Source organism: Thermobia domestica, chromosome 9 (assembly GCF_964235325.1).
Source record: "Thermobia domestica chromosome 9, izTheDome1.hap1.1, whole genome shotgun sequence".
In the NCBI taxonomy this organism is placed as follows: Eukaryota; Metazoa; Arthropoda; class Insecta; order Zygentoma; family Lepismatidae; genus Thermobia; species Thermobia domestica.
Window position 1 is genome coordinate 51,494,083 of NC_137462.1, and position 243,793 is coordinate 51,737,875.

Genomic DNA, 243,793 nt, shown 5'->3' on the forward strand with positions numbered 1-243,793 from the left:
TACTTTTTGGGATTGTAAACCATAGATCTTCGACATGATTCCCGTCTTTATCTGCTAGCTCCATGTATTTGGAATGAATGGTGGTGACATACTTGTGCAGGAAATCTATCCCTAAAATAACGTCATAGGCGCAAAACTGAGGGTCAACTATAGCTACGTCTAGAAATTTTCGTTTGGTTGTTTTCAAGTGATCCTTGAAATAACACGCTATTCTCACCACAGGAATGTAATCTGTGGGCTGGGCACCTACGCCACGAAGCTTTACATAACCCTTCAGTCTTTCAGTTAGTGGAAATCTTGGGGGTAAGAAAGTTTTCGAAGCCAGCGAAACTTCAGAGCCTGTGTCTATAAGACCTTGCGCCCAGCGGTCTCCTATTTTTATCCTGACTGTACAAAGCTGCGCCTGCCCATGGCCAAGGCCATAGGTATTTTGGTGATTGTTCCTATACATTTTGTAACCCGGTTCTGCTACTACTTCGTCTGAGTAACAAGAACTAATCTGTACAAATCCAGGTTGGTGTTGTTCTTTAAGGCTTGACCAGTCCGAGCGGTCATTTTCCCAGATTACGTCATGGCTAATTCTCTGATTAACTAATCTTTGTGCTGTGTGAAGTTTTCTAAGATATTGAAGACACTGTTCGAGATTATCGCAATCATCCACTTCAAGCATCAGCTTATTTAGGATGTCTGGCAACAAACTCATTCTAAGTTTACTCGTCAATTCACTTTCATTAACCCAACCTCGTAAAAAGTTCAAATCCTTTATTAATTTATAAATGAACGCTAAAGTACTCTCATTGGGTTGTTGTTTTCTTGTATCAACGTCGTATTCTAATTTTGCAGTATACTCAATACTAGGAAAAGCCTTTTTAAGTTTTTCCTTCATATCGTTATAGTTTAAAGGTAAAAGGTTTGCTAGGTCTACTAAATAGAAGGAGAAAGCTTCCCCTTTCAGACAGTAAGGAAGGTAATTTACTATCTCTAGGGTTGACCATTCGTATATGCTAGCCACTAACTCATATTCTTGCAGGAAAAGTTCCACACACTCATATCGATTACCAGAGAAGGAGGGAATTTCAACATTTGGATAGATCTTGAAGGCTTGTGGTTTAGCACCAATAGTAGAAATTTGTGTCCCCCCCTCGGGAGGAGGATTGCTAACTTTGCCTGTTACTACAGTATCTGTAAATTTAGGTTTCTCAAAACTATATGGTATTGATGGCTCGGTAACCGGACTAGTTTTAATTTCTTGCTCAGGTTTTAAATTTGTGAGGCTTATCCTCAGGATCTACTTTTAAAAAGGACGAAAAATTTGATTTTTACTTATCAGAGGTCTTATCTTCACTTGATGAATGTGATACGGGCTCATCTTTCAGATCTACGGACCTGTCTAAAGAAGCCGAGGTATTGAAATTTTCAGAGACGGACCTATAGTCGGTATCAGTTACGCTTCTGTTTTCTAACTCGGAGGTTTGTTCTGAACTATATTCTGATGTATAGGATCTATCTTGTTCGCTAAGTACTGATTTTTCTGTCTTTTCCCCTTCACTAAACTCTAATTTCTCTACTGTGGTCGTGGGTGTAACTACGCTACTAGGTGGCGAAATAAACACTATCTGTAAGGGATCTAACTTTTCCTCTTGTTGGTACTTTTTCATTTCCTTAGTCGCAGGTGATTCGCCAGTTTCATTACAGGAACTAACTTTAGAACTAGTACTAGCTGAAGGTTGTAAACCACTATTCTTAATACTAGCAGTTTGTTTGTTAGAGTCACTTTGGGTTGGAGAGGTTGAGGGATCGTCTCTATTTTCTACCTCATCTAAACAAATTACTGACGCACCAAATTCCGCGTAATCAAAGATTTTACCAATGTTTTCGTTTATTCTACTTTCAGACCAGGAATCGTTATTTTCTTTTTCTTCTTTCTCAATTTGCTTCTGGTGGTCGGAGCAAACTGAGGGAAAAGCATCATCACTTTTCTTCTCTTCGCCTAACCTCCTCTCAATTGGAGCAGGGGCGACGAGGTCATTTCTTTGGTCAGCGTACCCTGTGGGAGGTTCTTGGTTCGCTGCTCGGGGAGTAGAAACCGTGGGAGGATCCCAATGGTCATATCGGAGTTCTTCTTCGGAGTTCCACGAAAGTTTTGACTCATTCTCCAGGGATGACGCAGGAGAAGACTCCGGGTTGTCGTCTTGTAATTTCGCTATTTCTTCATTTTGTAATTTCTGTAGTTCGTAACCTAACCAATCGTCTTTCAACGATTCACCCCCATCTGAATCTGCACTACTAATATCTCCGTTTGACCACCTAACTTTACTAACTACACTGAGTATGTTATCTATACTGTCCAAATATTGCAGTTTCTCTTGGAGGGTAAGGCTATCTTCAAACATCACAGGATTGGTTTGAGTAGCGGTTGTCCGAATAACCTTAAGTTCACGATCTGTGTCAATCCGGATCATTTTAGGAAACTTATATTCGGTCTGAACGCTAACATCTCTCTTTTGAAAAACGTCGGTCTGTATTTCCATATCAAAATTTCCAACTACATTTTCCTCAGGTAATAAATCTTCAAAGGGGGCTGAGGGGTCAGCTTGAAATAAGATACCTAACTTCTCGTCGTCGTCACCTTGGCGACGAACAACTGTGACCTGTACTTTCTTGTTTCGTAGCTGTTTAGTTAAAGGTCGAATTAAGTTTCCTACTGCCGGAGACAGTTCCGTTTGTAATGAATGCCTAATCTGGTCTATTAATGTTTTATCGTTAAGTTGTGTCAGAGAGCGCGATTCATTTTCATTATTCTCGTCAGGGTTCTCAATTTTCGTTTCCCTTGGTGCGGTTCCAATATTTGCATAAATTGGCTCTTTATTCGTGAAAGCCTTGGGTTCGATACCAATATTTTCATAAATTGGTTCTTTACTCGTTGAGATTCGTGAGTCAGTATTTAAGTTAGCATACATAGTTCTGGAACCGATCTCCGCATAAACTGTTTCATCACTACTACCAACATAAAAAGATTGAAAGGTCGGTCTTTGCATTTCTAACGGCGTTCTATGATCTGACAGTTCGTATTTAATAGGAAAATATAGCGCTACTGGGCTATCTGGTTCTTTTGATACACCAATGTTTTTATTTTCTGAACTTAACACTAAGTTACTTAATATATTTTCCTTATCAGCTAACTTATTATTATTTAAGGGACTTTGGTTCGAGGGGACATCAGGTATTACACCTGCGGTTGTTTCTATCTCAATTGTTGCTTGAGGGCATTCCTGACCTGCAGTTATTAGCTCTGCTATTTCTAGTTCATCTTTTAAATTTACTTCATTCACTAGAGTTTTTGGATCTACCCCCGGTGGGGTCTCGTCAGTATCTGAATTTACATATATCGTCCTAGGAGCTGGCGTTGGTTTTTCACTAGAACCAGCACTTTGTATTTCTATCTCATTTCTAGTCGGGATAGGGCTAGACGCGGCCAGCGGCGTTAGATCGCAGCCACTCGCCGGAGCGTCTGGAGTTTGCGGACTAGCGGTCGTTGGTTCAAGATATCTGGGCTGACTCCAGGTATCCAAGTATGTCGGTAATGGATTCTTTTTCCAACGGCCAAATTCAGGAGGAGAATGCCCGTGGACTTTTATTTTATTGCATTCGATACAATAATAATTATTCCACCGATCTAAAATATAACGGTGTTTGCCCGTGGGTGTCTTAGGACAATGGGATTGCCCTAAATCTAATAGCTTTTCTTTTATTTTCTGCGCGAAACTCATTTTTGATTATTAATTCTGTTTTTCACAAGTCAGTGGCCTCTTAAACCAGGGCAGTGGGTAATCAACCTATTTCCTCTGATATAATAGGAATTTAATCACTGATAGTTACTTCCTTCGGAAATACTACGTCAAATTTTTACGTATTATGAGACTTGTTATTATTTCAATATCTTTATTTAGCTTCCTTTGAACTTGAATACTCAACTTCCCTTTCTTTATAAAATTTTGCTTCACTTTTTTTTTAGAACGGGAAACGGAAAGTGACTAGACAGCTGTTTATGACAGATAATGCTTATTTGTTCACTTATGAGGAGTTTACTTTTTACTTCTATTCTTTAACTTGTTTTCTTTTTCTCTTATTTTTTAAGGCACAAAACATCATTGTTTTAAACTATTTTGTTTTTAAATTCACAAGGGGGACTTCGATCATCCAACCATTGGTTCATGTACCTGCATTTTGATTTTTGGTATTGCATTTGCATAAAGGTGAGTTTTAGGCAGTTATTCCCAGGCAGCCGTCGGGCATGCACCCCTAGTACAGAGGGGCCCTGCTGGACCTAAAGAATAAGATACCTGTGACCCCCAAGCGTTGCATGGGAAAGGATTTTAGACACTTATCGCCGGACAGACTAGTCGAACTTTCATCCCGTAAAACGGGCGGTTCTGCTGTCTAGAGATAAACTGCCTGTGATCCCTCCCAAATAAGTGGTAAGGGTATTAGCCACTTATCGCCGGACAAACGAGTCGAACTTTCATCCCGTAAAACGGGAGGTTCTGTTGCCCAGAGATAAAACTGACTGTGACCCTACCAAAGCGAGCAGAAGCATAAGCAGACTTAGGGTTTTGCAAGTACATGAGACAAAAGCTGAATTCTGTCTTAACACTCGCGTCCCGATTTTTCATTTCCATTACTACACAAAAAACGTCGTGAGGTAAACTGAGTCTTGCTCTGCGGAACCTAGCAACTATTCCGCTGTCTTACAACAACTTAAAGCGAGAGAAGTTGAGAATAAAAATTTTTCGTCGCTACTTCACTCCTTGTAAATCGCACTACTTAGAGCAGAAAAATTATACTTGTATATCAGAATCAGAGTCATAAACTGAACACTGCCTAGGCCAAGTACGCCACTGAACTTTACTGACTTTACATAGTACCGATACACCACTTGACTAGTCAACAGAAAAACTTCGCGTACACTGTGCGCTTTTATATATTGAAAACTCTTCGATAAAAAAATCACTCCCGATTTGCAAAAATCGCGTTTTAGGGCAACTGAGATATTTGGTTCCCCTATAAAGTAAATGAGCACCAGAGATTTGTTTAGAGATTCAAGAACACACAGTTCGTTACCCGGCGAACACCGAACACCATAAAACTGTTATGATGTTTTGTTCTGAGATTGGCGTAGCAATTGTGTACACTTTCTTTTGTGAAATCGTAATTGAGATCACTTCTTCACTCTCCACCCAGTATTACAAAGTTGGTTCGGAGTCCAACTCCCTTTTAGCCTCGGTATTGAAAACGTCTTTGGCTTACTGGTTCGAAGATGATGAGAAAGTGCACTAACATTCTCAATAATAGGGGGAGACTTGTATTTCAGTGGTAGAGCTTGTACTGGAGATCGAAACCCAGGTAACATATGAAGACTGTGAGCTGAATCTAGGTTGGAGGGTTAGCTTGACTAAATTAAAGAGACCATTCCACTTTACGTTTTATTTAAAAAAAATAAAAATAAGAATACAGATGAATTTTACAAAATCGGTTACTTGGAATTACAACTTGGAAGTTTTCCTACATCACTTAAGTGGGAGCACAACCCCTATAATACCTAATGGGTGCTAGAAGGTTTTTATGCTACACCGCGATTTATTGAAAATAGTGAAATATGAACTTCGTACATCGCAACTTGCATTGGTCCAAAGGGAAAAGTATTAATTCTCGAAGAGGGAATTTGGTCTCAAGTTGAAGGAACTTCGTATTCGTCACTAAACATTCTCAAAGTGCTCTTCCCGAGTTGAAGGGGGAACTTAGAAAAAATAATCACATACCTGAGTTAATACAGAGCGGCCGTGACTAGCGAAGATACACTCTCGTCGGCTGTAGTCGGTAGAATCCACCGGAGCGGCGAACAAGCCTCGTTTATATAGGCGCTACGTCCCACGCATTTCTGCCAGTTCTGACGTCGCTCAAACTCTACGTCACGAGCCTCGGCGTGCTTGGAGAACCTATTCTCGCGCATGCTCAATAGTGGCTAAGACATCCAGTTTCTCTATGATTTTTCCCTATCACGCCGGAGTTGGAATTCCTATTTTACATTTATTTTTACAGTGTTTATTTCACGCATAGCTCCAAATACGTAATAGATTTCATGTATTTGTCGCTTGCGTGGTATTACCTAAATATTGCATCCGGGGACCCGGCGCTGTGATCTGAGGAAATCAAAGCCAGGGTCATACCACTATTACACGCGTGAGGGTTGGTGTCAATGAGGCATCAGGTTGCTAATTCAATCTGAACCTCAACTGACTCCGTTCTCCCTTTCTCGCTTTTCCTTATTGCACACACATTTTGAAAAGCGCGGGCGTCTCGCCCCATAATTTGAGTCCGGCTTAGGACTTCGAGGCACAACTGTGTAACAATATATAAAGCGGGACATAGTTTCAAAATAATAAAAATGTGTTCGCCTTGAGTTTTTTAAATAAAATTGTACTTTTCTAATTAAAATAATTTTACGAAGTAAACATGTTTATTTTATATTAATTAAATAAACTAATATTTTGCTATAGTTACAGGATTACTACAAGTGCAAACTGTACTTATTCTCTTCAAACTTTTAGTAATATAGACAATTATCTCACTTAATGCAAGCCATCGTTAAAAACTCACTTTCTGTCCCTAATTACTACTGCTGCTGATGTCCATGTATCCTCCTCCTAGCTTCAAAAGATTAAAATCCCAAGTAAAGCAAAGAACCAATTCATACATTTCTAATCACTAAAGTCAACAAGATGTATGTGTAAACAAACTCTAATTTCACTAAGTCTGAACCTTTGGAAGAAACCGTAAACACAGATATCATAATGACAATACCACTTGAGTTAATCGTTTGAATTTTCGTATCGTATCAAATAAGACCAATACTAAACAATGAGCATTATGATGTATATAATCGAACAATGTACGCAAACTTTCATCAATATGGCTTTCCCATTATACGTGTGTATTAAGCATTTGTCTTATTATAATTCCTTATGTGATTATTGTATTAGGCACCAAAGCGTTTATTCAAAGCTATTAATATACAAGTCAGGGAAAAGTGACCAATAATTATATCAATAAATAATATAAATAATTATAAATCTAATTGTCACAAGACCCTAATAGTATTGTGAAACACAAGTAAGTATGTACAAGTAATTGCACTAACATCACAACCGTAATAATTAACCAAGATTTTCATACAATATTCACACATTAACTTATTAAAATATCTAAAGTGAACCACAAACAATTACAAATAACCAAAAAACGATCATTAAAACTTCTACTAACTTAGAATCTAATAACAAGTTCTTTTAACTCTTGTATGTACAAGTATGTATGAGTACGTAAAAGTAATCATATCCATAAATACCTGTAAAAAATGTCCCAAAAAATAATGTTCATTAATGAACAATCTGCATAAACGTCCTACCCCTAAAATAAATATAAGATAAATTTATGGGAAACACAAACCCTCCTTTGTTCCATTAATACGTTCATATATTACTTAAATCAGCTAAACCTAGGTCAATAATAAACAATAATTTATATATTGCATATAATATATAAATACAAACTACGCTCAATACGTCAATTACAAATCACTGCTTGCATTGAAGTCAGTTCAATATACTAAGTCTGTCCCACCACCAAACATCAACGACAAACCTCGTAAAATTAAAAGTTATTTGTTCTATTAAAATAAAACCTAAACCAAGTCAATTTTTACGATCCTAATCCACAGTTCAGGTTCATGTATGTTCAACTTCATTAAAATACTAAGCCTCATCCAATAATAATCAATGCTAATAATTATAATAAATATTTGTTTTCATATGTTTTCGTGATACTACTACTAAGCCGAATTTCTAATTACGAGTCGAAGCTCGCGTTAAATATGATCACACTTTCTTAAATACTAAGTCGAACACAATAACAGCAATAATACTATTAATATAAATATATCATGCTTAATTTATTAAATAAAAGTGCTAAAATCCATACAATAATTTCAAGTGAAAGCTCAAATTCCAGCAAGTTCAAGTTTCAGTAAACGTATAAAACCTGTAAGAATACCAAACATTACTACTAGTATTATATTGTATATTCTATAAAAACAAAAATAATCCAATAATTATGAGCAAAAGCTCGTGTTCAATCAAGTACGAGCTTTCTAAAAAATACTAAACTTTTAGCACTAACAAAGAATGATATGAACGCTAATGAAATAAATACCATATGTTTTATAAAATGTAGATTTCCTTTCGTAAATGAAACATACCTCCCTTCCAATAATTACAAGCCAAGGTTCATTTTCAGTAAATTTGAACTACCTTAAAATACCGCCACTATTTCCACTAACAACATTAATATCAACGTAAATAAAAATAATTTCCATATATTCTATAAAATTTAACACAATCTTTCCCTAAACGTAAACACCATTCCAATAATTACGAGCCAAGGCTCCTGTTCAATCTTCTTCATGCTTTCTTGAAATAATAAATCTGAAATATACCAAATCATCAATTACTTTAATAAAGCTACTCATTATATACTCTAAAAAATAACGCATGGAAACTTCTTCAAGAGTAATTACGAGCCAAAGTCCTTGTTCAATCGCAAGAGCTCGTGTTCAATCAAGGTCGAATTTCTCAAAATACTAAACTATTCCCCTAACAAACATAAATATCAGTGACAATATAGATAACTATCTTATTCTCTACAAAAATCTAGTCCTGCTTTCCCAAAATAAAACATAACTAGTTCCAATATTTACGAGCGAAAGCTCGTGTTCAATCATGTTCGAGATTCAATAACGTCCTAAACCTGCATCAATATTAACCAATAATACCAACGTTAAGAAAGTTAACTAATATATATTATATAAAACACTTATGCCCACTTACAACAATTAGGTGTCTAGCTCCGTGTTCAATCAAGTTCGAGCGTCAATACAATAGTAAACCTGCAAAAATAACAAACAAAAAACAAAATCATTAACAAAATTACCCATCATATATTCCACTAAATAAGGTATAAGGCCTTCCCCAAACAATAATTACGCACCCAATCTCGAGTCCAACAATGTTCCAGCTTCAATAAAAGAATACCTTCATTATTTATCACATCTATGTTCCAATCAAGTTCATAAAGAAGTAATTACGCTAATTAAAGTCCAGTAAGTAAACAATTTTCGTCATTTGTCAATTAATGTATACCTCTGACGAAAAACTGGCAGCCCTACAGTAATAAATATTGAATACATATTAAAAACTATAATATACACATTAAAAACTATACATATTAAAACCCCCTTTTATAAAATAATCTTTAAGTAAGCATTTTCAACAAAGCGCTAAACAGAAAATAATTTTAATATATATATATATATATATATATATATATATATATATATATATATATATATATATATTTTAATGCACTTAGTTCCAAGTTTAGGTGCTAGATGTCATATGTATCAAGTTTAATAATCAAGTCTAGTAAACGTCATTTTCACTAAAGACATACATTCTTCTTCCATAATTTAGGTAGCAAATATTTTCCCATGGTTTCACTGTGTCAGATATTTTTCCACGTCTTTAATGGTATAATTCTTTCAAGTTATTTCAAAGCAAAACGTTATATTATATATCTAGTGTTTATACATGTACCGAGTTTTTTTTTTAAATTGTAGTATTCCATATAATACGTAATATCATATAAAGTAGTAAAAATATTTTCAATTAACAAATTTACTAATTATTGTGATATTGTTATGAAATAAAATATTTAATACCCATGAAGAGAACCTAGCATCATCTCTCATAAATGGAAGTTAAGCAGTACGAGAGCAAAAGTGCCGACGGAATGTATCTAACGTTATGCGAAAAAGAAGCATGCAAGTCTCCTGTCACTGAGGAATATCGAAAGAAGACACCGAGGTATGTATATATTTCAAGTATTTTTACATCTATCCCAGCTTAAATGTTCTATAAATGATCAGTGATCACACCCTGTTTCTTGAAAACAAATATTTCGTAATATTTAATATCACATATAAATTGAATCGAAAGGTATAATTAATTTAATTCGAGTTTAATTAAAAGTTTAATTAAATTAACTAAAGTTTAATGAAAATTTATATTAACTTAATTTATATATAAATATACTCCATGCGCGGTGCATTATGGAAGAAATCAGTATATCTGTAACATTTTGACCAGAAATACGAAAGAAACGCCCTCTAAGGATGTAAAAATCATCGGAATTTACCCAGTTTCGGTCAAAATTATCGGATAATTAGCTAGCAGAATGGGATTTTTACACCACTACTCTTTTTCAACAACTGATATCATAAATGTTGTTAATACGCGAAGTAATTGATCTTGTCACTTATTTACTTACTTGACTAAGATCATCAAAACATTTAGGGTACTTGCAATAGATATAGAAAGGTGAAATGTAGTACCCAGGTTTGGTGTAGCGTGCAAGTAAAGAAATAAAAAGTAACAGTATATTTCCCCAACTCCTTGCAATGGAGTGTGTTGATTCTTCAAGAAAAAGACTTTAAAGACAATCCGAAACTTCATAGAATATAAAATTTATAGCCAAATCCCGACTTTGTAATAATAATAACATTCAAGGAATAACAAAATTACAATATCAATTACGTGAAAAATACCTTTTAATAAAGAAAAAAATAATTCCTCTACGGAATTTGAAACAGGGTAGCTGAAATGTGAATTTTCTGCTTTCACGTTTTGCTACTAGTTGTTCAGATGAAAACCAGAAAATAAACTAGTACTTATGTTAAATGAACATAGAACTTTCTATTTCTACAAGTGTTGATAGAATTGAAACAATATGAAAATAATTTCTACTGTCTTTTCTTCTTTGGAAATTAAAATTTAAAATAAAGAAGAAGAATATGTAAATCGGGACTATCGCTGATAAACGATGACTTAGCTTCAATTTGAAGAACGTTTCGTGATGTTTTTCTCATTGAGGAACGTCTATATAGCTTGTTTTTAATTAAACAACGAAATCTCGTATGTCACTATGACACACACATAAGCAGTGTCTCCTTATACGAGCAATAGTATTTTGAATATGGTCTTCCATGAAACAATTTTAACTAGCTAATAGTTTAGCCGAGAGAGAAGTGACGCGGTGGGTAAGTGGTTAGTGCATTGAGCTTCTATTCAGCACATCTGTGTTCATATCTCGTCCAGTCTCAATTTTTCAAGTGTTTCAATTACAATTTCTGTGCATGCCTAATGTGTGCATCAAGATCTTCTCTTCCCCAGAAATTAAAATTTATTGCAAAGAAGGGAACTGGAGAGGTACTGTCAATAGAGACAACGATTTACAAACTTATTTCCAGCAGTTGTTCTAGATGTGATACTTTCATGTATTTTCAAGCATCTTCTGATTCATGCGTGGTCCGAGTTTTTATTTCCTGGGACGCGAACTACCTTTAGGATACTTCACGCACATATACAAAGCTGAAATGTAATATTCCGGCTTGGTATACGTTCAAGCGCAAACAAATAAAAAATTACATATTGATATTTCCCTCCACTAACCCCTTACAATGAAGTGTGTTGATTTTACAATGAAAATGCCTGCTGCAGTCTGTTGCGCAATAAACACACATATATAATTATATGGCTCCGGTAATTCTCAGTACTCGTTGTTTTTAACCCTGAAGTATTTAGAATTAAAAATTAATCCAAAACTATTCTACTCAAAACAACCAGCACGGAAAATTAAAAGAAACACGTCGGGTGAGCGCGTATGTTTGTTAGCTGTACCCCAGGTTACCAATTATAGTAGCAATTACAACAAACATATTCAACAAAACAGATAACAACTTTATTATAATAAGAATAAATGCAATAACATGAAACATATAGGAAGTTTAAATAGCATTCGACTTCACTTAAGTCTGTTAATCAAATCTCAATAGGAGGTAACAAGTAGCTTTTAATTTTTTTTCAAGTTTTGTTTGACAGATAAGGAAAAGTATAAAATCCCCAGACCAAAGAACAATAAGGAAATACGTTCATAAAGCTCACTCAATAATAAAGCTACTAATGTCCTAGCATATTTATTTTTGTGGTTTGCTGCCTTTAATTTAGAAGTTAAGAGAAAAACTATTCCCAATAAGTTAGCAAACAGCAAACTCAGCTCATATGTAGGTGTTAAATCTAAAGACAATGGGCTTATCAAAATTTAGTTATTATTATTTCTTCTTTGCAAAGACAGGACAATGTGAGAGAAGAAACAGAATTATAGTAGTATTCTAATGTTACTTAAATATACCATACAAACCAACAAGAATCATTCATTTCCATTTCATTCTTTTTCTCTCCTTTTTTGTCTCAAAAACTAGTTTAAAAAACAAATTTAGTGGTTAGTTTTGCCAAAATCTCCTTTAAACCAAACTGCAGGTAAATCTCACTCTATAATCACATATTAACACAGTGATTATAGAGTAATCATTCTTCCATATTATCCTGTCGCAGCAAATTCCGTTCGAACAACACCCAATTTGGTTACCTAGAACATTATGAAGTTCGCTTGTTGCACACTCCAGAGGAGCAAACAGGCACAACTAGTGCCATGCAGCGGGAAGTATGAGAGCTTCCAGCGATAGGCAACTCAAGGCCAACTGGCACAGCAATTAAAGATATGTCTCTTATTGTCATTTACTATGGAGATTTTATTAACAATAATTTTAAACAAAAAAATTATTATTCGACTAAACGCAACAGGTCTGAAACTTCATAAAATATAAAATATGCAGGAAATCTTGATTTCTCTATAATAGAAATAATAATAATATGTAGCAAATCTCGACTTCTCTATAATAATAATAATAATAATAATAATAATAATAATAATAATAATAATAATAATAATATAGGCCTATAACGTGGGTTCCTGTCACCACGACACGGTGCGTCCTCAGGTTGGGAATCGAGGAGAAGGCCTGTAAATATACAGGTTAGCTGCGAATATACTGAATAAGCAGTCGCGGACAGACGACTAGGTGTGGATCTCCAGCTTAGGGGTTTGGGTAAGGCTAACAATCTCATCCTGTAAAAAAAGGAACTTGTTCAGAAACATTCACAGAAATCTGTAAAGAACTGATAACTTGACACGACCTCAGCAAAAGAAAATTAACATGATATTTGGAACATGGAATATTAGAAGTCTTTATAGGGCAGGCACGTTAAAATCCGTAACGAGTGAGTTAGAGAAATACAAGATGCACTTAGTAGGAGTCCAGGAAGTTTGGTGGGAAGGAAATGGAACTGTGAATTCCGGAAAGGTAACGTTCTTTTACGGGGAAGGAAGTAAAAATCACCAATTAGGAACAGGTGCTTTCCTTCACAAGCGAATAACATCAGCAATTAAGCGGGTTGAATTAGTTACTGACGGACTTTTGTGACACTTAAGGGTCGGTGGTGTGATAGTTTTAAATGTACATGCCCAACAGAAGATAAGGATGACGATACAAAACACTGTTTTACGAAGAAGTGGAACGGATCTTTGACCAACTCCCGTGATACCATATGAAAATACTATTCGGGAGATTTCAATTTGAAGATAGGACGAGAGGATATTTTCAAACCGATTATACGGAACGAAAGTCTGCATAAGGAAAGTAATCGCAACGTTGTTACACTCTTGAACTTTGCAACATCCAGAAACCTTACCGTGAAGAGTACAAAATTCCCACATCGCGACGTTCATAAATACAGTTGAACCTCACCAGACGGAAAAGCACATAATCAAATTGATCACGTTATAATAGATAGGAGACAATCTAGCATAAACGATGCCCGGTCATTTAGGGGGGTCATTGTGACACTGATCACTACCTAGTAGCAGCGATAATAAGTGAGTCGATTTTGAGTTTAACGTCCCGTACAGTAGCGAGGCTATATGAGAATTGGACCTAATGATTAACGTGGAATCCTAACCATATGAGCTCCCGCCGGGAATCGAACCCGGGTCTTCCACCCCAAAGGCGCGACAATAAGAGAGATATTATCGTTGAACAAAGAAAATATTTAATGTCTGAAAACGGAGAGATTTAATTTAAAGAAATTAGAAGACATCGCGGTAAGGGAGGAATACCAGATTGAAGTTTCGAACATATGCTTGGATTTAGAAGATTCGGAGTGCCCTAGTTGTTGTGGATACTTGGATTAAAATAAAAGATAGCATTTAAATTTCAGCAAAAGTAAAATAAGGACACGCGGAAATAGGTAGAATCAAACCACGAATACAGATAATGTCTTAAATAGATGGAAAGATTTCCTTGTTGATTTACTTAACTCGCAACCAAAATCTAATCTGCGTGGAGAAAGGAAGATACACACCACAGAACCGTATATTCCAGAACCCAACCGAACAGAAATAGAAAAAGATGTTAAAAAATTAAAGAAACGCAAATCTCCGTGTGTAGACGAAATTCCAGCTGAGCTAATTTTAGCTGGAAGCAAAAAATTGTGAAACAAAATACACAAATTCATTCTCCTCATCTGGAACAAGGAAGAATTGCCACAAGAGTGGAAAGAATCAATCATTGTTCCAATTCACAAGAAATGCGACAAAACTGACTAATAACTATCGATGCATTTCTCTTCTGTCAACATCCTATAAAATCCTGTCAAACATTATACTAGCAAGATTGACTCCATATGCAAATGAAATTATTGGAGAATGTCAGTGCGGATTTAGACGAAAACCATCGAACAAATATTTACCATTCGCCAAAAACATAATTACCAAAAACATAATTAAGTTGAATAACTCCGTTAATATAAAGGTAATCAAGAAAGTTCTGTTGCTTCTATACCCGCCACCTTCGAACATTGATATGTCACCTAAGACGTGCCTGGAAGATGAAAAATTCTACCCATAAGCTTCGACGAACAACGGCCAACGTTCTTAAAGGCCACGGTATCAATCGTGGTAGAATTTTTGGGCCGTGAAGAGAAGAAGGCGTCAAGTGCATTTTCCACCTCTACAAGGAATTTGAACCGGAGTCCTCTAAGGCGATTGGTATAGGAATGGAACACCTGATAATCGGACAGTGCAATGTCCGGGTAGTATGGCAGATGTAATAGTGTTTCCAATTCAATGCCTAAAATAGTATCACGGATCATCCAAACCACCCGGGGCTTAGCGTTACCCTGTAACAGAAGGACCCCTTGCTATTCAGAAGTGCTGGCTCCAGAGTTTTGAGTTTTTCTTGAATACAGCTAAACTGCTGATAGTACACAGTTGCACTGATGCTCTGACCAGCTGGTGGCAGTTCCCGTTCTACGACGCCGCAAGCAGTCCACCAAACACACTCCAAAGCCTTCTTCTGGCGAGGTGCTTGGTTCGGTTGTTTTGACATCTGATCATGGAATGCTAACAAATGATGACGGCGTCGTACAGGACCCAGTTCTCATCACATGTCAACACCCTGTCCAGAAATGGTTTATTCCTTAGACGTGACTGCAAAGAACCACAGGTGTCTGCACGCGTTGCCTTCTAGTCCAGAGTCAAATCATGTTTTACACATCGACCCAACTTGTACTCCTTCCCAAGTTGATGGAGGTACCGCCGAATGGTCTTTCCACTCACACTTTATTGTAGCCCCAGTTTCTCACATATCTGGCCATTGTTCGTCTCAATTGCTGACGGAAGATCTTCATCTTGTACATGTTTTAGTCTTCCGGCAAGAGCTGCATCTCTGATTGTTTTGTCATCGTCCCTACACTTCTAAAACCACCGTTGCACTGTCCGCGTAATCGCGACACATTCATAAAAGGCCTGGAATATTTTCCGCCCGCTCGAGCTGCGTCAGACTCCAGTTTGATCTCGAACAGCATACACGTCCTTATGACGCTCTGTGGAGGTTCCATATTCACCCTCTTCTTACACAAGTTCACGGTGTAACTGAATTGCCACAAGCAGGCAGTATGTTGGATATACCCACAGCAATAACTGACCACCTTATCTCCATTCGCATGAGGAGGGTCAATAGAACAAATACTTCAATAAAATTAACATAACTTTCCTGGTTACGTTCATAATTACAAGAAATATTTCCAATGGTGACGATAGAAGAGATATATTTTCAGCTTTTGTGCTTCTCTGCAACAGTTTAACTCCACATGCATTGATTGATAGAATTCTTACAATATTAATGATATACTTCTCCTTGTAGAGTAAGAGAGTTTGTATTTTGTTCGTTTTTACTGTTGTCAGAAAGTTTCATTTAAAAAATGTGTTGTTGCTTGACAACTATAAATGAAGAGCCCAAGAATGTGTTTCTTAAAGCTGGTTGTAAACATTCGCACTCAATTACATGTCTCTCCTGATCCTCGCACTATTAATTTTCTCAGTAATTGTAAGTTTCTAAAACCATCAACAATATAAAATTGACGTTTAAACTCTCACTGAATTAATAGCGTTTTCTTGTAGTATATAGTGTGTTATTTGGTTGTTTAAGTTATTGTTTACAATTGGGAAATATGAAAATTATTTCTTTGATGCGAAGGTAACTGGTTAATATTTTTATTTCAGTGAAATGCCCCGAAGACAGGGGAAGTTTCCGTAAAACCAATCCTCCTGAAACTGAATCCTACACGGCTTATTAAATTGGATTTTGCAAATGCCGTGGGAAACCAGTAGGGTCTTATAAGTGTTTAAGAAGCTACCGCATAGAGGTGGACCACTACAACTATTATTGATTAAAATTAGACGAGAAAATGTCACGTATTAAGGAATAGATTGTGTGCAGGATTAACATGTATATTCAATTTATACTATTGTTAACTATTAAATTTATTTACAGAAAAATATTTGATTTAGTTCATTCTAGTTTCTTCGTGAGATTTTCCGTGCATGAAAATTGTCTTCCCAGAGAGAAGTATTACTGAATCCCCGACTAAACGGCAGTGAAATAGACTTTTCATCTTATCAGTGGAATCAATATTTCACATTGTCGCCCAGACATTTTCTTCAAGTAACCGAATTTTCAAACATGATCATAAGCTTTACTTCTGCTTAAGAACAAACAGGAATGTGAGACCACTCCGTTACCCATATCTAAAGAATATCAACGTTCATGAAAGTGGATTGGTTAAAGGGATAGCAGCACTTAATTCTGCCTAACATAATATATGATTTATAATAAATGAGAGCATCTTTATGGCGTTGCTTACGAAATGTTAACAGAAATTCTTTAAAATACTCTACACCAGTATCAACTACCTGAATAGCTCGTTTCTTTCAAATATTAATATGATCTGTATACTAAAATATCAATAACATATAAGCTTTAAGTAGACCACAGTGATTTTTTTTTAAATATAGATGTGTAAACTGGTCGCCAACTTACAAAAAATGCCTTAATCAGAAACATTATCTGTGTCTGATAAATGCAAAGGTTTAATTCGTTGGAAAAACGTGCACATCGATATATTAATACGCAACAATGTGATTAGCTCAGGTACTTTGTGTTGTTTCAATTCAGAATGGCAAAAGCGAAGTTAGCATTAACCAGTTGACAAATCCAATCTTAGTAATCTAAAACGACGCGCACGTACTAGGCAGAGCCTTAATTCACTTCTGATTATTTACACTTCTCGAAGTAGTTGCTTTGTTAATGCCTTTTTAGTGTTCAGAAGAAGAAAAATCGTGTATGATTGAATAGCTATAACAGAGGATACACTACATACAATATGTCATACTTAGTCAACTACTCCATCATAATATTTGACTCATGATTAGTTATGATGAATTCACCAAATATTCGAATGAAATATTGTTTGTTTGTTTACAATATGCTTATTCACATTTTTCATAATCAATTTACAATGTTGTTGTGTACCTGTAATTTGAAGAAAAACTTCATTGTGCTCGAATTGAATTGATTGAGTAGATTTTGAGTTTAATGTCCTTTTCAGCAGCTGGGCAATATGAGACCTGATCTACTGATTAACATGAAATCCGAATCACATGAGCTCCTGATAGCTCATGTTGGTCGACTATCATTTTAGAATCAAATAATGTGACCACTAACATGTACGCAGGTGGTTAAAAAAGCATTTGGGTTTCTTCTGCTGGAAAGGGTTGTCATTTCATACGCTATTACGTATTTTGTCTATGTTGTAGTAATACAGAAGTAACTCCTTACCCGAGATCACTAACTTCTTTAATATGAGGTTTGTTAACCTGTGGAACAGTATCTCTAGGTTTTACAAAACGAATACATTTTCCATTGCGAAGGTTGGTGATGAAAATATGAATTAATTAATATCTAGTAGCGGAAAACATACATTTAATTTTTTGTCATTTCTTATTTTCACAGCCATATTTATACTTTCATATTTATAGTCAAATATGTCAAACATTTGTTCTAACGAATTATTTAAAGAGATTGGAATAAAAAGGGAATGAAACTAGCTCAAAAACTGGTTTTTGTAATTCAAGAAAAATATAAATTTTCCCTAGCAAATCGAAAGCATTTTTCTTCGTTTCTAATATTCGTTATTGTCAATTGAACTGCATATATGTAGAAGGGTTAAAAACATAGAATCATTGGGAACAAAGTTAGTATATTTCAACTATAAGATATGTTATATTTTCAGCAGTCTATATTAAAAGTTTTCTTCAATATGTTGACATTATGTCCGTTTTATTATTAACTATCACATACGAGATAGTCCAAATGCGTATAGGAGTGAACGTGTAGTACATAATTTAACAGAAATATGTGAATATGGGGAAGTGTGTGTACGCCAGATCAAGCAAAGTGGGTAAAATATAATTAGGGTCACTACTACTGTTACATGTGTGAAGTAACTGTGTATTGGCTGTGAAGTGACTGTGTATTAGAAGAAACTGTGAATTTAATTCACTAAATTCGATTATTTTATTAAATTGCATTATTAACGAAAGAAACATGAACTTTTTTAAAATTCATTGGAAGAAAAATTTGATCAGGATTGTACATTCTCAGACACCTGTTGTAAACGCATATTTTTTTAAATAAACTCGACTAGCTTCCTCATTACTCTTCCGCATAGCCTGATACTTCCCGATTCATTGGACTCTTAGGTCATCATTCTTCAGCCGAACAAAACCATGAGGAACACAACAACAAGGTGTATTCGACACACGATTAGGATAGGTGCGGGATCGACGAGACAAGCGGATCGTACCGTTGGAGAATAGCCAGCTCCATAAGTCAAGAGTACCGTTCTGTTGGTTTATCGCCGCAGACACTTTTGAGTTCGTCAGCAGACTTGTGGATTGAAGGTGTAGGAGAACATAATCGTAAAGACACATTATCGACGCCCATGAAGATCAACAGGATAGAGATCCAGATGTTGACTGCCTCCAGCTTATACAGGTTCCTCCGGGGGAAAACATTCATCGTTCCAGATGACTAGGACGATGCCAGCCTCGTTGGAATTATCAGGCTAGTGCTCATTCCTTTATATCAGTTAAATCCTTTCTCTTTCTCTTACCTTTCCCACAACTAGTCATTTTTCAAAATTAGAAACATTTGAATCTCATTAAATTCAACCATAATTTCACAGTTAAGTACCATGTTGTGCATCAGTTTCATCCCCATTTAGTTACATTTATTTAATAAGTATTTTGAGCTACAACTGATGGCACAGCAGCGGCACATGGTAATTTTTGTTTTTTTGTTCTTAGTTGAATGATTAAGTTGGTGAGAAGAGAAAATTTTGCCAAGTTATTATATTTTGTTTTTCTATCTGTTAGTATATAAGAAGTATATATCTGTTAGTATATATAGTAGTGTAAGATATGTATTATAAGTGTAATTTTGAAAATAACAATAATGAAGAATACTAGTGCTATATCTTCTGCCTTAGATCGTTTAGCAGAACCCCCCCCCCCAATTTTCTGGCAAATTGAACGAGTCAGTTCAGTCATTTTTAGTCATTTTGAGGATTTTTCTGTCCTTCATAAACTACGTGATGTGCAGAAATGTCATTTGTTGCCATATTGTTTAGAAAATAGGGCTCGTGCTTATCTGTTAGCTTTACAATCAACAACAGAACATGATAATCTCATGTATGTTCAAATTAAGAAAAAATAATAGAGGCTTATGAAGATAACATAGTTTCGCAAGTTTTAGAGCAAGAAATGAGAAATAGGGAACAGTCGGATTCTGAACCTGTCTTAGATTACATATTTCATAAGTGGTAATTAATACTCGAGTACGATCCGAAGATGCCGTTGACCGAACAAATTAACTTGATAATCATTGGGTTATTGACTTCGTTCTATTCTGTAGTCGTAAGAAAATCATATAAGACTGTTATTGAGTTAGCAAAGTCCTTAGGTATAGAGGAAAGAGTTAATTTTCTTGTCAGCATGCGTAGTCAGCGATCGAAGTCCTTGGCAATAACAGATGAATACAGTATACATCCTGTTGGTAATAATGCTATACAGCAAAAAGAAAATACTTTAGATGTTAATATCCAGAACGTAAATGAAACTGTAAGTCAAACTGAAGAAACAAATACCTTGATAGCTCAGTTAGACTATATCAAAGTCCAATTACAAGATCTCGTGCAACGAACTGCGATTGCTAAAATTTCTCACGCACACAAAGGAACATCTGTGTGTATGCAATCTTATGAGCGTTCGCGTTTGGAGAGAAGAAATCCAATTCATGCATCCTTCACTTCCTCCGCTCTTTGAGAGCCTCCTGCTTCTGTTAATGTAGTCAATGTAAATGAGAATGTTAAGTCGTGTAATAGTAATAAAGCAGACAGTAATACGTGTAATAATATTAGAAAGAGTAAGCGATATTATGTTCCTACCCAATATGAAGATAATTTGCCTCATGTTAAAGCATATATTGATAATAAGCCGCATTTATTTCTATTGGATTCAGGCAGCACTATTAGCATAATTTCTGGTAATAGTTTAAGTAATAAGCATAAAATACTCAAAGGAACTACTTTTATTCCTGCTGTCACTCGAAATTCTCAAGAAAGTGATCAAATAGTTTTAGTGAAATTTAAATTAGGAGGACAGTATTTTACGCATCCTTTAAGAATGTATAAAGATTTTCCGTATAATAGCATAATTGGCCAGGATTTTTTGAAAATTCATCCTGCGATGGTTGATCACAATAAGAATTCTTTTAGTTTTGTTAAATTTGGTATTTCTCCTGGAGTTGAATTGCCACTATACGTATCTTTTGATGAAATTTCTAACCATATAACGAAATCATATAAATCTCAATTTTTAGTAGCTCGCTCTGTTGTTTTACCTCCAAATTCAAGTATTCAGGTTACGTTGAAGAAAGTAAATGATCTTGCAGGTACTCGTAATTTACTGTGTTCTAATGAGTTAATAGACACGCAGGCAGAAATTTTTTGTACGTAAATCAGTTGTAGACAAAATTCATTCAGTAATTTCTGTAGTTAATCCTACCAAAAGTAAACTTTACTTTAAAAAAATGTTTTGGGTTCTGCCGAATATGTTATCAGTGATACCAACTTCAAGAAACAAAATAGCACTAACAATAAGGTCCATCAGGTTAAAGCAGTAGATACAAAATCTTTTCCTGAAGGTTCTGATGAATATCGTGTAAATGTTAATCCTGAATTGTTGCCACATCAACAACAGCAAATATATGATTTTGTAGAGGCATTCTTTTCTAGTTTTTCTTAGAATGAATTTGATTATGGTTGTGCTATAAGCTTAAAATTGAATTAGTAGACAATATTCCAGTAAATAGACCCCAATTTCCAAAACATTTCGTCTACGGTATGAGATTAAAAAACAAGTAGATATTTTATTGAAAAGTAAGATCATAGAGCCTAGTATTAGTCCGTATAATTCTCCGGTAATGCTTGTTAAAAGGAAGAATGTACAGTATAGATTTATAGAAGATGGGAGGCACATAAGTAAAAAATGGTTCCTAAAAGTTTTCCGGTTCATCCTTTGCAGGATATTTTGACTAATTTGGCAGGATGCAAATATCTATGTTCTAGCGATGTTTTTGGAGCATTTTTTAATATTCCCCTCACTGAAGAATCAAAACCTATTACAACTTTTTCGATTCCGAATCTTGGATCGTACCATTTTAATTTTTTTGCCTCAGGGGGTTAAGGCATCTACTAGTGGCATGAATAGATTAGTGAAACTCACCTTAGAAGTTCTTCCACAAGATAAAATATTTGCCTCTGTTGACGATTATTTTTGGTCTAGTGATAGTTTTGATGAAATTGTGCAGTTAACTCGTATGTTGCTTCAAAGAATAAAAGAAATTGGTTTAAAGCTTTCCCCAAAAAATCAAAATTGGCATAGTTTTCATTAGATGTTTTAGGTTACACTGTAACTAAGATTATTTGTCTATTTCGAAACGAATAATTAACTCCATTTCCAACTATCAACGCCCCAAAACAAAGAAAGAGGTCAAAAGTTTTTTAGGATTGTGTTCTTTTGTTCGTTCATATTTACCTAATTTTAGTCAATTGGAAGAAGCGTTACATTCTTTGTTGAAAAAAGACGCTCCTTTTCGTTGGAAGGAACCACAGAACACAGCATTCAAAAATATCAAACAAGCCATCATTTCAGAACCATGTTTAATGAGATACAAGCCTGATTATCTTCTGTATCTCTATTTTGATGCCAGCAAGGTCGCTCTTTCTGGACTAATTAAACAACCTCAAAATTCACCTGATGACACAAATCTAGTTCAAATTAGTTATTTTAGTCGTGCAACGTCTCCTAGTGAGTGAAAATTTCACCTATATCAGCTTGAATTACTAGTATTATTGTACTCTTTACGTTCATTCAGATATTTTCTCTTGTGACGTCATTTTTTGTTGAAGACAGATTGTCATAGTTTAATTTATTTGAAGCAAACAAAGAATGTAAGTAAAATTTCCAGATGGTTGAGTGAGATTGAATCGTATAATTTTACTATTTCACACATCGGTGGCTCCAGTAACATAGAGGCAGACGTCATTTCACGTTTTTCTAACCCCCTAGAGATTTAGAAGATGAGAAGGAGAATCAAGAATATCCGAAAATGTTGTTTTCTCAGAACACAAATTCATTTTCAATTTTAGATGAGCCAAATCTGGCAACAGAACAACGTAAAGATCCGTTTTTTAAAGATATTTTTCTTGGTTGGAACAGAAAGAAGATAGAAATCCTAAAATAGAACGTCAAGCATTATATTTTACTATTAAGGATGGAATCTTGTATAGAAAAAAGAAAACTTCTCAAGGTACAAAATGTTTGGTTGCAGTTCCTACTACTTTGCGTTATAAAATTATATTATGCTTGTCATACGTCTGCATTGGGATCATCATATTCTGGTTATTCTAAAAACCTATGATATGTTAGTAAAAGCAGTAAATTTTCCCAACATGAATAAATATATATATCAGAAGTGTAGAGAATGTACGACTTGTCAAGTATCGAAATCGAAAATTGGTTCTCCGTATGGTACATTGCTTAGTTATCCCTCAGTTCCCATCTTCTATCGCGTCCACATAGACGTAGCTGGGAATTATTCCCCCAATAATATGTTAAATCACAAATATTTGGTAGTAGTAATAGACAGTTGTACCAGATACATAATTGCAGATTCCCTTCCTGATGTTACAGCGAGTACTTTGGCTTCATTTCTTTATCATATAGTTTGGATTTTTTAATGAAATTGTCTTAGACAAAGACAGTGCATTCACTAGTGGACTATCTAAAGAATTATGTGCTATGATTGGTGCTAACATGCGTTTTGTAAATGTAAATGGGCATTACCGTAATGGTGTTTGTGAAGTTAGTATTAGGACCATAGAACAACTGTTGAAATTAGCTTTATGTGACAAAGATTTAGGAGAATGGATTGACTTATTACAACTTATAGTTTTGTCGCTTAATGTCACCAAGAATTTATCGTCTCAAATTTCACCATTTGAATGTCTTTTTGGCTTCAAACCTAGGTTACTTCATCAGGCAATATTAAATAACCCTTGTCAATACGAACATAATGTCATTCGTTTAGAGCAACTACAAGAGATTAAGGACAAAGCGCTAGATAATCTTTACAAACGTCATAAAACGGCGACAAATTTTTTGATAAGAGACATACGAAACCTGTTTTTAAAGAAGGAGAAAAAATTTCGATATTGGACACCACAAGAAAGAAGGGTGGTCTCGCCAAAGCATTCAGCGTAAAGTTTATTGGTCCAGGCATAATTGACCGAGTGGAAAATCAAAATTCGTATTTTGTTAAGTATAAGAGCGCCTGAGGATCCTACAAGATAGACAGCATAGCAGTCCAGAGATTGAAGAAGTTTTATGAGAAGGAAAACCCGGAAGAGAAAGACCAGCTTGAAGACTCTGGCGAAGAGATGCCTATAAACGTCGGCACAGAAGACCATACGATGAAAAAGAAGAAGACGAGACGCGAAGACCATCAAGGAGCACCAACTGAAGAGATTTTCAACCCCAGTAAACAATGTTTGGAAGAAGTTTTCATTCCATCTCTTCATATCAAGGATGTTGTATAGGGAAGAATTCCACAGAACAAAAACCGAAATTTGCTTGTAATACTGCCATCAATCAGAAGATTAGTGTTTATAAAGGTAACATAGTGGATATAAAAGCAGACGCCTTAGAAAATCCGACGAATGAAACTTTAACTCCTTTAGGTGGTGCAGATAAATCCATTCAAGACGCCGCTGGATCTGAATTTTTAGAAGAGTGTTTGACTATATCATCACTAAAGCCAGGAGAAGCGAAAATTGCCAATTGTTATCGTTTACCAGCTAATTATGTAATTATGACATGTGGACCACGGAATTCAGACAAGATTATTTTACGAGAGACATACAAAAATTGTTTTAAAGTGATGTTGGAGAATGATCTTTCTACAATTGTACTACCTAACATTTCGACTGGAGCATTTAAATTTCCGAAGTTAGAAGCTGCCAAAATAGCCTTGGCTACAACAAGAATACTTTAGAGGAATACCTAGATGACGTAGACCGTGTCGTATTTTGTATTTATGATAGAGAGAATTGGGACATTTATCAGCGATTACTACCCATATATTTTCCCATTGATGAAGAACCTGTTAGTCCGTCTGTCCGCACGTAACATCTATGTAGATTACTTTTCTTGAAGATTGAATTGTGGATTGGAACATCTTGTAGATGGACGATAAACTTTCTTTTAGCACTGGCCACGCTTAGAAGTTAGTTTATTTTAGTTTCGAATTGTGCATCCAATCCACTGGTGGAACATTTCCAAAACTTAGAACACTTTGAAACTTGGAAAATTTAGAAGAGTTCGAAATTTGGAACACGTTGGTATCTTCAAAACTTCTAATATTTTTTCATTGGACAATGTATGACTACAAAAGTTTTTCTTGAAATGTGAGTATGTGAAGAATGAAGAAAATCAACGACACGTGTATGGATAGATATTTCGATGGATATATTAAGAAGATGTAAGAAGATTGAAGTCAAGATTGCAAGAACCATGCTCCATCCTTCGATGCCGTGATTGATGTCCAGGATTCGATGCCCGAAGAGGACAAGATTTAAGAAGAAAGAAGATGAAGATAAGAAGGATTTATACCTTAGTTAGGGTTGTAGGTTATATGTGGTGAATAGTTCTTTCGTACTGATTTCATATAGTTTGATTACAGCCAGTATATGGGGCTATAACCATATTTTGGAATTCTTTTCCAGTTTACGGACGTTTTAGCCTAAATAACTTAAAACTCATTTTTCTTAAACTGAAATCAGTACCCTTCTTGTGCAGTCTAACTTTACTATCTTTGGTTAACTAGATAGTATCGCACCGTTTTTTTTCTAGAAACATAAATACAGTATTCATGATGGTATGATTTAACACGTTAGTTCATCAGTTACTATCTGTATTAAAATCCTCTACTCACATATCTTCAAAGGTAATTTTTATTACAAGGGGTACAAAATTGTACTGTGAAAATGTCAGTGACACATGTGAACACGATAATAACTACACGCAAAACCTATTAGATTTTTTTATTCCTGGCCACCCCTAAAACCTTTACTGCCTATACGAACTTAGCCCTGTCTGGGATTACCTGCATTAACCTACACAACATATTTTCGTTCCGGGACTTCTTCTGCTATAGAAACTTTCAATTGCAATTCTCATTACACTTAATTACAGTAGAATAGGTATAACCAAGTCCCGGTTATCTGACCCCAACTAGGTGAGTTCTGGGTCAGCCGATAAAAATATTTTCAAAAAAAGAATAAAACGCTGGAGTAAACGGATAGTGCTTAATGACACTTGTTGTAGGGTACGAGTAGAAGTCGAGGTATAAATTTAATGCGTATAAATTAACAAAAATTCGAAAACTTCTGAAGCAATCTACAAAGTTCTAACACACTTCCCCAATATCGCTGGCATAAAACTCGAAAAAGCACACCTATCTGTTTTTTTATTACAACTATTCATGGCAATTCAAATATACGCTCTACAATAATATACCTAAGTACATACAAGCAGTATGTTATATATAAAACACAAAATTATAAGTATAGAAACCAAGTAAATCATTTAAATACTCAATCATTTAAATACTCAATCATTTAAATACTTAATATTACTAGACTGTGCCTCAAGCGACCTAACATTTACAGTGTACAATATGAATGTTGCGGAGCCCGTGACCCTTTAAAAATCATTCTGCATAAATACACAGTTGGTAGTTCTTTACTGTGCTTGGTATCAATCTAAATATCTTTCCGAAAAAAAATAAATCACCTAATGTGTTTTTGACCGACCAATAATAGTGGTATTTTTCAGCTTGTATTACATGGCTGGGAAGAGAAACTGCTCGGACAAGGATTGTAGAGATATTGAAGCTACGCTGCCCCATTGTGCTTCGCGAAAAATTAAGTTATCTTGTTTGCGAAAAAACGTGCTCAAGCACCACTCGTTTCTACAGCTCGAGACAAATTAAGATCCGATTTTCTTTTCAGGTCCGTACAAAACCATTCAAACCAATTTCGAACACACTTCCCTCATCTCCAAATCATCTGAAACCTTCATTTCTGGTGATACTGTAAAGGAGTTGCTCACTTCGAGCATAATTCATCCTGCAGAGAGACTGGGAAATTACTGAGCTTGGTCGCTTGTCATGCAATAGCCGAATTTACTATTGCACTATATCCCAGTTAATTACTACTAATAAATTCGTCGATGGAACCTTTATGTATTGTCTTCCTCACTATGCCTAAAAAACCTTCTTATTTTGCTTATCAGCTATCTAGACTATCCATGCCACATAGTAAAGTGCAATATGTACTAATAAATGAACTACAAATTTCAAAACGTTGTGCTTAATGTTCGTAAACATAACGTTGTGTGAAGTATTCTATTTTGTTAAATACATTTGTTTATCTCACTTCGATACCCAGTGTTGAAGACTTAAAGAAAAGTTTATAGATTTTCAATGTATCTAAAGGAAAAAGGAGAAGAAAATGTCTGCATAAGTTTATGACAGTTTTCTCTACTTACACCAGTATATAAACGTATTAAGTAGTGAGCCCTGTACTCGAAAACAAGTTATCTTATTTTACATTATAAGTTTGCTATATATTCAAACATTGCAATGTTGATATTAATACGGTATCAGTGGAAGAGCGATAATCTCTGGTGCGTGGGGCCCATGGTTCAATAGCAGCCCATGTTAATTGAACTTCGTTGTTAATTGAACTTCAAACACTTAGTGTGTGGATTTTATTGGGTTGTTTTCATTCACATTCTTCAATAATAGATTACATTCATTTTTCATCATCATCGTCTCCTTTAGCTTAGCCGGCATAACCGTCTGATGTAAAACTGGAAGATATTATTTCGTTTTCAACATTGAAACTGACTGTGATGTATCTATAACTTCTGGTCGTAATATGGATTTAAAGTCAAAGAGTCAACTTATCCTCGGGACGCTGATGGTACAATAAAAAATGTAATTTCTTGCTATTTCTTATGAGGTCTACTTGCATATAATGTTGATGATCAAATCAGAAGTTGTAGTAAATTTTCAAAGACGCTTGGTTACACGAGAATAAAAAGATGCAGGTACACTTTCTTCAAACTCTTTATCGATTGAAGAAAACTACTTACCATTATCTCTTACCATTTTCGCTGTATGAAATTACATAGTGAAACCGGAGGTGGTTTTAAATTTTTATCAGTTGCAGTTTGTTTCAGTAAGGAGATGCGGGTGTGAATGGTATATTTTCTCCAACGCTGAATTCTTTCCGAAAAGGAATCTTTGTCAGAATGTGAATTTATATCTATTACACATTTTGTATATAAAGATCAACTTTGAATGTGGAAATGCTAATCACTTCTCCTTATAAAAGCTTTCTATCACTTTTATTCGAAATACGGTTTTACACATGGGATATAACCTATTTTAGAACGCTGAATAGATTTCAGAAAAGTTTGTAGCCATCTCTTACCGTTTTTCCTTTCTCCGTATGAAAATCGATGTTGAAACCGGAAGTAATAATAAGCTTCAACCACTTCCGTCGTTAACAAAAAGTGCCAGAGAAGATGTCACCTTTTTCTCAAATATAGAATTGATTTCAGAATACCGCTTGCCACAACACATTATCGTATTTTCTCTATGGCTAGTAACCCTGAAACTGAAAATTGCTAATTTCTTGTATTTCTCATTTGAATAAATTGTTAATGAGGACTTATATTTTTGGGACACTCAATTGATTCGAAAGGACCACTCCTTGCTATCTCTAATCGTTTCGGTCTTATAGCGATCAAGATTGAAACTAGAAACCGTTAATTTCTACCCTTTGTTGCTTTATTACAGGAATAACAAAGTAAAAAGAACCTATTGTTTGGAGGCTCATTCGACTTCATAAAAGCGCTTGTTGATGCTACGGGAAATGGTTTATTTCCTTCTATTCCATCTTTAATAGAAGGTTGTTCGAATGCTAAGTAGAATTCATTACACTGAATGACTTCCCCACATTTCTTATCATTCCTGCTTTCATATTTGTTTACAGCCAGGCAGACAGGAACAAATCATTCCAGAAGTTTTCTCATACTTACGTATACCATCGATTCGAAGTCTAATAAATTTATTTCCAAAAGTTAGGAACTTTCTCCATAACTAAGTTAAATATGGACAAAATAAGATTCTTCTGCTCTAATAATTCACATGTAGTTGTTAGGTAACTTCAAACAATAGTACATCGAAGTTGGTACTCCACAACGTATGTTAGTAGATATACAGTACAAAAAACAGGTAACAATTTCTTAGAACAAATGCATTGCCAATTATTAATAACATATAAGACAGTATTAGTGACAAAACTACATTTTTTTAAATTTTATTTTCTCAAAATCTACACTGAGTATTTATTATCAGTCGTGGCGTTCGGTTCATTTTTACATGATCTATTGTCTGATAGTTTGTCCTTACATTTCATACTCTCATGTATTAATTTCGCTCATTCTACAATACATAATGATTGGAATATATCTCGTACTTTGGCATTCTTCTATTAAACAATAAGACAGCAGTATTGCAGATTTTATATTATTATTTTGACGGAGCCAACGAGAGTACTTGCTACACATTTTATTATACTTTTGTTCCAATGTAATATAATTGTTTAACTAAGAACAATATCCGTAAACGCCATGAAAGACGAAATGTTCTAAGGAGTTACAAAAAGTGATGTTCCTTCATTTGACTTTGTGCTTTCTTTAACAGTGCAGTCAATTTAGCTCTCAAAAGTAGTGATGAGGGACAAAATTGCAACAGAATCGTTATCAACAGTTTTTTTAAATGGATAAAGTGTGCTGAAAACGAGTGCATAAAGTCTACCATTGAATTTCATCTGATAGGGTCTGAAATTCAACATGTAACATGATGCCTAACAAAACACTATATATGATGTATTTGATGACGAAACAAATAGAATTTTAGGGCGCTGATAACCCTTGCAGTCACCATACACTGACAAACTTATGATAATGTGTAGCAAACACACTGATTACAATTATATATATAAAAAGTAGACATTGCTGCAATACAAAGCGAGATAAAAATTCAAGACGAAATTCCTATCAAAATATGGCCTGTATATCATTTTCGAAAGGCTGTTGCAGACCTTTGCCTTGATGACCCTAGTGACTCTCCTAATTATCACAGGATGTAGTGTATCATACATGCCCCACCGGAAGTCAAGGAAGGTACTGTACCACTAGTTAGATAATTTAATAAAAAGCAATATTTCCTCGCATCATAGCAACAGCATATACAACACATACATAACGGCACGCTATTAGATTGGATACCCCCCTTAGGCAGATATAGTAGAAACCAGAGGCTTTTCCAAATCAAAACATTATCCTCAATTAAAAGGTATACCAATGAACAATTTATTAACGAGGTCATATAGAACAAATAAACAACAAATATATATGTAAGTGAAGCTCATATCGAACAAGATGTAAATATATAGTATATATTCTCAAATTTCAATTTCAATTAACCTCTCTATACACATGTAACACGGTAGTAACAGTAAATTAATATCAAATTAGCAAAAATAATTGAATTTAATTATACATTAAGTTAACACTACTTTTACCTGTATACGAAAACGGCAACTTCCAATGGTCAACTCGGGAACGAACGATGGTAGGAAGTTTCACAAACACAAAATATCATATATTAAAAAAAAGAGAGAGAACACTGGAGGAAAAAAACTATAATAAAAAAATCACAAACTACAGAACTAAATAACTGAACACTTCCGTCTTCGATCCTTTCCCTCGCTGTCCATGGAATTGCAAGGCACAATTTTACACTTAAAAAAAATCCAACCAATACGCACCCGATTTGAAGTAAATCTGACAAACGGCAGAAGGAATTCAAATCACGGAGCCAGACATGACGTCATGTTCTTTACAATAGTACCAGAACAATTAACCAATAGAACACCAGAATAAGAAAACATTTACTTTTTAGAGATATTAAAGTAGAATACACTACATGGTGGGTCCCTCCGGAATTCAAAAAATGTAAGAAACATTTTTTGAATTACCAGAAATATGAAACACTTATGGAAATGAAAACGATTTTGTTAGTAAGGGTGATAGATGAATATGAAGTATGAAAAGACAAAACAAAAACCATAAATAAATAATGAAAGGGACCACCAAATAATATAAAGCTAAATTGACAAAATATATTCAAGCATATCATTAAATATATTGTAGTTTTGGTAAAACACAAAAACCAGAGTAGAGTACTAAATACAAAAACCAGAGTAGAGTAATACCATGCTATAGAATGTAAACATAACATAGGCTTGAATAAACCTTAAATATCCATAGACGATAAGATTCATATCCATTAGGTGCAGAATAATATATCTCAAATAGAAGTGTAGACTGGCCAGTCTTTACAAATTGGAACAATTTTTATAAATCAAACAGCTCCCTTACACCTGAAAAAGAAATAAGTGTAAGAACCTCACAAATATTACAGCAAAATTTACAATTCGGGTTCAGGAGTTTCACGCATTTCATACTTTTTAATTGGCTAACATGAGAAGAAAATTTTCGATTTTAACTTTCGTCTAAAAGAATTACAGAATTCGGACCAGCAAAAGAGTCGATGCGCTAAGGCCCAAGCCACAGAGGCGACAAGTATTTACTAACTTTATCTGTTATGGACGACTTAAAGTGAAATTTCCAAAGAACTAATTGGCCTATCTGGAAAGTAACTGGATTATTACGCTGTAGGAAAAGATGCCTTCTATCTTCCCAAGCTCTATGCATATTGTTTAAGGCATCGGACCATACCTCTACTGAATTATGTAAGTTCAGGTCGGAATCCTTTACAGACCATTTAACTAATAAAGGATCTAGGGCTTCACGTCCCAAATAAAGCTCGAATGGCGATGCCTTTAATTCACAATGTTCAGAAACGTTAAGGGAAAATTGGATCGGATATAGGAAATTGCTCCATACCGTCTGATTCTCAGAGCAATGACATCTTAATGCATTCTTTACCGTTTGAACATATTTTTCAGCTGCGTTTCCAGACGCAAAGTAAGCTCAACTACGTATATGTTTGATCCCTAGTCCAAAGAGAAAACGACGAAACTCCTCCCTACAAAAATAACTACCCGATCCGTGGATAAAGCAAAACAATGACCAAAACGACAAAATATCTTCTTCATTGCTTTAATAATAATTCTACTGGTCGCATTACGTATGGAACTAAGTGCAAAAAACGGGAAGCGTTATCCACAAGAAACATTATGTACCTATAGCCATTGCTTGGGATTAAGGGACCGGCCAAATCACAGTATAAATGTCCATGGGGTTGTGTTACATATTTAGAAGACAAAAGACCTTGGGACTTTTCAAAACGTGGTTTCGAAATCTGACCTTCATGACATGAGCGCACGTACTGACGCACATCACGAATCAAAGAAGGCCACGTAAAATAACGTTTAATTTTACTAAGTGTTTTAAAATTACCCGTATGTGTTCCCACCACAGTTCCAGAATGATAATATTCCAATACCAAAGGTCGTAAAGATGTAGGCAATAGAACCTTGTAAGGATTATACCGTGCTTTTGTTCTTTTATATAATAAACCACGTGACAAACGATATTCTTTCCAGACATTTCCTGCAGCTTCAGTTTTCTTATTAATATCTGAGATATCCTGATCCTTTATTTGCTCTTCTTTTACATTATAAAATGCTAAAGGAGTATTCAACAGGCTTGAAGCCAAAATTCACGTTGGTATACCTCCTCATCCATAGGTTCATCTATAAGGTCATACAAACTTGAATCATATATTCGACTCAAAAAATCTGCGTTAATCATCTTGTTGCTAGGTACATGCAAGATATCGAATTTAAATTCTAACAATCTATGAATCATAGTACTATATCGTGTGAATTTTTTAGGGTTACGCAACACGCAAGCTAAAGCATGGTTATCAGTTAATATTGTAAATCTTGAAACAAACGAGTAATAGTATTGTATAGTGCTGAAAACGAGTAATAGTATTGTACAAGCTAGCCAACTCCAAGGCAAAGATAGGACGATTATAGTCCGAAGGTTTTAGTTTTCTGGTATAGAACGCAACAGGTTGATAGAAACCACTGGAATCCTTCTGTAGGATCACACTTCCGAACCCTCGCAAACTAGAATCTGCTTCAATAAAAAACCTTTTACTCATATCCGGAATCTTCAAGATAACCTGCTCTTCAAAAGCGTCCTTAATACGAGCTAATGCCTCAGATTGTTCTTTACCCCAAACAAAGGGAATTTTAGTTGATTTTAAGTCTGTTATGGGACGCATAATCTCAGCAAAATTACTAATAAATCGACTATAGAAAGACAAAAACCCAACAAGAGATTTGCCACCCTTCCTATTACGAGGAGCAGGTAAATTTCGTATAGCTTCAAGTCGATCCGGAATCATTTGCATAGTTCCTCCACCTACGCGAAATCCCAAATGATCTATCTCTGTTTGAAAGAAGGAACATTTTTCTGGTGAAATTGTAAAACCTCGTGATCGAAGTCGATCAAGCACAGTCTTAAGTAATGTTTTATGTTGTTCAATTGTATCAGAATAGAGTACAATATCATCAGCATATACTTCGACACCTTGTTCTTTCAAATCACCTAATACAGTATCAATAGCACGCGCTAAAGCCGCCGTCCCAGTACAGAGTCCCATAGGATGTACCCGAAAATGATAACTTTTATTGTCAAAAGAAAAGCCCGTATATTTCCGACAGGATTCATCCAATACTATCTGAAAAAATCCCCTTTTACAATCGAATCTAGACATAATACGAGCATTAGCCAGTGTAGCAATAGATTCTTCCATGTTAGGGGATATTATCGGCTTCCACAAGCTTAGATAATTTACCAAAGTTTAGAACTAGCCGTCCTCTACCTGCACTATTTTTAACAATAAAGCAAGGGGAGCGGTACTCACTAGTACTCTCCACGATAACCCCGTTATCCAAAAGTTCTTTTAAAATTACACGCATTTCTTGCTTTTGTTTACTAGACATAGGATATTGTTTTTCACGAAACACAGTATCCTCCTTAACCCGAAACTTGTACTTAAAATCTTTAATTCTGCCGATATTTGATGTAATCACATCAGTATAATCATTTATAATATCCTGTACAAATAAAGGTAAGGTACGATCTTCATTAATAAGTTCATTATCAATGTTTTCCGCAATTAATTTTCTAGTTGTATTATCTAGTTGGTTAACAGATGATTTGTTATTTAAATTATGCGTAACTCTACTGTCAATCGCAAATACCTCATTGCTGTTCGAAGGTACTTCTGAAACACCCTGTACAACATTACATTCAACAGGTGATTTAACTTTTAACTCATTTTTATATTTTATTACTTTTTTATTTTTAAAAAATCCTTATTAGTAGCTTGTGACGTTAAAGACCAAGAATTTAAAAAAGAATTATATTCATTTAATTGATTTAAAGCAGAACAAGCGTTTTTAAAAATAACAGGTTCTTCAGATAAATCAAAGTTTTGTTTATATTTAGTAACACACTCTTTACCTTGCTGTAGTACTGCTTCCTTATCTCCAACAGGTTGTTGACCGGGAGGCAGGGCTGTATTACGTGGCACATGGTCTAGTGAGAACTCGCTCGTTGTATCAGGAATGCAACAGGTGTTATGAACTTGACCATGAAAAATGCTATTATCTTCGCTGCCCAGCTGGTTTTGAACATTTGGTTTGTCGCAGGATGTGCGGTTCCTTGTAAGATAACCCATCAAATATGATGTAGAATAAGGACCCGTCTTCCTGCAACCAAAAGGAAAAGGGTCAGAATATTGCCCACAAAAAGGAGGTTTGGAAACATACGTAATGTTGAAATTGTGATCAGGAAAGAATATACTTCGTTCTTTAACATCCAATTTAAAGGCAGTCTGCTCAATAAAGGGCATTCCTAAAGTAATATGTTGGCCACTGGGACAATGTTCGTTTATATACGCACAAACAGTTAACTCTTGCTTATTAATTCTCAACGGGAGCAAACAATATTTGTGTAGCACTAAACGATAGTTTGTAGCAGTACGTCCGACAAAGTTCTTAACATGTATTTTTAGGTTCGAATCCCGTTGTAGTACATAGGCCTACTGTAACACTTCGTTACTTATAAAATTAACACTTAAAGCACTGTCCAAACATGCAAAGTATTTTTTATCATACAAATCGACTTCAATAAATATACCACCTTTCCCAACTAATGGAGGTAAGGTTCGTATACCAGAGTCCGAGGTTCGAGTCTGCTGAGTACCAGGAACCTTTTGAAAATTAGACACCTGTCCTTTGTGGAAATTACCCGATCTGTTTCGTACATGAGGATGAACGCTGCTGTACGATTTATATCGAATGATGATCCACCAACAGTTGTTTGATTCTGCTTCGTAAAAAGTTCTAACTGTGAGTAAGCCTTTAAAGAGTTCATAAGTTCATCACGCGTTTGAGGATTCTCACTATAAAATACATGCGATCTAACATCCGGTCTACAACCACTAGCCACCGTTAAGATGTACGTTTCGTCACAGATTTGAATATCCAATATACGTGATACTTGATCAAGTCTACGTGAATATTGCAAGACCCCTTCACTTTCACCCTGAGGTTTATAAAAATATCTCGTGGTAAGTTGCTGTATAGCCACGTCAGAAAGCAACTCAGTCATCACATATCTACAAAAGTCTCCCCAGTTCCTAGTTGTTTTAACACTATCCTTAAGACACTGCAGTAATGGATTTCTAGTTTTAGTTTGTAAAGCGTATGCCACACAACGAATTGGAAATTCATTACCACTTAAAAAATCGTCAATTTTACATATAAAATTGAACAACTTGTCAGGGTCATTACCATCACAAATTGGAAGATTTTCCACAAATCTATTTAACACCGTCAAAGCAGTATTATCCTCCAAACGAGAAGAATTGGTACGGTGATAAGCGTCATCACCTATGTCCTTTGTATAATCACTATGGCATCTATTACCAGATACTTTACTAGTACGTTTAGGAATAGCACCAGTTGACCTATCAGATCCCGTATTATTCTTATTAACAGGTACCCTAGAAGACATCGGACCCACTTTTCCAGCTATGTCTTCTAACATTTCTCCTAACCTTTCAATTCCAAAAAAATAACCTATCAAATTTATCTATATTTAGAGGCGGCGTTTTTACACCATCATCATCAAATCCGGATATAGTATCTGAGGCTACCTTATCTTTATCTACACCTTCGGCCATGTTGAATATATATATAATACGAACAGCAAGGGCATTAACAAACTAATTCAATATGAAAAACCCTCGAATTGGTGAGATTGACTTCAAACCAATTATATGTAGTGTATCATACATGCCCCACCGGAAGTCAAGGAAGGTACTGTACCACTAGTTAGATAATTTAATAAAAAGCAATATTTCCTCGCATCATAGCAACAGCATATACAACACATACATAACGGCACGCTATTAGATTGGATACCCCCCTTAGGCAGATATAGTAGAAACCAGAGGCTTTTCCAAATCAAAACATTATCCTCAATTAAAAGGTATACCAATGAACAATTTATTAACGAGGTCATATAGAACAAATAAACAACAAATATATATGTAAGTGAAGCTCATATCGAACAAGATGTAAATATATAGTATATATTCTCAAATTTCAATTTCAATTAACCTCTCTATATACATGTAACACCGTAGTAACAGTAAATTAATATCAAATTAGCAAAAATAATTGAATTTAATTATACGTTAACTTAACACTACTTTTACCTGTATATGAAAACGGCAACTTCCAATGGTCAACTCGGGAACGAACGATGGCAGGAAGTTTCACAAACACAAAATATCATATATTTAAAAAAAGAGAGAGAACACTGGAGGAAAAAAAACTATAATAAAAAAAATCACAAACTACAGAACTAAATAACTGAACACTTCCGTCTTCGATCCTTTCCCTCGCTGTCCATGGAATTGCAAGGCACAATTTTACACTTTAAAAAAATCCAACCAATACGCACCCGATTTGAAGTAAATCTGACAAACGGCAGAAGGAATTCAAATCACGGAGCCAGACATGACGTCATGTTCTTTACAATAAGTACCAGAACAATTAACCAATAGAACACCAGAATAAGAAAACATTTACTTTTTAGAGATATTAAAGTAAAATACACTACAAGGATTAAGATTGATACATCGTTGGAGAGCTTATGGGACACAGATTCGAACGAGATAACACTTTTGCAATTCCCTTCATATTTCCAGAAGAACAAACTGTCCTAAAAATAAATAGAATTTGCGTAAAAAAACTGCGACTGAAACAATTGGCCAATTTTGCACCGGACTACTTCATTATTTCACATACCAATGTTCATGAGTGAACCCCCCAAGGGGAAAGGACTCCAAACCCTAATACAAAACTTCAAAAACCCTTTCTTATCTTAGCTGTTTGTGGCTGTGGTGCAACATAAGAATATGCTGCAATATTTCATCTGGTTCTCCATCATACAACACAGCTTCTGCTGCGTTTCAAGGTCTAATTATGTATTCCTTCTCAGCAGTCTGTGCTTTGTCTATCGATGCATGGTTTCGAAATTCTTCACATTTTCCTAATAATTTAAAAGCTTCTGATATTCCTAGTGTTTACAGTCGTGCTGTGTCACATCCCAGAATTGCGTGGAAAAATAGTATGTTATCGCAAACAGTGTTACTTTTGCAAGTTTTAACATCATACACTAATACAACTTACGTATTTTTCATTGGTTCAGGACATAGATTCACATTGAGAGGAATGTCTGGTATATAACGTATAAGTAAGAAAGGCGTTTGAAGTCATCAACAAAGACTGTTGTGTGGTTTTGAGCAGCATTCACCGTCTCACGAATAATCAGCAAATCAGTGTTAACTGCTTCATAAATAACAGAGCATCCAGCACAATGCAAGAAGCGACCAAGAAGTGTGAAAAATCTGGCTTGGATTTTTATTGGAATCAAAAATAACGTTGGGAACACTGATTGTGTTTGAATCTGACGGCAGTAGTGGGCTCGGTCTTTTGTGTAATACTCTTCATTATACCCATCAAACACAACGGTGCACTGTCATATCGTCGCTTCACGCAAGACTTAAGAATTACATATTACTTCAAAAAAGTTTCATTACGATCCCATGGAATTCGATGTATTAGAGCTTTACCCTCAATTACATATTATGCATTTCTACTTGGTGTCTGGCTATGTGCATTTATTTGTTGTAAATACTGTGACCGAAACTCATTTGCTGTCGCATATATGAGGACTCGCCGATTCTCTTAATACATTTAAGCTTTGAAATAATTTAGCAAATCCCATATTTGAGAGCTTACTTTTTCTCGCAACTTGTCCAAACATCCTTTTGATTGCCTCCATCGACATCCTCCTGCGGATATTCTCCATCTTGCTTCCAAGGGACTCAACGAAGAACGACCAAAACAATTTTAGAGGAAACTGCCTTTAAACCTTCATGTTGGCATAGATTCATGCTAAATTGCAAATCTTCCACAAGTAAGCTCCCTTTCTCTTGGGATTCTGCAAAATATGACTTCATACTAAGCGATAAAGACTTAATAAAACGTCCTGATATAGTAGTCTCCGGTTGATACGGTCTTAATTTAATATATCTAATACCAAGCTAAAACAAAACTTTTCAAATATCTTGGAAATAAGGATAGAAGCTTATCTGTTGACAGGGATCAATGTACCCAAACCTTATAAACAAAGAACAAAGGTGATCAGAAATTATCCTTGAGCTTACCTTCCCTAATTTTTCAATCATAACAAACCTTCAGCAATTATCTACAACAATTTACAATAAGGAGTAACAATTACATATAGGAAGGAGACCTATTAAGTCCACCATCCAATTTGCGTTTACACTGGAATAAACTACAGAACCTAGGAGCCCCATCTTCGCCGTATTTGATGGTTTCGACTCTTGGCATATTTCACACGCCCTTGCATAAGCCTTTACATCGTCAAAAACTCGATCCGAAGTAAACCTCTTTTAGTATTTTTCGGAGAGTCCTTTGCATCCCAGAATGTTCCCCTGTCAACTTTTGTTGATGGAAATATTCCTAGTGTATGCCCTTAATTAATTAGGGGGTAAAAATCTTCATTGGAAACCTGCCTCAAAACTCTCTATAATATGATGAAATTGCGGATCCCTACGTTGGTAGTTTTGATGAGGTTCCTTCAAATAAGGTAGATTCATATATTAATACAAGAAATATAATTAACAAGAAGATGTAGCCCAACAATAACTTCATTCATCTCGAAGTTATAAGGGTTATAAACCCTAGAATTAACATCTGCGATCAAATTCTCCTTTGTTCCAATATAATGTATTTTATACGACAACTGCTCAACCATAGACCCATAATTGCATAGTCTCTTAGGATTGTTAGTTATCCAGGATTACGTTCTGTTGTCTGTATAGATATCAAATTCATGGAAAAGGTACTGTTTAAACCACAGAATTGTTCTAAAGAAACTTATAAATTTTAATTCATAAATTGACCTATATCTATCGGGTTCTGAGAGTTTTTAGAAAAGAACTCCATAGGTTTCAATTCCATATCTTCAGAGTAATCTAAGATGGCTCCTCCAATTACTCGAGTCGAAGAATCGACATGGATTATGAACCTTTCATGTACGTCGGGACTTTTTAATACTACATTTTCCGTAAATTATCCTTTTAAATTATCAAATGCAGCTTGTTGTAGTTTCTTCCACACAAACGGTTTTCTAACTGGTCTTAATTCTATTAATCTTGATAGGTGCTATTAAATCTTGAAAGCCCGAGTGAAGCGAACATAAAATTGCATTAATTCACGTACTTTCTGACTCATCTCCTAGTTTTAGGAGGTGGTAAATTAATTATGGTATCAATCCTGTTCGGATCCATTCTAACTTCCTTTCCATCAACAATAAACCCAAGGTACATAAATTACTTCTAAAAACAATGATTTTGTTGGGAGAATTGTCAATCCAACACGTAAACGATCATGCACAATCTTTATCACGATCACATATTCTTCCTGTGTTTGATGTGCAAGTAACATATCAAAATAGGAATAAACTCCTTGATCTTCTAAATCACCAAGCATATCCCTCATATACTTTGCTAGAACGCTTGATACGATCTTCGTTCCTGCTGGCAATTTACAATATTGAGAAGATCCAATAGGTGTTACGATTGTAGTAAGGTCCATACTCTTGTACGTCTAACTGAAAATAAGATTTAGAGAGGTCATCTTTAGAAAAGAATTGACACACCGTGACGTTCCCTAAGCATTCCTCTTTGTTAGGAATCGGATAAAATTAATCTTCAAAGATAGCATTAAGATTAATATAATTTGCGACGAAACAAAAGGAACAATCTCTGTTCTTTACAATAAAGCAAGTACTTCCGTAATTAGAATGATCTACTTCTTTTAGAGCACACTGTCCAACGAATTCTTTAATTATGTTTTCAAAAATCTCGCGCTTATCGCTTGGAACTGGAATTGGATTTTCCCTAATGAATTTATTTTATCCTAAATGTAACTTAAAATTATAAGGCAACCAATCCTTTTGCTAATAATATCAGAATATTCCGTCGTAATTTCGTTTATAAAATCACTAACGTCAGTATCAATTCAATAAGATTCAGTTAAATTTTCATCTTCTTCCATCAATGGTGAATTCTCCTGTCAATCAGTAGTAGGTCAATGCAGACACATCACCACGTAATTGTCCAGTGAGACGATTAAATCGAAGTTCAAACTAATCCTCCAAGCTATCAGTTCATTCAACTTTTCCTTTAGGGTCACTATTCAATGTACCGCACGTTATCAATAAATTATCCACTGTCTGTGAAGCAATACTCCTCTTATCAATTCTGTCGACCATAAAGATCTGTTCAGTCAAAATTCCTTCTTGATCATGCACCGTCTCATCATTTGTACTAATTCCAACGTCGACCAAGCAATCACATCTTTTTAAAATTTCGGAAGTATACGAAGAATTTCTGCAAAGTGGTTTAGGTAAAACACTCCTAATTTGAGAACTAAACCAGAAGGTGATGATCTTCCTCGAAGAAAAAAACAAACCAAATTTGACGAAAGCACAACCATGTGCAAAGAACCTACAGCCTCTCGAACTTCACTATCATCCATCCAACACAGACGAACTGATCTTACAGAATCCTTGAATAATAATTTTTCTTCACTCATATCAATAAAAGGATTTACGACGGATGAAAAATGCATATCTGATAAAATGTCACACGGTAGAGCCTCCACCACTATAAATTATACTGGATTTTTCAACCCGGCTATTTCAACCTGAAGTGTAACCGCTTGATTGCTCTCAAGTTCATTCCCATTAGCTAAGTACACCTTAACTGTTTCACACGGCTGGCTGGTAACTTCATTATTAAATTCTAAGTCAGAAACTCGTTATTCGTCAAATTTAAAGATTATCCCCAATCAATACACAGAGCCACTCTAAAACTGTTAACCTTTCCAAAAACAAAAGATGCATATTTTCCTTGGATATTAGCAGGAATAACTCTTATATCTGAATGTGGATTGCAAACTGTGTTTGGGCGTTTATAATTATTACTGTTACAACCCAAATTTAAAGTACTATTACTCATTTTCGAATTTTGAAAATCAGATCTAAACTGTCGTTGAGTATTCGAAATGTTTTTAAATTTTTCAAAATTCCCTACATTATTACTTCTATCTCTACTTAAAGCTTTACTTTCTTTATGATTTCCATTATTAGGTGTATATTTCTGGTAACAATTTTGAATAGAACTTAAGTGAGCATAAGGTCGAGACTCGATCCCACATAACCACCTTAAGTGGACATGGTCATGAAATTATTACCCCTATTCTCAAATTTAGATATACTATTATATCTCAAAAATTCTGATTTCGAACGCTTGTACGAATTATCGTCTTCGACTCTTTGTTCCAACTCACTTAATGTTCGAGCCTAATGGTTACTAAAACATTTAAATCTGTAACTTGGATGTATCCCATCTAAAATAATGGAAACAACGTCAAATTCAGATGACCTACTCCTAAGACTTTAGCAGAATGAGACACACTATGAGTGAACTAATTAACATGTCAATTCAATCTCATGCACCTATAAACTCTGATATATGCCTCGATTTAGCATTCGTGGATACATATCTATAAAAGATCTTATTTCTAACTTCAGGCTATCTCACCGGTAAACAAATACAAGGTTTAATCTCATTTAACAGTAATCCTTGAATTTCAGTAGTAACAGCAAACAAAATTAATAGTAATGGAAGTTCATAATTCTCAATTAACTCATTAAGCGTTACCAACAGCTCGAAATCTAACACAATATCTGAAGCATCAATGATTTTCAACTTTCCAATGTTTTCATTTAAATTTTGGGTTATTTTATCAAAATAGATCCATTAACTTAGCAGAAACATTAGATACTCCAGTTCATTCTACATTCGAAATACAGATTTGTCCATCATGAGTTCGACCAACATTCAAAATACTAGGCAGAGTTAAAATATTTTGAGTTTGACCAGAATTAAATAAAGGCTGATCATTATTTTGTAACTTTCCTATAACTGATTTTTCAATATTAAAACCCTTTAATTCTGTTTCACAATCATTATATGCATATGACGGAGGTACATTTGTAACCAAGCTTAACGATCAATTCTCAAAAACTGATGAAAGGGGTATTTTAACCCTGGATGTCTCTCCACTATTAACTTTCTCAAACTTCTGAACATTTTTATTTGGAGACAACGAAGTATCTGATTTTATTCTCCATAAATCATAGTTAACGGCTGAATATCTATTAACGAATGTTTGTTTAGGTCTATTATACTTGTAAGCACTCATTAAACTCACTCTGGTTGGATCCGAATAAGGTATATGACTTGACAGCCCAAGTCCGCCAGTGCACCTCAACGCTCCATTTCCAACATCAAAATTGTTCCTAACTCACAAATTCCCCTCGCTAATTCTGGACCGTTACTAGCAATAGCATTAAATGACTCCGATGTCTCAAACATACTAATTGGTCTTAAAGGCGAATTAAGAGAATTAACCAATCTATCAGAACGAATTAATGGTTCAACATCCCCTGTCCTATCAATCGTATAAAAGGTATCTAGTTCCAAGCTCATACTACTATCTGTAACTGATGAATAATCAGCCATTTTGCAATAAGCAATGGAAGTTCCAAACATATTTTTACTGAATGTAAATAAGGACTGGTAAGGTTTACAATACAAAAAATTAATGCACTCTACAAAGAGTAACTAAAACTACTAACTATTCTCTCATAAATATAAGCACACCAAATTCATAAATATTGAAAACTTATACAAAATCTAATTATCAAGATCACCAATAAATTCGAATTTAATTATTATAAACATTCAACTAATGCTACTGCTTCTCTGTATTCAACCTTTATGTGTGATCTTGGGCATATGAGTCTTTAAGGACCTCTTTCTAAGTTTATATATCCTAACATCAATAACGGGCTTCAATCTTTTAATTTATTGCAAAATTTTGCAATATGGTCATTAAAGGGAAGGAATAAAGTTACAATCCAGTTATAAATTTGAATAGCCAGTCATACAAGGTACTATCCCACGATTCAGTTGTCACAAAATAACATTTTTAGTTTTCAAGAGAAAACAACACCACGATTCCATTCATAAACTTTCAATATTAGTATTCAATTTAAAGTATTTATAGGCTATTGTGCCACAATCAGTTTAATCAAAAATATTTGAACAGTTTTCGAACAATTTGCCTTAATAATATCCAACCTAAGCTACAATTTCGCAATACCGAAAGTTTATTGTAGCTAGCTTTGATGCAATTTTCCACCAAGGCAATACCCTCACCCCGAACTACGAAGCACCTTTTGAATTTATACAAAACTTGCGAATGAATACTACAATTCCAAAGAATTTGTGATCCGTATGAATTTCTAATACCATACATTTTTTTATCATTAACGTACTACATTCGAGACGATGAATTTCTATATTGGTTGGATATACTAAACAGCAATAAAAATTAATAGAACAATATTACCAATCTTAATACGATAGTTCTAAAGAACGTTAATTTCTGTGAAGTGATACTGCGACCGAAACTCATTTATTGTCGTATACATGAGGACTCGCCGGTTCTACTAATACATTTAAGCTTTGAAATAATTTAGCAAATCCCAGATTAGAGAACTTATTTTTCTAGCAACTTGAAAGGGACAACAACATGAAAGAAAAAGAACTTCATCGATCATTCATATTTTGAAATGTCTCCAGATCAAAGAACTGTATTAAGAAAAAAAGCTGAAAAAAATTAACACAAAATATCCATTCCTTTTTCACACTTCACTTTCACATATGTTCACTGCACAAAAATACTGTAGGAGATTGGGTAGCTGTAAATTAATTGAAATGAGAACTAAAACTAAACTTAATTTTTCCAGGATTTAATTTCAATAACTCGATAACAAATACGTAGGAGGAGAGGTAACCTACTTTTAAGCTTTCTTTCATAAATAGAATATGCTCTTATTAAAAGCTCGATTGAGAAGAAAGAATCCATTTGTAAGATAGCAAATTTAGCACTTTCTCAATATTCATAATCCACAAAAGGTCAGAAAGAATTTTATTATTATTCATAAAAGGAACTTAAAATTAACATTCACATTAATTTTATGTTTATTGAAATTCACTCTCTCACTCATACTAGTGCAGTGTACACTAAGGCCTATATCACAACTTGAAAATTAAAAACAAATAGCGTGTTTATCAGATCACAACGCTCATTTACTTCAAATTACTGATTGTTTCTGGACCACTTGACTGACTGTACATTCAAACTCTCATTCCTTTTAGATTTAATTTTTATCAGAATTTCTAAGTTTTAAGTTTAAACCGAAATTTTCTTCCAAACCATTCGAAGTTTAGTTCCAAAAATTTTTAACGTCCCTCTTTTATGCAACTCTTAATTAGTCACTATTTAACAGATCAATTTAACGCAAAGTATAAATAACTGAATTTTTTTCGCATTTAAAGAAAATCTTTAAATCACTAATTTTTAATGTACCGTTTTATGCAAGTTTAAACACTAGTTAATATCCTCATTTAAAATGAGACTTTCCCTCACATATTAAAATTTCCCCTTTTTACTAGTTTCAAAGCAAACTGAAACCCAAGAAAAGACAAGTTACACCGTGCATCTAACTTAAATTTTATATACAAGTGTTTAACTTCCACACACTCCTGTCAATTTTTTTTACAATGCTAAAATGCAAAAGAAATCTTTTTGGTTAAATTAGGAATTTAGGGTTATTCATTCAATTTATCTAAAAGAGCTACTCTTATTATATAGCAAATGGAGTTAAACGGAAGCTAATTTATTTAAGTTTTTAGTACTCGTCAACAAAAAAGGGACAAAAGAAATATTTTAAACGATCCACTAATAACATAAGAATTATAGCACTGTGCTCTTTAAGAACATCATTTTCTTCCCTTTTTTATCAGTTTTTTTTTTATTATTGAAGTGCTAGCCATAGGCTAGCTCCCTTTTAGAGGGCTACACCCTCTCTTAGGTGGGAGAAGTGAAGGTAATATGGTAAAGATGTAACGCATGGGTGGGCTAAGAGTAATTTATTTATTTATTTATTTATTTCTAGAACTAGGACATTATGATCTTTTCGATCATAATCATACTTGAGTGGTAGGTATAGTTTTAATAACATGAGAGCAGTAACATAATAACGAGTATAATTGAACACAACATAAATATAAATATGATAATTATAGAAATATATATATAAGTGAGAAAACAAAGCAAAACATGAGAACAATAGAAGTGCCAAAAGTAAGATGTGATAGATTATATAAATAGATGAATGAAACGTTACTTTACATATATATGGTTGTTAATAAAGGAAAATACATAAGGAAATAATCAGACAGTATATTACAATCAAGGAACATTAATGATCATAACGAAGGATTAAGTATAGCATGTACGATCGGATGATCTATTAATGGGCGTGAATGATGTGGTGAGGTGCATACACAGGACAACACGTGGGTGATGTTAGTTAGACAAATGAGCTTATCTTCAGCCTAGGGGCTGCTCTAGGCAATGATGAAAACGAATGAGGCCAGTGCCATGAATGACGTAATCGGCGATGATAAGTAAAGCGGGATGTAACGGTGGTAGAGTATAGTGATATAAGGTGAAGAGAAGTGAAAGTGGAGAATGATAGTACCGGTGAGGTGTTGGGTGAAGTGCTAAATAACGCATTGTATCCAGAAGTAAAGGATGTCGGGTTTTGAAACGTTTGGAGATATATGTTAGCCGCAGCTTTTCAAGATAGTATTGTAAGGTCGGAAAAGTAATTCGGCGGTACAGTTCCTCTGTGGGACTAGGTAGCTTAATACGGAACGCTGTACGAAAAACATGGCGTTCTAGGATTAAGAGTTTATTGTAGAATTTTGTCGGAGCAGCTAACCAAGCAGTGAAGCCGTACGTGAGGACTGGTCGTAAAAAAACTTTGTACGTATTTAGTATGGTGTGTGCTTTAAGGCCCCAAGTGGTACCAGTCAATCGTTTCAAGAGATTAAGTCTATTATAGGCTTTAGTAGTAACATTTTTCAAGTGTTGCGACCAGGTAAGGTGGCGGTCGTATGTTATTCCCAGATATGTAACAGTATTACTGAGGTGAATAGGCACCCCATCAACATGGAGAGAGAGTTTTCGTGGATTTCTACGGAATTTGGAAGTTTGTCTGGGTGGTAAGAAACTATGGCCTGAGTTTTCCCTGCGTTAATAGTGAGCCTCCAGAGAGTACACCAGGTGTAGAAGCTTTCGATAGCAGTCTGTAAGATAGTATTGATCTGCTGGATAGTTGTCCCAACTGCTAGAAGGGCCGTGTCGTCCGCATATTGAAAGAGGTGTACTTTATCTGGTAATCGGGGCATATCAGCTACATACAGAAGATATAGTAAGGGAGATAAAGCCGACCCTTGCGGTACTCCAGTGAATAGAAAGATAGGGTGTGATAAACTGCCACGTACGGAGATATAGGTGATACGATTGGTAATGAAATTATATATGAGGCGGATATATGAGATAGGAAGCTGGAATTTGATAAGTTTATATATGAGCCCAAGGTGCCAGACCTTGTCGAATGCTTTCTCCAAGTCAAATAACACTAAACAAGAAGGTTGAGCTGAATTATAATGTTGTGTGATGAGCGTTGTGAGTCGGAGTAGCTGATCGTTGATAGAGAAGGCTGGCCTAAAACCTGCTTGTGTGACTGGGAGTAAGCTATGATCGGCGATGAAAAGGTGTAATCGTTTAACCAGAATGCGCTTTAAGATCTTACTGAAGGTGGAAGTAAGTTGGATAGGTCTATAGGATGCAATATTCTCCGGCGGTTTGTGTGGTTTAGGAAACATAAGCGTCTTAGATGTTTTCCAAGCTAAAGGAAAGTAGCCAGTGCGCAGTATGAATGTGTAAACATTCGCAAGAAGAAGCAGAAGCGAGATAGGACTTTCTTTGATATGGCGATATGTCACGTTATCGAGACCTGGTGCAGTATTTCGTTTGTTATGAAGAACTTGTGAGATTTCTTGAACAGTGATGGGAGCAGAGACAGCAGCATTAGTAGGTAAGATATGAGTAATGTTTGGTTGAAGTTGTGGCGATGAGGTGTTAAGTCTGTCTGCGGCGTGTGGTGCGTTGTCAGTTGGCGGTGTAAAAATTTCTTGTAAGTGGTCTGCAAATGCATTCGCTTTATCTCGATCAGTAGAAATAGGTGTGTCGCCTAATAAAATAGGGTAGGGTGTAATAGTAAACTTCCCACACAATGCATTAAAGCGAATCCAGAATTTTGTAGAATGCGATGTTTCGGAAAGATTGTTGCATGTCTTCACCCAGGAGCGAAGTTTATATGCTTTGACGTAGTTGTGAACTGTCCGTTGGAGTTGTTTATGATGTCGGAGTGCTTCTGGATTGCGAGTGCGAAGATAGTCTCCATAGAATTGGCGTGAACGTTTGATCATAGTGATGTATTGAGGCGAAGCTTAGGTTGATAGGGAACGGATTGGGTGGTTGGAATGTATAAGTTGCTGGCTTCTTGGATTGCAGTGGTAATGATGTCTGCAGTCTGATGTAAATCATCGCTTGTGGTGGGTTCGGTTAGATCTCTGGTGAGGTCTGAAATATGTGTACGATATTGATCCCATTTAGCTCTATCATAACGCAAGCTCACTCGCAATGGTAACGAAGAACTAGTTGTAGCTAAATATGGTTTATAGACGAGCTTGATGGGTGCATGATCGCTGCCCAGCAGATCAAGGATTTCGACATTGCAGTGTGGGACAAGATTTGCTGAGGCGATGATTATGTCAGGCTTGGTGTTAGAGATGGGACGTGTAGCTTGTGGAAGATCAAGAATGATTCCAGTAGTGTGCGTCGTTATAAAGTTAACAAAATTGGTCCGGTCACCATCGCTGCGGCTATGCATATTGAAGTCAGCCATGATAATATATCTATTGAAGGTGTTGGAGATATATTGTACGAACTGCTCAGGTAATGGATGGTTTGGTCTTATATATATAGTTGCCAGTGTGATGATGATATTTTTGAAATAAACAGTGGCAATCAGGTATTCGGGAACAGCTGTTGCAGTATAGTGATGCTGGTGAAAAGGGATGTGAGGAGAAATCCCTATGGCCACTCCCCCATTAGCTCGAAGTGTAGGTAGAGGGTTAGCAGAATGAAGCATGGTATATCGTGGTAAACGACAAGAGCGAGAGCTTGTAAGAAATGTTTCATTAAGTAGGAAAACTGTTACATGCTCTTCGAGAAGAAGCTGTTCAAATAAAATTTTGTTCTTTGGTAGTGACCGGATGTTGAGAAAGGTTAAAGCCATGATATTAATCGATAGTAGTAGCATGTGATTTATGGAAATGGACAGTATTGCTGGAATATGTTGCAGTAAAATTGACATGGAAGGTTGTTTTTGCTGCTATAATGATTTGTTGTAGAATATGAGGCCTAATGAAAGGATGAATATTTTGCAGAGCTAGTGTCAGAAACGTTAGTAGCTGGTCCAATGAAACAGGAGCGTCAATTGGATGTGGAGTGGTTTGAACTGGCGTCGGTGGTCGTAAAGGAACGACGAGTTCAGGATGGTCCTGAATAGGGTCTGGCTTTGCCTCACACTTATAACTGTAGGCCGATTGCTGTTCATTACAAGTGGCGCATTTTGGTGGCAATTGTAAGTTGTTACAAGTCCGGGTGTTATGTGGACCAGCACAGAAGCCACATTTACTTATGTTTTGGAATCAGATGTCTGATGAGCATTGTAAACCTGGCATCACTCACAGCGGATAGGCATAGGAACTGGTGATCGTGATGGCTCTACTCGGTGTTTATGGTTATAAATGTAGGCTCCTGATGCCAATAGCTCATCGATGGTGTCTTGGTGGTTTGTGAGTACACGAACCATATAAGTAGGGCCTTGGTCGTTTCGAATTCGTAGAACTTTCGTAATAGTAGACCTTCTAGCTTGAGCTCCTCTTGGACCTCTTCATCTGTATAAGAGGGGTCAATCCCCCGAATCACAACAGATAACAATGGTGATCGTTTCGGTGGTGGAGGCTGTTTACGTGTGGAAGAGTTCAGTGCTTGAATCTTCGCGTTGGAACCAAAAGTGTCAATGGGCACTTTGTTTTTTATTGTAGCGAGCAGAGTTGCGTCCGGAGTTTTTAAGATTATACCATTCCTCGTATGGACGATTTCTGATATAGCTGCCCGAGGGAGGTACTTGAGTAGTTGTATGGCGACAAACTTTGCATTGCTGAATTTTACGTCGAAATTAGTTAGTAGCTTTGAATGAACGGAAGGTGAAGTAGACCCGTCAGAATTATTCGAAGATGTAGCTATATCCATTGGAACTTGGCTTACATCTGGATTTGAAGAGAGATGTTGCTTTTTCGTAGGCGGAGATTGTTGTAGCCGTTCGGCGTAACTGTGTGTCTGTTCTGATGCATGTGGTGATCTGCTGCGAACAGAGTCAGAAGAAAGAACCGAAGTGGCAGAGGCAACTGAGGCTTGAGAACCTCGTCGCTGCTGCTGAGATTTACTAATAGTGGAGCCGACGTGACTTGGATAACTGCGGGTCCTGACCTTCGTGTTGTTCTCGGTTGATCCAGCTAAAACTTGCGGTAATCCTGTATGCTTGCCTTTCATCGTTTTGCCTGATCCTAGCCGTGGGTCCGCCATCGAAAAATCCGCCCCTGGGCTGATGCCCAAATGAAAGGATATGTTACGCTTATAGATGTATAATGAATGATTTGATGACTCAGGGTGTAATGATGGTAATGATGGTAATGATAGGTTCACCCTCCAGCACTGAAAAGCACTGTCAATCCCAGTGAGAGCGTATGCGTGTTGGTCTCGATTGTGCGTGTGCTACACAATGTCCTCGAAGGCACGTTAACACTTCCCAGCTAGGCTAGGTTTTATACAAAAGACAGCTTATGACGTTTGGTACGTCTAGCTGATGAGAAAGTATTGAATTGTTATCAGTTTTTTTTAAGGCTAGGTGACAGCTAGCCACCTCTTAGAGGGGTACACCCTCTTCTAGGAAAGGAAGTGAAGGACTGAGGGGAATGGGAAATGTGGATGGTCTAAGTGGGGTTAAGTTATTTCTTATTTATTTATTTATTTATTCTTTATTATTCTGTATGCCATAGAGACATTATGATCTTTGCGATCATAATCATTCTGGAAGGTGGGTTGAAGGTATAACATAACATATTAATCAGACACTAGAAATAATATGAATTATAACAAAACATCAGTAATAGCAAAGTATGGAGAAAGAGAAAAAAGACGAACAGGCTTAGATATGGGAAAGATAGGTTCTGAGTGAATAAAGTATAAGGAGAAATATAAATAGAAAGACTGAATTATAATGGTTATGAAGGATGAGGTGAGGTGCAAAGCACGGCACAACACTTGGGAAAAGTTAGTAAAAACTAATGCAGTTATCTTCTGCCTAGGGGCGACGCTAGGCTGATGAGGAGATGGGGAGCCCTGTTAGTTACAAAGGTAGTCACTGTGCATTATATGTGGGGAAAAGATGCGGAAGATGATCATGCAAATGATAGTCCTCGAGCAGGGTAAAGTCCGGATGATCAGGAGGAAGTGTGTAACAGTAGAGTGTAAAGAGGAGATGTAACGGTGTGTGATAATAACGAGAGCGACATGGATGGAGTGCGATGTAGCGCATAGTCTCAAGAAGAAGAGACTGATGATTAGCGTAACGTCCAGCTATAAACTTGAGGCGAGTGCTTCTAGGTGGAATTTGAGAATCGGAAAGGAGATGCGAGAGTACAGGTCACGAGTAGGGCTAGGAAGAGATATTCGAAAGGCAATACGGAATGCATGTCGTTCGAAAATGTCCAGTTGTTTATAGTAGGAGAGTGGAGCGGAGATCCATGCAGGAAAGCCATAGGTGAGTACTGGGCGAAGGAACGCTTTGTAAGTATTCAGTACAAGATGTGCAGATAGTCCCCAGGTAGTACCGGTGAGGCGTTTCAACAGGTTTAGTCTATTTGTGACTTTGGTCTTGAGAGATTTGAGATGAGGTGTCCAAGTGAGATGATGATCGAAAACTATTCCAAGATATGTTACTGTTTTGGAAGGCTGAATGGGGTTATCGTTAACTGTTAAGGAAAGCAAAGATAGATTGCGATGGACTTTGGATCGTTGTCGGGGCGGTAGGAAAATTATACTTTGAGTTTTACCGGCATTGATTGTCAGATTCCACTTGCGACACCAGCGTGTGAAGCGATTAATAGCTTCCTGAAGAGAGATATTGATCTGTTGGATGGTTGGGCAGAGAGCGAGAAAAGCTGTATCGTCTGCATACTGAAACAGGTGAATATTCGGAGGCAAGTCTGCAAAATTGGCCACAAAAGAATATACAGCAGAGGCGATAATGCTGACCCTTGTGGTACACCACACAGGAGGAAAATAGGGTGAGAGAGTGCATCATTGATAGCTATATATGACAGACTGCAGGTGAGAAAATGGTAGATGAGACGGACATATGTAACAGGGAGTTTCAGCTGGGTAAGTTTGTAGATTAGAGCTATATGCCAGATTTTATCAAAGGCTTTCTCTAGATCAAATAGAATGAGACAAGACGGGTAAACAGAGTTATAGTGGTTGGTAATGAGTGTAGTAAGATGAAGTAATTGGTCATTTATGGAGTACGAAGGACGGAATCCAGCCTGATGTGTGGGGATTATGTTTCGAGAGGCTAAGTATGGATGTAGACGTTTAACAAGAATCCTCTCAAAGATCTTACTGAAGGTTGATGTCAACTGTATTGGTCTGTAAAATGAAATATCAGACGGCGGTTTATTCGGCTTGGGAAACATAAGAGTTTTGGAGACTTTCCAGTCTAGCGGATAAAAGCCAGTGCGGAGTATGAAGGTGTAGATCAATGAAAGAAGAGTGAGTAGGGAATGGGGACTTTCTTTTACACGGTGGTAGTTAATACCATCAAAACCTGGAGCGGTATTGCGTTTCCGCTGAACGACAGAAGTAATCTCCTCTACTGTAATGGGAGTGGTGAGTGCGTGAGTAGGTAGTGTATGAGTATCAGCAGGTTGGAGATGTGGAGACTGAGTATTAACCGTATCAGCAGGATGAGTGCGAAAGGTAGGACCTGATGGTGGTGGAGTAAAGATAGATTGAAGATGAGAAGCGAAAGCGTTGGCTTTGTCTTGATCAGAATGGGCAGGTGTATTATTGATGAGAATTGGATAAGGTGTCTTAGTGAACATGCCACATAGTGCATTAAAACGTTTCCAGAATAACGTGGGATGGGCTGTGTCAGCAAGGTGATTACAGGTCTTAATCCATTGACGTTTCTTGTAATGTAATTGCGAACGGTTCGTTGGAGTTGGTGATGAAGACGTAAAGTAGCAGGATTTCTAGTGTGGAGATATTCCCGATAGCATTGGCGTGAACGTCGTACAATAGCAAGGTATTGAGGTGGTAATTTAGGCCGAAAAGGTATGGACTCAGTTTGTGGAATGTAAAGTGTGAAGGCCTGTTGAATAGCGGTGGTTATAGTATCAAACTGGGTAGTAAGTTCGTCGGAAGTGGTAGGTGAATGATATGGTTCGATAGCGGAAGAAAGGTAAGTGCGATAATTATCCCAGTTGGCTTTATCATAGCGTGGAGAAAAACGAGGTGATGGAGTGGATGGCGAGTGAGCAAGACCAGTATGGTAAGTAAGTTTAATTGGAGCGTGATCACTGCCAAGCAAGTCCAGGACTGTAACTGTGCAATGCGTAGCTTTTGTACTGGAAGTGATTGCTACATCGGGTGTAGTGTTCGAAGCTGGGCGAGTTGGTAGAGGTAAATCAAGTAAAACACCTGTAGTGTTGGTCAATATGAAATCTTGAAAGTGTGTACGTTACTGATCAGTGCGACTATGCATATTAATATCTGCGAGAATGATGAAATGCCTATAGGTGTTGGAGATATGGGAGAAGAAATCGTATGGTATGGGTACGCCGGGCCGTACATAAATAGTAGCAAGAGTAATAGCAATAGATTTAAAGTAGAGAGTAGCAATAACATATTCTGGAATGTTTACTACAGGACTAGTATGGTGTCTGAAAGGAAGATGATGCTGGAAACCTATGGCAGCTCCGCCGTTTGCCCGTAACGCAGGTAAAAGGTTACCATGTCGTAGTAAAGTGAAATTTGGAATTCTACACTGTATGGATGGAGTAAGGAAAGTTTCGTTCAAGAGAAATGCAGTGATATGTTCTTCAAGTAAAAGTGCTTGGAAAAGGACTTTGTTTTTTGGAAGAGAGCGGATATTCAAAAACAGAAAACCTAAATCCATGATAAGCAAAATGTTACACTGGTGTTTCAAGTGGAGTAGTGTGAATATGAACAAAATTGTTAGAGTATGTGGCATAAAGAGAAACATTAAAGGTGGATTTGGCGGCTAGAGTGAGCTGTTGGAGGATGTGTGGACGATGAAAAGGATGGATGTTTTGTAATGCAAGGGTGATGAATTCTAGCAATTTTCCAACGGTAACTGGATCATTGACTGTAGTTTCGGTGTTGGTTGAAATAGAATGATTGCGGAACGGAACTACTAGCTCTGGATGTGCTTCGTCTGGTGATAGTTTACGTTTACATTTATAACTGTAGGCTGGATGGCGTTCTGTGCAAGTGGAGCATTGAGGTGGAAGCTGCATGTTTTGACAAACTCTAGTGAGATGCGGTCACGAGCAATACCCACAAACTGTTGGGTTTGTGCAATTTACTGTTGCATGACTGTTGTATGTCTGGCATTTTTCGCAACGGAGTTGTAGAGGCGGGGAAGATCGAGAAGGCTCAACTCGATGTTTTCGTTTGTAAATGAATGCCCCATGAGTGAGCAGAGAGTCAATCGTATCTTGAGACATAGCACTCGTACCATATAAGTGGGGCCAGTATTATTACGGATGCGCATGACTCTGTCAATGGTGTGACCTTCTTACGGCGAGCGGTGTTGAGAGAAACCAGGATGGAATGTTTACCGAATATCACAAACGAAGCCTTATTACGAACGGTAGTTAGGAAGTTGGCATCGGTGGATTTGAAAATGAAGCCGTTGCGTGTTTTGACAACTTCTGTAATGGGAATACTCGGAAGGTATTTACGAAGTTGCAGAATGATAAACTTTTCGTTTGTGTACTTGGCGTCAAAATTTTGCAGTAAGAAGCAATGAAGTGATGGAGAAGTAGGATGAGATGATGAGGATGGTCGGCGTGCAGTTGGTGTAACATCTGCGTCCATGTCTGATGAAGCTGAAGCGTTATCGATATGTTGTTTCTTGGCGGGAGGCGAGTTCTTGATCCTATCAGAGTATTTTGTTTGGCTCCGTGGAGATCTGGATCGAGATCTGTTAGAAGCAGTTGACACACTGGAGGCATTCGAGCGTTCTGAAGCCCGTCGCTGTCTTTCAACATAGTCCTTCCGCTTCTCCACCTTCGTGGAGGGAGCAGATGGGCTAGCGAAGACTGGGGGTAATCCTCCATGCCTGCATTCCGGAGGTAATCCACTGACTGAGCCTGGGTCGGTCATCGTAAAGGCCAATTGTTGGCACAAGCCTTCTGTGCTCAAATCGATGTAATGAGTGTGTCAATGAAGTGTATTGATGTAAAGGTGGGACAACCCGTTCGGACAGTTGTCCAGGGGGAGCAGGTCCCCTATCTCGATCTGTAGAACCGGCTGCCCTTGGCTAGATCAGTCTGACAGACGGTTCGCCATGAAAGAGACAGAGAAAGAGCTCAGGAACAGGAAAAGGCAGGATTTTCTCAAAAATCGTCACTCTTTACTCAAAAATCGTCACTCGAAGTGGCGCTTCAGAGCAAAGCTCTGGGTGAGTATGTTATCAGTCAAACAATACATATTTTTAAAGTCATAATACACTTGATCCTTCATAGTGAATTACACAAAATGGCACAATTCTGCTTCCCACAAGTTAAAGTTGGTTTTTCTCACGGAAGTTTCGGTCGCAGTATGAAGCACCCAAATCGAGCCACTCACACCACAGCTGAAAAGGTGAGGGTCGTGGTCGATCAACGACATACACTAGGCAGCGGAAACACTGCCATCTATTATCCGAATAGCGAAATATTTTCTAATTAGTATTGGATTTACAAAGAATTTACGGAGCTTCTGATCTAATGATTTTAATCTTTACTTTTTAGAAAAAAAGAAAAAAACAAATTTTATGAAAACATGTTACAGTATGCACTTATATAAGGGCTGCTGCAGCAAGAATAATGTTCTTATCTTCATCAATGTCTGTATGATTCATGTATTGATATTCTTTTAACACTACTGCTTCAGAAAGTCAAAATATCTTATTTTTTTACTTTCAATACATATCATGAGATCACCACCAAAATGATTAAGTAGCTTCCGTTGTATGTATTTGCCGCTGTGTGAGTAAACTCGTCTTTCAGATGGTAAGTACTCTTCCATTTTCTTGATCAAGTTTATTACTGTCAACTGCTCCTCATAGATTTCTTCTAGGTATTTGGCAGTGGCAGTGAGTGCATCACGCTGAATTTCGTTTTCAGATCGTCAGCATTTGTTAGTGTCCCCTTCTTGAAATTGTGTAGGAATTTCTTTTTCAATCCGAAAATTCACACTACTCTTTTCATAATACAACGGATCTGCAGCATGAAGATCTGATACAGACTATAAGGTAATAGGCCTAAATTTCGTCCCCCAGTTGAATTTTGCGTTCTGGAGGAGTTTTGTGAAGTAGCATGGATGGCAAAAAAAAATTACACACAATCTGTCGTTATTCTAGTATATATTGATAATAATGATATATATGCAGAGCAAAAGTTTAGAGAGAGAAAAAATAAATTCTAACAACAAACAGAATAGCAGTTACATCTAAAGTGCTTCCTAATTTCGTCCCCTGGGTGTTAGTAAATGAAATGAGAAAAACACACTGTAGTTACACAAACTTATGTTAGGTATTGACATGAAATGATTGGTGTACAATACATACAATGTACTGATGATGAACACAGATAAAAAATAGAAAAAACTCAGATTTAGCAATGAAAAGCTCAACTTCACCCAACTTAAACTCAATTTAGCAAAAAAAGAAGAAAAAGCAGATTTAGCAATGGCAGCTCAACTTCACCCAACTTCAACTTCATTTAGCAAAAAAATATAGAAAATAGAAAAAACAGCTTTAGCAATGAACGCACAACTTCGCCCATCATGGCAAAAGCCACAAATGATTTTTTTGGGAGTAGCTAAAGTGCGGAAAAGTTCATGGAATCAGTGGAATCATATTAAACAGCGAATCCATTTCTCACCACGTTTGGCTTCCGAGTACAACTTACCACAAATAGGGCACACTGCATCACCATCATCAGTTTCTTCGTTGTCTGTGGACAAGTCGACAAAACCATCACTGTCATCACTTTCACTTGATGCGTCAACATATTTGTCTTTCTGCTTTGTTTTGTGGATGGGGGTTCTTTGGCGATTTTCTATTGTGAAGACTTAAGTTTACTTTTTTTTCTGACAATGGAGTCTTGAACTTTTGATTTATGTGGAGAGCTTGTCACCAATACAGAAGAGCCTCTGCGAGCTGACGCTGTTGCCTTCACTGTGGGAACTTCTCTGAATGATGTGAAATTACAGTAATTCCTTGAATGCTAGGTGCGATCTCATCCTGTGGTGCTGAGGGTTGATTTTCGTTGTTACTCTGATTCAGTCTGTGTACAACTAAGTCTGCCGCTGTAAAAATATCGGGGTTGAGTGGCATGATGCCTGTTCTGCGAAAACTATGCACTGCAGTTTGCACAGTAGCTGCATGTATGTAGGCTTCGATAAATAAACTGGCCAGCTGCAGATTTGTAACTACCCGTCCAGGATGGCTTAGCCACTTCTCTATAGCCTGTGCGTAGAACGTCTTGAAGGGGAACATGAAGACTACATCTAGTGGTTGTAATTTTGAAGTAGAATGGGGTGGCAGAAATACGACGGACACTCCATTGTCTCTTGCTCTGTCAATCACATTGAGATTGCGCGTATGTGAATAGTGCCCATCTAAGATAAGCACCACGGGACCTTGTTTAGTAGGTCTTACAATAGATATGTAATGCTGCAACCATTTTTCGAACAAGGCAGCAGTTATCCAACCTGACTCGTGAACAGAATCTATGGTTCCAGGGGGAGAGCACCGTCGAGTAGTTCAGCCTTCATTAATTTCCTTGGAAAATCATCATGAGTGGCACATAGTGGCCACCAGCAGATATCAGATGACGAGAGTAACCAAAGCTCTTCTCTCTGCAGAGGACACTTTCTGCACCGCTTTTTTACTTTTAGGGCAACGATTTTCAGTGACTTAATGCTGTACAACCGATATTCCTCTCTCATCGACATTGTACAATCGCATGGAGTTATGATTCATTTTGTCTAGTTCATGTCTTAAAATTGAGAAAAAATGTTCATCATTTTGAGGGGGAAATCCTGCAATTCTAGCAAGAGAAAGGGGCTGTGGTTTTCTTAACGATAACTGGGGATGTCGCTTGAAGAACAACCGCATCCATTTGCGGCCTGCAGCACCTTCAACTTTCGAAAACGGATTTGCAATGTTGTTTCGTATGACAAGCTGATATGCCATTCGGCGGAGATCCTTCATAGTTAGTATAGACCATAAAAACGTTCCTCCATTGTGCGACAATATGAGACTAAACCCTCTTCTATTCTTGCATTTAATACTGGTTTACACCCTTTTTTGGTATCCACTAGCTCATCTGTACTTAATTATCCTCCTTTCTTGCAATAGTCTTTTAACGTAGCACGGGGAACGTTGAAGGCTTTACTGGCAGCTTTAAAACACATATCCCTCTTGCGCACTGCATTAATTGCCCTCTTCATTGATTCCTTGTCCTTTTGTTTTCTTGGCGCCATCTGAAACGACAAGAAACAGAAGCACAAAATGAGTGCTCAATTTCGTCCCCGGGACGGAATAGGTAACATGACAGGGGACGAAATTAGGAACATTGCTACATGCAACATGATGGTACGTTTCCACGAATAGATGGAACCACAACACCACAACGATACGTGGCTTACAACTTCGTTATGCCACAACTATAATACAACACAGTACATTGTTCATAGATTCAGTTTTATAGTTTTATAACCTGACTCAGCAAGCACTTACCTCAGCAAAAAGAATAGAAATTCCAACTTCTCGCAAACTGCCACACCTTAACGACAGCCACTCTTACAAACAACTGATCAGATGGTGCTGCATGCGTCTTGCTCACCGGCGTTGCCAGATCTGCCATACATGGTTAGAACGCGTTGGGGACGGATTTAGGAACGGGGACGAAATATGGGCCTATTACCTTATACTCCTGAGCACAGATTCAGCCCAGTCATTATTCCCTTCACTCTGCTGTATCCTCTCACAGGAAACATTTGCAAATTTCTCTATAATATCGGCTTCAATATCACAGAGAACATAGTTATACTGGGAGCTAAATCTCGGTTCACGAGGTAGTAAACTATTTGATCTCATCTCTGGTCCAGATGTCCTGCGCTGAGAGAATGATTTCAAATTTACATGCTTAGGTCGACAGCGTTTATGAACACGCTGCCCTACATGAACTTGCAACGGAGAAATCTTCCTCTCCTTGTATGTCTTCTTGATTTCTCGTACACTTTTATCCGTTAATGTCTTCTACTCCAGTCTAACAGAAAACATTTATTAGAAATATCTGTCATGGTGCATGGTACGAGACTAAACCACACGCGGAGTAAGGTATGCTTTTCGATTTCCTTCTATTCAGGTTCACAACATCAGTTTAAAATGAAACACAACGAAGCTCAATAACTTCAAATAACATCATTGCAGAAAAAGTAAAATATGAAGAACTCAAAATATAAAATACGTTAGGTATATTTCACAGAAGACTTTAATAAGTGTACAATTACATTAGAAACGAAGTATAGTTTTTGACTTCACAATTTAGTCTAAATTTAATTGCTAAATTTTATTATTTCAGATTCAGTAAGATAATGAAGAAGCGACATGAAAAAGCATCGCTTTTCTAGCAAAGAATATATATGAAGATCTAGTGCCATCTAGTGAGCTATTTTTAAAGTCTAAAATGTTCAATATGCCATTTGTCAAATTTTGTGAAATATTATATTGAATTTCAGGTCTTATCAGATGGAATTATATAGTAGACTTTATGTTATATTTGTTTTCAATATACTTCAGTCGTATGAAATACTTAATAATATTTCTGTTGCAATTTTGTCCCGCAAAACTCATAAAGTACCTGTACCATAAGTATGGTCTCTATTCTCCAGTTCAGGCACCGTCACCAGCTACAAACTTGGGGAATCATTTGGACTAATAGGCCTAAGTTTCGCTCTCATATAGGGATCTTTTTTTCAAAAAAAGAAATATTTCCGTTCCCGGTTATTTTAACACATCCTAACTTCAAGAGTTTTAGTAGCTATGGAATAAACTCTGTCGGATTACGCAATAGAGGTTATATAAACGAGAAGAGTTTGGGTAGAAATCATCAATTGTGGAACATCTCATCTCAAGGATTGAGAAACCAATAAAGAGTTGGAAATGCTTCCCTTTCTGGAAAATAAGCTTCTCAAATAGCCTTGGCGATGAAATAAGACGTTAACTGTAATATAGTTAATATATTTTTTATATTTCGTAATGACTCATTGAGCACCGAGCGTCAATTTAATCTATAAGGACAGTAAAATGTGTAAAATTTTCACTAATTAATGTCTTGCCTTAGAATGCGAAATGTCTCGAACCATCCAATTTCAACAAATACACAGAAAAAATATAATGTAATACCATAAAAGAAAATTGAAAATATAATTAATTGTACCGTCAACTTGGCGTTGAAAATAAATTGAAGTATTATTAAACAGTTTGAATTTTCTCTCGCTATAGAAAATAAGGTAAAGATATTTGTTCACACTGCCAATTTTCTACGCTTGAAATTGAATAATATCGGTAACGAATAATAATAGGCAATTATTGTTAGCATCCAAATTACTTAACGAAATATCAGTCTAAAATAAATGTAGATTAAACTGTAACTACTGCAAAAGTCTTAGGCCTATAGTATAGTGTTACATGTAGTAGTAATAAAATCGTAGCACAAAAATGTAATTTCATAGAGGATGTTTGTAAAATATTTATGTGCCACGGCAAATTTTTTATTCAAAGGAGAGATAATTATCCAATGAATATATATATATATATATATATATATATATATATATATATATATATATATATATATATATATATATATATATATATATATATATATATATATAACATTACTAACCAACCATTACTATAATCGAAGGCTCAACAAGGAAAATGGAAAATTTTCACGTTATGTTGGCATTCCTATTTGCTGCACAGTTATCCATCAATTATGCAGCAGATAAGTAATTAAAAGTGTACATTTTTTTACATCTTCCTTATTTTTAAATTATCTATTAATATTTTTCACTAATATATGAAAATTTTTCATTTGTACTCATCTATGTAGCACCATATCTTCATTCTTGCTCGAGCATAGACTAGACTTGCATCATGTAGGATCCATATAAAATTCCAGTATTTTTAAATCGACATGATACAATCAGTGGCGTATTTAGGGGGGTGGCTACCGGGCTTAAGCCCTCCCCGAAATCTTACTTACTATAGTAAAGTATATGAAATATCTTGCAGAATTTTCACATTTTGAGGCAAATCCCCCCCCCCAAAGGTAGCAAAGCCCTCCCCGAAACAAAATCGTAAATACGCCACTGGATACAATTATACGAATATTTCCCGGACAATTATCCAAACACATCCACACCTCGAATACTGATAAAAACACATATTAATAACACATTACAAAACAATAAAACATAATTACATATATATGTATATCTATCTAGTTGAATCAGGATTGACTTGTTAAGAATTTGGATGTTTAATATCATTGACCCTTCCTTTTTCTTCCTTTAAGGTACATTCCCTCTTCTATCTATGACTTTTCTTGTTTGGTTTACATTGCATTTTCTTACATCTATTGGTTTTTCAATATTTCTGACTTGAATTGTGTTAGGGCCTAAAAAGCGCTCTATGAACTAACGGCCCATCTACTTTGGGCAAAGTGATTTTGTTATTTTGTTACTAGAAGATGACAGAAACATAGATTTAATTAAGATTCTGCTCCCTATAATGTATGTATTCTCAATACGCCTTTAATCATACAATCTCTTTTAACGTTTCCAGACAATTTCCATGTTGTGACCAGCTCGATTGCATAAGATTTTATCTGTAGTATTTAAATTCATAGAGCTTATTTTAAGCTTAATATGTAACGCGTTACAGACATAACTAAATGCCAGGTCCATGAGATTTCATTATACTTGGTGTAGAAAAACCTTTATATGTTTTAGAAAAAAATATTTTTGAAAATGAATCAATAGCAACCAAACAGCAACGTAAAGATTTACTTTCCACCAAGGGACCTAGTAAATCTATTTACCAGCATCCGTTGACTCATACTGTGTTATTAATTTTCCAGATGGATTATTATTACTACTTTTGTCTTGCTGACATTCCTTGCATGTTTTTTTAAAAAAAGCCGGGTTTTTTCGAGCCCTTGCATCTCTACTTTTGAGGCATTCATCACTGGTAATAGTGAACTTTTTATTCGAATCAGGGAGCTTTAACACCACATGATTAGCATACAATTCTTTGATGTCACGAAGAATTTTTCTAGTTCAGGTCCTGAACAAAACTCAGCTGAAGCCGCAATTAAACGCTAAATAGGTCCCATAACCTCATCAAATTGTGAAAAGAACTTCGCATAATATTGTAAAAAACAAGACAAAGACATTAACCCTTTCTTATTCCTTCGAGTCGGTAACTTTCAGATTATTTCTAACCTACATGCCTCCATCAACATTTTTCCATTTTCTATAACAAATCCTCAGTAAGAAATATATTTTGAAAAAAGTAAATTTCTTAGTAGATAAAGTTTGACCCTTATCTTCCAGCTTTTTCAATACTTTTTCTAACAATAATTTATGTCTCTCTATATCTTGACTTTCAGAAATCAGATCATCCATGAATCCCACCACGCCTTCATCTATTAATGGATGCAATACATTAGTTAGAAATTTAGACAAAACAAGACTATCGGCCACCGAACCCAAAGGTGAAACTTTAAATTCAAAAGGCATGAGAAAGGCAGTCAAGTGACAACAATCTTTATCAAGGGTGTAGTCAAGTATGCTTTCATAATCTTAATCTGAGTGAATACTTTGTCATCGAATAATTCTGCCAAAATATGTTCTATTGCTGGCGTAAACTGTGTATTCAAACAAAGGTGCCGATTGAGGTCAGAGTATTTGACAAACATACGAGAAGATCCTTCATAGTTTCTGACTAAGAAACAAGGAAAAGCATACTCGCTATTACTGAGTTGTATTAAATTTGCTTTTAGCATTTCATCAAGAACCTTATCCAACTCTCTTTGAGAAGAATCCGACAGAGAATAAGCCTTTTTACGTATCGGAGTGTAATCATTCAAGATAATTTTATACGTAAAATCATTAATTTTACCAACATTATGAGAAACCACCATAGGAAATTTAGTAAAAAACTCATTAACGTAGTCTGGTAATTCTGAATTTTTCCCTAAGACATCAGGATCTACCCTCAATTGATAATCAGTCTGGTAAGCTTGAATATTAGAAGTGTTGTCCAAAATTAGTCTAGAATCCACAGAGCTGGCAACACTGCAAAGTCCCCCGTCTGGTCTGAAGATAATCTGCCAATTGTTGATTTGGAAATCTTATCCCGAGGCATTGCAACAGGAGAAATATCAGGAGGAATAATTTAGAAGTCTTTCGGAATAGCTCGCTGTAAAATAAATCAACGGAACGAGTGTCTCCAGATAAAGAAAGGAATGAGTAGTCTTTAATGAGAAGATCAAGGGAACAAAGGCGTTTTCCAAAGGCAGGTGTAACTTATTGTTCAATAAGTCTATTTGAACCTTTAAATGTTTCAGTTCATTAATACTCAATATAAAAGCTGGGTCCAGATTTTCCACCTCATTCATACTATTTTTCCCTTTAATTGGAATTTGAACACACTATTCCAAAAGTTATTTCTCTTCATCTGCACCTACACCAGTAAACTCTTAATGAATTACTTCCACTAGCTACTTTAACTCTTGATTCCATATATCAAAGTTTGGATTGATAATTCACGAAGCTGCCAAGCACGTATCTAAGTCCCTCGCACACGAGAACCCAAAGCGTACGCATCCACAAACACAGTAGTTAATGTTCCCCATAAATATTTTTTCACTGTGTTCAGCATTTGTATTAATGCTATTTTTATGTTATCGCTAGTTTTTCGGGGTATCTTCTTCAATCACCTTTCCTTGATACAGGCACGTAGCCAAGGGGTGGGTCCGGGGGGTCCGGACCCCCCCTTCGGAACCAGAAATGTAAAAAATTAAGGAAGGATGAAACAATAAGAAACGAGAAAAAGAAGAATCAGCGTTAAAAATATAAAGCTACAGCAAGCGTATGGTTACTCTTTCTTATGAGGAGCTTTGTGTAGAGGAAACTGTGTGTGGGGGGGGGGATCAAGTTGAAAATGAATATCATTATAACGAAGCATTCCAAATTCCATCTAGCTCCATGCTAATCCTATGGACAACAAATGATGATCGAGAAACCGGTTCGATCAGATAGACTCTAAGAAGAACTTGCCTTTGGCGTGGGAGACCCGGGTTCGATTCTCGGCGAGGGCTCATGTGGTTCGGATTCCACTTTAATCAGTAGGTCCACGTCTTATATAGCCTCGCTGCTGAACGGGACGTTAAACTCAAAACCAATTCTAAGAAGAACTTAAGAAACTCGGAATATTATATTTTTCTCAATACTTTTTTTATATTCTTTTACTCGAGATTCTTTATTCTTTTACTATTGAAATACTTACTGGCATATCCTCATTTTATTGTCTTAACAAACCAATATACGTGTTGCCACTAATATAGTTTAGATTGATCGAGCTCTTGGTGTGTAACCAGAGTATTTCATGTTAATCCCCCCCCCCCAGCATTACGAAACCCTGGCTAAACGAACCAATATATGTTTACAGTAAAATAGTTCAGAATGATCGAGCCCCTGGCGTGATAACCGCAATATTTCGTCCCGGACCCCCCCTATTACGAAATCCTGGCTACGTGCCTGCTTGATACCAAATTATGAACATAATAACTATTATTTTTGTATGAAAACACAACATCATTAACTGCTATTCCCTCAAGAACGGCCACTATGTTGTAAAGTGCTTTCATTTCTCTCTGAGTAATAATCTTCTCGTTAGGCACTTCCTTATCCTTTACTAGGTGTTCAATACTTATAAGTTCACTTTCTTCTCCGTAGGCTCGAACCTGGTCCCCTGAATAGGAGTCACAACTCGACCCGCATAGTACATTCCTGATACACTATCTTAACTAGCATTATTTACGAAATTCTGGAATGTTCCTTCACTAACAATGTTTTCCGGTTTTCAAAACTCGTAGCTGTCCACGTAAGTCTTAACTTGCAACCGGTCACTATTTACTGCAAAGCATCTTTCATGTTTTCCATCTTTACTATTAAAATGATTAATAGGAAATATCACACTCTCCTGGTAATCAGAGACTTAAACCCCAGACCCCATTACATGAGTCAGAGCCCTTAACAAGTCATTCTGAGCTGCAGAGCGTCTATCCAGATTCGTATTCACTGTTTAGTACCACCGTTCGAAATTTTATGTTGTCTTCCACAAAAGTAACACGTCACTTTTTTTCGTCACCCCGTCAATCGGAGACCTTCATTAACAAAATATACACTTCTAGGTTACGTTGATGTACCTCATAATGTTGTAATTCAACCAACAGTTTCTCTAAAGACAAAAATATTTATAAATGTTATATTTAATTTGGCGTTTCACACCACCCATAATGATATCTAAAACATCTCTGCTCTTAGTACAATTAGTGGATCCATAACATACTACATAGACATTATAACCTAATTTAGGTATTCCATTAAGTTCTCATTTGGTTTTTGCATCACTTGAATATGTTTATTAATAAGTTCTGGATTACCTAATGGGGTTATTAATTTTAAAAATAAATTATTCGTAATTTGAGACCACTCTGCTTTCATTTCAAATAACGAAATTATTTCTTCATTTAAACGCCCTTGAGCTATACATACCTAAGGTAGCAATCAAAACAGATTCAATCGGAAACAATTTTAACTTACTAATCCATCGGAATACAAACATAAACTAAAATATCTTTAAATAATCGAAACCGTCTGTTATTGGAATTTTCTGAATATGCTTATTAAATAAATCACACGAAGCAGTTACACTTAACTTTTAAATATGAACATTAAAAGGAATAAAATTGTTAAATATGGGCTAGTTTCGGGAATTATTCACAGACTCATCACCGAGCTTATCATTAAAAGGATTTCTTTCATTTTATTATACCAGTTGATTCCCAGAGGTTAGTAAACGTGTTCGTGACCGTATGCTCAACACTGGCACTAGTAACACATGGCGGTTGGAAGTCGTTCTTCGACATTTCGCTGTTATAAAATCCCTCCTCAAACACACCTGTCGATGAGAGAATTGTTTGCCAAATTGTTTCTGTCTCAGGATCTAAAAAGGACAAATCCCAATGTTGACCTGCATTCCGCTCAACAAAAACTCCAGTGTCTCCACCTTCAAATAAATTCAATATGAGCTGAGGCCTACTATTACCTTCCGTATTTACCAAATTACGAAATAACAAAAAGATCCTACCACATATAAGCCACAAAAATAACAGATAAGTAATTCTGCGACAAGGGAAGAGCCTATAAGAACCATTTAAAATATCAAAAAAATCGATAATACAAGTAGATAAACACACTCGCAGAAAGATCCTAATCGACAACTTCTGACTAACGGTCATTTAAATTCTCCGTTTATCATTATGCTTATTCTTTTTTGTAACTAGTAACCTTCTTTTCTGTTCTTCAAAATTGGTGAAGCCATTTAGTATACAATAGAACATTTACACCAGAATTACTTAAACTACATATAATTTCACTTGTCTAGCCTCGACTGCAAGTTAAACATCTACTTTACTAACCTCTAGCATACCTTAAATACCATCAACTCTAAATTTAACGTGATTATTTGACATCAGATACGACGTCAGCTTCAACGTTTAATTCGAAGCAAAATGTTTGTATCGTGCTGTTATTAAGCTCTATCATGGGCCACGGGTTCTTTACACCAGAACAAGAAAAGAATATTATGAAACTAGACATTAAACTCTAATGCTTTTGGAATTCTTATATAAAAAATAGCAAAATGCAATAACTGATTAAGAAGGAGCCCTAACGAACTTACTACCCGAGTCTGAGAGAAATATCTCTATTTAATATATATTATTAGGTATTATAGAACTTAGTAAACGAAAGCCTTTATACATATATATATATATATATATATATATATATATATATATATATATATATATATATATATATATATATATATTAAATATTTTATAACAATAAATTCGAAAACCTTGACACAACTTTGTCTGAACAAAAATCAGAAACTAGAACGTAACTCTCTTCAATTAACCAACTATGCAATGGAATGTCAAAAACAAAGAGTACTAAATGGTCTGTTTCGAAAAGCAAGAACGATTCAACGAATAATTTTACAAATATTAGTTCAAAGGATATTTGCGTCCGTGGAGAATTCTAATAATGCGTAAACCCAATGTATCTCTTTATACAACGTATATGAAAGGATGAGATATTTCTCATAAAATAAAAAAAATTTACACTCACCTAAAATAGTACTTATAAGATACTGCATTCACATCTATTATGGAAATTATAACCCACTTCTTTGTAGTTCACACTTTCATTTGACCTGATAAATTTGTGAATAACCACACCCCACCTAGGATAAAATTCCTTCACTTCTCTAACATGGCTCTTCTAACATCCTCATTTTTTCTAACATTAGTTGCAAGTATCGTATTCGAGGTTAAAATTTATCTAGTACGTAAAGACAACACTATTAATCTTAAAAAGTTTTTTGCTATTTTATCCGATAACGAAGATTTTATGTGAGTCTAATTAAAATCTGATCACCTACATTAACATAAACTGGTTGCATTCGTTCCAGAAATAACTATTCCTTTCTTCCAATATTTATGCATATTATCGTGGAATCATTCCACAACTTCAATTCTATCTGATTTATACAAGTCCTGATCAGAGAGACACCAGCGATTCTCCAAAGAGGTGTTTGTTATACGGTCGACGTAAATATAGTTCAATAGATGATGTCTTTAGCCCGGAATATTCACACATTTTTAAATAGTATTGAAATTCATAAATCCTATCTGTCCATTTTGTCTGACAACGAGAAAAATTAGCCTTTAGGGTTCTGATACATTTGCTTCAGTATGATGAGGTGCCAGTTTTATGTGGTTTATTCTCGAACTATAAAGAACACACCTGAAAGTTCCGGAAAGTAAAATACTAGCACTATCTGTAGATATTAACTGGAAATGCATATTTACACGGTAATGAGTATAATTTGACACAAACTATCTTAGCATCATTTTTTACCAGTTTCTCCAACATGACAAAACGTAAGCATTATCTCCACAGATAAGAAAATATGAATTATCCATTTGATTTAGGAATTACCCCTGTAATATCTAACATATAATTGTCGTCTATCTGCGAACGAACATTCGAACCTAACGTACCCCTTTTCCTTTTGATGTTTTCCTTTGCCTTCTGACATATTTCTCAAATCTGTACAACTTTAGTTACATCGTAATCTAAATTATTGAAATCCTTTCTCTCCCAGCATGTAGACCTGTTAAAATGTGATTATGGAAATACTCCATTACAGTTCTTTTCTGTACACTAGGTATAACTATCTTATATGGATTACTTACTGCTCGCGTCTTCTTTATTTAAAATTATTATGGATTAAAAATCGACCCATTGTCCGTCCTTTGATTTGTATATAATGTCAATCAATTCATAATTTTCTTCTCGATATTCTTGTACAGGTTTATGAGCGAAAGGTAATTTCCATATATTAACCAAAGCTAAAATTTTGTTTTAATATTTTCGCCTATTGTACTGCTGACTAATTCGTTTCCATATGGACTGTATATCTTAGATAAGTAATCAGCAAATACTTTATCGTCCGACAATATATGGTCGATACCAAATTCAAATTGACACAATTGTTAAATTAAGGAAGCATACTTCAACATACATTTTGGATTGTTTAATATCCAGGTCAAAGATCTATTATCTGTATAAACGTCAAATTTATTTCTTAAATAATGCTTAAATCAAGTTACCGTTTCTAATAAAGTAATAAACTCTATTTCATATCTGAATCCAGAGTTTCTTGGAATAATACGTCATTGAAATAAGATTGTTTTAATCATCGTATTGTAAGATCCATCCACGAATAGGCCTACTACATCCGTCAATAAACACTGATTTTTTACATTTAAATTGGGAACCTCGAATAAAGTATGATCTTCAATTAATTGCTTAATTTCACTTAAGACATCATCTTACTTCTTGTTCCAAATGAAAGGTTGTCTGGGAGATCTTAGATCACTCAATGAACTCAATATATTTAGCAAGTCGGGCGAAAAACAACAAAGAAAATTTATCGTAACCACTACACGTACTAACTCTTTTCCGTTTTGAGGTGGCGAACAATTTCTAATACCTTGGATTCTTGACCGGTCAATCTAATAGCTTCGATTCTGTATTGTTACCATGCAGTAAGGAGCCCAAATACACATTTTTTGTAAAGAAGGACAATTCATCCTAAGATATTGTTAAATCATATTTTCGTAACCTATCTAACACCAATTTGGACACTTGTCTGTGTTGTTCTTTGTCTTTATGAGCTAACGAAAGATTGATGAAAAATGTAGTAACATTGCTATTTTCTAGATTTCTTAAGATCTCTTTTATAACTTCAATAAATTGCTCCCAGTTTTGATACCAAAAGGAACTCAGGAACAAGGTTTTGGTGTAACGATAGTCGTAATCGATCTAGAATATTCAGACAAAACCAGCTGATGGTATGCTCGCCTCATGTCAAGACATGTTATATAACAGCAACCTACTAATGTACAATCACATTGCTCCATTTTTGAGACGGAAATCATACACCATTACTAATTGGTTGACGTGCGTATAAATTTCTACTAATCCATAGATACAATCTTTATTTCTAACAAAAATTACTAACATATTCGGAAAAAACAATGTCTTCGAGATACCCTGTTCCAATAAGTTTCTTATCAGTTCATCAAACATTTTCTGCTTTTGTTTAGGTATGGGAAAGGGATTTTCCCTAAAATGTTTACTTTCTTTTAAATAGCTCTCACAAGAGGATCCCTTGCAACAACCAACCTTCTTTATAATATTTTTCGATTTTAGCAATGAATTTAGAATGTCGGAATCGGAGTGTTCAAAATCATTTGTTTATTTACACTGACCATCTTTTCCACTGATTTATTTCTAGTCAACCCTAGATCAAATTCCGACACATGTACAGCACCAACATTACTAGTCAAGTCTTTAGACTGTCTTACTTTAATTAGTAAACCTCTCGAAGTAGATACGGTCGTCGTCTTCATAGCAGGTTCATTAAACCATGGGAAAAGTCCTTATCTATATCGGAACAATCCGTAGGGCTATCATCCAATTAGAGTATCTTTTTTTGCAATTTGGATTTCATTCGTCACTTTCTTCATACCCTCAGTTTTTGCACTTTGATCATGGATCGACACTTGGATGCACACAAAAATAAATTGATGTCATCTGGTTACTAAAAGAAATTTTACCCGCAATACTGTTCTTGGGAAATGCTTTCGCCCATCAGTCAAAAAATATTATTCGTCTGCTCACACTATGTACATTATTCACAGTATCCGCTTAGGTTCCAATAGCTGTCAAGTAAGACACTCCGACCAAACATACACAAGGCAAAATATCTGTCACACGAAACTTGATAATGAGAAATATTATCGATAATTATTGTCAATAGGAAAGGTATTTCTATTTGACAGATTAGAATTTCCTTTACTAGTTTCATTAATCTTCGAAAACCCCTTTTTCTTACTGTAAACCACTTTATTCTCATGTTTTCTTTTAGGCATAGTAATCGTTTTATTACCGAAAGTTTAACTCATGAAGAATTTGCCGTTGGCTATTCGAAAATACTCTTACATTGATTCTTTCTCTTGCTGATATTCAAAGATTTTCTTACGTAATTCTACAATATGAAAAGGAATCTTGATTTAGAGATATTTCTACTTTATACTTGTTGCAGGGTTTAACCTATTCGTGATCATCATTAAAATGTCTGATTCTGAGCCAGGAAAATTCAAAACTTGTGCAAAGTTTACCACATACTTTACAAATTAATCTACTCTTTGAATAAGTCATATTTTCCTATATACTCTATCACCTTTAAGGATCCTCGAACAAAAGGAGTAACAAACATACACATAAGGTCATCCTTTAACAAGTTCCAATCTATATTTAGTACAATAATTTTTGATTCTCTTTCAAAAACTCGCCCAAACATTTCATACTAACTACTGACAAAATGAGAGGCAAAAGAAAATATGAACTCGACAAACATCTTGAATGAATCAAAAGCTCGAATACTAAAAAACTATTTTTACCCTTTACAACAGGAAATTTATCAAATTTAGAATTCTAAATACCAGTAATATTCGTAAAGTTGTATCTCATTACCTTACTATCATGAAAATCGATTTTTTTAAAGCTCTTTTCATTTACATTCACATTTCCTCACTGATCATTCAAAGTATTAAAATCAGTAAAGCTGCGGGAAATAACCGGTCTGAATTCTTTTAAATTAGGATCTAACCATTATCCTTAAGAAAAACATTCAGGTAACTCGGTATAAATATTCTGAATTAACTCTTGACTTTACACTCGTTTCATTGTTCTCTGAGTTTACATTCAGATTTTGGTCAATTTCTCTATGACAACCGGCATTACTAGGTTTGAACAACTGTCGATTTCCCCTATCTAGTCCTGTATTAAATGCGTTTATAAACGTGGTCGTTTCGCTACTAAGCTCAGTTTGTTAATTAACTTTTGCAACATTTCGATACCCCTCTATATGACAGACTCTATCTGTTGTATTCTTAATGGTTAATTAGTGCACGTTGAATTGAATTTTCGATAAAGGTGAAACTAGGAAGAAAGTATCCATATGACAATTCATTATGGCCTGAGACTTCCAATATATTAAATACAGTGGGCGTTTCCACCACCCTATTACTCGTATCAGTTGACAAATTTGTCAAAATCCTATACTTACGTGTAAAACGATCTCCTGAGTTATGGGATGTATCGTTTCAAAACACAAATGGACAATTACCACTTCTAAGTTGAGATTCAACTAAACCAGTTCTGTCTAAGGTGTAGTAATCTTCGGTGATATCTATAGCAAGATATTGTTTGAAGATTGCATACTCTATATTTTAATATTGACAACACAAGTATAGTTACGTCTACCTTATATTCTAACTTACGTTGATACAACACAGAAAATTTCAAAATAATTTCATGACTCAACCCCATAGTTTTGGGTTTCATAGTAAATGGCAAGAATACTCAAAATTTATATCAAATTTAACTGTCTTTGGCGTGGGAGACCCGGGTTTTATTCCCGGCGGGAGCACATGTGGTTCGAATTTCCCGTTAACCAGTAGATCCACGTCTCATATAGCCTCGATCCTGAAAGGGACGCTAAACTAAAATGTTAATCAATAAATGAATCGTATTTAGATTTTGAACAACCCTTGTATTTAATTTCATTTTTATAAAATCTTGTAACATTTGCATTAAATCCATTAATTGACGTAAGGTAATAAAAGTAACGAACGACAAAGTTATATTTAACTCTTATGTGAATTCTGATTAATTTTAAATTTGCATAAATACTGTACATGGAACTTAATGTAAATCTTCAATAATTTGATTGTTTGATCTTCTACCTTGTAACCAATATTATGATTTTACAAGCGCCAAAATGCTCCGATCCCACGATTCCGATTGGAATTATAAAAGTGGAGAAAAGCCACAGCTGCGAAACAATTTCCAGCATTAAAATGTAAAGTAATTATTTAAAGGGATAATCGCATGAGAACACATGCATAAATCATTAATTAAATGTAACAAATAAGTTTATTTTCAATCATATAGAAAATTAACAAAAATACTTTTTCTACTTTCGTCCTCACAAATTCATAAATAATAATAAATTGCTATTAACACTAACGTCCGCCAGCAGTGTATGTAACAAGTACTAATAAGTAGATTTAACATCAATTTACTCTCCGGATTATTTCTCCACCAAAAACTGAAAACTATTTTATTTCTAATTACTTTAGTTTTTCGGCATTTTATCAATAGAAGACAGGAACATAAAAAAGTAAATGTAACGTAATCATTGCTGAGTTACAAGAAGTTAAATTGAAATGACCTGTATATTTCATATAAAAGAAATTCCATTTAAGATTCCTATTAACCTTCCTAAAAAGGCAAGTATTAATTCGTAAAAAAAGAAAAAATAACACAGCTTATTAGTAAGACTGGTAGGAAGTCTTCCCTCGCCACAGCGAGTAATTGAAACTAGTCATGCAGGTGGAAGAACTGCCAAAAATTTTACTTCCCCTCCAACTCTTACCACTCACAACTAAATGAAGAGCGTAGCTTCGAATATTAATCGCTTCTTTTATCTTTTAAAGAAATACTTCCAATATGAATTCAAACAAATAGTCATGCAAAGAGGTTAAATATTAAAATTTCTAAATATACTTACATATACCACAAATGCTTCGGAGCACTCATTCACATATAGCCTTTCAGCCTACCCCCTTCTTTTGTCGCATACTTAAAGAAATGAATTTTCTTTTCCGTCACTAGAAGCTTCTGTAATAATCACTTCTTATTATGCAGAATTTACTACGGATCTTGACACCTAAAGAAAATACTAGTTAAGTTACAAACTCTAAATTTAAATTCTTAAACTGAGTAGTCGTTTCCAGCTTCTCTTAAGAGGGTGAACGAAAACCACAGAATAGGGTCTAAAGCAGACTCGAGAACATACCATGACAATTTCAGTATTGCCAACTGTAAAAATAAAGTTCAACATTTTAATAACAAGATACACAGAAATATATTTTAAAAATTTTACATCTTGCAATATTAATAGTATACTTCAAGAGTAAACGAGTTTTCAAAACTGTTTCAAAATGTTTCATTTAAAACATGTATTATTTGTTGACACACATAAAAATGAGTTGCCCAGAAATGTGATTCTTAGAGCTAGTTCCAGATATCTGTACCATAATTAGGACTCAATTGCATATCTTTCTTGATCTCTAGCATTAACTCATTCAGTAACTGGAAATCTTTAGAAGTATTTGCTAGATATTTTTTTCGTTTAAACTTTCACTCAATCAATAATGTTAACTTTTAGTAAATAGTGTGTTACTTGGCTGTTTCCAGTAGGAAATATGAAGTATATTACTTTTAACGAAAGTAATTCGTTAATATTTTCATTTCAGAGAAATGTCCTGGAAACCGTGAAGGCATGATAACATTCTGTAAAACCAATCCTCCTGGAAGTGGATGCTATATTGATGTTAAATTCAGACTTTGCACATGCGTTGAAAAACCAAGAGGGGAAGCTAGTTGTTTAAGAAGACATCGTATGCTGATGAACGAATACAACTATTATTGATTAAAATTATACGATGAAAGTGTCACACAGTACCACAATAAAATGTTGTGTGCAGAGATTAACTTGTATATTCAACTTACACTATTGTTAACTATTAAATTTATTTAGAGTAAAATTTTGATGTAGTTCGTTATAGTTTCGCCTTTATAATTTCAATCCATGAAAATTGTCTTTCCAGAAAGAAATATTAATGAAGCACAGACTAAACGGCAGAGGAATTGACGTTTCATCTTATCAGTGGAATCAATATTTCACATGTTCGAATCTCCGGCTAAAAATTTGCTTCATGTAGCAGAATTTTCAAACACGTTGATAAGCTTTTTTTCTGCTAAGAACATACAGGAATATCAGACGAATCCGTTTCCCGGATTGCCAACGTCCTTGAAAACGGATTGGCTGAAGTCATAGCAGTGTTTAATCTGCCTAATACAATACTTATAAATGATAATATGATTTTTTGTGTCGCGTTGTTTACGAAACAAAGAGAATTGATATTACTCTTCTTTAATGTTAATACAACTTTTAAGATACTTCACACCAGTATCAACTCGCTGCATACTTCGTATGTTTCAAATTTCAAATATGCAGTGTAATCTAAAATAAAAATAACGTATAACGTTTAAGTAAACCGCAATGACTTTATTAAGATAACAATGTGTTAACTTGTCGCCAACTTACAAAACCTTTGGCTTCATCCAAAAAAATTATCTGTGTCTGATGAATCCAAAGGTTCATTTCGTTTGAAAAACTCTTGTACATCGATATTTTAATAAATATCATTGTTCTTTGCTCACATAGTTTGTACTGTCTATTTAGAATTACAAAAGCGAGGTAAACATGAACCAGTTAACGGTGCCAGTTCTTGTAATGTAAAACGGCACGCCTGCACACATTTCTAGTAGTGCCTTAATTCACTTCTGAATATTTAGTTCTGGAAGTGATTGCTATACAATTTCTCTTTTAGTGTTCTGAAGAGGAAAAATCACGTAAGATTGAACAGTTACAGGGTTAGATATGGTACACAAATTGTCACATTTGGTCAAGTATCACATAATAATATTTAGTTCATGATTTTATATTATGAATTCACCACCTATTCGAATGAAGTTTTGTTTGTTTTTTGGCAATATGTGTAACTGTAATATGAAGAGAAACTTCATGTTGCTCGAATTGAATTGATTGAGTGGATTTTGAGTTTAACGTCCCTTTCAGCTGATAGGCGATATGAGACGGGATCTACTGATTAACCTGGAATCCGAACCACATGAACTCCTTTCGGCTCATGTAGCTCGATTATCATCCTAGTATCAAGAAATATGATTAGTAACAGATACGTAGCTGGTAAGAAGATCACTATCTACTTAAATATGAAGTCTTTCAAAATGTGATACAGTAAATTTAGGTTTCACTAAATGATTACATGGGCGGTCGCGAAGGAAGGTGATAAAAGATGAATTAGTTAAGATTTAGTAGCGAAAAATGTATTTTTTAAATATGATTTGGCAATTTTCATTTTTACAGCCATATTTAGTTTCATATTTACAGCCATATATATAATACAGCCATATATATAATTCAGTGTCAACTGAAATATATAGGTGTGGAGGGCATAAACGCATAGAATCAATGGGGACGAACTAGTATATTTCTAATATAAGCTATGTTGTCTTCTCAGCAGTGTATATTGGGAGCCTTTTCTTCTATATACAGACATTATGTCCGTTCTATAATTAATTATCACAAATGAAATAGTCCAAATAGGTACAGGAGTGAACATGTAGATCATGATTTGAAAGAAATATGCGTAAGTGGAGGAAAGTGTGTAGGTTAAATTTAAATGGTAACCACCTATATGCTCCGTCAGACAACGTAGAGAATAGTAAATTCTTTTGTTTTTTACTATACAAGCTTTTATAAATGGATGACTGCCTGCACTGTTGGTAGGTTGAATACAAATATAATATTACTTTCATTTGAATAAAATGCTTTTATATAATCTTTACTTCAAGTTTCAAATTTTTCTAAAAAGGTTTCATAATGAGAGAAATATATTATAAATTGACTACATACATAGGTAGCCACTACGTAGTGATTACATACTAAATTAACTTTCAACACTTTAAAGAAACGAGCTTCTCCTTACCAGAAACACAAACACAGTATTCATGATGTCAATCATTTGGTATAGTTCATCAGATACTGTCTATATTCAATTTTGTACTCAGATTTGTCCTAAGGTAATTTTTAATACGAGGGGGATAAAAGTAGTAGGTACTATGATAATTCAGTAACATGCGTGAACACAATTGTAACAACATGCAAGACGTAATGGATTCTTTCTTCTTCGCCATTCGTAAAATATTTACTGCCTATACCCACTTCGCTGTCTCGGATTACCCGCATTGTCCTACATTACATATTTTAGTTCCGCAACTTATTCTGCAATACAACCTTTCAACGGCAATTCTCACTACACTTACTTACAATAGAATAGGTATATCCAACTCCCGGTTGTCTGACCCCGACTAGAAGAGTTCCGTGTTACCATATTTAAATTTTTCAAAAAAAGTATAAAACACCGGACAAGACTCTTTCTGTTAAATGGCACGTGTTGTAGGGTACGTGTAGAAGTCGAGGTATAAATTTAATACGTATAAATTAACTAAAATTTGAGAAGTTCAGAAGCAATCTGGAAGGTTCCAATACCGCACCCCAAGATCACTGGCACAAAACTCTAAAACGCACAACTATCTGTTTTCCTTATTACAACTATTCAAGGGAATGCAAGTATACGCTCTAGAATAATATACCTAGGTACATACAAGCAGTATGTTATATATAAACCTCACAAAATCATAAGTACTTTTACATGAAATGATATAAACTATTGGAAGATAACTATAAACTATTAAGAAGAAACTATAAACTATTAAGAATTACGCCAGATAATACTAAGAAAAACTTGTTTCAAATTATCAACTTTCTTTGCCTCACCTATAAAAGGTACCATATTGAAACGAAGTAACTCATAAAAACATTCAATTCAATAATACTAAACTGTGCCTCAAGTGGCCTAACGTTTACAGTGTAGCTACATTATGAGGCAAATATTTGCAATATACTTTTGTGTTGCTGAATCCGTAACCTTTTCAAAATAATATCATTTTGCATAAATACACAATTGCCAGTTCTTTTCCGTGCTTGGTAGCAACCGAAATATATTTCACCCAAGATTTCGAACCACCTAATGTTCTTTTCACAGTCCAATAATTTCACCACTTTCAGCTTTTGTTACATCCAAAGGAAGAGAAACTGGTCGGCAGGAGTTGTAGGGAGAATGAACCAGCGCTGCCACATTGTGCTTCGCCAAACCTTAAGAATTGTCATATTATCGAAAAAAACCCTGCTCAAGCTCAACGTGTTCCTGCACTTCGAGGCAAGTTTAAAATTGATTTTCATCTCTTCACCGGACAAAATCATTCGAATCAATTTGGAACACACTTCCCTCACCTGAAAATTCGTCTGAGAGATTGATTTTTGTCTATAATATAAAAGAGTTGCTCACTTTGAGCGTAACTCACCTTACAGTGAGATTCGGAAGCAACAGAGCTAGGTCGCTTCTCATGCAATAGCCAAACTTACTATTGCATTATATCCTAGTAAATTACTACTGATAAATTCGGCTATGGAAAATGTATGTATTGTATCCTCCACTATGCCGTAAGGACCTTATTTTGCTTACTAGTTATCCAGACTTTCTATAACACGTACTAAACTGCAATATGTACTAATATGTACACTAATATGTTCTAATATGTAAACTGCAATATGTACAAATTGCAAACCGTTGTGTGTAATGTTCCTACACATAACGTTGTGTGAAATATATTTTGTTAAATACATTTGTTTATGTTTCTACGTTACTCAGTGTTGAAGGCTTAAAGAAAAGTCCTTCGACTTTCAATGTATATAAAGGAAAAAGGACAAGAAGCTTTCTGCAAAGATCCGGTACACTAAGGATCCATAATGCTTAACCTGGTTCATGTTTCTTAAAGATTAAAGTCTAGAGTGATCCATTCTAATTTCAAAGGGTTAATGCTAATAGTACTAAACCGCTCCATAGTTTCAATTCGCTTATTAAGATCTTATTTCTTTAAAAGCCTGCTACAGTAACCTGCTGGTAAAAGTTATTATTGTCTTCATATTGCTGAATAACATCGCCTAAACGTTTGAGGCATCCACCACTATTACATATGAACTTCCTATCAAATCGGGAGCTTTAACACCAATGTTTAGCAAACAATTCTTTGATGTCATGAAGAACGTTTGTAGATCCAGTCCGGAAGCAAATTCAGTTGAAGCCGTCTTTAAACTCTCATTGGTTTTATAACCTCTAAATTGCGGGACGAACTTCTAATAATATTATAAAAAAGACAAAGAAATTAACCCTTTCTTATTCTTTGTAACCTATAACTTTCTAATTATTGCTAGCGTAGACGGATTCATAAACATTTTTCCATTTTCAATAACAAATCGTAAGTAAAAAATCCTTTTCGAAAAGTACATTTCTTCAAGTAGATAAAATTGGACACTTATCTTCCAGTGTTTTCAATACTTTTTCTAACAAGAATTTGTGGCTCTCCATATCTTAACTTCTAGAAACCAAATCATCCATGTAACCCTCCACGGATTCATCTTTTAATGGATACAATAAATTAGATAAAATTTAAAGCACAACATGACTACCAGAAGCCAAACCTAAAGACAAAACTTTAAATGCATACTCTGCTCTCATGGAGACCTTTGTTTAAATACACAATTTACGCTAAGGATAGAACATATTTTGTCAGAATTATTCGATTGTAAAATATAGTCAAATGACGACTATCCTCTGTCAGAGGTATAGCCAAGTATGCTTTCATAATGTCAATGTGACTGTATATTTTACTATCGAATAATTCTGGTAAAATATGTTCTATCCTTGGCGTAAATTGTGTATTCAAACAAAGGTGTCCATGAGATCAGAGTAGTTGACAAACATACGAGAGGATCCTTCGCCGTCGATAATCAGATTATAATGACGCCTATACTACATGAAACATAGTATGGTTTCTGACTAAGAAACAAGGAAAAGCATACTCGCTATTACTGGGTTGTATTAAAATCAGTTCTTAACATTTCATCAAGTATTTTAACCAACTCTCTTTGACAAGAACCCGACAGAGGATAAGGCTTTTTACGTATAGAAGTGTAATCATTCAAGATAATTTTATACGGAAAATCCTAATTTTACCAACATTATGAAAAACACCTTAGGAAATTTAGTAAAGAAAAAACACATCAACGTACCCTTGTAATTCTGATTTTTTCTCTAAGACATCAGGATCCACCCTCAAATGATAATCAATCTGGTAAGCCTGAATACTAGAAGTGTTGTCCAAAATTTGTCTGGAATCCACAGAGCTGTCAATACTGCGAAGTCCCCGAGTCTGGCCCGAAGACAATCTGCTTGCTAACTGTTGATTTGGAAATCTTATTCCGAGGCATTGCAACAAAAAAAATATCCGGAAGGAATAATTTATAAGTCTTTCAGAATAGTTCGCTGTAAAATAAATCAACGGAACGAGTATCTCCAGATAAACAAGGTTAGGGGATAGTCTTTAATGACAAGTTCAAGGGAACAAAGGCATTTTCGAAAGCAATATTAACTTATTGTTCACTAAGTGTATTTGGGCCTTTAAATGTTTTAGTTCATTAATACTCAAAATGAAAACGGTCCAGATTTTCCACTAATGGGGCGTTTACACTTGGTCGATTTAGTCGCACGACTAAATCGACTCGCTGCATTTGCCACTAAATCGAAGCAACTAGGCCGAATCAGATCGATGGATGTGTTCAATTATTTCAACCACAGAAAATAGAACGTTTTTCAATTCAGTTTCCAGTCGATTAGTCGCCTTCGATCAACAAGCGATTAAGTTGAAGTCCCGTTTACACGGTCGATTAAGTTGAAAGTGACGTCAATTCAACTGAGTCGAACGCAAATCGACTAAGTGTAAACGCCCCATAAGAAGGACTTTATCTTATAGATACGATTTTCAGTGTAATTGGTACCAGAACACACTGTTCCAAAGGCTATTTCTCTTTATCTACACCTACACCAGTAAACTTTTCATTAATTACTTTCAATGGGTATTTTAGCTGTTAATTCCATTTATACCGTTCTGGTGTTTGTGATCAGAATGGATCGGCTGTTCTCGGAAAACAACAACGAAATGAGCCGAGGAAGCATGCTTCTTTCGGCCAGTGTATCCAAATACTCTCATATGTACGGAAACGGTTGTGTAGTCGAATTGCTGAGGGAGTTTCACACTTTCATCCTTGCTTTTTCAACGGTCACCATGAATCTTCGAATTTTGTCAATAAAACATTTGTCGGTGTAGGCAAAGGCTGTCAAACTATTACGCGTCGATCCGCCGTCTCTGAAATTTAATTATTATGTATTTACAATGCCGATAAGTACCGAATTGAAGGGCAGTAGATTTTTTAAAAATGTAATCTTGCAATAAAGAAGTGCAATATGTACAAATATCTATGAAATGTTGTTCTAATCCAAACGCACTTATCAACATAGCCGCGTTATAGGATTGATTTATTGGGAAATGACACTTATACATTCACTTGATTGCCATGACATAATAATAATAATAATAATAATAATAATAATAATAATAATAATAATAATAATAATAATAATAATAATAATACATTGGTTGTTCAGCAGCCCTTAGGGGCATTTGCCTACCATTGAATTGAGATATCACGTGGTGACCTGCGGTGTCACGACTCCCTTCACTTTCTTGTACCCCTTATTCGACACATTAATTGCTTCCCTGTAGCCTCATCGCTAGAGCGCTCGCCTTGGGCGCGCGTGGTCGCGGATTCGTTTCCCGCTGTCAGCTCAATAGTTGGGATTCAAAAACCGAAGTGGTTCGGAACCTAATGTAAACTATAGGTCAGGTCCCGTGTCTGCATAGCTCCTAGCCTCTGAAAATGAAACTAAAAGATGAAGATTGATAGTCAGTCACTGTACTGACTGAGCTACAGGGCAACCCATTTTTATTATTATTATTATTATTAGTAGTAGTAGTAGTAGTAGTAGTAGTAGTAGTAGTAGTAGTAGTAATAGTAGTAGTAGTAGTAGTATTTTTATTATTATTATGTGACTTGAGAGCTTCTGGTTTTTAGGTAGCTTCAGGTGGTCTCACAATTAACTCGCTACAATCTCTAGATCTGGTTTATGCAAACTAAGGGACATTGTACTGGGGGGATACCCTGTAATTCAAAGAAGATAACATGGGGACATCCAAAACTTATCATCCAACACAACAAGGGGGGAAATCCTCCTGATCCACCCCGTTAATTCGCGCACTGGGTTTATGTGAGCGAACTTCGCTACTATTTCCTTCACGTAGGCTTCGAGTCTTTAGCGGAAAAGGTACCGAAACACTTCGCTTTGGTGTAAAAAATTAAATTGGTGTGGGTGTAACGTCCCTTTTTAGCAGCTCAGGCCATATCAGAGACACGAGCACAGTGTTGTCCACCACAAACTAACATGGCGAGACCGGAAAGCGAACCCGGGACCTCTTGAACCAGAGGTGAGTACCACTGAGCTACCGTGCCCCCTGGCTTTGGTGCAGAAATCGGGCCTACTTGAAATATAAAGTTCGAGTAAATAAAGAGTACGTTTGTTATTAAGCACAAGCTCAGTAATTAACTTTCTATTAAATCTAGAGAATTGTAATCTTTCATCAGTTCTGAAATTTCTTCTTAACTCCCCCTATGATATTTTCTCGACACATCCATCATACCATAAGGCCATGATACCTTCTTCAATGATCAAGTTACCTTCATATTTGACACTTATTTCAAAATGTTCTCTTAGATCTTGTCGAAAAAATGACATTTTTGCGTATTTCTTGTGGAATGCGATTTGGCTTTCCTTTCTGGGTAGCCACCCCACCCCCACAAACACTCATTAACAAACAGAAGGAGGTTATTCACCTGACGGCAAACTGTTTTGCTTTCAGGAGGTAGCAACACTTGCAGTGAAACTCGTGAGGGGTGTTGTGTTGCCAATTTTATACAAACAAACTCTTTGCTTTCTATTTTTCTTTTTCTTGTTATTTTGAAGTGTGGTGACATTTTGTTTGAGGTGCTGCTCTCATCTCAACCATATTCCTCCTTTTTTCTTTCTTTTTTTTACTCTTGAGTTTTGTAGTGATTATATCTTCGTGTTCTTTAAAAGATAATGCGTATGTAATTGACGTCATATACAGACGTAAATGAAAATCTGTGTGTTATGTATTTTTTACTGATGCGTGTAATTGTTGTGCAAATAGGTAAATAGAATGTTAGTTATAGAATTAACAGTACTATTTTCTAAGTAGTATATTTACAAGGTTATTACCACATTTATATTTAAACGCTGCCTTTAGTTCTGGGCTACCTTGATGGAATATCGCAACAAACTCGTTTCTCCCCAGTGTTATTAAAAAAGAATCTAAACATATTTTGACAAGTGACGAAAGACAACTTGTTCTTAAGTATATTGGTACATTCGGGATGGACCCAACAACCGCATTTCAGTTTCCGAGGCAGTAAGACGTACAAACGATGCGACTGGTATTGCAATGTCGACTATTTATGACATAAGACAGGCATTTATTAAAGGGGGTGGTAAACTACAAACGCCGAGGGAAAAGCGTCCAAATGACACACAAAGAACCCGGCTACAAATTTATGACGACTTTACCAGAAGAGCTATCAGAAGACACGCTCATAGTTTTATCAGAGAAAATGAACTATCGGTATTGTAAAAAATTGTGAACAATTAAATCAAGCTGGTGGACTTCCCAAAATCGATCCATGGACTTTGCGCAAGCTTCTGAAGGAGATGGGATTTAAATTCATGAGACAAAAGAAGAACTCTTTGTTGATTGATAACAGAGACGATATTGTATCTTGGAGACACCGATATTTGAGGGCAATCAAGAAAGCCAGAGAAGACGGAAGGCCCATAATTTATACTGACGAAACATGGGCAAATTTGGGTCACACAAAATCCAAAAGATGGGTTGATACGTCAATCCAATCAGCCTCTCAAGCGCAGCGCGAAGGACTAACTTCAGGTCTAAAAAAGAAAGGAAGGGGAAAAGAATTATTCTGGTCCATGCAGGATCCGAAGATGGATTTGCGCCTGGAGCGCAGCTGTTGTTTCGGGGGAAGAAAAAGAGTGGGAATTACCATGGGGAAATGAACGCTGAAGTTTATGAAAAATACGAGGGTCACTACGAAAGTTTTGAGATACGCACTGTTGTGGCACAGTATTTGAATTTTAACAATTGCGTTCGGTAGTGGTATCCAGAACGAAGAAGCGAAGCAAGTTTCAACTTGCCTCGCTTATCGGCGTGGCCGTATCACCTTCACTTGTTTGTTGATGTGAGCAGTATTCGGCTGTCTAGGATGGAGCTCGAAAGGAAACATTTTCGGGCAATGATCCTTTACGATTTCAAAAGTGGTTTGAACGAGACACAAAGCCTTGACCGTTTGCAGGGGGCATTTGGGGACCTTGCTCCTTCCCGTGCTACAATTTTTCGGTGGTTTGGTGAATTCAGAAGAGGGCGGACATCGCTTAAAGATGAAGAGAGAGTTGGACGTCCGGCAACAGCTGTGTCAGATGAAAACATTGCCGCTGTGGAACAAATGATTCGAGAAAATCCTCGAACAACTTTCAAGGACATTGAATCTACACTGAACATTGGATCGCCAGCAGTAACAAAAATTCTTCATGATCATCTTCGGCTCAGGAAGGTTTCATCTCGTTGGGTGTCTCATACTTTGACTGAACAGCAGAAGCGCATGCGTGTGGAATGGTGTGAAGAAATGCTTGCAAGATTTGATGGAGGCAATTTTCGACGCGTCTCTGACAATTTTACTGGTGATGAGACTTGGATCTATCAATTTCACCCTGAAAATAAACGCCAGTATACAGTTTGGATCTTTCCAGATGAAAATTCACCCACCAAAGTGAAGCGACCGCGAAGTGTGGGGAAGAAGATGGTCGCAACTTTCTTCTCCAAATCTGGCCAATACTTCCACTTGAAGAACAAAGGACTGTTATTGCTTAGTGGTACATCACTGTTTGCCTAGCAAAAGTGTTCCAGAAGCTTCGGGAACGACGTCCAAGAACTGGATTGCGTGGGATCCTGCTTCATCATGACAACGCGTCCGCACACACTGCCAACATCACAATTCAGTTTTTAGAATCTGCGGAGGTCAAACTTATGACTCATCCGTCGTATAGCCCTGACCTGGCCCCGTGTGATTTTTTTCTGTTCCCGAAAATCAAATATCGCCTTCGTGGGAAGAGATTTTGCAGCCCTGAAGAAGCTGTAGTGGCTTACGAGAATGAACTTTCAACACTTGAAGGAAAAGACTGGCAACACTGCTTCCAAAAGTGGTTTTCGAGGATGCAAAAGTGTGTAGAGTGTAATGGTAAATACTTTGAGAAAATGTAAGTGATTTTAAGTGTGTAAGCTATTTCACATCTCAAAACTTTCGTAGTGACCCTCGTATTATGAAGTTTATGAAGAGATCAGCTTTTACCGAACGTACCCGCAAATTCAGTTTTGGTATTTGATAATGCAAGTTATCATTCACACAAAGCTGAAAAAGTTCCTAGTAAAAGAAGCATTAAAAAGGAAATACAGATTTGGTTAAAAAACAAATCCATCTCTTGGGACCCTTCAATGACCAAAGTAGAGCTTCAACAAATTTTAGAAAAAAAACAAAGCAAAATATTGTGAAAAATTTGTATTAGATGAGATGGCTAAAGCTGCTGGACATGAAGTTGTACGTTACTGTGAGCTGAACCCCATAGAAATGATTTGGGGTGCAGTGAAAGAACACATTGCCCCATTTGGGGTGAATTGGGGTGCAGTACAAGCATGCAACGAAACATGACTTGCCAGGACATTCCTGCTTTTGGAACTGAAGACAATGAGTAGTTGATCATCACTTAGAAAACCACGAGATAGAAAACCGTGAGGTACAAATTCCACTCACGTTAACTTGTAACAAATAGGAATGAACGCAAAGAAAAGGAAAATAATAATATTAACATTATGCAGTGCAACAAAATATATTTTCCTCGAACACACACACAGAAAGAGAGAGAGAGAGATTCGAAAAAGAAGGGAAAGGAGCAAAGAAAGAGGAGATAAGGATGAAACAGGGAAAGAAAAATAGCAGAAAATATGGTAATAAAAATTGAACCTTTAATGATAAACAGTCTCTCTCTCTCTCTCTCTCTCTCTCTCTATCTATCTATCTATCTATCTATCTATCTATCTCTTTCTCTCTGTATATTACTTTTTCCCCCCTTATGGAATAAATCATTTTCAGTATCAATCGCGAGCATCATTCCTCGCGCGTATAGCGGTTATTTCCCTGAAAGAAGAATTGTAAATCCATAACTTAAAAACTGAGTCTTCCATCCTGTTCACTTTGCTACAGAGATCATAAAAATTTCTTGTTAAGTCATCCATAAAAGTCGCAACTGTCAGCGAGTTACGCCAAGTTCCATTGTATTTTGAGTATTACTTACAACCTTTACAAACATACGGCTCGACCTATTGGTTCCATAAGAACACTAAAGCTGTAGACCAAGACCAAGCATGAATTAAACTAAAATCTTCGGAATTTACTGTGCCTCCATAAAACATCTCGGATTAATCGAGGATTAAAAGCGTGATTTCGTAAGTCAACCAAATGAGTCCTAATTCCTGAAGAAGTAGATAGCATGACTCGAGAATTTAGGAAGTAACACATCCACAGGCGAGTGTTGTGGATAAACTGATGTATGTGAGTGACTATGACAGGAAATGACATTTCTCACACATTACTCCCACCATCAGACGCCTAAACTTCCGAAATGAGGACACCTCCCCTCTTATATCCATAGGATCTGTCTATGGTAACACGAATCATCTGAAATTTGTCAACACCTTTATTTTTAGTTCCACTTGTCAAACGTCGAAATTGGATTCCAGTTTGACAACTTTGTATACCTTGTAAGACGCTTTATTCAATAAAACTCAGGGCAAGTTTTTTACTTGGTTTCTTCTCAAGAATTACCTCGTAGTTTGTTCACATCACTCGGATTAATCCTGTATATCAATGTGTGTATAAATAAGGAAGAAAATTGAAATGAACAAAATTATAATCTCATTTTGATAGCATATGCCAACGTTTATAGTATTTTTAACATTACAGTATTTGATAAAATGATTTACAAAAATGACAATTTCAAAACGAATGGTACAATCTTAAATGGTCATTTTGAGGCGAAAACCAATAAAGAACTTGAATTTATTTTAAACAAATATTTTCTCCATTGGATATTTCGTACGGGACTTTGCTTTAATCGTTCAACAGAAGCCAGAGCATTGTATCATGTACAGTCCGCGGCTTAGAAAGTGTTACAAAAATTCTAAGTCCGAATTAATAGCAAACTCTTGCCCGTTTTCTTATGCAATCCAGAAATATATGTCTCGATCGATTAGTTATTTCTTGTCTTCAATCCAACTCCCTCCCTCCTCCATTCCACTTTGTCTAAAGCAGTGTATGTGACGTAGTACACTCTTTCCATTCAGACGAGAGAAAAAAAAACAGGAATCAAGTTTACGATGTTATAGCTCTAAAATAGCCTTTTTCATTCGTTTGTTCTAAAATATCTTTAAAGAGCCCATTTTTTAAAAAAGAGTCATACAATCTTCCCATAGCTTCATTAATACCTTTAGTTTCATTCTTTCCCTTCTTTAAAGACTGCAAGCTAGTAAGATGCTAACTAAGAAATCTATGGAAATTGCCAATAACGGCAGTAAGTTTTGTGCTTCCTAAAGTCTGTAATGCACGCACAGAGCTCGAGAATATTTACTGACAGAAATGAGCGTTATTCAATGATTCGTTTCATTTATTTTCAGTAATCGTAAGCAAATGTTCCAAGAGCGACATTTGGGCAGGACAGGAAGGTGTAATTTCCCCTCTCTTGAGCTTCATAAATGCATATTGTTTGAGCAAATATAAAGTAATACACTAATAAAAAGGTGAAGAATTTTTGTCGGCGGAGACTCATGTGGTTCGGATTCCACGTTAATCAGTAGGTCCACGTCTCATATAGCCTCGCTGCTGAACGGGACGTAAAACTCAAAATCACCTCACCTCACTCTTGTTCTTCATTACTGTTCAAAAACGTAAAGTTATTGCTGCAAGAACGTGATAAATCTTTTCAGTAGACTTCACAGTCTATAGCTCCCTCACAACTTCTTTTTCATCTAAGGCTAAAGTAGTTGCATTTTAGACATTGAGGATAAAGTGTGAAATTATATTAAAACATAAAAGTGGAATTACGAAACTTCAGTGGGCCCCTTTTCGCTGTAGGACTCTCTCACCATACTCACGTTAGTTATGCCGGGTGCATGATACAGTTTCGCCTTTTAGGATTTTTTTCTAACGCAGTACGAGTTTTTTTACTACTGTGTGAATTGAGTTGTATTTGTTAGAACTGTTTTTTAAAGGAGACGAAAGATCCTAGACTCAAACACAAATCATGTATTTCAAAGCTCTAATGGAAAACGAAACGAATCGTCGTATACATGTTTCGTTTTTGAAGAGAAAAAGAGCAAAACATTGATTACACAAACGTATAATGGTATCATTGGCATATAAATTTATAACTTATAAAACGTGTTGGCTTGTTAGATCAGGCGTTAGCAAACGGAATTCTTCTGCTGGTGGTCCTACGTTCAAATAACGTTAATTCTTGTTGCGTTTTTCTTTTAGCTACACTGAGTTTGTGCATTCCAGATTGATCCAAATTTAATACCAGTTAGTGAATTAAAAGTATCTGATATTATTTTAAAATACGAGACGTTATTACATGCTTTTCATTAGCTTACAGTACTCAACTTTGATATAAACTCTTCCATCCTTCATTTAACTCATTTCTTGACGTGTTTTGTTACAATATTAATGAATCCTGACGGAAAAATTGCTTTACCAGTTAATGGTGACTTCTTTGAAAGCAAGTGCAAAATATGAGAATTAAATGTCATATCTGTAGTTTCGTGTGGAGAAGAATAAAACTTGTGAACCAAAGGTTTAAGAACAACTCAAGTTATTAATATAAACTTTGCCGAAGATTATTCACCTATATCATCATAAAAGAAATACAGAAGACGTTCTGAAAAGAAGAAATACAACATACAACGTTGCAAGCGGAGGCAAAGAAACCTAACGTAACAAGACTAAAGACGATTCATTTACAACGTAGTGATCGTCGTTGAGTGGTCAAGGCACTCGATTAGTAATCTTGAGGTTCGGGCACATTTTTACTTTAGGATTTTTGATGGCGATTGATAGACAATGACACACGTTTTATTATATTCAGATATTTCAATACTCGGATGTTTCAATACTTGAACTACCAAATCTTCAGGGATAATAATAGTAATAATAATAATTATTATTATCTCGTAGAAGATTAAAAGCTAGGAGCTAATTATCGCTCCGGTCATACCGTTACAAGCAGAAACGTGACATTTCTCATCTTGTTTAAAAAAAACAAAATAACATGAGAATTAACATTTAACATTCGAGACGGGATAAGGGTAACTCAACTTATCATGTCGCTTTACAGATGAGAATCGAGACGAGATGAAAAGTAACGTAAACATTTCTCGTCTTGTTACGATTCTCGAAATAGTGCATGTCCATTGTTTAAGTAACAATTGCTCCGTAGACGGAATCTCATAAGTTTTTTATTACTTTGTATTTTACAACTCATTGAATTATGGTCTGTGTAAGTATTTTCTTTAGGAAAGCTTTTATACTTACCTCTGCATATCCTAAAAATTTGTATATTATCTGCCTTACTGTTGAGTGATATTCAATTATTTCTATTACAGTTTTTTTTTCTTAAAACATACAGTAGAACACTTTCTACATGAAACGTTAGTGGAAAGCTTTTGTTTAAAATTTTGGTAGTTACAGAGTTGTACCTTGAAGGTACGGAAACTCATCTCCGAAATCCCTAAGTTGAAGTAAGTTTTTCCAAACTTTAGACCTACTTTAAAACTTTTAATACCATTATTATTATTATTATTATTATTATTATTACTGAATATTTGAGACCTAAATATTACGTCTTATTCCAATGCAAATAAGCATACTGAAGTTAAGAAAAATCAAAAGAAGTTTTTTTGGACCCTCTATAAAGATGAATTGCCTTATAAGAGATACTTTGGAAGGAAAAGAGGGGAAGGAAAGAAGGTGTCAGCTACTGAACAATATGAAAATCGAACCTTCGGATGCCTTAACAGAAACTAAGTAGGATTTATCTTCATCACGATACATAGTAAAGCCTTTTCTTTGGTAAAAGACATTAGATTATGTTTGCGTTATACTGATATTTTAACAAAATATATATACAAAAAAATAGTTCGTATTTACCAATTTTTGTTGAACGAATATATGGAACGTGTTTGAAAATGACGAACGGAAATATTATTATTTTTTTATTAATAGTGGAAGAACATAGAAATAATTTCACAATGTCGTTTCAGACAAATTCATGACTCATACTAGACCTTAAGGATGACCGTTTTGTATTCATGAATTGTTTGCGAAACACGCCGTTTTCAGACAGTAGGAATCGAGAGTGTAGACTGTGACGTCATGTTAGTTTTCCCCTGTGAAGGAAGTCGTTTCAACTCTAACTTGTAAGAACGAGAGAAATTGACTGTGTTATATGTTATTATACATCAGAAATATCAACTTTGTAAATTATAAAATATGTCGGGATTTTGTCGGCGGGACTCGAACCGCGAACCCCTGACTCACGAAACGACTGCTCAGGCCACTATCCTTAGACTGCTCTTCTAAGTAAAAGTCAAGAAACACTCGTCTATATAACAAATACCAAACGTTTACCTTTGGAGTATTAAATGTCTTCGATGTATTGTGTTCGTGTCCCTGTCGTTCAACGTTACTGGAAATAAATGGATAACGAGAATAACCGAATATAATAGAGGTAAGTTACGGAGATACTTTCGGTCTTTTTTAAAAAAAATTAAACATAAATTCTCTGAACTATAGCATTTTATCATGACCGAAATCAAAATCAGTGTTTCATCGTTAATAAAATATTACAATCGTAAACGTTTGCAATGTGGAATATACACGAGTGTTTCTTGACTCTTAAAAGAGCAGTCTTAAAATAGTGGCTTGAGCAGTCGTTTCGTGAGTCAGGGGTGCGCGGTTCGAGTCCCTCCGATGGAATTCTGAAATATTTTATCTAGACGGGAGCTGGGTGGAAGAGGGTGAACCACTAAATTAACAACACTTCAGTAATAATAATAATAATACTACTAATAATAATAAATATTAAAAGTTTTAAAGTAGGTCTAAAATTTGGAAAAACTTTCTTAAACGGAAAGATTTCGGAGAAGGGATCCCGTACCTTCAAGATACACCACTGCAAATACCCAAATTTTAAACAAAAGCTTTCCACTAACGTTTCATGTAGAAAGTGTTCTATTGTATGTTTTAAGAAAAATAACTGTAATAGAAATAATTGTATATCATTCAACAGTAAGGCAGATAATATACTATTTTTTAGGATATGGAGAGTTAAGTATACAAGCTTTGCTAAAGAAAACACCTACACAGACCATAATTCAATGAGCTGTAAAATACAAAGTAATAAAAAACTTATAAGATTCCGTCTACAGAGCAATTGTTACTTAAACAATGGACATGCACTATTTCGAGAATCGTAACAAGACGAGAAATGTTTACGATGCTTTTCATCTCGTCTCGATTTTCATCTGTAAACATGATAATTTGAGTTACCCTTATCCCGTCTCGAATGTAAAATGTTAATTCACATGTTATTTTGTTTGTTTTATAAATAAGATGAGAAATTTCTCTTCTCGTGGGGAACATTAAACAAAACATAAATATTCTTGTCAAATGTCACGTTTCTGCTTGTAACGGTATGACCGGAGCGATAATTAGCTCCTAGCTTTTAATCTTCTACGAGATAATAGTAAGTATTATTATTACTATTATTATCCCTGAAGATTTGATAGTTCAAGTATTGAAACATCCTAGTATTCAAATACAATAAAACGTGAATATAATATTATAATAATCTGAATATAATATCTGAATTATGAATATCTGAATATAATAAAACGTGTGTTATCGTCGATAAATCGCCATTAAAAATCCTAAAGTTAAAAAGTACCCAACCCGGATTCGAACCACGCACCTCTAGATTACTAATCCAGTGTCTTGACCACTTTTTTTAAAGAAAATTTATTGTAACTCAAGAATCAATTCCATTGAAGTGGTTATGCTTTTGTCACAAAAAAGAAAGTTACGAGAACAATGAGTTGGCTATAAAATTTGCAAATAGCTTATTACGTACATCCTTTGCTAATTTGGAGTATTCTTTTTGTAAATACTGTACATAGAAGGCTCCCCCTGCTTCTAAGTTGGAATTAAAAATATATTTGACGGTCGTTCCTATATACCAATTGACACTATGTTGTTTACTAACGGGATAAAAATGATAATCAGGTCTTAAAACTATGCTAATATTTATATTGCGTTCCGAACTACGAGTAAGAATGCTAAAAAGTGACGTAACTGAGACCAGATTTTTGTGGATTCCATACATGTCGTGATTCTATGAATTAACGTATCTATATTGTTACATCTATTGCAAAGAGCATCAGGACTAAAATCATATTTGTTTCTCTTTTCTTTAGTATCAATAACATTATGGATAATCATAAACCTGATAGATTTGCTGGCAACACACAAGGTCGAGTCATTGATATTGGCCCAAATATTGGACCAATTACACAAGCACTCATCTAACACAATTTTAGGTGGGACATATAATCTAGTCATTTTAAAAACATACAGCTTTTTACTACTTAAAGTTTTAAAATCCAAAAGCTGAGACAGATATATATAATCACACAAAACAGTTTCCAAGTACTTACAGCTTTGAGGGAGGTCAGCCATACACAGGGGTAGACTCCTGTCTGTTCGTGCTAATACGTAAGTGAGCAGTTGTTGTGTTACACTATTAGCTTCGTCTGTGTACAAGGTCATTGAGCGAGTAACATACAAACTGGCAGCTTTTTCTTGCACATTGAACAGACCGATGCCACCTTGTGAATGTAAACAACACATTACATCATATTTAACACGAAAGACCTGATGTTTCCATAGAAACCAACCACATAAACTTTGAATTTGTTTTCCTATGAGTTGAGGCATAGGTAATACATTTGCCAAATACCAGATTTTGATTAAGAGATAAACATTTATAAATTTAGCTCTAGAATATAAACATAGATTTCTGGATTGATTTACATAACCTGAATGACGCAGTGTGTTTACAATATTCGTATAGTTATGATCAATAGTGTGTATTATGTTTGAATAACAGGTAATTCCTAAAATTTTGATACTGTCGGCCTGAGGGACGGTATCTATATCATTAAAATCAATACTATTGTTTATGTTTAACATATGTGATTTACAAACATTTAATCTAGCCCCAGACGCTACCTCATATTCACGAACACATTCCATCATGAGAGAATAATCTAGTTTAGAAGAGACAAAAACTGTTACATCATCTGCATAACTAGCTACCTTTATAGCAGGGGTAATAATATTTAGACCAGTTAGGCGGTCATTCATAGCATATAACAGGGGAGCAAGGCTAATAGCAAAACTCAACATTGAAAGGGGATCACCTTGTCTTATTGAACGTTTGATGGGAACGTTTTTGGATAGGTGACCGTTAATATTTAACTAAGTATGAGCGTCTTTATAAAAATATTTCATCCATGTAACAAATTGTTCATTAAAACCGAATTTTCTGAAAACAGACCATAAGTACGAGTGTTCAATATTATCAAAGGCATTTTTAAAATCTAAATTTATCAGAGCCGCTTTAAGAGCGCAATCATTACAAATAGTAATACTATCTCGAATAGTTAATAAAAGGTGATAGATGGTTTTCTGTTTAACAGCCACATATTGCAAATTTTGTAATAACTTATCCATGTAGTCCTGTAGTCTGTTTTTAATACATCTACTAAAAATTTTGATATCTGTATTAAGAAGGGATATAGGTCTATAATGGCTAACATTAGATGGTTGAACAGTTTTAGGGATAAAGACCGTGACGGCTGTATTAGGGCGCTTGATAGTCTTTGAAGCAAAGAACCATTCATTTACAATCAATGTTAGTGTATCGCCCATTATATCGCAAAATTTAACATATAAACGGCCAGAGATAGAGTCGGGTCCAGGAGATTTTCCTTTTTTTGTAGCATTTACAGCTCTTTGTACTTCATTTTTAGTAAATGGAGCACATAAAATTTGATTGTCTTCATCATTTAGCACTGCAGGCACACTGTCAAGTAATTTATTTTCGCAGCCGGTAGCAGCAGCGACCCCAAATAACTGGTAGTAATAATCATACAGGGTGTTACGAATATTGTCCTGAGTAGTTTGAATGGAGCCTTGAGCATCTGTGAGTGACGTGATAAGTTTCCTCCGCCCACGTTTGGCTTCTGTTAACACATGTGTAAGAGAGCATTGTTCTTCTTCCGGAAACCCTGGAACTTTACTACGTAACCTAATCCCTTCCATTTTCTGTTTATGGAATTGTAATAATTTGGCTTCGTATTTACGTACAGAGGTAAGGGCCGAGCGATTTGTCATCGCTTCAGATGTGCCTCTAATAGACATCTATAATAGAAATTATAAAGTTTTCGCTTATCAGCATAAATTTCAGAGGAATACCACCTACAAAAGCTTCGGATTTTGTCCTTACAGTATTGATTCCACCTCTCAATATATGTTTTAAACCACTTCTTTTGTTTAAGCCAATAAGCACACTTTTTAGAAAAGAGCTGACAAAATGACTCATCATTGAGCAGACTTTCATTCATGTGATAATATCCCCGTCCCCGAGCAATCTTCTGGTCATTAATTTTAATTTCCATTATTAAACAGAGATGATCAGTGAAACACGTGGGATATCGGTATACAGAAACGACCTGGGATTTGAAGTTATCATTTACATAAATCCTGTCTATCCTTGAGCTCGAAGTTTTTGTAATAAATGTGTCCCCCCTTAAATCTGGGTGTTTGAAGTCCACACATCTACCAAAGACAAATTCTTTACCAATTCATTTAAGGTGGGGCAATAATGGTAAGTTGGTTCTGTTGTGTGAGTTATACTTGAATTATGATCTCCGCCAAAGATAACATTATTTGGGCCACTAAAAAACGGCGCTACTTCATTTGCATAAAAATTATTCCGTTCTTTTCTATTATGGCTTCCACTGGGCGCATAAACATTGTTTAGAGTTATATCATTAACCTGACCTTTGATAATTCGACCATTAGGATGTAATTCTACATTTGTAAGCGGGATGCTTTCTTTAACCAAAATTGCAGTACCAAGGCTATTATATGTGCAAATATTATATACATTATATGATGGATGTACGTTTACAATCTTTGGACCAACTTCTTGGAGAAAAGCTACATCTATTTCAGATTTAAGTAGAAAGTCATTGAGAGCTTCAAGTTTGACTGGCGATTGTATTCCGTTGATATTTATAGTTGCTAGTTTTAAGATAGTACACATAAATATTGTTATAGGAAGTTGTCTAATGTTAGCAACACACTTCATAATACCACACCACTATTTGGCTGCAAGCACTGTGTTTCTGAATGTTTAGGTAGGAGTAGAAACTGTTGGTGACTCACCTGAAAAAGGAACTGCGGTATCAGGTAGATATTCCGTACTCATTAATTTATCTACAGACGACCGGGTAATCCTAGGTGATACTTCTAAGGGTCCCTGATCCGTCTTCTTAGGTTGTTTTACTTGAGCTATAGCCGTTCCTGCTTTCTTCCGTTTCTTGTCTTGGGAGGCTTCCTGGGAATTCCGGGCATCAGATCCTTTTTTTCCACTAGGACAACTCACAGGGGAGAAAGGATGATCTTTTTCCTTGGACTGAACTGGAAAAATGGGACTTACAGAGGAAACTTCCAATACACTATAGATGCACTCTAGCTTCTGATCACCATCAACAACACTAGTGGAGGAGGAAACACTGTCTATCAAAAGCTTCTTTGTATCTTGTTCAATGACAACTTGATGTTCCCGTGGAAAATCTGACTCAGCCAGTGAAGAAGTACCATGTAAAGCTGGAGGGGCTGCAGATGAGGTCCTGTCCTGACTATCACTAATATCCTTGAGAGAGACGTTTTCCTTAATTGCTCCGGAACATGGTCGGCTAGGAACACTGTCTTTTGGCACTATCGGAGTAGTGTTTAGAGAACGGCCCTGTATCACAGGGGTAGTAAGCTCAGTCATTAACTTTAAAAAGTCAACATCTGACGTTAAAGTAGGCAAATTAGCAGGTTTAACCACATTAATTTCTTGGGTTGGCGAAACCCGAGAGCGTTCCTTATCACTTTCAGTATGTTCTATGGTTGTTGTTGAAACAAAGGCCCGTTTTTGACGCTGAAAACATTGATCTTGTAAATGATCTCTAGATTGGCAGTAATAACAAGTACGGTCCTGACCGAAATAAGTTACTAGGAACTTCTGGTTACTAATATCCAGGAAGGACGGTATAGGCTTAAACAAATACATAGTCACGATCTTTCGTCCAGATCTAACTTTATAAATATGAGTATCGTCATAAATTTCGTCTTTCATACTTTTACACTCTCCATAGATAGACAAGGCACGCGTGACATCATTATCACTATATTCCGTGGGAATAGCATGTATTCGCACATAGGTTAAAGGTCGATCAGCTAATTCTAAAGTCACTGGGTATGTTCCACTATCATCTTGAAATTTAACACTATCACCATGATCTCTTAACAATTTGTCACACAACAAGTCAGACAATAACTTAATATACACACATTTACGATAAATACCCAACTCAATACTTAGTATTTGTTCTTCCTTTAACTTAAACGTAGCTTGAAAACTCATGGATTTTTATTGTGGACGGACGGTTAGGAATCGCACGAAATCCTAATTTTAATGTATTGACACGTTTGATAGACATTTTATAATTCTAAATATACTCACTAGTCACCACTAAACTGAAATATATTAGAATCAAGTCAACGTAAATTCCAAGCAAACACAAAGTACACTGGGTGCATTCAATGCCTCTCGCACGATACGACACTGGACGGACGACCAGCGAAAGACGTGTTACCTCTTGGGCAGCTACCACGCGAGTTATCACTCAACCACAATCCCTAAGGCGTAACTAAATCGTATTTAGTCTTGTTACGTTAGGTTTCTTTGCCTCCGCTTGCAAAGTTTTATGTTGTATTTCTTCGTTTCAGAACGCCTTTCGTATTTCTTTTATGGTGATATAATTGAATAATCTCCGGCAAAGTTTATATTAATAACTTGTGTTGTTCTTTGGTTCACAAGTTTGTTTCTTCTCCACACGAAACTACAGATATGAAAAATTTAATTCTCACACTTTGCACTTGCTTTCAAAGCAGTCACCATTAACTGGTAAAGCAATTTTTCCGTCAGGATTCATTAATATTGTAACAAAACACGTCAAGAAGTGAGTTAAATGAAGGATGGAAGAGTTTATATCAAAGTTGAGTACTGTAAGCTAATGAAAAGCATGTAATAACGTCTCGTATTTTAAAACAATGTCAGCTACTTTTAATTCACTAACTGGTATTAAATTTGGATCAATCTGGAATGCACAAACTCAGTGTAGCTAAAAGAAAAACGCAACAAGAATGGACGAGATTCGAACGTAGGACCATCAGCAAAAGAATCCCGTTTACTAACACCTGATCTAACAAGCCAACACGTTTTATAAGTTATAAATTTGCATGAAAATGATACCATTATACGTTTGTGTAATCAATGTTTTGCTCTTTTTCTCTTCATAAACGTAACATGTATACGACGATTCGTTTCGTTTTCCATTAGAGCTTTGAAATACATGATTTGTGTTTGAGTATACGATCTTACTTTAGAAAAGACAATATATTGATATCGAAAAAGTAGTTAACGATTTCCTCTCCGAAAAAGATCACCTGTGCACTTATTTTTCAAATGGTAATTTATAATATACTTATGTTGGTTGAAATTTCTCCATAGTTATGGGGGCGAGACACTGAAACCACCCCTACCAAGAGGTGATGACGTCATGTAAAACATGCCAAATACGAACAATATTAGTGTCGAATTCATGTGCAAAAATGAATAGTGAGACTGTGGATGCTGCGTACGTCCAAATTAAGCCTTGGTTGGCATGGACTTGACAATGGGAGAATGACAGGCAAAAAGAATCGAAAATATCCTATATTTGTGTCGAATGGATAGTTCTCTAACATTAGATATAATTTACAGAAAAGTAGTGATTTCGTGGGGCAGGAGCTCTTGATTGCCAAGGCCTGCATTCTGTGTATGTCCCTGCTGCTCTGAATTGTCATAAGCTCGTCTTCAAATCTAAGACCTAAAATGTAATTAAAAAAGTATAACATATAATACAACATATATGGAAAATGTTATTATAAATAAGGAATACAGTAGAAAATAATTATAAAACATAATGTTGAAGGACAAGCTTTTTTTAAACAATCATACTTGAATTTAAAATATACTTTTAAAACAATTTTCCATTTATGCAAGGCTACAAACAAGTGAGGAGTGCCATCTGGTAGCCACTATTCATCTCTTCGAACCACAAAACTATGAATTTGACACCAATATTTTTTGTATTCTATTACTTTTTTTTTACTTATAACTCTTTTCCCTCCCTGGAATGGTTTCAGTGTCTTAGCCCCTAAAGTAGATTTTTGAGATAGTAATTTATACGTATAGTAAATTCGTTTGAAATTCCTCCAAGAGTCAATGTTGCACTGTACGTTTTTTTCTGAGTCAAACTTTCTAAATATATATATACATATATTCCAGTAAGAACTAAATTTTCTATTAACGCCTGACTGTCGTCGTTGTTGAAACATTCATGATGATATGCCGTAGGGAAATGAGTTACATTAAGGTTGTTAGATTTAATATCAAGTTTGAAACATCGCAAGTTAAAGAAACGCATGTAATAACAAATATAATATTTGAAAATAATTTCGAATTAAACTAGCTGTGACTACATTTCTTCAAAATTGAATTTGTGGAATGCACAGTGTGAGCGTAGCTCAAAGAAAGTAATCAATAAGAATGGTCTTGATTCGAAACTCGGACCATACAAGTCGGAGTAACTTACATTAACCATTCACCTAACAGACGATGACGCACAGGGTTTGGCACTACTTTATCAGATGGTTCTATCAAAGGTAACCTAATTAACACAAGAATAACAAATTTTACTGCCCTAAAATGTGTTCTGAACAAGGAGAAGTTCATTATGCACATTACTAAGTTACAAGAGGTTTATATCCTATCAGAACGGAGCATCCAGCAAGTCAACTTTTAGAATATTCCATTTGGTTAGCTTTAAACGTAGCTAAAGGAAACGTATGTGCGGGAGTACATAGTTCTCCGTTGCAGAGTGGATAAAGTCATGGTTCGATAACTACAAGGTTCGCGGTTCGAAACGCGTCTCGGAAACTTCAGATTTTTTAAATTCTTAATTCCTCAGTTCTCAAGATCTTTCTCTCCATTCATAATCATCTGATGCTCTCAAAAGTGTTCTCCACCTTAATTCGACAACTGCCTAATGGTATCCTCGCAGTTCGAAACCTTCCCTCCTTCTGCTTCTCAAAATCACAATTTTCGTCATAATACGAATGCTGTCCGATAATTTTCCCCAGTTCTAAATCTGTGTATAGAAATCATTCCTCTCTGTCTCCATATTTCAATCTCTCTGTCTGTCTGTCTCTCTCAATGTCGCCCAGGAACTCATATGGCTTGAGATCAAACCTTCGACTCTTAAAACCAAATGTAAGCTCTCGAGCTATGTGCTATCGTAACTCTATAGGTTATTGCTAAAAGCAGTGTCATTTTAGATTTTATTCCGGGGGGAGACTCTCCAGCGACAAAAATTTTTCACTTTTTTATTAGTGTATTACTATGCATACAAATACAATATGTATTTATGAAGCTCAAGAGAGGGGAAATTACACCTTCCTGTCCTGCCCAAATACGCTCTTGGAACATTTGCTTCCAATTACTCAAAAGAAATGAAATGAAACATTGAATAACATTCATTTCTGTCAGTAGATATTCTCGAGCTCTGTGCGTGCATTACAGACTTTAGGAAGCACAAAACTTACAGCCGTTATTGGCAATTTCCATAGATTTCTTAGTTAGCATCTTACTAGCTTGCAGTCTTTAAAGAAGGGAAAGAATGAAACTAAAGGTATTAATGAAGCTATGGGAAGATTGTGTGACTTTTTTAAAAAATAGGCTCTTAAAAGATATTTCAGAACAAACGAATGAAAAAGATTGTTTTAGAGCTATAACATCGTAAACTTGATTCCTGTTTTTTTTTTTTTTTTTTTCGCGTGAATGGAAAGAGTTTATTACGTCGCACACGCTGCTTTAGACAAGGAGAGGTGGAGGAGGGAGGGAGTTGGATTGAAGACAAGAAATAGCTAATCGATCGAGACATGTATTTCTGGATTGCATAAGAAAACGGGGCAAGAGTATGTTATTAGTTTGGACTTAGAATTTTTGTAACAATTTCTAAGCCGCGGACTGTACAAATGATGGCTCCGAGGAAAATGATTCTGTGAAGTTCCTTGCTTTAACACTGAGCTAATATTTTGCTGCTCTTTATTTATAATATGTTAATTACAATAATAGAAGGAGACTAAATATTAGGTACACATGAAAATAACAAAAAATGAACTTTTAAAAAAATTAATAAAACATATTGTTTGCAATAAGACAACTGCCATGTTCTAGTTTAACAGTTAAAAAATCACAATATATTTGCATTTATGAACAAGTGAGTGGCAGTCATCCAAGGTAATTGTTCAACCGATAAGGACCTGGCATGTTTCAAGCAAACATCATTGTCTGCGTGATGAACCAAATGACAACGTTCTTCTCTATCATAAGCGGACAGTTAAAATCAGGATAAAGGAAAAATTTGGAGAAATTCAGAACAACGATGAAGGCGGCATGTTTTATTATTAATTCACACAACTTCTGTCAAATACTTGTTACATTGTTATAGATTTATGATCTATGACTAAGAGTATCAACCTCGCGGCATTCATTAGGCCTACGCGAGCTATCAGTACCAATACACCTGAGTAACGTTTCACAGTGTGAAACTGTGTGAAGTCAGTACGCTAACTTGAAATAGTACATCTATAACTACAAGTTTCAATAGCGTAATAAAATCAAAGAAATAAATCGTTCATCCAACGCTAATTCCATATCAAAAAACATTATTCGTTATCCGTTTCCCTTTTTCTTTTATGAAGATAATTGTGGAAACCAAAAATCGTTAATTTGAAGCACTCCTGGTTTGTATACCTGTAATACCTGGTATTACCTTTAAAAACCTGGAATGGTAGTAAATACAAGCACTTCTGATTTTCATATTATGTTATGATGAAGTATATATTGCACTTTATGGCACTGGTATATTGCACTTTATGGCACAAAACTTCACTACTACTTTCTAGCTATCTTTTACCTCACTATTCCATAATGATATTTTTTGAAACAGAAAGTGGTTAATGGTTAAGTGCTGACAGTTAACTACCTGTTACTCTTTTTGTTCCTTGGCGATAAATCTGGAAATTGGAAATAGTTATTTTGAACCACTACTGGCTTATTAGTTATTTTGAAACTTTCACTCACTCAATTGTGTTGACTTTTAGGCGATAGTGTGTGCTTCGCTGTTTCGTATTTTGTTTACAATCGGAAATGTAAAAAATATTACTTTGATGCGAAGGTAATTGGTTAATATTTTTATTTCAGTGTTGTGTCCCAAAGACTTGAAAGCTTTCTGTGCAACCCATCCTGGATTTAGTTGCAGCCTACTAATTGGGTGAACTTCCAAATGCCCGGAAATACCAGATGGTCATGTTAAATGTGGAAGAAGGTATCGCATGGAGATGAACGACTACGACTATTATTTATTAAAATTGTACGAGGAAAGAGTCACCCAGTAGCTGAGTAAAATGTTTGAGTGCAGGGTTGACATGTATATTCAACTTATACTATTGTTAACTATTAGATTGATTTAGAAAAAAATATTTGTCATAGTTCATTGTAGGTTCTTCCTTATAATCTCAATTCATGAAAATTGTCTTCCCAGAAACAAGTATTACCGAATCCTGGACTAAACGGCAGTGGAATTGACATTTCATCTCATCGCTGGGATTAATATTTGACACTGCCGAGTCTGCAATGAGAATTTTTTTTATTTAATCGAATTTTCAAAACTTTTGATAAGCTTTTTTCAGCCTAAGAACATATAGGAATGTCAGACGAATCCGTTTCCCATTTTACCGGATCGTCAACGTAGTTGAAAGTGGATTGATCGAAGTTTTAGCAATGTTTAATGTCGCCTAACATATTATTTATAATTGATAATATGGGATCACATGTGCGGCGTTGTTTATGGAACATGGAGAATTCATATTACTCTTCTTCAATTTTAACATAATCTTCTTTGAAACACTTCTCACCAGTATCAACTTCCTGGACACCTCGTTTGTTTCAAATCTCAAATATGCAGTGTATAATAAAATATAAATAACCTTTAAGTAAATTACAATGATTTAATTAAAATGTCGATTAGTAAACTTGTCGCCAACTTACAAAACCTCTGGATTAATAGAAAACATTACCTCTGTCTTATTAATCCGAACGTTTAATTCGTTGTGAAAACTCTTGCACATCGATATTTTAATAAACATCATTGTGCTTTACTCAAATACTTTGTGTTCTCTCTATTTAGAATTACAAAAGCGAGGCTAACATGTGCCAGTTAACGTAGCCAGTTTTTGTTATATAAAGAGGCACTCATATTTCTAGCAAAGCCTTAATTCATTTCTGATTATATAGAGTTCTTTTAGTGATTGCTATGTTATATCTCTTTCAGTGTTGAGCAAAGGAAAGCTCGCGTAGTGCTGAACAGCTATAAGGGAGAATATAGTACACAAAATATGTCATATTTAATCAAGTACCCCATCACAATATTTGATTCATGTTTTGTTAAGATGAATTCAACACCTTTTCTAATAAAGTTTTGTTTGTTGGCAATATGTTGAAACCGAAAGTAATAATAAGTTTCTACCACTTCCGTTGTTAACAGAGAAATGGCAGAAAAGACGTTACCTTTTCCTCAAATATAGAATTGATTTTAGAAAACCGCTAAACTTTTGCTCTATAGCAAGTAGCTCTGAAACTGAAAATTTCTCATTTCTAATAGTTTCCTTTTGAATAAACAGTTAATGAGAAAATGAAGTATATTATTGGGACACTCGATTGATTCCAAAGGACCAATCCTTGCTATCATTTACCGTTTCGGTTTTATAGCGATCAAGATTGAAACTAGAAGCTGTTAATTTCTACTACTTGTAGCTTCATTACAGGATTAACCAAATGCAAAGAATCTATTGGTTTGTGGCTGATTCAACTTTATACAATAAAAGCGCTTGTTTTTGTTACCGGAAATGGTTTAGTTCCAGCTATTCCAGTTTTAATAGAAGCTTCATCGAAAGCTAAGGAGCTTTCACAAAACGCTGAACCCCTTCCTCACATCTCTTACCGTTCTTGCTTTGATACCTGTTTACAGGCAGCCTAAGTGAAACACAAACGTTGCGATATGACTTCCGATACGTATCTATAGAATCGCTTTGAATTCTAATAAATTCGTTTCCAAAGAGCCAGAACTTTCTTCTTAATTAGATTCAATATGGACAACATGAGATTCTTGTGTTCTAATAATTCAAGTGTCACAGGGAACGGCAAGTCACAGTACTCTACATCTAACCTGGTACTCAACAGGATACTTTGCTACATATACAGTACATAAACAGGTAACCATTTCTCGAACAAAAACTATCATTATTGTCAATGAATAATACACACAAATATGTTTTACTTCAAATTCTATTTTCTCAAAATCTGCACTGACAAGGGACCATTCAGATGTCCAGAAATAGTATGTTAATTTTGAAACGATTTGAGTACAGGAATGGAGTTCAAATGTTGGATATGTGGAATGCATGTAGAGTTCCACTCAATAGGCGTAATGTGAACAGAAGTTTAATTGCCAATTCTATGTAACTGGATGTGAGAAGAGCCACCACTGTTACAACCGGCACGTTTTGTTGCAGGAATCATTAATATATCAAAACCCTGAATAGAACAGGTATCTGTGCAAGGTACTACGCCAGCATTCATCCAGTGGAGCTACTTCTCATCCCGTTACACGCTGCAAACATTCTTTTTGATGTTGCAGGATTCGATTCTATCTTTCTACCCTTCGTGCATACAACGTGATCATTGACCGTACTACATAATCTCCAGTTCCTCATTCACATTACCTTTACTAGAGTATTGATACATTGCCATTTCGCGGAAGTCCTTGATTTCAGTTAGTTTTACGTCACATGACCCCTTAGCCGTATATTATTCTTAGTCCAACATAACGGCTTTTCAGATGTCCTCCATTTTTTACATTTCGCCTATTCAGTGGACATCTACATGCATTCCTCATATCCAACATTTGACCTCAATCCCTCTACTCGTTTGAAAATTTATATGGCATTTCTAGATATTTTCTACGTTCTATCTTCGCACTTTGTCCTCATTTATGTCCCATCCTGTTAACGGTCTGCCATTAAACATCTTTTGCTCTCTCTTTTGGTGCTAAATCCACTGGGTGATCATTTTCAGCAATTGAATTCACCAAATCGGAATGATCCCTTGTGAGAACTTAATATCAAGCATGCTATTCGGTTCGTTTTTCGTGACCTATTGCTTGATAATGTGTCTTATACTTGTATAAATTGTAAAAATTGTATAAATAGTATACTTGTAAAAAAAATTAAATGTAAATTCAGCTAAACAGTTTAAGTGTTAACCAAACGTTTAGATCATATCTCATTAACTAAACTAAATAACATTATCTTGCTAGTACTGTAATAAAAAATTTTAGTGAAGGGTGTATATATTTATATATCACTATCAGTTTCGCCTCAATAACTGGCATGGTTCTCGTAGAGTATAAATTTTTAGGTTTTCAAAAAATATATCTCTTCTTGATTTGCCCGAAAATTAAATATGAGATTCCATACCCGCATATATCAATTTCGTCGCTTCTACAGTATCTAATGATGGTATTTATATTTGGGCGTTTTCGTATTAAATACTAAGACAGAAGTATTATTATTATTTTTATGGAATCAAGGAAACTACTTACTACACATTTTGTAAAATATTTGTTCCACTTGAATGCAAATATAATTATTAGTACGCTAATAACTCAACACACAATTCACTACTTTGATATTTTATTAGGAAATCCCAGCTTCCACCAAGTGGGGTTTGTAGGGGACAAAACTCATATTCTGGAATTTTCCGGGAGATTTCCCGTTCCCTTCTATTCTCCTCTTTCCACCATTATGCAACCATCTCATCAGCACCGTATCCGTTAGCATTGGTTCATAATTGTAACATGTTGAGCTAAAAAGCAATACCCGCAAACGACATGAAAGACGAAATGTTCTAAGTAGTCCCAGAAAGTGCTGTTTCTCCACTTGAATTTGTGCTTTCTTAAAGTGTAGATATATGCTCTATTCCTCAATCCAGGCACCAGGCTAGGATACAAACTTGGGGAATTATTTGGATAAATAAGGTTTACTCTCAAATTGGAACCTTATTTTTAAAAAAAGGAACATTTCTATTCACAGTTATTTTACTATATTGACCTTCAAGAGTTTTAGTACCTACGGAATAAACTCTGTCGGATTGCGTGATAGAGATTACAGAAACGAAAATATTTTTTTGAGAAACCACAACATCAAATCATCAGTTGTGAAACATCTCAACTCAAGGATCGAGAAACCAATAAACAGATGGAAATGTTCCATTTAAAAAAATAAGCATCTCAAATAGCGTTCGTGATGAAATCAAGCATCAAACTGTAATAAATTTAATATATATTTATATTTTTAGTGACTCATTAATCACTGATTATGAATTTAATCTGTAACGACAGAAACATGTGTAACACTGTCACGAATCATTTTCTTGCCTTAGAATGCGAATGTCTCGAACCATCCAATTTCAACAAATATACAGAAAAATATTATGTAATACCATAAAAGAAAATTGAATGTATAACTAATTATACCGTCAACTTAACGTTGAAAATAAGGAGAAAATAATTTAAACAGTTTGAATTTTCTACGCGACAGAAAATAAGGTAAAGTTATTTTCACACTGTCAGTTTTCTACGTTTGATATTGAATAATATCGGTATTGAATAATAATAGGCAATTATTGATAGCGTCCAAATTACTTCTAGAAATCTAAGTTTAAAATATATGCAGACGAAACTGGAACAAACGCAAAAGTCGCACAATATGTAGAAGTAATGCCTACAAATTATAATTTTATGGCTCAAGACGAATTATTCATTCAAATAGTGATAATTATGCAATAAAAGGTGGCCTTGTGAATATATATATATATATATATATATATATATATATATATATATATATATATATATATATATATATATATATATATATATATATATATATATATATATATATGTGTGTGTGTGTGTGTGTGTGTGTGTTTTATACATGAGTCATTACTAACGAAGGAGACTCAACCATAAACGATAATGAGAACTTTTTACGTTATTTTTGCCATCATGGCTTTCACATTAGTTGCACAATTATTACTCACATTTGCATACCTTAAGTAAATAAACATGTACCTGCATGTTAGCGCATTAAAATACAAATCAAATTAACGTTATTAATTTAAATATGTATTTTATGAATTAGAATATCGAAGTCATCTTAATTAGTATGAAGGAATATGGTAAATGGTTGGTTTCATAATTTCCTCCTTCAAGAATTGCTTAACACACTGGTTCGTAGAGAATATAATAAATACAGCACTCACTTAATTATTTAAATAGCCATCTGCAATATGATTTTTGATACAGATCATTTTATTTTTGTCATGCATAATCGCATCACAATCATTATCAACTATTTGCTTTACCACAAACTCATTTAGTTATAATCGGCATTTACCTGTTGTTTTGTTTTTCTTACAATATCCTGGTTACCTTCCACATTGCCATTTCACCAACTCTTACATAACTGTAATCCTTTACTTTCGTAGAGCATGTATCTTCTTTAGCGCAATGTATAGTCGCAATACCTTGAATTAAGTATACTATTCGCTTTCGTCTTATTCCCTACAGACACTCACTGCTATACTTATGCGATTGCGTAAAAGAAACAAAAAAAATATCGATAGTCTTGGTTCTGTTTCAGACATCAACACGCTACCAAAGATAATATTTTAATTCTTGGGAAGTAGCTAAATATGTAATCAATTGAAACCAATAAGCAGAACACAATTCTCAAGCTGTAATATACAGCGTTAGCTCTACGGCTAGTTGTTATTGAGATATTCTTTATCATACAATTAGGAAGCGTGTACTTCCGAAAGTAAGGTTTACAGCGGAAATGTTTCTTGGATTTCTTCGTGATTCCGTCAATAGAATTACACTTTAATGTTGGAAAAGAATCTTTAGTAATACGGTAGATTAGAATAACTTCAACAGAAGTACAAATTTTTAAAAAATAAAATAAGTAATTACCAAGAACATAATTGAATTGAATAACTCTGTTAATATAGAGGTAACCAAGAAAGGTCTGTCCCTTCTTCACCCACCACATTCGAACATTGATATGTCTCCTAAGACGTACCTGGAAGATCAAAAATAGTTCCCATCAGCATTCACGACCCTCTCCCAAAGTTCTGGAAGGCCTTGGATTCCATCGCGGTAGAACTTGGTGGGCCGTGAAGCGAAGAAGGTATCAAGTACAGTTTGCACCTCTACTAGGGATTTGAACTGGTGTCCTCTGAAGTGATTATACAAGGAATGGAACAGGTGATAATCGGACGGTGCAATGTCTGGGGAATATGGATAATGCAATAGTATTTCCTAACCAAGTCCTAGAATGGTATCCCGGATCATCCTAGCCACATAGGGCTTAGAGTTGGCCCGTAATAGGAGGATCCCCTTGTGACTCGGAAGTGCTAGCTACAGACTTTTGAGTTTTTCTTGAACACGGTTCAAATGCTCCTCTAAACGACTCATACAAATGCACCGTTCGAATATACCAACAGTACAGATAAATGGAACTATTATTCCATTTTCTGAAACTGTTACAAATCTCGGAGTAATAATAGATCAATTTCTTGAGTGGAAACCTCACATTAACGCTGTATGTAAGAAAGCGTTCTGGTCTTTGCATTCACTCACTAGATGAAAGAAAATTCTACCCACTGAAACAAAGCTACTACTTGTAAAATCTCTAATATTTCCTCACCTTGAATATTGTGATGTAGCTCTATCAGACTTAAATGTAGAATTAGCGTATCGTTTGCAACGTATCCAAAATGCCTGTATACGGTTTGCTTATAATCTCAAACGATCAAATCATTTAACTCCATATTACAGAAAGCTGGGCCTTTTGAAACTTGCCGATAGGCGTTATTTGCATCGACTCACACTTCTCTTTAAGACTTTGCGGTTTGAACAACCTTCCTACTTATTTCAACGCTTGCAACCACTAAATGCTCACCACGATCACAATACAAGATCAGGTGTAAATAAACTCCTTTCCCTTCCACTACATTCATCAAAATTCTACTCAAATGCGTTCTTTGCATCTACTATCCGTGCGTGGAATGACCTCCCATCCAACACAAGGCAATCTCGGACAATCAATCTATTTAAGAAGTCGGTTGAGCAGATCCTCCTATCAAGGCTTACTAATATCTGAATAAATGCTGATTTTTATTTGTTCTTTTTTGTTCACTAAATAAATGTGACTATATTATGCAGTTATTTGTTATAATCCATGTGCGCAGGTGATGTGTTGCATGTGTGTATGTGTGTGTATGTGTGTGATTGGGAGTGTTTTATATATTTTATACATATTTTATTATTATTATTGTATTATTATTATTATTATTATTATTATTATTATTATTATTATTATTATTATTATTATTATTATTATTATTATTATTATTATTATCATTGCATGGTCAAGTGGAAGACAAGGCATGATTAGCCTTAACTTCGCCATGTAAAATAAGACTAAATAAATAAATAAAATGCTGATAGTACGCAGTTGCACTGATGCTCTGACAAGCTGGTACCAGTTCTTGATGCACGATGCCGTGACGAATCCAGGAAACACACAGGAGGTCCATCTTCTGGTGCAGTGCTGATTTCGACTGTGTGGGAACCGTTCGTGGCATGCTAACCATTGATGACGGTGCCGCAGAGCTTTGTACAGGACCCACTTCTAATCACATGTCAACACCCTGTCCAGGAATGGCTCCTTACTCAGACGAGACAGCAACGAAACCCAGGTGTTTGCTCGCGTTGCCTTCTGGCCCGGAGTCAAATTTTGTGGGACCCATCCACCCAATTTATAGTGCCTACCAAAAGTTAATGGAGGTGCTGCCCAATGGTTTCTCGACTCACATTGAATTCTAGTTCCAGTTTCGCACAGGTCTGGAACTGTACACTGAATTGCAGCTGAATCTCTTCATTTTTGTGCATGCATTGATCTTTCGGCACGTGGTGCGTCTTCGAGTGCTTCGTCACCGTCTTTAAACTGGTTAAACCAGCTCTGCATTATGCGCGTAGTCACAACACCCTCATAAAAACCTTTCATATTGTAAAACTTTGTCTCATATAGGATTTTTGGGTAGACCATTTAATAAAAACAGCGTCCGGAATCGACTCCCACTACTAGTTTTATTATAAAACTTTCTATAAAAGATTTTCACAAAATCTGTACAATTTAATCTCTCTAAAAGTAAGTTTAATTATAAGTAGTCTTTGACCGAGTGGTCGCAGACAGGATCTCCAACAGAGCCCCGTAGCAGGCTAAGAGGAGTGGAATTAAGGAACCAATGCTCCGTAGCAAGCAGAGGCGGGTTAAGTGGCCAACAGAGCCCCGTAGCAGGCTAAGCCAGGACATAGAATAGGCGTAGTTCCGTAGCAGACTAGAGGCCTGTGGTTATGTTACTCCAAGAGTCCCGCAGCAGACTAAAGGAGGGTCACCAGAGAACTGGTACTGAATTGCCTTTGTCCATCCAATATATAGGGTCCTTTGGGTGGCGGTGGCGCTGCTGCTCCGATGTCGTCTTCTGCTCCGTGGGAGGGGCTAGAAGCCGTCGTCTGCATGTGATTGTAGATCCATCAGGAGGGAGTTGCCGAACCACGAGGTGGTGTTTGTAAACACTGATGCGTGGAATTGTTTGTTTACAACATTACATAGGATATTAGAATATCTTCAGCCTCAGTGCAACGGCGTTTGGCCACAGTTTGAACTCGTACAGTATACACGACATTATGGAAGTCCCATGTTCACTCTGTCCTTACGCAAGTTTACGGTATAAGTGAACTGCCGCTGCTGGTATGTTGAATTTACCTACAGTAATAACTGACCGCCTTATTTCTATTCGCATTCAATTGAACACAGACCTCCATAAAAATCGACAGAACTTTCTTGATTACGTTTGTAATTGCAAGAAATCTTTCCAATGGTGACGACAGATAAAGCATATTTTCAACTTTTGTGCTTCTCTGCAATAGTTTAACTGTAGCGCTACATTTATTGATTGATATGTTACAGTACTAATGATATACTTGTAGAGTAAAAGAGTTTGTATTCTGAATATTTCTATTATTTTCAGAAAGTTTCATTTTTAAAAAAAAAATGTTATTGCTTGACAACTATAAATGTGTCCCGAAAATGTGTTTCTTTAAGCTGGTTGAAAACATTCGTAGTCAATTACATGTCTTTCTTGATTTCAACCATTAATTTTCACAGTATTTGAGAGTCTTTAGAACAATCTACAATATAAAATTGCCTTTTAAACTTTCATTCAATTAATAATGTTTACTTTTAGATTATAGTGTGTTATTTGGTTGTTTCATTCTTTGTTTACAGTTTGGAAATATGAAAATTATTACTTCGATGTGAACGTATATGGTTGATATTTTATATTTCAGTGAAATGTTACAAAGGTTTCTGTAAAACACATCCTGTTGGGAGTATATGCTATCAAAGTTATCCAGCCAGACGTTGTGAATGCCTGAAAGGAGAGACAATGAGGTGTGGAAGAGGCTATGACATGGAGATGAACGACTATGACTATTATTGATTAAAATTATACTAGGAAAGTTCACACAGTAGTAGAATAAAATGTTTGTGTGCAGAGTTAATATGTATCTTCAACTATTATTAACTATTAAATTGATTTAGAGAGAAATATTTGATGTAGTTCATTCTAGCTTCTTCTTTACATTTTCAGTGTATGAAAGTTGTCTTCCCCGAGAGAAGTATTACTGAAGTCCTGACTAAATTCCGAGCTCTTTATAAAAATGGACTTCGTAAGATATTTATTTAAATAATATTGACAGAGACAATTAAATGATAGTAAGATCCAAGTTCGTTTCGTCAACAAGCTCACCAAGTTTTATCTTTATGGGTTAGCACATAATCAATACTTCTAAAACTACGAGTTTTACATTTGTTTACGCAAAATGGTGTTGTTTACAGTCTACCAAATTTAAATATCCTCCAAGCGTAGTAAGAAATTTCAGACAATACGGATAGACACCACCAGGGAGTCATTCTACCGTTCGATCGTATAAACTATCGTTGTAAATGGATTACCTGTTGAAAAGGAAAGACATTTATTTTTGATTCTGTAGTCGGGCCCAGTGACGTAACTTTTCAAAGCTAGGTCCTCCCACAGAAAGGCATTTCCAACATTCGTCTGTGTAACGTCAATGAGTCCTTTAGAATAATTCCCTCTCCTAAAAGTCAGGGGGATAGCACACTGATCAGACCTTTTCTCTTTGCTGTGAATATAGTTACAGGAGAAATGTATTCAGAAATACTGTAACATTGTACTGATTCTCGGGTAGGGTCTACCATATGGGTACACGTTCACACTTTCATACATAAAATCCGCCCCCACCTCACCCGCTGCATTGTGCCGAGATGCCACATATTTCCTCGAGAACTAATTTCTCAGGATTGCATTGGAAGTGAAGGTGGAACAAAAAAAGCTCTGCGGGGCTTCTAACCCGTCCCTACTACTACTACTGCAGCTACTTATTTGTACAAAAGTAAGTAAATCACCCTTTCTAGTATTATTTTCCTGTTATTTTAATGAAAAGTTTTATGAAAATTAAAAAAAGCATTCCTTTGGTCGGGTTTGAACCCACGTCAAAAACGACTACCGTTACTGGCCCGTCAAACTAGCACGCTCAGCAACAACGACCGACAGCAGCAAGCGTTTGACTTCTGCTATATGTATGCTACGTGCCAAGAAATGAATAACGCCAACCAATCAGAACCGTGTATTCAGTTCCTACTTCTGGGAGTACTACTCTCCCGACTTAGTCCTGACACAAACAGTGATAGGTTAGCAACTTTGTAAACTTTGACTGTTATGAAGAAGAAAAGAAGAACATGAATCAACAATTGAAAAATAAGAACAGCGTGGAAATTGTTGAAATATAAAAGAAAAGCGTTCAGTAGGAATTCGAACTAGGTTCAAAAATTTTAGGACAAAGAAGTAACGTAATACGCAGGGTAACCTTTTTATTTTCTTACGTTTTATTGTCAAAGCAGTACATAGTTATATTTATATGTTTAAACTTATACAATACTTCTAGTTTTATGTACACCTTGTCTCAAAAAGGTTGAGCGCATTCTTTATTGGTGTTTTGAGGCAAAAATTTTCAAAGTCCAACTTCGGGTATCTTCGGGAAATAGTAAACCAGGTTCGAACCTCCAAGCCAGCCTTTGCAATCGGGAAAAAGTTTGCAGATGTGTTTTTCTTCAATTAAATATAATAAGACTTGTTACCAAGTGTACAAAAAAGCAACATTGATTGAAATATTTAATGATACAATATTTCGAAACTTTGTATTAATGTCAGCTCATGTTTGTTTGTCATTTAGCTCTCCATACGTAATGGAACATTTAGATATGTAAACGAATCTTTCCATATGTAAAAGAATGCTCAAAGTTAAGACACAGAATATAATTATCACATGAGTACTAAAATAAAAGTCAAAGTAGAACAAAAACAGCGTTTCTAGTGGGTATGAATGTCATAATTTTCTTGAGAACAGTTATACATCGCTAAAAGTACCTTAGCAGAAGTCCTTGTGTTAGCTCATTGGTAAGCTGTCGGGTTTCAAATCATAAAGTTGTGAGTTCGATTCCCGTCTGGGTCAATGCTCTTTTAAAAATTATATTTTCCGCAATGCATGAAAAAATATATAAAATAATGACATTAAATATATCAGTTGTATATATATAACATAATCATTGCAGAATGTAGTAATTATTATGTTTAAAATATAACATCTGAAATAGGTAGGTGTTCACAGTAGGTCTGTATTATATATATGAGAATGTTAAATACAAGTTAAGAAACTCGTTCACTAGCAATAAATAAATCATGTAGTGTATTTATTTGCAGCTATTTGTCATACAGATGTAACTTCTCAATATTCTCAATACAGCATGTCATTTACAGTTGTGAAATACAGTATATTCCTACGGATATAGAAAGTGTAAACAGAGTATCCAAAGTCGGATCCTGCTTCAAGACACATAGCTTTTCCCGATCCCCTTAACGTCACGGGAAGAAACATAAATTCTCTTTAGAACGGAATATCGTTACTTAGTCTCCCATTCGAATACGTTGAATATACTTTTGTATATTCATTTCTCTCTCTCTCTCTCTCTCTCTCTCTCTCTCTCTCTCTCTCTCTCTCTTTCTTTCTTTCTTTCTTTCGCTTTGTTTATGTGTTGCGGAATATCCCAAGTTGAATACAACATTTGCAAAGTATATGACCATCAGTGTCATGGAATACCGGAAATTGAAAGTCGTGTTTCTTCAGGTTTGATTTGCGTGTTCATGTTAGCTCACTGGTAGAGTACGGGCTTGTTAATGAGGTCGTCTTGAGTTCAAAGCCTGCAGAGAATTATCTTTTTTTTTTTTTGTTAGTAGAATTGCACAGAAATCGGATTCAAGGAGTGGTTTACTTCTAGAAATATTTTCACAAGCGTTTAGGTAACCCTGAAAAGGACTGTTTTCGGGAGTTAAGGCGGGGACATTAATATTGTGTCCAATACCCTTCTGAATTTATTACACGCCCCATTCTTCTGGGTATGGAATCTATTAAATGGGTGACAAATTTATCTCCTTCCCCTACCTCCAGCTATGCTTCGGAAACAAGATGCCACAGGTCATCCTGGGTTCTTGGTGGATCTGCCTCAGGCCAACTATCCCTTAGAGTACGCTTCACTTCTGCCCACATATTTTCCATGAGATTGAGGTCTGCTCCACGAGGCGGCCAGTCAATTAAATCAATCTCAGGCTGCCCTGCGAACCATTCCTGAACCACACGGGAAGTATGTATTGGCGACTGGTCTTGCTGGAACTGAATTACACCATCAGGCGGAAATACTCGTACAGATGGCACCATGATATTACTCATAATATCTAAGTACTGAGCACTGTCCAGGTGTCCTTCAATTCTGTGAAGCTGTTCTGCTCCGCGCCTGAAAATCCAACCCCAACATGAAATAGATACATGGCCACTGCGATTTCAAGCAGCAACACATCCAGGGTCATATCGGGTGCCTCTCGGGCGATACACAAAACGGCGTCCCTCATTTGATGTTGTGAATATGGATTCATCTGAGAAAACTACGTTTTCCCAATTGCGACCCACATTCGCCTGTGCAAACGCGAGACGGTAAATTTTGTGGTCGTCTGAGAGTTTTTCCTTCACGGCAGCAACACAGCCACGTAACCCAGCATGACGAAGCCTTCGCAGAGCTGTATGCTTACTACCAGGAAAGAGTGAAGCTTCCCTTAGCTGTCTAGACGTCCGTAGTGGGTCTAACCGGGCTTCGTTTACTAATCTCGCATCTTCGGCTTCGGTTGACACATGCGGACAACCAGAAGATCGTAAATTACCAGTTTGACGTGTAGGACCATATTTCCGAACCCATCGTCTTCCTGTAGAGGCCGGGACACCTACTCGCCTGCTAGCTGCAGTTGCAGAATAGCCTTCCAACTCCCATAAAGTAATTACTGCTGTACGTCTAATCATAGTTACCAATGTTCTGAGCTGTGAGCAGGAAGCAATAGGTAAAAGCTACTACCTGACATGTGGTCGGTTAATTGCACGACACGTCTATTGTGGGGAACGACTTGGTCAACGACTCGCGAAAGAAATCTGAAAATGGTGCGCCGTAATAATAATATTAAAAACAGTTTTTATAAAGGAGTATTAATACATACGAAAAGCTGTTTAAAGAATGAATTTTTATACTGACTTTACACGTATAAAAACATATACCATATACCAAACAGATTGAGCGATATGATGATAGCTGTATTGAGACGAACACTTTCGAAGTCCAACTTCGGGTATCTTCTGAAAACAGTAAACTAAAGCTGCTGGTTCGAACCTCCAAGCAAACCTTAGCAATCGGGAAAAAATGTACAGATATGTTTTTCCTTCTGTTAAATATAATAAGACATGTTGAAATGGTATTAAGTGTAGAAAAAAAGTAAAGTTGATTGAAATAGTTAATGATACAATATTTCGAAACTATATATTCACACTCTCGTTTCGTTATTGTGATTTCCATACGGAAAAAATAATTTACGTATGAACTCAGTTATATTTCAGAAGCAGCTTCCGAAAAGCGGTCATGTTAGCTCAGTGGTACACTCCCGAGCGTTTAAATCGTGAGTTCGATACCCGTTCAGGTGAGATTCTTTTATGATATTCTACTTTCCTCAATGCATGAAAATTATATAAAATAGTTACATTACAATTCATCAGCTGTATATATCAGTTGAATATATATGTTCATATCATTTCACGACATAAGCAATTCTTATCTTTAAAATATAACATTTGAGGTATTGACAGAACGTCGGTATGTTATATGTGAATATTAAATACAAATTAAGAAAATCGTGTAATAGCAATAAATAAGTTATGTAATGTATTTATTTGCAGCTATTTTCATACCCAGGTAACTTCTCAATATTCGCATTACAGCATTTAGGTAGAGAATATCGAAAATCGGATCGTGGTTCAAGACAAAAAACTAGCTAGCCCCAAACTGTCACGTAAGAAATTCACGAATCGCAAAAGTAAAGTGAAGAGATTGAGAGCGGTAATACCTTAATCGCTCTCTCTCAACTCTCTCTTACCTGCATTTATACATATAAAAGTGTATGTATGTATGTTCCAACATAACTCATGTATGCCTAGAGCAGGATTTTTCAACCTGGGAGTCGTGGACCCTAGGGGGTCGCGAAGATAAGGGGAAGAGATAAATATAGTTAGAATCTAATACCGGAAATTATTTTGAATTTTGTTCTGATAGGCATACTTTTATTTTTTATACATACTGTAAAGAACAATAAAAAATAAGTCTACTGAACATTGTCAAAGGGTGCAGAGTTGTTTAAAAATGAATTTAAATGAAAGACGTATGATATGATACTAATGAGAACTGTATATAGAAATACTAGAAAAATACACATGGAACAAAACCTGCACATTGAAATACAATTAAAATTGAAACCTAATGTGATACCTAAACATGGTGTAATTTCACTAGTGCAGCAATGCCCGGTTCAATCTTCGTGACGAACATTATGAAGCCATTTTCAACTGATAAGCGATTTCTTGTCTTTGTTTTAATGTTTACCATGAAAAAAAACTTGCGCACAAGTACGATGTAGCAAATAGAATTATTACTTTTAAAGCAGCAGATACCAGACCAGGATATTCTTCTCTCCTCATCAGGCAGAACTTGTCCAAGTCTTCGTTACAGAAAACCAGATGCAAAGACTTGTAGCATGATCATTCTACTATTTGGTCAAGAAGTTGTGGGCTTAGATCAGATACGTTAATGGCCTCTTCAATGAAGGAGTTTAACATCCATCTTGAACCAGCACCTTCGTCGTTTGGAATATAGATAGTACAGTTACTGTATCCACTGTCAATGCAGGGCGCCGAAAAAAGGGGGCACAAATTTCGGAGGAAGTGTGTTACTCATGTTAGGAAAGTAGGGATGCACGCGAGACAAGACGAGACGAGAAATGGAAAAGTTTCGTCTCGTCTCGCAACCTCAAACGTTGGTCTCGTCTCGCGTAAGGTCTCGTCTCGCAAATGTGAAGTCTCGTCTCCCGTCTCGCATAAAATTTTGAGTCTCATCTCACGTCTCGCGCGAGACTTTCTCGCATGGTCTCGCAGTCTCGCATATATTCTAGGTCAAAATTTTGCAATGTGTTATTCTATGGCTGTTAATGAATGATGATGTGATATTCTGTCCGAAGGCAGGTATTTGAGCTAAAAGTCCCTTGGCAAGGTGAATGGTGGTTTGCCATTGCTTTCCATGGGATGAATGTTCATAACATACTAAGGAGACGGAACCTAGAGTTCAACATGGTATTCGAACTTGTGTTCCCTCCGCTCCAAATTAAAAGAAAAGTTGTGCTGGAATTTGATCGCTGGACCATTAATTTTCGTCAAATTAATAGCATAATTTACAGCAAAACCAGCATAAATTGTTGCTGGATCCAACATTGTTTTCCAGCTTAGAGGTGTCCAGCAATATTTGGCTCTTCTAAAATATCGTCGCCACTATCAACATTTACACGTTTTGGTCGTTTCCTTGAAGGGTGATTTTCCAGTATAAAGATGTTTTTATACCACCAAAAGCGCTTGTACACAACAAAAGAACTCCTCACAACACAATACGACCCAATTCTTTTGGTTCGTTCGCGCTTGTAGCAATGTTGGATTATCGCATTTTATCAACTTTCGCATTCAACTTATACTGCCAGATCTAGAAAATAAAATTACTGACAGATATAGGACCATTCCTACCATCTCCCACGAAACCTATAGGGACATCCTGCCAAACCAGTATTTGAATTAAACTTCCGAACTAGAGGGGGATGTTTTTGATAAATATATAGAAAGAAAATACTTATTCCATGTAAAAATATCATGTTATTTCTGCGAGCCGGGCCGGGGATAAACTTTGATGAGAGGGGATTTCCCCGCCATCCCCCAACATTAATCGCTAGTAGTAATGTGAAAAAGACAGAAACAACAGAAATATCATATTTCGCAGCAATAGGGAGTCTTATTCGCTTTTCAGACCAAAAATAAAAGTTCATGTATTCGTGCGCGCCCGCGTGTGTGTTTGTGTCGCAAAAAAAAAAAGTCCTAAATCTATGCTTTAATAAATTTCCAATTTACAAAGCTTTTTTTAAAAAAACTAAAGAAGGCTTTAATTCTGAAAATTAACCTTGATTAATAATAAATCTCATAAAATGTCTATTGCCCCAATCACTTTTTTGTTCCTGTAGGCATTAACGCTCAACTTAGAAAACTCAATAAATGTAAGATTACTAAATATACAATTAAATGTAATTCATAAATGTTGCGAGACTGCGAGAAGTCTCGCGAGACTTAACCGAGTCTCGTCTAGCGTCTCGTCTCGCGTCTCGCATAAAATTTTCACTCTCGTCTCGTGTCTCGTATCGCAAATGCGAGACGAGACGCGAGACGAGACGAGACGTCTCGCGTGCATCCCTATAGGAGAGTGCATGTGCACATGTATAAAATAGAAGGAAAAACGTAATAAAATGTGCTCAAAATCAAGGAAAGGCAGGGTTTACTTTTGAAAATTTTATTGAGCTTCGTGCCAACCATGGTAGCGCTTCGGAGCTAGTCTGTCGACCTCACTCATATGTACGGAGACATCGTCGTATACTCTCGCCCCGAGCGCTGATTTTCCATGCCACAGCACTGTTCACTATAAACAGGAAATGGATTCTACTATTATAGAAATAGGTATGTTAAAAATCCCACACAAGCTTATTATAAAACACAAATTATAAAAGGTTCGCTGGCAAGAGGATGTGATAAAAGGGGATTGTGATAAGAATTAGATTGAGAACCGCTGGCCTAGAGTAATTTTAACCAAATTTCTTATAGTCTGAAAAAGAATGCTGTCGGGTTACCTATGGTGAATGGGAGGGGGATACATATAAAAGATTGCTAGAAAATGATCGGTATTAGTGTCGAATTCATAGTTTTCGGGGTCGCTTAGATAAATAGTGTGACTTTCGATTTCGTTTAACTCCGATTAAGCTCTCATTAGTAGGGATGGGCACGAGCGACTTTTCTTTGAAACTCGACTCGACTCGAAACAGACATCTTTGAGGTCTACTCTAGGACTCGGCGCGAAAAATATCCTCCAACTCGACTCGGATTAGAGTCGAGTCAAACTAAAACGAGCCAAATCCTGTGTGTAGTCCTACCTAGACAATACATAGACAATATAATTATTCTATTATTAATTATACTACTATTACTACAAATAATAATAATAATAATAATAATTATTATTATTATTATTATTACAACACCGTGTATAAACATGAACGATAGATGGTTAGTAAAGGAATAATAAAAGCTAGTTGACTGCCGACGTCGGTAGTCATGACGTCTACAAAGCAAAGACATCGTTCATTACCCTAAGCTGTAAGCGTCGGTGGACTACAGATGGTCAACTATTGACCTCTTGCCAAAAATTGGTGGCCCCGCAGCGACAATCCGCGGTGGCCCCAGTTCCATTTTGAAAACTTTACTACCAGCGGCAGAGACGCGATGAAACGACAACGAACCACAAAATTACTCTCCCAAAATATGTTAAAATGCCTATATGTGTGATTTGTTTATATTTAGGTGAGTCAAAAAATACAAAACAAATACCCCGGGGTGGACGCGAACTATCAATATTACGATTACTAGGCACGTCTTCTTCTGATTTCCCCACGGAAACGATCATAAAAAGCTTGCTTGTTGATGGATAAATCATTATCTTCTTAATTTAGCCAATCAAACAAACCCCTACATCTCGAGTTCTAGGAGGTGATACCGTGAACCGTTTCAGATTTATTGCTTTCTGGTGGGGTACTATATATGTGCAAAATTTGAGCATAATAGCCGACATGCATCTTCGGTGCCTCTTATCTTTAGTACAATTTTAACCAGAGATGGTGTGGGTCAATGAAAATTTGATCCACGACCCACCATGATCCAGTATCACCCACCACCCAAATGACCCATTGGCCCACTCTGACCCATCATCCATCGTGATCCACTCTGACCCACCACCAACTATGAACCACTCTGAACCATTGCGACAAACTCCGACCCACCAACACCCATCGACATCAACTCTGTCCCATGATCCACGTCCTCTTCTCCGTTGACTAAAGAGGCTACACTTGTAATAAAACAAGACTGTGAAATTATCACTTATCGGAGTTTGAATTTCTACCGTCAATGGCTCAAGCACCTCTCTGTTACAATACTGGTGGATCTGACCTTTACGATATATAATGGCAAAGTGTTTCTCAACTTCCGAATTAAAATGAATTTTAATTTATCATATATAATTATTTCTTTGTTGCCTTACAGACACATTTCAGTAGAAAATAGGATGAAATTTGAAAGTCTCAAATCAAGGAAAAGTAGACCAACGTAAAAAAAGAAAGAAAAACTAATTTTCTATATCATTAAGCACCTGGAGTGCCACTCTTTATCTAATCCACCTCGAAAATTATGGATTCGACACTAATGTCGGTCTTTATATATATATAGAGCAAACGGATACTGCCACCGTTAGGACTAAATTTGGTCTTAAATGACATTAAAATTTCTACCAATTAATTTAGCGACCAGTGTTGCATTTAAAAGCTCGGCGCCCCTACGCACTTTTGCTCTCGGCGCCACCAATAACTACATATTTCTCCGCCCCTTCATCCCTAACTTAAAAAAAACTTAATTCGAATATGTTTAGTTAGTGAATTTATTACATTTAAATACCACTCACTACATGCTACAGCTAGAACTACGTAACAAAAAATAACAAATGTGAAACGTGTTCTGAATTATTTTTAGATTTCTTACGATATTTTCATACATATTAGAACAGTAAGAGAGGATTGTTCATGAAATAGTATATTTGCTCTTGATTTTTAACTTTTTCATACGGAAAAAATTAAAATATTATTCAAGTTTTAAACTTTGCACTCTGAAAATATATTGCCCTCTAGGCAATGGGACTAATGTGAAATGTGGACTAATGTGGACTAATGGGAAATGCGGCACTGTTAGCTGCGCTGAAAACTTACGATTCGATTCTAATATCGGTTGATTTCGATATTTTATGTCGCTACGTAACCACCCTGGGTGCTAATGGGAGCTTAATTGGACTTGAATTGAAAGTAGAACTATTCACCTAAGCGACCACGAAGCTATGGATTCGATACTAATATCGACCCGTTTCTAGCATTTTTGATATGTATCCCGACAGTACTCTTTTCCAGACTGTAAGAAATATAGTTATAATTGCGCTAGATATATCAAAATTATGTTGAAACACACACATACATCCACTTTTATATTCTGTATAAATAGAGAGTGAGCGAGCGAGCGAGAGAGAGCGACTAAAGGTATCACCACTTCCACATTGCAAAAGCATATATCAGGAATTGAATTGAAAATCTATGTAAAGACTTTCTGCTGTGGCGTGCTTCATAAGGACAATTCCAGTCTGCTCACGTGACCTTTGGGGTTCATGAATTTCTTGCGAGCGTTGCGACTTTGGATTCTCTGCTTAAACCCTCGGTTTATGCATCGAATAAGTTTTCAAGAACATAAATGACATGCTGTATTATGAATGTCGAGAATTACCCTCTATATGACAAATAGCTGCAAATAAATACACTACATGATTTATTTATTGCTAGTGAACGAGTTTCTTAACTTGTATTTAACATTCTCATATATATAATACAGACCTACTGTGAACACCTACCTATTTCAGATGTTATATTTTAAACATAATAATTACTACATTCTGCAATGATTATGTTATATATATACAACTGATGTATTTAATGTCATTATTTTATATAATTTTTCATGCATTGCGGAAAATATAATTTTTAAAAGAGCATTGACCCAGACGGGATTCGAACTCACAACCTTATGATTAGAAGCCCGACAGCTTACCAGTGAGCTAACACAAGGACTTCTGCTAAGGTACTTTTAGCGATGTATAACTGTTCTCAAGAAAATTATGACATTCATACCCACTAGAAACGCTGTTTTTGTTCTACTTTGTATTATTTTAGTATTCAGGCGATAATTATGTTTTATGTCTTAACGTTGAGCATTCTTTTACATATGGAAAGATTCGTTTACATATCTAAATGTTCCATTACGTATGGAGAGCTAAATGACAAACAAACATGAGCTGACATTAATACAAAGTTTCGAAATATTGTGTCATTAAGTATTTCAATCAATGTTGCTTTTTTTCAACACCTGATAACAAGTCTTATTATATTTAATTGAAGAAAAACACATCTGCAAACTTTTTCCCGATTGCAAAGGCTGGCTTGGAGGTTCGAACCTGGTTTACTATTTCCCGAAGATACCCGAAGTTGGACTTTGAAAATTTTTGCCTCAAAACACCAATAAAGAATGCGCTCAACCTTTTTGAGACAAGGTGTACATTTGTAAATTTCATTTATACATTGGTACATTTTTTTGTTTGTAGTACATTTCAATTAATAACGTAGTTTGTTATTACAATCACTATGGAACAGATTTGAACTTTGTGTTCATTATAAAAGAATTTAAATCTGATTGATTGTTTCATCTGATTTCAAATGTTTTTTTTTTTTTTTTTTAGTTTCTCTCTATCGGGCTTAGTTTTTGAGTAACACATACTTCAATCCACAACGTAAAGTTCCTACTGCATTCTAATATAGTGTATTTATACTCACCCAAAATATGTTTGTTGATTCCTCCGGTATTTTACATTAGGAAGGTCCCTTTTTATGTTCTAGCAATAATCCGCCAACATGCTGAAGTTTCTCCTACCATTATAACTACTTTATATGGTTGCCAACTTTCGGAGAAAAATTTCCCCAGGTCCATCACAAACAGCTCTAAGATTGCTAGTAAAGAAGTCTAAGTGAGAATGAAAGAAATGGATTTTGAGATACATATGGCATCCCATTTCCTTGTAGGATTCCAGGGGTTCTCTAAGAAGTCTTTTTAGTTTTCAACTCTGTAGTTATTCTACCAAGAATGTTTTTTGACGATCCTGGCAAAAGATTGCCATGCAGACAACTCTTTTAGATTCAATCAACTTTCATACGCTGGATCGTACAGTAATCTTCGAATGTAGAGATCAATGAAGATGCCTTTGTTTATATTACGTCATTCATTTTATGTAACTTTTTCTGTAAGTACTGGACACCTTCCCCATTACGATCCATCACTTTAACCTTATTTGTGAGTCCCAGCTTAATGTACAATGGAGGCAAAATAATTTATCTAAAGGTCATATGGTTTGTGCGTCACGCACTTCTTTCCAGCTACCCCATTGCTATTTAACCCTCGGATACCCATGATTTTTTTAATCTCCGGATTCCCAACACCGGTAAAGTATACCCTAACATTTTTTTTCAAAATTAGAAACATTCTTTTTGTGGCATCGATAATATTGGCATGTTAGCTTATGTTCTGTTGTACTTTGTTATGTTATGTTGGTTTTGTTACTGTGGGTTAAGTTTATGGAGGTTACATTAGCGAAATGGAATTTTGTACGATATAGAATTGTATCAATTTCGCAATATTTTTGTAGCAGGAAAGGTTTCAATATTGGAATATGAATTCAATATTGCACCGTTATATTGCAGTAGGCTCTAATATTAACTTTTCCTTTTCTATATTTCGTTGACCAAAAATCAAATAATAAAATACTTGAATCAAACATGGTAACATAGATACCTAAGGAGGATACAAATCTACCCCAATTGTAGTTATAGCTACATACGTAAGCAGATCACCTTATAATATAATTGTTATTGAGAAAATAAGTTTCCTTATGATCCGGTCCACAATGTAAAGAACTCTAGTCACTCTCAGGTCTCTGTAACATAAAATAAACAGTAAAACATATGCATGGGGTACATTTGTACCCCCTTGGTTATCCGAAGGTTAACGTACATATTCTTAGAGTTCTTACTGTCCCAGAAGCATAGAAAATAGCAAAACTTTGTGAAATCAAATTGCAGTCCTACCAACAGCACCATAACTTTAAAATCCCCCCAAACATGTCATTTGCACCTATCATAATGTTCCTAGGTATACTGCTCAATAGCAGTTTTGTCATTAGCATAGGCTATGGGAATTGATGCATACAGATTTCCAACGTGAAGAAGAGGTATTTGCATACTTGTTTTAGAATAATCTTTGAAGTGACGCCATGCCGGAAACTACATACCCTGGATTCCAGGATCCCAAGTTCCAACCCTACTGTATTGATGTCAAAATCAGTCTGATTTTTGGACAAATCAAGATCACATATCAGATCATATAATTCCGATTGGTTCATAAGGTGAGCTTTATTGGGTTCTTGGAAAGTGAGGTCTTTTCTTTCTTCATCGTCTGACTACACGTTACATACACGTACATTAATTTCTTCCTCTTCTTCCTTTAAGTTTCATTCGTCAGATGCAACTATAATAGGAAGTCCTTCACGGTAAGGCACTAAGCATATTGCCGATGGAATGTTGGAATAAAAATATACTGTACATATGCAATAGGAATAAACTTAAAATAGTGGCTTATAGAAATTCAACAGTGACCATAATAACGGCAGATGATATGTGGGTGGAGGCGGTTAGAAAATTGAAGCAAGCAACACAACAAAATGAAGTATAGTGCATGAAGGTTAAATGTATATGTATATATATATATATATATATATATATATATATATATATATATATATATATATATATATAGGGTGTAACATAAATGCAAGGCCAAAAGTAACGAGGTGATTATGGATAGCAAAATGAATAAAAATGTTCCTATGAAACATGGGTCTGACGCCGCTTCGTTTCCGAGATACATTGTGTTCAAATATCTTGTCCCTTCAATGACTCACTACGGGTATGTGAATAGAAATGTTTAATATTTCAGGAATAATCCAATCATGTGGAACTATCCCTATGCAAATATATTTACATTAGCATAGAGAATGAAACTAATCAACATTATTGGGTTGCCAATTTTGCCAACCTGGTACAAAGTGTTATGTTTCCACATAGCCTTGCCTTTCGCAAACAAAGCTGAATCTGCCCCATGTTTAAGGATGTTTTAATATCACGTGGACGTATAGTGCTATTTGAATTTTTCTGTCCATAGCTGTGTAGCCTTATTCTAAACATATACAAATAACAACAGACAAGGACATAACAATTACACTGGAACAAAGAGATCATGGAATTAATACGAATTACACCGAACGCCAAAATATGAGATTCTGTTAATGAACGTATGCAGAGTACATTTAAGTTTCGTGTCAAATATCATTCCAAGCTAGGTACCATAATAGACGATATAATAGCAACTAGTAAGTGTTCTGAACGAACATTACATAAAATCGGACTGCAAAGCACTTTTAGCATCGTCATCAAGAGATTGTCTTTACTCAGAGTAATACTGAGTCTCTATATGTTACATCCGGGAACAAATTGTCTAATTATATGCTTAGTAGTGGAAACTGTTGTAAGAAAAAGTTGTGTCTCAGCGAATTCATAGACTTGGACAAGCAATCTGAGATCAGTAAGGTAACGTAAGTAAAGCAAAGGAGACCAAGAGACACTTTGAGCTACTACAGAACTTAAAAATATGTGGTGAGATAAAGCGTTGTTAATGGAAATCAATGAATTGCATCCTATTAATAAGGAATTGATTAATCGTATGTAGGATAATGTAGCATTTAGATACATGTGTATCAAGTAGGGAACTGGACCTTATTAAAAGCATTTTCCAAATCAAATGTACATTTTTACGTTGAACTATGAGCAAAACTTTCCGCGATACTTTTGACATTTATCCTAATTAACGAACAACGTGTTGCGTGTAATCTTTCACATAAATCATTTAGTGAGTATATTAATTTTCTTACGAAATTTACATGAACATAGTTGATGACACTTAATCATGTAAGGTTGTTAATCTAACCACTATCACTTTAAGAATGTATTCTAAAACCCGATGTAGTTCAAATAACAACAGTCACGTCTTAAAATTTAACGTAGCTAGAGTAGCACTAATCCATTGTGCCCAATGAACACTCTCAGCTCTTACCATTTAAAAACTTAAGAACTCAGAACTTAATTCGTTCATCTTACTATTTCGATAGCCACGAATGGCAAAGAAAATGATGCCTCTAGTGATTCTAGTACTACTAACGAGTGACACAATTGACATTATGACGCTTCGATACTCGCCAATGCATTAGAACTGTTTCGGTCAATGACAAGCAAATTCTTCTAAGGACATTTGGAGAGTTTTTATGCGGAAAACAGAACCAATTGTTGCAAAACAAAAAGAAATGTCTAAAATGTGTGTCACTTGTAAATCAATTTTTTCAAGGAATCAATGAACCAACATTTTCTCGATTACTCAGCATGTCCGATTAAAATCATGGAAACATTGCCCCATAGCATAAAAGAATCTATATATAAAAGTTTGAAGTCGAATCATTACTTTAAAATAAATAAAATTACAATCCTTTGTATTAGTTCCTCCTACTTATACACACTACTACTGTAATCTTGTACTTTCACTGACTAGCAATGCACATGTCTCATAGTAGATAGTATTCCCTTCCGTGTATACAGAAAGCGAACGTACTTTTGATCTGACAGATCCAAATTCGATGCCCCGTGGACAACCATGTGGTTCGAATTCCACGTTAAGCCATAGGTCGACGACTGATATACTCTCGCTGCTGAAGAAGACGCTAAACTCCAAATCAACCAAAACAGTAAACATGTTCAAAAAAGAGTGGAATAGGATTATTAAATATTTACCATATTTTTTTTGTAATATTTCAATGCATATTTACAACTTTACTGCATATTTGAGTACACATAGTTTAGTGCATAGTTGCATTTGTAATCAGTCGTTCTTTCAGAAAAAATGGTCCGGGGGGCTCACGTAGTATTCCGAGGGTTCACTTCAGGTACTATTTTATTGATTATTATATTATAGACTTATTATTTTGGTCTCGTCCGGGGGGCAGTGCCTCCCTCAAAAAAAAACATGTCTGGAAGAAACACTGCTTGTAATATCTTGACAGTTTTTAGTACATATCGATTTGAAGTGTAATCATGTTATTACTAACGACTTACAGTTTCCTCACCAAACAGTAAAAGATGTAGGCAAAGATGGCTACTACAAATATTTTTAAAAATAAATCTCTACGTTTAGGTGCCACATAGTATTTCTATCTGTGAATCTGTGCGAAATCGAGTCATTTCGTGTGCAAAAATTATCTATGACAACTATGTGCGAAAATGATCGTGGTTAAGTTAAGGAGAAACGCCTAAGTCTGTACCCATACTGATACATCGAAACGTTTAGAAGAAGTAAAACTGGAACGTCATCAATACAACAAATATTTGTATGGACATAGATCATTTCTGCACAGAAACAATAAATATTCACTCACTATGGCACCTAGTTATTCCCAACCACACGTTATTCCTGCATCAACAAAATTCTGCATCTTCGAAGTTAATCAGCATGAATTCAACGATTTTCAAGTAGGAACACATTATTCATTCCCTAAAAATAAGTCTACAACACTACATTTTCTGTTTTTCTTTAGTAATTAAAAAAAATCACCTGTTATTTTGCTCGAATAAATCATGCTAAACTTTCCGATAATCAATCCAAGGTGTAGATTAAGAATATGGACCACACTTTGAGAAAAGTTCAGAAAATCTATTAATTCACAAATGAGGAATGATATTTAACGATCTTGGGGATAAAACCTGTAACTCATATGTTAACCAAGTATTTTATGTGTACAATTGTAGGCATACTTGTACGAAACAAACACAAATTATATATGACGATTAAAATAAGAGCCTAAATGAAAAAGGATCCTATTAGGTATTATTTTAAACGGACCGAGTGTTTTTGCACAGTATAACAAACCTGTATTTTAAGTTTACAAGTGTAGCATTAATACTGTGAAGCTATTATAAGTGCTACAGGAAATCGTATCACTGCGAAATCCACACTTTGGTACTTGTTAATGCAACATTCAAGCATTACCCTAGCCTAAGCTATCCTACTCTATTCTACTAATATTTACTAACCTAACCTACCCTACCCAGATAATTTAACCTAACATATTATGCTATTGCGTATCTTAGTTTTAGCTGTGTTTTGTAACTTATTAGTACTTGGTAGTATAGTATAGAAACGATCAGGTAGGTTATAAAGTTAGGAAGAATCAAAATGATCTTACTAATAAATCGTATAATTCATATCGGAAGTAAGAAGAGTTAATACCTCGTTTAGTATAAGATCTTCATTTGTAGCTGCATAATCAGAATTTACATGATAATTATAAAACAACAGCATGAATATGAAAGAATGAAATACACTTCTGAATGGTTACCTATCTCACGGGAGACTTCCGCGTTTATATGAACTACTCATTTCAATACTTTACATAACAAATATATAAGGAAAACTTACAAAATGAGAGTTGCACAACCTTGGAGTTTCAAGCCCATTCTAACGAGTTGAGTTGAGTTGATTTTAGTTTAGCGTCCCTTTCAGCAGCGAGGCTATATGAGACGTGGACCTACTGATTAACGTGGAATCCGAACCACATGAGCTCCCGCCGGGAATCGAACCTGGGTCTCTCACGCCACAGGCGCGTACGCTAACCGCTTAGCCATTCTGGCTAGTGTATAGCCCGCTCCCCCCAGTTCTTTGTCACCGGAACTGGAAGAGTCACTACTACTACTTATATTGAGAACAGAACCCAACCAACCCCTGCGGGGCTTCTAACCCGTTCCTACTACTACTACTATTGCTACTAACTACCACTACTACTACTACCGCTACTACTACTACTTATACTATAACTTCCTTACCACAGGATTTACATCTTAAATCTTTATAACATGCGGTTCCGATTCATTATGAACTAGTATGAATCGTTAGAATCATTATGATTCGTTAAAAATCACTGGGGGGAGCGGGCTATACTCAATCCGCCATTCTAACGACGTCTTACAGTACTTGCGTTCTATCTTGGCACACTTCCCACTAATGCACTTGGTTGGGCTTTAACGTATTTTGTGCTAGCATTCACGTGAACGTTTTAATCCGGTTCCAGATCCAATTATCTACCTTGCAGGTGACTTTTTAAAGAAAGTCTCAGCCTTAAGGCTCAATTGACTACTTCACTAATTTTGTTTTAAAAAATTTTGATAAAAATTAAATATATAATTAGGCGCGTTCAAACACGGACAATTTATTCTGTTCTAGGTAGAATTGTTTTCACACTAATTTTTAAAAATTAATGGTGGGGGGGTAAGGGAGCCGGAAAAATGAATTATGTATAAAGTAAAATTGTTTTCAAAATTTAAATTGAAATAATTAAACTACATAACGCTCCAATACTTAACAAACCTGTCACCATCTTGATCCCCTCAACGTTTTAATCCAGTAGATGTGTTATTGGTTTTGTCGTGTGGGTAAGGTTAGTTATCAGCCTGCCCATCAAGTGAGGCCATTGCTATCTGGCGGGTATATCAAGTGATTAGTTGCCACACGCAAACAAATGTGTTACTATAATTTGTAACTAGTGTTGCTTTTTGTTATGTTTCCTAGCGAATTGTAGTTCTCAAGCTAACTGTGGCGTGGTAGCAACATGTATCAGATTTATCTTCTAGGCCAGAAGTGATAAGAAAAAACAAACGTATTCTAGACCAATGAATGACTGTGATCTCTAGCTCCTAACGTCAACTGCCAACTAACTTCTAACTTGCTTACTTATTAGTCAGGAGGTTTATGAAGTTGAAATTCATGTTTTCACTTGTGTGTGTTTCTTTCTGTTTTCAATTTCTTATTTTTGGATGATTTTGACTTGACTTTGTTGATTCTGACTTTGAGAAAGTGAGATTGTTTATTTTCATTTCTGGAAATATACTAACTTCGATTACTACAAATCTTATAATTTTTATACAGCTTAATACGCCTAAATAATTTACATTACAGTTATTCTACCAACCTCACCTACAATTTCGTTCAATATGAAGCGGATTTTTAATTTGTAGTAAAATAGACAAAATATTAATTGAAATGCCACCATTAAATATCAGATACGAAATTCCGGAGTTTCTTAAAATAAAATAATAATAATAACAGTTTTGCTTTACTCGCCAACACGGTGAAAAAGAAGAAGAAGAATCCTGTTTAAATTTTCACCATAATGGCGAAATCGGAGAAATATATAATTTATATAAGGAACGCCGTCATATGTGTATTCTTAATTTTGGCTCTTTTTGTATTCATATGTAAGTACGATTTTCTCTAGTTTATGCCTGAACTTAGTTAGGTGCAAATTAAGGATAGTTTGTCAAATTAAAAAATAAACATTTTCCTTTCAATGTCTTCCATTAAATGATTAACTAGGACGCTTTGGACTGTTATTATCCTGGCATATGACAAAATAATTGCATACAGATTGATAATATGCGTGAAAAATCATATGTTTTGGAAATAATTACATGATATTCTGTTATATGTAATTATCTCATCATGGAAATTCACCATGCAGAAATTCTCTCGTGGTGCCTTAGAAGCTAGTTTCATAATTTAGCTTTTTTTTCATGGCTGCAGATTTACTTTACGAGGAATTCCCCTACTGGCAGAAAAATATGTACGAACGTATGACTAAAAACTGCTCTGAAAAAAAAAAAAAAAGCAAACTTGTGCTAGTTCTTTACTAAAAGTGAGAATACTAGTTTTGCGAGGGTTTGAGTGTAGCCCGCTCCCCCCAGTGACTTTTAACGAATCATAGTTATTCTAACGATTCATATTCATAATGAATCGGTATCGCATGTTATAAAGATTTAAGATGTAAATCTTGTGGTAAGGAAGCTTTAGTATAAGTAGTGGTAGTAGTAGGGTATAGTAGTAGTAGTAGCGGTAGTAGTAGTAGTAGTAGCAGTAGTAGTAGTAGTAGCAGTAGTAGTAGTAGTAGTAGTAGTAGTAGCAACGGGTTAGAAGCCCCGCAGGGGTTATTCGGTTCTGTTCTCGATATAAGTAGTAGGTAGCAGTAATAGGAGAAGTAGTAGTAGTAATAGCGATAGTAGTAGTAGTAGCAGCAGCAACAGCAGTAGTAGTAGTAGCAGCAGCAGTAACAGTAGTAGTGACTCTTCCAATTCCACTGACAAAGAACTAGGGGGAGCTGGCGATACACAAGCCTTTGCGAGTTAGGACAGACGCGCAGGAAGCTGGCCCAAACGGTAGCATGTGGTTAGCACGCATGAAGCATGCGCGTCAGGAACGGAGGATATGTGTTTATAAGAGGATAAGGCAAGAAAACACAATCCAACTTATGTTAGGAAGCAGACTAAAAGCAAGAATGTTATCTAACCGAGTCACGCAGGAGCGTAGCATTGATCTGCACAGAGGTGAATCGCAGGGAAGTGGGCAACGAGAAGTATGCTCATAAACGAGAATAGTGCAAAAATACTTAATATTACGAAAACTTCATATGTTGGACCACTCGCAATGGTTTCACACTTATAACCTTAAAGTTTAAAAGTAAATACAGGTTTCATTCAACGTGCAGAAATACTCCACCGGTGAAAATTAGTATATCACACAGTCGCCTTTGATATGCAGTTGTTCCTCTTAAAACTAGGTCTAATATAGCCTTCGCAATGGTTTCACACTTGTACAAACGAAATACTGGCTTCATACATATCTTTGACGTATTTGCTTATGGCTAAAATTAAGTTCGTTAGGTACTGTATTTTGTTGTATATTCATGATCAAAAGTTTCTTGTTTACAGTATATTAAATTTTCATATACACATAATTTCATGTCTTTTATTTAAAACCGCTTCAAAAATGCCTCTTCGGACCATAAACAATTATGTAGTTATCAGAGACGTAATTTGAAACCTTCTCAGGGAACCCTTCTAACTAGACGAAGAAATATTTACTTTTATATTTTTTAAACCATTCAAATGCGTGTATATTCATTTCAATTAAGGCATCGTACACCCAAATTTTACTTTTCAAGCTGCAGTAAAACCAATCTTGCCTTCCCTCACTGTGTTATCATATCCGTATCACTCAGTTGAAATTTGTCGAGTATTTGCAGGGTCTTAGCCAGGCTCGAAGAACTGGCCAGAGCAAGAGGGCAGGAATTCCTGCCGGGGCCCTCTCTCTCTCTCTCTCTCTCTCTCTATATATATATATATATATATATATATATATATATATATATATATATATATATATATACAGTGTGTCCGTAAAATCGCGCAACCCAAAGTTTGAATGCGTATATCTTTTGATCTAAAAATGATAAAGACTTGGGATTTGAAGCAAATGTAAGCATGTTATACGTAGATATTTTCAAGATCACGACCAATGCTGGAACTTGTAGCGTTTCAGTATAGTAACGAAAGAAATTCCCGTAAGTGTAAAATAAATAATGTGGAAAATGAAGCAAATCAATATTCAGTTGCAGAAAACTGATTTCTTGAGGGCGAATTCCTGTGTATATGTACAGTATGCATCAACATTTATCCATTGGTGGGAAAATGTGACAAGGTCGATGCAGTGTTGCCATATAAAAAGACTAGTTAATACAAGTCCGTAAAATGGGTGTTTTTTTGACAGAAACCCGGCCCATGGTAACAGGATTGTCGTAAAATTATTGTAACAGGTGTGTTTGTATACTACCTAGTTTGTATACTTTGTGAGAGTCCTACATGCTACATGCGAAGGGAAGATGAGGCTCTCCAAGTAAGGCCACTGCCGGGGACCTATACTTTCCAGTTCGAGACTGGTGTCACCCTCAACCAATTCTACTAATTTCTTTTCATCTCCGACCAGAGTCTGAAATAAATCTTTTGTATTGAGGTCCTTAATACGTACGCAAAATTTGTCGATGTTTCGTTCAGTGTAATACCCTACAATCAGTTCCACTGATTACTTTAAATTGGCTATATATCTGTAATTAGCCATTTCCCACCAAATTCGCAGATAAACATTTTCTTGTATTGAAGTCTATAACACATACGTGAAAATTGTGAGTTTATTCCCCGAACACGCTATATAAACATGAATATGACAATGTTTGACAGCGATCTCATCGTTGACAACTACACAGATTTTGATAATTTTGTACTAGACCTGACTAAGACCTGACTTAGGTTTTCAATGTGTTACTTTCGTTGACATGCGTATCCTTAGTGAAGAGTATAGGGGTTAACATTTACGGGAAGAATTGGAAAGTCCATGGTATATGTAAAGTTTGTGAAATGAACCTTGTAATTAGAACTCAGTTATCAAATTTAAAAAATGCATTTGCTAACGGAGGTAAATGAGACGAAAATGTTTTACTCAGAATAGAGTCCTACATGAGTCATTCAAGTTAGGAAGATGAAATTCGTATGTGTCCAGAGTATCTCAAAATATCAAAATGGCAAAGAGATCTTTTGAGTTCTTGTTTCGCTTGGAAAGCGACGTTGTCTATTATTTGTACCTACACGGGAATACGGCTGAAAACGTCGAAATGCATTTTCGACTATACTTAATACCTAACTGTAGGAAGGTTTTCAATCATCACTGCAATTGAAAAGGTGTTCTAAGGGATGTGAGTTCACATTTATTGGAAAAAATGAAGTATATCACAAGCCTGTCAAGTTCTTATCGTAATAAAATCCTCGTTACAAATAAGTGGATATTTGAACTAAGTTCTTCAAAATTACGCTTTTAGATGACTCTCGTTTATTTTTATTTATTTATTTATTTTTACATTTAAAATCGACATAGTCTGTTTTTTGTGGTGAGATCGCGAAAAACTGTTTACCCTTTTGAAACGAATGTTGGAACATAGAAGCATTTTGATCTTGTCCCATTGATTATCAGGTGTCCTGGGAGAGTAGGAGACTTTAAACGATATGACAAAATTAGCTACAGTACGTTATGGTTTTCATAAGTACACTTTCAGCGAAATGCATATTAACTTCTATATAGAAGAGGCTTCCTGACATAGCACTGATAGCGGAGAACGAAAAGGACCTGCAGGAAGCACTTTCAAACTTGAACGACCAACTGGAAAAAACATGCAAACTGAAGATAAATAAGAAGAAAACCAAAGTGATAAAGTGAACAAGAGCAGGACAGGAAGGGGCAAACCTATGGATAGATGGAGAGAAAATTGAAGACGTTAAGACGTTCCCCTATTTAGGAACTCTAATATCCTCGGACGGAAGGAGTGAAAAAGACGTAAGTTCCAGAATCGTAACGTAGGCTAAACAAGCATTCAATAGGAAAAGAGGACTGCTAACATCAAGAAATGTGTCGTTGGACGTTCGAAAACTATTTATTAAGACCCTAGTATGAAGCGTGGCGTTTTATGGATCGGAGACGTGGACAATGAAAAAAAGCTGAAAGTATTTGAAATGCGGTGTTGGCACAGAGTGCTGCGCATATCATGGAGCGAAAGTAAAAGGAACGAAGACGTACTAAAGGAAGCTAATGAAGGACGATAGATCATGAAGATAATAGGAAAAAGAAGAAACAACATACTAGGCCATCTTATTCACACTCCGATTGCATCACTGTGCTGATAGAAGGAAAGGCAGAAGGAAAACCAGGAAGAGGAAAAACAAGGATAGAATGTCTAGATGCAGTTACAAAGAAGAGACCTTATGAAAATATAAAACAGCTTTTCCCCAAGGGAGAGAAAAGTTTTAAAATTTCCGTGTTGCCCGTCAACCTATGATTGAGGTGAACAAGAAGAAGAAAGCGGTAGTAAGGGTATATATGAAGGACAGTTATTTCAGGTAGTAATAAAAATTAAAATTATTTTGGATAATTTTATTTTGGATAGAATAAAATGTTTGAAGCATTGGAAGTGCAATTTAAATATACTTATCCACTACCTCGATCTGGATTTGTATAATGTTATGTAAATCCTAAGGAGAGAAGATGGGAAGTCGTAATTTATGCAAAAAAATTTAGAATGCCATCAACAAGAAAACAACAATCATTTTAACCCATATATGCCTTCTTCTTTTATGTTTTGTGTTTTGATTTATTTTGGAAAATAGATATTGTTAGTGAATTTAGTGTCATTTCTTTTTGCTGATCTCCCATTGGCTAATTATAATACGGAGTCAAAAACGACCCGGGGGTAAATATAATCTTTAGCAATAAGAAAGTACATAAGTGGATCGTTTTCGACCCGGGCGGGCTTATATAGATTAAATATTTTCCACAAATATGCCATTTTCAGCAGTGTTGCAAACTTTATCAATGTTTATTATATATCCGGAAGAGTTTGAGGTATCGAACTGTTGCAAACGACAAAATAATTTATACGTTCATTGCCAACTATACATGTTACTAGATATGGTACTTATCTAAGATTTTTTGGAAACAAAGCCTTTCAAACAAATTTTTAATCCCTTGTAACTTCGTTATTAGACCTCTATGCATTCGAAACAAGTCATACCATGATTATGGCATCCGACCCTAAGGTACTTTTAATGTACATTATCTTGTGCATTTCCGTTGTATTGTATGCGTGATAGAGACTACAAAACTTTGCGTGTTTTTGATACTATAACATCCTTAGTTCGCAATACCAAATAAGTGTTGTACTTCATTTTATGTTTTCGTTTGACATGTTGATTCGAAGTGTGTAATAATCTGACATAGTTCCATTTGAAAAAAATATGACTTTATATTGGCTGAAGCACTGTTCGTTGGATGTTTCTGTTTAACATCTGCAAAGATGTCTCCCGTCTTATAGGTTCGTCGTGCAAAGTTCCGTTTCCCCCCCTCTTTTGGTTTCTCCGTTAGACGATTAGACATTATAAATGATACACCCTGCATATTAGCTTTATTTCTAATTCTGATATCGTTTTTCTTCCTTCTTTTTCTTTGTCAGTCATTATTATAATTTTCCATAATCTGTGTGAATATTTAATTATGTTAATTATTTTTTTAAGGAGCGAATCATAATTCAATGATTTTCCAGTGCTCGTCATTCATGCCTATTTGTGATACAAACTTAGAATTGGCGGAATTGTAGATTCACCCGTGATTAGCTGTTTAGAATTTTTTATTGATAGGTATATTTTTATTATATAAAGTTTACTTATATTATTCAAAAAATACCTATTGATACATTATATTGATAATTATAATGATATATCATTATATATGTATGTTATTTTTAACATTGTTTTTAGGTTTAAAATACTGTTAAAAATTCTAATAATATTTATATTATATAAAAATTTTAGATCCCGTAACAATTCCAGAGATAACGGAAATATACAAAATGATGTACAAAGAATCAATGCATTACATTGTATACGAAATTCCAGATAACACTGTGATGTGCAATGTGATATAATTCATTGCACATCACAGTGTTACACGTGATGTAACGTTCATATAACAGTACTTGATGGTAGATGTGGCTAAAGTGGAATGGATTAACTATTTAAGATAAAAAAAAACTTCTTCCATAAGAGGAGCAGAGGGGGAATGATTTAAAAATACAAGCTGCGTTTCCCCGCTGAATTGCTAAACTGACTCTCTGTATTAAAAATTGTTTACTCCGCGGATGTCCTGTTTTCACAACCAGCTGTGAACCAATTTGTTTCACTAGATTCTTTGCCTCTTCGCTGATAACACCCATTGTTTCAACAGCAAAGGGAATGAAAAAATGGTCCTCTTTTAAGCTTTTATATTTGAAACGTTTTCGTCTGCACGCTGTTTCTGCCGCACTTCCAGCTTCCTTAGATGTTGATACGATATGAGAAGCTGCAAAAGTATCAACACAAGTGACATCCCACACTAGACATTGCCCATTTTCCCAGGGGATTAACGTAATGCCACCTGGTCTTTTCCCATCATGCCTTTGATAAACCTGATGGTTGTAAATTGAAGGCACATCTATGCAGGCCAAAGCACGCTTTAGGATAGGCCTATCGTTTAATTCAGCGTGACGGGACACTCTGCCTGCGCTTTTGGGACAGCTCAATGGATGCAAACACTTCATTGACTTGCTCCCGACAAATGCATGTCAATTTTTTACACATGTTCATGCTAAGGCGTAGAGCAACACAAAGACGAAGAGAATTGTTATCCATGAAAGTTCCAATATTTCTCGATGGAATTGATTGCAACCATGCGTCAGATTCTTTTTCTTGTAAGGCCTTAAAACGAGCTACCGGTACGTCAAATACATTATCCAAAAATAACTCTTGTTCAATAATTGATTTTAAGATTATTTTGTCCCAGCTTTTCTGTACTTCCAATGTGGATGGTATATGTTGTCCAAATAAGAACTTCCATATGTCAATTTCCTCTATCAAGTGATGAATGACCACATCATCAACGGGAATGTTAAGGATGTTGAAGATGAGTGGTCTCACCCCATAACACGAGGAAACAAATAGAATACATTTTCGTAATTACTATGTGGAATATTAAGCATGTGAATTTTGGGACTTTCCATTGTTGACAACTTTGACTTTGTTGTTTGCTTTATGTTCTTGTTTCTATTATAAATGTAAACTGAAAATGAAATACGTGCTAGGTGCCAAAAATGAAAAAGTTCGGTTTAACGTCAAAACGTGGGCTATGTGCCTAACACTGTTCAGTGTAAAACGGACATCTAATATTCACTGTGGAAGTAGTTCAAATAATCGCCAGAAGAATGCGCGTGAGTCTATGTCCGACAAAGTTCTGAAGTAAAATCTGGGTTTTTTTACTCATTTTCATTTTGGCACAAAGCCAAGGGCGCCGATCCTGATGTGGACCCCCTTATAGTATTAAGAATATACAATATTTGACATAATTTGAATGCAATTTGTCTTAAAAATCCTCATATATGCCTTCTGCATCTGAATGGGGGGGGAGCAAATTTACAGAGAAATCGGCGCCCTTGCACATGTCAGTCTACAAATGTTTTGTTATGAACTATTCTGTAAATAATATATTTAATACAATTCGTTCCTTCCATAGTTGCACTTTCCGCTTATTACGCTATATATATTTGATCGAGCTTTTATTTCTCTGTTTTTACGAATAATATCTTTATAATTGCTTTTACTTTAAAAGTTCTTCTATCGTTGATTAGTCATTAGTCATTAATCTTCTGTCTCTGTCACAAAACTCCTGCTGCTATTATTTACATTGAACTTCAAATAGATCAAAACTAGAGGCAGCTTGTGTGGGTGAAAAAAAAAGTAAAATATTATGGCTTGAAACTAAGGGAAGCATCCTTACCTAATACAATTGTTGTATAATAAACAGAGCCGTAGCTAGAGATTTCGGCGCCCGGGACAAAGTAGAATTCGGCGCCCCCTACACTCACCACACCAAGCTTTTTGGTCTTTCCTTCTTTCTTTGTGCGTATAAGAGAAGTTGCTTTTGTTGTTACGTTATGCTGATTTCTTTTATCAAGTTTATTGGACAGACTATTGCAATAGTCAGAAGAGATCATTATGTATTCTTTTACAAGTAAGAGCTGTTTTCAAGAGCAAGGGCGCCCATCAAGGGGGGCAAGGTGGGGCGCTCGCCCCCCTAGAGGAAATTGTATTTCAGGATATCGAAAACCCAATAGAATTTTTACATTATTTACAGCAAAATATGAAACTATATTTGAAACGTCGTTTATACTTGCATCCCCCCCCCCCTTGGAGCTAGAAAGATGGAACAAACACCACTCGCAAGTTCTGGTACAACTGAACACAAACAAAAGTCCACCTAATTGCAGCACCATGCATAGTTTTGGAGACATAGCATGAAACATAATCCAAACATTTAGAATTTTCCGGCTACGACCATCGTCACACACTTGCTTTCTTATAATTTTTACCATGTTCTCACTTTTTTATCCTTGTAATATCAGTCATTATTTTCTTGCAAAACTTTATTCACATACAGAATTACTTTGTGGCATAAGCAACAATTTTTAGCACTTTGCCCTCCTGAAATATTACGCCCCAAAATTGGCATCAAAATCACAAACTTCTACATTCGTACCCCCATAAATCTACGGTGTCAGTAGTATCATAGCCGTGGATATTTCTGCAGACTATTTACATGCAGTATTATTCAGCACCAAACATATGAACCTCTCACTTTATGCCATTCCAAAATACAGCCCTTAAAAATGTAATTTTCTGCAGTTTTTCTGGTGATTTCATCTATTGTTTTGCAACTCTGCATATTTATTTAGACGCAAAACTTTATGTTTTCCGTGTACCTCAGTCCCTCCTCTAAATATTGGTTTTTGTTTGGCGTTCGTCTGATTGATACGTCGTGAGCAACTTTAGCTTTCGTAAACGCTTGCAAATGCAAAAATTGGCATTCCACCGACAACAAAGATGGCCGCCATTTAGGAACACTTGTACATACGACAACATGAATGATGTTATTGACCTTCCCATACACACGGCTCGTCACACTCAATTTTTAATAATTTTCGGAGGTGGTCGAGGAACCTTTTTCACCATTTTTGGACCACTTCAGATGGATTGACCAGTAATTGTAAACTTTTGTAATTTTATTCTGTATGTGACCACGCAAATAGCATTTTAATTTCGATTATTTTAATATCAGTATTTAAGTGGGCTGAATATGTTAATGATAGACTCTTAGGGTCGCTGATATGATATTATTGCTTTACATGTACATACCCCAGCAGAAGATAAGTATGACGATATAAAAGACATTTTTTAAGAAGAAGTATCACGGGTATTCGACCAAGTCCCGCGATAATATACGAAAATTCTAGTAGAGGATTTAAATGCGAAAGTAGGGCGACAGGATATTTTCAAACCGGTTATAGGTAAAGAAAGTCTGCATAAAGAAAGTAATGACAACGGCATTAGTTTCGTGAACTTTGGAACATCTTATCGTGAAGAGTACAAAATTCCCACATCGCGACGTTCATAAATACACATGGACCTCGCCAGATTGAAGAACACACAATCAAATTAATCACGTTTTAGTAGATAGAAGACAGTGTAGCATAATTGATGTTCGGTCGTTCAGAGGACCCGACTGTGACATTGATCACTATCTAGTAGCAGCGATAACCATAGAGACAGATTATCGTTGAATAAAGAGAATATTCAACATCTGAAAACGAAGAGGTTTAGTTTTAAAAAATTAGAGGAGAACCAGGCACGAGGGGTATACCGGATTGAAGTGAAATAAATTCTCGTTTTTAGAAGGTTTTGTGAGCAGTAATGTTGAGGATACTTGGGTTTCAAATTAGAGATCGCATTAAAATTTCAGCAAGAGAAAACTTGGGGCACGCGGAAATACGTAGGAACAAATTATGGTTCGACGAGGAATGCATCAAACTAACGGAGAAGGAAAAATAGGTCACACTGCGTTGGCTCAAAATCCGAACGATATAACTAATCTAAATTTCGTTGACATCAGACGGGAAACTTCGAAAATATTTAGAAGAGACAATCGCGAGTTTCTGAAAGCTTAAATTAATGAACTTGAAGGTAATAGTAAAAGAAAAAATTCGAGATATGATCAAGAGCTTCAACGAATTTAAGACAGGGTATCAACCTCGCGCGTATATATTAAAGAGAGACGACGGAACAATTCTTACTAATACAGATAGCATCCTAAATAGGTGGAAAGATTTCTTTAACGATTTGCTTAACGCTGCCGAAAAGTAATGTTCGTGGGAAAAGGGAAATGCACACAGCAGAACCATATACTCTTATTCCGGAGCATAGCCGAGCAGAAGTAGAAATCGCTATAAACAAATTATTGAAAGCCAAATCTCCAGGTGTAGACGAAATTTCAACTGAGTTAATTTTAGCTGAAGGCGAAACATTATGGAGCAAGATACACAAACTCGTTCTCTTTATTTGGAACGAGAAAAAAATTGCAACAAGAGTGGAAAGAATCAATCATTGTTCCAATTCACAAGAACTGCGACAAAGCGGATTGTAATAATTATGGAGGCATTCCTCTTGGGTTAACACCCTATAAAATCCTCTCAAACATTTTATTAACAAGAGTAATCACATACGCGGATAAAATGAGATTATCATTGTGGATTTAGACGAAATCAATCAACTATGGACCAGATATTTACCATTTGACAAATACTCAAAGGAAAATCGCAATACAATATCCCGGTACATCAATTATTTATTGATTTCAGAAAGGCTTATGATTCTATTAGGAGATAAATATTATAAGTAATACAACATTCTTACAAAATTTGGAATACAGAAAAAGCTAGTTAGATTAATTAAGGTGTGTTTAAACGAATCCCAAAGTAAAGTCCGAGGAGGAAAATTGTTGTCCACGAGATTTTTCATCGAGAATGGTCTAAATCAAGGAAATGCGTTGTCAACATTATTATTCAACTTTATCCTAGAGTATTCTATAAGGAAAATCAAAGATAGCAACCAAGGCCAATGGTATTCACCGGGTTATGGCGCATGCTGGTGATGTAAATCTCCTAGGAGATAATAGGAGAGCAATAGAAAGAAATGCAGAGACAATATTAAATACTTGCAGGTTTAGAAATACAGAAAAAACTAAATACATGGAAGTTCGCTGGGGTCGTAATACTGCAAATTATGAATGCGTCAAAGTATCCAAAAATATCTTCCATAAAGTGGATACTTTCAAGAAATTAAAAGTCGACTGAAAGCAGGTAATTCGTGTTGTTATTCAGTTCAAAATCTTTTGTCGACGCGACATCTGTCGAGGAATTTGAAGCTCAAAATATATAGAACAATAATAATGCGTCTTGTTCTGTATTGTTGCTAAACATACTCGCTTATTTTAAGGAAAGAACGCAAATTGAAAGTATTTGAGAATAAAATCATGTGACAAATCTTCGAACCCACGGGGAAGGCAATCGGGAATGGCGGAAGTTTCATAACGAGGAACTGCATAATTTACATCCTTTACCAAAAATTATTAGAGTCGTCAAATCTAGGAGGCTCGGGTGGGCAGGTCATGTAGCCAGAATGAAACAAAACAGGATTTTTTTAAAGGTTCTGACTGGAAATTTAACCGGAGAACGTCTATTAGGAAGACCTAGACGCAGATAGAAGACAATATAAAGATGGATCTCGCAGAAATAGGAATACAAAGTAGAAACTGGATTTAGTTAGATAAGGACAAGTCATTGGAGAGGTTTTATGAACGTGACATTGACCCTCCGGGTTCTATAAGCCATAGAGTTAGTTAGTGAGTTCTTTTAAGGTAAAAATATTTTGTGAAATATATCGGAAACTCAGAAGTAGATAGATAAAACACAGCACATCTGACACGTATGCACAGAAAACATATCCTGGCGATACAACTAGTTGAGGGAAAAATGCTCCCAATAAATTCCTTCAAATTGGAAGCATTTCATATGTCAACGGAATAAAAAAAAGCGCTGCCAGTGATTAGTCTTTGAAACTGACGGGTTACAGTTCTGCCATTTTACGCCCTTCTCAACGATTTGAATATGTTATTATTCCCCTTGTTTACCTTCATCTTATATATAAAAGAGAACGTACAAATCCTTTGTTAGCTCATCACGCTAATACGGCTGAACCAATTTCTTTCATTTTTGGGGGGTTATTAAGATTTGGACCCTAGATGGTTTTTATCATATCACTTTAATTTTCAATTACCAGTGTCTTGAGATAATTGACCATTCAAGTGTCCATAACGTACAAATCCTTTGTTAGCTCATCATAGCTAAATCTAACCGTATTTATATGCAACCCACATGACCGTGTCACTCGGCGGGTTAACATAAATGACAGGCGATATAATGTTAACATTTACTCCAATCTTCTATGGTTTTTATCATATCACTTGAAAGCGATAAAGTAAAAATTATCTAAGTAACAAAGTTTATTGCGTTCCGGGGTGACCCCAGCGAAGCGGGGTGAACGCTGCTAGTTTTTAATATTTCCGCTTAAAGAGCAGCTTGCGTGTGTGTGTCTTCATTACTCTCATTTTCATACCTTCATTCTCATCATCGTGATTAATCCGATTGGTTAGAAAAGCGTGATTAACCATCATCATCACAACGCCAAACACTTATTTGAGACTTTGACCGTTTCCGATCTTGAAAACGGTCCTGCGCACATTACAAGTCATTAATCTACACCTTGTATATCATATCATTATTAACAAATCATATATAATAACTTTCTTTAAGGGGGCAGACTACTAAATATTTTTGAAAAACTAATAATTTTTCTTTTGCCAGTTTTTCGAAAGTGGAAAAAGGTAATAAAATGTAACTTACCACAATAATATATAATGTTATTCTACACCCGAAAATATGAATCGGAAGAATTTTCAGTGTTGCCATCCATAGAAATTACAGTGTGACCAGAATTTGAATTGCTCAAAAATCTAGGTAAGGGCAGCGACTAAAAAAATGAACTCAACGGTAATTGATGACTTATCATGCTGTCTATGTTTCTTGTTTACTTATTTTTTAAATAATGTTTTTATTTATTTTGTAATAACATTTATTTTGTAATAATTTATGTAAGTTTTATAAAATAAATAGAAATATTATTTAAAAAGTAGTAAACAAGAAACCTAGACAGTATGATAAGTCATCAATTACCATTGAGTTCATTTTTCTAGTCGCTGCCCTTACCTAGGTTTTTGAGCAATTCAAATTCTGGTCACACTGTAATTTCTATGGATGGCAACACTAAAAATTCTTCCGATTCGTATTTTCGGGTGTAGAATAACATTATCTATTATTGCGGTAAGTTACATTCTATTACATCTTTCCACTTACGAAAAACGAGCAAAAGAAAAATTATTAGTTTTTCGAAAATATTTAGTAGTCTGCCGCCTTAAGTAATAAGTAAAAATTTGTTGTGACTGTTCTTGAAAATGAAGGGTTGCGAGCGGAGCGAGCAAGAAAATTTTTAACAAATGTACTTCTTTGCAAACCGATAATATTGATTTAATAGGGGCGCCGATTCTTTTACGGGGCTCCGCGTAGTTTACTCTTTTCCAACATCTTTTCTTTCTTCTTCCTCGTTCGGTGCACCCTTGCTATCTGCGCCCGGGTCAACCTCCCCGCTCGCCCCTCCCTAGCTACGGCTCTGATAAAAAATATCGGTTACTTCATTAGCTAACTTTTCCTCTCTTGAATTTAAATGATAAAACAAATTTTTAACGGTATGATACACCTAACGATCCACCTCTGACCAACACTTAAATGTATCCACATTCCTGAAGTAAGTGGACCCATGACACACTTCTTTACACCAATTTCTTTATGTTGCTGTAGAAGGTAAACATATGCTAAGCTATTGGATCGGGACAGAGTAATACGTTAGAATGGGGGTCATTTAACAATTGCAATCAAATTAACTTCTCATGACCTTAAGAACGAACCTAAAACAAAAAACTCAATTTTCGGAGAACACACAGTTTAACATTGGCAAAGAGTCAACAGTTTATCGTCCACAACTCGATGATCGTTCATATTTTAGGAAAACTTCAACATTGAAAACCATCCAGTATATAATGCACTAGTTCTCGGCTGTTTCGGAAATTCTGTAACAGGCTTAATAAGTGAATTCAGGCTTGTTATTTGGCAAAACATGTTGAAACCATTGAATATAGCTTAAGAGTAATCAACAATGGATGGAATGAACAAAACAGATCTAATCAAGTGTATTCAAGAGATCTTCGATGAAGCAGCAAACTCAGAGCCTGAAAATCTCCTGCTACTTAAACAATGGAGTCCGTTCATGATACAAAACGGGTATAAGCGTGACGCTAGCAGCTGATAAAATAGTCATTGTTGAGAATCTGCCTGCTAGTAGAACTAATACGGCTAGACTAACGTAACCGTTGGGGGATTTTGGATTTTGACTGTAAAAGAATTATATGAAGTCACCTCAGTACCATTTGAAATTTGTAATAAAATACGAATATATCTGTAAATTCCAAAGAGACAATGGAACTATTCTTCAGTCAATCTGGCACGACCAATTTAGTCCATCCCGCTACATTGGCTTGTTCAATATGCTTACTACAAACCTAAATATCGAACACATGACGAGCATATCCACTACGAAAGCCTCGTGAAGTTTGGTTCAGATTAGCTTCACAAACTGGATTCCGGTTAGTTTCAGGCACTGCATCGACGAAAATGACTTTTTAACTAAATTTGGAATGCAATTTATTCTAAATCATTAAATAATAGTTTTCCGATATCCATTCAATAAATTTATAGTTTGTTATCATGATTCAAATGTGAAGCCAATGGTTCTGTACTCGTTTCCTGTGATTAATATTTCTTATCCAAAGTTTCAGTTTCTTAGCTCCCCATATTTTTTTAGGTCAAATCGAAAGCTCATTATGAGTTCTTTTCGATTGCAATTATGAAATCAGCCCCATTCTGACCTATTACTCCGCCCGGTCCAGAGTAAGTGTAATTATTGTTATTCGCCCCACAATTTAAAGTAAATTACTTCTTTTACAGGGTTCATATGGAGAAGCGGCTATGGAGCGAAATTATTAAAGGACAAACGCATGCCAGGCTATGACATTCTTCCGGAATCATGTCCTAATAAGGGTAGTAACTTGAAGGCTGCAATTTTTGTTATGTCAGATCCATGCCATGCAGGCGAACGATACATTATTCGCAAAACTTGGGCTAATAAAAATAATATATCTACAACAATTCAGGTATTTTTTGTTGTTGGAAATCCTGACAAAGATTGTTTAGATTCTTTCGAGGATGTTTCAAGTTTCATACAAGTAGAAAGCAAATATTTACATGACATCATACAGGGACGTTTTGTGGATGATCAGAATCATGTAACAGTGAAAACATTTTCTATGTTGAAATGGGTTCACAAATACTGCCCTAATGTACCACTTGTGATGAAAGTGACTGATCATACGTATATCAAAAATATCAGTCACTTGATCAAGACATATGGACATGAAAACTTTACAATATTTGGAGATGAAATGAATCGTAAAGACGAAGATTCTAAGTATAACATATCTGAAACTCAACAAAAACGAAATATATTCGCACTACATGTTGAAAGCCCGTTGTATATGATAACACGAAATATAGTTGAAGAGCTATATAATGCTGCAGTTGACAGAGATTTCTTTGAGACAGACGTGCTTTTACATTTACGTGCTCTAGCACACCCGATCATTATTTCTTTAGAAAGAGCACAAATAGTTCCCTTGCAAACATATACTGAAAGAAATCTAACATAACATCACTCTACTCCATTCTTTAAGTTCAAATGACATACTGGAGTTTCATAAGAAATTGCTATTAGATGAACTTAGTGTCAAAGTTATATCCATAAACTCAGCTACTGCTTTTTTGTATATGTATTATTACTAAATTTATTGTATACTACTCTTCTTTACTTGTATTGGAAACTAAATATAGTTTAAAATTTTCCAGTGTCGGTATGTAATTATGACCATAAACGATATTAAATTCATGCTGAGAAGTAAAACATGTATGTTGTTTGATTCCATTTAATCTACATTGCATGCAAAGGAGAAAGTAGAATAGGTGCATATATTTCAGGTGTCTACCGTATCGTCATGAATACCGTAAACATGATGGTATGTTAGCCAAATCTCAACGTTGGCCCTAGGTTATCATTCCCTGCTTGGGAGAGTATTTGCCAAATCAAATTATTGGATGACCAACATAACCTTAAATCTATGTTGAGTCAACATATTTTAGACTTCCAAACTATCCTATGCATTAGTAACCGAAGACTTATACAAATTTTATGTCAACAAGTATCAGAGGAAAAGAGGTACAACATCAAGAAACGGTTTTCATGAATCGTTTTATCAGCCCGAAAATACGTAGCGTACCATTTCATATCTTAACACTGTATTAATACCGGAATTCGCTGAAATTCACAGGTTTCATCTCTGATTGCCATAGAACAAATGAAGTAATATATAATGGCAAGCAGTTTCTTAGAATACGACTAGCATCTGAGTCTGAAGAAAAGGGTGACCCAAAAGTAAGTATACAGGTCAGTATTGATCAGTTCATTGCATTTTGTACCATTTCTTATTGTTATCCATAAGGTAGACTTACTCTCTTTATTATTTGTTCTTAATGTGTTTTACTTACACCTTAAGCTTGGAAGAGCCGAAACAAATAAACCCATAAACTAGAATGTTATACTTGATCAATGCAGGGGTTTATACCTACTTTCGGGCCACCGATCCCAATATCGCTACTAGAAACAGAAGTAGTAGAAATTTGTTATTATTGGTTATATTATTGATCTCCATAGCAAAGAGGTAGTACAAAACAAAAAGCTTCTCTTAATTCAAAAAAAAATGAAATGAAACAGTTATGCCAAAGGAGACGGTGATAATGAGAAATGAGTGAAATGGTGGAATGAAGAAAGTGGGAGGAAACGGGAAAACTCCGAGAAAACCCACGAGCACGGTGTTTATCCACCACAAAGTCCACACGGCGCGAGCTGGGAACGAACCAGTGCAGTGGTCGAAGTGAGGAGATATGCGGTGGTATGCCATACCACCTCTGATTTTTCAGCAATGAGGACATACCGTCTCTGGGTTTTCAATGATCAAGACTATATTTAAATATCCGGTATGTTGAGTCAAAATCACAATAAAACATACCTCCTCTGCTCTTTTTCCACATCGAACACTGAACCAGGGACCCCAAGCACCGGAGGCGGTATGTTTTATTATCACCACTGAGCACCCGCGCCCCCTTTTTTAATTTATTCTGAATCTCAAGTAAGATATCATCTTCACCTGCAACTCTCTAATGAAACCAGATGTGATTCAGTTTCACTACTTCTGGTTTTACGATGAATTCCATAGGGGACAAACGGTAAAGAAAGAGGGAGAAAGCAATTTTGTCTGTAATCAATAAAGTGTATAAAGAATGTCTTCAATCTCTGATATTATTTCTCAGGTGCTACTGGAAGTTGTAGAAATTTATTGAAACTTATAGTTTGCAAAAAAAATGTTTCACTAATACTCATCGTAAACTTTCGACTCGTCTGCACTATACTGACATTTATTGCCGTCAGGTAGAAAGCAGCACAGTTGGCGACAGCTATTAGTCTGACTGAAGTATTAGAAATTAGCTTGACTGACAGAGTTATCCGTCTAAAATTCTTATCGAAAAATGAAAAGAAGTCTATGTGGAATTTATTGATCTAGAAAAGACTGTTGAGCAAGTGACTTGGGAATTGTTGTTGAAATTTCTAAAGGTTATATTGTAATGAAAGTTCAAAGACTCATAAGAAATTTATATATGTACCAACTAGTAAGTATTAGAAAAGGGAAGGAAATGCTAGTGGAGAGTGGAATTAGAAAGAGATGCTGTCCCTACCCAACATTATTTAATATTAATCTAGAAGAGATAATGGAAAAGAGCCTACATATTGAGGACGGTATTTCGGTAGGAGGTGGAAGTGATCAAGTGTATACATTTCGCAGATATTATGGTGCTTGTGGAATCATTAAAACAAAATCAATAAGATATTACAAAACTTCAGGAAGGGCTGTGAGGAATATGGGATGAAAACAATTAGAAATACAAAAAGTGACTGGTGTCACATATAGAAGTAGGAAGGGAGAAAATAAAACAGATGACTAGTTTACGATATAGCTGTTGTATTATTAATTATGATATCAATTGTGAACGTGAATCAAAAGGAAGGATAAGAATGGAAAAAGAAGACATTAGGAAGAAGAAACTACTATTGTATGGGATCTTGATTAAAGAGTTGAGAAATGCTTATAAAAGGCGTCGTTTGAAATATTGTACTGTATTGGACAGAAATATGAACTTAAGCAAAAATGATTGATAATGATTGGAAATTTTTGAAATGTGGGTGTGGAAAACAATTATCTGAGATGGTGTTGTTAAAAATGGTGGGAACAAAAAAAAAACAATTTTAGGTGTTATTAAGAAGAGGAAGAGAAAGGGGATGGGACATGGGCTAAGGAGGAACTGTATCATGAGGGTATGGTAGCAGGGAAGATTTGGAGGGATGCAAGAGAGTACGATGGATGGACGATATCAAAACAGAAAATTGTGTATCAAGATAAAGAGGATGGCAGAAGAACGTGGATCATGAAAGCTTCTATTGCGGCAAGTGACTGCTCGTAATGGTAGAATACTTAATAATAATAATAATAATAATAATAATAATAATAATAATAATAATAATAATAATAATAACAATAATAATAATAATAATAATGAGGTTATTATTAGTTGATAATTTTTTACCAGCTAAAGGTATTTATGCTTAGACATTAGTATCCAATATTTGCTAGTTTTTACAGCATATTTGTAGAGAGAGATTATAGAGATAGTTTTATTTTGAAGAGGACAATAACAAAATTGTATTCTACCTCGAAGGGCGGAGAGGTTACATTTGACGAATGGTAAGAAATAGATATCAGAGGAAAGCAGTTTCTTTCCTTTAAAAAAAAAAACTCGGAAGTAAGACAATAGGTTACATAATGTAGAGGTCTAATATAAACGCCTAACAGCACAGGAAACGGAAAGAAAAACAAAGACTAAGGGACAAGATTAGTGTAGTAGATTAGCGGGTCTCCCATGCAAGATAAACAGACGGGACCCTACTTGTAAACCCAATTGTTATATTGTTATTATTATTATTATTATTATTATTATTATTATTATTATTATTATTATTATTATTATTATTATTATTGGAATCTCGTTTCCTTTCCCAATCTCTGATTCTGCCTAAGGGTATGCCTGCATATAGCGGTCATGTGTGCAGTTTTTGTGAATGAGCGGTCTCAAAATCCAAATGGGATGGAAATCTCCGAGAGAGAGGAACAAAAAAACTTTCTTATCAGGGGCGTCATTTAGGGGGCAGGAAGGGACAATTGCCCACCAAAAGTTTGAGGAATACATATACTTTAATCGATTGTCTACTAATATACTAGTACAAAACGTGAAAGTCTTATGCCTGTGGTGCTCTTGCCCCCCCTCAAGCGAAGTCTGAAATGTTTCTTATGATAAATTCTACGTCAAAGTTCGAAGCACTTTCTCTTACAGTTGCTTTTTTTCTTTCTTCTTTTTCTGGAAGAGAAAAGTTTTGGGGCCTAGGAAATTATAGAACATAATATTGCTAATTTGAAAGTGGATTTATTTACATTGCTATTTGTGGTAATAAATAAATTATCATTGAAAGACATTACTGTAAAAAATAAGTTTTGTTTCATCACTCATCGCAAGTCTTAGGAGCCCCCTATACCTCTCCTCCAAGATCGATATCGAAAATTTAGGATATGTAATATCGATGTTGATATATTTGCGATATTGAATGATGATATGTGTCAATATCTCTGTCGACGCTATCGATTTATCGCATAGGTCTAGATCGGAGAAATGATGCTTGAAATATACAAGAATCAATAATCAAAATCTAAATACGTTGAGGAGGAAGGCGGTGAATGCGAAGAAACATTTCAATCCAAAAGAAAATTTTAAAATAAAAGTACAGAGATTGTTCAGCCTACGTATGGCCGATTTCGTTCCTTTCCCCTTCCGGGCAAAATAGACTCACCCGACCTCGTTTGTGGCGTCCTGTGGTGTTGTGCAGTGGCTTCCTGGGAACGGATTTGTTTTTCCGCGCGGACGCTAAAACGCAGAAAACACTATCATTGTTGTGACTGTTGTGTTAAATTTGTTTTCAAATGTGTGGGTTTCCGCTCTGTGACCAAAATGCCACCCAAAACTAAGCCGGTTTTGGGAAGGCTATGTTGCAGCTCTTTAGTGTTTCTTGAAGGGCTCTTTAGTGACGCCCACTTTAGTGTTTCTGTCATTAGAAAACAGTGCAAGAAGAATGGTTGCAACATCAGTTTAACTGGAATAAAATATATTATTAAAAAGTATAAGGGCAACGAAGCTTCACCATTTGGATCACAAACGAAGTTGCCTAGGAAGCGGGAATGCACCAAGGCCACCTCCACCATGCAGAAGGAACTTCGCAAAATGGCAATGCAAGAAAACCCGCCAACACAAAGGTGTATGGCTAATCTTGACGTGTCTTTGGGGAATGTAAGCCGGACGTTACACCAGTAACTCAAGCTGGAAAAAGTCATGAAAGCTCGCGGTCATCTTCTCACGGATACCCATCAAAAGGAACGAAAGTGTAACGCCCGGAAGCTGTACGAACGGCATCTGGCAAAACAAAGGTGGATGTACGTCGTAACACTCGATGAAGCGTGGATTTACCTTTTCGACTGTGACAAACGGAGAGGCATCATGTACCGAGGGAAAGGCGCCAAGAACTCCAGATGGTGGACCTGTGTCTGTAAAGAATCCTTCCCAAAAGGGGCCTTAATCGTTATTGGCAACTGTTACCGAGGTAAACTGAATATTCGTAGGGTGGCGAAGAACTGCAAAATAAATTCGCAGTATTTTCAGGAGCAGATCATGCGGCCGATCTACGAGCATGAGATTCCAACAATGTACGGAAATGACGCCAATCTGGTGCCCATTCACATATACAAGGCCTCATCACATACCTACGATTGTCCCTCTCATTCTACAGGGATATGGAGGAATCAAGTGGTATACAGGTGATACCTTTCAATGAGGTGCCTGTTAAATCTATAGATGCAAGTCCTGTGGACTAATGTGGATTTGGATTGCTGAATCGGGCTTTGGGAAAACGGCGTGTGACAATTGTGGAAGGACTTTGGAAAGCTGTGCAAAGGGAATGAGACAAGATTCCCCTTCCAGGTCTTCAGAGAAGCCTATTACAGTGGAAATGATGCTGTCGGGCTATTGGTAGGAACCAAGGGAAACACATCGAGCACTTACGGACTTGGCGCCATGGATTCTTCTAAATTTTTAGGTATGTCGAATTTTGCCAAATGTAGACTGAACAACCTCTGTAGTTATACTTCCCCCTTAATAGAAATTTATTACTGTAATTTATCTTTCACCTCTGTTTCTGATTGCCATCAGAAATCTGCGACAATACACATATTTTACATAGTATAGCAACATACTGTATAATTTTTCACAACTAAGCAAACCGGAAGATGAAATTCTTGTCATAATAAAGTGGAATGTTCTACAAAGTAATCACCATTCATTCTCCTTATTTCTGTTAGTAATTTTGATACAGACTCAGAACTACAAGATTAAAACAACTAGAAATGAGAGATTTAATTCCTTTTTTCTGCCACCGTAAAAGGTGTGTGCACTTTGCTAGATTTCCATTTTTAATATATAAGTCTCTTAATCTGTGCTAATTCTGGCTACCGGGGTTTCGAGGTAATCGGTACAGAAAAGCGTAAAGTTTGTTGACTCAGGTCTCGACAGCTTCTTAAAAGCGATTTCACAATTCATGTTGTTATATCTTGGTTATAAAAACAATTCTGATTGATTATATTCATCGTGAATTACTGAAATTATACATTCCGTATAAAAAAGCGACAGCTAACACCTTGCAGCTAGGCCATCCAATATATACCTTCCTAACCCACAATCGTGTCTGGTAGACAGACCCTCCTCTCTCCTCCTTTCATCTCCCATATTAAAATCAGCAACAACATGAGCACAATTTTAATTTCAAAATATACATGTATTGGTGTCAATAAAGTGAAAGAATAAAAAAGAGACGAAACGAGATACATAAGTTGATGTAGAGAGAAACTTAAACATATCTCGATGAAAATTGAAACCAATAGATATCTGTTAGAGGTACTGACGTGAGAAAGAGAGAGAAAGGAGATAGAAGAAGAAAAAGAAAAGGGAACACAAATAACAATATTGGATTTTAACGTAGTAGGAAAAAAACCTAACATTGTAAAGTTCCGTCTCCAGAAATCCAACAGTAATATAAAAATAACGTGTTTTTTTTAAAAAAAATGATAGAACTATTCAAATAAATACGTAGAGAAGGCTTGAAAAAATCCCTTAGTCCTTTCAAACTGAATACCAAACTTGGTGATCAAATTAAGTACTCATTTCCACTGAAACTAAAAAGTTCAGAGACACATCTAGGATCATGACAAAAGTTTAACACACATCCTGTCTTTCTGAAGTAATTGAAATAACCCAAAAGCGGGCCATTTTCTGGTCATTTCTGAGCATTTCTCTGTTCCGAATATCCACTTTCGATTCCACCTATTGCGGATATAACATTGTAATTCCCAATGATAATATGAACACGCTAGAACTGAAACGGGTCATTGCAGTGAAACGGTGATTCGATTGAGATTCGGTAACCCACAGAAAAAAGAGACTCTCTGTATTTCCTTGACATGGATTGTGTATTTGTGTATGTGAGAGAGAGAAGAGAAAGATGCAAGACATAATAAGAAAACTTCAAGAAAGATGGATAGAGAGAGAGAAAGAGAGGCGAATGTAAATATGAAAACTACTTATCATTATCTGTATGATGAAGACTGTACACATTGTTTATTCGGATTCTCGTCTTGTAACTTCTCCAACCAACATTGGTAGCGAATGTTTTATGATAGATAAAACCTAGTACCTGATGGGGATTCGAACCGATATCTTCCGTTTGGAAGTCTAGAACGGTACGGATACACCAACGTTTACTCTACCAGAAACATATTTAACAAAAGGTATAGTGTTTCTTTCGGAGAACAATAACATGAAAAGTGAATATTACAGACCAATTAGGTGTTTCGGATTCTCCTAGTAGCCCCCATAGTTATTATTTGCCCTTTCCCAACCAACATTTGTAAATCGTCTCTATCATGATACAGGTGTTTGCTTCCACATTCTTGAGGATTGCTCGTTTAGTATCAGAAGTCACTCTTCCATTCTTCACGATCACTTTGTGCAAAAAACACCTTTATCTTGACCAGGATTCGAACCTACGCTTTGAATCTATACTACTTGTAAATCCATTACGTTCCCTCTACCGTACGCTGCCACCTGAAAGTATAACTCAAATCTTACTAAGTTCAGTTCTGCTCTTTGCAAAGAACAGGCTTCTTTCAGTAAGGATATTTACACCAAAGTGCGAGCCGAAATTCATTGATTTGAGGACCTGGAGACAAATTAGTGCCCACTAATAAACTAAATAACATACAATCCAGGAAAAATACAGAAATTATGACGTGCTATGCTTTAATTATGCCCTGCAAGTTCAAACCCCATGACGTAAACGTCGCCAACACCTAGTGGTCCACTTGCTGGTAAATGTCGATCGTCGCTATAGCGACGCATCCAAGGATTGCCGCTAGCGTGCCACTAGCGGCAGTGTTTCCTCGAGTCAAAATAGATATCTAGAGTAGAGATATTGAAGTTACCACCGTGTAGCAGCGAAGGCTTCATTTTGGTCCGCATTCCTTCTATTCGTCGCGAAGAATCGAGAAGGGAACACTACGAACTATCACCAATCATGTGCATGCGGTTATTATTATATACTAGCTGAATATACTCATTCTCCGCATGAGGGCAGTATTTGGGATTCAACGCCTGTGGGAGTATCACCTTTCATTTCAGCAAACGCGAAAAGCTTGGATTTGACACTAACATTTTGCTCTCTTTTTACATGTCTCAGTTTCCTCCCTCCGTTGGCCCTGACCGGCACATAATGGTAGGTGAATTTGCAAGTCAACGCTAATGGAAGTGTCACCATTGATCTCAGTGACCGCGAAAATTATCGATTTGCCACTTAATATCGGTCATTTAGGATTATTTTTACATGTCCGGCCAGCAGCCAAATAGGGTGAATTTGGAAGTTAATGCGATCGGAGTTTCACCATTGATTTCAGCGACCGTAAAAACTATGAATTCAACAGTAATATTGGTGATTTCCAACAACTTTTACATGTTCCGGTAAACGCCCCACCTGAGAACCCCCTTTTTCGAATTTTAACAAAAGTGCTGCATGTTGCTCTGGGGCCTATATCTGCTTCCCAGGCCGGTTCCAGTAAACGTCTGCCTCCAATGAGACCCCCTGGTTCAAAATTGAAAACTAAAAGGCTTCGTCTTGCTCTGGAGTCTCGAAAGAGGTACCTGTGACCAAATTTTGGCAACTGTCGGTCGATTCGTCTGGTCTCCAGGCCGCACACAGATAGACATAGACGCAAATATTACCAGAAAATATTAGCAAAACCCGGAAAATATAATTTAGAAACTATTTCTTCGTCTCATGCTAGTAATCTTACTTGCTGTAACATGTTTGCAGCATTATACAATGTACAGTATTTTGCTAACAGGAAAAATACTTAAAGCAACAGATTTTAATTTTAGTATTTTTAGTTTTCGAATTTCTGGTAAATGCTGTTCTACTCAAAAGTGTAGGGTTTGAAGTCTGAACTTCTTAACCATTGTGAACGTGAGGTCCAGCGTACTGGCATCTTTATTATTAAATAAAAATCTCTCTCTCTCTCTCTCTCTCTATATATATATATATATATATATATATATATATATATATATATATATATGTATGTATGTACGTATGTATGTATGTGTATATATATATATATATATATATATATATATATATATATATATATATATATATATATATATATATATATATGTCTGAGATCAACAGAAGATGAGGGTATATAGATGAAACGTACTTAAGAACTATTTATCGTCTTTTCGGTCGCATAAAACACGGGTTCAACACTACATGACGTAATGCCTTGCAGTAATGGACAGTTCTCAAACTTTGGCCTCACCCAAGTAAAATTCTGGGAGCTCACCTGTCTCCAACGTAAACCCAATGATCTTCCCTACATCAACTGACCCTCACAACTAAGCTGAACTGAAACTTTAAATAAAATGATTATATGTTGACATAAGCATATTCTTTAAGCATGTTACAGATTAAGCTTTTTAAAAAAGAAACTGAAGAAAGAAAATCGGAACTTGTTTTGTCTTCTTCTGATTTAAGAACTGGTTGTTGAATGAGGAAATACACATAGTTTCATAATGTTAACGAATATCATAGTAAATTCCTGATAAAAAGAGATGAAATTCGAAGAACAACAAATTCCTTATTTCATATCTTTTAAACTAGGACACTAGGACTAAAAGCTTATTAATTTACGTAAGCAATGCCAGATAGTTAATTCAAACAAACAATTGAAAGAATTAAAGTGAAAGTCAACGCTTCAGCTTATCTTTCGAGAGATTATTGAACTATAAACAATGAGATTTTCAAAAGTAAAGGAAGGAAACAAATATAATTTACTTTACTAATATATATTTTATCTCTCCAACTTATGTATTATTTGGTAAGTAAAGCTTGAACCCCTATATATATAATATTGTACCGGAAAACAAAAACTAATTGTGTAACGATGAGACATATTCAGTTACCAAAGATGCAGCTTCTCTCTTATTTACTAATATTCATTGTAAACAATTTGTGCCTTTGTGCCGGCCGCTCTCACTTCCGAGCGCTATATCCAACATGGGAACCTAAAAGGTTTGAAGGTGATGCGGGAAAAGCTCTCTTTCTTACGCCACTAATTCAAGCTGGGAAAATTGAGGAGGCACAAAAGTTATCGAGGGTAGGCAGTATATCTGAAATTCCCAGTTTCTCAGGATTTCTGACAGTGAACAAGACTTTCAATTCTAATCTTTTCTTCTGGTTCTTCCCAGCAGAGGTGAGCAATTTTTAACTTTTTAACTTTAATCATATTTCGAAATTTTGACTTACCTTACTGAGAAATGGTTCTGAAAATGTAATTCTTTGTTATAATTTATATTAATTTAAAAAAAAAGACCTACAAATCGTCAACATATAAACCCTAAATTGTCTAAAATTCTTTTGATGTGTGTTCCATGTTGAAACTTCATTCATAATTTCTAGTTTATTGAATAATTTAATGTGAAAAACATTTAGCGAAGTTTTCTAAATGAGGCTTCTTGAAAGTAAAACTATAGGTTTGAACAAAATGTTAACAAAATTGTATCGTTTCGAAATTATTATGTTCTATTTACAAGTGGCTAATTCTATTACTGTGTTAGCTCTAATATATATTTATGATAGATAGATAGATAGATAGATAGATAGATAGATAGATAGATAGATAGATAGATAGATAGATAGATAGATAGATAGATAGATAGATAGATAGATAGATATTAAATTTTCAAACGCTAAAAGACGATAGATCATACTGTATTGACGACGCAATAATAATTTGTTGCAAAAAATCGTGATATACTCTCCGAAGATGTGTTTTCCTTCCGATATTTACTATACTTAGTAATTGCGTATTCAAATAAAAGCAATGAATTTTGACTATAGTTTGCAGCAGTAGTGTAGGCAGAAGCTTACTAACGGAGGATATCAAGATAAAAACTTCTTGTACTGTAATTTCAGGTCTTTTATATATAAAACCTAAAAGTTTAGGTTGTACGAGAAGCATGTTTATTAAGATGAAAGTAATACTGAAATATACTTGTATTAAACACTTCATTACGATACTAGCAAGATGATAGTATACATAATACGGCTAATGAGATATGGCCAAAAGTTGTCACTAACTCTCAAATTTTGATTTCTGCTTAACTAAACAATCGCCCAATTATAAGGCCATTGAACAAAATGACATTCTCCAGGAATAAGGGCTGTTCCGTAATTTTCGAGAAAACTGAAAATATCCAACTTTTCTTATATTAAAAAATACGTCTTGTGTTATTCGTGGCCGTTAATGGTTGACTGATTTATTTATTTATTTATTTTATAACTTAAACTAGAAGTATTAATCGCTTAGCAAAGCAACACTTATTTAAAAAATAATAAATGTGTATCAGTTTCACCAACTAGTTGAACTTATTGGCCTAATCAGACACTGTAACAAACAAGAGAGACTTGCATGTAAGTATATAAAAGAATCCTAGAAGGTAGTTCTGAACGGTGATTGGCTGATCAGAACGGACTCAGCCAATCATAACAAAAGTAGCCAAAAGTGAAACTAAACACCATAAATCTCTTTCCCTCCCTGGTCAGGAAGAAAAATAAGCTACAATTTAAGACTTTAAAATAACATGCCTCATTGTTCGTCAATTGTAATTCATGCATTAATTTATAACACAACTTTGTTCCTTTTCAATGTTCTTTTTCAAACGTTGCTTTGCTTCGCAATTTATATTTCTAGTTTAAGTTATTTAAGATCATCGGCGCAAATCTGTCTTCAACATTGGGGTAGACGGGTAAGTCCATTCCCATAACCTTTTTGTTTGTTTGTTTGTTTTGTTTAAGCGACGTTCACAATATTTATGAAGTTGAAAAGCAATGCTGTGGAGGATCAAGGGAGCAGAGTTGTCTTCAACATTGAGAGACGGCAGATTTGAGGCTTATTCTGGGAGAGTTGGGAGATGAGTCTCATTACCGTAGATGAATCTGATTTCTGAGGTAAACCTGTTGTATATTATACAGAAAAGGACATCAATTTCATCTCACTTTCTTTTATGACAGTCGGACACAAATCATCACATTTCTCAACAAAAAAGCACATTTCAAATCAGATTATTGAGGGGACAAGATTGGGGATATGTACCCCTCATCCCCCGGAATTTGCGCCAGTGTTTAGGATAACAAAGCTAACATGAAACACATATTTATTTTATATGTTCCAAAAAATACTGTCACCTTTTTTCTGACCGTCACGCACACACTCTTTACTAATTGTAAATATGAAACAAATACAGAAAAAAAAATACGAGACTGGTGTGAATATAATGTCATCCTAGGAGCATCATTTGCAAAGGCAATAATATCTAAATTACAGCTCCTGGTTTATCAAAATAGTAGCTATATCCAATCACAAACTTTCGTCGTCGACCACTCAGCGATTAGATTCCACGGTATAAAAAAAAAAATGGAATCTGCTATGCGAAGAAGTCTTCAAACGTACTGTCCGTTCACTCTAGGATGCAAAATTGTTTACAAACAACAATTGTAGTGCGAGCGTCAAAACCTTGCTTCTCATCCCTACATGGTTAATTCATGGTTGCCAGGCTCATGAATCGCCGAACCGAATGTACACTCATGTCCAAAATTATTGTCGCATTTCTATAAATATGTTGTTGTAGGAATATAATTTGATAAATTCGCTGGGTTTTCTTATAATGTTAGTATGTGTATAATCGGCAAAGACATGTATGTGGCAAGTTTCATGTCAAAAGAACAGTAAATAAGAAGAATAAAGCGAAAATAAAACTTTCTTGTCCATTTAGCAACATTTTGTTTTTCTCATTCTAATTTCGTATTTATAATTCTTTTCCTATGAAATTTATCACAAATATACATTTCCCGATTATACACATACTATGAGTATTAAAGGTACCCTGCAAAATCATTATCAAATTATATTCTTACAAAAAGACAGTTATAGATATGCGACAATCATTTTGGACACGAGTGTACCTACTTCTGCACAGTCATGGACCACGTGCTATTACTACATAAATTGCTGCTTTTGAGATGACTGAGATATTAACGTTATGACAAATCGAGTTAGTTATTATGTAATACGATCTTCCATATAATGCACACTCAATTTTGTACAAGTGTTTATAATGCACACTCAGTTTGTACGCCTGGCAATATTGAAAGATGACAGTTTGTGTTCTAAACAATAAACAGAGAGAGCCAAGACCGTTAGGTTCGCTGGACAGCGTTGTTTTCATGATAAGGCGACAGAAACATATTGTACTTATTATAAACAAGGGCTGGGAATTTCGATGCGAGTATAAGTGGAAATATTCTCGCCACATATTGCCTGTTGGTGAAGGTTTGCAATGTTGCAAACTGCTAAGTCTAGAATTTCATACTAACTGAACGAGCTTTGAGAAGGATTAGTATGATGCAATAATTATAAATACTAACAACCATAGACTTAAAGTATTAGGAAATAAACCATGGTGCTGTAAGAAGAATATAATACACATTGAATTGCGTGTTCAAAGTACAGTATAAAACGAATTTTAACATTTAAACATTTTAAAGCTGTACACATTTGCAGTCTTTGGGTGCCTTTACCAGACACTGTGCAACACAAAAAAAAAGGCATTAAAATAGGTAGATCGAGCGTGGGTATGAACCCGGCTCTGGCCGGTATTCCTTATTAAGGTTTTTCCTCAGTCCTACGAGGTGAATTCGTAGATGGTACCTTCTGTAAGGCAGAGGCGGATCCAGGATGGACTTTTGGGGGGGGTTAATACTGCTACTTAGAGCTACTTTTAAAAGCTTCAAACTCTGGGATTGGGTTTTATTTAAATATATAAAATGAGAAAGTTTCCTTTTAGGGGGCAATCGCCACGATCGCCCCCTGGATCCGCCACTTCTGTAAAGTCAGAATTGGGCCAAACACTGAGGCCCCAGAATTGGCGGGAAATATATTCCTTCAGAACATTATGTTGCCAACATTTCCACAAATATTATAGTGGTGGGTTCCGATATCCCTTTTTCGTCTATATGTGCTTAAATTCATTATGAAGTAAATCTAGAAGTGTTTCTTTCATTCTCTTTCTTTCTTTCTTCTCATCTTTCTCATCCTCGCTCTCCTTTCCACACCTTCTTAAAATTTGAATACTATCCTCCTGTAAGTTTGTTTCTCTCCACTGCCCAAGGTTTAAAGAGACCAACCTGATATAGTTAACTATTAGCAGAACTGTACCAATAAATTCACATTAGACACAGCGCCGTAACTTAGATTTTTTCTGGGGGCAAGCATTAGTACGTTTATTTGGGCCTCCTAGAAAAAGTTGTTTTTCTCAGTCTTGGGTCCCTCCTCTTTCTATCTTTCTCTTACTATTTATCCCCCCGGAGCCTGTGGGCCCTCTCTCACGGCAAGGTCTGCGGGGCCGTTACTTACGCCCCTGGGCCCGTTTCATACATGACAAATTAATTAATGGGACAATATTGACAAATTTGAAAGCCATACGAATAAATGTTATTATGTTATTTGTAGGGTCCCTAATAATAGACGTTTCTTACTGAAGTGGGCCCACGGCTCACTTTTGTTTTATTTACCTTTTGTGCTCTGCTTTATGTAATGTAGTGAAACTGTTTGATGCTTCATTTATAATTTCATGTTCGTATTGTATATTGCTTAAGAAAATTTTGTCCCCAAATGGGCCCCTTCGAACGGCGGGGAACCTCCCTGGGGCAGTTGCCCCTCCCCTGCCCCACACAGTCCTGATTAGAGAAAAAGTAAACTCTTTCAAAATTTACGCTGCTTGCACTAGTAGGTTATATAAAACCAAACCCTACTAGTGCTAAAATTGATGAGTTAGTGCCACTGTTACCACTGCTATAAGGGGAAAGTAGGGGAAGGACTGCTAAGATTCGCTGGCCAGGTTTTGTATCAAAACACAGCGCCAAGCTACAGTAAACGGGGAATACGCTGCACAGTCCAACCATTCGTTAAGGTCTTTCCTCACAAGAAATGATTGAGATGCAGGAAAAGCTGGTAGTAGTGAGTGAGAGATATATCATGAGAATACGGTGACTGAAGAAAGGTGTCGTCCTGCAATACATAAAGTGCGTAGTTATTTGAATGAGGGGAGAATACAATGTATGTTGACCGTTGTTGGATGCTTGAGGACATGTTTGGGCTGCATTTCATAGAATTCTGAGCACGTAACGATCCTCAATGGTAATTCAGCCCCGTCAAAGAGATAATTCAATCCCATCATAGACCACTGAACACACAACAACCATTTTACGAGTTTTGCAAAGCATGGTGAACGTTGACCACGATCCAACTCTTTTCTTGACAGTTTATGCTTGTTGTAACAGATCTATACTTCCTCAAAAGTGACAGTTCGTAACAGAAAGCGTTCCCGTTTAGTTCATACAATCAGAGAACTGCGCACATTCTGACGACGAGCCTTGTTGGCCGGTAACAACTTATGTGGCAATAAGTCCAACTTTTTTCACCTTTCCGATTGCACTGAGCTACCGAACAACAGTTTCATTATGTATGCCTAACTCACCTGCATTCACACATTTGCGACGGTGTCGACGGGACATGATGTTGGTCAGTGTTACAGGACACGGGTCGGTCACGGATTTTGCAATACTGAATCAATATTACTACACTTGTTTTGCAATATTTTACAGGTTTGACTCACCGGAATGATATTTGAACAAACCAACGGTGCTTTCAATGGTACATTCATTCGCCAATCCTACTCAGAAACGTAGGCAAGGGGGTAGGCATGGGATCTAGACTACTCTTTCCAGAATTTAAGATGAAACGGGAATATATATATATATATATGAAATGATTTATTTTAGTTTCATGTTACGTCCTTCAGACTAAAGACGACAGATGATTAATAAAAATGTATGACTGTTAAATTACACTGTTGTTTTCTCCAACCGAAAATCGAACGCGGGATCACGTGTATCAAAAGCTCACACGTTAGTTAAGGAAAAATGCTACATATAAAAGATTAAATATAAAGTTCACATTAACATCTAAAAGTGAGAACAGCTCTCTGAAATGAAGCTTTGGCTATAAGTCTATTCCTATCCAAATGCACTGTTAGTGTTTTTCGAAACTCGGTTTGAATTAGTGAAGAAAAGTCATTCTCATGTGTTGTCCATGGTGCACTTTCGTGAGGCTATGTTCAACAGCGCACTGTCACCTGACTGTCTAGGTACTCAGTCCTGTTTGCTGGATGTATACTGTATTTGTGAAGCTAGAATTTGTGATCTTACTCCATCCCTACATTGTAGTGCTGAAGTGGTTTTTCCAACAGGTCTCAAAGCGAACATTTACTTCGCAACAACTTAATAAAATGTTTACGTAGCATCCTGTAGATGCATTTCGAAAGATATATTCTTACAACTATTACTTTTTCACAGATGAATTACCAGAATGCACCAGTCGTTTTGTGGCTTCAAGGAGGTCCTGGTTCCTCATCCATGTTCGGCCTTTTTGTGGAAAATGGACCTTTCCACCTTTCCGATAACTTTACCTTAATAAACAATCGTTATTCGTGGCACAAGCATCAGTCAATCGTTTACATCGATAACCCCGTAGGAACAGGTAAGTCAAGCTAAGTTCATTGACTGATAATTATTAAGAATCCTTTTATCCTCGAGGTTGCGGTAGCGGATGCCAATAGTCGCGTTTTGTAACTAAGCTGTACTCAGTTAAATCATTTTTCTTTCAGAGCGGAGTGGATCTCCAACCACTTCAAAGCCAACCGCTACGCTGGTAGTTACGATTTCCAGAGACTGTTTATAATTACATTGTTTGGACTGTTTATAATTTGGCTGTTTATAATTACATTGTGTCATATGGTATTATCATCCACAGCGGTTTCGTCCGCCGACCGCTGGCAGCGCGGCAAATTGCCACCGTTTACAGCCACATGTTAAGTTGCTTGATCTTATCTGAAGTGGACGAATCGGAACATCAATAATTTCAACTCAGAACCTTACAGAAAAATCATTGCATGGGTCGGTAACAATTTATTTGAGGCACTGCCTCCTTACTATTATCAGTAGCTTCCGCAGACACAACTTACCTAATTCTTATTCACTCTGATTAGCTGAAAACGAGTTTGAAAACGAAAATCAAAAATCAAGTCTCGTTTTTGTCTTATACCCGTATAACATTGTAGTCGTAGGATGGGAAATAGAGTTACGTAACTCCAAAAATGCGGTTTTCGTTTTCTTCATATCTGGACATAATTTTGAAACCCCTACTTGATGTAAATGGAACGGAACACCATCTGTTCTTGTCGATCATCTGTTGTGATGTAGCCCAATTACCATCTTATTAAAAACACATCTTTCTAAGAAAATAATATTTTTGTCCTCTCGCCTGTAAACCTACGAAAATGAAGTTACGTTCCATGCGACGATATTAGCCACGTTTGGGATAAAATATACCACTTGCGGAGCAATACTGGAAAAGCTTTATCAATGCTCACTGTTCTCTATCTCCGTTCAGTTGTGTTCTAAGTGCGAAACAACAACTTAATAACATTTAATCTACATAAGGGAAACTCTGTGTCTGTAGTCTTAGAGCATAACCGTTACTAACCTGCTCTCTAATCGTTGCGAGAAACGTACAAAATAAGTTTTGTTCATGTTTATAGTGATAATAGTATTAATGTATTCAGAAATATAATTCAATGTATCCAAAACTTTAATATGGGTGCGCATAAAAGTAGTTAAACCCGAACTTCTCATATGAATATGAAGAAAGGTAATTTACACTTTCAATCCTACAGTAGTTCCCGAAAGACGGGAACGACACGGTCTTTTAAAATTCAAAATACGACCCAAAAACGAATTTTGTATGCTCTGTTATTTGAGAAAGTAATTTTGAGTGCTGTGTGAATTATCTACAGACAAACATGATCCAAGAATATGTTTCAGTCATTGTAGAAAGAGAGAACGAAAGAAGTTGTATAATTATCATTCACAACACTTAAGCATTACTACTTTTCAAAAAATCAAGTAATGTTTACAATGATTATTCAAATATATATCTTGTATGAAAACCGGCATTTTGTAGTAGATTGGTACTTTTTTCTTTCATTTTTGAAAGTTTCAACAGTTTAGGTTAAAAAAACTTAGGAAGATATGATTTTTAAACTAATTCTTATTTTCTACATGACACAAAACTTTGTCAATTTAAATACCCCCCTGAGATAGAAAGTGTTAAAACAAAACTCTTCATATGGGTGTGTTCAAAGATAATTAAAGAACTTTTCATATGGGTGTGCAGAAAGACATTATAAAACCCACCCACCTCTCACTGAAACATTCTCACGTGTTCATTTTATTGTCTTTTAAGTGTGTTAAAAATCAAATAAAATGTTATTTCAATGAATTGAAGAATTTCAGACAACAAAGTTTAGAATCCATGACAATTGAAGAAAAACTAAAACCATTTTTACTAAGATATGTGCACGCTATGCCCATTATATTCCTGCATTAAAATATATTCCAGTCACGCCCTTTTATTAATTGAATCAGTAATTTTGAAAAGGTGATAAGTAAGGCTCGGAAGTTGAAGATTTAAAACCTGCCTAAAAAGGACGGATAAAAAGAGCTAAAAATATCTTTTAAAAAATGGACCTAAAAACTGGAAAAAACGTAAAAATAAGACCCAATTTTATGAGAATTGCACATTTAATGAATATAATTCTCAAGAAATACAAGCTTTTGGTAGTATACAACATACAGTTGAAAGAAACTTTATCAATGAAATGCTTGGCTTTGTCGTTGAATTTTCCTTTTTTTATATTGTTTCTGTTCTCCAAGTTAAATCCTACATTTTGAACCCTTTCAAAGCACAACCAGAAGCCGAACACTTTTGGAGAAGGCTGCGACACCACATTGGCCCGTAACACTCTGAAATTATGACTGATCTGTGCATCAGTTGACACGTAACAAAAAATATTTAAAGTCCAAATTAAAATAAGGATATTTCCCCACCCTCACCCCCTGCTGAAGTACATTGTTATGCCTCCTTATCTCACTTGTGATTGCAGATCTGGTCTTACCAGTTCAGTGGTTGAAGAATGTCTTATCTTTTGAATTGTCTTTACTAAAGAAAAGATGTTTAAGAAGTGGTGGTGATTCGAGTTAATGGTTAGTAAATTTATTGTCGAAAGATGAAGAACCAAAACGACGTTAAAACCTACAAAAAGCTTAAAAACAATAAAGAAAAAACGTCGAAAAGGGCAAAAAAGACAAAATCTACCATTTTCTGGCCTACAATGACCCAAAATGAACATATATGAGTGCCTTGTCTTCGGGCACTCGTAAAAAAGAGTATTTTTCCTCAACTTCCGGGCCTTAGTGATAAGTCAGAAAAGTAAAGTTTTGAAAAAATCGAAAAAAGTGTTTAATTTTGGGAAATCCTGATAGATATAAAATGATCGATCTCTGTTTGAAGTATTCTTGTCATAGAACGAAATGAAGTACTTGCGGTGTTTCAAATAAAGAAAACGTTGTACTAAAGCAAAATTTAAATTTTCTGACTTGGACCTTTTCAAAACTACTTATTTTAATTACTTTCAAGATGTTATGTAAAATCATAGATCAATCATAAACCTCTTCGAACTTGCTTAATAAATAGATTTCTTCAATAAGCAAGTTCATTTTAAAGCAGTTCATAATAGGACATATGCACTTCTTTTCCTCTATTGTATTATATTTTACATATATATCTCATTATAACAACTTTCAGGCTTCAGTTTTACAGAAAACGAAGCAGGTTATGCGACAAATGAAGAAGACATAAGCAGAGATCTTTATGAAGCAGTAATTCAATTTTTCACTTTGTTCCCCGAACTGCAAAACAATGAATTCTTCATTACTGGTGAATCGTACGCTGGTAAGTTTTACTTCTAATTAAGTGTGTAGTATTTTCGCATATGATTACTACTGGTTCTTCAGTCATCACTTTCACATAGAATTGGAAAACCATGTTGTATGCTGTTTATTTTCTACTTGTTGTTAGTGTTCACCCATTTTAGGGTAAAAAATGCATTTCTTTAACCCGGGAACACTATGTTTTTGTAGTACACTATTACTGAACATTCGTAAATTTTACGACCTGAAGTAAAACTCATTGTTTCCTTGAGTTTTATAATTTTAACCAATATATATTTTCTAATATATAAATATTTTCTAATATATAAATATTTTCTAATATATAAATATTTTCTAATATAACAATTAATGTTCATTTATTTACTTTACAGGATACATTGAGAGTGACTAATTTCTAGATTTTAGCTAAAAGTTGTTGGTTCAATATATGGATAGATTGCTATTATAATTTTATCATAAGTCTACTTCAAAAAATTAACATTACTTTCAATGAATCCGCTTTTACTATGCTAAACCGAAAGGTTACTCAAAATAACACTTATGAAGTTATTTTGAGTCACTTCAATAGTAACTGGCTTTCAAATTCCTATTTCAAAAAAATACACAACAATGGAAGTTACTTTCAAAATTGTAACGTTATCACTAATACCTCGTAAAATCTACGAATTGCTTCTCCATGTAACATTTACACGAGAGCACTGGCAAACACAATCTGCCTATATCAACAATTACTCACCAAATGAGATTAGCCGAGACGCCAACTTCAACGCATGCCTAGAACTGGTTGAAATCACCAAGTATTAGGTCGCCGTCCTAAATTTTACGACATATTAGTGTTCCCGGGTTAATAACACAGACGACTAATATTTTCAATGATGTGTTACATGTATTTTGTCCTACTCAACAGTTGTACGTATGGATTGTTCTTATCCGATATCTTATTAATTTGTTAACAGAAGATCTTAATGATATAACTTAATATGATATAAGGCACTTTTTTCAAAGAGAAGACTTAGACACAGAAACCGGATTTACATAAATCTATCTGTTAAAGTGAATCTGGGAGTGCCAGAAGCAAGAGATCGAAATAACAGAGAATAAATTTGATTTCGTGCTAGGAAGATCGACAACTAATGCAATATTTAAACTTAGGATGCTAATGAAAAAGTACAGATGAACTTTCATATGGTTTTGTCGACGTAGAGAAAGCATATGGAAGAGTGTCAAAGGATTTTATTTAGTAGACACTGAATAAGAAGTGTGTTCCGAACACCTACATCTGTAAAATTCAAGATATGTGTAATGGATGTAGGACAGAAGTGAAGAACGCGTACGGAATAAAAGAAGAATTCACAGTTAAAGTGGAACTTCATCAGATCTCTAGCCTTAGCCCATATTTTTTTGCAATTATTATGGACGAATTTACAAAGGATATCCAAGAGTTATAGTAGAACCAACAAGAGATGGTCTCTGACGTTTCTTACATCATGCGTTAGGACAATGCAGTCCCTACTTTGGTACTAATGTCACTAATCACAGTCACTCTGTTCTGTACCTCTAATTTAATTGCCATTGTGGATGCACCAAAAAAAGCCTTGACACGTAAGTAGCGACAACGTCACTGTGAGCTGTTAGAGACCTTCTCTTGCTGGCCCTGGTTTTTGATAGCACCTTGGAATATGCTATTTGTGGATGACATTGTGTTGGTGAGTGTTACCAAGCATCACCAAGAGAAGAAAGATGACTCGAGAGGAGCATTGGAGAGCAAAAAGCTTAGAATTAGTAAAAACCAGTACAGAATATTTACATTGCCCTTTCAAGAAAAATGTAATCGAGGATACAAGAATACGACTAAACGAAGAAGAGGTGGTAATGACAAGGAAATCCAAGTGCTTGGTATCAACACTGCAGGGAAAGATAGAATAGAAGATTTAAACAGCAGAATTAGAAGCGGTTGAACAAAATGGGGAGAAGTCGCAGAAGCATTGTGTTAGCGTAGTGTACCAGTACGCCTTCAAGGAAAAGTTTACAAAACCAGTAGTGTGACCTGCCGTATTATATGGAGCAAAATGTTGCACGACGAAGAAGATAAAATAATATGAGTTGCATATTGCGGAGATGTATCCTGCGGTGAATGTGTGGATAGAAGCGGAAGGAGAAAAATAAGAATGAAGTAATCCAAGGTTCAGAAAAGGTGAGACCAGTAGTGGAAATGCTGCAAAAAAGTAGACTGCGTTCGTATGATCATGTAAGAAGAAGACCTTCTGACTACATACTTCACCAAGTGAATGCTATAGAAATGAATAGGAAACAAGTACGAGATCGGCTAAAAAGGAAATGTTGCGATTGTGTTAAGAATAATATGATGTAGTATGGTGTACAGCGGTTGTAACACAAGATAGAAACAGGTGAAGGGTAACGATCCGAAAAGTCAGCTCCAGCCAGGTAACTGGAAAGAAAGGATTAGAAGAAAATTTCTTCACCGAAACTTTTTAACATTAGTAATAGTAAACTAATTGCTTAGTAGTATTTCAAGGCATTCTGTTCAATAAATTGGTTTTTCGCAAGTTTTATTTTATTCTTTTACTTAATTTTTGAACTTCAATGTATTAAATTGTATTTCATCTGCAACATTTTATAGTCTTATTAAAATGTTAAAAATACAATAGGTACATTCTATCACATAAACTTACCTAAAACTAATATATTGATACTCATAGGTAATAAGACATCTTAGGAAAGTTTAGACCTATTTGACTTTCTATAGGCAATATTTTTTAAGAAGAGTAAAAATTTATTATTTCGTGTATTTTCTTTTCAGGAAAATATGTACCAGCTATATCGTACAAAATTCATCAAAACAATCCTATATCACGATTCAAAATAAATTTAAAAGGTAATATATATATATATATATATATATATATATATATATATATATATATATATATATATATATATATATATATATATATATATATATATATATATATATATATATAAGAGCATAGAACAGTAACAAATTAGATATAAATGAATTTCAATTTGTAATAACATCTTCAAATAAAGTACTACAGTATTTATACTAAATTCAAAATTGTATTTTAGGATATAGTCTTCCTTTAGACCCGTTAGATTCTACTACAGGGCGACTGAATAAAATCTACATTCTAGAGTCTAATAAAACACATATATTGCAGATGAAAACTTTTTTATTCAAATATATAAAATGGTATTGAAAACAGTTCGTACTTAATTTCTTCGGATTTGAATTACTCTATTCTATTGTGTGTTGAAATGGCACAACAATTGAAAATACAATTATCGTCAATAATACCCAATAAAACATCCCACTTTCTGATCAGCTGTAGCGCTCAAGGATGTTATAAATAGAGGATCTACCCATATGTATCTTCATCCTATTAAATCGATGAAGCCAAAAAAATCCGAGCATCGGCACGTCTGGTTGGCTACTCTCGTTTCTGCCATCGTCTGATTGACTACTTTCGTTTCTGCCATGTTTGTTGGCTCAAAACATTGCGACCCTATTGGGCGCAGTGGGCAGAGTAGGGGTGGCGAAACTGTGACGTATGGCTTCAAGATTTTGTAGTATGAGCAGATCCTCTATTTTATAAGATTCTTGGTAGCGCTGTCATTGGAGGAGCGAGAACACTCTCCTACCGTTTTCAAACGTCATTATGATTTCGTCAGAAGATCATCACACATACACAGTCGGAATATTTAAGCATCAGTTCCGTGGTTACAGTGCAAAGAGCTTTTCTCTTAAAGTTTGCTATTCCATGTAATAAAAATGTTCCTAATCGGAAGATTATCTTACAGGGAGTCGAGAATTTCGAACGATAGATTCAGTGCGGAAAAAAATCAACTTTCTAATTTAGAAGTGCTCGTATACCTGAGAACATTGAGACTATGGGAAAGTGTGCCTTGCACTGCTCAAAATATTTTGCAAAGAAGCTAGTTGCAGCTGTTGGGCTTCCTAGGGACTGTGTAAGAAGATTTCTATAAGAAAACTTGCAGTGTTTACAAACCGTTTCCAGTATCATTTTATATTTTTGAATAAACAACTTTCTATCTGCAATTTTTTACGTAAATAACCTTTCAAATGTGACAGGTTTCATTGGATCATTCACTATGAATCAGAGGCCATCTAAGTCTTTTAACTAAACATTTATCTAAGAATCCTAAAATCTAAGTTACATATAAACAACTGAGTGAAATTCAACATCAACATCATTTTTGCAGCTGATCCAGAATATCTTCTAAATTCGTTATGCATAAACCCTACTGTTATGAAAAATTGATATTAACCCATAAATGACCAGAATATTTTTTTGTCACGAAATTAAGAAATATTGTAAGCATTAGTAATATGGGTGTGTAACAACCAGATGTTACAAAAACTTTTTTACGTATTTGTACTACTTAACGAAAAAATGCCTGTTGCGAAAACGCTACAATTGATTTTAAATTATTATTGCTCTTCAACTTAATGAATTATTATACAAAAAATGATACGAATAAAAGTCAGAACCTTACTGAAATATGAAATGTAATTTTAGTTAACATGTGCTTCAAATTAGAAGCACAACATACATTTCTTCACTAAGGGGAACGGCCATTCCGAAAGAAAAATAACACGCATTCCGAAAGAATACCCTACACACAAAGCCATTACAAGTGAGAACTTCGAACTTCTCCACTAGAAGCATTACCTATCCGCGTGCGGCCTAATAACTTCTAGTAGCAAAATAACGTTATGAAAGAAAATAATACGCTGTTATTTAATAACACTACAAATGTTGCTAAAACGCAACTATGCTCATATATGAGTTAAGATACTATTTAGACTAGTTTGTTTGTAATTGTTTGGATCGCCTCTCAGGTTTGGTAGGTTTTGCTAATACGTTTCTTTAAAACGAACTAGTTGCTGCATCAAAGCCTTCCGCCTCTGTACATTATAGGAGGGAAATTGATACCTAATTAAAAAGTTCTCGAATTCTTCTCATATTTCTGATTATTCTTCTGAGAAGTTAGAGTATACGATGTTGAATACTAAGCATTTCTGATGTCTTTTCTTCCTCGTAGAGCACAGTAGGCTGACAAACATTGGAGAAAGTACAGTCTCGGTGAAAGAAATTTACCACCAACTTTTTTCTAAAATTTTATGTTGTCATAATTGTAATATAAAAATTTGTTTTGGCATAAAATAATGATCTGAAGTAACAAGCAAATAAATTACATTTAAATAATTTATTTACACTTTTGATTTCTTTAAATAGCGCGAGTACCCAGGGCATTTTGAATAGGACTGTACATTAAAAGAACGGAAATTATGTTCAAAATAACATAAAATATGCTAACATATAATATGAATGAAAGTCAATAATATGTAATTTTCTGTTACTTATTAAATCGACCTCGTATATCCACAAATAATAACTTTTTTCTATTCTGATTTCAACTTTGTTATATAGAAGCCATCCTGTACACTCAGTAATGTTCAAATTTTAAATTTGGTGACTTTAGATGTAGTAATTGCATGCAAAATCTCATGTTAATATAATACATTGTCTCCCTGCATGTACAGGCATAATGGTGGGAAATGCTTGGAGTGACCCTATCCATCAAACTTCATATGGGGACTATCTATACCAATTGGGTCTAATTGATCAGAATGCTTTACAAGTATTTCACCGACTGGAGAATGAAAAAGTTCAACTTATTTTGGAGGAAAGATATCTGGAAGCTGACAACGTAAGTGCCTGTTTCAGTTATATGAAATTAGTAGTAAATAAATAGCTTCTAAATAAAATTCCTTGTAACTTTAAAACTACACAAAATTAAAACAACTTAACTACACAAAATTTCGTAGACATCAGGCGGGAAATTTCCAAAGCTTTTAGAACAAAGAAACGCGATTTTTTTAAAGCTAAAATTAAGGAACTTGAGGATAATAGTAAAAATAAAAATATTCGGGACATATGTAAGGGGATCAACGAATTTAAGAAAGGCTATCAACCTCGTGATTATATATAAAAGAAAGCTGACGGAACAGTTCTCACTGATACAAATAGCATCTTAAATAGAGGGAAATATTTCTTTGATGATTTGCTTAATACGCAGCCAAAATCGAATGTGCGTGAAAAAAGGGAAATACGCACCACAGAAACGTATAATCCAGAATCTCTCCGGGTGTAGACGAAATTTCGGCTGAGTTCATTTTAGCTGGAGGTGAAAAATTGTGGAACAAGACACACAAACTCATTTTCCTTATCTGGAACAAGGAAGAACTGCCACAAGAGTAGAAAGAATCCATCATTATTCCAATTAACAAGGAATGCGACAAAACTGACTGTAATAATTAACGAGGCATTTCTCTTCTGTCAACATCCTATAAAATCCTTTCAAACATTCTGTTGGCAAGATTGACTCCATACGCAGATGAAATTCTTGGATATTATCAATGTGAAATCGATCAACTATCGACCAAATATTTACCATTCGACAAATACTCGAAAAGAAATGAGAATATAATACCGGTACATCAACTATTTATTAATTTTAGAAAGGCTTACGACTCGGTTAGGAGAGAAACATTGTGCAACGTTCTTACAGAATTTGGAATACCGAGAAAGGTAATTAGATTAATTAAGATATGTTTAAATGAATCCCAAAGTAAATTCCGGGTAGGAAAATTTTTGTTCACGAGCTTTCGTACCGAGAAAGGCCTGAAACAAGGAGATGAACTGTCGCCATTATTACTCAACTTTATACTGGAATACGCTATAGGGAAAATCAAAGATAGCAACCAGGGACTAGAGTTGAATGGTGTTCATCACGTTACGGCGTATGTTGATAACGTAAGTAAATTTAATAGGGGGCGAAAGGAGAACAATAGAAAGAAATGCAGAGGTCTTATGAAACGCTTGCTGGGACATGGGTTTAGAACTAAATGCAGAGAAAACTAAACACATGAAAGTTCATTGGGACCGTAATACGGCAAATTATGGAAGCGTTAAAATATTAAATAATATTTTTGATAAAGAAGAAAATATCGAATAATACTTTTGATGAAGAACGTAGGAGCGCTTTTAAAGTCTTAACTGGAAGACCAATAGGAAAACGACCATTAGGAAGACCTAGGCGCAGATGGCAGGACAATATTAAGATGGATCTAACAGAAATAGGAATACAAAGTAGAAACTGGATCCAGTTGGCTAAGGATAGAAGTCAGTGGAGAGCTTTTGTGAACGCGGCATTGAACCTCCGGGTTCCATAGACCATAGAGTTAGTTTTTAGTTAGTTAGTAATTTTAAAACTGATTATTTAAGATACTTGGATACAGGACTTAGCGATAGACGTTAGACGTGAAACTATTTTCTTCTGAAAGGGTGCAAGGTTAAAATTGTTCCGAGATAAGTGTACGAATTCACCTGGAACTCTATGAGGAATGTTTAGGATAATTCTCTTTACACTTTTCCAATTTTCATTGAACATGGTATGTATTTTCTCAGGCTTACTATAATTCGTTACATAACCACGTAGTACATTGTAATCTCTACGAAAATATATATAATTGCAATTAGTTACCAATTCACACAGACTTACATGTTAGGAAAAGTGGATTTAACATTCTCTATAAGAGATTCAGTGCTTTAGGGTTTTTCCTCGTTGCACGTGATTTATAATGATCATACAAATTATTCTTTCTGCAAAGGAATGTTTTCCCCCTCCTAAACAAATTAACACATTTTTCGAAAGGAAATATCATGAAAAAATACGTTATTCATACATGAGAGGTCTAGTATCAAAACCTACCATATCCATTTTTCACTTTTTGAAACAATGAGAAAAACATGTAGTTCTGTTCTAACAAGCGACTTTACTTTCGTTCTTTCCACACTGAAATGTGTCCGTTTGTGATATGATTTGGACTATTAAATGTGTATTTTTAAAGAGAGAGAGAGAGAGAGAGAGAGAGAGAATTTAATACATTATTGTAAAAATAGGATTAAGTAATACTTCCTGAAAAATAGGAAATTTTCACTTTCTAGGAAGCAAAGACTTCTAAGATTAGTGTAAGTCAAAAACAAAAACAAATACAAGTATGAGTACAACAGGTGAAATGCAAAACGATATATAAACTGGGTGCAAGACAAACAAGAGAAGGAGAATAGAGACTTGTTCATATTAGATTCTTGTTGAGTATTCATAATCATAGTAATTATCTATTCAAGAGCGACGATGGGTAAGGCTTTACTACCTTCTAATTTCTTTCCGTAAGTTGAACCTTAGTTTTGTTATAGAAAAGAGAACAAATTTACAAGGAGTTCATATGCCAGGAGGTCTCTCTCCGTGCAGGTTTTTAATTTAAAATTAAGATGGAAATCTCTACTAAACATTTCTTGTATGTTAGTATAAAGAAAATAGAGAAGATGCATCTCACTTTTTTCTTTTATTTCTGCCAATAGATACAATCTATTTCAGTATTTGGTAATTGTCCATTCGCTACTTACGTACCGAAACACGTTGATGTCTACAAAAACGTTCGCACGCACAAAATCGATCACTAAGCAAGAATAACGCTTTTTTTAGACAATATGAGCAGGATATTGTAGTTGAAGTAAAAAAATGGATATGGTAGGTTTTGATACTAGACCCCTCGCATGTGATCTCAAAAGAAACTATTGGCAACAATCTTACTACATTGCACAAAAACAAGCGAGGGCCTTGCCGTTCTCATCACATACAGTGAAGAGATAAATCCATTTACAGCGGTTAGTGTCGCTTGTGCAATGTGTGCAAATAGGCGAAGACGCAGTTATGCAGTCTTGATGTGAAATTTGACCGCCCTAGCACTCTGTTTTCAAAATTGAAAAAGCGTGCATAGATAAATATTAAGATGGTCCTTGTTAGAAATGCGAGGGAATGTCATAACGCATATTACATTCTTCCACGTGACAATTTGGAGCGTTCCAGCGTAGAGAGACACGCGTTTCTGGACTAAATTAACGTCATGAACGAAATCTGGGTGCGACCATACGAGAATTGAAACTACAATCTATTGAATGACAACACCAATTTTCTCTCCAGTCTAAAATGCAGGAATCTGAATATGATGGTGAAAGAAGCGTGCGATCTGACGAATACCATACTATATCATGCGGTGTGTTCTGCATGCCAGATAATGTCGTGTAATTACAATGCTCTCTTGTGGGTGACTTACTCATAAGAGATAGGAGGCCCTTGAATATCTCAAACACAATACATCTCTGTCACTTCAAGCTTTACTCCTTTTATTGTTTATTTTTTCGGGAATTCGCGTCAACCACGCTAAGAAGGATCATGCAACGAAGTTCACCAATTAATAGGAAAACCTCTCATTCAAAATGACAACCCAGCAAGGACATTCTCAAAGTGCAACACAATGACGAAAGCGGATGAGGTAGGAGCACGTAAAAGAAGCAGAAAAGAGAGTTCTCCAAAATTACAGACTACAAAAGCAAACTACGAGAGAGTCCTACACCTTTCATACAATACTCGTCCATACAACCATCACATAGTGTTTACGCTATAATTTGAACAAAAGCAAAGAAATTACTGTACTTTTAAAAATCTGAACAAGTGAGAAATACTGCCATTTATTAAAAAATAAAAACTTCAAGAAAATCGTTTTTTTAAGAAAAAAAACCTTAGTTAAAAATGACAAAAAGTTGATTTGACTCTTATTACTGGACGCTCTACATGCATCTGGTGATATAAAAGTATGTAATGTCAAAAATAATATTTTAGAATACAAAAAAAAATATTGTATTCTATTGAGGATAAGACATACGAAAAAAGTGGAAATATTGTTAGACCGAAAACAGTATTAGAAAAGTGAACTGGAGGTTCACTACGACAAGTCTTCAAACTGGGGTTGTACCAGTCAAAATGGGACTATGGTAACCCCATATATTTATGTAAATAAAATTTAGAGAATTGTACATTATTTCGATGTAATAGAAGTACATGTATGAGCATTAACGAAAATTAATTCCAGTTTGATTTTTTTTGTTTGTTTGTTTGTTTAATCTTTTTTTATGTTATTATTATCATTGCAGGTATTGAGTAAAATTTTCGACAACATAATTAGATTTTCAGGGATACATAATATTTATAACTATTTGTTACAAGAGGATACAACTATTAACGACAGTCACCCCACGTATCTTCAGCTACCAGAAGTGCGTAGAGCTATTCACGTTGGGAATTATACATACAATAATGGAGAACTCACTTATATGTATCTAAGAGGAGATACGCAAAGATCTGTAAAACCTTGGATTGAAATATTACTGAATAACTACCGTGTCCTCTTTTACACAGGACAATTGGACATTATATGCGCATATCCATTAGCATTAAAATTCTACGAAGCTTTAGAATTTCGTAGAACAAATGTTTACAAAACTGCGCCTCGGACAATTTGGTATTTTGGAAGTGACGTAGCAGGTTATGTGAAGACAGCAGGAAATTTTACTGAAATGCTAATACGAAATGCTGGTCATATGGTGCCAATGGATCAGCCTGAGATTGCCTTTGATCTTATCTATCGTTTCACAAGAAATTTGCCATTTAGTAGTAAGTAAATATAATATTGATAATAAAACATTTATTTCATTCCAATATTCAATGTTTTACCTTCATTAGTACTACCCACACATATAATAACGATAACTTCATAACATTAGAACTATTATAAAATATACTTTCATCTGGGTCATTCGAAATCAAATTGTCAGTTGAGAGGGAGGAGTTGCTCGACCATCAGGTACTATAAATATCACATATGTATATCACCATAGTTCTGTTACTCTTGTCGCGCTGAGAGATTATCGTTTTTTTTTTCTGCCGACATCTTCAATTTACAGCCATTTCTTCTTCACTGCAACGCCTGAGAATAAGGATTTACAGTGGTCTAGAGCAGTGATTCTCAATCTTTTTTGACTTACGGCAAACTTTATTGAGCGTCCAAACTTTATTGAACGTCCAAACTTTATTGAGCGTCCAAACTTTATTGAGTGTCCAAACTTTATTGAACGTCCAAACTTTATTGAACGTCCAGGACATCGCGACACCCTTGTTTGATATTTTATTAATAATAACAGTATCTATTATAACAGTGATATCAATTAGTTTTTATGGTGACTCTACATAGCACTGAGCATTATCGCTACGGTTGTAGGTATTGACTGGTACAGTGCGTCTCGATTTTAACTAATTATTACTATATTCTTCATGATTTTTAAATTATAAAATTTCGCGACACACCTTAAGGGACTGAGTGAAACACCAGCGTGTTGAGACACATCAATTGAGAAATACTGGTCTAGAGAAAATGTTTCTGAACGATAACTACGGTGAAAAAAATAATTGTGGGTGTTACCTTAAAGCAGATACATCAATGTTTCATAAAACATACATAAACTCAGGACAATGTTTTGGTAAAAAGGCCATCAAAAGCACAAATCTTGCTCATTTGGAAAGCCTATAAAATCTAAAGTACTTGAAACCACAGGATAATGTATCGAAAGTTCGGGGCCAGCTTCATTATGAGTAAAGACATGGAAAAGTAGGAAGATAGGAAGCTTGTTGTAAAAAGAAAAAAATTGTTTTCAACCTAAATTATGTTATTTTTTCCATTTTCCCAACCGTTTGGGCTCCATATTGGGAAGGCGCCCTATATTAAATGAGGGGCTGGAAAGAATACTGATGTAAGTGACATTATTATACTTTTGAGATATAAGCAGTTGCATATTTTTTAGACCCCTTCAGAATTTAGTAGAAACACGTATTCTGTTTAAACAAATATAATTGAATAGCTTCAGTGGTTTGCTATTATATTCTAAAAACAAAGTGTTTTTATTTGCGTAGTGTTCAAACATATATGCAATGTAATTTGCTTTTCAGGGTTCCGCAAACATTTCCGCTCATTGTTACGTTTGCATGCTTGTTTCTCGAACTTTGATGGTTCCTTTACTCTTTCATATTGCGTGTCGAAACGACCTTAGACCATGGGCGCCCGAAGAGGAGGGCAGGGTGGGGCCCGGGCCCCTTCTGGCTCACGAAAATATATACGTAATGTAGCAAACTAAGTATATTAGATACCAGAGATACCAGACGTAATATAGCAACCATGGAGATGGACCCCCTTTAGAAAATTTTCTTCGGGCGCCCCTGTCTTAGACAAATACCTAATATGGGCCGACATGCCAATGGCTGGCAAAACAATGGTCTACAATGACAACATGAGTCCTTGGCTCATTATGTATCTAATATCTTACCTTCTGCATTACGATAATACTCTGGATCCTTGTCAGCATCTTTTGGCCTCTGTTAATACTCGATTTACATCCATCATTACAACCAGTGGCGTATTTACGATTTTGTTTCGGGGGAGCTTTGCTAACTTTTGAGGGGCTTTGCCTGAAAATGTGAAAATTCTGCAAGATATTTTATACACTTTACTATAGTAATTAAGATTTCGGGGGGCTTAAGCCCGGAAACCCGCCCCTAAATACGCCACTGATTACAACATTCAAGATTTCACAACGATCTCTGTGTACCCTACACCACTTTTGCTCTGACACCAAGTACATTTTCTATGAATGATAGTTAACCCAATTCTTTACAGTGAGCAACAGAATGCAGATATCAGTTACACCTTTGTTCCTGAAATGTATCAGGGTGCCATCGACTGATCAAACGTGAAACCCCATTTCGTTCCAGAGAGTCACTTACACCACTGTTCTTTTCAGCCCCTCAAATGAAAACGCAACGTTGCCAGTTCAGCTGGTTTTGTGTGGTGTCTCACAGTTCCACAATACAGAATCTTTAGGAAACGAATTTGAGGTTCCTATGCTTCCCTCAAATAGAAGGATAGAAGTATACTTGTAAAACATTTCTATAAGGATATTATATAGGACTTACTTAAAAAAAAAGCATTATAAATATTAAACGGAATATAATGAAAACTCCAGTTGATAATTAAATATTTTTCCGTTTATAATGGAAAGAAACCAATGGTAATATATTTTGAAGAAAACGTCGTTCAAGTGTCCTTCTCTGCTTTGGCTGGTAAATTTAATTTTGAAAGTCCAATTTAGCATATTTTGCACATGTATTTGTTGTAAATTTGCAATAGTACATTCAATATTCTTTTCACCTTGTGAATTGTTTCTTGCCTTATTCTCCAAGTTCACACTTGAGGTAACCTCGTAAAAAATAATACACAAGTTAAATTTGATGTCTTTGAGTTTTACGTCCCACAGTTATGCCGGTTAGGCTAAAGGAGACGGTGATGATGAGTAATGAATGAAATGGTGGAATGAAGCATGTGGGAGGAAACGGGAGAACCCCGAGAAAACTCACGCACACAGTGTTTGTCCACCACAAAGTTAACTTGGCGAGGGCTGGAATGGAACCCGGGCCCCCAAGCACCAGAGATGAACGCTCTACTACTAAGCCACCGCAGCCCCAAGTTAAATTTGAGCGGCCAGTTCATATCGGTTTCGCAACTGAACGCGTCTGGGGAATTTTTTCACGTAGTAGATCTGGTAAGCTGAGTGGCAAGTTGCACAGTCATGTTAGAGAAATGATTACACCAAGGTTTGCAGTTGAGGCCACAAAATGTGAATCATCGTATTGCTGTACCGTTCACCATTTATTCAGGTATTGATGTAATAAATAAATAAATGCCGATCACACCATTGCTCCAAAATCAACACCATTGTGGCAAGTAGTGTTGCCACGAGACGAGACAGAACCCTTTTAGACGAAACACGAGACGAGACAGACTACTTGTCCGGCCTCGAAAACGAGACGAGACACGAGACGGGACGGGACGTCTCGTGAAATGTCTCGTCTCGTCTCGTGTCTCGAAAATGAAAACGCTGGCGGGAATAGCCAAGATTGAAATTGCCAGTGGTCATATAGATTGCAAAAGGAAAATCCCCTTTATGAGAAAACATGTTGAAAAGCCTTCATAGAAAAGTGTCCTCTGTCTATTGAATGAAACAATCGTTATACATGAGCTTCCAGGAATATCATCCTTAATGTCTTGTCCCCAATTCCCCTTGCTGTAAACTGAGGAATTCTCATTCTTTTCATTTCTGGCTGGAATGATGACAAACAAAATCAAAGACAGGGAAGATTTTTACAAGGTCAAGAAACCGAACTACCACCATCATCTATTCGATTTGAAAACTGGGTAAGGTCTACAAGCATTACAGGCTGTAGTTGAAAGTTCTGGCTAAGATGGCGGAAGAGAACAGAACAGACTACACTTTTGTTTATTCTCTGGTGGCGGTATTCTTTTTGCTATATGAACCGAAAACGGCAAATGAAGTATGTCATCTTGCAACTAAAATTTTGTCTTCTCTCTCTCTCTCTCTCTCTTTCTTTCTCTCTCTCTCTCTCTCTCTCTCTCTCTCTCTCACACACACATACACATAAAAACACACTTTTACCATTTTACCAATCGCTCGCTTATTATACAGCAGTTATGTTGTAAAATTCACCTCTTCGTTTGGAAGCCGGGCGAAGGACAAAGAGAGCAAAAATATTGTCGACGAACCCTTCAAATTGTTTGCTTTCAGCACATTTATGGCACTAACAATACCACTGGAGGTGAAGAGGTTTTACAGGGGGACCTTCCTTTTGTTACGCGGAAATGTTTGATCTGACCAGAGTGCGAAATTGCCCTCTGTTTCCATGTTGAGAGGAGGGGAATACTTCCCTTTCCTAGTGAATAATATTCATTAGGACCTGAATTATCTTCAAAAATGGTTTCTTACAGGCGCATAAAACCTTTCGAACTTGATAAATGTAAAGAACATTTGGTATAATATGCATGGAACTCCGTTGAAAGCAGAAAATATCATGAGAATGATCAAAATTCGAACATTGAAGAACATAATTAACAGAAAAGAAATAGGATACCCAAACCATATTTTTAAACCTGCTATAAAATGTATATCCTATATTTTTACTAATTCTTTACTCCCATGAAAGTATTCTGGGGAGGATATTTTCTCCAATTTTTTCAGACTGAAATCCTTTTATCCCGTACGATTTCCCACCCTGACACAATACGATATATATACAGACACTATAAAGCAAGTGGGTTGATAGTATACGGTAGTGTCGGGGATGGTGACACCTTTACATCGAACTTTGCTTGTCGTGTAAACATTATTTGACATTAGTGTCTCCATCTTCGACGTACCTATGAGCAATTTACTGTATATTCGTGTATTGAAACTGGTGAAACAAATTTCAATGTTTCAGGATGTAAAAAAAAAAAAGCCAGGGTCGACAAGCCTCAGACAACTAACAGCAGAGATATAATATCTTGTAAACTATTTGTCCTTGCCTTGTGAGCTTATTTGAATTTATTTTTAAGACCTTTAGGCAAGTTTGGGCGAATGGATGATGATGGGGAAACTAGTGGAATGAAGAAAGTAGTAGGATACTAGACAACTTTGAGAAAAAACACACATTCGAAAAATGAAATGAAATCTTTGAGTTTTACGTCCCATGGTTATGCCGGTTAGGCTAAAGGAGATAGTGATGATGAGTAATGAATGAAATTGTGGAATGAAGAAAGTGGGAGAAAACGGAAAAACCCCGAGAAAACCCACGCACACGGTGTTTGTCCACCACAAAGTTCACTTCGCGGGGCTGGGATCGAACCCGAGACCCCAAACACCAGAGGTGAACGCTCTACCACTGAGCCACCGCGGTCCCCACACACATTCAATGTTTGTCCACCACAAAGCTCACATGGCACTAACCGAGATCGAACCGACTACCACATACAGCAGAGGTGAAGGCTTCACGGTGTAACTGTGATATTTGTTGTCTTGTGTGTTCTGGGTAATACTTGTAACTTAGTTGTATCTTGATTAGCATGGTGCAGCCTGCTACATTTTACTTTCGTTCCCATAGTATGCTGCCATATTTTTTACGAGACAATACGAGTCAAAACGAGACAAACGAGACGAGACGAGACGGGACGGGACAGAACTTCTCGAGACGAGACACGAGACGGGACGAGCACATTTTTTCGAGACGAGACACGAGACGGGACATGCTTTGCACGAGAGGAGACGAGACAGCCTGTAGTCTCGGTGGCAAGGAATATAAAATAACGCGTTTAGCGTTCCGATTGGCTCCCCATCCGTGACGTCAAGTGAAAGAACTTTCCTTGGGGCAGTATGCCAACTAGTGTAATTGCGTGTGCAATATTTCGGTTCCGGTGGGGTGGCACTCAGTCGAAAATGTATATTTCAAATACACTTGAAGATGAAAAAATCTTTAGCCATAACCATAAACTTCTTTTTTTCCGATGAGGAATAGAATTAGATTTTTTTTTGTAATGGCAAATGTGAACACTACAACTAAACATATTCATATTAATCAATAGATCTTAGCGACTCTCATCATAGAACTTTTTGTAGATTTCTTTCATTCGACCTAAATAACACGGGTCCTGGTTCGATTCTCGACGCATTCAATCACACACACCCACATACATACATACACACACACGAGAATACCTTCGACAAGAACATGGGCTTTATTATGAGATTTATGCATAGAGTATTTTTCCCATGTCATTCAGAATAAAAAAGTGACTATTAAACAATGCGAATGTGTTTCGAAAAATATCTCATCACGGCTTTAAAACAGGCATCATCATCATCATATATTATGGTTTTTGTTGATGTAGTTCTTCATATAACACGTTGAAACACACTGAGGGACTTGAGTATACAAATTTTCATCTTACGTTGACCAGTCATTATGAAATGCTATGAGAAGCTTCCATCATTCAATATCTCAACTTTCGTTCTTAGATCATGCTCAATGGAATCCAAATAACAAACTATTCACTCAAGACCTGGAAAAGTCATGTTTCATCTTGTTTATACAGTCATCTCCGGGGAAATAGGACTAAGGCTAAATTTCGATGCTGCATTTCTTCGTGGAAACCATTTTTTATGGGAAACTTCTCAGTCTCATCTCATAGTCAACAAGGGGGCGGAGTCCAAAGTTACATGTTTCATCTTGTTTATACAGGCACCTAAGCTTAGCAACTAAGACCAATTCGATTAAAGGATAAACTTCAGACAGTCTGGTACCAAAACCTGTTTCCATAGATATTTACGCTCTTCGCCGGAGAGGGCGGGGGTCCAAAGTAACTGCTCAATACATGTCTACGGTCACATACAGAAGAAGAAAAAGAGGAAAACAAGTTTCATCTTGTTTCTATATATCCATACTCCCGTCCAAGAGTATGAATGCAGCCTATCACCTTGTAACATACTAGTTTAGGCGATTTAGGCTATGGGAACTTTCCCAGTCGCTCAAGGTCAAATTAGCTGAAGTATATTATTCACTACTCCGCTGTCATTAAGTGACCTTTTTGGATTGAGGGAAACTTTGTAAATCAGATGCAGCTTATCATCTCTCCAAATCGACTACTTTGTAAGTATATCATGTGGACCATACATCCTTTGCAATGAACGAAATGTTTATAGTACTGAACACTCATTTTGATTACGTAGTCGAATGACTTGTATACGTTTTTGAATTGTCTTGTCATGCTTATTTGCAACTCACTATTGCACAAGGCTGTCACAGTCTAATTTTAAGAACTCAGTGTTACAAAAACACATACTTCAAAGTTCTGGTGGTATTTTAGTGAACCCTTTATGTCGTTTTCTATCAACAAAACTCATTCAATCTTTACCAAAGGTTGCAGGGTGATTGACCTCCAGGAGGTAAACATGAATGTCACATCTAGTGTGGAGATATTTGGTTCCGAAGTTATTTCCGATGAAATTCACGTTTGAAATCAGTGAAATAAAGACAATCACAAAAACGAGATTGATGGAACTTATTCGATTTTATGACGAAATTTGATAGTACAATGATATAGTTTAATAAGATTAATGTGATCTGAGATGTTATCGCTCATAAATCTTTGATTCCCGAGTTATTGTCCATCAAAGTTGGAGTTTGGACTTATTTCAGTCCAAACCACAAATTTAATGGTCAATAACTCGAAAACTATGGACTTGCACACCACGAGAGGTCATATGCACATTAAGCATATTTAGCTTGTTATGATTTACCAACATTTCGAATGTGAAGCACGAGTTATTGACCTTCAGATTTCGGATATGGACTTAAACTTGTTAGGGGAAGTAAATGCGTGTTCATTTATATATGTATTAACAAAACAGGTTAAGTTCCAAATTTGGTCGTCCGTTACTAGCACAATTTTGAAAATTTATCGGGAAGAAATGGATAATTTGCTTGTTTGTGTGTTTGACAATATGTAAGGAGAGCGGAAGTTGTGTTTATTATTATTTATAAGCGATTGCAAACATGGATCCATTTGGCTAGTGGAGGGAATTATTTCACGCAAGATTACCGCATGGTTAGATTGTGGGAAAGTAACAAGCCTTTGTATTCTGAACATGGTTGCGTGTGTACAGAGACGCTCCAGTTAGTATCCTTACGCAGAGACGAGAAATTACACTCTATTAATTTTAACAAAATAGGTCCAAACGTCCCTTACCCTAAGCTAACCCCACCCTACCCTACCGTACTTATCCCTTCGTTACTCTACTCCGCCCTACCAGATTCTATTATACCCTTTCAAATCGGTCCTAAAAATTTATGATTTTTACATTTCCGTAGCTGTTATTACGCTTTATTGTCGAAAACCAGGAGTACGATTTCGGAATAAGTGCCTACAAAACTCACACGACCAAAGCATTAAGTATATTAAAAATGTTATCCAACATGGCCTTCAGTTGTAGCAAGCCATCATGGCCTTCAGATGACAAGTTATCAAGACAGATAACGTGTCTGATGAAAGCAACTATGCATTGCCAAAGCAAGCACAAGTGTTTTTAATGTATTCAGTGCTTTCCTCGGTGAGTGATTTATGTTAAATATATCCAGAACTATAAAAAAGTAATATTCCTCAAAATCAATGAAAGACGATTTAATCAGCTGTAACGAAACTGACTAATAAATCTAATAATTACAACGTAACACAAGTTTCTTAACTAAATTTGAAAACGCTCAATTTGAAATAACAATGTGAAACATGTTTAATGTGTGTTATCGACATCCGTTCCAGTCAGACAATCAAGCTAACAGAGTTCATTGGAGAAGCAATGTTGTTCACAAATGTTGCACCATCTTTCAGTGTTGTCAGACACTTGATGTGAAATGTTCTGTACCTTCTGGCACAAATCGCCTGTTAACTAGTTACCACAATCATATTTTTAGTTCACAACTTTTTAGTAGTAATTTTAGTAACTTTTCTTAATTATTTCAATTTTTTGGTATTGTTTTAAGGAGCTGTCTTAGTTATGTGAACAAGGTTTGTTTTAATCCTAATTGTTAACATTTTTTAAAAATTTATTTTCTAGAAAGCTATTGCTAAAATAAATTTGAGATTTTTACATGCTTTTTTTGACAGCCAAATTACTTGATTTTCTTAAAAAAATACATATAAAATGATCATAAAAGTGTCATACATATAGAAATATTGTTTATTAATTTGCTCTATTTACAGTTACCATTTATTTTACCTGATCATAAATTCATGATGTAATAAATTCATGAAGTAAGGTTTAAATCTCTGTTTGAGTTAGTACCGGAACCACTTCTCCAATTTGCGATCATACTTCAAATATTAACGATCTAGAATGTAAATAAAAAAAGGAATATCGTAAGATTAAAATAAAAAAGTAGGTCTTATACAACAAACAATAAACAACAAAACAAACAATCATACTAGGTATTTTGTAACAAACAAAACGGAACAGGAGATTGATATTGAAATACGTGGCGCATTATAAATCCCAGTTTATCAAGAAGTTACTAGAAAAAAAATAGTTCTCAAAAAGAAAAGAACTGCAGATGTTCATGGCCCCAGAGAAGACGTCACTTTCTACGGCCCGTCCATCTTAGAATGGGAATGAAATTGCACATTTAAAAAAAGTAATACGAGGTAGTTTTTAAATTATACACATGATAGTATAAAGTAAAAATATTTTAAATTATGACTATAGTGTTATGGTACTACTCATCTGAGGCTCTTGGTTCGATTCCATGGACAGACCTTTGGATTTATGTTATCTACTTCATTGGATTATTTTTTGTTTTTCCATAGTCATGATTATGTAGTCTCAAGTTTCCTGGAAGCATTCCTGTATACCTTTTTGTTTTATTAAAAATAAGTGCAATAGTACATTCCTTTAACCACAATAATGAGTAAACATCCTTGCGCGATCTGTTAACTTTCTACTTTTGTCTGGCTACGTTTTATTTCTTTGCCGTGTCACCGTTCTGCGTTTGAGGACATTGCTCACACATCCAGCGTATTTGTAAATACTTTAAGCACTCTTCTAGCTTTCTCAATTGATTGCTTTAGCCACAAGATATTGTCACGTAATTACATCGGCGTTTATTTCCATGTTGGAATTTGGTGTTTACTCCTTTCTGCTGAGGTTTAGCTTCGTACTTGGGTTTCCTCAGAGAACTACAATTCAGGATCATGAGGTGATTTCCTCAGTTTTTTAGGCCTACGACTCACGAACGAATTGTTATACTTGACGTCACGAACGTGTTGTTATGAGGAGGTCAGAATATTATGAATTGACCATATATGGTATTGAGAAGGACAAGAGGTGTGGTTTATGCTTCTGTCCGGCAGACAAAACTGGATGATTGGAGTATATTGGTGAACTACAATTGGCAGTGGCGTATTTACGATTTTGTTTCGGGGAGGGCTTTCCTAACTTTCGGGGGGGAGGCTTTGCCTGAAAATGTGAAAATTCTGCAAGATATTTTATATACTTTACTATAGTAAGATTTCTGGGGGGCTTAAGCCCGGAAGCCCCCCTAAATACGCCACTGACAATTGGTATTGTCAGACGAACAACAAGGTTGACAGAGAGGTGAGTATGAACAGTCATCTGTTGAAGAAGGTAAAGCAAAACGTCGAAACATATAGTTACAACGCCAGACAAACACTTTCTATTCTATCTTTCTCCTACCCTCAACTGCTGCACTTTAAAATATGAAATTTGTGTTCGAGTATAATTTTTCATCACCTATGAGCTACATTTCCAATATTTATAGTTTGGTAAAGTTGTAAGGTTTTAATATATATCATTCTTAATCCAACTCTTAAAGCTGGTGGTGGAGAAAAATAGCCTGAGTTTGACGTCTATTGATCACTTAATGACAAAAGAGATAGGCTAAATAAAGCTGAAGACAACAACAAGTTGGTCCTGCTCAATAGCGCACTGTATATAATTTATTTTTTTAATAATAAATTGGAAATTTTATTTCAACTTGTGATATCAATATTTTTTTCATGTAGTAACTAAAGTATGTAAGCTAACTGGTACGAACAGCCAGTGATTTTAAATTGGGGGATGTGCATGCTTGGTTGTTGCCTCTTTCTCGTAACTGGATTTTTTTACTTCTTAGAGTTTCTCAGTCCCCTTCTTAATACCGACTAAACACCGAAACAAAAATTATCTTGGCATTTTAAGTGTTCTAGTAAAACACATGTTCTCGCATTTTTGCCTAACGTAAAGAGGAGAGTAGAGGTATAATGCCAAGTTTCTTTCGCACTTATCCTAAAAGCTATGAACCATACTTTGGAAAATGGTCATAAACAACGATAATAGAATTGTTGGTCGTGACGTTTTCGGAAAATGTGGTTCATGTATAATAACCGTAGGTATTAAATTTCAAACAAATAATGGTTCGTTTGACCATCAAGAGTCCAATTGAAGTCCTCGATACCTGGACTGTAAGTGGAACACTACACATTAAAAAATACATTTAGACTTCTTTGCAGACAGAATTTCAGACTATCCGTTTATCTAATTTCGAGGAAATTTAATATTGCGTCTTTGTCTATTTCGTCCACATCTACATCGTTCATCTTCACACTTTCTTCTTCGGAAACAACTTTTACAATAGCCTAGTGATGTGCCGCTGCCGACCCAACCTATCTTCTAAACTTCTCTTTTGGATGAGTGACTGAGTCGTGGCTATTCTCTATTGGTTCTTTGGGAACCGTGACACTTCCAGAGCCGTGATTTTTCGAGAACCGTCTCGAACCGCACTTTTACTGTACGATCTTGGTTCAGCCAGTTACTGTTGCGGAACGGTGGTTTCGGTGACTCCCACTGAGCAGCTTTTAAGGTCAGTTCAATCTGTAAGTGTGCCTTACCGTTGCGTATGTACTGTGTATTCTCAACGTGAATGAAATAAAATAATAGCAACAAAGTAAATGTTTCAGACATTTGATTTAGCAATTGGATCCACAGTGATGCTTCATATACACTACGAAAAGTAAATTCGTAAACTTTTCAAGAACAATTAGAAACGAATTTGCAAAGTGAAGATTAGGTCCAGTAAATAGAAGTCCATAAGAGCCGGTTATTTCCTTTCCCCTGGATATTCTCTTTTAATAGGGGATAGACATTTTTTTATTGATTAAGTAATAAATGGATGTATGTGCAGCAGTGAAGAGAACTGATAAACCACTTAGTGTTTGTTCATGCATTAAATAAAGGTACGTATTATCACAATTCTTAAGGGGGTGATACGTTAAAATGAGCACATAATTAAAACAAATCCTTAATAAATACAATTAATTTTTAATTATATTTTATAGTAAGGGAAAATCAATCTTTACTACGACTTACTTCATTATTTTCTGTATGATAGGTAACTCAATCTTAAATATTTAAGGTCTACTTAAGGGTATTTCAAGATATGTTGTGTAATACATTTAAAAGAAACTTGCGGTTCTGATGTATTGCATTGGAAACGGAATTCCCGTAACTTCTACACTGGGAGTATATTGGAGCATTTGAATATATTTTAACTGTATAGCCAATCAGTGGCTCGGAGAAAACCCACCAAGCTGCAATATTTTTTCGGTGTCAAATATTCATTCGTACTTAACACAAGGAGCCCGAAATGCATTTGATTTTGTAGAGTATAACTATCTTTATGCTGTCTTACATGCAAATGGTTTTGATTCACGCTTTATTGATAAAATTAAACATTATATCACAATGCAAAATCCCAGCTCCATATTAATGGTTACTTTAGCTCACCCATATCTGTCAAGAGAGGTATATGACAACGTTGTTCATTATCAATGTTGTTATTTGGCTTAATTCTAGAACCTTTATTGCAAAGTTTGTCCTTTTTCAATTCCCACATTTACATGATTTTCAAAACATTGTTTTGCTTTCGCCGATGACGTCACAATCAGTTGTACGACTGTTGCTCAGGTCAATTATGTACACAAGTGCTTAGTAAGCTATTGTAATGCTAGTGGAGCAAGTATTAATGTCAATAAAACGAAGAGTTTAAACTTTAATAATTGGACTACTGTCAATAAAGGGTTGACTATCTGTCACTCAGGAATTGTGACGGAACTAAAACTTTTAGGCCTTAATTTTACGAGTAGTCTCGATCTCGACTCTGAGACAGTCTGGACTCCAATAATCAATAAAATCAGGACAGTTGTTCTCCGAAATCGTCATCGACACCTGAATTTACTACAGCGAATATGCTATTTAAATACTTATATCTTCTCAATTATGGTATACAGCACAAGTATGGCCCCTTCCGAACATCTTTGCCCAAAATGTGCAATCGATCATTGGCTGGTTTCTTTGGTGTTATTATTTCTTCAGAGTTCCATAGGTAGTAATGGTGTTACCAGTAGACAACGGTGGCCTTGCTTTAATTAATGTACGACTAAAGTGTAAAGTATTATTTTTATTACGTAGCTATAAATTGTATCATTTTTCCAATAGTCATACACAACAATGGCTACAATGTTGGACGCCCACCCTCCCTGCTCCAAATCCACCCAACGTTCCTTTCCTTCAACAAGCACCCTTATATGTACCTAAATTCGTCATAGCCTGGAGTTATATATCTAAACATGATGAGATTAGAGAAATCTGTTCTCGTGGTCTTTATCTGTATTTTTTTTTAAAAAATGGCTTCTACTACAACTACGATACAAGTGCAGCAGAAACATAATAGTTGTAACTGGAATCGCATATGGTTTAATATTCATGGAAACTTTCTGCCGACTTGCGTACGTAGTTTATGGTATAGTGTTGTGCATGATATTCATGCTACTAATCAACGTTTGTTCGACATCCATCGCCTACCGCATAATGCATGTTCCCACTGTGGCCACCCCGACACCCTTCTCCATTGATACACGTCTTGCGAGCTAGTATTGTCTGTGTGGTTAAAACTGTGCTCTCCTTGCTATCGTATGTCGGACATCTCCACACCACTTTACCCCGGATATTATTACCTTACCCGATTATCATTGGTACCCTCCAACCCGCAATAATGCTGTCACTTGGCTAATAGGACATACTTATACTATATTGATTCCAGTCGCAGTCACATAAGTGTCACTGAATATCATGAATTCTTAAAACACACCAGGTGGAAAACTTTTGGTATGGTACCTTTCCAAAAGACTTTCGCAAACTTTCTGACTGCCTCAGTTTAACATGATGTGACTACTGTAATATCCGTAAAATAATATTTGTAGCACCACTAAATTTCTATATAATATGTCTGTATTTTACAAGTTCTTGTCTAGTTTAATAAGCTTAAACAATGCATTCTGATGTTTTGATTGGTATTATTCTTAATATACTTTTGATGTTCCGATATCCTACTTGTATTTGCCGTCTATCTCTTATGCCTAAATGACCAATTTCTTTCCTGTCTGTAAGTGCACTTGGAAAATAAACATGTTTAAAAAAAGTGGGCTAGCGCTATATGCTAGTATCGAATATCGCTTTTGGCATGAGTTCATTTTTTTTACATTTTTATAACACTTTTGTGCAGATAAGTAGTAGTAGTAGTAGTAGTAGTAGTAGTAGTAGTAGTAGTAGTAGGAACGGATTAGAAGCCCCGCAGGGCTCGTTTTGTTTCCCTTGTACTCCATGATATAAACTTTATGACTAACTTAAAACAGCTGGCTAGGATAGCGCGTAAAACAGCTGGCTAGAGTTGCGCGTGAAAAATCGTTACTCTCCCAAACGGCTCATTAAGAAAATCACTTGTTTTTATCAATAAAGTTGTATGTGCAAAGTGGACTAAATACCACATGACATTACGTCAGGACCGAACGGTACAACTTCAATATAAATTTAACTACATCCCAATGAGGCAAGGAAGCGTGTGACTACCTTTCCCCCTTCTGGTGCGTCCGACATCTTCCCCTCCCCACTTCTTACTCTCCTTTTGGTTTCTAACGTCATTGTTTCTAAGAGCTACCAGAAACCTCTAGGTAAATGGTGGAAAAAACAGAATTTATGCATTATATATTACGTACAATGGCAAATGAGTATTACTTTCATCTTATTTTAATGAATAAGTGTTATGAAACTTAAAAAAAAGTAAAGTTTCTTTAAGTTTACTAGACCGCTCACTAGCACGCTCGGCTACGACGACCGATAGTATCTGGCGTTTGACTTGTGCTATATGTATATTCGGCAACTTCGGGTAACTTCGGTAACTTCAACCAATCAGAATCGTGTATTAGGTCCTATGGCTAGGGTCAAGCGTGATTAAAATAAATGCGTGCGGAAGATCCCACTATTTCCTTCAGCAATAGCAAAGAATGCCTAAAGCGTGCTTCCTTATCCGTTAAGCAATCTTGAAGAATTTTGTTAGGAAGGTGAACCGAGGATATTAAGATTTACGCGACGCACAGGTTAATCTACGTTTTTTGTTTGTTATTAGAATTACCATATTGGCCAACATAAAATTGCATGGAACTGCAAACTGATGTATTGAAATTGAAGCTTGATATTGAATTCTATAAAACGGATTACCGTCTTTACTCTGCAGGTGTGTTTGCTTTATCTTTCATTAACATAATAGATTATTATTTAAAAACAGAAACGTAAGGAGAGTGTATTTGTAGTGTTAGGCCTTTCTCTCCCCTTAGTTGCTTATGATGGGGTAACATACTTAAAATCGTGGATTTTAAGAATTGTTCTTTCTGGAGAAGAGGGGCCGAAAAATGATCTCATTGCAAGGGGCGGAAAATTGCTTAGGGCCGGCCCTGTTTGTTCGACCGTTATATCACTAATGAAAGTGAAAAATTATGAAATGAGAATGTAGGAGGAAACCCACGGATACGATGTCGCTCACCCCAAACTCACATTCCTGGAATCAAACTAGGTACTTCCCCGCACTCTTCCCTCCACTAGGTACAACCATTATTCCACCGTGTCGTACTTGCTATATTATGTATATATCATGATTCTACAACAAAGAAAGTACACATAAAACATTAAATCAAATTGTAAGATTTATATTTTCTTTTCAATGAACTAAAACTAAAACTCTTACCTTAAAAACAAAAATGTAGTTTTTACATTATTCCTAAAATATTAGCGTTTACTTGGAACAGTGACAGCATTTCGGGATCTCTTCTCGCAGACACAACGAACTCGCCAACGGACACTTGCCCGTTTTCATCCTTCTCCATCCTGTCGTACAGTCGATCTCGCAGACTCTCCATGTTCATGTTAGGAGGAAGGCTATAGCTGGCGTTTGCAAAACTATTGACTGTATGCGTCGCCTACGTTCAGAGATAAAACATAAATAACTTTATGTAATAACATAAACAGCATCTTGAAGAAAAATACTATTGCGCGGCCAACAAGAGATGGTCTCTGACGTTTCTTACCACATGCGGTGGGACATTGCAACCCCTACTTTGATACTAGTGTTACCAACCATGATCACTCTGTCTTATACCATTAATTAAATTGATACTACAGTTGCACCGAAAAAAAACTTGACACGCGAGTAGTGGTAATGTCACTGCGAGCTGTCAGAGACGTTTTCTTACTGGACGCACTATAAGATGTGCTATTAAGATACTTAATTTTTAGCATTCTCAAAGGTGTAATGTAATCATGTGCATGACATAATCTTGTGGAGAGACACGGTTTATGTTACAAATAAAATATGTAAATCTGAGGTAATACATGGTACCTTCAATAGATCTATGTACAATTTATAGAAATGGAAATATCACTGGTTTATAGCCTGATCAATACACACTGAGAAAAATGTAGGTGGCGTACTTAAAAAGATAGGTTACATGCGTAATTCCTGTAGTTTTTGGACTTAACGTACAGCAGACGTATAACTGAAAACTCATATTTTATAATACTTTCTATATAAGTGTTCCATCTATACGTACTTTCCGTATGAAACAGTGTAGGCGGTCAGAATCTCACCTACAAATGGACATATATAACATATAGCGGACGAAGGTAACATAAGTATATGCATGTGATATACGGGAAACTGTTAGATGTCAGACATCCTGCAACAGCATGATGTAACATCTAAGCGCAGTGCCTATGTAGCATACGGTAACGTATGCTCCGTACTGATTTCTATAGTAAGCAAGAGGATACCGTATATTTGTATATACAATACACCGCTGTCCGGAGAACGGATTTTTCTCTGTGCAGGCAAGATTTAGCGAATTGACGTCGCCAACTTTGGCAGTTTAACTACTGATCTATGATCAACCGTATTTCTCAACGTGTAAGACGCACTTATTTTCTTAATTCAATTTAAAGTTAAAAATACTTTACTATAACCGGGCTGTTTCGAGCATAAAGCATTGAGCTGTGTGAGATAAAACTATGGGGGGTTAATTCCGTTCGAGTCCGTTCCTAATGTGGTGTAAATCACAGTCGAGAAAAACAAGTTATATATTTTTCAATACTTTTTCATACAGGTTGACGAACCAGAGATTTATTTATTCCTTTATGTTTTTGAGTTAGAAGAGACCAGAAATTTCAACCTAACAGTAAAATTTTAAATATTATTCTATGCTAGGCGACTTTTGTAAGTGAGTAGATTATAACAGAAATAGGTTAAGAGGAATTTAACCACAGTTTCATTATTAATATAAAAGACTGTCGTAAATTTTTGGGGCCCAGTCAGTACGGTGGAGAGGCAGAGCAATTATTTTTCAAAAATCTCCATCATTCAAAAAATAAAAATAAATCTCTCCTGCTCATCAAAAATTAAATCTTCTGATCTCTTCTACTAAATATTAACACAAATAACAATCCTTCTCTTTATCTCAAAATATAAATAATTGTCAAATTATAATTTTTCAATAAAAATATTTCAAAATTCTTACCATATTTTTACTTAAAAATATATAAATAAAACAAATAAAATAATTAGGAATAATAAAATAATGTGGAATGATGTTCACTTTCCTTAGGACTATGGACTGTGCAAATGTTTCACTGATTGGTGGTCGCGAACCTACTGGGCCCCGTGTAAGTATGCCACTAACAATCACTGATCCATTCACCAAGCCAATCGTCCCCGGAAAATGGAACTCAAATTTGCCCAAAGAAGATGGTCCCAGAGTATCCTCCAGCACAACCCTGGGATAATATTTTTTGTTTTGATACGTTGTACTTGTAAAATGATCGAAAACGTTTTTTCCTGTTTTGGCATCTGTCTCAGGGTTTTCGATTCTAGGGGTGGCAACGGACTTCCTAACACCCTGTATATTTATATAACTCGCACAGTACATGCATTCGGAAAAAAATTTTTACAGGCTTCCTAATAGGCTTCCTTAGTGCTTTCGATTGGTGTATAAAACATTTTCCACTTCGATATATAATCTTCCTCTGTTCCCTTATAGAATGACCCAGGACACCATTTTTACGCCTTGGATGGGAAACACTATTATATCCGCCATACTCGCCGCACATTGGACCATCCGATTATCACCTGTACCATTCCTTAGCCAATCACGTTAGAGGACGCTAGTTGAAATCCCTAGTAGAGGTGCAAAATGCACTTTATACCTTCTTCGCTTCACGGCCCACCAAGTTCTACCTCGATGGAATCCATGACCTTCCAGAACGTTCGCAGAAGGTCGTCGTCGATGCCGATAAGGACTATTTTTGATCTTTCAGGTAAGTCTTAGGTGACATATTGATGTTCGAAAGTGGTGGATGAAACAGCGATAGAACTTTCTTGGTTACCTTTATAGTCTGTGTAGCAAAATATTAGAAATAAACAGAGTGCAAATAAGCCTTGACTTGGCAAGAAGAAGAAGAAGATAAAATTTCTGCATGTCTAGGGAAGATCATAAATATAGCCAAAACAATCTTAGTCTAATAACCAAGTCCTTGGTGTTTTGTGTGTGTGTGTGTGTTTTGTGTGTTTATCAGTGTAGTGTACTAAGGGAAATGTAATGGTGTAGTTGTAGTATTTCAGTGTTTCATGGTGATCTAAAGTAGAAATATGAAGTGCGGAGGACCGTGTAAAAAAGTAGATAAAAACTGAAATGCGGAGGACCGCCAAAATTAGCAAAAATTAGCAAAATTAGGAAGTCTATAGGTACAGTAATACAGGTGAAAACCAAGTGTTATTAATAAGTATAATAGAATAAGGTTTAAGGTGAAAAACCTAATAGTCATACAGGTAATGAACTAAAAAAAAAGAATAAATGAAATGAAATGAAAATAGAAAAGTCAAATTCAATTCATAGAAAATTCATACAGGTGAGATCACCTATGTTAGACATGTTGTATTTGTAGTATTATGAGTACTGTGTATTTGTAAATTGTGTTGTATCTATGTTATCATGTATGTATTAAAAATGTTTCTCTTTTATTTCCAGAATAAAGGATACGCATATAAGAAGAAGAAAACTAAGACCTGAGATAAGCATTTTAGGACTCAGGTCATAAAAGCCCCACCCCCTAGCACTTGGGTATACAAACGAAAAGAGGGATGAGATAAACAAGAAAAAGAGAGAGATTATCACAGAGTTCGGGGCAGATGCGTCTGCTGGTAAGTCCGTAAGAAAACGGCAAGAGCAGGGGTAGTGGAGGAAAAAAAAAACCTTTATAGTAAACAAGGCATCGCTGAACCCAATGTAAGTGCAAGGACAACAACCTTAGATTGACAGCCACAGTGTACAGGTTAATGATGCCAAGGCCAGATCCCCGAGGCAAGACAGAGGCAGTGAGTGACATTTGTTCAATATCGAAGGTTTGTAATAGGAAGTAATTGCCAGGAGACAACACAATGTTACGTGAAGCTAACAAAAGTACGCCAAATCTGATGCAAGGTAGAAAGATAAGCGATAAAATAAAAGTGAAGTAGAAAGTACAAACAGAAGCAGTTTTCACCACAAGGCTTGATCCTGCTGTTACATGAGAAGAATTAACAAGTTTTATTCAAGACAGAGTCCACATTGAAACAACAAAATGTGTAAAATTGGAAACAAAGTATAAAAGCTATTCTTTGTTCTATGTTTGTGTCGCGAGAAACAACTTTAATGTTATCTGTAATTATAATAAATGGCCTGAAGGAATAATATTTGCTGAGTGTTGTGGCAAGTAAAGGAAGGATGTTGTAAATTTAAGCTCTGAGTAAATTACATTATAAACAAGCAATTAGATAATGTAATTTTATTATATCACCAAAGTGGTCTTAGTGGTAAAAGAGTCAGTTTTTATCGTCAATGTTAATTGTTATGGGTTATGATATAATATACATGTCATTATAGTCAAATTATTAATGTCCAACAATATTCCAGTGCTTTTAGAAATACATTATCTCACCTAATTTGCTACCCATTAGATTATTGTTACTGACTGAATAAGATATTAATTGAAACGAATCTTATTACTTCGTGGTAATTTCAACTGTCGAGACATAGATTTCGTTAACGAAACAGTAAAAAAATATCCATTTTCATCTTAAATCAAAAACTGATAGAATTTCAGAGTAAGTCTCACTACTGTATTTAAGCTATAACAGTGTAACCAACCACGATTCTCAATTCCCTTATAATGTCTTGAATCTTGTTTTAACTAACATTAGCAATTGTTCAATATGGTTTAACCCTAGAACGCAGAACATGGGTCAAAAATGACCCAGCAGTAATTTATGTATAGATTTTTGTCTGCAATATTTGTTGCACAGTAGTTGTTCTCCGTGACATCTTCTATTGGTTTGTTTAATACATAAAAATAATGTATTTAAGTTTTTGGTTTTGTATTTATTTTTTACATTTTATTATATATATTTCTATACGTAGTATACATAACATGGGTCATTTCTGACCCGCGGTATATTTTAGTATTAGATTACTATTATATATTAGTATTAGTATACAATACTAATACTAATCTTTATAGTAGTATTAGATTAGTTCTTTACTATAACAAATTAATATTTGTTTTACTAAAATGTTATTATATTTATAGTAGTATTATTACTACTGGTCTTGTACTTTGAATTGGATTTTTTTAGAAATATATACTGTGAAGAGACTAATCTTATGGACCATGTTATGGACCCATGGCCCCATCACAAAGACCCATGTTATGGAAACTAAGGTACAATTCATGTCATGCGTTTAAAGGTTAATGTCAGTTTGTTTAGTTAAAAAAAAATGTTAACAGGTATCGTCCACCTTTTGTTTTTGGATGGCAGGCTCAAAGAATCATTCATATCACTCAATGTGGATACCGCACGAACTCAAGGCCAAGCAGTGTTTCTTCTAGACATGTTTTTCCGGGCACTGCCACCCCCTTGGAGCTCTGAGAGTGCCCCCAGGAGAAGACCAAAATAATACGTCTATAATATAATAATAAAGAGAATAGTGTCGTGAGAAAATAATATATGCCCCTCCGAATACTAAGTGTGCATCCCGGAACATTTTCTCTGAAAGAAACACTGAAGTTAAGTTTATCATTTCGTAAGAGTTAACTTTAAGCAATTAGAAGAAGACATTAAAATATTATGAAAGTTAATAGATGTTAACAGATGTTGAGAAAAATATAGACAGTGTTTCTTCCAGACCTGTTTTTTGAGGGCACTGCCCCCCACCCCCACCCGGAGGAGGCCAAAATTATACGTTTACAATATAATAATGAATAGAATAGTACCAGCAGTGCCCCCCCGGAATACTAAGTGTGCCTCCCGGAACATTTTTTTCTGAAAGAACGACTGAATATAGATAATAATAATATATTATTGCATGAATACTTGAAAAAACATATTGAGTTCAAATGTTTTAAAAACACCTATAATAAACAAGAGACCATGAAAGATACCCTGCATAATTAAAGGGTTAAATGGGGGCCGCAGTGGCTCAGTGTTAGAGCGTTCACCTCTGGTGCTTGGGGTCCCAAGTGAACTTTGTGGTGGACAAACACCGTGTATGTGGGTTTACTCGGGGTTCTCCCGTTTCCTCCCACTTTCTTCATTCCACCATTTCATTCATTACTCATCATCACCGTCACCTTTAGCCTAACCGGCATAACCGTGGGACGTAAAACTCAGATTTCATTTCATTTTAAAGGGTTAAAGGCACTAATTATCAAGAAAATAAAATATTCTGTAAAATTTAACAAAACCAGTAATCCTATTATGTATGAAAAATTCTCTACTTTGAGACAATGTGTGAAAAGGGTGTACAATGAACTAAAGAGAAGTTATTTTGCAGTTTATAAAATAATATTTATAATAACAAATTGTATTTTTGGAACAGTATTAAGAAATCTCAAGACAAACAGGTATCAAGTTTCACCATATACAAAGGAACTACTATTATGGTACAAGACATATTGGGAAAATTTTTAGACATGTGTTTTATTATAGTTTTAATTTTAAAGCTAAAACATTGGAAGAAGCAGTAGATAGTATCTCCAACAGCAGTAGAAGCAGTAGAAGTAATAAGCAAGCTTCTACCTATAGCATCTTTCGGACCAGACATTCCTAATTAAGTAATTAAAGCATATTCGAAAGACATAGCCCTAATGTTAGCAAAAATAACTTATATATATAACTTCTCATTAAGAACTGGAACATTTTCATCTAAATAGAAACATATGCGTGTAGTACCAGTTCACACGAGTAACGACAAAATGAATAAAAAAAATTTCATTGTAACTAATCTCAGCAAAATATCTGATTATGTCCTTCAAGCATTGAAACAAAGGTCGCAAACGTATGTACTATATGCTGATACGAGTAAAGCATTTTGTCTCAGTAGATCATAAGCTACTTTTAAAGAAATAGTTTCACATCAACTACTTTTACTCTGTCATACATGAGACTTTCTCCCTTGTACTTAAAGTTTATTGAAACTTATTTGACACATAGAGCATTTCAAATTAAAATAGGACATGTCTTGTCAAACTCATCCATCATCAGCAATGGAAATCCTCAAGGTTTTCCTTTGTGACCATTATTTACTAAAATGTTATTAATTACTTGCCGACAGTTTTAAAACATTCTGTGCTAATGATATTAATGTTTTAACAATAGTGAATCATATTGAGGACAATATTATATTACAAGATGATTTAAGTAGAACTGTCGTTTGGTGTATACATAATGGTATGAACATAAATTGTTTAAAAGCTATGTGTAGTATGACAGAGTAATAAATCTCAGTATTACATAAATCAATACGAAATACAACGCAAAAAGGTCTACACAGTAAGAGATCTAGGTTTAATGTTTAATAGCTGTTTAGGTTGTACTGAACATACACAAAACATATGTAATATTGCGAAGAAAATAATAGACAATGTATTTAATCAATATCTGCTTTCTATCGAACGAATACATATATATTTCTATATAAATTGTTGGTCAGGACAATATTATGCTTCAATAGTTTACAATAATTTAACGCAGGCACTCAAGAACAAACTTCAAATGGATTTAAAATGCTTTATTAGAACGTTGTTTCAAACTAGGTTTTGATTTTTATTCCAGTTCGTCGTACAACTGGAAAAAATATAAACTTGAACCATAAGAAGATAGCAGGAAATTACTGACTTAGAATTTTATGAAAAACATGTTTGACAACCCATGCTATGCGGATTGTTTTTTTTTTTTTTTTTTTTTAATGTTGAATTAAAAGTCCCAAACATTTATTATTATGTAGGCTGTATTATTTGCCTACATAAAAGTCCCAAAATATGGTACAGCGGGGGACACTTCTAAATGGTACACCTTAGCCGTAAATCTCCATATGACTGAATGTTACAGCCATATGGAGATTTACGGCTAAGGTGTACCATTTAGAAGTGTCCCCCGCTGTACAAGGGCTATAATATTATTTCAACTGAATGCTAAGTAACATGTTTTAATCACAAGACTTTTAACTAACTATAATAAATGCATATATTAGAGTTAATTTGATTTTATTTTTAGTGTGTTTCAGGAATTGACGCAGACTATATTGTCAGAGCTTATACTTTTATTTATGTTCTACTACAATTATTATAGCATTGAACGGTAAGACTAGGTGTTGTATTTTTGCTTTCAGCTGTTCTCAGTACGTTCTATTCTCATTGTCAGTACGTCAATAAATATTATTATTATTATTATTATATTATTATTATTAGTAGTAGTAGTAGTAGTAGTAGTAGTAGTAGAAGTAGTAGTAGTAGTAGTAGTAGTGGTGGTGGTGGTGGTAGTAGTAGTAGTAGAAATTATTTCTTTATCTCTCAATTTTGCCTACATAAATACCACAAGAATTAACATCAAATACTTACAACAAGCATATTCAACATTTCTTCTTTACTTAAGTATCCATTTCTATCTTCATCAAACATCATAAAAACCCAAAATAATTTATCTTCTGTTTTCCCTTTTATAATGGACGAAAGACCAGCGAGGAATTCTCGGAAATCTACAAACCCATCATGGTTCGTGTCAAACGAGTAGAAGATACGGTCCTACGATAGATAAACAAAACAATAAGAGTTAAACAATAAGCAGCATTATTGAGGTTGACTATATTATTGACTAATAAGCAATTTTACAGTATTGGCTAATAAGCAGCTTTACAGTACAGCAACGTTACAGTACAATTGAGCTAAGCGTTTGTAAATTCAGTTTGTGTTTCTTCCCGAGTTGAAATGAAACTGAAATGAAATCTTTAAGTTTTACGTCCCACAGATATGCCGACTAGGCTAAAGGAGACGGTGATGATGAGTAATGAATGAAATGGCGGAATAAAGAAAGTGGGAGGAATCGAAATAGCCCTGAGAAAACCCAAGCACAAGGTGTATGTCCAACACAAAGTTCACTTGGTGCGAGCTGGGATCGAACCACAGACCCTATGCACCAGACGAGAATTCTCTACCACTGAGCCCCCGCGGCCCCTAGGTTGAGCGAAGTTTTCTGGATAATAGTAAAAAGCATGCTTATAGGCCGCGGTGGCTCAGTGGAGAGCGTTCATCTCTTGTGTATGGGGTCCTTGGTTCAATCTCAGGTCGCTAAAAGTAATCTTTATAGTGGATAGTCGGTTTTCTTGAGATTCCTCCGTTTCCTCCAACTTTCTTCATTCCACTATTTCATTCACATCTCGTTATGACCGTGTCCTTTACCAAAATAGAATTTTCCTTCTGAGATTTTTTTCGATTTCTTATTTATTCAAATCGAGCTTGTAGATGTAAGTTTATAGGGTCATTCCATGTCAAATCACCTAATTTTGAAACATGAAAGTGTTTCAATGTTCTAGATTCTCTTAATTTTTTTTTTCATATATAGATACCAATGAAATTATGCTAAATTAAATTTTTCCAATTTTTTGAATGAGACATGGACCCTGAAGAAATTTTTTTAACATGTGAATTTGGTACCAATTTCACTTTCCAGCACTCAGCATCATGGAACTAAAATTACCATAACTTCTTTATTTTTCAAGTTATTGGATTCATTCAGGTATCAAATGAAAGCTTAATTTTTACTCTTTACGTAAATCCTAAGAAACCTTGCCTACCGTTAAACTGTCAAACATTAATGGGTATACAGGTCAAATTTTAGTCTTTTTTACAAATTATGCCGTTGCTCAAAAGTTACAAGTATGAAACTTTTGTAACTTTTTTTTGTACATTCATCTTAATATGTACATGGTACGTTTAAAAAATAAAAAGGGTGTTTTTATAGTTTTGTAATTATTATTTTTGTATTTTACATGTACGGAAATACACAGTTTTAAGTTTTGTTACAAATTGTATCATTGTTCGTAAGTTACAACTATGAAACTTTTGAAACATTTTTTATAGAATCATCTTAGCACATACATGATATGGTTAAAAAACAAAAAAAAGGATGTTTTGGTATTCTTGTAATTATTATTATTATTATTATTTGTATTTTAAATGTACAGAAATATAAAGTTTTAGTGTTATTAACAGATTATGCCTTTCCTCTGAAGTTGTGATGGCCAATTCTGGAATTTTTACTTTGCAGATTCTGGAAAGTTTAATGGGAAAAATTTCGGAATTAGGAAAAAATGCGATTTCGGACAAATTCCGAAAAGGTGAAATTTTCGATTCCGGAAAATTTGGCCATCCCTACTCTGAAGTGACAACTATCACACTTTAAAACTTTTTAAAATAATCATCTTAGTAAATATTAGGCATGCTTAAAAATAAAACTGGTGTAATGTGTAGTTTTGGTATTACCATAATATTTTTTTACTTTAAATATGACTTTCTTTCTTTCCCAATTATACCATTGCTTACAACCATCAAGCTTCTGTAACTTTTTAAAAGATTACTTTGCATTTACTTGATATGATTAAATAACAAAAAGGGAAGACATTTTTGTAATAATTTCGTGGTTTCATGAATGGAAAATATAGTCCTAGCAATGTAAGGGGTTGAGTGATTATTACAAAACCTATCGAGAAAAATAAGAAATAATAGACTAATGTACGTAGATGAAAACCATAAACATACATGCCGGAAATACTTCTCAGAATTATATAGATTTACATACAAAATATTGTGTCCTATATTTCAAAGCTCACTGTTAACACTGATGATATTAGGCCTTCTTTTAATTTTGCTTTCAGTTGCGTAAGTCCGGTCTGATTGGCTTGTAAGAGATGAAACAGGAACTTCCCAGACGATATTTTTAAAAGGTACCTAACAAAAGTCTTCATTTTCTGGATAGTAGAATATAGAAGGCCTAGAGCGATTCATGAATTGCACTCTCTCGTACAAAAATAATAATTACAAAAATAACAAAAACACCTTTTTTATGTTTTAACCATACCATGTGTGTGCTAAAATTATTCTTTAAAATAAGTTTCAAAGGTTTTATAGTTGTAATTTACGAGCAATGACACAATTTGTAACATAACTTAAAACTGTACTTTTCCCTACATGTAAAATACAAAAAAATAATAATTACAAAAATACAAAAACACCCTTTTTATTCTTAAACCATACCATGTGTGTGTTAAGATTAATGTACAACAAAAAAGTTTCAAAAGTTTCATATTTGTAACTTTTCAGCAATGCCATAATTTGTAAAACAAAAAAAGGGAAAAAGGGAAAAAACTAAAGTTTGCCCTCTATGCCCATTAATTTTTGACAGTGTAACGTTCGACAAGGTTTCTTCGGATTTCAAGAGCAAAAATTAAGGTTTCATTTGATACCTGAATGAACCCAATAACTTGAAAAATAAGGAAGTTATGGTGATTTTAGTTCCATGATGTTGAGTGCCGGAAAGTGAAATTGGCGCCAAATTCACATTTTTCAAAAAAATTCTCCAGGGCCCATTTCCCATCCAAAAAATCGGGGAAAAAATTAATTTAGCATAATTTCATAGGTATTTAAGTATGAAAAAAAATTGAAGAGAATCTGAGACATTGAAGCACATTGCTCTAGGTGATTTGACATGGAATGACCCATATATGATTGCAGGGAGGAGAACAAGGTGGTTCAGTCATATAGAGCTTTCATCTCTTATATGAAGAATGCCAGTTGCTATCTCAGATCATTTGAGTATGAGATGGACAATATCGTATATTAGATTTTTAGAGGTTCTCTCGTTTCCTCGCACGTTCTCATTCCATCAATTCTAACATAATCATCAATTTTCATGATTCCTTTGTCTCTTTTTGTATACAAGACATGACTCTAAAACTAAAATTTAAATAAATTTCATTTTATCTTTTTTTTGTATATGAAATAGCACAGAGTTTAGACAATTTCACATGCAATGTAACTTATAAAAAGTTTTATTTCTAGTTAATAATAACAATAATAATGGACGAGTCTGGGAATAAATCAACTAAGAACATATAGACACAGACATGACATTTCAAGAGGTGAAAGTGGCAGGAGGAAATCTTATAAATTCCACGTGGACCCAGTCAAACATCATGAGCCCGCAATGCTGTTTATCCGTTTCGATGAAAAATAGTAAAATAATAATTCAAAATTTCAATATTATCAATGAGCTAAACTTTATTCTTGTCACAAAGGGGTGTTTAGAAAGTCGTTTGAAAATTCACGATTGAATGAATAAAACTCTCTTCGATGTTATTGACTTCACATGAAGTAACTACAATCAGCATATTCAACATGTCTTCCTTACTTAAGTATTAGTATATATCTTCTCCCAATATCATTAAAAAAAATACGAGGGATGTTCAGAAAGTAAGGTTACAAGACCTGCAGTGAAATGTGTATAATTACTTCCTGCACCTAATACAGCCAGCAGATAACAGATATATTAGGTTATTTTTCGACATAGTCTCCGTATCGGTCGAGGCGCCTATCGCAGGGTGGAATTAAGTTCCCCCCTGGTAAAAGTTCACCCCTTGCGTATTCAGCCATGTTGTCACGAAGTATTTCATCTCCTCGTCTCAAGCGAAGCGACGACCCCCTAGGTGCTCTTTCAAGTGCGGCAACAGGTGAAAGTCGCTTGGAGCGAGGTCCAGACTGTAGGAAGGGAGGTCTATGATGTCCCAGCTGTGTTCAGATCTGTTCATGCCGTGCTGGATCGGCCACTGCGCTCCTCGTTGCTGACGTTTTGTCTACCAGCCGCAAACTTTCGATATCATTCTGCGACATACTAACGAGACATTAAGCTTTTCCATAAACCTCTACCAGCTGCCGGTGGATCTCAGCATTGGTAACATGTTTCGCCCACAGAAATCGAATAACTGAGTGGACTTCTTTGCGAGACCAGTTTCCGAAACGTGTCGTCATTTGTGTTTACCCACAACTGGCGTCGTACTTGCCGGATAGCTGGAGCTCTGCACAGTTGCCAACTCCACGAACACACACTACTCATTCCTCTATAATGGACAAAACTGCAGAAATATCTGCCCTGTAACCTTAGTTTCTGATCCTCCCTCGTAAAATAATTTATCTTCTGTTTTTCCTCTTATAATAGACGAAAGACCAACGAGGAATTCTCAAAAATCTACAAACCCATCATGTCGAAAAGCATCCGTAATCGCAATCTATACCTATGTATTCTACACATTGTTTAACGTACGTTTCTACTAGAATTGCTTGTCTACTAACCACCACTGGTTGGGACTTTGGAAAAACTTGAGTAAAAATTTTCTCAAACTCCGGAAGTGTCATGTTACCAGTTGAATACTTCTCCTTGAAAGACCTGTTCTCCAGTCGAAGTTGGGTAGCTAAAAGAGATACATAGGAAAATAAATTTACAATATTTTGTAAGTAATTATTACATTCATATATTCATATCACTAACCGTTAATTTTCGTTGCCACATAAGAACGAATCTTATAAGAAAGAAAAAAATGTTGAATAACTAACTTTTTATTGCAAACTTTATGTAGATACATTTTCAATGTTTAGCTATACGGTTTGACAAATTTATACACGCTTAGTTAAAGTATAGCAAATAATGTCATCAAAATTACACCCTTAGAAGTCTTCCATTTGCTTAACAACGACTTTGAAAAAATTATCTAGTGTTTAATTTATATTTGTTAACACATAATACAGATTAGCATCAACACTTCATTGATTTCCTATAAAAGTAGCTAATAGCAAAGATCAATCTAAAATTCTGCATTCGTGTTCAGTGGAAAATTCCCCTTCCTCTACCCCATTCATTCAGTAAACTTACAATTTGACAATGGCAAAAAAAAAAAGAACATTTAGTACTACTTACTTCTGTTTTGCGCTAGAAAGTGTCATTAGAGTACAGAAAATTGTGTAACCAATGAACAAACCAGTAAATTTATTTTGTAACCTAAAAATTCATAGGATTCTAACGACAAACACTATCATACATTATGCAATAGTATATACTTACTCTAGCGCTGCGTTGCTGTGAAAGACAGAATTCGCTGGGTTCTGGACTGCTCTAGTTTTACACTACAATAGCTATGAATTTGACAGCTTCCTGATAATTTGTGAAATTAATCCAGCAATGGTAGGTACGTAACATTATTCACGAAGCCATGGTATTTTTAAATTAAGAGTTTTATTCTTAATTCTCAGTGGCATTTGAATGATACTTGGAGTTTGTAGTATATTAAAATTCTGTTTCATAAAATTATGATTTATTATAACCGTAGCCAGGGAGCGGCTAGCACTGCCCGTCCTAAATTATTTTTGGCCTTCTAAAAATAGAACGATAGAGAGAATTTTTAAATTGACTAAAAACCAAATACAAACTTTTCCAAATTTATTTACCGAACTAAACTCAATTTAGCTCATTTTAAGCATTTCTGTGTAAAATGTTACCAAACATCCATTCTGTTGGACTCAGTGGCGTATTTATGATTTTGTTTCGGAAGGGGCTTCGCTAAATTTCGAGGGGGGCTTTGCCTGAAAATGTGAAAATTCTGCAAGATATTTCATTTACTTTACTATACTAAGTAATATTTCGGGGGGCTTAAGCCCGGAAGCCACCCCCCTAAATACGCCACTGGTTGGACTCTTCTCGTTTCAAGAATTCTAAGCCCAAACACTCTATTGTTACAAAAGAAATTGACCAAAGCTTGAGCACACACTGTATTTTAAATTATAATGTGTTACTGTTTCGGATATCTAACATATCCTTCATCAAACTCTATTGTTGCAGCAAAACTAGCACCTATGTCGTGGGAGCAGGTGTAATTCCAAAGAAGTGTTGCATCGAGGTCCCCGAGTTTTCAATGTAGGAAGAAAATTCAAAAAATGCTTTACAGGTTGAGTGCCAAGGTGATTTGAGGGTATTGGTCCCAGGAGGCCATAAATTTCATCTTACCTTTGGCTCGATTATATCACATTTTTGTCGCGATATTTTGTTTCTCACGAAAATGTACCAATGGGAGCCGTGCACCTTATGTGATTCTCATTGTTTCACAGTAATTTGTGACAATGATCATCATATATGATGCTCAAGAACCTGGATAAGTTAGTCATTTGTGATATCAAGCATTAGCATCATATATGGTGCTCATGGCCCCAGAGAAAAATAAGGTGAGCACCACATATGATGCTCATGGCAGGAATCTTATGAACACTTTTAACTTTTAGTTTGGTCTCGATACGTTGAATGGTACAGCTTTGGCTGACTGAACATCTTTATATCGGGTCAAACGGCCCAATATCCAAAAATATGTTTTTCGGAATGTAGAGGTCATGAAATGCGTAATTTCGCTTTTTATTTATTTATTTATTTTTTTTTTTAAGGATCACCATACTTTTTTCTCTCCTATCATCGTTCGGAAGATCATTACCGACAGTTATGCAGTAGTACATTAGGATAAGAAACTAGTAGCTCTGTATATCCAGTTAGGTAAATGAGAGTAACAAAGATGATTATTAATCAGTATCATTGGCATAGGTAGGGTTCTGATTCGGCTCAAACCTTCCTCCCTTAAGCACAGTGATACCGAAATGGATTCTGTTTCATATAATATGTTTCATTTGTGACTGCTGAGCCGTAACTTGCCACGTAAAAGAAATCATAAATAAATAAATAAATAAATAAATAAATAATAGACGTGTTACGACTCTTTTCTATAGATAATTTGTCATGGAAAGCAACCTTTATACAGATGTTTAATGAAAATTTTACTTCCCATAAGCTCTATTCTTAACCTTACACAAACTTTCAGCAGATTTGTTAAGAAATGTATTGTATTCTTAACCTTTAACTACTCTTTTACGTTACCATAGGCATCAAAATTAATCATCTACGGGTGCAAATAGAAAGAATTTTAAAAAGAAGGTGCATGTATACATTTTATAACGTATAGGTGGCTCAGTGGTAGAGTGTTTCCTCCGGTGCTTGGGGTCCCTGGTTCGATCCCAGCTCGCGCCGTACGGACTTTGTGGTGGACAAACACCGTGCTCGTGGGTTTTGTCGGGGTTCTCCCGTTTTCTCCCACTTTCTTCATTCCGCCATTTCTCTCATCTCTCATCATCACCGTCTCCTTTGGCCTAACCGGCATAAACGTAGGACGTAAAACTTAAAGATTTCATTTTTTTAAAGCTACTAAGCACATAAGCTACTAATTTAAATTAACCAAAAATGTGTGTTTTCTCGAAACTTCGACTCTTAAAGAGGATGACTTCCAGCATTAAAATTTTCGATTCTTTACTCACAAAATCTTAATGTGATTAATCGCTTAAGTTGGAGGCGTGAAATTAGATATAGAAACAAATAATCAAAAGTGAGTGAACATGCATTGCATCGTTTTTGACAATTACGCTTCTAAAAGGTAAAAGAGAGACAAATTCAAATTTCTATTTTTATATTTACTAAACCCTACTCTGCCTGTGGGAAGAATGGGCACTTATTTCTTTTTCTATTACAATTATTCATTTGCTTTAGTAAACGTATTTAAATAAACACCTAACAGTCGCACTACATTTGGGGGCCAAAGAAGTTGTTTGGAGGGCCAGGCTTCCATTTAGCCTCTCCCGTAGGTACACCCCTGTAAAGTAGTACAAAACCATTCTTTAAAGAAAACACACACACATTTTCATTTTAATGAGTAATGACGAACCATCGTAATCTTGGTAGCATTTGATGTACAATATTTGAAAGTATAGTAAATCCTTTGTCAAAGGGGCTACAGCTTTGTAATGCATTCCATAAAGAAGGAATAAACAGTTTTGAAGTGTTCATTGATATCTTTGTTGTTAGCTTTCAGTGTTCATATTAGTCCCTCTGTAAGAAATCGAGGTGGCTTCGGGCAATCCAAAGACTAATTAAAATTACGTATTTACTCCATCCCCAAGCCTTTGAGTGTGCCATCCACCTCGACGATTTTATAGAATAGAGCATAGATTATCAGATAGAAGCTCTCAACTGGAGAACCAGAATGAGTAGCTACCTTGAGTTTGTGTTAAAACAAAATGCAGATCATTTTTTTCACATTTCGTCCCTCTCGAGACAAAAGGGCGTATCTCATTTTCTTAACTTTTCTAGGAGACGAGTTTAAACCTTTTCTCATGGTATATTCTGTCGTCTTCTTTTAAAATTTAGTTTGATATCCTTCGTGTCAGGTATGTAACTTACGAGGTCAAATTAAATTTTGACAGAACACGATAAAATAAACTTATGGTAACATATTTAAACTTGTTTCCTGGAGAAGTTAAAAGAAATGAGATACGCCCTTTTGTATCGAGAGGGACGATATATTGTGGTGCTATTCAGTCGGTTCGCAGAACCGCAGTTCATTTCTTAATCTCAAATACTCAAATACCAAGAATGAGAACTGCATCACATGAGTGTAGTGATAAAGGTTATTTATATTGGAAACGCATACATACCATTATCAACAATTGGCAATCCATTGCTGGACTAAGAACTTCCCCATACTTTTTGGCAACCATCTATCTTGGATAATTCGTTTCCAAAACATCCGCAGTGTTAGCTAATTTCGTCACACCACCTTGTATTAGGATGCTGTGAAGATCTCTACGGGGTATTCGCGATATATATATAGAGTACTGGGGTATTCGCGAGCACTGGGATAATGCCGAACACCCAAGTTTACGCCTAAAAAAGCTTGTTAGAAAACAGACTTTTACTGCACGCTAGCGGAGAGACCTGGAAAAGTGTAGCATAAAATTGGTGTCAGTCAATTGAGTGGATTGCTAGGAAGAAGACGTTTTATTGTTTTCGCCGATACACGTATAACGTTGATTCAACAATCTGGACAAGGTGAGTTGGCTCTTATCTATATTGTTACAGATAATTCTATATATATTCCCCTATATTTGAGCATTAGTTCTTAATAATCTTACTAGCTTGTATGCAGTCAATAATTAGTTTCAGCTTTAACAATAAAATGGTGTTTCGTGGGGAAATGTCAGACAGAATGTTTGCCATTACCCCGAAGTATTCGGGATGCCCCATGATGTGAAATAAATTATCAAAATTTTTTAATTTAAAAAAAAATGAAAAGTAAGTAGTAAGTTAAAGAAAGTGGTTTGAGAAATAGATCATATCTTGGGAATAAAACTTATTAGCTGTTAATTAGAATAGTTTGCTAAATTTATTATTTTAGGCCATTAGTAACCTACTTCTTTATTCTATAATCAGCAACCCTATTTTAGATATCTGATCCTTGATCATAGGTTTCATTTTTTCTGTGTGTGATTCACAGAGTGGTTTACAAATTTATTTATTCTAGTTGTGTCCATTAGCAATTAACCAACTTTGTTTAGTCTATTAACCGCATTTGAACATTGGACTAATGAAGAATACTGTCTTTGGGAGCAAAACATTAATGTGAATATCTGTGATTTCTACAATTCCAAATAATGTTTTCATTTTAATAAGTATTTTACTTAATGCACCGTTATTTCTGAATTTGTTTCATTTTGTTTAGTCTATTACCTATTTGCTTTCATTTATAATAATTTCTAAGATGATGAGGTCTGGTCATATTTCTCATTAACTTGAGTTGTTTCTATTAATAATTATAATTTTTATTAAAGATTTAAATACTAAATTACGGTATAATTTTAATGTATTTTAATCTATTTCGCTTCATTTGTAAAGAAAAGTTTAAAGTAAACCATATGTTTGGGATTACCCCGACCACTGGGGCAATCCCGAACACAGGTACATTTTTAAAACATCTCACTGATTTGTTTAAATATGTTACTTTTGACTTTCCTCTGCACTTTAGTAAACCGGAATACTCCAAGGTTTCTATACACAAAAAATCTTCATTTTATCTCTAAAACCAAGAGTTATTTATAACACTGTTCAACAACGAAAATGTAAATTGAACAAAATCAGCAAATTCTTACTGATTTTGTGGTGCTGATCACGAATTTGAAAGTTATTTTCGAATATTAGCTCTACTTTTCGTTTTACAGGCATGTCTAATAATAACGCTTTAAAAATAAATATATTCGCTTCGTTTGGGGTAAAATGTTCCACTGATCCGGCAACACTGGAGAAACTATATGAACGCTTGGTTTCATTGTGTTCCTTATCTCAGTAGTGTTCTGCTATTGTTAGAAAAGACAGGTTTAGTGCAGTTATCAGCGTTTTGGGTGTGACGTTTGTGTAGTGCAGGACATAAAAATACAACTACAAGTACGCAAAAATACTAGCAATTCGAATGTATATTTTTAAATAGTTGTCGGAACTATTTCAAGTGACATTTTGAGGATTTCAATAAACAAAAATGCCGCGAAATTGTGTAAACAGTGCGGATAGCTTCTGCTACGTGTGTGGGGAAGTGACATTTTCCTCACAAAAGCAGACTATAGCACCACTAATAAGAAAAGCCTATCAATATTACTTTGGTTGTAAAATTGGAGACCAAGATAAATCTTGGGCACCCCACATTGTGTGTAACACTTGTGCCAGCAATCTAAGAAATTGGATTAATGGGAAGGGGCGCTCAATGCCTTTTGCAGTGCCCATGATTTGGAGGGAGCCTAGCGACCACATCAGAGACTGTTATTTTTGTATGATTCCTTCCGTCAAGAAGGAAATTTCCACGAAGAAGAAGCGGGCCTTGACCTATCCTAACATTCCTTCTGCAATGCGCCCTGTTCCACATGGAGAAGGACTACCTGTTCCTGACCCACCTAAAGAATACGATCTTTTTTCTGATGATGATCAAATAGTTGAAGCTCCTGAATCAAGTACTTCGAAGGACCCTACGTTTGATGTAGAAGAACCTCCATGTGAACCACATAGACTTACTCAAGAGGAACTAAGTGATCTAATCACCGACTTGGACCTCTCGAAAAGCAAAGCCGAAATTTTAGCGTCACGCTTAAAGCAATGGAATTTATTGCAGGAAAAAGTAAATATTTCAGTGTATCGGAATACGGAGAAGATGTTCTCTTCATTTTTTACTATGGAAGACACACTTGTGGCATGTACAGATGTAAATGGTCTCATGAGGGCACTTAAAATTAATTACGAACCTACGGAGTGGAGGCTCTTTATAGATTCGTCCAAGGTGAGTTTAAAGGCAGTGCTTTTACATATTGGAAATGAACTTCCTTCAATTCCTGTAGGTTACGCAGTTCATATGAAGGAATCTTATGAAAACTTGAAACGTTTACTTCAAGCCATTAAGAATTACGATTTTCAGTGGCTCATTTGTGGTGACCTTAAAGTAATAGCACTGTTACTAGGTATGCAGTTATGGTATACAAAGTATTGTTGCTTTATATGTGAATGGGACAGTAGAGATCGTGTATCTCATTACCGCAAAAGTGATTGGAGTACCAGAGAAACTCTTCAGCCGGGAGTGAAAAATGTGCAGCATGAACCACTGGTAGATCGTAACCGAATTTTGCTTCCCCCTCTACATATTAAATTAGGTCTTATGAAAAGTTTTGTTAAGAGCATGAACCAAGAGGATGAGGCCTATAAGTACCTAAGAGGACAATTCCCTCGATTAAGTGATGCCAAAGTTAAAGAGGGTGTTTTCATAGGGCCACAGATTAGGCAACTATTCAATGATCACAAGTTCGACGAAATTCTCCAAGGTGAGGAGAAAGCTGCGTGGGAAAGCTTGAAGAGTGTTTGTTCACAGTTCTTGGGAAGACACCGAGCAACAAATTACAAACAACTGGTAGCAAAGTTGTTATTGTGCTACGAAAATCTTGGTTGCAATATGTCTCTGAAACTCCACTTTCTTCATTCACATCTGGACTTCTTTCCCGAGGATTGTGGAGCAGTAAGTGACGAACATGGTGAGCGTTTCCATCAAGATATTGCAGCCATGGAGAAGAGATATGAGGGAAAGTGGAGTTCTAACATATTGGCCGACTACTGTTGGACTACTGCAAGGGATGCTCCAGATGTAACCTAAAAAAGGTAAGCCAAGCGAAGACGCTCAAAATAAAATTAACATAATCCTGTACAAGGGATCACTTGAAACTTTTGTCTGCATTGCAGTGTAGTTCTTGCACATAAAGGTATTTGAACATATTTTTCATGTTTTGATGTTAATACTGATTTTTATTACGGAATTGTTAATGTTTAACTTGACCACGGTTACTTTATTTCTGTATCGCTGTGAAACTGGTATTTGCGCAATTTTGAAAAAGGAAGTACAAGGGTATAGAAAGCTATAGGTTAGGGTACTTCTTAACTCCCCAGCTTATCACATCACAGTGAAATAGATAAAAAGAAGTGAAATTATGTTTTTACAAGGATTTTGCTTAAATGTTCTATAAATATTGATACATTTGTATATATATACAGCTACTGTTGTACAAGGGCGTTTTTTTTCACAACCTGAACTAAGAAAATTCTTCTATTATCATTTTCTTTCATATTATGCTTAAATGAATGTAAAAATCGCAATTTCAAAGAATTTACATACTTTCGATCAAAATTTATTGAACAGTGTAATCAAACCTTAAGTGTTCGTCAATACCTCGGTCTCCCATATATATATATATATATATATATATATATATATATATATATATATATACAGTGGCGTATTTAGGGGGTGGCTTCCGGGCTTAAGCCCCCCCCCCGAAATCTTACTTAGTATAGTAAAGTAAATGAAATATCTTGCAGAATTTTCACATTTCCAGGCAAAGCCCCCCCCCCGAAAGTTAGCAAAGCCCCTCCCGAAACAAAATCGTAAATACGCCACTGTATATATATATATATATATATATATATATATATATATATATACAGCGTTCAAAAAGTCTCTATACACCTGAATTGTCACATATTCAATGCAACGAGAAAATTATTTTACTCAAAATTTATTATATTTTATGGTATAAAAGCACTATGTACAGGGCGTAGCATATACACACACATTTTAACACATATTTTCACAGCAAATTTTGGAAATGTCCCCCATGAGCCTTCAAACATGCTTGCACACGTTTCTTCTTGTTCTCAAATACTCTCACAAGTTGTTCATGTGGAATGCTATCAGCAAAATCTCGAATAGTTGTTTCGAGTTCTTGTAGCGTGTGAGGGTTCCCTTTATAAACAGAATTCTTTGCATAACCCCAGAAGTAAAAATCCGGAGGAGAGAAGTCAGGAGACCGAGGTGACCACAATCCCTTTGAAATTATTCGATCTCCAAAAACCTCTTGCAGTAATCTCATGAATTGGCGGGCTGTATGTGCTGTAGCGCCATCTTGTTGTATCCAAGCATTACGAATTTCGTCTTCCGTTAGTTCTCCCATGAACTGGTGAATAATTTCACAATAACGAGTTGAATCTATTGTTTGTCTGAAAAATATGGGGCCGACTATTCTTCTTCTGGATATTGCAATCCACACCCCTACCTTCTGGTCATGCAGAGGAACTTCGTGTATGACATGTGGGTTTTCTGCACACCACAAACGTGAGTTCTGGGCATTGACGTAACCTGATAAATGGAACCAGGCTTCAGCAGTAAAAAAAAAAAAAAATCCAAAACATCGTCAGACTTGTCCATAACAAACCTTGTAAACCATTCACAATACTGCATTCGTTTTTCACTGTCGGGAGGAAGTAACTGCTGCACCGCTCTCACCTTATACGGGATAAGACGCAGTTTCTTACGAACCGCCTTTTGTGCCGTACCAACACTTATTGCTTCTTCCTGGACGTTTTCGAAGTGGTTTATGGGGGCTGCGTTGCATTGCATCCGATATGTGTAGCATTTTTTCATCATCGAGCACTGACGGTCTACCATTTCGATCATAGTCCATTACCGTTCTAATGTCTCTAAATTTATCGATCAGTACCCTTACAGTGTGACGATTCCGGAAACCTAGCTGCAAACTTATCTTTGACTGTCTGTTTGTACTCACCTTGTTCACGGAACACGTGTTCAACCAGAAATATTCGTTGTTCCAAAGTTAACACCATTGTTTCAGAGACCGCTAACTAGATGCAACGATCACTTCAACGTCACTTTGCTGACTGGAATCTATGAAAGGAACTTCATGCAAGGCGATAATATAGCAGTGTTGCAAACCTTCGGATAAAATTTTATTTCATGTGACTTTGAATGCGACTTTGACTTGCCACGATTCAGGTGTATAGAGACTTTTTGAACGCTCTGTATATATATGAGTGTGTGTATGTGTGCTTTCCTTTGATAGTTGAGAAATTCCTCGCATACTCTTAACTTCCATGTTCTGAAACTCTAGTGATGAAGAACTTAACTGCCTTTTTCGCTATTTACAAAGTTAATTTTAATTCTAATTTACCGTGTTTATGTGAATAGTCTTTAAGGGACTTACAAATATAACATATTTAAAAATCAAATATTCAGTTGATAACGTTAATGAGAAGATTTAATATAAACGTGGTCTTTTTTGGAAAGAAAAAAGTACAAAGTTTTGTTAATGCTGTTGAATATGTGTCCTCTGTTTTTCGTTTGATTTTACTGATTTCTTTTTTGAATATTTTTTTTTGAAAATAAAGATAACATGGGTACGCACCATTATGAAAGGCATGATTTGAACAGCAAATGTCGTTATGCTGTTCAGTCACATACGCGTAATATTATAAGGGAGAGTTCAACTATTAGCTACAGCTAAAAGAATAAGAGAAGGCGGGAAGAAGCAAAATTTAGAGCAGACATTTCCAACACCACAGCTTGCTGCTCCACCTCTCAGAAAAACATAACTCAGAGGTGACCTGATGTTAAAAAAAACAGTATTAACAAGCAAAGAGGAACATCGATACCGTAGTCGATTGCTTTGAAGGCATCCTTACTCGTTGATCCATGACTACTTGTACACTGCCAACACTTGTTCTCCTACGTCGTACGCATCCCTCCTTCCCTCATTGCATTTTTCTCTGCTTTTCCCTGATTATAAAAGTACACTCTTATCATATATCAGTCAGATGAAGGGTGCAAGTTTAAGAATTGAAATTAACACGTAATTGACAGTAGTCTACGCTTATTGGTTGGTTATCAAGTGACGTCAGTTACGAAACAACAAGTCAAAAGTCTATTGACTTAGACATAAACAAACTAAAAGAAATCACAAAGCAAATCAATCAAGTGTTTTGGTAGGAAGTGTATCAAGTAAATTCAGATTGTTTCTCCTACTGAACTTGCTCTTACCAACGAATCCATTTGTAACATTCGACCCTTGGCCCGCCCCTGGCCCACTAAGCCCTTTAATCTGGCTCGCCTGAATCGTTATTGAAAATGAATTTGTTACGTAATCTCTTAAACTGAACAGAAAGATTTTTCTTGGCTAACTGATGTCCGTCTTGAAAACATCCTCTGCGTTGGAACATCCAGTGTAGAGTGTAGCACCGAACATTGGCAAACTGGTCAGGTAAATAAATAGATGTTTCTGCTTTTGTTTAGTAAGTACTGGTATATATTTTGATTATCGTTATAAAAAATTTTGTGTTCTTCTGATATTAGTATGTAACAAAAGATTTTATGAATTGGATATGACTATTCAATTCTTATGAAAATGCTGTATCATACATTGTCTTGTACAGCCCTCGACTGCAGTAAGTCCACTGTAGTTTGCCCACTCCCTGTTCCAACTTGCATATCCTTGTTATATATTATAAAGGATCATTGAAAATCATTTAGCGAATAATAAAATAGAAGAATGCTTACCAGAAAGTTTTGTTTGCTTCACAAGTTCGTCCAGCCCTTCTTCGAATTTCGAAACTTTCTTCCCCATGATGAGATCAGATTCTTTTTCAACACTTTAAGACACTTGTACACAGCTTCTTGTTCTGGAAAGATAAAAAGGAAATTAACATAGTTACATTGTTAATCATCTTTATGCAGCTAGCACTCTTCGTAGGGTGAAACTTTCAAAGGACTCAATATTTAGGGTTTTCAGAGCATAAGAGAATCAAAAACCCAATTACCAAAGTTGTGAGAAAAAGACAGATAAAGTTTGTACGGTACGATTAAGTATGTCAAAAAGTTAACACTGTTTTCTTTACATTGCGTATTTTAAAGTGTTATTTACAACATCGGGATATGCATCAATTATGCTCTGAAGGAAGCTTCAGATAGAAATCTTAAAGATGAAATATGATCAAAATAACTTTTAAAAAGTAGACTTGATTCCGTTATGCACTGAACGTGTCATTTTTAAAGTTGATGTATTTTCGAATTAGTGAAAACGTTTCTTTGTTTTGGTTAATTTTAAAGGCCAAGGTTTAGTCCAATATAAATACAATAAAGAGTATGTTTGTCTGTCTGTGTGCGGCCTGGGGACCAGACGATTGGACCGAAAGTTAAAAAAAAAATTGGTCACGGGTACCTTATTCCAGCCCCGAGATCAAGACGAAGCTTTTTTTTTTTAATTTCGAAACAGGGGGGGTCTCAGGGAGGTGTTTACCGAAACCGGCCTGAGGACCAGACAAGTTGTCTGAGAGTTACCAAATTTTGGTCACAGATACCTTGGTCCAGGGCCCAGAGCCAGTGGGGTCTCCAAAATTCAAACCAGTGGGGTCTCAGGGGGGTGTTTACCGGGACATGTAAAAGTAGTAGAAAATGACCGAAATTAGTGTCGAATTCATAGTTTTCGCGTCGCTGAGATCAATGGGAACACTTCCATTAGCGATGACTTGCAAATTCAGCTATTATTGAGTGCGGGCCGGGGTCATCTAGGAGGGGGAGGGGATACCGAGACATGTAAAAATAGCCCAAAATGACTTATATTAGTGTCAAATTCATAGTTTTCGCGGTCGTTGAAATGAATGGTGATACTCCCACATGCGTTGACTTCCAAATACAGCCCTCATGCAAAGAATGGGTACATTCAGCTAGTATACGATAATGTACATGCGAAATGTTACTTGGATTGGGAGTTGCGCACTAGATAATAATTAGGAGAGTAAGGGCAAGTCAAAAATTATCCGCAATGTAGTTATAACTTGTCTTACGAGGCGCATTTCAAAGGAAAGGGCCTATATTTTATTATAACCGACTGGCAATAGTGATCAGATCACGCTTGCGCAGTAACATCACTTGGTCCATTGGCTATCAAACAACTATAGTTTCGCCAGTCATCTGTTTGTTTTCGTGTGTGCTGAAGCGTGTTAAAATGTCTGCGCGCATACACAATCCCGCTAGGTGCGAGGTCCGCTCTGTGATTAGATTTCTTCATGCCAAAAGGACAAAGTGCTTCTGAAATTCATAGAGAATTGTTTGCAGTGTATGGCGACAGTGTAATGAGTGAAGGAAAGGTACAGCAATGGTGTCGTGCATTCAAAGAAGGCCGTACAAATATCCACGACGAAGAGAAGAATGAAAGACCAAGCATTCAGACTGACGACTTAGTGCAGCGAGTGAATGAAAAAGTTAAAGAAAATCGTCACTTCACCATTACCACTCTACACATCGAATTTCCAGAGGTTTCACCAACAACATTGCACCTAAAAAAAAGTGGCTTTCATCTCAACGATTTGAAGAACCTGATGAATTGAAAGCAGCAGTGTTGAAGTGGCTGAACTCCCAGGCGGCGAACTTCTATGCAGAAGGTATTTAAAGAAAACTTGTGCCACGGTACAGAAAGTGCTTGGAAAATAATGATGACTATGTTGAAAAATAAAGTGGATATGTACTTGTTTTTATCCAATAAAACAATGTTGCTAAACTTACTTATCTGTTTTCAATTAAATATCGGCCCTTTCTTTTGAAATGCGCCTCATACATTATTCGTACTGACTTCTGTCCTTGTTTATTTTATTGTTATGCTGTTGAAAGCTGGACCCTAATTCATCCATTTATCTTCTTTTTGTTGCAGATAGATCATGACCGCTCCGTTAGAAGTTTGCAAATGCTAACTCTGGTAGCTTATTATTATTAGAAATAATAATAATAATAAAATAATAAATAATAATAAATAAAAATTAGATTTACAGTTCTTTGGCAAAAAATAACCCTGCAGTAAGACAAAAAGGCTACAGAAATAAGTAAGTTATTGAACTTTTTATCACTTATAGAGTGATTTTTTTTATATTTTCTTTTAAGTTAGTATATATAAATATATTTTTATTGTTAAATACATTATGGAAGCATGTATATATAGGGTACTATTTTACATTTTTACTGTCCCAGGCTAATAAAAGAATGTCAATAAATATTAATGTAGAATATTTGAATACTCTTGTATCATTTTTAGAAACTTGTAAAAATATATCCTATTTTAAGTAATTTCTATTCTTTTTAACTGTAAGTATAGGGTATATATATATATAGAGTGAACCTGAAAGATGTGCACAACCTCCGGGAGGTGATTCATGACATCAAAAGAAGACTAGAACAGGAGAGCTCCGTTGTTGCTAAGCGGTTAACATACGCGCCTTTGGCGTGGGAGACCCGGGTACGATTCCCGTCAGAAGCTCATGTGATTTGGATTCCACGTTAATCAGAAGGTCCCGTCGCCTCGCTGCTGAAACGGACGTTAAACTCAACTCTACTCAACAACAATTCAGTGCAAGAGGACTTTTTTGTTTTGTTTTGATGTCACGAACCACCTCCCGGAATTTGTGCACATCTTTCAGGTTCACCTTGTATATTCAGCTTTAATTTTAATATTGTACGTATCTTAGGCTGCACTTGTACAGGAAAGAAAATGTCAGTCATATCTGATTGGCTGTCCCTAAGCTAACAACTATCACAACAATTACAAAACTTAAATTTCTTGCGCTGACGGCTGAGTAGATAAGCGTTGAGAAATAGTATGTATAAATCTGGAAGTAAATCAATCATGGAAAGGTTTTGAGATTACCATTTTAAAAAATACGATGCCAGCAATGGAACAAGAAACAATATTGGATATAACTATATTTTTTCAGCCCAACTCATTCTTGTTACTAAAATATTCACACGTGTAAGTATCCCGTTTCATATTCATAACGAAAATTTACCGTCCATAGCCAATGTTGGCAAAAGTGTAAATATGGCTCTGTGTATATCTATAAACACGATAATAATATGCCAAATCATGCAAACGTGCACTGATTCATTTGTGGAGATAATTAATAGCATTCTTGGAGATTTATTAGTCAAAATCCAAGATTCGTCTCTTCAAAGAAAGCCCATAATCTAATCAATATTAAAAGAAAATGAATCTAGATAATAGTACATGATGAAACAAGTCTATTGGCCTATCTTAACTTTGTATATGGTCTATACTTTAAAAGACGATACTCGTAGACAATGAATTGACATTTATCTCTTTATCTTCTTGCACTTTGTCTGTAGAATGAATTGTGCTTTTCTTTCTTCTATTGAGTATTACCAAAAGTCAGACATAAATAATAATATTGTCATTTTATTACCTAGACAATATTACATAATACGTACACGACCTTGTAAGATAACTCGTATCTACAAGAAAAAACTTTTTTTTTTTTTTTGAAAGACATATTTCTTTCGGAAGTATTTTGTTTCCTCATTATAGACTGATATATTTTTTTAGTAGATTTTACTTGAGTCATTGTTTCCCATTATAAATAAAAAGTACAAAACCTTATCTATCCATCAAATTTCAAGCACTATCAAGTGTCTTTCTGCAGACTATTTTGCGGCACTTATATAAATTGAATCCCATCGATGAAAATTTAGTTTTGATCAACAGTCAAACTCAAGTGGTTGTCATGTGGAAGTACGTGCCTTTGGTTGTTCTAATCTTCTGTGAGCTAAGTTCCTCTATTAAATATCATCCACTAAGAAAGGTTTATCCAATATGGGAGCCACTCCCAGTGGAGGGTGATGCAGGAGAAGCTCTTTTTCTTACACCTTTGATTCAAGCTGGAAACATCGAAGAGGCTCAAAATTTAGCAAGAGTTGGCAACATTTCTGAAATTCCCAGTTATTCAGGGTTTTTGACAGTGAACGAGGATTTCAATTCCAACCTCTTCTTTTGGTTCTTCCCAGCAGAGGTAAGAGAATTGCAAAAATTAGTATATAAGTTACCTGTTTCAACATGTACAGTAAATGATTATCTTAGATCCCAGAAGCATATGGAACGTTCAGAGCACAAAGGAATCAAGTGCAATTACCAAAATTGTGATGCTTAACTACACGGAAAATTAAACCGTTTTTTTTTTAATTATTATTATTATAAGAATAATTTACAATGTCGGGACATGAAAGAAGCTTCAGATAAAGATCTTAAAGATGAAGTATATCAAAATTGACCGAAGTAGGTTTGATTTACTAAAGATTTAAGTTTTTTTTTTTAAAAAAAAAGTTTAGTTGTTAAGGACATGACTATACGAAAGTTACATTCTACAGTACCATTAGTCAGACACGAATGGTGTCCTTCAAAAGGGGTGACCTGGAGGTTTCCCCTTCCCCCTCTCCTGGAAATCCCGACTATTCTGTATTATTAGTTTGGTGTTGGGAATGATTTTACAAATTTTTAATATCATCTATTTTCATATTGAATTTGGACCCTGAAAAACATTGGATCCCCGAAATAAATTTCTGTGTACGTCCCTGGCAGAAGAATAAGCTAATCGTATTGGTGCAGTGACTACCATTAATATTCGATCATTTCTAATATTTTACATGTTATTTCACTGTAAAAATAATTCATAAAGAATCAAAATTGACCATTACACATTGAAACACTACTTAGAAACAATGTGCCATACTTCTATTTGCATTGAAGTTCATAAATAAAACGTTCTTGTTAAATATTTAAAACACTGACTTCACCATGACATCAAAAATACTAGATCATTTTAAATATCCCAAATAAAAAGCACAGTATTAATCATAATTCAATAATTTAATTCTGCATAACTTAAGAGTCAGTACGTTCTAGGTTCACATTTATTGTCACGTGTTCATTCTTTTAATGATGCTGCAGGCTTTAATTTTGCCATCTGTACTTGAGATTTCCATTCCTTTAGTGTTTTCTTCAAGTCTTTCAGGGATTCAGCGACTTGAAAGTTAGCTGTTTCATCAATGTACTTGCAGAAAATTGTCGGATTGACAGGAAGTGTTTGTGGTTTCGTTTTAAGATTCTTGAGCAGTGTACATCAGCCAATTCTTCACGACTCGCGACTTGAGTTCGAGAACATTCCTTTGATGGTATTTAAAGTATCATTTATCCTGAATGTTTCCACTATATGTGCATTGCGCTTCAAGACTATCAGTTATATATATTCATCACATTATTGAGTAAGATTTCTCAGCTAATCCAGCTCTTGGCTCACGCGCCTTTGGTGCACGAGCTCACGGTGTTGATTCCTGGTGAGAGAGACTTTCTAAATAGATTGCTATGGTTCGGATTCCACCTTGAACTGTAGGACGACGTCTCATATAGCCTCACTGCTGAAAAGGACATTAAATTCAGTGTATTGTGAATTGATTGTTTTGTAATACGTCTATCAATTTGCACAAATATAAGAGTAAAACCGTTAAAATTAAAGCCACAAACTAACGAAATATATTTCACAGTGATATTTCTCTCTTTACAAAACTATGTACCAACGCAAGTCTTTTGTTTAATTTCACATCCGTAATGTGCTGGAATTCTAGGATTATTCTTGAAGTTGGAGATCTTTTTTTCGTTTCAGAAACCATCAGGGTCTTTACTTTAGAACATTAGTTTACTTTTTAACTGCATAGCAATTTTTCTTGCTTACCAAGTTCAATTTATTTTAATATTCTCAGAAATGGTTTTGTTAGAAAATGACGTGATTACCAATGCAATTGATCAATATATGACGTTAGATAGCTTAATTTCATTTTTATCAAAAGATCAGTTAGTTTTATATTACCTTGACAAATGAATTGATAAAATTTAAGAAACAATTTATAAAAACATTTATACCTTTATGTTTTAAAAAAATCAAAACCCAGACCATCTACTGCAGCTAGAAACGCCATTTTGAACAGAAAATTGGTTTTATCCTGAAAACAAAGGATATGATCTTTTAATACATGCCCTAGCGGGGTTAAAAGAGGATTCAAACTATTCCCAAAAATAGAGTACCTCACGATCTCTGAAAGTTTTCTAAAAAAGTCACTCCTCAGTGGGGCTATTTCTGCAATATTCAAATTTTGCTTTATTTATCCAGAAAGTGTCTAACCTGAGGATACCCTCAAGTTAGGACTATGAAATGACTCAAATGAAAATAGAAAAACACTTATTTCAGCGTTTTTGAAAATTCTGCGCCTAAATGGAGAAAAGAGAAACTACAATATTTTATATTCTTTAAGCCTAATTTTTCACTTACAAAGAACAGGGACTTCTGGTAGGAAAGGCCTTGAGTAAATACACTGACCAGCCAAAATGTTTTGAACACCTACTTATGGTATGTCCAAGTTTGGTTCGCAGAACAACAGAAATGCGGCTTCGCATGTGAGAAATGTTGCATTGGTAGGTTGCTGGAGAAACGGCTCATCACATTTGCAGACACAAGTCATTTCTGTGAATTCTACGGAAGCGGAAGGGGGAGCGATGAGCTTGGATCTTGACGTTCTGCGACATCCCAAGGTGCAGTTGGCTTTAGTTCGGTTGAGTTCGGTGGCCTTTGAAGCAATTGAAATTCACCATTGTGCCCCTCGAACAACTGCAGTACAACATTGACCTTGTGACAAGAAGTTTTGTCCTGCTAAAATGTGGCTGGCATGGATGAGTGTACATTATAAGAAAGGATCTGCTGTTAACTAGAAGCTGTCCTCGAGAAGCTGCTCCCCTGAAGTCATCGGATTTTAACTTGGCTATCAATATGATGGATGCAGTATCGTGATTCATCGGACAATACAGCGTTATGCCATTGCTCAACGGTCCAATCACGATGGACCTAATATACACATTCCAGTCGTAATCGATGATGCCGAGCGGTTAACATTGACATAAATGTGGACGTTGACTGCGGAGCCACGTATCAAACAGTGTTCGAAGGACTTTGTGCTCAGACACATTAATGTTTTGTGCACTGTTGAAGCCTGCTGTTAATTGAGCCTTTTTTTTTTTTTTTAGCGAACCTGACAATCTACGACGTTCAACATCTTTAGTTAAGATGTCCTTCTCACAACTTGTCTTTTAGTCCTGGTTTCACTTGCCTTTTCCCACCTCTGTAAGACACTAAGCATGGCAGCTTGTGAACGCATGACAAGTCTCGCTGTTTCCGAGATGCTCGTTACCAACTGTGTGGCCATCAGAATCTATCCCCTATCAAACTCTGATGTATCGCCGAGCTTCTCCAAACATCACACTGACTGAGGGAGATACCTATTGCCATCTGACGAGTGTTTCTGCCTTGTTCCTTGCCCCTTACGTAATCCCATCGACTTCGTTCAAAAAGTAGCAACTGGTCATAATGTTTCGGATAATGTCTGTAAATGTTCATAAATTTTGATACGTCCGTGAACTTTTGTCCTTTAGGAACACAGAAGAGCACATTCGGTATTCTGGTAAATTTCGTATGCACAATATGACGTAATACTGTGAACTTCAGAAGGATAACATTGAAATTCTGAATGTTTAATCTTTCTCTTTCACTTTTAGAATGATTATGAGAATGCGCCAGTGGTTTTGTGGCTTCAGGGAGGGCCTGGAGCTTCCTCATTATACGGACTCTTTCAAGAGAATGGACCTTTCAAAATTTTGGTAAACAACACCCTAATTAATAACCCTTACTCATGGCATAAGAATCATTCTGTCATCTACATTGATAATCCTGTTGGAACAGGTAAGATATTTTGATTCATATTTTGATTTTGTATGCCCATCAGAAAACAAATTGGATCAGAAATAAATAAAGTTTTGAATTTTAAGGAAAATAAATCTGGACCACTTGTAAATAAGTAAAACAATAGGAAATTAAATTAGACAAATTGTTCTATAATAGCTTGTTATTAGCATTCAACGGAAAAAATGTTATCCAAAAATGAGAGATGAATCACCAATCAATATATATAATTGAGCTGAAGAAAACGGTGTTGGTAAATATACGTATATCCACATGCGTAGTTTTCGGGAAAATCGAAAAAGAGACGGACATTTTTGTAAACCTAAAAATTGTTGTAGTGTTCTGCGTCACCCATTATATAACATGAACCGGACACTGAATCTACCCTCATAATGCTATTTTATTAAGATACTGACAAGAAGACTGTCTACATCGCTCAATATTATTATTAACTCTTGAATCTTTTATGTTTAAACTGTAATATTGTCTAAGACTCAAACATGTATTGATCAATAGAGACATACAGCCTAATGAAATAAGATGCTTGAGTATAAATTCGGATCAGGGGCGCAGCGGATCCTGACCCCCACTCCCCTAAAACTTTCTAACTCAACATACATTTGTACGATTTCTCAATAAAACTATATTTGTTTAGTAGGGAAATAATTGATGTAGTATGAAAATTTGATCTTACATTTCATTTGTACTCTTTCTGTTATAAAAAACAATCTAGTTATCTCATTTTTCTACTGTAAATATAAGTGGAAGTACTTCTAGGAAGTAGTGGAAGTAGGAAGTGGAAGTAACTTCTTATCGTCTTTTCGAGTGCAGAATAAAACCCGTTCAACACTAAATAGACGTAGTGGCTTGTAGTAACGACCCTTCCTAAAGGCTGGACCCTTCCAAACAAAAATTTCTGGGTGCACGCCTGATTCTGATGCATAGTTTTCGAAAAAAAAATGTACTTTTCCAGCATTAAAAATACGACGTTCTTACCTGAAATAATTGATAGTTTTCATACATTCCGCTGAAACAGGCTATTTATTTATTCATGTATTTATTTAGATATGTGTTTTAGCCTATATGTAAAAAGTACAGTGTTAACTAAGCCATTGTGTATAGTGTCTTGTAATGATTACATATATACTACTAACAGAAAGGCAGTACACATTACTTGTAAAGTATTATTTATTTTTGCGTCCCATGTAGCGTAATAGAAAATATCACCGACAGTCCACGTTAGAACTATGTGTATCAAAACAGAACTGTTAGGAATTAGGCAATTAGGAATTAGATTTCTGAGCTTTTTGCGTCTATAGTAATGCTAGACCATCACGTATAAAGGATTATGTCCCTCGGCGATCATACTATTCGAGGAAAGGGGTTTTGCACTTTTTCGACCGAGTGTCTCCACCGTGAATCGAACAAAACGGAATTGTAATCACTCACACTCTCTGTGGTTGGAGGAATAAGCATTGTCACTTATTTCAAGTCATAGATACATGATTCACGAGTCTGTCCTAGCAGAACAAACAGTATACCCAATAATGGAACAAAGTATTCTATATAACTGTCCACGTTGGCCCCACGTTGTTAATTGACCGCTTTTGCTGAGCATTTAATAACGAACTTAATTGACAACGTTAACCCCTTACGAACGAAGTAAAATGTAGAGATTTCGGGACTGTTGGATAAATGACTGCAAATCGTTGGTTGGCCAAAACCCACATATTACAGTATGTTTGATCAACAAGCTTAACTTGTGCATCCAATCCAATGTAGCTGATCAGTAGTTTACGTAAGATCTGTCAAATGTGTTGCTGGGATATTCGTTTCAAGTCACTTCATCTCAGCGATCTACATCTAATAAATAACAATTACATTTTATTTTAATTTACGTAGTTACTTAGGAGAATATTTCTTAAAATTTCCGATTTCATACTGACATATCATGTCATTGATAATAAGCTGTTCATGGCATATAGAGTAATCTATGGAATGAATAGCGTTTCAGTCTCAACTATTTAGTTCGTTGGACAGAATCGTTTAAATGAATTGCTGTGCGAAGACCTCGCAAACTGAATGACAACCCTTCCGTCCACACGGCTGTTGTTGCCAAGGTTGCACCGAAAGACTGTGGCTTCGAGAAGATTCTGTATCCGTCTTACGCACATGAAATTTGCTGTAGGACGATGCACTTTCTTGTGCGTCAGTTTCTGACTAAAAGAATGGTCACAATCCTAGAATATTCCCCATATTTGCCCGATTTGGTATCAGTGTACATTATTCTCTTCTTTCTAAGCTCAGATCTGGCCTGGAGGAGGATCATTGTGAGGACGTTCCATCTATTTAAACCTTTTGTAACGGCGGTGTTGAACATATTCCAGCCAACCATTTTAATAAGTCGCTTCCGAGCCTCTACGACCGGTTCCGTGAATGTCTTGTGAGGGGAATGGATGTGGTAATGTATTTTTCTGGCCTCGGTTAGTATATTATTTGAGGTACTCACGGAACATACAAGATGACAAGAAATAATCCGTACGAATGTTTATTACCGTACATTTATTACACCGATAGAATTTAACAAAACACGATGTAATACCAAGAGCATGGGTATTTAGGGACAATATGTTCAGCCAATTTCGAAGTAGCCGCCCGTTGCGGCGATACAAAGATCCAAACGTGCTTTGAAATGTTCGGCGATGGGCCGCAGGTCCTCGGGCGACAATCTGTTCCAGTGACGACGCAGCGATGGCTTCAGCGATTCCAAGCTTTTATGGCATATGGGTATGCCCTGTCCTCCAAAATCGACCATACACCGTAGTCATAGTGTTGAGATCCGGCAAGTAGACCTGGCATTCGCAGACGAGATGAAGTCCGGAAAATGGGTTGTGTACCAGTTATGCGTCCGTTTCGCTCTGTAAGCCGGAACAGAATTTTGTTGGAAATTTTATTCCGTATCGCCAAATTACCGCTTGGCCCAAGAAAGTACCACGGTCCCAAGAATGTCGCGGTGGTACACTTCGTGGTTGATCTTGGTCACTTGATCCACGAACACCAGGGGTCTCGCCACTGGATCAAATTCCGCCCCAGACCATGACCGATTGCGGATTTTGGCGGTGTTTGACTATGCTGAGTTGCTGGGAGCCAATCGTTCTTGTCGTCCATCAATCCGAAAGAACGTGTGCAGAAGTTAGTGCGTCAATGATGCGTTAACCTTACAAGTAGATCAGAAAGCGTTCCACAGAACTTGGAATTGCAAGGAGCTAAATGTAGCTCCACAAGAAAATAGACTTAGGCTTGCATGCATTCTGACCAATCGTCATTAATAAACTAACCAATGATATCATGGAGGCGCATGATTCTGTGCACTGGTAATGAAGGTGTGTGTAAGAACATTTTGCACACATAACTGTAAGTATTATCTAGTATTCTTAATGTAGAGATGAAATAACGGTTGTAAAAGTGGATCTGAAAAGGTAAGAGGACGCATGCCGTCACGCTGTCCCCCGTGCCTACCTCTGCCCATTGTATTTTTAGGAAGTGGAGGGCGCCATAGATATTTTTGGAGGTGGAGGTCTACGTACCCCTACGTTCTCCCTCACTTTTACTCCTGAGTGCAGGTGTAAAGTGACTTTCTCGCCACCTATATATACAGCGTGGTCCGGAAGTGGGCGTACTCCTAATTGGTATTCTCTGACGGTTTTAGGTTTTACCCACATTTGTTAGGTGGTTGGCGCCTCAACTAGAAAAAAATGGTATCAAAGACGCTGTTGTGATACAGCACGATGAAGCACAAGCGCACTTCGCGATTCACGTGCGCAATTACCTGCATCAGACTTTCCTGACCGATGGACTGGAAGAGGTTGTACATCTTCAGCAGATCCCTTTGCCTGGCCTCCAGGATGTCTCTATCTAAGACAGTAGACAATGCTCTCTGGGGTTTCATAAAGCAACAAGTAAGAAACACTCGATATCACCCAACACAGGCATTACGAGCAGCTGTGGAACATGCCTTCACCCTCATGATTCCAGAGTATCTCCGCAAAACATCTGTGAGAACTTGGCGTAGAATTCAGCTATGTTACGACATGGATGGTGATCATACCGATGTTTAAGACTCTTAAGACTCTTCAGACTTCAAGATAACTGTGTACAGACATTTTATCATAACTAACACTATACTATTGAAACTAAAGGGGTACGCCCACTTCCGGATCAACCTGTATATTCCACTGCTTTTTGCTAAACAAAGCTGTACATATGCCTACCACTGTAAACCATGAATTTGTCTTTGTTTAACTTTTGAAAAGTCTGTTACTGTTGATTATAGGGTCTAATTCAGGAATGTAAATAAGCACTCGCCCGGCGCGAGTGACTCATCGGTACGGGCGGGTATTTAACCCTCTAGAACTCGCAGCGCGGTCTTTTCGACCGCACCTATAAATATTCTTTGATTTTGTTTAGTGACTTTGAACAAACGTCCCCTCACCCCCTCTAATCCTACCCCATACTTTATTCTTGCAACACACCACCGCTTTTGGCAAGTATACAATTCATTTAAAATTATGTAATTCATTCCTTAACGTAAAATTTTACAGCGCGGTCGTGTCGACCGCGTGCGAGTTCTCGCGTGACGGTCTGTGCGCGAGTGCTGAAGGGTTAATATCATACCGAAGTAAGTGAATTATTTCTACAGTATTGTGGGATGTAGGTTAGTAGCTTTTTTCTTGGGCGAGTAAAATTTTGTTGCTTATTTGCATCCCTGGTCTAATTGCTGTTAATTGTTTTTCAGGTTTCAGTTTCACCGAAGATGATCGAGGATACGCGAGAAATGAAACTGCTGTGGGCAGAGACCTCTATGAGGCTTTAGTTCAATTCTTCACTTTGTTCCCTGATCTACAGGATAACGATTTCTTCGTCAGTGGGGAATCTTACGCTGGTAAGCGATATATTATACACAATAGATCACTAGTGTTTATTAATTCTCTATTTACTTCGTACCTATATCAGTATCTCGGATCCAAACGGGAAACTAGGAGATGTATTTTATGTATTCCCTTTGTCAGTCCTTAGAGTAAAATAATATTACTAATTACTAAATGTGTATAATTTACATTGATCACTTACATTGAGTTGGATCCGTTTTTCTCTTTGCTGTTATGGATGTATATTAATATCAATAAATCATATATTAAATTAACAATGATGTAAAGAATGAATTATATTTATTGTTGAATATGGAACTATCCGATTGTACAGGGCAGGGCCGTCTTAAAGCATAAAGCCGATGGTTAGTTAACCAAGGGCCGCACGAGCAGAATTACACATAAAATTTACTGATATTAATACAACGACCTATTGATTCTACGAACGAGGTACAGTAGCCCCAAGATTTGCGATCAAATTGCTTTACGAACAAGTTTTGTGAGCAATATATTCCTCGGACTTAAGGACAATATTTCAACACACGCACCACACACACACAGACACATGCTTCATACGGTTTGGCACCTTTCCAAAGGCAATGTAGGGATATTTTATGCAGCTATACTCGGCGGGGTATCAGCATCTCTTTTTCCGTAATAATGTAATAAATTGATTAGCGTTTCCATAGTGAAAAGCGAGTCAAAGGAAATTTAGAGACTCTTTACATCATATGCCATATAATATATAATAAAAATGTGGCCAATTTGAATAGTGTGTAGTATATGTATAGGCCTTACCTAGATATGTTATGTAACTAAATACATACAAAGTAAGAAATGGAAATGGTTAACTATCCCAATATTTGGACATAATTTGTTATAGGAGCGCCATTCCTTGTTGTAAATGCTATAGCTCTACCACTTTCAGGTCTACTGCTGCTGTTTGCATTTAAATGTATATTTCGGGTTACTCATTACTGCCTTGAGAAGTCGATTTTCAGTAATTACTAAGTACGTTTAGACTTTCTGTTGCCAGGCACATTGGTACCTGCCTGCCACTGTTGTGAGGTTCCTCTTATTCTGAAGGCTCCGCATAATAATGTCAAAATTAAGTTCCAAATTAAATAATATGAATTACCAACTTCATCAATAAATTTAAAAGTCGGAACATTTTAAAATCATGGCAGAGCCACGTCGGGACTCGAGATATTTTCTACAAAATAGGGACTGTTCCGAAAACTTCGGAACAAGTAGCAACCACAGCCGAAGGCTAGGACAGAACAATTGCTTTAACTGAATATACTAGAAATAATTCTAATAAGCCTTACAAGTAGTTGATTGACATAATAATGATTTCAGTGAGTGATACGGAGAGAAATCTAGGAAGGCATCCGTTTTATTACTTTACATGTATTACGTCACTAGTTTAAAAATTAAGTAGATAAACAGAGTCATACATTTGAACGCCAAATTAGGAAAACTATACAGAAGTTTCCATATGAATATTAGCAAATTCCCAAATGTTATTCTGGAGTATTTATTTTACCTATATGGCAAACAACTTTACAATTCCGACTTATTCAATGGAGAATTGTAGAAAAGATTTTCCATCTACATTATAATTGTAGTTTTAATCGAAGTTTCGTTCTATTAATCTATTTTTAGGCAAATATGGACCAGCTATAGCATACACAATTCACCAGAACAACCCAACTGCTGATTTAAGAATCAATATGCAAGGTAAGGAAGCTAGTAATAGTGTTGTGTTCATTTTTAACGTCTCACTATTATGCACCGAAACTGAGAGAGACAGTCATGGTGAAATAGCTAATATTAGTAGATGAAATAATGGAAGTAATACGAAACGGGAGAACTCTGGGAAAACCTAAGCACACGGTGTTTGTCCACCACAAAGTCCACTTGGCGAGAGATGGAATCGACAAGGGATGGGGGGTCTACCACTGGGCCATTGTTGGTATTTCGTATATACCGTTATGTTGATTTCCTATTATTCAATTCTATTTCCTACAACCAATTTCTTTAGACTTTAAGCTTTATTAATGGAATATCAATTCTTTCTAATATTTTAAACAAAAAAAGCTTTTTCAGATCAACATTTTTGTTCTTTGGTATACAGTACCTTCTTCCATAAGAGTTGCACAACTATTAAATACAATCTCGCCAATCCAGCCGTCAAAACGGTTTTGTTTTCTATTTGTTTTACATTGTTGTCATTATTCAGACAGTATTGTGATCACAAAAACACATTAAATTTCAGAGTTTCAAGCATAAAAAATTAGTTGTTGCGAATTGGTGACTTGTCGTGAGGTATCCTATAGCATCTAAAAGGAAATACTAGATTTGTCAAACAAATTAGAGATCTTAGATAAGTTAAGAAGATGATCTTCGCAGCAAGCAATTTCTGTTGAGTACATTGTAGGATATAATGTAAATCAGTATTACCAACTGCGTGCTCGCAGCAAGCAATTTCTGTTGAGTACATTGTAAGATATAATGTAAATCAGTATTACCAACTGCGTGCTGTATGACGTCAGGGCTAGCTGCTTGGATTCTCAGTAAATTCTTCTGATAGAGCAAGGAGAAGTCAACGAATCTAGCGTTGACACAAGACACTGGTAGCAGGGAAATAAGGCTTAGTCGATGGACTTTTGTACATGCAACACGTGTAATGAAACACTGGCATCTTGTTTTGTCCCATTCCATGTTCGTTTGCCTTTTCTGCTCAACTTGTTCTCTTTCTCCGAATTTTAATTGTAAAAGGTCCCTCTCACATCATACATTGGTGACTAGGAAATAACTTATATAAATACAACAATTTTAAATGTTCTCAGTAATCCGAGACTTGCTCTAACTCCGAACCACTCTCTACAATAAATAGACGGACAAACGAGAATGTATAGTATTTTGATAGTCAAGTAGAGTTGATCCCTTTCATATTATAGTGATACTTGTGTTACGTAACCGAACTTATCTTACATATTAGTATTGCGTTTCCAAGATTTTGCCAGAGTTATTGCCCATTCCCGCCAAACTATAGTCTAAGCACCTTAGTTCCGAAAGTCCCATCTAATATGTAATTGTACTCGTTTCAGGTATGATCATAGGAAATGCTTGGTCAGATCCTATACATCAGACTCCATATGGTGATTATGCGTATCAGCTGGGACTTATTGACGCCAACGCTCGGGAAGATTTTCATCGAATGGAAAATCAAACGGTTCAACTCATTTTGGAAGAAAGATATGCTGATGCGAACTATGTAAGTGTTTTCAGTTCCTAATGAACTTGCTATTGCTTCAAACTTTTAACAAATTTTCACTTTAGAGACAAATATACAGCTAAAGAATAAATCGGTAATAACACTTAATTATTCCAATATGATTAATTCAATGTATGATGAACCACGTTTAGCTTCTTAAAAATATGGATCAGTAACTTAATTACGATTATTAACTGTGCACTGCAACGTTATGCACTACAATGTCTCACTTACAACTAAAATTACAAGGAAAGACATTCCATTCTATTGACAAATATTAGAAATATACTGAGTTTTGTCCCTCGTCATATCAGTGGGTACACGCTGCCAGATATTAAAAATGCAACACCAGGAAGAAAGCATCGGATTCACCCCACATTTCCAGATTGTAATGGAAGGATATATAATATCTGGTGATATGGAGAGTGTGTCCTACCTCAAAGAATTTTTCCCTGAACATTTCTTGTCTGCTCATTCGATTTACAACTTCCTGGCCGTCTAACAACTTAAAATAGGTCTGTAATTGCAAGGACTTCAGGTGATTGCTACGATCTGTAATTCCTCTTATACAACACTCATAACCTTTAAATAGATAATGAATTATCACTACTAAGAGTGACTAACCCTAGTACTTAGAACCTCTGAGAGCCTCCTATTGAAACCTACTGATTGAGGGGGCTCTTATAGCAAGTAGGAATCTTCCAGTGTTTGCAACCTTGGCACCCGGGCGTTAAGGCAAGATTACCTCCCTTGACAAGGAGCATCAAGGTACAGAATCCTGCGGTATAATCACAACCCGGGGGAAACCAATCCAATTTCGGGATTCCCAGGAGTTCATGGATAGGCTCGCTACCTCCCACCCCTGTCTATTCCAGTCGTTCAAACTCCGTACTGAGGTACCTCATTCACACTAATTTTGACAACTCGATCCACTGGTACATATTAAGTGCTCCATCGGGAAACAGCTGAAGCATCTTATCACCAGGTAAAGTTGTATAAATCGTCCATCACTAGACAACACGACTACCTGAAATTTACGTGCTTAACTATCACGTACACGTGAGGTCCTATCACGTTTCTCCATACTCAATGGTATGAGTAGGTCGAGGGTAAAGGGTACAACCCCTTTCTACTTCAATTTATAGATGAAGTACATGTACATTACCGAACCATACGACTGATGTGGGCTGTATGACTAAAGGAGATATGGTTATTTCAGAGGATACACTCGTCTTCCAGTACAATTGGCAAATTCAAGTTAGGGAAACTCACTACCTAAACGTGCTAAGGTACTACGTCCTCTACCAGGCTCAATGGGAAGAGCTAGATGCCCATTTGGAAACATTACTAAGGCCTCGCTACCTCTGATAGGAAGTCATGGTCGGCTCATACAACGACAATATTTCTCTGGTACTATCGCATTACGCTGTATGTTATTCTGACAGTTAAAATGAGAATATAGACAGGATCTCTATCTTCCCCCACGAAACGTTTTTGTTATTTTCACAGTAATAACACGAATTTTGACGGAGATTTCTGCACCTTTTAACCCGGGCTTAGGACGGGCTAAGCAAGTTTGATGAAGTAAAGGGAGTGTTGGTAGAGTAAAGAGAGGGTAGGCGTACTGGTCATCATCGAGTGACCTAGGCGGACCTAATAGTCATAAGTATGGACAAACCGTTAAATGCTTACAAGCGACTTCAGAAGATAACCACTGAATTCACCAGTCATCTTAATACACCAATCTTTTTCGATGTGATCGGACTGCCTAACAAATGAGGGCCTACCGTCCAATGTAAATGGCGCGCGAGCATTATAAGGGGGCATTATAAGGTTTTATACCATATGATACCGAGATTTTAATTTGTACTTAGTTCCTGTGTTGTTATAGGATTGTCAACAAGCCAAATGTCAGCAGAAAGAAAGGTTCCATGTAGAGTTGAAATGAATGAAACTATAATTGGTAGTTCGGAAAACAAAACGCAAGAGAAGTGTGAGAAATGAAAATTAGTATAAACGTGCAAATTACTTTCAATAATCTGAAATGTTATCATGCAGTTACAAACTGGCTCTTGTCCACGTCCAACAAACCAAAATGGCGGAGGGAAAATCTTTATATTTACAGACACAAACGGCTTCTTGTCCTTTAGACATCTGTAGTGTGTAAATAGGAACAATTTCAAAGCGACTCTCGCCCACAAGTCTCAGCTAGATACAGATAAATTAAACATGTATTGTTTTCTCATAACACAGTAGGTTATAAGAATGTAGGTTCTAATATGTTCATTCCTAACGGTTGGTACCCTTTCTGTTATTGTTACTGTCTAAATAAAACATATTTTTAACGATCAGTTTCATTGTCACTTCCACCCAAATAGGAGGTTGAATTGTGTTTTGCGCTATGTCTTCCAACGTTTTTTGTTCTTTAAACGTGGTTGGTAAGAGATTGAAATTACATTAGGACCTAAGTTTGCTGTGTGTATGATTTAATTATGTGATGGATGAAGAACCACGGACCTTGCACGTAAAATATTCCACATTGAAAAATCGTTAACGAGTAAAGGGTCTATTGTAGAAGCAGATCCGAGTTAGATCAGGTGATATCAGACGATTGCTTCAACTACATTTTGGAACGGATTGGCAGGATATTCCTTATTTGAAATTCTACATAGATATATCATGATAGAAGCAGAGGAAAAAGAAGCAGAAAATGATGATGCCGGAGAAAGAGTGGAGGATTTGAGATATACAGCATAAGTACGAGATGATGGTTCACACACACAATCATGTTTAGAAACTGTTGTTTACCACGTAAACACTATATATATTAGTATATATTAGTTTAATTTCATGAAGTTTCAAGAGGAGTTGTCGCTTGTTTTTAATAATATTATCTCCTGGTTTGAAGAATGTTTCAAAGCAGTGATTGTTTATTCATAAGTCGTTCTATTTGAAACATTATAACAATTTCTTTTATAGCGATCACTTTTATCCTATTCCCATTATAATAAACAAATAATTACATTACATCATTATATCACTTTTTTCTCCGAAACACCTTATCTCCGTCACAAAATGGTTTCGTACAGTTTCAAAAAGTATCTTGTTTCTAAACGGTTCCAAAACGACTCTTGTCCAAATTACTTCTTAATATTTCCTTCAAACTATTGCATAGAGTTTGTTCATATTTTTAAGAAAACATTCATTTGCTCCTGATCAATAATTCTACCAAAAATAGCACACATTAATGAAAATTTGACGCTCCAGAACATTTTTTTAATATTTGGAAAGGTGGACAAAATTCCTTTCGGAAATGGATGACTCCCTTAATGTATTTAAAACACATATTGCCAAACCTGGAGTAGACCATTTCTATTTGTATAATGAAACTCATGATTTCAAGATGCCAAATGCAATAGCCTCATGTTTTTTGCGTAATATAGACAACTGCGTGACTCTATATATTCATGAATTTGAGCTTTTCTCCGAGAGCTGCGAAGGTCAGAACAGGATTGTGAGATCCTTAAAGTGCCTTGCAGAAATGGAACGTTTCAGTTTTATACAACGGTTTCTTCCTTTTGGGTGTGATTCATATTTTTCAAAGATCGTGATTTTGAAGTGTTTAAAAAATTCCTTTCAAAGATCATAGAATCTCATTAGATCATAGGATTTCACAGAGCTTGTAGTTGATCTTCCGTCAGATACTTTCAGTACTCTGGAAACTGTGCAGGGATTGTAATAACATAATCGTACCTACAATAGCTTCATTTCTTCAGCAAAAATTCATTCTGAGGCCTACAGGAGAACGACATGTAACCTTGCCTCAAAACTGATCTCAAGAAAATAGAACAGTATACTACAGATATTTTCTGAAGACATTGCTGGAAGTAATAATCCATTAAGATATTGTTTTTTTTTTAATTTTTGAAACAATAACTATGACTATGCAATGTTAAATTACTCGGTACTGTTTCCGATGTATCTCATGTTTGTTTTATGTAATATCTGTCATATGTTTCATACGATGTTTCTAGTGGTGTTTGGCAAATGTATGTAAAACTATGTGTCCATATTTTGCGCAAAAATCTGAGTTTACATTAAGAAAACGAAGAGTTTGCAAAAGAATATTATGTTAATTTATGAAACAACCTAACAAAGGATCTAATTTTAAAATCATTTTCCTCACCACTGTGAAGTGCCCGGAATAGAGATTGTATATTAAATTATTTTTATAACAATGTCCTTAAAATATAAAAACAACATAATTGTTAACATTTCCTAATACTTACATCGAAAATGACAAATGTAAGGGTTTACTTAAGTTTGAGGAACGAAATTCAGTATGTAAAATCTTAACTGTAAAAATAATGTAATGTGTATTTCAGTTGTCGAAATTCCTCTTTTCAGCGCCAGGACTGGGATTTTTTCTTTTCATCTTTTCCCTCGATATTCGAGTCTACGTTGTCTATCTGATCTTCACGGGAAAATGGCTGAACTGTTCGAAACGGATTATTGAACATAGTTAACACTATCCTACAGCTGGGTTTTCACAATTCACTTTGACTGATGAGAGAAGTAAAAACGGGAAAGAGAGTTCAAATTTTTCGAGAAGAATGACGGCCGCATCGTGTGAAATTCATGTTTGAACATAGCACTTAGATCAAAACGACTTTTTTTTACTTTGATTCAAATATAGTTTATATATCGTGATCGGGAGAAAAGTTTTCATATATACCTTTCACATATTTTCCATAAACCCATTCTACCTGTGCAAAGAAACGGATATTCCAGCTGATAATCCGTAGAAGAATTACAATATTAGGTAACTTATCTTCCCTTCGTTTCTAGTTTTCACACTGTTTATCTCTTACATTAATTACTCTCATACATATTATAGGGAGCTAGCTTTAATGCGAGGCTGAGGAATTCAGAGTTGATTGCCAGGTTTCCCACCCCGTCGCCAAGAGACGGTCCCTCGACGGTCCTGGGCAGGGTTGCCAGTGCGTTGTGAAAAAATTCAGCTAATACTCACTTAATTCAAAGAGTTTATGCAATTATGCAATCCCTATCGAAGATCTCTGTATACGTGGACACACGCAAATTAGGCTGTGATAACAAATGCTTCAGTTTTTTCTCCCTCGCTTCTTCGTCGCACTGCACTATGGCCTTACTTATTACTTCTCTAGCTTCGCTGTGTATAGTTTGCCCTCTCTTACGCTGTGAAGCCATTGTCAAATGAATAATAAGCAACAAAACCGCAACCACAACAGCACACAACAAATAACCAACTCACACTAACTCTTCAGAATGACATTCATGTGACAAATTTTTAACCCTGGCAACGCTGACATATAGAAGGAGGATAAGGGAGTATTGCAAGAGTCAGGCAGAAAGATTGTTGAAATTTTCCCCCTTTACCTCAGCCCCCGCTGGTAAACAAGCTAGCTCCCTATAAAAATACCTCAGAAACCTAATACGAAATAAAAAACTACATTGTTAAATAATTTTTCATTTATTCGTAATAAGAACTGACAAGTAAAGATTATCTCCCAAGAATCGAGGATCCGGAAACTGTGCATATATTTAGATAGAGGATGGCAACGAAGGAATACTGGTAAAATATGCCGGGAAGACTGCAAAGGATAAATCCAATATGACCTCCCAAAGGCCATGTCAATCGACTTTTGCAAGCAACCTCTCATCCACTTCCCATGGACAGATTGACATAATGTTTTGCAGATTGATATATGTATGAACACTACACATCTATTGGTTTGAAATTTCACGGACGTTGACGTATTGAACTCTATATCGCCGATCAAAATGTCAATGTGTAAACGACTCGTATCTGGAAAACGAATTGTACTATGGAAGTACAGTATCACTAGACGTGTACGAAAAGCATTAAACGGTTCAAAATATCGCAATCGTAAAGTCAATATGGCCGCCCAAAATCCTGAACCAAACAAATCGTACTACAAAAACGAAATTTGGTGTAAAGGTCCATTACCACTAGTAGGTGAGGAAAATAATACAAATGGATCACAATTTCTACATCGTGTATCCAATATAGCTTAGACATTCTGTTTCCACTTTATTCCACAGTGCTCTTCATTTCGTCGCACTACTTCGTATTGGGATGTCTTCTAGGTCCCTTCTTGTTTATTCGTATCTAGTTTCGGATGGCTTTTGCCCACCTGCCATCATTCCTTCATACAAATTGCCCCGCTCATTGTAATTTCAATCCTTCTCTTTCTGCCATTCTATCGGTCACTGCAATAATCTTCCGTATCCATGCATTTTCTTCCTATCTTTGAGAGTTGCTACGATCATATCTTTGTACGTATGCCTGATTTTTGGGTGAGTGAGTGCAAGTAAACCTTATACCTCATACTTCCGTACTGCACATTAGACAGAAGACCATCCGTAATCAATTTTTGCCTAGTTTTTCCTTATTTTCAATGCATATTTGGCGATAATTGGCTTCAATGTGGAGACATTATGAATATTTTGTCATGTGTTCATAACTTGCACGTGATAATGCACCTTTACACCAAATTTCGTCTTTGCAGTACGAGCTGTTTGGTTCAGGATTTTGTTCGGCCATATTGGTTTTCAGATGGCGATATTTTGAACCGTTTAATGCTTTTCGTACACGCCTAGTGATACTGTACTTCCATAGTACAATTCGTTTTCCAGACGTTGACACCTTGACATTTTGATCGGTCATATTGGGTTCAATACGTCAACGTCCGCGAAATTTGAAATCAATAGATGTGTAGTGTTTATACATATATTAATCTGCAAAACATTAAGTCAATCTGCCCATGGAAAATGGAAGAATGATTGCTTGCAAAAGTCGATTTGCATGACCTTTGGGCAGCCATATTGGATTTATCCTTTCCTGTCGGCCCGGCATATTTTACCAGTATTTCTTCGTGGCCCTCCTCTATCTAAATATATGCGCAGTTTCCGGATCCCCGATTCTTGGGAGAGAACCTTTATTTGTGAGTTAAAATCAATTTTATTGTCATTACACACACGGATATAGGAATAAACGAATCCTAATTAAAATTTATTGTCTTTTGTCATTACAGCTAAATGGACTATTACTTGACACCCTCAGTGAATTGTCAGGACTGCAAAACTTTTACAATTACCTGTATGTATATGACCCGTTGATACCAGGCGGCGATGAAAATATATACCTCCAACAAACGGAAGTACGTACTGCTATCCACGTTGGAAACAGAACATACCAAAATGGCGATCTGACTTACATAAATTTATTGAATGACCAACAGCAAAGTATTCGCCCATGGATTGAAGTTTTAGCGAACAACTACCGTGTGCTCTTCTATACTGGCCAATTGGATATCATATGTGCTTACCCGTTGTCTTTAAAATTTTACGAAGCCATGGAGTTTAACGGGGCAGAAGATTACAAAACAGCGCCTAGAGAGATTTGGCGTGTTGGAAATGATATAGGAGGTTATGTAAAAACAGCAGGAAATTTCACAGAACTCTTGGTACGTGATGCTGGACACATTGTTCCAAGAGATCAGCCAGTATTTGCCTTTGATCTTATCTACCGCTATACAAGAAATTTGTCATTCAGTGAGACTTTATAAGAGCTTGTGAGATCATTTTGTCAGACAAGTAAAAATACAAATATTATTTGATTTCCTTTAATGTTGTCTTATTCACTATGCACTTACCCTATATCTTGTATCGGCAGGGTTGAAAATGAAATTCCAAAACTAAATAAACGGTCATTAATAGATTTAATCTGATTGGGCTACGCCACCAGAACACAAGCCCAGAAAGTGGGGTGCAAGAACTTTCCTGGAAATTGCCGGTTGAGGTGTTTGATGCAGAAAAACCAATAACGAAATCAAATCACGATTACCATCCAAGTTCCTATTTTTTTACTAATCACCTAAAAATCTTCCTTTTTTGAGCAAACACCTCAACGTACTAAGAAGATACTGTCTTCTAGAGCCCCACTCATTTCGAAACCTGCCTACAGGATAATATATTCAAAGCAAGCATGTATAAATACTTTAACAAAAGGAAACTATGATTCGTGTTAGTGGTAAAATTAAGTATACTGTACAGTACATCACAACTTTAATACATATATCATTAAAACACCTGTACGAATCTAGTTACTGCAGGTGATTAAAGTTGTTGCAGTTAAGGAGGGACACATGGCAAACATTTCTAAAACCATAGCAGAAGAAATCGGATTTACACCTGTATGAGGTCTTCTGGATCATTCCATTTGCACATTACAAATGATTCCGAATGCGTCTTAAACTTGTCACAAAGCCGTCTAGGTACAAAGTAAGAGGTTCCAAATTCACTGCTCCACAAGCGTTGAATTTCGGACATTTTCCAACTTGAAATACCACTAAAAATGGACTTTCGTTTTCGTGAAGTGTCAAGCGTGCACAGGTCACTTTATTTCATTATCATACGTCATTTGTCAATTATACAGTCTTAAAAAGTACCAAGATTTGTTGACGAATCAGCACACTACATTTTGTAATGACATGATACAAGATATGAGTACTATATATTAAATTGTAAACGGACTTTGCATATATACCGATCTTCTTGGGAAAATGAACTTAGTTTCAGAATGACCACATTGTTTCTGAAGAGTTCCACTATTTGTTTATAGGTTTCTCTTCTCTTGGTTACTGTCTGCTTTAACTTTTTTGTCGAGTTTGTAATGTATAATATCTCTTTGAATATAATCAGTACAAGTTTTTAACTTTAATTCTTGTCACTCCTGTATTTTCCCTATATATTAAGGCCATATCAAATGTTCCAAAGAGAGTAAGCTGCAGTACATCAATTTGAAGGGAATTTAGAAAGAAGTAAATAGGACGTTTCTAAAATAGCATACAGCTAAATGACCTATTGCAAGATCTCGACCAAATTTAAAAATTAACTTGGAAGGTTTAGCTCAAACACTTTGAAATCTTATAAATATGGTTCACGGACTTGATTAGAAAATATTATAGTTATAAGCTAAATATTTACGTACATTCAAATCATGCAATAAGGGGTATTTGAATTCAGTTTTAAGTGCACTGTTCATTCGTAAGGTTTTGAACCTCACAATGTTCATTCGTAAGGTTTTGAAAATCTACATAATATGGCACTTTTTTTCTCTTGAAAAAAATGTATTTCGTATTGTTTGAATGTGTTTAGGAGGACAATACATATGTCCGAAAAAATTTTCAACAAAAAAAAATGTGCATACAGCTGTTAATTAAAAATGTTGGCAGTTTTTTCATTAAGTTTTCGAATCTCACTTCTCAAAATTCAAAGCTCTTTCCACCTTTCAGTTTTTCTTTTTTTTTTTTTTCTAAAACAAACCGATCACAAAGATACATGTAGTATGATATGTCGAACACTATCAACGAAATTCATCTGAGCTTGTCCCAACTTGACGGAATGGTAGATCTTGACAAGCTTAGTATTAGTATTAAACAATAATTGTGA

The 243,793-nt window shown here is 35.7% G+C and overlaps 4 protein-coding genes across 4 annotated transcripts; 3 read left to right on the forward strand and 1 right to left on the reverse strand.

The window, feature by feature from the left end:
- Positions 1-130,347: 130,347 nt before the first annotated feature.
- LOC145693997 (beta-1,3-galactosyltransferase 4-like) lies at positions 130,348-147,082 on the forward strand. Its single transcript, XM_081770141.1, has 2 exons — positions 130,348-130,867; positions 146,080-147,082. The coding sequence occupies exons 1-2, from the start codon at positions 130,783-130,785 to the stop codon at positions 146,835-146,837; spliced, it is 843 nt and encodes a 280-aa protein (XP_081626267.1). The 5' UTR covers positions 130,348-130,782; the 3' UTR covers positions 146,838-147,082.
- A 9,861-nt stretch (positions 147,083-156,943) lies between these two features.
- Positions 156,944-177,655, forward strand: LOC145693998 (venom serine carboxypeptidase-like). Its single transcript, XM_081770142.1, has 6 exons — positions 156,944-157,250; positions 163,472-163,655; positions 166,821-166,967; positions 169,788-169,862; positions 172,575-172,741; positions 177,091-177,655. Exons 1-6 carry the CDS (start codon positions 156,966-156,968, stop codon positions 177,616-177,618), a joined length of 1,386 nt encoding a protein of 461 aa, XP_081626268.1. The 5' UTR covers positions 156,944-156,965; the 3' UTR covers positions 177,619-177,655.
- An 8,933-nt stretch (positions 177,656-186,588) lies between these two features.
- Positions 186,589-231,248, reverse strand: LOC145694635 (hippocalcin-like protein 1). The gene is made up of 6 exons (XM_081771044.1): positions 231,200-231,248; positions 218,007-218,128; positions 206,512-206,630; positions 201,730-201,912; positions 193,496-193,727; positions 186,589-186,757 (listed from the first exon to the last, which is right to left on the reverse strand). Exons 2-5 carry the CDS (start codon positions 218,071-218,073, stop codon positions 193,518-193,520), a joined length of 579 nt encoding a protein of 192 aa, XP_081627170.1. The 5' UTR covers positions 218,074-218,128; positions 231,200-231,248; the 3' UTR covers positions 186,589-186,757; positions 193,496-193,517.
- LOC145694634 (venom serine carboxypeptidase-like) lies at positions 221,977-241,969 on the forward strand. The gene is made up of 6 exons (XM_081771043.1): positions 221,977-222,298; positions 225,886-226,069; positions 230,865-231,011; positions 232,663-232,737; positions 234,111-234,277; positions 241,375-241,969. Exons 1-6 carry the CDS (start codon positions 222,014-222,016, stop codon positions 241,906-241,908), a joined length of 1,392 nt encoding a protein of 463 aa, XP_081627169.1. The 5' UTR covers positions 221,977-222,013; the 3' UTR covers positions 241,909-241,969.
- Positions 241,970-243,793: the final 1,824 nt, after the last annotated feature.

What these genes read in the sequence shown, in the direction of transcription:
- LOC145693997 (XM_081770141.1), top strand. Translation starts at nt 130,783, where the DNA reads ATGGCGAAATCGGAGAAATATATAATTTATATAAGGAACGCCGTCATA. An exon ending in GGCTCTTTTTGTATTCATAT is followed by an intron (nt 130,868 to 146,079) that starts GTAAGTACGATT and finishes CTTCTTTTACAG; the next exon opens with GGTTCATATGGAGAAGCGGC.
- LOC145693998 (XM_081770142.1), top strand. Translation starts at nt 156,966, where the DNA reads ATGCAGCTTCTCTCTTATTTACTAATATTCATTGTAAACAATTTGTGC. An exon ending in TACTGGTGAATCGTACGCTG is followed by an intron (nt 166,968 to 169,787) that starts GTAAGTTTTACT and finishes TTTTCTTTTCAG; the next exon opens with GAAAATATGTACCAGCTATA. An exon ending in ATTCAAAATAAATTTAAAAG is followed by an intron (nt 169,863 to 172,574) that starts GTAATATATATA and finishes CTGCATGTACAG; the next exon opens with GCATAATGGTGGGAAATGCT.
- LOC145694635 (XM_081771044.1), bottom strand. Translation starts at nt 218,073, where the DNA reads ATGGGGAAGAAAGTTTCGAAATTCGAAGAAGGGCTGGACGAACTTGTG. An exon ending in GAAGCAAACAAAACTTTCTG is followed by an intron (nt 206,631 to 218,006) that starts GTAAGCATTCTT and finishes TATCTCTTTTAG; the next exon opens with CTACCCAACTTCGACTGGAG. An exon ending in CAAAGTCCCAACCAGTGGTG is followed by an intron (nt 201,913 to 206,511) that starts GTTAGTAGACAA and finishes TATCTATCGTAG; the next exon opens with GACCGTATCTTCTACTCGTT.
- LOC145694634 (XM_081771043.1), top strand. Translation starts at nt 222,014, where the DNA reads ATGTGGAAGTACGTGCCTTTGGTTGTTCTAATCTTCTGTGAGCTAAGT. An exon ending in TTTGGTTCTTCCCAGCAGAG is followed by an intron (nt 222,299 to 225,885) that starts GTAAGAGAATTG and finishes TTTCACTTTTAG; the next exon opens with AATGATTATGAGAATGCGCC. An exon ending in GATATGCTGATGCGAACTAT is followed by an intron (nt 234,278 to 241,374) that starts GTAAGTGTTTTC and finishes TTGTCATTACAG; the next exon opens with CTAAATGGACTATTACTTGA.